Here is a 288,358-nt window from a genome sequence, read left to right as displayed (position 1 = left end):
TCTTGCCATGCACAGAAGCATTCTAGAAACTAAGGGTGTTTGAATACATTTACAATACCTACTCGAGTACTACCTCAACGTGAAGCTGAAATAACTAGCACCATTCTGTTCTGAAATCTGAAACATTTCTTGCTACGCACAGAAGCATTCTAGAAACTCAAGGTGTTTGAAAATATTGAAAACACCTACTTCTCAAGCGCAGACTCAACTTGAAGCTGAAATAACCAATACCATTATACAATACATCCTGAAATAACAAGTATGAAGAGCTTTTCCGAAGCAGGGCCTTACCGCGTATTGATTTAACTGTGGGTAGAGTATCTCTGAAAAACTTCTCAATTCAGTAAGCTCCAAGAATTGCAGAGTAACACTAGAGTAGATGGTCTATTGAAATATTCGTCATTATTTTGTCAATAAGATTTCCCTTTTGGTACATTCAAGCCAATCAAATTCGAAGATCTCTGGAGAAATTTGGAGAAACTCAATTTAAAAAGATGTGTGAATTCCGAGATGCAAATATAGGCATGCATTGTTAGGGTTACTGTCTACTTCTTACGTGTGGGTGTGTGTCGTGGATGTGGTGTTTGTGTGTGCTTAATTGAAAGGCTCCAAAAAGTGAAGTTGATCTTACAAGTCATATTGTTTTACTTTCGCATTTGTTTTTGATTTATTTCCTGTGTAACTACAGAAAGACCAATAATATCAAAAATATGAAGTTGTCCATTAGAGTCAACGGCTGCTAGCCATATCATATTTACGGATTAATACACTTGGCCTATTTGGAAATCTCTTGTCTGGCTTTTATATTTTTTAATCTAAAAAGATATAGATGGTTTTATCGATATGGAACGGTTAATCCATAACGTTTCCTGCAACTTATGTTTAGTTGTAAAGTATGATTATTAGCACATATTGCACTGATGTTTTGATTTTAATAGTAAATCAGCATGAATGTTTTATTCGTAAGTACTGTTAGATGATGTAAATTTATAGTGTTATACAAATATTTACATCATCATACAAATTGTGAATTATGGTTATGAAACATGTCTTGAATTACGAATCAACCAATCATTGTTAAGATTTTTACATTTAATTTGAATTAGGATTAATTGTGTTTTTGCAGACATTAATAAGAAATCCACCTGATTCTTCATACGGAACGATATAAAATGTCTTGAGTGAGCTCCAATTTTGTTAAAAGTATGTTGGATATGAAGTGAGAAGGATTCAAGTCATTAAAATATCATTTACAATTTCATTTCTCTGTCAATAGTGCAAGTGATGAATAAGTACCAAGAGTTGTAAAGGAACATAATAATGTTAATAAAGTACATACCATTTCTGGCGCCGTCGCTGAATACAAATTTGCCTATACCTCACGACCATGACTTGTCGAGGAAACACTCGTATCAATCATGTTGATGATTACGTTATTCGCTCGAAGTGGAACTCAATTAAGCGTAATAAGGCATAATCAAAAGTATCGGGGTTGTTACCAATAAGACAAAGCAAACGAATTGCGAATGCCAACAGTTAACCGGTGTGTTAGACATTCTTTAAAATTTAAGACAAGTACAAGTTGCTTTTATTATGGTGTGCCTTTAACAGCTATGATAGAATTTCATGCGAGTCAGATGAGTTCCGTCTTGCGAAATCCCTTGATGGCAATCACTGGTGGTCAATTAATCCCAGGATTCCCAGCTGTTTTGGAGAATACTTTCATTACTGGCCAGTATCGTATGATATATGCTTTAGCAGTGTTTAAAGTAAACCTTTTAACTTTGATACCCACTGCAAATGAAGTTAATGATATTATTAATGTATAATTTCACATCTTAAGGGTAAGATGACTGTCGCTTAATTGACCTATTTCTTGTATTTCATGTTGTGATCCCCGGGTTGTAATATGTATACTTTCATCCGGCAATACAAGATAAACACTGAATTGTATAAAGCTGTCACGCTGATTATATGTGTTTTAATACAGATTGTATACACATGGTATCCCTGAAACAAAAAACAAACAAGAAAACACATTAAGTGGTATATTGTGATTATACCGATTTTATTCGATTTTAAATGTAGACCTTACATTTCTGTTACGTTGCTTTTAACATGAATGAGAATAAGGCAAACTGATACACAAATGAATAAAATGTCAAATAATTAATAGAGGGTCCAGAACAAGAAAGCCTTAACTCACTATGTACCGCTCTCACAAAATGAGCAAAAGTTGACAAAATAATTTTATAATATTCCAAATGTGAACTCCTTATTTCATACCCTTTAAAATCATGTTAGGGTTGCTTCTGGGGATGGCCTTTTGCTTTTGTCTTCAAAAATCAATATTTCCTCAGAATTTCTTTTTTTTTAATTGAATTTTGTCACGTTAGATGGACTGTATCTTTGATAGTGCCTTTGCTACTTTATGATCATTTGGTAGCATCAGGTCTGTTTGAACTCATAACGACCTGCATGCTATAAAATGAGCATAAAGGCTTTCTGGCTCTCAACCCTCGAAACATGTAATGTCATGATGTGCTGCTTGATTTCTTGAGGTTGGTCTTAACCCTGTTTTTTGTGGGCCTCATATCTGCTAAAGTGTTGATGTAAAGTATAAAAAGGATATATATTTAGAATATTGCAAACACATGACAAATCTATCTGTGACGTCAGATTTTGGTGAAAATTCTTATTTTGATGTCAATATTTCATTTATAAAATAAGAGGAATAAGTAAGTCATTTTGAGACGTTCTCTAGGATGTTATAATCCAACGAACCCTGTTGTCATGGTTATAAACTAGAAGATTCTAAGAAAATGTTTTAAGGTTCTCAATAAAGTAGAGATGCCACAATAAAACTTATGTAACACACCAAAGGTGTGCCCTTTGAATAAACAATACCTGAAATTTAACGAAAATCTTCGAAATGAAACAAAATAATATTGTTAATAAATTACAATCTCAAAATTCCAAGACTTTACTCCTCAGATTAGAGACAGAGACTTTTATACTAGATGGTTCTGTATGCACACGCATTCCGTTTACACTTACATCAATTTTCTCAGCGTGTATTGTAATGTAAAGAGTTTTGTAACCACTTTTTTCGTGAGAGAACTGTACGTTATTCAAAAGTTCAGTTAGGCATTTTGTTTTGGTTTTTTTTTATTATGGGGATAAATTGAAGATTCTACTCTTACAAAACTGATACAATAATGCGCTTTTTAAAACTTATTCGATCGTATTTTACAATATTAGCCGTTATCGGAAAACGCTCACAGATCGTTTTCCTTTATCTTACCAAAATCAACAATGCATTGGAGATTTCTTTGGTGTGATATGTACAAAATTACTAAAGATACTAAAGATTGTTACTGTGTCTTAAGTTGTCTTATTAGGTCTTAAATTTTAGTGTCAAGAGAGAGAAAGGGATATTTTACACAACGTTTTATGTTTCAAAATATAGGATAACCTGCTAATATAACTTGAAAGAAATATATATATAAGAAGATTCAATGCAAAGCACAACCTCGAGACTTAACAATATCATCTTAATCCAGATAAATAACGTCAATACAGTATAGTCCATATATACTATACTTCCACTGAGATTATAAATACGAACCACTATAATATTGATATTATCATTGTCATCTCCAAGATAGTCGCAATCATACGATCGAGTTATACAATAGCTGTACTTCATGGTTTTAATAAGAGATGTATGTATGCATGTAGGCCTATGGGGTGTGTGGGGGTGTATGTATGCGTGTATGTATGTATTTGTAAACCAATAAGTGAGGACATTATTCTATAGTACATCAAAATATGAGGGATGTAAAGGTCACTGGGCTTTCTGGCCCTGCGTGGCCTTTCATATTGGAACTCACGTGGAGTGTTTAGTCGTCGTACGGCCCTGCATTTCTTATATGTGGCCCCTCGGCACAACTGAGCCCGGAAGTCGCCAATCATCATTTTTGAGATATTCAACCAAAATATTCTGCTTGAAATTAGCTTTAAAATGATCTATATCATGTCTATAGTACTTGACATTTAAGTAGTGAAAAATCAATAAAACAGTCAATAAATCCTTTGTTTCCTTTTGTTTATTGTTAAGTTCAATGGAGCATATCTCAATAGTGGCACTGGCGACATCCGGGCTCAGTTGTGCCGAGGGGTCACATATATAAGAGTTCGAAGCCCTGTCATCAACAGAGGGCGGTAATCCCACGGTAAAGAATGTCCCAATGTCTGATGAACAGGGCTAATGAGCTGGTCAAAGTAACCATAGAAAAGGTTTGTTTCCGGCAAAAATTGACAAGTAACTTTCACAAATTTCTAGATACAGTTACTAGAAGGTCGTGCGATAAAATCCAACCAATTGTTAATCATTTCTTTCTTGAGAGAGCAATAATTATTCCTCATGAATATTAATGTCGTGTTAATGACATCATAGTTACTCGAATTTTGTTCATTTTGACATTTTGAAACATTTAACGCTCAAAAGACACACAAAATCAATCGGAAATATTTTTCTTCATTTCACATGAGTTTCCATGCCGAGATTCTAGCATCAGAGTAATCTCCTTTTCAAGATACAGCTTTGATAAGTGTCATATGTCACTTCTATATAATTAGTAAATTTGTATTATGCACACAAATAGTGATGCCCGTTTGTGCTGTATTTTTGATAGTTTTTCATATCCGATTTTAAAGATAAAACACATTCCCTACAGAGAAAACGAAATAGCAAAACATACAACACTTTGTAACATTCTCTATGAACTTGACCATCTATGTTTGGATTGTGATGTAATATTAAAGAGTGTAAAGAGATTTTCTCTTTCTGAATCTGACTAGTAAAATATTATTTTTCATCACGATTTCGCATCAAATTCATACATTTCTGGGTCAAAAGACATATAAAACATTTAGAAATATTGAAATATGGATTAAAAATAACGCTAATAAAATCATTTGAGTTGATCAAGTAATCGTTTTTTATGATTGTCAAGGAAATATGCATAAATGATGATTCTGCTTCCATAATTTTTCACTTCAGTATTGATCAATGTCTCTATTGTATGCAGTTAACATCAAAGAACCACAGGTGTATGAGTTTGTGCATTGAATTGGATTACACATGCGTTATTCAGCTTATTGATCGCTAGATGGAAACGAACATGATACATATTACGTAGTATTCCATGCCTGTGCGGGGAGTTGAACCCTAGCGACCAGAACTATGAACACTTTGAAGTGTTAGCACTTTGCAGGGCCGTGATGGGAGTCTCCGCCCTCGGGCCTGCTGGCCGTGATGTTTTTAGTTGATACTGGGGTCAGCTTATTCTGAGGATCGTAAAAATCATAAAAATTCAGATTCTTTGTTAGTGTTCATAGATGTGCTATAGACTGTTAGTGGTTAAGCCGAAAGATATGCATTGAAGACATTTTGAGACATTTTACATGAATCTTTTATTTTTCTACTTAAAAGGGCATTTCGTGATCCACAGCCTCATCTCCCCACTGTTCTTTTAAAAAGTTGAGATTTTTATACCACTCGATACCTCTGGCTACATAATGTATATTTACCGTAAATTTCTTGCCGATTAATTCGTTTAGCGAAAATATCGTCAAATTTGAATTTCGTTCTGGTATACCAGAACGAAATTACAACAGTGACCTATGGAGCAGTGTAATACACATAATCATGCATAACTCTTTTTTCGTGGATATCTACTTTTTTGTCAAAGATTTCATAGCACAAATACCTAAAGAAAATTTTAGTGAGTTAATATAGGCAATTTATAAACAATAATTGTTATCCTTTTTACACCTTCGCTGCGATCACTGAAGAGGTCCTTTAATTGCATGTTACACATTTGGATAGTTCACGATTTTAAGCTAAATAATTCAATGCTTTTTCAGCTTGTGCATATACTCAATACTTAGACAGCTCTTAAAATTATAACGAGAAAATGCCATATTTTATATGGGACATGTTTGTTGACGCAGGATTGGACATAAAATGCATTAGGGGAATCCTCTGAGCTCCAATTCCTTCAAGTACCACTAGCGATTAAAGTTGAGTGTTATGAAATGGAAAATAAGCAAACTACGCTCGTACTTCGCTCTCGATATCTGACCCTGTATTTTACCTTTAAAGTGACGTTGTAATATATTTTTTGCAAGCTGTTTTAAGTTATGTTTTGAATAAACACTGTCAAAGTGGTTTCCCTATATATATTTCCATATAGTTGCTTGTCAATTGACCACAACCATTATTATCAGCTAAAGAAGATGCATATAATTTTTTATATCGTTCCAAAATCGACCTAAGAATGACTCTATGCTGACTTGATTTTCGTTTCTTGCATTTTTATTAAATTTAGTATGTGATGAAAAGTATAACGTAGACATCTTATAATGACACCTCCCAAACTAAATAATACGCACGAAACCGGTGGCCGGGCACCGTTCATGTACGTGGCTTGCTATCCCTGGTCTGGTAGGTGGCACCCAACGGGGTCTGTGGTTCAGACCCAGGACGGGGAAAACAACTTTTCTTGTTAACGGATGACACAACATAATACACTCCTCCTTTCCTTCTACCTAGGGAAACAGCAGCTTGGACGTTACTAAGTTATGCACAGGGAGGCATACAATTTTGCGATTATATATGTTAATAATATTTATTTCACTGTAGTTTAATGTTCATTGACCTGTGTATTTCTAACACCTTCCCACTTTCTGCTTTCCTTTTTCTGATGAAAAAAAGGAGACCGAGAAGATTTTTTCAGCTTTTGACACTAAGGCAAATAACAGAAAATACACTGATATAGAAAAGGCACTGTATCTCTGCTATATAGATTACCAGAAGACCTTTGATACCTTGTATAAGTAAGAGGGACTAAATTTATATAGGCAGCAATGAAGCACCTATAGGTTACCCGGACAAGATAGTACAACTCTTACAGGACGAGATATTGTTGTTCAGGACTCTCACAGGTTTGGTAAATTGGCTGCATGAAGCGCAACTCCAACCTTTGCTTTCGCTTTGCTCTCCTTACCTAAAACCCCTATTCCTCGTTAACTACATGCTTTTGCTTTTGTCCCGCATGCTACTTAGGCACCAGAATCAAATTTGTCCGATCTTTGGATCGACCGTCGATGTTGCTTCGATGCTTCATATTAATGAACTAACAAGTAATAAATCAAAATTAATGCTAAATTTATATTGGTCAATATCAATACAGGCAAATATTCATATGTTATCAAAATTAACAGTAGTTTCGTAAATAGTAAGGATCGACCAAGCATCGATGTTCGATCGAAAGATCAAACTAATTGGTTTCTATTGCCTTACCGTTTGATTGGTTTGTTATTCTGACAATACTTTAAGGTTGTAATGTTGGTGCTGGAGGCATTTCCATCAGCCCTTCTGTTCCTAATCACCTCTCTGTAGTTACCAACCCCCACGTTCTCGAAGATTGCAAATCATTCGCGTACCATTTGTTATGGCTTTCTCTTTCGGCATAATTAACAGACGGGGTTCTACGCCGATAGTCTGACTGACTGCTGACCTGACTGCTGACAAACCTGGCGGGAATAGGAGCCTTATTAAATGCAAAAACCCAAACATAGGTACAACAGGTACGTGGAAAGTAAGGACATTTCACCAAGTTGGAACACCTCTTACACGAGTTAGAATACATGCAATGAGAAATACTTGGGATTTCATGTTTGATGTATGAAGAATTAGTTTCATTATTAATTAAATGCAAACTATTAGATTGCGCTGTATTTCCTAAATCATAATTCTATTGCATCAGAAAATAAAAGGCATTACTTGAATTAAAGGCCTGAAAAAATAACCGAGAAACTAAACAGCGCCGCCAATCTTGTCATAAATAAAGCGTTAAAAATGCTGTGAAGATGAATAATTTTGTAAATAAGGGGAAATTAGTCACAAATTACAGTTGAAAATGACTCAAAAGCATTTGTAAATAGCATAAAACCGCGATTAACAAATAATCACATCAAACAACCGTGCCATGGTGTGGCTTAAAGGAGTTTATACTTTCAAATTGAATAGTCGAAAATCTTCATCGGACAAAATAAGTAAGTTCACTTGTGCTAGTTATAAAGGCTCTAAAATAAGGCATAATGGGAATGTATGATTCTCTATCATAATTGAAGACCCGAATTAAAAAGACTAGTTTGCGTATGACGCAAACTAGTCTTTTCAATTCAGTCTTCAATTATTTGATAAAATTGATATAGTTCGATATCTGAGGATCTTGTCATGTTGCAATGCATGATTATTAACCTGAATTCGTTTGCTACAATTCTTGGGATACTAAGCTTTTGTAACTCAAAAAGTTATGCTTCCGTAAAACCTTTCGTATGCTCCATGTTTAAACATCCCGAAGGGTTAAATGTAGACAGATTTAAGACTTATCCTCACAAGCAAGGGTTAACTCACGTGAAATTTTTTAGGCTCATCCGAGCATCACTTCAGCACTGGGGTTGGAGTAGTACTGGATGACGTACCGAAATTTGGGCAATGAACCTAAAGCATTTGAACTAAGTAACTTCTTATAGGCTACTGGTAGGGGGTGGCTCCCTTGGTCTTTGTTGAGATCTGGTTTGGAGGCTACGATGTACACCGCTTCCTTGACACCTCGCTGGTACCACCCAGAGTCACAGTCCATGTCCAGCATCTTAACCTCACTTGGATCAAATGAGTGTTTAACTGATTTCATATGTCCTCCTACAGGCGAGGGCTTTCTTTTTATGTTTTGAAACCCTTTTCCCGTGAGCTCTTTCTGTCTCACCTATGTAGTGAAATTGACAGTCTTTACTTGGGTAAATGGACCCCGTACGGTCCAGAGTCCTTACTTTGTCCTTAGGGGACACCACCATGTTCCTTATGGTGTTCAAAGTTTAACGTGCATAGTTACACCGGCATTCCTGATTTTCCTATTGACCGCTTCTATCCCGCCTTGGACGTAAGGTAACGAGATGTGCCCTTTGGAGGTGGTCTTACTCCTGCGAGGTGTAGGATTCCGTTTCCTGCTACTCTGCGTGGTACATGTCCATTTGGTGTAACCATGGTAACCGCATATGAATAGTGAGTGACTTCTTTACACGATCCAGTTCTTTTTCAAAAAGATTGTTGACAGAGGATAAAGTTTTGGCGCGATGAGTAAGGGTTCTAATTACTCCTAGCTTGTGTTTCAATGGCTGGTAACTGGGAAAATTCAAGTACTGGTCGGTGTGATTGCTTTTTCGAAAACGCTGAAAACAGTTTGCCGTCGGGTGCAGGAATGATGAAGGTGTCAAGCATTGCAAGTGCGTTGTTGCTTTGAAGTTGAACAGTAAATTTGATTTATTCATGAACCGTTCAGATAATGTGTGAACTTATTCATCTCCCGAAGGGTTTTCTAGACCCTTATCATTATAGCATCTTGTAAGATATTTCCTACTGTTCCTTGGCCCAAATTGTATTGAACGTCCCTGTGAAATTAGGAATACAAAATATGATTGTCCTTTTCAGGTACGTTGTTATGATTTCATTAATTCGTGTGTTGGGTAAACTGTCAAATCGTCCCTTGCCGTTACTTTGGCCCTCGTGGCAAAATGACATATAATATATTCACTATTATAGCATCATCACTTCCTTTGGGTCATTCAACATTGTTCAATATGTGCTAAACGCGCTTCGTTGCCTTGACATACTATGAGCTAAAATATATAGTTTCGTTGCCTTGACACGGTTCAATAAACTACATGGAATATAATGATGAAATCTGATAATTTGACGCTAAGGTAGAAGCTATACTCAGACAGATATACACGTTTAATGTTTCGAGCCCTATTTAATGTTTCGAGCAATACTATTCAAATAATGCCAAGATACATATTGTGTACATACACGGAGGGTCCGATGGTGAGTGGGTGTTTAATGGTAACCTGGAATTGCCGAATCACCCTCCAAGTTATCACCGCACTATAAACGGAATAGATGTGTTATAGGTAGACAAAATCTCGCGCAATTTAATTTTAATCAGTTTATCGTGTCCTTTTTTAATTTCTGTCGAATCTGAGTTCTGGCGTAATTTGCGATATCATGTAATTTATTTAACCTGGATGATGAAAACATAAAATCAAATATGGGGTTACAATTGAATACATGAATACAAAAGCCAACCAAGTCCATGAGAAGTGATTTTGAGAGAAAAACCTGTGTATCATTTTAATTCCTTAAGTTAGATTTACCTGGTCAATGTGGTAAGTTTTACGTGCAAATGAGTGTATTAAACTGTATAAAGTATGACGATTAGCATCAGGGACTTTGTAGGGTTCATTTTAAATTTTGGACTTGGGTGGTTTTTTAATCATATACAAAGACAACAACGTTGGAATGAGATTACCGCTAGTAAGATAATACAAAATAAAGCACACAGGTATGTATAATGTTGATAAGCATTCTGCCATGTAATATAAACCACACACGTTCCTTTATTAAACCCATTTTTTTTCAAAAGTCACTCTCCAGCAATGAATGTGTTACAAGTAGACTTTTATACATACTGGATTTCAATCAATGTGTTACAAGACTCATATCACGGAATTGGGTGGTTCTTTCATACATGCTATTACTCACATGCTCAATAGACACAAAGGATGAATTTGAGGTGTTATTTCATACATATGACAGGCCTATGTATAGCAACAATTTCCCATGCTTAACTCAAATTGGCCAACGTATGGACTTGGGTGGGTTTAGTATTCATATATTCAATTATTACCTTACCAAAGCGTCACATGACATCGTGGTCGTAGTATCCTCAAATATAGGTTTTTATCGGATTGCCCGGATTATTGCTGGAAATTCACAAAATCTTGAATGTTCAATCTCCGTGTGGACTCTAGAGGACGGATTTTGACACCCAATCCTGAATCCTCACATAAGGTTCATTGAACCTTTTTGTAGTACTAATAATGTCATTTGAGCTTGAATGTTTGAATGAAAATTTGAAAGCTTATACCCACATTTGTATTACAATGTTAAAAATCAAAGTTTCGCTGCATTTACATAAATATATTTGAAATGTACTTGTATTATTGCATTCCAAAGGAGTACAACTGTTCCTGAAGTTGTTGCAGTTGTTCTTGTTCTTGAGGCAAGCATTTGTTAATTACAACCGATTAATATAGAGCATTAATGTGCTATTAAAAGTTGACGGTAACAAGAACATGGAAGGTGCGAAAATGATTGAGACACTTGATTGCATGAAGATCAAATTGCTGCGTATTGTACACGAGGCTGAAAATACATACTCCCTGGGCCGGTCAGCCTGGAAACTATGTTGGAGCAGATAATTATTCACATTTAGCGCAACCACCTTTTTATTTTTCAGCATTCAACATTGAATAGGGGAAGCGTGGGGATGCGTGAAATGAACAAAGTGTCCCGACATTTATTTTTTGCACGATTGTATGTAGATCCAATAATACCAAAAGTCATTATACAACGATTCAGGTAATATAATCATTATGTTGCAGTCCAGCAAACTCTGCATTAATTCTGTAGAAAACATGTGAGAATATAAATCTTGACCTTTATTCCTGAAAATGTTCATCTCGTTTTGGGACTGCGGTAGGCGGTGTAGCTAATATCTGGAATCCGATCTTCAATAGCCTAACCTATCTTTGTTGTTGTTTTTCAAATGTAAACATTTAGTTTATTCATCCAAGTAGTATTTCCCATCTGCACTTTGGTTGTGTTTTATTTTGTGCGGAAAAAGTATATTGATAAATTAAATGTGCTTTTGCAGAATAAAGCTTTTACTGAATAAATCCTCTGATTTATTGGTAATCAATTTCGGTAACAACCTTGATAAGAAAATATGATAATACCACCTACGCATTCCGTAATCAGAATTGTTGTCTCACCAAGATAGGATTTGTCCAGCTTTGTATATGCCGGATATCACAAACAAATGGATAGATAAAAAACTGATGATACACTGAATATGTTTGCTGGAATGTGACGTTAACGTAATGTGTAACTCTAACTTTGTCATCTTTATAAATTTACCATCATGGCAGATGTTTAAAAGTCAAACTTTTTAAAATAAACAGTAGAACGGGCGTGTTAGCACACGAGCTCCCACTTAACTGTCTAGCCATTTCAATGAATTTTCCCGCCATAATTCATCATTATATCTTTCTCTAAAACCAAAGATCCTTTGCTAATACGTATGTATGGTTGATTAGGACCCTCGGGGCAGCTTCAGTTAGACATTTCATTCACTTAAACTATTTAATTTCCTTCCATGATTATTTGACAGTATCAGTATAGTACTAACCTGCAAAACAATGATATCATGATATGTAAGGGATATAAAACAAGCACAAAAACATGATCCTTTTCCAGGTTTAGTTTGTCAGCTTAATTATGCTCGTATATATTGTTCTGGTTTGAACATCTGAATTAGGGTTCATTAGGTAATCAGGATATATAAAAAATAAAGATTCCCCGGCCAATCATTATTCTAGACATGTTTTAACTTCAGGAGCAAGACTGATCGTAACCTAATTTTTGATTTCAATAAATTGTTCATTTAATTGTAACATATGTATACACGTTTATCTTTTCTGCTTTCTTGGCACGACGATAAGTAGGTCTTTGGTAAATCGTGTCCAAACATTTTACTTTATTTTATAACAAACAAGCAAAAACAGACTTAATTGAAACTGTCTTCATGTAGACTTATTTCGGTGTACTCTTCAGGGAGAAATTGTCTCTGATTTGATGCTTATACAAATAAGCTACTGCACATTTCTATGCAGTTAATGTTACCGAAGACGAGAGTCTCAATTTGTACGATTTTTCTAGAAAAAATATTAGCATTTCAAAATTTCGCTGCAAGATTGACATAATGTGGGTTCATTGAAGTCAGTACAGATTTGTCAACATTACATAGTATGTTGCATCTAGAAAATACGATGTTATTAAGGAAATAATGAAGAATTTGACATCATTTTGGAAATGTTTAACGTTATGGTTAAATAATCCCAATTTGACATTCAAAACACGTACTGCTTGTCAGGTACCACCATGATCTGTGGGTACAGATACTCTGAACAGCCAGAAACACAGCACCAAATCAGTCATTTTCCATTAAAACTGTGTAATAGACAGTGTGTAACATGTTGATCATAGCCGTCAATAACCAACGTAAGAAAGAAGTAAACAACAACGACATGGATGCACATATGCTGTAGTAAACCACATACTGGTGCACATATATAGATTCGTTCGACCTGTCTTTTAAATTCTTTCATATCTCTTCAATTAACTTCTATTCTATAATGACCACATGAACTCATTGCATTGAGTTCAAATGTATCTCATGTGACTGTGATTACTCTAAAACGCTTGTCCGAAAACCATTGCCATCTTCTGTTATAAGCACCAACTCCTGGCATTGACGTCAAAATGTAGATCATGTAATTGTAATTACTCTAAAAACCTTTTCGGCCTTTCCGTCTTGAATGCCATGTGCATCTTTTGCTCTGCGTATATGAAGGGCATGTCCCTAAACAACATGCTTTACTCTATCGAGATATTGACAATGGTCACTATATTAAATCATGAGTAGACAATCAGCGATAAAATTTCAAATAAACAACCTTTACCAAGTGATGACATTTTATTGTATCACTTAAAAATAAAATAATTACCACTAACGGTTGGAAAGAAAGGTAGGTCGTTCAGCATGTTCAGAATGTGAGTGGTTTAATTGAAAATGGAAGAACATAATGAGTTGGAAACAGTTGGCTCAATACGTAATGTGTTACATTTAAAGTGAATTAATTTGAATTGTTGTGTGAAAGTAAGGAATAATTTTCATTTTGGAAATGTTCAACGTAATGGTTAATACAGAGGTAAATAATCCTAATTTGACATTCGAAACACGTAGTGGATGTCAGGAACAGAATGGTACTTTTGACAACCAGAAACACATCCCAATGCAATGACAGTAACATGTATCTTTGACAAGTTTCGTGACTGGATTAAACATTTTCTAGCCATCATTTTGTATTTTATCTCTGGTCAGTTTGAAGAGGTTCTATAAAAGCCGATCGCCATCTTCGGCGCGTTTATTCCTGAAAACCTTTTTAGTGGTCTTCATACTTTGCTTCCATCCACATAATAAGAAGACAAATACATCAAAATGATACGTTTTTGGCTATAAACAGAGAGTTTGCGAAATATGGATTTCTTGCTCAAATTTACTTCAACGCGAACGTCTGATTCGCAAACGTCAAACTGCTTGACGTTTGGAACAAAATATGTTTTAACCTAATTCAAATACTAATTTTCAAGAACAAATGGTGTACCCAAACTAAATTGGATTTCCAATAATTGGTCTTTTAACTAGATAATACATAACAGGTAATTTTGCAGTCAGTGAGGAAATGTGGAAACTATTGTTCTTAAATTGACGTATTTTCTTTGTTTATATTTTACTGCTCACTATAGATTTTAGCGTTGATTTCTATAGAGGCTTTCATGGCATACCGGCTGTGCCGGCATCCACTACTCAAAATATTGAACCTGCCTGTCGTCTTGCACACGGTAAAGGATAGTCAAAATAAAAAAATCCTATCGTTTATTCTCTAAATGAGTTCAGCAGAGTGTTAAAGATCTGTATCGGATTGATTCTCGACAGTCAAATACGTAACCACGTTGATTATTAGCCGAGTTTACCAGTTTGCACTTTGCTTGTGCCTTAATTGGAACTGCCCATTAGTCCGAAGGGTCATAAGTCCGAAAAATGTTCAAGGTATGGTTATGATTAGTGTTAGGGACAATGATAGGGTTATTGGGTTTTCGGACTAATAATTCGGACTATCGATGATGTATCCGGGTTTTTTCCGCGGAAAAATACATTAATACATTAATACATTAATACATTAATACATGTTCTTTTTCAGAATCAATCTTCTGATGTATCGGTAACTAGTTAATTTCGGTAACAAGCTTGATAATACCGCCTACGCTTTCCGCAATTTACTGTTTCAATAAATAGATAAATGAAAATACAATGCACATTGAATTATCTTTGCAGGAAATTAAAGCAATAACCCTAACTTCAGCGAGGCTTTTTGGCGGAGGGGTAGGAAAGAAGGAAGGATGGAAGAAGGAAGAAGTTGAAGAGAACTTTCATTTTCTCGAGTGCGACTTTTTATCAGGGTAACGATATGTGCTTTCGCATGATGACGTAATCGCATCACGTAGGATACTTCGAAGTTGCTTACTGGATCTGTTTCTGTTGCTTTTGGGTACGGATTAGTGAACTCTAAGTTGAACATGCTTTTGATATAATGGTGTCCCTTTAGTTTAATATTTGTGTCTTAGCATGTTGCATGCTGATAATTAACCGAATAAAAGTGATTTGTTAAAGGAATTTTGTCTTAGTAATACGGTGGCAGATGTTAAAATCGATTTTTAGATTCCTTGAAGTAAAAAAAAGTTCTAATTAGAACGGGCGTGTTAGCCCCCGAGCTCTCGCTTAATTGTCTAGTCCTTTCAATTAATATTCCCGACATGATTCGTCATTATATCTTACGCTAATACGTATCCTGATATATGATTGATTACGACCCTAAGCCCAGCATGAGTCCGTCATTTCACTCAGTTAAACTATTTTATTTCCATCATGATTACTAGTATTTGTCAATGTCGGTGTAGTACACATGTAAAAGGATATCGTATTTTCAGTTTCCCAGCCTTATTAAACTCGATTGAACATCTCAATTACGATTCATATTGATTTTCGGTTTCTCTGCAGATTTCACCACAACTAACCAATCAAAGGGAAGAATTAGTCATCCAATTACGATTTACGAACGCGCGTTTTGGTTTTGCCCATTAAGAGGACCAGGCAATGAACCAGGATATATCGATAGAGATCCAAAAACTCATGAACTAGAGTTAGTAATTAAGGGAGGAAGGAAGTAAGGAAGTTAATTAAACTAATAAAGGCTGAGACTATTTCATGGTTAAGTAAACAATCTTATGCCGATCAGTAAACTTAAACTTATTGCATGAAAAACCAAATGTATGTCCAAGACGATCCATATATTTCATAAATAGTGACTGCAGACCTCGGGTATCTTTGTGATTCCTTTAGTAAGACAGCCTGACAGTGTGGGCTGCCAGGATTTGTCAAAACATTAAGATTCACAAATCATTATTCTAGACACGTTTTAACTAAAGGAGCAAAGACTTATTGTAACCTAATTTTTGACACTCAATAAATAATTGAGCAATTCATTTCTAGAATACAAACTTGCATCAGTTCTGTTTTCTTTAATTGGAACGACGATAAGTAGGTCTTTGGTGAATCGTGCCAAGCATTTCCCCCCTTTTTTATATAACAAACAACTAAAAAACAAACTTAATTGAAAACTGCCTTCGGGTAGACATATTCAGTGTAATCTTCTGGGCTTTGATTTGATGCTTATACAAACACATTACACCATGTCTATGCAGTTAATGTTACCGCAGACGAGAGTCTCAATTTGTACGATTTTTCTAGAAAAATAATAACAGTGTTAAATTCCACTATAAGATTGACATAAGGTTGGTTCATTAAAGTCAGACTTAATTGTCAACAATAGATAATATGGGGGTCCTAGAAATCACATATTATTAGGAAAATAATGGCGAATTTGCCCCCCATTTTGGAAATGATTAACGTGATGGTATGTGTATAGAGATAAATAATCCCAATTTGGCATTCGAAACACGTACTGCATGTCAGGTACATATACTCTTAACAACCAGAAACACATCCCAATGCAATGACCATAAATAATAAAAGCTAAACTTTGGCCAAGTTCGTGACTGGATTAAACATTTTATAGCCACTACTTGTATCATTACTTTTATTACCGGTCATTTTTAATATATTTTATAGTCGACACTTTTAATTCTAAAAAAACTTTTTTGTTTTAGTGGTGTTGTTTCTCTTTGTACTTTGCTGCCTCAATGCATCTCCTATCCTAAATTACATCTGGGACCTTTACAAGCAAAGGCATGTGATCTGACGGAACACCGAAGGCGTGCATCGACAATATGATGCTTTGGCAGAAGCTGGCATAATAGATCCGGTTTTATCTTTTTTTCACCTCAGCTTTACCAACACTCCTCTACCGTATTGTTTTGATCTCATAAAATACAAAAGAAAAGTAATAACTCGATGTTATTTGAAAGGCAATGACTTGAATGCCGGACCCAATACAGTGACTGCTGGGAAAGATGATATAACAATATGCGTCGGACGCATAAATTATGCACATTGATGAAAAGGAATGCTGCTTCCTAATTGTACTTGGAACTGTGTTCACTTTTCTGTCTCAGACACTTCCCTTTCGCTTCCATTTGATTTTCGTTTGATTTTTAACGCCAACTCATTGCATCGACTTCAACTATAGATCATTGTAATTACATGTACTCGAATAACTAAACATTTCCGTCTTAAATGTCATCTCCATTATTAATTATACGTTTGAAGGGAATGTCCCTCACGACATGTCGTATTGTATTGAGATAATGCAATGGTCACTTAATTGAATTATGAGCAGACAATCAGCGATAAAATTTCAAAGTGATAACCCTGACGAAGTGACGGCATTTTATTATATCACTTAAAAATATTTTATCACTTAAATATAAAATGATTACCAATAACGGTCGGAGAAATAGGTTGGCCAGCATTCAGAATGCGATTGGTCTAATTGAAAATGGAATAACATAATGAGTTTGAAACGGTGTCTCAATGCAAGTGGATTATCTGTATCAGGTTTACGGTTTGATTAAAAATGAAAAGATATAGTAAAAGAGTTCAGCTGAGTTAACATCTGCATCTAAATTTGCCCTATATAGTCAACCAAACACATATTGCACACAAAATAGAAACAAGTTCTGGGCAAAGTTTTATATCAATCCGGCAACATCTATTAATCTTTTCCGCGAGCACTTCTCCTTCCCATGCTTTGTTTTGTTAATTTCATTTGATTTTAAGGAAACGCTAACTTTCAGGCCTTTTTGGTCTTCCAGCCTTTACTTCCTTATTTATATTGTTTGTATAGGTTTTGATTGATATCTTTTGTTGTAATGATTTTGATTTTTCATTTTTTATGGAAATAAATAATTACGAGTATGTACATATTCTGATCATATGTACATACATGAGAGACCAGAGCGTCGCACTGAATATTAACGCCATCATACACGAATTACTGTATTAAGATATTTTGATTAAATTGGAAGAATTGGAAAAACTGGTGGAGAATAAAGGTCATGCATGAAATGTTTACTGGGATTTAATGGAAGTAATTGCTGTCTGTGTCGTCGGCAAAACTTAATTAGTTGGTAAATGTTGAACAACCGCAAGAATACTGTTACTATATAAATAGCTACAGCTCCCACGATTACTAACCAACAACAACAACAGCAAACATACTCTCTAAAATGCGAAATAATTCATTTAGGAGTGGTACTTAGTTATGATAAAAGCTGCGAATTTTCTTTTCTGAAACCTAGAGCAAATGGTCCTAAATCAATAATAGACTGGCTAGCTAAAGGAAAACGTTAATTAATTGGATTATATTGACATTACATTATAACATACATAGGGATTTTATAATGCTAGGCACAGTGGCTAATAGAATAAACTAGACTTTTATATAATTATGAGAACGTGTATTAAGCTCCAATTTTGTGCTTGAAATGTTTTTCTTTAAATTCGTCTTATACGGTGGCAGTCATACACCAGCAAATATAAGAACGCAGCTCATGTATTTATCCATTTTTGACTTCAAGAAGGCGAAAGTTCAAACATTGAAAATAAACAAAATGTTTCTTTCATAAAAATAGATTTATATCATCCTATATAAATTTATATGAAATAAGTTTGGAAGGTAACATATAGGCATAAAATGTAGGAATTTAGATAGCAGAATTACATTTATTCTGCCCCGTCAGAGCTCTCCATTTTACATTAGAATGTATGCGAAATAAATTTTCTTGGGACACCTTGCTCTGTAAATACTTTAAGGACTCAGTAATGGTCAAACTAAAAGTACTGGGACATGGAGAGGGGACGACACGACATCACATCGCAGGTAATGACAGGTCATGTACCTAGTGCGAATGTGTATTTATTTGGGAAGGATCATGTTTGTTTTATATTTTGGGGCATTTCCCCAAATTTGATATTTTTGGTGATATTTCAAGAAAGCGACATGCCAAAGACAAATCTTTGGACGCATAACTTGTTATCGTTAATACAGCTCTTTTCCGCACAACGGTATCATTATTCTTGAAGATCATAAAATTTGTGACTGTATTTTTGCATTTTCAATGGTGTTTTAAGTTTACCGTGTAATTAATACTGATATGGGACACGCTCCTATAATAATGTATGCCTGGTCGTCTATTGCAAGACAACAGAATTTATAATACCGATTGGTTGACTACTTGAATACTAGATTGCTGTAGGACTTCCATTTGAATGATATTGTACATTTTAATAGACTGGCTAGCTAAAGGAAAACGTTAATTAATTGGATTATATTGACATTACATTATAACATACATAGGGATTTTATAATGCTAGGCACAGTGGCTAATAGAATAAACTAGACTTTTATATAATTATGAGAACGTGTATTAAGCTCCAATTTTGTGCTTGAAATGTTTTTCTTTAAATTCGTCTTATACGGTGGCAGTCATACACCAGCAAATATAAGAACGCAGCTCATGTATTTATCCATTTTTGACTTCAAGAAGGCGAAAGTTCAAACATTGAAAATAAACAAAATGTTTCTTTCATAAAAATAGATTTATATCATCCTATATAAATTTATATGAAATAAGTTTGGAAGGTAACATATAGGCATAAAATGTAGGAATTTAGATAGCAGAATTACATTTATTCTGCCCCGTCAGAGCTCTCCATTTTACATTAGAATGTATGCGAAATAAATTTTCTTGGGACACCTTGCTCTGTAAATACTTTAAGGACTCAGTAATGGTCAAACTAAAAGTACTGGGACATGGAGAGGGGACGACACGACATCACATCGCAGGTAATGACAGGTCATGTACCTAGTGCGAATGTGTATTTATTTTGGAAGGATCATGTTTGTTTTATATTTTGGGGCATTTCCCCAAATTTGATATTTTTGGTGATATTTCAAGAAAGCGACATGCCAAAGACAAATCTTTGGACGCATAACTTGTTATCGTTAATACAGCTCTTTTCCGCACAACGGTATCATTATTCTTGAAGATCATAAAATTTGTGACTGTATTTTTGCATTTTCAATGGTGTTTTAAGTTTACCGTGTAATTAATACTGATATGGGACACGCTCCTATAATAATTTATGCCTGGTCGTCTATTGCAAGACAACAGAATTTATAATACCGATGATTGGTTGACTACTTGAATACTAGATTGCTGTAGGACTTCCATTTGAATGATATTGTACATTTGATACATAGACAGGATTGATTCATTCCATATTATGCAATATGAAGAATTAATATTGCACTTCTCATAACTTACATAACTTTGGCATAACTCCATGATATACAGGGTTCATAAATAAAACAGCTTTAAGGAAACTGTTCAATGCTATGTACTTTATTTTGAAAGTGCACAATATTCTGTAACACCCTGTAAAGTCAAAGATTAAATTTCCAATTCATACGTCAAAATGTAAGGAAGTAATATAATAGTTTTATTGCTTAACGCCTAACATATGACTTTAACCTTGGAATTATAACAACAAAGTCCATATACTCATCTTTCAATTTAGCATACGGTTTAATAATAATAATGCAATAATGAAGAAATTTGTCATCAGGTACGCTCTGCGTGAGTTTGGTATTAACGTTAAAATATTTGACATAATAAAGAGCCCGAACATTGTCGTGCATTTAATGTACGCCTTTGCTCTTATTTTTTTTGCTTTTAGCTTAGGTGAAGCAAATCATTGTTCGTTTAGATACACTCAGATGAGTAAGGTCGGGTTCATCTCTACTTCTCCCGTTTCCAAGTGGGAAATTTTATATCAGTGACAAACCTATATTAATTTTTTTCTGAAATATTTGCCACCTATGTCGAAAATGTTGAAATCTAGTTTGTTTGTGTATCTCAATTTGAGTCCTATACCGGGATTACCATTCATTGACAATATTTTAATCTTAAAAGGCGGTAAATGGCATTGGCAAAAACCTATGATCATATTGCAATGTACTTTGTCACCTTCCCCTCTAAAACAAGCGAACCACTATAGCGTAAGTATCACACTCGAGACGATCTTTAGAGATCAAGAAATCGTTCAAACCATGTCCGAAACCACGGCTCTAGTGGCAGGGTTCTTAGTACTGTTGATTGATTTTATATCGGCTTCTTGCTCCCACTTCATATCGTCTGATCTTGGTGGTCAAATAGCTTTTATTTTTATTCAATGTCATGACATGTCTGGACAATTGGCGCGCTCAATACAACACGCGTGATAAGAATAGATATTTTGTAGACACCTGTTTTGCGTTCTAGCAGCAGAAAAATTAGACTACCATTTACTGAAAGCCTCGTCAAATTCTTGTTTTTCAAAGTCGCTGCGGATTAGTTTCAGTCCTAATCCGCGTCACTTTATTTATAGTTTCATCAATCAAAAAGAATTGGAAACAATTTTGGGTGCTTTACAAATACTGTAATAGTGTGGTGCTATTTTGATGCTTAAATGTGCTAAACGCTGAATCACGCGCAAGGCTAAACGGGTTTATACTCATTTCATTACTCATTTGACTCCGATTCTGTTTTGTTTTCGAACCATGTTTGAATCTTTGTGTGCAAATTATATTAACAGATTTTGGAGAGCAAAGAAACACGGTTAAAGTAGTTTCTAGACCCTGATTCTTCATGGTCCCCCACTTGCGTAATAAGATTATTTAATTGACAACAATATACACTAGGTATATTTACTGAAATTGTAATGTTTCTCATCTTATTTAACAAGAGTTTCAACCTATGGCAAGCTTTTTCGAATTTTACTGTTACTTTATGTTTTCAAGGTCACGACATTTCTCATCCTTTCGTAAGACACTCACTTACAGGCAAGAGTTTCAACTTATGACAAGCTGAAAGAAGGAAGAGGGATGAAGATGAAGAGAATATAGAGATCAAGAAATTGTTCAAACCATGTCCGAAACCACGGCTTCTAGGGGTTCTAAGTACTGTTCATTGATTTTATATCGGCTTCTTGCTTCCCACTTCGTATCGTCTGTGGTCTGATAAGTCTTAATCAAATGGTCATATCTTGGTGGTCAAATAGCTTTTATTTTTATTCAATGTCATGACATGTCTGGACAATTGGCGCGCTCAATATAACATGCGTGATAAGAATAGATATTTTGTTGACAAATGCTTTGCGTCCTGGCAGCAGAAAAATGAGCCTACCATTGACCGAAAGCCTCGTCAAATTCTAATTTTTTTCAAAGTCGCTGTGGATTTGTTTCATTTAAAATGACTCTCGGTCTTAAATCCCGGTCACTTTATTTTATAGTTTCATCAATCAAGCAGATGAGGAAATAATTTTGGGTGCTTTACAAATATCTATTTTAATAATGTGATGCTATTTTGATGTATAATAATAATAATAATAATAATAATAATAATAATAATAATAATAATAATAATAATAATAATAATAATGATATGGGAAAATAAATTATATGAAATAGTAAATGCGGCTGGACGCTTGAAATACGTAACATTTTTGAAAAGGAATGTTGCTTCCTAGTTGCACTGGAGAGAAATATCGTTTGATTACCATTTTACAAATCAGACTTACTTGATTGAAACTGTGCCTCATAGATTCTCTTCAATTTTCTGTCTCAGACGCTTCCCTTTCGCTTCCATTTCGTTTGATTTTCTTCGCCAACTCATTGCATTGACTTCAAATATAGATCACGTAATTGTAATTACGAGTATTCGAATAACTTCTAAACACTTCCGTCTTAAATGTCATCTCAATTATTAATTATACGTTTGAAGGGCATATCCCTCACGACATTAATTAAACAAATTAATAACCCTGAGCAAGTGACGACATTTTATTCTATTACTTAAAGTCCCTTTCAATGATCCCAGGGAAAGTGTAAATAAAATAAAATTGTTTATAAATGGCTTAAAAGTGAAAGTTAAGTCGGTCAAATTGTCCTTTAGTATTTTTTGGAATGCAAAATTTGGCAAAAAAACGAAGAAAACAGCAGTATTAAGCCCAATTCAAAATGTAAAATGCATTATGTTGTCTTAAATACAGAGCTTTCAGCTGAACCCCTAGTATAGCAGGCTATGTCAGAATCAGAATCGGACTATTCATTCGGACCATCGACCTGTTACCGTTTTATTTATTTTTTTGTGCGGAAAAATACAATAATACATTAATATTTATGTGCTTTTTCAGAATTAATCCTCCGATTTATCGGTATCCAGTTAATTTCAGTAACAAGCTTGATAACACCGCCTACGCTTTCCGCAATTTACTGTCTCAACCATGAAAATACAAAGCACACTGAATTATGTTTGCAGGATATTAAGCGATAACCCTACTCAGCGACATTTTTTGGCGGAGGGAGGAAAGAAGGAAGGACGGAAAAAGGAAGAAGGTGAACAGAATTGACATTTTCTCGGAGCGTTTTTTAGCAGGGGAGTACGTTAGGATGAGTGAACTCTAATTTGGGCATCCTTTTGATATAAGGGTGTCCCTTTAGTTTAATAGTTGTGTCTTCGCATGTTGCATGCTGATAATTAACCTAATAAAAGTGTTTTGTTAAAGAAATAAATCATTCATTTTGGTCTTGTTAACACGGTGGCAGATGTTAAAATCGATTTTAAGATTCCTTGAAGTAAAAATAGTTCTAATTAGAACGGGCGTGTTAGCCCGCGAGCTCTCGCTTAATTTTCGAGTCGTTTCAATACATTTTCCCGCCATGATTCGTCATTATGTCTTACGCTAATACGTATCCTGATGTATGGTTGATTACGACCCTAAGGGCAGCTTGAGTCCATCATTTCACTCAGTTAAACTATTTTATTTCCATCATGATTACTAGTATTTGTCAATGTCGGTGTAGTATACATCTAAAAGGATATCGTATTTTTAGTTTGCCAGTCTTACTAAAATCGATTGAATATCTCAATTACGATTCATATAGATTTTCGGTTTCTCTGCAGGTTTCATCACAACTAACCAATCAAAGGGAAGAATTGGTCATCCAAATACGATTTTCGAACCCGCGTTTTGGTTTTTCACATCAATTAACCAGGATATATCGGTAGAAAACAAAGCAAGCAAGCAATCAAGCAAGTAAGTACTGGTAAGTAAGTAAGTAAATAAATAAGTAAGTACTGAAGTAAGTAAGGAAGGTTTTCATGGTTTAGCAAAAAACTTATGCAGATCTGTAAACTTAAACTCTTTGCATGAAAAGGCCAAATGTATATGTATATATCTATATCCAAGAAGATCCATAAATACATGTATCATAAATAGCGACTACATACCTCGGGTATCTTTGTGATTCCTTTAGTAAGACTGCAGATAGTGTGGGTTGCCAGAATTGGTCAAAACATTAAGATTCACAAATCATTATTCTAGACACGTTTTAACTAAAGGATCAAAGACTTATTGTAACCTAATTTTTGACACTCAATAAATAATTGAGCAATTCATTTCTAGAATACAAACTTTCATCCGCTCTGTTTTCTTTAATTGGAAAGACGATAAGTAGGTCTTTGGTAAATCGTGCAAAGCATTTCCCCCTTTTTATATAACAAGCAACTAAAAAACGAACTTAATTGAAAACTGCCTTCAGGTAGACTTATTCAGTGTAATCTTCTGGGCTCTGATTTGATGCTTATACAAACACACTACGCCACTTCTATGCAGTTAATGTTACCGCAGACGAGAGTCTCAATTTGTACGATTTTTCTAGAAAAATCATAACATTTCAAATTTCCACTATAAGATTGACATAAGGTTGGTTTATTAAAGTCAGTAAAGACTTAATTGTCAACAATAGATAGTATGGGGTCCTATAAATCACATATTATTAGGAAAATAATGGCGAATTTGCCCCCCCCCCCATTTTCGAAATGATCAACGTGATTGTCTGAGTATAGAGATAAATAATGCCAATTTGGCATTCGAAACACGCACTGCATGTCAGGTACATAAACTCTTAACAACCAGAAACACATCCCAATGCAATGACCATAATTAATAACAGCTAACCTTTGATCAAGTTCGTGACTGGTGTAAACATTTTATAGACACTATTTGTATCATTACTTTTATTACCGGTCAGTTTCAACAGATTCTATAGTCGACATTTTTATTTCTAAAAAAATTTTTAGTGATCTTGTTTCTCTTCGTACTTTGCTGCTTCAGTGCAGCTCCTATCCACATAGTATAATAAAAAGTTTTGTGGCATAAATCAATTTAAACGTACTGCGACATCTTCCGGAAGCAAATATAATAACAATAGTAAAGCTTTCGATAATCTATACATGGGCTGAAAAAACATATTTATCTTTATGTCAAGGCTAAGCAAGGCATTGAGGGGTTTTTGCCAAGACAGTGGTTGGTCTCCCGCTTGAAGCTTTGCGTATCCTGGTCGACACACTTTTTTTTCATGAAGGGCGTTCCATATACTGGCTAAAAAGGGGAGAAATTATCTTTTATGACTAAGTTACATTGCCTTGAGAATTTTCAGACCCCGCCAAAGATTATTGTTGTGTTTTTATGGTAATCTAATCTTTTATTTTCTGAAATAAACTTTGGGGTATAATGTAGAATTTTTTATATAAATGGAAACAACCCAGAACGTCTATACAAGAAAAATGGCTACTGATCTATATAGCCACGTGCAGTCCGCCCGGGCAGTCCGGAGAGTCAAAATCGATATGTATTGTGCATGTAAAGGCCCGTGTATTGTCGTATTTATTTAAACAATTTAGCGCTATAATACACATTAATGTTTTTAAGCAGATAGAATTCCAAAATATGGTACATTTTCTGTCATTGCTTATCACGTGGTATGTTGAAGTTGCGATCATAATTATGTTCAAATAAGTTTCAAGATGACTACCGACAAGGCAAGTAGCCGAGCGGTCTAAGGCGCTGGAGGTAGGCCGATAATGTAACCATGATAGCGTCCCGGCGAGGGTTCGAGCCCTACCTCTGCCGAACTTAATTTACTGCCCAATATGGATTGATCAGTTGCACTAGAGAGAAATATTGTGCCTCGTAGATTCTCTTCACTTTCTGTCTCAGACGCTTCCCTTTCGCTTCCAAATCGTTTGATTTTCTTCGCCAACGCATTGCATTGACTTCAAATTGTAATTATATGGACTTGAATAACTTCTAAATGCTTCCGTCTTAAATGTCATCTCCATTATTAATTATATGTTTGAAGGGTATTTCCCTCACGACATGTCGCATTGTATTGAGATAATGCAATGGTCACTTAATTGAATTATGAGCAGACAATCAGCGATAAATTTTCAAAGTAATAACCCTGACGAAGTGACGGCATTTTATTGTATCACTTAAGAATATTGTATCACTTAAATATAAAATGATTACCAATAACGGTCGGAGAAATAGGTCGGCCAGCATTCAGAATGCGATTGGTTTAATTGAAAATGGAATAACATAATGAGTTTGAAACGGTGTCTCAATGCAAGTGGTTTATCTGTATCAGGTTTACGGTTTGATTAAAAATGAAAAGATATAGTAAAAGAGTTCAGCTGAGTTAACATCTGCATCTAAATTTGCCCTATATAGTCAACCAAACACATATTGCACACAAAACAGAAACAAGTTCTGGGCAAAGTTTTATATCAATCCGGCAACATCTGTTCCGCGAGCACTTCTCCTTCCCATGCTTTGTTTTGTTAATTTCATTTGATTTTAAGGAAACGCTAACTTTCAGGCCTTTTTGGTCTTCCAGCCTTTACCTCCATATGTATCGTGTTTGTATAATTTTTGATTGATATCTTTTGTTGTAATGATTTTGATTTTTCATTTTTTATGGAAATAAATAATTACGAGTATGTACATATTCTGATCATACAGGGTGTCCCAGAATGATTTATACCGGGAAAGATGGTATGAACGGCATTTCTATTGGTCATATTGTTTTGCATTTTAAGTTTTACATATATTTAGCTTTCTCAGATTTTTTTAGATTTAAAAAATTTGACGTTTCTAGTAGAAGTTAGAGAGGATTGCGTGAAAATGGTGAATTCCAAGTTTTGACAAAGCAACTTATTTTGAAAATCTGTAAAATTACTAACCGTTCAGCACAAAGTTATTTGGAAAATGTCATGCAGTATATTTGTTGTGTCCTGTTCTTACTTCTACTAAATAGTCGATATCTATCGTTTATTTATGATGTTACGAAGCAATCCTTGTACGGAAGAATTTGCTACGCTTGAGTGACTTTAAACAATTCTTTCTTTGGCGCCAGTTTTGAAGCCAATTTGCGGTATATAGAGTTTCATCATTTATAGAGAGTATAAGGTATAAAGTATAGAGAAGGTTCGTCCTTAGTGTAACAGCATGCATTTATGTTCACAGTATATTGGCAAACCCACAGCTACGTGACAAAGAAGATTAAAATTTACTGCGGAGGATGACATTTTTGGGTAAAAGTTGGGGTAAAAATCACATAAAAAGTATGTTTTCAACCTAAATATCTGATGTCATATTGAAATGTTTCACTTAATCTCATATCAAGAATTATTTAGCATTCTAAGCTCTACATCTGTGCCAAATTTGGTGTATTTCATATAAAAGAATGTAGTTAATGTAGTTAATTGTGTTAATGTAAATTACACACATGCAGTTTTCGTCCATTTTCAGTAATAGCAATGCCACGCAAAAACGAATTAAGTTATTTCCATGAAAGTCACAGAATAAGTAGGAGACATATGTGGCATTGTATTGCACTTATTAAGATTAGATACACTGTTGACTATATATTTTTGATATTTTGTTCAAACACGGTATAAATCATTCTGGGACACCTTGTATGTACATACTTGAGAGACCAGAGCGTCGCACTGAACATTAACGCCATCATACACGAGTTACTGTATTAAGATATTTTGATTAAAATGGAAGAATATTTGCCACATTTCTTTGATTGAAGTTCAAAAAAGCAGGAACAAATAAATATAACACAGCAGGGCCTTCACAATGGTACAGGAAATTGAAATTATGAAAACAAGTTTGAACATATTGAAAAGTATACATGATTTTCTATGAACATGTGTCAGGTGTTCAAAAATATTACATTTATGAACATGTCCGAGGTATGTTTTTCCTCATGTTCACATGTTTTTTAATTACAAGCAAACAGATAATTTTCATACTCAGCCAAAGCAGGTATAAACACGGGGTTGTGCAATCAATAATTATGAGCCCTGGGAGAGGGTGAAAGTGAGGGGCAAGTTTTTTGACAAGTCATGGGGGAAGCGATTTTGGTATATCAACAGGGAGGTGGCAAGCGACTTTTAGCGTACCTTTTAAATAACACCCTCTAAAAACTAAGGGAAACGATACAGAAACGTTATGCAAAATTGTCTGCTTGTTATGCTCGCATTATAATATCTAGACTATTTAAAGTGTGTAAATTGGGAACCCAAAATTTTGGCACGTGCAAAGGAGGGAGTGGGCTTAGATGTTTTGTAAGGTGGAGAGGGCGAACAATTTTTGAAATAAAAACATTCAAATATAGTATTAATTTAGGATTGCGTGATAATGCAGAAAATGACATCAGGCACACATTTCCCCTCTAACAATAGTGATTTACTGCTTTATTATGTTATGTTTTGTTTTGTTTTTTGTAGATTTGAATGGCGCTTTCAACACATCTGGTTATTTGCGCCAGTACTCACTCCTTTGTCAAATTGCACCTGTATATCTTCATTCAGTCACAAAACGTTATATGCTTCACGGCATCTTAGTTATTTCCTATCATCTTCATGTCTCTTGCTGTATGTGCTCGTACGATGAATCCAAATTTATTTCTTTGCAGACGTAGTTTAAAAAACCAAACGGTATCTCTTCAGAGCTAAACCAGACTGAGTCAGCCGAGGAAGGGCTAGAACGTGGTCAAAACTTGACATGATCCTCCGCTAGCTTGACTTCCTCGCATCCAGGCCTGTTCCTCATTGCCCAAGTTTGCGTTACCCATCCGACACCACGTGGAGGTTTGGGTTGAGTTGCCCGCGAACAAATACAATGCCAGCTCTGCGGGCCTTGCCGGACTGCTTTATTATGTTTAACTTTGGTCCTTATTTATATTTCTAAGTATTTTATTAATCGTTTAAAATACTCGGTATTTTCCGGTCTTTCACTGTAAAAACCAAGGAGTATCTTCAGGGAAGAACAAATTGTGTCTTGGTAAATGAAATACGATTAGCGCTCTGGTATTTACCGCCCATCATTTAACTCTAACACAATCTTGATAATTATGTGTTCCCCAAATACATTTCCAAATTCTAACAAATGTGACATGATCTGGTCCATGGGGGCCAAAGGAGGCATTTTTGAAAATTGAGTTACTGTAATTATTACGTTATACATACAATAGGCTATCATTTCCTGACAACATCAAAGGTCTAGCATCCCAGCAAACACAAAAACATTTTGAAAATGTTGTAAATAAGTTACATTTTGGCTTTTGGTTTAGGTAAAAACGTTTTAATAACATTAAAATGTTGGGTTATATAAAGGTCATGAAAACGTTTTAAAACGTTTTGTATGAAAACACACCGTACAACAATATTTTTTTTAATGTTTTTAAAATTTTATTGTAAACTATTTTTGCAAATATTTTCCAAATATTTTGTCAACACTTAAATAACATTATGTTAAAATGTTATTTGCACGCAGCAAACACAGAGATGTTCTTAAAATGTCCTTTTCAAAACTTTTAAATGTTTACATTTAAATGTTGGGTTATATAAAGGTCATAAAAACGTTTTTAAAACGTTATTGCAAATATTTTGGGCAAACATTTTTCGCAAAATATTTTTCAATCCCAAAATAACATTATGTTTAAAATGTTTTGTATCACGTTTTCAAAAATGTTTTGGAATGTTATTTTAAAAAACGTCTTTATACCCTTTATATAACCCGACATTTAAACGTTTTCTGTTAAACATTTTGTGTTTGCTGACCAGTGCATTATCAAAAAATGTTTTTAAATATTATGAAAACGTTTTAAACCCTTAATATACCCTTTATATAACCCGACATTTAAACGTTTTCTGGCAACCTTTTATAACCATTTGCGAATGATGTCGAAAAGTTGTGTGTTTGCTGGGATACTTGGTTCTAAAGTTATGAAGTTTTTTTATGTCTATTTTCTTATGTATGTTATTGTGTCACAAATGTAAAGAATAATAAAGAATTTTAATTTAAGAGATAAATAGCTATGACTCGGAACAGTGGGATTAGGTACAATTATGGCATATTTTAAATCATCAAGAATATAACTCCTATATAGGAGTATAGGAGTCATGCGCGTATTTGTTTTTTTTTTGGGGAGCTTTGGGGCGCCAGCCCCCCGGGGTCAAAGCAGGGGGCGGCCAAAACGAAGGGGCGGCGGGAAGAAGAAGGGGCGGCAAAAAGAAGGGCGGCGGAAGAAGAAGGGGCGGCAAAAAGAATAATTATAAAAGAAATACGGGCGGAAAATATGAAAAAAATGTACTATACATCAAAATGTGTTGCTTTTGGGGAGGAAGCGCCTATATTTTTTTTTTTTTTTCTTCACTTTTTCAAACGACCGTAAAAAAATTGGGGCAACCTTTTCGGGCTGTTGAGGAAGGGGCGGCAAAATTGGATTTTCTTCAGCCCCCCGGGGAAGGGGCGGCCACGGTACGCCACTGGGAGTATAGTGGTAATCGTAGTAAGAAATGTTCAAAGTGAAATATATGCAATTGTTTTTGAAAGTTGTTGAGTGCTAGTGTTTGATTGCATAATCATCACATGCCTTTTGTATGCGAACCAAGGTCAATGTTTTGAGGAGATATAAACTTATAACATCTATGCCGATTTTTGCTGAATACCCCATCCTAGCTACGGGCCTGGATAGTATTAATTACAGCTGCCAACAACCCAGTAAATTATTTTCCAAAAATGTTGGCAGGTAAAAAGTAAACTGCAAATCCGTTATATTATGCTTACGTATTTACCTCAATGCTGCATGCATTGATAGTTTTTTTAATTGTGCCATCTAAGAGGCTTTCAAAGTCGCTAAATGTTGTCAGTCTAAATGACGTTCGGTCTTAATCAATGGCACTTTCTTTTTAAACCACGTTGTCTGTCATTAAAATCAGATGATCATGAAACAATTTTCGGTGCTTTACAAAAATATAGTTCTTGTAACGCTGTTTTAATGTTCATCCGTGCTAGCACTGCTGAGCTATACCCAAGGCTAAACGCGATACCCGTTTAATCGCATTTTACACCGATTTTGTTTCTAAGCTGACAAAATAATTAAAACGTTAAATTCTTGAAACTTTGTGTAAATTAGATTTCTGCATTGTAAATCTAGCCTTGAAAATACAATAATTGACTGTTAATTCAATGTTCATCGTAAAGTACGAATTTTGCTTCACACGTCGTGGCTTAACAACGGCTTTCTTTTCCAAATTAAAACTTTATATCAAACATCAAAACCGTAATCCGGCTTTATCCTTATGGATTTTCAACCTGTCGTAACCTACGATTCAACCACTTTATATGCGTTTTAAAGCGTATAATAAAGTCTACATTGATCATGTTACATCAAACACCGTATTTGATTTAAATGTTCGATGCAGTGCGTGAACTAAGCACAGTTGGTATAATGACACATTTTGGATAGCAAAGAGTCTCAGTTAATATCCCGTTTCTAGATCCTTGATCTTCAGCGCTATTGTTTTTCTCACCATATCCACATCCCGGGCTCACGTCACAACAGTATACGCCATGATGAAAAGTTTCTAAAGTGTTTTTATAATAAAATAAAATAACGATAACTTAATGCACATGCTAAGAAAGCCGAATTACCTTTTAGAAAGAGCCAGGTGGGAGAGTTTTCAATGAAATATTGTTTGTGTGAAATTTTTTGCCGCATTTTTTTGTCACTACCTTAGGGGCATTTCTTTTCCAGGCTTTCGGTGGCAAAGTTGTCTTTTTCAATTTTGATATATATCATTCTTTCAATTTTGATATATATCATTCTCATATTTTTCATCTCACTAGTGGGCAAAGTTTTTTCGTCTCACTTGTGCGCGACTTTTTTTTCAAAAAAAACTCCGGTATGTTGGAATTGTGTATAGATTTCAAGATGGTGACTCATGAAGCGGGTGGCCGATTGGTTTTGGCCTTTTTGAAAATTTAATTTGAGGGAAATGGGGCTAGGCGAATTTATGCATGGCATAGGGTAGTGTAGGCTAACGTTATAAGATTATGTTATTGACATCAATGTTCTTTTTGTAGGTATACACTATTCATATTCACTGAAATAGATGCGATGTTGCTCATCTTACTTACTTGCGAGATTTTCAACTTTGACGAGTTTTACTGATTCCTTCGAAAGGCACTCCATAGCCAATCCTCACGCATTGGGCTTAAGTCGCAAGCCTTACAGATTTTCTTCAGCTTTCTGCTTTATAAATCGCAAGGTTCTGACCAGAATGTCACGTAATATCACACGCCGACAATATAAATGTATATATGCACGGTTGTAACCATGACTTATGTTATTGCTGTTGTTTTTCAGGTTTTTCTACTGCTAATTAAGCTCTATGGCTTTGTTGAAAGCTTTTGAATACATTAAAGGATTATTTTTGACGTAAACATTTTAACAGAATTCATAGAAAAATGTTGACTGTACTTCCACCGTCATACAAAAAGTAACGAAGTAAGCGCTGTGATACATGGTTTTCTTAGTAAGAGCGCTATATAAATGCTTGCATAGTAGTATAGTAACGAAAACTTTATTCAAATCAATCCCCAAAGTGATAAGTCCGCCGTCTATCATTTCTATTGCAGATGCTATCTTCTTTTTTGATTGATATTCTGTATTCATGGATCCTTGAGGTGTTTTCTTCACAAAATCATATCTATAAAAATGACATTTACCGAATGTTATGTGCTAAAGGTACACCGCAGTGCTAAATTCGAAATGAACTATCTATATTAAAGATATTATTATTATTATTATTATTATTATTTTATTATTATTATTATTATTATTATTATTATTATTATTATTATTATTATTATTATTATTATTATTATTATTATTATTATTATTATTATTATTATTATCATCATCATCATCATCATCATCATCATCATCATCATCATCATCATCATCATCATCATCATCATCATCATCATCATCATCATCATCATCATCATCATCATCATCATCATCATCATTATTATTATTATTATTATTATTATTATTATTATTATTATATTCTCATATTACATTCTTCATCCAAATTGGTGTGATATTTTTCTTGAAATTGAAGTATTGGACATCACTTAAACTTTTCCTTTAATTAACCCTGGAGGCTACAAAAAGCTGTAGCACAAAGCATTGCTTTTTTCTCTTTATCTTCTATCTTCTTGAAAAAGCCGTCAGGGCGTTTGGGTTAAGAAAAACCTCTTCTTCCCTTCATTGAGCCGTGCACTAAGTGTATCATTATCAACAAGTATTTGAATATATAAAATAAAACATAAGCATGGATAAGAATGTCTGGTTATTTTTCTGCAGGCATCAAAATAGTATTAGTTGTAAAACATTTCCATGTAGGAAACAACTCACTGCGTAAAAATGTATACAACACTGCTTACAATTAACAATAACGATAACAAATTTATGCAAGGCTAGCTCCGGAAGTGTGTGGTGGCGGTAGTGGTTCTGAAGAGGGAAATAACTGCAGGAAGAGATATGAAGCATTCGCCAGTTGGCCTTTTGTATGATGTTGAAGGAAAATATGATATTTTTTCTTTATTATTGATCCTTTGAAAACAGGTGCATTCAATTGCACCCAATTAATTATTCATTACGTTTTCAGTAAAACTTCATTACAAATTACAATAGATTGTCATAAAATCAGCACCGATATGCTTCAAAATCGTACCCAATAAAACACACATGTAAAAAGTTATGAAATATGACCACTAATTATAATGGTGTACTGTCCACTTAAATGATTGCTGGATACTTAATTCTTAGTTATACACTCCGAATACAAGTCTGGAAGTAATGCGCTTGTTTCGCTTCTGGCATGCAACGCAATAATGTAGCTGCTGGAGGTGGTGATGATATGTGGTGGTGGTGGTTTAAGTGCTTGAAGGGGTTGTGGTTTTGCCGTTTTGGTGGCGGCGGCGGTGGTAGTTGTGTGGTTGTGGTTATTTAGTGTTTATAACGGTGGTGATGAATATGTGGTGATGGTTGTGGTGGTAGTGGAAGATGGAAGGCTGTGACGATGACAACCCAATTTGTTTAATACTCCATGAAACTTATTTCTTATCTGCTTTTCGTTTGCAACGGTATTTGATCCAATATGCAAAACATAATTTAACTCTGTTGTCGTTATATCTTCGACACAAGGCTATGATAAAAAATATCATTCTCTTCTTGATAAAGCTAGCAATCATAAAGCCATTTTACCGCTCTTACAAACACATGCACAATTGTGGTTTCGTTTTGAGCAATGTTTAATAGGACTTTATATCGTGGAGTTGCCGTTAGCAATGGTTGAAATCTGAGATTCGAAGTAATTGTCGACACGTTCCAGTCTTTAAAGCATGTAGTACCAAGAACATTCCCTCTCTTACCCATTCTAATCAAAACATACTCACATAAATGAAGGCAGGTATAGGTTACGAGACCTCTTCACGTCTTCGAATGATGCAAGGTATCCTAACCCTATTATTTGGTATTTAAATATGGCAGGTTACAAACACACCATTAGATATTATCTATCAATCCGCGATGCCGAATTGTATGACGGAGAGATTTTACTGTTGCCGTGATGAATGATATTTTGTTATGTTCATATTGTGGAATTGTATTAAGTGTTCTTAAAGAAGAACTTTTTATGTAGTTTTGCAAAATGTAAATTATTGGTTTTGTTTCTTTGTTCAGCGCATTGAGGTCTGACCCAGCTAACAATTTTTCGTTGTTACAACGACGTCTTAAAGTTATATAAAGTCATATAAAAGTAATATATGGAAGTTGTAAGTACATAAATCTGTGAACTTGTATTCGTGTTGTGACAACGTTATTCCCGAACGTTAACGGGTTAGGCCATTTTAAATCGACTTTCGAAAAGTTTTTTGATACATTCATTGATTTCTCAAAAAGTAAAAATCGCAGTTTAACAAATAACGGTTCAAATGAAAGCCATTATTGGGGGCTAATTGTTGTATCACTATGAAAGGCCTGACACAAATATAAACACTTATTTCGGTGACCCAAGTTCATGGTCATTTCTGCTCACGCACTTTTACAGATGGCCTAGAATTTCATATTTCGGTTTCAGCGATTGCCCGAAAAAGGTGGTATGTTTTTGAAAAGCGTTTCCGCTTGGAATGTAGATAGTTGTTGTTGCTATTACTGTTCGCGATTTTATTTTATGCAATTTTCAATGCATTTTACATAATAGAAATGTCGCTGGCATAAATACCGATATTTTTAACAGTATCGTTTTTTTAAAAGAAAATACCATCCAAAAGAGTTCCCAATACTCTTATGAAACCATAGATACCAAATCGGACTGCAGGTGATGAACAGATTTTGAACTAGAATTAAAAGAACCAGCGTAGGCCTTCTCAAAATGTACTTTTTTAAAATATCGAGTTGTTTAATTTTGGACTGCTTTTTCCTTGTTTTTTATAACAAGAAAATGCTTTACATACTTCAAACTTCTCACATAGTCTTGGCTAAGTGTCCGTTACTGGTTGATATTATTAGAATTAAACGATTTTCATGATTAACTTACTTTTTACCGCAATGTTTTCCCTCGCAATGTTCAAATATATCCTCAAAATGGCGTTGCTTTCGGTCTCACATTAATGACAAGGTTATCCCAAGATGTGTGAGAGTTTCTGACACTATATTCACGGGTATTCTATAGCTATTCAAACATATACAAATTTTGCTGGTTTGCGATAAGCTATACCATTTTCACCCTGATGTGGTAGACTGGATCCTTCAGTTTTTCAACAACTACGCACGGTCATCGGGTTGTGCTGTTGGTGAATAAGGCAACGTGACGGATTGTGGGTAAATAAAAGACGCCGTCATTAGAGGCCAGAAGGATTCAGGCTACTGATATGGCAGTGACATCAGCACTGTATGAATTTCATTACACTCCCTAGCGTTCGATCAAAGCGCTGGTGTACACTCGCACGCGCTTAAAGACGCCGCATAGATGCGCGAGCGAAACAGCTGCTTCAACGCGTTGACGTCACTGCCACTGCGGGGTGAAAACTGGTATAGGTCAGGCTTCCTCAAATAGGTTTGTTGAAGCGCCCCCGAAGCGCCACATGAAATAAAAGACTGAAAAGCACCACTCAATGGCTGCGAAGCAGCTTTCGCGGTGCTTTAGCACGGCCGGGGGAGTCAGAGGGGTGCCCCCCTGTGAAGTTATCGTTGTTGTTGTTTTAAGTTGAGGTGCAAATGACGCCATTTGGTGCAATATTTTGCACTATTTTAGCCTGTCTTTACACGGAGAACATGGGAATTTATTTATTTATTTATTTATTTTAAATCTAAACGGCGCCTCGCGCCACTCGGGAAGCCACGCTATTTGCGGACCCCTGGTATAGGTAATAGATGACTATGAAAACTTTCAGCATACCGAATATGGGTTTAGCCCATATTTAATTGCCTTTAGGCCCTATGATTTATTTTTAGAAAAGAAAGCCTAAGACTGGAGCCTAATCGATTGAGAAGGGAATGGATTTTGTCACAATAATATCAAAATTAATATCGTCCATAACAAGAAGGAATGCATCACGATTTTTTGATATCCAGCTATAGTATTTTAATTGATTTACACTGAACATGAAGCTATAATATCTCTACTATATAGCTTCATGCACTGGACATTTGCAGACCGACCTTCTCCATGTAGCGAGTACCACATTAGATTGTGTTTACAAGAAATATATAATAAGCGCCACTTCCACGAAATGTCCTATATGCCAGCAACTTTGATGATAATATATCATCTACAACATCACACCTGTTTTTCAAGAACTCTCTTTTATCTATTCACCTCAAAGAAAGGATTAGAATTATTATAATAGAATCCCTGACCTGATGCAACGCATTTTTAATGAGTTGCTGAGGGACTAGAAATCTTTTATGGTCGAATGAACAACGTATGACCACTACACAGATCAATGGCCTTATTGTGTTCTGGCGGGTTATTTAAAAGCACGGTCCCTGAATTTTTCCAGACAAGGAACAATAGGAACAAATTGCCTGGCAATGGGGTCACATATAATCCCAGTCTATAGTGTGATCAGAACATTATAGGCAGGTAATCATTATAGTATAATCAGTACGAAAAGTCCAATGCGATTTTTAATGTATTTTAAAAATTCAAAGAACCACTTTTTAGCGGGAATTTTTGCAAGTTACACAGCTGAAGTTGTAAAATGGTTGAAATACTACAATATTACGGCGTAAACAAGAATATGTTTGTTTGGTCTTTGTTCCTATAGCCACATCCCTTAATGTAACGTCATTATGACGTTATTTCGATTTCAAGTTGTGAACGTCGAAACAACGTCACTATGACGTTATATCAACGTCCAAAAATAACGTTGTCACAAATTAACGTAATTACGACGTCCGTAGATTACGTTGTATCGGGGTCAGACCATGACATGTATACGGCGTTGTAATAACGTGCTTTATACGTCGAAACAACGTCATAAATTTGCGTACTAACGACGTCCGTAGATGACGTTGTATCAGGGTCAGTTCATGACTTTTAAACCACGTTTTAACCACGTCGAGACAACGTGATTATGACATTATATTAACATCCAGCAACAATGATGCTCAATCCCAAAAAGAGAGAGGGTATAAAAATTCAAAGTTTAGAACTTTAAAAATAGAAGTCGTTACTTTGAGTTTCACGCCTAAAGGCGATCGTCAGACGACACGGTGGAGAATCTTTGGCTGAACAACCATCTCCTTAGAATGGAAGAATTTACATTCCATGGTGTCAACATCCAAACTATTTTTCAGATACGTATTTGTGTAACGTTTTCTGAACGTATTATTTAAACGTTGTCACCAGGTCTGGTCAAACATTGCATCAACATCAAAACAACGTCATTACAACGTCATAATGACGAAAATAACGTTGTCACTACACGAATACGAGTTCACAGATTTACGTGTTTACAACGTAAATGACAACCTAAGTCCAACGTCAGCGTACGTCGTGAAAACGTAGTGTATTAGCTGGGGACATGCGCTATATAAATTTATTTATTTATTTATTTATTTATTTATTTATTTATTTATTTATTTATTTATTTATTTATTTATTTATTTATTTATTTATTTATACATTATTTTATTTTATTTTCTTTTCTCTACGGTATAATATTCAGCTAAGCGCATTGGGTGTCCTTAAGTAGCGACAGATATAGGGCCAATACATTACCTATTGTAAATATCAGCTTCAAGTAATTGGTCCAGGTCGTGTAATTCTACCTGCATGTATAAACAACACACCATACACCATACCAACGTTTCTGGCAATTAAAGCTTACCAACCCCAGGAGGCACTTAACACAAATGGCCATACAAATATGTTCCCTGGAAAAAAAATCTGTTTTGGGATCGCGCATCTCCGAAAGTATTTTGAAGCAAACGGCTAGACATTGCCGTTTATTTTGTAGTTTCATTACTGATATCTTCAAAAAAAATCATCGATCTACTTGTAATGTCTCATATTCCTCATAAAATAATCATGTGAGACGATATTTAGCTTGTTTTCGTTGTTAAAAGAGATTCAACCATGTTTCACTGTTGTTCATCACCGTTTTACAACTCGCGTCCAGTGCGTCTGTGTGGTTTATTTCTCTCGGTTTGGATGCCCATGCGAAGTAAACCACGCTTTAAGGTAATACGCTGTATTGTTGGTCGAAGCAGCAACAAAAAAATGTAGTTCACAGCATCTTGCGAATAGTAGTGAGCTTCAGCAAAATTGCATTGCTCAATTCATAGCGAGCGTGTAGAAGAATTCAAATATCACATATATACTTTTCTAGGTCCTGTGGTTCTTGAGTTATGTTGTAAAGAGGGCTGAAACAACAACACTTTTGTAAAACGTACATAACTCATTAACAATAATAAATTAAGCAGGTTTTCAAAGTATATGATTTGTAGAATGAACTTTTGCAAAACACCAAAGTGTTATTTTCAATAATATATTGATTCAGATAATGAAAATCGATTTTTATGGCTGCTTCGACCATTAATACCTCGTATAACCTTAACTCGACGCGGACTCACCGATGTTTAACGGCGATGAACAACTGTGAAACATCATTTAATCCCTAATTATTCTAAGAGGTTGAAGTATATGCTTCTTATGTAAAATTCTAGATTTCTATTAAACAATCGTGAATTACATGCGTGAATTATACTAGAAAGTTGGTTAAGTAGTATAATACACTTGACGATAGATTTTGAATTCGAAGTACTTTGAAGATTATTTCCCTTGATATGATGCACGTGATATGTGGTTATAGGCAGACAAATTCAAAATTGCGATCACACGTTGCATCAATTGACCATTTCGGTAATTCCCAAAAGATTCGTTAAAGGTTTGCAGTGCGACTGCGCACTGACTGTGACCATGGAATAAAGAGATGTCCATGCTGTGACGTATTATCGATTTCTTTTGCAAAGTCTTTCGGAAAATTCCGAAAAGGGGCCTATTCTATATCGTACAAAATTCTCCAACTATAGATTCTTAATAAAATATCAGTTGTCGGCAGAATACAAACAAGTCGTAATTTCTAATACAATACCAAGACGAACGTCGTTTTTGCATTTGATTTTGTATCATCTGTCTAAGGAACCTAGTGGACTGGATCAACTATTGTATACCGTATGAAAAGAACATAGATTGACCTTTCATAATACTATACCCTTTTAAAATCAATATCTTAGTAAACTAACATTCGTAATCGACATATCTCCGTGCTGAACACAAGTTTCCTTAACTCTCACGTGCAGAGCTTCAATGTTTGGTTTTAATATGCTGTACAAGGCTAAATTAAGTCAACGTAAGCGATTTTACCAGTTTATTTCTAAGAAAGAGATTTTTTTCTAAATCTAATAAAATATATATCATTCAACGCATGTTTTAGGTAAAAACACAGCTAAGTCTGTTTGGCTAATTATTATCGAAACTCTAGTCTTCTCAACCGCCATTAAAATGTCACAGATAGAAAAACAGACCACAATCGAAATGTTACCTGCACACTAATTTTCATTTATGTTTTGCTCTAGAGTAACTAGGCATCAATGGAGAGAAAACTATATTTTGTTAAATAATTATTGCTTGGCAAGCAACGAAGTTTCAACATGTGCAACACATCACTTGTCGAGCTCAAGGGTGAGTCCAGGGAGACCCCATATTTCGACTCAGTTTTTCTCGGACTTCCCTCCGCCAAAAAAATGGTTACCATGAAAAAACATGGGTCAATCATTGATCTGCTCCTTCCTTTTAAAAACCTAGACCAGTGCCTGGTCGAGCTTTTATCAGGTGCGACTTCTTCATGACTTATAATATTTATTGCTTATTATTGTAACTAATTATTATAACTAATATCATGAAAAATGTCAATCAGTTGAAGAACTGGTATTACTTTTTTCGTCAAATTCAAATCAAACAGTGACAAAATATGTAGTAATCTACAAAAGCTTGAAACAAAATTGCCGAATTATTTTCTTGAAAAGGATTGCATCATAAGCAACGAAGACGAAGGTTATGATAAGACATGAGAAACCATATACCCCTTAAGGCTGATTTAATATCTTCACGGTTCTCTGATCATGCAAGTATCCGTTCTAGCGCTATCCAGAAATAACATCAGCAATTTAGTTCTTTACACTCTTGTTCCGGCAGTTAACAGTCGCCAAGTATAAGAAGAAAAGTTGAAGATTTTTAAACAATTAATGTTCAAAGGCGTGATTTTGTGCTTAATCTGCAAAGTTTAACGTATGTTAAAAGACTGTTAAACTCGAGCGTATAAAGGTGGTTATTTTTTGTTACGTTAAAAGGCGTTAAACTGTGTAATGTTTAGTGGAATTGTACTTACCTGTTTAACGATACATCTCGCGCCACGGAATTTTAACCAATTATTGTTTAAAATGACAAAAGCAAATGGCGGCCACGAGTGAATGCTGGTCGTGCTGCTTATGGTCTCCTGAAACTTCGTTCAAATAGGTAGGTTTGAGTCAATCAGGTTGCACCAAACTCGAGATTCGTTTAAAAAGTTATGCATAGACATCGTTGAGACATAAAGGATGGATACTGATGCGTTCATTTGCTAGATTTAACAACGTCATTGGGATTGACATTCTAGCTATTCTGTACTGTACTGTTCTACGTGCAGTCGTGCACGGTACATGTATATCATCAATGTGTGTACCGCGATGTTCAGTTTTGGGCATACGCACAATAGCTTACAATGTAGACGAGATGCATTGAAGTATCGGTATGCTGGATACCGTATCGAGTGTGTGAATTTATTAGCGTTGATGTATTGTATTTTAGCATTGTATCGTAATGCATGCGAGAGAGAAAGGCTTACTAGATTTTAATTTTTTACTCGGATACATTGCCCGGATACATAGCGGGTTGAACTGATAAAAAAAACTTTATGCATGAAATTGTATTTTTGAACGAATCTCACAGTTGACCAAGATCTGATGACTTCAAATCTATCATGAATTATGTTTCAGTATAAAAAAATTTTTAAAAAGAAAGAAAGAAAGTCCCAATCATAATTAAATCCAATACAACCATTGATTAAGCAGTTGTATTTCTTAAACAATCCTTAGATAAAATAGAACATATAAATTATTATCTGTTTAGAGTTATTAAGCAAATATTGATTAAAAGACCTTAAACAACCTAGTTGGTTAAGCACTTAAACTTGAAGCTGGTTAAAGTGCTATATGCATTTATTGGTTAAAAGTTTTAACCAACTATTGATTTGAGCCTTAAACAACAAGAAAATTAAGGGCCCTTAACCAATATTTCGACGAGAGGACCACGTAACTAACACGAGTTTAAGATTGATTAAGATTGTTTAAGACTTTTTTAATTGGCGAAATAAGAGTGTATGTCTCAAAGATGTTTTAGAATTGCATTTGGTAACTAAATGGTAATATAAAATCTTTCAAAAGAATTTGCTGGAAGCATCTGGATATTGGGCTGTTCCATTTAAAAACACACTACCCCTGTGGAAGATTGTCAAAAGTCGTCCACAGAGGGAGTGTGAGTTTTTAATAAAATAGAAAATAGGTTAACTTCAATTTAAAATACTCACTCCAGTTGGGAAAGATATAGGTAAAGCCATAATACAGAGGGAGTATGGGTTTTAAAATGATTAACCCTAACCAATTACATTTGAAAAGCATACTCCCTCTGTGGAAGATATTTCCAAAATCTCCCATAGGGGTAGTGTGGATTTCAACTAGAATAGCCCATTGCTTATGTGGCCCAAACGAACTGTCTAGACAAACAGTTTACAAAGAATGGATTTTAAATTTACTCATAAAGATGCCAAACACCTCTTTCCATCGGAAACTACTTGAGTGTCGATCATATCAGTTGATCTCACATCAAAGATACAAGACACTTTATATGATGTAATCAAGCAAAATGGGTTATTTGTCTGACAAATTGTTTGCTTGAGGTGATCAAGTTAAAACTCCTTTTTGCATTTTATCATTTAATTAGCTATGTTCTAATTCCGAGTAACTGAAAAATATAATATGAGTTTCCTCGACAAATTTTCACAAATTTTGATCGCATATTTAACAATTCAAACAATGATTTGACAACTTATCCCACTACTTGCTTTTATTAAAAAAGGTACGTTGTTGACGTATTTTAGGGAAATCCTAAAAGCATGGCCCTTTTGTAATAGCAGAAACCGTGTAATCCATTCAACGCCAATTTGTCTATTCAGTTAGGGAATGAGGTATCCGAGGTAGGTTTCCACCTTACTCCCATTGGGCACTAACGGTAGTGCAGGACTTCTGGTAAACTTTTTGAACCAACACCCCTAAGGTTTTTCATCCGTCATAAAATAAACTCCTCATCTTTACGCCCAAACAACTTAAGCTAATCGTAGATCCATCATTTGCGCTCACTTTAGTGATAACATTACATTCCCTTAACCCGAAGGTAGGACCGACCATCAAATATTTGCATGGAGGTGAGGCCCACCATAGGTTTCTATAGTAAAATCAATGATTGTAAAATTATACCAAGATATTGACTTTTTTACTTTTTAGTTACTTTAAAATAGTCATTCCTTTTATATTTAGGAGAAAATTTGCTGGAAATGTTCGTAGAATATTTAGCCAAAAATCAATTGTGCCTATACTTGTGTACATAGCCAGAATTTTCCAAATATTTTGCAAAAGTGTGCTCAATTATGTTGTCATAGCGACATGCACTTATTTTGGTATCACTGGACAGATGAGACCCATATTTATATATTAGTACCAAATATAACGGTATGACGTTTATAATTGAAAATTAGGGAAGCAACAACACCCCCCTTCGTAGTCCGTGTTACTAAATTATGACTCAGTCGTTCTAGGGTTTAATGTACTTTGCATCATTAATAATTTTTATAACCAATAAAATTCTGAATAAACGAAGTGATGAAATTGATTGTAGCAATTAAAAATATAATAATTACCACTAACAGTTGGGGAAAAGTAGGTCGGTCAGCATGTTCAGAATGCGAGTGGTTTACTTAAAATGGAAGAACATAATGAGAGTTGGAAGCAGTTTAGCAGAATACTTAAGGTGGTACTACGCCCCTTGATAAATTTATGATTATTTTTATATTTTTCTCAAAAAATAATAACACACTGGTAACAAAAGTTATGTATATTATAGGGGTAAGGAATTCAATTACTACATTGGAATTTCAGTGACTCAAGACAAGTGGTACGTTATTTATGATAAGAAATGAGGTACCGCTAGAATGTACCTCATTTCTTAACATATATAATGAACCACTTGTCTTGAATTGGATTCCTTGCCCCTATAATATACATAACTTTTGTTACCGGTGTGTAGTTATTGTTTTGAGAAAAATGCAAAATTAACCAAACAATTTATAGTAGTAATTTATGTAGTACCACCTTAATGTGTTGCATTATACTGAGTAGTTAGGTCTATAAAAAGTAAGATTGTTCACCAATGCGGAATCCACGCGGATCTTCGAGGGGTAACCCTGCGACCTTCAGAATGTGGGCATATTTTCTTTTCTCAAAACTAGAGGAAACGTGCCCAAATCAATAATAATTTCTTATTTACAAAATGAAATTTATTAGATTACCTGAACATTACAATGGCTAATGGAGTTAAATGAACTAGACTAATTACAAGAACATGTATTATGGGGTTTTCCCTTATATTCGTCGTACGGAGGTTGTTATGGCAGACATAAAACAGCAAATAATGCATAAAGTGCGGGATGTTCTTTATGTATGTTTAATCATAGAAAGCGAAAATTAAAACTGAGAAAATTAATGGATAGAACGTCTGAAAAGGATTAACTACGTTTGGGTGATTCGCAAATGGTCCCAAATCAATAATAAACTTTCCAGCTAATGGAAAAAACCAAAGTAATTTTATTACATTGACATTACAATGTCTAATAGAATGATCTACTATACGCCGTAGAAGTGACGTCATAATCGGATTAACTACCATAGCAATAGATGAATACAAATTTTGAATAGACCGCCCTGCACTACAAGCAGATTGCACGAATCACCTGTTTATGTCAGCAAGCATAGATTGAATACAATACCGCTCTTTTCAAAGATACTTATCTTACAGGTGCGAGTGATCAGCCTTTCTTTGAAATCTATGGTTCAATGCATCGGTACCGCGTGAACGTTGTAGCGCAAGGCGGTATAGTCAAAATTGTATTCATATATTGCTATGGTAGTTAATCCGATTAACTACGTCACTTCTACGGCGTATAGTATACTATTTATGTGATTACGAGAACTATGCTCTATTCTTACGCGTGAGCATTTCTAGTTCGTTGAATACAGAGAGTAGCCATACAAGAAAATAACCGAATCAATTCATGGCTAGTGTAGGCATCTCATGCATTAGATGTGACTCTCATGCTTTACAAATCGTGTACCGTCCATATTAAGGCGCATTTATTGCAGATATTGTGTTTTGTTTTCAGAATATTTAGTGCTGAAACTCTCTAAAGCTTGTATTTATTTTGACGCAAACTTTTTTTCGACACATCATTAACAAAATTAATGTAAGCTTAAGAGTTCCTATACTTGAAAGTAAAACAATGTAAATATCATTCAAGTTTTTCAAAGCCATTAAGTCGCTAATGTTATGTTCTATTTTAATTCTCATTCTGTATTCTCGGATCCCTTGGTATTATAAAGTTTCCTCAAATAAACGCTGTTATGTCTTTAAAGCAGGAACGATAAGTTTCGGCGCTAATCTAACAGAATAAACTGTTAAAAGTCTTTAAACATTTTTGGGAACTTTCGAAATTTGGTATTCTGCCATTTTTAATGGTGACCTAGAATTTACGTTGGTACAAGTACTACTGTTAAGGTTGATTTATAAAGTCTAAATCGTTTGTTTAAAAATAATGTTTAACGTACCTATAACGTTCAAGTTACCAATTTGTTTTGCAAATATCCCATGAAACCAGGCGGCGGATGACCTGATCGAGCCGGCAACTTGTGAAACCGCCCGGCCGTATGGCATTTTCCAATATAGTCGGTTAGTTTTGTGGGGTTCATTATCAAACCCCAACGGTTTTAGCTTGTATTTATATTATTTATCAACATGGGCCTATTTGTTTGTGATATTTCAAGCGTTTTAAAATTTCAAAATAATCCCACTCAATTACACGGTTGACGATGAAAATTTACTGAATTTAGAGAATGCAATGCGGCCACCACCTGCATGAAACATGTAAACGATCGTAAACCTCCTCTATCTTATGAACTTTTTGACCTGCCGGTACATACGAGGCATTTTCACCATTTTCCATGAGTCCTATATAACATTTTGAAATTGAATACACCACATTGATCATTCTATCATTCTATTCCAAATATTGTATTTGATTTGAAGTTTCAATGCAGTAGTCAAAGTAAGCATAAGAGTGTGTAAGGACAGATATTGCGATAGCAACGAGACACCGCTAAGCCCATGTCTAGATCCTGGATATTCATCGCTATTGTTTTTCACACAACACTCACAACATTCCTCACGTTTCATTTTTTTTATTTACAACATCATTCATTTTTAGGTATAAACTTAGTCATATTGCTCAAATGTTTTCATCTTACTTTAATACTGACGGGATTTTCAACTTATGATGAGCTCCACCAATAGTTCCTGATGTATTTAAGGTAATAACATATCCATCCTCCGCAGGGTAGTCAACCCTTTACAGATCGTTTACACCTTTCAACTCAACCATTAAATCTCAAGCTTCTGACTAAAATGTCACTTACGATAAAGTTATATATTCAAGGTTGTCACCGTCCATATTAAGGCGCATTTATTGCAGATATTGTTCCAGTGCTTTAGTGCTGACACTCTCTAAAGCTTGCACTTATTGTGACGCAAACATTTTGATACTTCATTAACAAAATTAATGAAAGCTTAACAGTTCCTATACTTGAAAGTTGAAAACCAATGTAAACAATGTAACATTTCGTCGACGGATCCTTAAAGAACTTTAGCAAAATTACCCTCGATTAGAGAAAAGCGAGGGTAATAAATTTTGTTTCACTGGTTTCATTTTCTGATATTGGATTTCATAATTTGATCTTATATACCTCGACACCTACTGATGTTTGACCTTTTGCATGTCAACACATTCCTGGTGCTCTGGAGGTCAGATGGGCAGGGCAGTGGCATGATGTAATGCCATTGATAAAAATAGTGGTTGAAAGTAATTTCAGCGCTGGAATTAATTGCCGGAGGGCATATAGTATGGTGAACCAAGTGAAGTCCAGCTGGTTATGATGACAGATTGACCACTGTGTTTTTAAGACTAACTTTATGCCCATGGCAATTGCCATGGCAACTAGCTGTCAAAGCTGAAAACAGTTGAAGAAAGCATGGATTCAAAAATTTTAAGGATATGTACACGAAATGAATATCATTCAAGTTTTTCAAAGCCATTTACTCGCTGATGCTATGTTTTATTTTAATTCTCGTTCTGTATTCTCGGAGACCTTGGTATTATAATGTTTTCTCAAATAAACACGTTTATGTCATTAAGGCGGGAACGAAAAAAACAAACAGAATAAAATGTTAAAAGTCTTTAAACATTTTGGAAAGTTAAGGAAATTGGTATTCTGCCCTCTTTAAAGTTGACCTAGAAAATACGTTGATATAAGTATATACTACTGTAAAGATTGATTTAAAAAAGTCTTCTTCGTTTGTATAAAAATATTGTTCAACGTACTATAACGTTCACGTTATGCGCCTGTCACACTACACCGAATAGGTCTTGCGTACAAGAAACGGATGGTATTTTAGTAAATCCGTTGTTGTTCGTCAATGATCGTTTTATGTTCTTTTTATGTCCTGCTATCATCCGCCAAATGCGTTTCGTGTTAAGTGATGTTCGTTAGGTCCGTCGGCAAGTTTTGTGCATGCACAAAACTTGAAACGGAGTGTACCGAATACACATGTTCGGTATTTATCCGATGTGTGTTCGTATGGTGCTGCATATTGCCGGAGTTTGTTCGCTCTCCTTTCGTTCATGTTCGTTCTTTGTTCGTTGCACTCGGCCCGTGTTCGTTGCAAATACGTTCCTGTGAGGCCTTCACCACCGGATAGCATATTTTTGCATTCGGTGATGTACGTTGACCCAGACCGTGTTAGTGTCACACTACATACATACATACATACATAAAGGTGATTTAAGGCGCTTATGCAAAAAATTGATCTAAACGCACAAAACTACATTACCAACAACAAACAATAACCAGCCAGTGGAAAACAAGAAAAGTCAATGTAAAGACAAAATGAAAAATACTAAAAATTGTACAAGTGAGTTTTCAGCAGCTTTTTGAATTGTGTGAGAGAAGAAGCTTCCCGTACGTTCCGTGGCAGGCTGTTCCAGATGGACGGTCCAGCAGCTGTAAATGACTTATCACCACATGTTAACTTGCACATGGGAATGTTTAGGAGAGTTCTGTCCAGGGCAGATCTTGTAACAGGGCCACTGGACGGTGTTGGCTTAAGACTAATTGAATCGATGAGGTATCGCGGAGCAGAGTCAGTCAGGCACTTATAAATCAGAAGACAGAGTTTGAATTGGATGCGGTTGCTAATCGGAAGCCAATGAAGATTGTTCATGAGAGGTTTTGGATCAGTACGTCTAGGGACGGAGAAAATTAGCTTGGATGCTTTGTGTTGAAGGGATTGAAGGCGGCGAAGATCTTGAGACTTGAGTCCATAGAAAAGGCTGTTACCATAGTCCAAACGCGAAAGTATAAGGGCCCGGACAACATGATGTTTAGTGTCCGTATCCAAATGATGCTGTATTCTTCTGATGTTGCGAAGCTGGAGGTTGACAGAGGAAACGATGGAGTTCACCTGTTTTGTCATAGACATATGACTGTCAAAAATCACCCCGAGGTTACGCACATTTGGAGATGGTTTTATAATGCTTTGGCCAACTTTAAGTTCAAGATTCGGAAGCTTTTGAAGGCGATAATGGGATCCAGCAATGAAAAATTCTGTTTTGTCACTGTTCAGTTTGAGTTTATTTATATTCATCCAGTTTTGCAGTTCTTGGATACAGGCTTCAAGAGTTTGTAACGCCTTTTCAGCAGCGCCCGGGATGTTAGGACAAAAGGAAACATACAATTGAGTATCGTCTGCATATATATGAAATGAGACATTATGTTTACGAATTATGTCCCCCACAGGCAAGGTATAAATAACAAACATCATTGGCCCAATCACAGAACCCTGTGGAACACCAAATACAAGAGGGCTTGAATTGGAAACACAACCATCAATAAATACACGACTACTTCTACAATTAAGATATGTACGAACCCATTGCAATGCATTACCAGACAAACCAATTCTATCCTGTAAACGTTTGAGCATGATACCATGGTCGATGGTATCGAATGCCGCAGACAGATCTAAAAGTGCAAGAAGGACAACTTCCCTCTGTCTACGGCATTCAACACATCACTTTTCACCTTTAAGAGAGCGGTTTCAGTACTTGTGTTGGCTTTGTAAGCCGATTGATAGATTTCACCTAAATTACAGTCATAGATATGATTTGTTATTTGCTGAGTTACAACCTTTTCAATGAGTTTGGATATAAAAGACACATTTGATACCGGCCTGTAATTTTAAGTTCATCATGATCAAGAGAAGATTTCTTAATGATAGGAGATATAACAGCTTTGCCAAGAGGTTCCGGGAAAATACCAGATGAGAGAGACACATTAATGATATGAGTAATTGATGGAATAAAACGCTCAATGTGGTCTTTCATCAACCAAGTAGGGATTGGATCAAGGATACAAGTACTGGTGGAGGAAGCATTGACAAGTTTGCAAACATCTTCCTCAGAGACCAACATGAAATCAATGAACACATGTTCAGTGTGGTAGTCAACAAATTGAGATTGGGTACCAGGATGCAAATCAAGACATTCTCTGATCGTGGTGACCTTATCATTGAAGAAAGTGGCAAACTGGTTGCACAAACTCACAGTGGAGTCTGAGGAAGGGAGGATACGCGTATTTTGGTTCAGAAGGGTTTTTACATTCTGAAACATACCCTTGACATCGCTATTGGCAAATTTGTTTTGATAGAATTTAGCTTTCTCAGAATCAATAAGATTATTAACAGCATTCTTTTGATCAAGATAAGCTCGCTTATCCTACACCGGATCGGTCTTCCGTATAAGAAACGGCTGGTATTTTAGCAAATCCGTTAGTGTTCGTCAATGTTCGTTTTATGTTCTTCATATGTCCTGCTATTATCCGCCAAATGCGTTTCGTGTTAGGTGATGTTTGTTTAATCCGTCGACAATACGTTTCAAGTTTTGTGCATGCACAAAACTTGAAACGGAGTGTGCCGAATACACATGTTCGGAAGTTGTCCGATGTGTGTTCGTACTGTTCTTTATATATACCCTGGGTTTGTTCGTTATTCTTTCGTTTATATACCGCAGGTGTTTGCAAGGTTTCGCAGGCGCTTGACAGTGTGCCGGATGTAGGCCTATGGCGAACATGTGCATCGATCATGGGGGGGGGGGGACTTTCTGAAGGGTATGTGACGCAATATCATATTTCCCCAGTACTATAGTGACTGACAAGTAAAAAAAAGGGGGATAGGAGAGAAAAAGAAAAGAAAGTGAGAAAAATTGAAGAGAGAAGAGAAGAGAAAAAGTTAAATTGCACGTAATTTAGTAGGCCTATGCATGTAAGTAGTATTGAAGGAGGGCACTTTCTGAAGGGTAGAGGGGGCAAAATCAAATTCCTACCAGTTTTAGTGATTGACAAGAAAGAAAAAAGAAGAGAAAACATGGAAAAGGTTAAATTGTACGTTATTGAGTAGGCCCAGGATAGTATATAGTAAGCCTAAGTATAGGCCTGTTCGGGCCTTCTTTGTTTTTTGTTTAAGGCAATAATAGTGTAAAAATGATGCACCAAAAATAATTGTCCAAATTTTCCATTTTTAAAACTAAATTTTTACACAATAGGCCTAGGCCTAATAATGTAAATAGGCCCTACAGTCCCCATGCAAATGGCTTCAATTGGACCTTTTGAAAAATGAACAAGTCTTCCTTTTTGCTTCTGCTATGGACATCCACGTGTTATTTTTAAAACAATTGTTTATATTATACAATAATGGTGAAAACTTTTCAATGGCTTCAATTAGGCTTTCGTTTCACCAATTTGCGGCTGTTTCAAACTAAAATAGTACCCAATAATAGTGCCAAAATTGATCCAAAAAATGACAAATGGCTTCAATTGGGCCTTTAATGTCCAAAGGTTTCTCACCTCTATTGCCCCCGGACGCTGGTTGCCCTGATATATCAGATTTGTAGCCCTTTTGTACTTATTAGCCAATATTTGACCATTTTCGTCAAAGTTTCCCCCCTTACAAGTTGTCTTTCCCCACTTTGTTCACCCTCTGAAAAAGTGCTTGCTACGTCACTGCCTCTAAGGGGTCAAAACCCCTCTCAAACACCCTCTCCTCCCCCACTTTTCTGATAGGGTGGACGTCCCTGTTGGTGCCACATGCCACGGATTCGCCGGTCATTTGTCGAACGTTGAACGATTGAATATAAAACGCCTGCAGGATTATTAGCGGCCACAACGCATAGAGATACGAACGGGAGTCGGACCCCCAAATCCGGACGTTTGTCGGACGTTGACCCCAAATCCGGTCATTTGTCGGACGTTGAACGATCGAATATAAGACGCCTGCAGGATTATTAGCGGCCTCAACGCATAGAGAAACGAACGGGAATCGGACCCCCAAATCAGGTCATTTGTCGGACGTTGAACAATCGGATATAAGACGCCTGCAGGATTATTAGCGGCCACAACGCATAGAGAGACGAACGGGAATCGGACCCAAAATCCCACCGAATCTTCTGCCGGACTGGTGATTTTTCCACCGAATAAAATATTTTTGTATTCGGTGATGTACGTTGATGCAGTCCGTCTTAGTGTGACAGACCTATACTTTGTTTTGCAATTATAATAAATTCCAAAACACTCTATGAAACATAAACAAACGTAAAACTCTTCTATCTTATGAATTTGTTGATCTGCCGTTATATACGAGAGGTTTTCACCATTTTCCATGAATCCTATAACTTTATGAAATAGAATACACCACATTGATCATCACATTTGCTGCAAATATTGTATTTGATTTGAAGTTTCAATGTAGTAGTCAAAGTAAGCATAAGAGTGTATAATGACAGCTTTTGGGATAGCAATAAGATACCGTTAAGCCAATATTTAGATCCTGGATCTTCATCGCTATTGTTTTTCTCACCATGCTCACAATATTGCTCATGTTTCATTTTTTTATTGACAACATCATTAATTTTAGGTATGAACTTAGTATTGCTTAATGTTGTCAATGAGCTGCGCCAATGGTTCTTGATGTATTCAAGGTTATAACATATCCATCCCTCTGCAGGGTAGTCAACCCTCACGCATTAGAGCGACTCTCATCATGCTTTACAGATTGTCTACACCTTTCAACTCAAACATTAAATCTCAAGGTTGCTACCAAAATGTCACTAAATATCTCTCACGATTAAGTTACATATTCGTGGTTGTCACCACTCGTAAACGCATATATTGCAGATTTGTGTTTTGTTTTCAACATATTTAGTGCTGAAAACACTTATTTTCACGTGAACTTTTTTGACACTTCATGAACTAACGAAAGCTTAAGATGTCCTATACTTGAAATCGAAAACCAATGTAACTATCATTCAAAACAAGCACCAAAGCTTATCAATTTTGCAAAGCAATCGTTGATGCTATGTTCTATTTTTAATTATAATTCAGTATTCTTGGAGTCCTTGAGATTCACTCTTGAGAGTATAATGTTGTCTTGTTAGACATAGTCAAGTTATATCTAAATGACATTTCCTGATGTTGTGTGTTGTGGTAAAGGTATTACATTCTACACGAATTGTCAAAATTATTGCTATTGTTACGTGCATTCACATAATTTTTATTGAGTTATTGTGAATTTAGAATTTGTTTATCTTTTGAAACCGAACATCACTTTAATTTATCCTTTAATTATACCAGCAACACATCAAAGCATCAGCCATAAACAGAATTAATAATTGAATATAATAATGTAAAAAGTAATAAAATAGTCATGAACATACATATCAAAGGCTGTTTGATTGCCCTCGGGCATCAAGTAATTATTGCTTGTAAGATATTTTCATTAATAGGAAAGCACTCACTGTGTAAAAAATGATCACGCTGCTTATAATTAACAATAAGAATTTCATGCAATGTTAGCTCCGGAAGTGTACGATGGTAGTGTAATGAAAAGGACTATTTACTTGCGCAGGAGAGGGTAGACTTTGTTAAAAGTTCTATAATGTTGAATGTCATAATGTCTATAATGTCATTATATTTTTCTTCATCATTGAACCTTTTAAAATCTGAAAAACTGCATTCACTAGTAGATAATTACAAAATATAACCTGAAAGAATTGTGCAGGCTGTAAACGCAAACTGCTCCGGAAACACACAAACTCTATACAAAATTTCCACTCCAAATAGCATGATGCTCTCTGTCTTGAGCAGCTATGTTTAAGAAAATTGACTGCTGATATTGTGCTTTTATTAATCGCGGTTATATTATATGTGATATTGTGTGTTAAGCAGGGGTTGGGAATGAAGTTATTTGGGAAAAAATATTCTCCACTAGTGAGACGAAAATTGTTTAGCCCCACTGATATCACCACACTGTGTTTAAGTTAAAATTAAAATTAAATAATACATAATTTTACGAAGCTCGCCAAGAAAATAAGCTCAGTCTGGTGACCCAAACATCCACCCTTTAAAATGTAATCTTAGCCTTTTATTATTCAGTAATTAGAACATTTCAATCGTATCAAAAGGTCTCAATATAGGTTATATACACAGTGGAGACGGTACGGGGATGGGGACACCCCACAATTTGTTCGTTGTCCTCTGTTTGCCACCCCGGGCTGAACAAAAAATCACAGTCGTCAAAGACTGAAACACTAAACTGGTTGGTGTGTTAGTGCCTGGTGTTAGTGCTGTTTGCGAAGGCAGACGTAACACATGCGCACGTTATGTGAACACTGTGAATAATGGATACAAATGTGTAAGTAATCCGTATCTAGCACCGCTACCAGGCTAATGAGTACGTAATGTGTACGTAGTCTGGCCAGAGAGAATAACTTTGGTGGTCCTTTCATGGATATATAGCTCTGCGCCAGGTAAGCAACTTTCCAGATACCCCTTGGAATTTATCTTAGCACATTTCTAACAGCTTTTGTTAAATGCTCCCTTGATGTCCGGTCCAGGGCATGATGAGAGGTTCTCAAGGATGGTGAGAGGATCAGCTGTGTTATAATGATTTGGTCTGAAGCCAAAAAAACTGGCTGCTTGAGATCAAGTTGTTGTGGAGCAGGTAGTTTTAAAGTTGTTGGTAATACTGAGCAGAGATACCAGGAGACGTACATAATACCGTATTGGCTGCCTTCGCAAACATCACTAAGAAGACTAGCAGATCCGCAAACCATTCCTGGCTGGGAACTGGTCGGCATACGTTGTCTAGCTTTAAGTCGTTGCATGGTCTTCCTAATGTCTTTAAGCCAAAAGATGATTTTCTCCAGAGTAGTGGTAGAAGATTGTGACATCAGGGGGTTTGTTGATTGCCTTTTTTGCAGAAAACATTTGCCTTGTCACCTGCTATTGTATGGTCAATAACTTTGTGTGCAATGACAGGGGTGTCAGAGAGGTCTGTTCTTTCAGAGAGGGAATTTACAATGCTCAACCACTTTTTGCTGCTGAGATTGTTACTTGTAATGTCATCTTTGAGTTTGATGATGTTATTTCTTCTGGCCTGTCTCTCTGACTGGTTATATAATCGTCTTGCTTGTACCACGGGAGTTACGCCTCTAAGTTGATGGTAGAAGCGGTGCCTTGCAGCTCGTCTGGAGTTGTCATCAAATCATGCGTTGACACAAGTCTTCTTGGTGACAGTTTTGCAGTCTCGCAGATAACTTCTGTGAATATACCAGACCAGTTAGTTGAGGAAAGATAACCCATCATGTTCCAAATGTTGGCTTTATCGTAGCACCAAGCACCAAAGTTTCCTCCGGCAGTCGTAGCCGTAGGCGTTGTAGCCGTTGCTGTCATCACAAGGATAGTGTCTCCTATTGTGGGATCCGCTACAATCTGGTGCAGAACAAGACCATCTAGCTTGCTGTTGAGCACGTCGGCCAGAATTCTCGGTTGATGCTCAGCCAGCCTTGGTGATGGATGTTAAAGTCTTCCACAAGTATTATAGAATCTTCAGGATGGTGTAGCAATCCTTTTAATCAGCTATACCGTTGTTATATCACTAGGAGGTCTGTAGATGGCACCAATAAGTAGTTTCTTTGATTGAAGAGCTATTGTGAACCATATATTGTTCCAGATCTTCTGCATCTCTTCGTGGGTCATCAGTGATGTATGTCAATATCCTCTAAATAGTACGCAGCTATGCCACCAACTGATGTACCTATTTGATCTCTGCGGCAGCACATTAAGTAGCCTGGGATCACAGTGCTGGGATGTTGATGCAATCGGCTCATCAGGGACCAATAAGTCGAGGAAGGTCCCAACAACAATGACGATGGATTGTTTCTTCTCGATACACAACTTGGCAAGTTTAATTATTTTGACCGATGTCCACGTATGTTCACCTTCATAATTTGCAGTTCTGTATTACATAGCGCGCGTGTGTCATTTTTGTTTAGGCCTTTCCTTTCAAGGCTTGGCTTGGCTTTAGAACTTGTAACAAGAACATACGATACCTGAGCAGTATTTGAGAGGTATTTAATGTGTCATTATACTTGACCAGTTGGATAAGGATAGCGTATTTAGCACAGATGAAACTTTTTATGTACCTCCCCTTACGGTGTACCATGAGGGACATGAAAACTTTTCAGTTTTTGCAAACTTCAATCAGTTTTTGCAAACTTCAATCAGTTTTTTCAATCAGTTTTTGCAAACTTCAATCAAGTTTTTGCAAACTTCAATCAGTTTTTGCAAACTTCAATAAGTTTTTGCAAACTTCAATCAGTTTTTGCAAACCTCAACCGCTAGGTATTCTCCATATATATCCATAATGAATATCACGTGATAGGGTATAGTATGATAGGAAAAGTAGATGAAAAACTCTGTATCAGGTTTTGGGTCTTTATTTCTACTACCAGCTGGGTGCAATTTACTTAGGAAAGTAATAATTTGCTAAGCAGCACTGAGTTCCCTCATGTAGCGAGAGATACATCACCTTTCGTAAATATCAGCTACAAGTAATTGGTCCAGGTCTTGCAATTTTAGCTGCTTGTGTAATAACACACCATTCACCATACAAACATTTCTGTCAATTAGAGCTCACTAACTAGCATTATTGCAACCGATACCTGTGCTACGGCTAGCTTTGTAGGTTGAGGCTTGCCAAAGGCTTTATGATGGTCACTGGGTATTTTTCAAGATATTATCAAGATCGCACTTGATACATTACCTCAAGTATTTCCAACATGTCCAAGGGGAAAGTCAAGGTTTAAACAGATAATAAAATGTAAATATGATATTGGATTGTGTTAAGTGCACTATAGCTACAGCGCACGTAGTATTTACTCGTAGATTGTAACATACGATGACCAATAAAATTAAATTTGTAATCTTTGCAGCTTATGTGTTACTTTATTTTGATGAAAGATAACCCAGCATATACCAAAAGTTGGCTTTATCGTAGCACCAAACTTTGCTCCTGTCAGGTTCGTCCCGGTAAACTGACGTTGTAGCCGTTGCTGTTATCACAAGGATATTGTCTCGTCTTGTTGGATCCGCTACGTCGGCCAGCATTGTCGGTTGATGCTCAGCCAGCCTTGGTGGTGGATGTTTAAGTCTTTCCCAGCATTAAAAAATCTTCTGGAAGGTGTTACAATATATCCTTATAATCAGGTATTTCATCGTTAGCGCTAGGAAGTCTGTGTAGATGGCACCAATATCTAGTTTCTTTGTTTGAAGAACAACTGTGAACATAAGTTCCAGATCTTCTGCGTCTCTTCGTGGGTCGTGATGTATGTCAATATCCTCTAAATAGTGCTATCATACTATTCCCTATCACGTGATATTCATCGCGGATATATATGTGGAGAATACCTAAAGGTTTCTTTAATAAACGATATTTAAATATTAAGAGGCGCGCAAATAGTATAACTTAAGGTTAGTGTACTTTATGATACCTTGCATCATTAGAAGCCGTGAAAGGTCTCGTAACCTATACCAGTGTTGATTTCTAATCTACACCATGCAGTGTTGATTTCTGAGAGCGGGATATTAGAATGAGTAGGAAAGGGCAAGGTTTTTTTTACTAGCACGATTTGGTTTAATAACTCGAGCCAACACTTACTTAGAATGAGCAGATCGTCACAATTGCTATCAGCAAAAACCGGGATAGTGGAGGGGAGTGGGGTACATATTAAGTTTCATCTGTGCTAAATCTGTGCTATCCTTATCCAACTGGTCAAGTATAATGACACGTCAAATACCTCTGCCACACTGCTCAGGTGTCGTATGTTCTTGTTATAAGTTCTAAAGCCAAGCCACGCCTTGAAAGGAAAGACCTAAACAAAATAAATGACACACGCGCGCTATGTGATACAGAACTGCAAATTATGAAGGTGAACATACGTGGACATCGGTCAAAATAATTGAACTTGCCAAGTTGTGTACCGAGAAGAAACCATTCATCGTCATTGTTGTTGAGACCTTCCTTGACTCGACCACTACCTTCATGACTCGACGGTTCCCGAAAGAGCCGATTGCATCAACATCTCAGGCTACTCAATGTGCTGTAGCAGTGATCGAATAGGTACAAGGTTTAACCAGATAATAAAATGTAAATATGATCTTGGATTGTGGAAAGTACACTATAGCTACAGCGCACGTAGTCTTTACTCGTAGATTTTAACATACGATGACCAATAAAATAAAATTTGTAATCTTTGCAGCTTATAATGTTACTTTATTTTATTGAGAAAAATTTAAACGAAAGAGTGGAAAGTGATCGAAAATCATACAAACAATTATTGTGTGCGTCTAAAATAATGTAAAGAAAGAGCAAATTGTGGATATATATAAAATAATAAAACGAAACGGGAAGAATAATCTTCGGAGCTTCAACCGGGGCATCGTGTTGTGATTCTTGCCATGAAATTTGTATTGCTCCCTTGTCACCTGTTTTAAAATTAACTGTCACATATCTTATGCCTGTTAAAATATTTTGGAATTACAAAGTGTTTCCCCAATAGAACTAAAAATGTTTTCTTATTCATATTTCAAGTGTTCTGTTTCTGTTATTATAATCAAGATCAAGGGAAATTTAAAATTAGTGAATAGGAATACATGACAAATTATGCCGAGAAGCCCTTGGTGACACTTCGAACTTGGAGTACCCAAGAAGCTTCCAGGCATAAGACAACTCTTACTTCCTGAGATATAATAATCAGATGACTGAAGAGGCTGATAGCTGATATATTAATCAGATTCATCTGAGTCTGACAGCGTCCGTCCGTAAGAATTAATTAGGACATGCTACCACACGATAAATACAGTTGTAACTTTTAAGAACATTAGATAATTTAAGATAAATAAGATCATATGTTTTACGTTCTCCTTATCTTGCGAAGTTTATTGATTTTATTTTACATAATTGTTTCATGATGTTTCCTATTATTTTTGACACTATCAATTATCATGAGTGTTTACACACTGAACTAAATTTGTTTTTAAACTTTTTTTTTTATCTATACTACAAATATCCTGTGTACTCATTCGTTAATCATATTTGGAAAGCATATGTTTACTGATTTATTCTCGTAGATTCAAGTATGCTTCTTCTTTAAAATTCTGACATTTATTAAAGAATTGTTGGTTGATTAAAATTGGTCGGATGCTTGACATGATATTATAGAAAGTTGGCCAAGTACAAGTCCCGTACAAGTAGCGTATTAAATACACTTGACATATTTTGTATTTCTAAATAGTGTCGAGATACATTGAAGATCCTTTAACCTGATATTTGATACACGCAATCAATGTTGGTAAGAAGACGATTGCGATCAATGGACAATAGCATCTATCCATCTACGTATTTTGTGACCGATTTGAGCGCTGACATATTGGAAAATGTTGTCAACCAATATGCATGAGAGTGTACATTCAACGTCCAGTTTTCAAAACTGGGGTGACTTGTGCTTGGCAGGTGTGAAATCTATCTTCCTTCTCCCTCCCAGCTTTCTTTCTTTTTCTTTCTGTCCCCTCTCACTCTCCCTCCCTCTTATTCCTTTTTTTCCTTATATTTATTTATATATTGCTCTGTATTTCTTTCTCTCATTCTCCACTTCCACTCTTGGGGTGAAATTTGGATTTAAAAGCTGTACTGACAATGGGCTGTCTTTGACAAGGTTGGTGATAAGATTCATTATAAAACACACTCGTTAACAATAGCATTATTGAATATAAAAACAAAGCCCTCATTGTATTCCAAAACTGAATTTGACTTCAAGTTAAAACTACGTAAAAATTGCACTAAGCACCATGATATCAAAATACCGTATATTGAATTTACCTGACGACGGTATTGTTTTAGTGGATGCCATCGATATCAGTCCTCATACAAAGGTTTGATTACCTCACCAGCTAAGGTTATCGCATTAAGAGTAAATCAACACTCCCAAAGCACATTTCAGTGAACCTGGTTATAACTTTCTTATCTTCTCAACTGAAGCAAAAAGCCCTTATTGGGTCTTTCTACCATTATAAGTTACCAATTTACAAGCAGTTTATATCATTTTATTACGTTAACGCTACTTTTTACCATTCTGGATTGGTCATGTTGTCTTACGTGAATCTGAACAGGTCTCTAAGGCTTCTTATTAAGAACAATGAATACTAAATAAGTGTAATAGACCTGAATAAAGCAATTATCAGCGTACATTGCGCCTACGCTTTCCAAGAGACGTAAATACGGTTAACACATACATGATACCGTACAATATATGAAGAGCTTTGTTGCAAAAGCCCTTATATACACTTTTAGACTATTTGAGAAAAACAGCTTTTTTTAATAGCGCAAGTAATACTTGTCCGATTTGATTCAATTTCGGTTCGGATAAAGTTTTGATGAATAGAAACTAAAAGAATAGGTTTGGTACAATTTTCAAGCCTTCCTATTTTTTTTTATATCGCGCCTTTTGTGGATGTAAGAGCTTTTGCAACAAAATAAATTTACCCCTTTTCTAGAAAGCACCTTTGCCATCAAACTTGAGCCCATTTGTTTGCACTACTTTATGTAACTTGACTAATGCTTTCAAAATCAAAAAGAAAAATTGAAATATCTCATTTACTTTTTAATTACATTTTTGAGCATTTCCGAATCTACAGCTTTTGTTAATTACAATGATTTTTTTTCAAACATGGCGTCCCCATTCCGGAAATTCTCTAAGATTTCCCAAACGGGAAATATACGATATATCCGAAAGGGAAGGTGGTATGAAGGTCAAACAACCACCAGAATGTGTATTTTTACCTCTACTATAATGTCATGCGAATAACTCAATTTTAGCCAAAGGTGGATGTAAGGGCTTTTGCAACAGAGCTCTTCATATATAAACATCTACCAAAAAGTAATTACCCCTTAATGGCCATTATTCTTAAACGGTTGATTGTATGCCAAATTTGAAATATGCACTCAAAGTAGAATTTATTTCTGCACATTATGACACCTCATTTGTTGCAATGGCCTCAATATTGATGTCGCAGCTGTGTACATTTAAATGAAAGTAACTCAAGATTTGAAAGTTGCAGCAACGTCCTATTGACAATTTTGAGAGATCAAAACATGTAATAATCAATTAAAAAATGTCATTATTCAAATAAGTGGTCATTTTTTACTTAATTCCATATTAAAACTTTACAAGTTCAATGTTTTCTGTGACCAAGAAGGTTACAAGAAGTGAAAGACCAAGGGTTACATCTGTTACGAATACCTCCCAATCAGTAAATCTTGATTCTAAGGACAACTTGCAATTGTAGGCCATTTAGGACCTTGTCTGAAAACAATATTGAAATCTTCATGTTTCAATTTGACATTACGTGAATAATGAGCACTGATGTGAATAATTGTTATTGATTATCATTTTCATTTCATTTTCATTTATTATTATTTTTCACTCATCAAATAGCAAAAAGTTAGAATACACACAAACACATGTTTTATCCCCTCCATATGCATGAAACAAACAAGAATTATCCAATGAGAGCTGATAAGATTTCTTTCAATGGATACTGAACGAATACAAGGCAATAGGAGTTTGCTGCAACCTCCAAATCTTGGATTACTTTCATTAAACTGTACGCTGCGACATCAATATTGGGACCATTTGAACAAATGAGGTGTCATAATGCGCTGAAATAAATTCTGTTTCGATTGCATATTCTAAATTTAGCATACAATTAACGGTTAAGAATAATGGACATTATCTAAAGGGGGTAATTACTTTTTGGTAGATGTTTATAACCTAAAGTGATTTGCTTCACCCTTTATATAGTTATATCGATAAGAAAACTTGTGCTCAACAATATAGATATATTTGGTTGACAACTGCTTTTAGCAGCACAAAAATGAGACTGCCATCAATTAATAGCTTCGTCAAATTCTTATTTTTCAAAGTCGCTGATTTGGTCAGTTGAAATGACGTTCGATCTTAATTCATATCACTTTATTTATAGTTTCATCATTCACGTTGTTTGTCATTAAAGTCAGCTGACGAAACGCGTTTGTGTACTTTACAAATATCTATATTTTGCGATGCTATTTTAATGTCTATGCTAGCACTTTTGAGCCATACCCAAGGCTAAACGTGTGTTGAAATGTAACAAATATCTATTTGTAAAATTGTGATACTATTTTAATGTTCATCCGTGCTACACCTTTGTGCCGAACCCAAGGCTAAAAACGTGTGTTCCATGCAATCCAATTAATTTTATTTGTCCATTAGCCTTAAACTAAGCTGAATATGAATTTTAGAATATTATTTTGCAAATCGCCCGAACATGATTTTGTTTTATTTTCTAGACTGACAAATTTAAATGTTTAAACATAAAGTTTTGAGATTTTGTGCAAATTTGAATTCCGTTTTCTGCAAAGCTGGTTTTGGAAATAAAATTATCAGGACAACATAGGTTTATATGAGAAAAACTTCCGCTTATCGTATTATCATTATAAATTTACGACTTTAGTACGATATATCTGACTTTCTGACTTCTGATAACTTTCTTTTACAACTTTATATCAAACATAATAATCTTTAACATTCTCTATCATTATGGGTTTTCGACCTGCCGTAACCTATGATAATGTTAACCACTTTTTATATTTGATTTAAATTTTCAATGCATTAGGAGAAGAATTAACCATATCCGTGTATGATGGCAGATTTTTCGATTGCAAAGAGAGAGAGAGAGAGACGGTTATTAAGCACATGCTTAGATCATGCATCTTCAGCGATCTTAGTTTTCTCACCATACCCATGTTATAAGATTCTTTCATAGACAACAGTGTTCATATTATCAATATGTATACATTAGACACATTGACTGGAATTGCTCTAATGTATCTCATACTTACTGCCGGAATTGTAAACTTATGATCAGCTTTGGCGTGCGAATTTTACTAGTTCCTGACGATTTCACGAGATATCCATCTCCCCGTAGGGTACTAGTAGTTAAGTCTTATTGCATTAGGCTTAAGTCTCAAGCTCTACAGAATTACTCGTAAATGTCAATCTCTGACCTTAATGTCACGCAATATCATTCTTTGACATTGTAATGCTATATACTTTCGCGGTTTTTACCATCCGTAGCATTTTAGTACTAAAGTTCTAAAGTTTTCTTTTGTTTTGTTTATCCGGTTACCTTGACGCAACCTTTTTGACAAATAAAATCATAAGCTATCCTGCCAACATTTATTCACATTTCATAGTTTGCCATCTAATGTAGATGCTATTTTCTATTTTTAATTTGTATTTTGTGTTTCTGGATTCCTTGAAATTATAACGTTTTCTTGATGACAGTTAAACATTTTATAAATCTCATGATATGTACTTAAAGTGTATTTAACTGGGTGGAACCGACGATTATTTGAAAATGTTGAAAAAGTTCTGGTATACCAGAACGAAATTACAAAAGTGGCCTATGGAGCAGTGTAATGCACATAATCATGCATAACTCGCAAACGCAAAATCGGTATCAACTGCATTTTGGGAATAAGCTTTTTTCGTGGATATCTACTAAAAATTGTCATAAAAAGCGGATGCTAGGATCATGAAATCCTCCTTTAACTCCCCGTACAAGTATTTCTTTCTTTCTTGAGCCAATCCATGTCAACTCCAGGGATGTGCACCGCAGCACCTCTTCAATTGTTTTCTTTTTCTGTGTGGTGGCAGATATTGATGAGAAAGTAAAATCCTGAAAATTTGAGCTTCATACTCTATTTCGTTTTCCCGTAGCATCAATTTGAAATTTAAGGGGTCAGCGTAAAAAATGTGTCGCAACGCGAAAGACGGAGGTTTGGAGGTTTTTAAAGCAAAGTCATCAAGACCCCAAGCCACTATCTCTCAGAAATGTTGCCCAAGAACATATTTTCAACATACCTGAAGTTGATGGTGGGGCAAAATGTCTGACATTGGTTTTCAGGGGGGTCAAAATGTACAAAAAATGTACAATTGGAGTTTTGCATGGGTAATATCTCAGCTAAAAGTATTCTAATAGGCTCAATATGAGATAAGAGTAATGTCCTACCAAAGGGCTCTGACTGGCAAAAAAATTAACAATAAAATTATTTTTACTTTTGGAGTTTTCTGATGCCACAATTGTACACAAAAAGGTACCCCAGGATACATACTTTTCAATGTTGTAGGGGGTTCCCTTTATACATTTATGGACCTCCAAACATAGTCTTTCGCGTTGTGACACATTTTTTACGCGAACCCCCCTAAAGTTCAAATTGATGCCACGGGAAAATGAAATGAAGCATGAAGCTCAAATTTTCAGGATTTTACTTTCTCATCAATATCTACCACCACACAGAAAAAGCAAAAAATTGAAGAGGTGCTGCGGTGCATATCCCTGGAGTTGACATGGAATGGCTCTCTTTCTTTTTTTTCTTCTTTTTTTGGCTGCTAGTTCTTTTAGTGGTGATTATGGTTATGATCGTATTGGTGGTGGTGGTGGTGGTGGTGGTGGTGGTGGTGGTGGTGGTGGTAATGATGATAAATCAGCGGTCACCGTATAGAAACACACGAATAATTAATGCTCTTATTTCTTAGCAAGGTCATTGTTGTTTCCAATAACAATTGTGGGAAGATATTCATTCCAAGTAAAATCATCAAAGCATATTGTATCAAGGACCTTTCCCTTTCCTGCTCATTCTAATCAAGATATCCTCCCAGAAATCAAAGCAGGTGTAGGATACGAGACGTGTTCCTGTATGACACAATTTATCACAAGGTATACTGACCTTTTGTGCGTCTCTTAAAATATCAATATGGTAGATTAAAGGAGTATTTCGTGATCCTAGCATCCTCTATTTATGTCATTTTTCATTAGATATCCACGAAAAAAACCTATTCCCAAAATTTTAGTTGATTCCGATTTTGCGTTCGTGAGTTATGCATGATTATGTGTATTACACTGCTCCATAGACAATGCGTTGTAATTTCGTTCTGGTGCACCAGAACGAAATTCAAATTTCACGATATCTTTGCTAAACGAATTAATCTGCAAGAAATATTTTGTACATAAATATTATGTAGCCAGAGGTTTCCAGTGATATAAAAATCTCAACTTTTTTTGAGAAAAGTGGGGGGATGAGGCTGTGGATCACGAAATGCCCTTTTAAAGACACCTATATGTATCATCTTTGTAGCAAAAATGAATAGCACGTGAAAGAGAATTGCATAACGGGAAAGTAGATGGAAATATTTTGCAATTTATGTTGTTACTCTTACTTAGGAAAGTAATGATATGCTAAACAGCACTGAGTGGCCTCAAGTAAAAAGATATATATATCACCTATTGCAAATACCAGCTTCGCGTAATTGGCCCATGTCTTGCAATTCTAGCTGCTTGTATAACAACATACCAAACACCGTTTTACAATAATGCAATCGATGCTTGTGCGACGGCTACCTTTGTAGGTGAAGGTTTTTGCGCACTTTGCGCAAAGGCTAACCACCCCTTAATGCGATGGTCACTGAGTATTTATGACCACGTTATCCATACCGCACTTGATACATTACCCCAGGGAATTCCATGGGGCGAAATCAAGGTTTGAATAGATAATAACCTTTGAATATTTATGATCTTAGATTGAGAAATGTTTGGCTACAACGCTAGTCTTTTATTCATAGAACCTAAAACACGAGTGACCACCAACATTTGTGATGCGATCAAGCAAAATCAGTCGGAACTCGGAAATTTTAAATTTTCAGTTTCATATAGGATAGTAAAAAGCATTTATAAAGCTGCATTTTGCAGAAAACCCCATTGAAATTGCAACCAGTTCCAAAAGATAAGAGCAATTAAAGAGTTTCCAAAACAAAAGGAAACAAAACGAAATATTTCCTTTGTTTGGCTATATCTCAAAATCAATATTCCCGAGTTCCGACTGATTTTGCTTTATCGCATCACATTTTACTCCATTTTTACAACATGTTACAACCTCTAGCTTACTTTGTATAGGGACAATATTGTGTGCGAAAACAAAGGGAATTGGGGCTAAACTATAGTGAGAGAACATGGAAGAGAAATACTAAGTCATACTCTAGTAAATAACTGCATATACTTTCCACATATTACCTTTACCATGTTTACTCGATTTCAAATTTGGTCATCAGCTCCCATTGATGAAACCGAATTTCAATTTATGGAACACGGAATAATAGAATACGGAAAGCCTTGATATTATTTTGGCTGACATACAAAACGTGTTGACCGGAACACCGCGTTGTACTCGTCGTCGTCGTCGTGGTCCTATGGGTCATGACTGACCCTTTGTGACCCTGTTGATGATGGTATTCCAGCAGCTTCTGTCTTGAGCCAGACGGTGGGCTGCGACGAGAGAAAGGCCTGTTAATTGTTTAATTCCATCAGTCCATCTAAGCTTCTGTCTACCTCTTCTACGACTGCCTTCTATGTGACCTTGCATAATTATCTTCTCAATGCTGTCACCATCTCTTCTAGAAATGTGGCCAAAATACGCCAGTTTAAAACGATCTATTTTCTGGGACACGGAAGCATGGTCTCCAATTTGGTTTCTTACAAATTCGTTGGTCTTATGTTCTTTCCAAGATATTCTCAGCATCTTCCGCCAGCACCACATTTCAAACGCCATGATCTTTTTCTTATCTGTCATTCCAACCGTTGTACTCAGCGCCATCCAATTAGCATAATCTACATAATCTACTTATCACCTGCTATAAAATTTACTGTCACTGATCTTAAGCTTGAAACATAGACCTAATCATTATTCTGACATATTTATCCCCTCTGTGAAGTCACATTTCATCATCCCTTTGATATCCACGATAAAAGTGCAATATACAGTTGCGTTCACTATCGACATACTCAATTCCCAAGTTTCCACAAACTGCTATTGCTTCACCCGAACCCATATTGGAATCGTGTAAATTAACTATGAAAATTGAAGTATTTTCATATCTTATGCTTTATATTAAGACTATTTTAATAAAATGTGTAAACTTGTAGAATTAAAATCTATCTTCCGAACTTCACATCGCAGATGGTGCAAACTATTCTTTTCCTGAATACCTTACACTTGGAGAATAATTTTTCTATATTTTACGAGAATCAGATCAACTTGAATTTTTAATCCTTATAGAATTTGCTAATTGATCTTGGACACAATGGACACGTTGTGCTTCATAACTTGGTAACTACAGGTCCTAAGCACAAAGGTGGTATATTTTTGTGATCCTTAGGACTTGCCAAATAATGTGATATGTTTCTGGCGAGTTTGGAGCATGTTTAATTTTTACTCTATGTATGATGCTAAAGGGGCATTTTCGGTCCTTAGTATTATTAAAGGGGTTCAAGTACAGCTCGGCAGACTAATATTCGAGATCAGCATACCCAAATAAACAAGTATATAAAAGTTGGTGACAGCTTTCACGCAAACTTGCCGATTTAAACGCTATAATCACATAATTTCCCAAATAGAATCAGTCTATTTCGATTTCCGAAACGCACGAAAAAGCGTGAAGATTTAGACGATTCTTTTGTCTGCATAGATCACCAACCATCTCACCGCAAGCATTCAGAAGATTATTTCAGTAAGTACCATGAATGAATAAAAGTCTTTGAACAAGTTCATTAGAAATGTTGATTTTAACTGTGAATTTTGTTCGTTATGAAAAATGAATAAAGGAACAAAATTAGTGTTTATGGTATCTACAAAGTTAGCACTTCAAAATAACAATGAGATCCTAAAAATGGAAACAAAAACAGATATCAAAACTGAAAAGATAAGACTAGTGAAATATGGCTTGAAACAAGTCTGTAACTATTATGTTTTTTCCGGTCATGCATGAGACGGAAGTGCAACTTTACACACGTATCAGTCAGTCAATATTTATACAGAATTAAACGGTCGAGGACTCGTTCCAACATTCATACATTCATTCCCTGTGATGTTAATGCAAAACATGTTGTTACTGATCTTGTGTTCTTATTCCATAATGTAGGCGACGGTAACCAAACCTTAACAAGTCTAAGATACAATGACGGAGAAAGGTTCTCAGAATTTAGTTGTTGAGAACTTGTTTTTTACAAACTTCCTTAATCATATTATAGAAAACAGGTGTTCATTGATTTGTTCAAGTATGCTTCTTGTTTTAAATTATGACTTTTATCAAACAATCGTGGGTTAATCAAAATTGGCCTGATTCTTACAATTGTAGGAAGTTAGCTTAGTACTATTATTACACTTGACGATATATGAACTAGATGGAGTTTTGTATTTTTCAACAGTGTCAGAGTACTTTGAAGATCATTTTCCATCATTTTAGATTGTACACCTGTAAATAGGAATCTCCTATAATCCTCATTTAGGCCTTGTTATTAGATTGTCTATGAAAAATTAGCAGGATCCGATTTTTATGAAGATTTGGCTAAGCGAAAAATCTGTTACATTTCAGATTGCGATAGGTTGTGGGTTCGAACCCTGTCGGTTAGAGACATTAAATTTCGAAGCTGTATTGATATCGGAATGTCTTTGACACGGTTGTGGTAATTTCTGATAAGAATTATTTTGAAACACCTTATATATCATTCAATATTTTCATTATTAAAAAACTAATCTCACCAACTAGTGATATCAAAAATATATTGAAATTACATTATAGACGATATTTATAAGCCGTTACCGGTAGTAGATGCCATTTATATCTTATAATTACCTCTTTTTATATAATTATCACTTCTTATAGTATTGTTTTGTTACCTCACCAGCTACTGTTATCGCATTAAGAGTAAATCAAAACTCCCAAAGCACATTTCATTGAAGCTGTTCACAACTTTCTTATCTTCTCAACTGACGCATAACAGTGATGAATTTTCACTTGTCGTGCCTTGATATCTCGTGGGTTTACCAATTGACCAAGTAATATATATTCCTTTTATTTCGTTGTGTAGTTAACACTACTTTTGGTTTTTTTTAACTTGGTCATGTTACCTCACTTTCCTTTTGAAATGTCCCGAAGGCAATTTATTAAGAACAAAGAGTAGCAACTAAGCGTCCGATTTTAAAAACAAAATTAAGTTATAACTGAATAATTTTACAGAGTGTTTGATCCGTTTTAAATTAAAGAAAATTGCTCCTACGCTTTCCAGTGATGTAAATATGATTCAGACATACATTAATATGATACATAAGATAAGAACGATGACCTTCCGCGACACCCTTTTAAAATCAATGTCTTAGTAAACTTTAATCAGTCATTCGTAATCTACATATCTCCGTGCAAAGCGCAAGTTTGCTTAACTCTTACGTGCAGAGCTTTAATGTTTGTTTTTAATATGCTGTGTAAGGCTAAATCGAGTTCATCCTGTGAAACAAAATCTCTTTTCTGGTCTACTTCTATGATGTCTAGAAGATAAATAATTGAAGGGGTGGGTGTAATATAGTCCTAACTCTCACCCTTTTTTCGGTGCACTTGTTACTGGTTTCGAATCAATTGCAGTTAAAACATATAGATTGGACAACTACTTAATCCATTTTTTTTTTTTAATCATTATATTGTACTTATTAAAATAATGTGTAATTTTTGCACCAATATGAACTTATTGGCATGATTATAGCTGTGTTATATTCCATGTTTTTCTTCAAAAAAGAAATGTGGGTTGCCACTATATTGCCACCGACTTTAAACCTGGGGTCCTAGATTATTTTTCAAAGAAATGCCCATCTCATAAGTAGTTCTAGAAACTAGTGTGGAATTATTGGGGCAAAAAGTCCTAACCCACAAATTTACATGTGACCGGTTTGTGTGTAAAAATTATTTATTTTGTCTATTTAAAAACGAGGTATATTTTTTGTTAAATAATTATTGTTTACTTAATGTATTTTATTACCTTTTATTTCTTTATATTTCTTTACGATAACGTATTCATTGTCCATCATAATACCAAATATGTATTATACTTTTCTTCCAAATCAAATTAAATCAAACAGTGACAAAATACAAGTATGCAACAAAGTCTTGCAAATTATTGTATCAAGTAACGAAGATTATGGTTATTGTAAGACATTAAAAAATATCATTTATCCCCTTAAGGCTGATCTTATATCTTTACGGCCCATGCAAATTTCCGCTTTATCTAGAAATAACATCAGCAATTAAGTTTATGCCTCAAAGATGTTTTCGACTACATGCTAACATAAAAAGATACGTCTCTGTTAAAGTCACAGTGCTCGATTACAGGGTTGATTACATCTCCTTGCTCTTTGAGTCTGTGTTATGTCACGATATGATCTATTATTCATACATTCCTTGTTATGGAATCCACAACGTAGATTTTATTGCATTTTCTGAAGATTAACCCAACGCGGACCACAATGAATATTGTTATTTTTTTGTCTCCTGTTCCAAGCCGAGAATTGTCTAGACCCGAAATACAGGTTCACAAGATCTAAATCCCGCTAAGATATTCTGGTATAATCCAAAAAGTACTTGAAAGTACATAAAGTTTAGATGACAGACTGATTAGTTATGCATCAAGCGAGTAGGATTTGTTGCTTCCTTTTATCATCTTTACTAAGCCTAATGCAACCATTTTCCGTCATTTTTTTACAAAGGGTTTTTATGTTTTTTATGTTGTGTTTGAAGTGAAAGATTTCTAAAACAAAACGCGATGCATAAAAAATGAGATAAAAGCTCCAATATTACTTTTGCTTATTTTTGTTAGTTGAAGCAAATCCCTGTCTGTTTAAATACACAAGACTTTGATATTTACCAGTTACAATTTCATTCTACTTCTGAGGTCTGGATATCAAGACCGTATTTTAAACATCCATTTCAAAAATGTTTTCTTTGAGATCATTTATCTGAGTCAAAAACTCGGATTAAGCAATAATTATTCTTTTGGCCCTCTAAATACTAATTTTTTACTTGTATGTTTTTTGAGATGAAAATAAATATGAATATCAATATGAAATGAAATCAGCATCATCGGACACCATTGATGGAGAGTGAAAAGAGTGTGTAACCATCCTATCAAAGTGAAAACAGCATAATTATGGTGAAATGATTAATACACAGGGGTTGATGTACATAGACCGCTTGATCACTTGTTCAAAAAAGTTCAAAAAAAGATAACTAAGTCGAAGCCAACCAATTTGCATGTACTATATGAACGATAATTGTACAAGGATTACTTGGCGACTTCAAAATTTGAAGAAAAAATTCGCCTTCGGCTTAAAATCCGGTAAAACTTGAAAATTTATGCAAATTCAGCCCAAAATCCAAGATGGCGGCCGTAAAGTGAAAATTGTCAGAAGAAGAAAACTAAATCGAAGCCAATCCATTAACATGTCTCACATGATAGGTAATTGCATACAGATTAATTGGGGACTTTAAAAAATGAAGAAAAAATTGGTCTTTGGTTTCAAAATGCACAAAATGGCAAAAATCAAAAATGGCGGATGTACGAACAAATGATCAGGGCCAACACCTGTGAATACACTTCGTCTGTATGTTTCGATTTGTTTTCTTTTCCGTATTTTTTGCCCTTCCTTGTAAATTATGATAGTAAATTCCTTTGACAAAACATTGTGTATATTTTAAAATAAGATATCATTATATTATTCTCATATAAGAATGTACTTTGTCACCTTTTTATTCAAACAAGTCAGTGTACATTCATGACACGAATATTGCACTCCAGCCGATCTTCATAGATGTCAAGAAATCGTTCATACCACTGTATAATGTTCATACCATGTCCAAACCGCGGCTCTAGTGAAGGTTCTTCGTACTGTTGATTGATTTTATCTCGACTTCTTGCTTCCCACTTGATATCATCTAAGCCTTGATCAAATGGTCATATCGTGGTGGTCAAATAGCTTTTATTTTTATTCAATGTCATGACATGTCTGGACAATTGGCGCGCTCAATATTACACGCGTGATAAGAATAGATATTTTGTTGACAACTGCTTTGCGTTCTAGCAGCATAAGAATGATTGATAGCCTCGTCAACTTCTTATGTTTCAAAGTTGCTGATTTAGTAGGTTGAAATAACGTTCGATCTTATTCATATCACTTTATTTATAGTTTTATCAACGTCGTTGTCTGTCATGAAGGTACAAGTGATGAAACAATTTTCGGTGCTTTACAAGTATCTATTTATTGTTATGCTATTTAGATGTGGCTGGCTTTAGAAATACAATTTATTAGTAGAGCATGTGTATCACAGCTGCTAAGCTCCCAAAATAGGAACCATTGCGCACTTCCTGGTAGAAGCATCAGAGTTCCGACACTGCCATGCTGCTTGACATTAACTTCATGCAATGCTAGCTCCGGCTAGCTCCGGAAATGTGTGATGGTAGGCAATGGTTCTTAAGATGGTAAAGACAATCTACCTGCAGGAAGAGCAGCATATGTCAGTTAGACCTTTTAAGCTCTGTGATATTGAAGGAAAATATCATGTTTTTTCCATGACCTTGAATAACAGTAATTAGTAGATAATAAAGAAATAAAAGTGAGATTTGTTTACGTATTGCGAAACCTTCATTATGAATTATACATATATTATTATATTACCCCGTCTGCACATTACCCAGAATCGCGCTCTCTGATTTGTTAAAATACATCAGATGAGCCCTTTATTCTGCAATAATTGGTCAAGCGTCGTAACACATTCTACGTATAGCATAACGGTGCTCGCTGTCACTTGCGCTGTGAGTACACTTACGCGCTTTACTTTGATGCAAACAACTTTTAACTATTTGGGGAAAAAAGTGATATTTTCTCTTTAAATCGCACTATTTTTTACTGACCGACCAACTGATTGATTGCTGGATCATTTTTGATTTTTTGATTATCTCCTTAGCTCCCACTTAATACCTGTTGATAAACTCCAAAGACAAGTCTGGTGGAAGTAATGCGCTTGTAATTTTGTTATCAAATTGCAGGTGTTGGTTGTTTTTGTAGTGGTGGTGTTGGATGTGGTGGTGGTGGACGTGGTTTAAACTGTTGGTTTTGGTTTTAAAGTTTGATGGTGGCCGTCGTGGTCATGATAGTGGAGGTGATGATGACGATGTCGACGACGATGCTGCTGATGATGCTAATGATGATAGTGGTGGTGGAAGAAGAAGTTTGTGACGTTTTTAATGTCAAGCATATCTAGGCAATAAAAGCTGATATCGGGGAAGATATTGTCACAGAAAATCAAAGCAGGTATAGGTTATGAGACCTTTTTATGGCTTCTCATGATGCAAGGTATCACAAAGTACACTAACCTTATACTATTTAAGCGTCTCTTACAATATCGTAGAGTAAAGACACCGTTATGTATCCACGATGAAGATCGCGTGATAGAGAATTGTATGATGTTAGAAGTAGATGAAAAGATTTATAGCAGGTTTTTGGTTTATTCTTACTACAGGTAAGTAATAATTTGCCAAGCAGCACTGAGTGCCCTCATGTAGCGAGAGATACATCACCTTTTGTAAATATCAGCTTCAAGTAATTGGTCCAGGTCTTGCAATTCTAGCTGCTTGTGTAACAACACTCCGTACACCATACAAACATTGCTAGCAATTAAAGCTCACCGCTAGCATTAATGCAATCGATACGGCTAGCTTTGCAGACGAAGGCTTCCTCAAAGGCTAACCAACACTTAATGCGATGGTCACTGCTGAGTATTTGTCACGATATTATCCAGATCGCACTTGATACATTACCTGAGGCAGTACCAGGGGAAAAATCATGGTTAAAAGAGATAATAACATGTTAATATTTATGATGTTAGATTGTGGAACATACACCTCAGCTACACGTAGTCTGTATTCGTAGACCTTAACCCACGATGAACGATTGCATTCGTAATTATTTTAGGTTACTTTTTAATTTGAAAAATAATTAAAAGGAAATCAGTGACAAGTTATTGAAAATCACACAAATAAATATTGTGCGCGTTCTAAAACTAATACAAAACAAATTGGGGCAAAACTATAATTTGATTGAAACGTTACTTCAAGACAAACTATAATTGCTGGAAAATAAACAGTTGTAAATTATTCAATTATTTAAATTATGACTTGTAAGTCGTTCTTATTGCATGAAAATGGTCATACAGGGGAAAAGAGAATCACGCATTACACACTAGAACAAGTAAACATTAAATTACAATCATGGAAACATAAGATGCATAGGCAGATAAACCAGAGTAAAAACTCCGGACATACCTACATGTGCGGGGACTTGTACCACAGACCTCTCGCTTGCGGGGCGAGCGCTCTAATCACTCACTGAGCTATACACAGACTGCCCCTGATAAACAGGACTCAAGTCTGGTACTTTATGGATGTGGCCAGTCGGGGTAAACAGTACAAAAAACACATAAGTCACGTTCCACAGCAGGATAATTGTTAGTTATTCTGTGTCTCCTTTAGCTCTGTTTTATATTTAATCATCTAGTGTCATTGATGAGTCCAAGTTTGATTCACGACCATGTCGTGGAACATGGAATATTATGATACGGATCGAAAGCTTTCTTAATTTACTTATCTGAGATACGAAACATTTTGACCGGATCACCAATGTGTTGTACTCAGCGCCATCCAATTAGCATAATCTATTTATCACCTGCTATAAGATTTACTGTCAGTGATCTTCATTAAGCTTGAAACATAGACCTAATAATTATTCTGACATATTCACCATGTCTGTGAAGTCACATTCCATCCTCCCTGACATGTATCTTCATATACATGATTGATATTTAAAACAAAAGGTGTGTACTATTGTCACTGTCTCATGTCCGTGTGCTCACTACTGTAAAGTGCCGACGTGCTTTATCCTCAAAGAGTTCACAAATGCAAAACATATCGTGTGTATTGCTGAAATCAATTAAGGCATTTTCATATTTTATTATGCTTAAAGTATTTTAAAATGTGGACAAGGTTTTGTCCATGTAGAATTAAAGCAATAATGTGTGATTGGCATACACAATAGATTCCTATTTTAAAAATGTTTTGCAATGATCACATTGTCCCCTTTTAATTTCGAGCCAAACAAATGAGATAAAACAAAGAAAATTGCTATTTCATTCCAGCGTCTAAAATGCTAATCGTATTATTATCATGCATATTGGCGTAGTTTCACGCAGCTGGGACGAACAAACAAGACGTAAGACGAATATCAACATGCACACAGTTTATACGTCACTGATTCAATAATTCAAAAATACACAAACACGCGATTTGTTTAGCCACCACTCGATCGGTGAACTCAGTTTAAAACCGTAGATCTCCGGTTTTAATATAAAAACTTAAATATTATTTTACTGTAATAAAACCACTTCAGGCTTAGTCTGTCACATAGAATTTTAGTAAACCATGACCTGAAATTCGACAAAAATTGAGGGCGTCGCTGTGGAGCAAATCACACATTATGACTTTAAAGCATTTTCATAGCTTTAATATGCTTTAAATATTTTGAAATATGGTGTTGCCCTTGTAGAATTAAGTACTCCACAGACACAAACACTTACGTATTATATTCATAGTTCAAGTGGTTCTTTATCATAATCAAGATCAAATAAAATTTAAAATGAGTGAATAGAAGAAATGAAAAATTATGCTGAGAAGTCCTTGGTGATACTCCGGGTGACACTTCAAACTCGGTGTAGACAAGAAGCTTCCAGACATAAAACAACTCTTAATTCTTGAGTTTTATTAATTATGTTCATACAGCGGCGTCTGTCCGTTTACATTAATTAGAATATTCTATCATTATAAACACCCATAAATACAGTTTTTACTTTTAACAGTTTTAAGAATACTAGATAAGTGAAGATAAACAATGATTTAAGGGATCTAAAATGAGCGTTTATTGCGTTTCGACAGTATTTTTTGTGGGACATGAGAGCACCTCAGACCTATTGAATTGCATTCTGAATACGAAGCATGTCTTTCTGATATCAAATAATTTTCATTTTTGAAAATCACAATATAATACAAATTTTATGACAAATTATAAAAATTTGATATTTTCAAATTTTGATATATAACAGTCCTCGAAGTAAATTATATAAATCTAATGACATATTCTTAAAGTGTATGTAGCAGGGAGGAAAAGCCGACGGTCAATTGAAAATTTTGACCTTTCATATTGAAGATATGGATTTTTCCCCAAAAGACCAAATTTTTTTTGGTGTTTTGGGAAAAAATCCATATCTTCAATACGAAAGGTCAAAATTTTCAATTGATCGTCGGCTTTTCATCCCACCTACATACACTTTAAGTATAAATCATCAGATTTATAAAGTTTACTTCAAGTACTGTTAAATATCAAAAATATAAATTTTAATGATTTGCCATAAAATGTGTATTACATTGCGAATTTCAAAAAATCAAAATTATTTGATATCAGAAGGACATTCTTCGTATTCAGAATGCAATTCGATATGTCTGATGTGCTCTAATGTCCCACAATAAATACAGTCCAAACGTTCATACCCCACCCCTTAAGGTAAGTGTAGAATTTTGATGATTAGGAGATGTCGCCTATAGACGAGCAAAGTCATGGTCAGGATTTGGTCGGCCATTATTGGGTCCCCGCAGCACCAAACTGGGGTTGTGACTGCCCAATTGGGTGGATTAAAGCCGCTTAAAATTCGATGTTATAGATTCTTTTGTGTTGTAAACTGTCATCATTCTTTTGTCTACGTGTAACACAGGTGATAGAATGCAGTTTAAAATACCCTCCAAGGCCGCATCATTTCACATTTTAGGTGAGATTGAGTCGACGGGGACCCAGCTTTGGCTGCCATTGAGGTGTAGGAATGCGTGAAATTGGATTCGTCTATATCATGATTATGTTCTACATAGGAACAGAAAAAAATCGTTGTTTCGCGTTCTTGACAAGTTACGTTTTTTACTCAACAAAATGTATTAGGAATTCACTGCAGAAGTAGTGATGTAACAGGATTGATTACCATAGCGATTGGTTTAATTTTTAATGTATTGCCATGCACTTATAGACGTACGCTGTAACTCTGCATCGCACCATCGATGATCAAAATATAGACAATAAGAACATGGATCGTAATTCTATGGATTATCACATTCCATGTATGTTTCACTCGCACTTGTACCACTAGTGTCTTTGAAAAGAGCGGTATCGTATTAAATCTATGATTGCACACATACACAGGCATAATAGGTAATAAGTGCAGCCTACTTATGGTACAGAGCAATACTTTCAAAACTTGTTCACACCTATCGCTATGGTTATTAACCCTATTACATCACTTCTTACTGATCCAAATGTAGACGTAAAGGAAGCTAAACATAAGTCTTCGACACGTGTGTTTTTGTCTCGTTTCAGAAAATCCCTCTCCATTGCGATGGTAACTCAACCTTAAACTTAATTTAATTTAATGTCTACCACCAACATTCATATATTCGTTCCGTAATCATGATAATGTAAAACATGTTTTTACTGATTTATTAATGTAGGTTCAAGTAGACCACTTAGATTTGTTCTACTTTATCTATATCTTTAGATGTAGATGTTTAAACGAAGAGAAAAAAAACATGATGTGGAGTAATTATTCTGCTTTCTGCTACTGATATATGAGTTGTGTAAACATAGATTGTCTTTATTTATTTAACATTTTTGACATAAATGCTGTGTAATGTTGATTCGCTCTGATTTTAAACGTCAGTCACTAATGACTGGAATAGCCCAATAATTGATAAGACAACAATGATAAATGGAAATGGAAAGAATCGGATAGCAACGTTTGCACAGTAATTTTTGTGGGACCTGAGAGCACATCAGACATATCGAATTGCATTCTGAATACGAGGAATGTCCTTCTGATATCAAATAATTTTGATTTAACAGTCCTCTAAGTTAAAAGTATAAATCTAATGATATATACCTTAAAGTGCATGCAGCTGGGATGAAAAGCCGACCATCAATTAACAATTTCGACATTTCATATTGAAGATATACATTTTTGTCCAAAAAGATCTACATTTTTTGGTGTTTTGGGAAAAATATCTCCCATACGAAAAAAATGCGATAGCATCTGGAGAATCAATTGGGTCTATTTTCATATTCTTCGAGGACTGTTAAAAATATCAATTTATAATCGTGTGCCATAAAATGTGTATTATATATCGCGGATTACAAAAATCAATCGCTATCCGAGCCCTTAATAAGGTCAATAGCGTATAATCAATCGTCGGCGATAGCGTCTGGCGAATCAATTGGGTCAGACCTTAACTTGATCAGAAATAAAGAAAAAAGAAAAACAATATCGTCTGCGATTGAACTTCAAATGCTTGTTATTTTGATATCCTCTTAGACTCAAGTATGCGTCTCGTTTTACATTCTGATTTTTATTAGACAATTGTGGGTCAACTAGAATCGTTTCGATACTTGAAATAATGGAAAGTTGGCTAAGTAGTATAATACACTTGATTATTGTATTTATAACAGTGAACTAGTACTTTGACGTTCATTTTTCTCTTCATATGATGCACGTAGTCGGAGAGGCCGGTCGAGTGCAGATCCGTCGGAACACGCTTTTCAATACCGAATAAATGCTAACCTCATTGTGACATCATCCAAGCAGCAAAGTTCATTTCCCATTGAAAGTGTTATCCGACGGATCTGCAGTTGTCCATTCTGCGGAGGTCGTAATAAAACAGACGATTGCGATCACATGAGGTGTCAATTGACTATTTCGGTAATTCCCGAAAGCCTTTGCAAAAGAATCAGAGATTACGTAATCGTAAATGCGCACACATCATTAAATCCCTTTTTAAATCCCTAACTCATAACTGTTTACACAATATATCTTTACTATGAAGTTTAGATTTCAAAAAATGGACGTTTTTGATAAGGTGGGGGGGGGGGTGTTTCGGGAAGAAAAAAAATGAAACACCTTGTTTAGCTTTCATTAAAAGTTAAAACTAAGTATCAATCCCAATCGCCGGTGATAGCAAACCATATTGAAATTACTTTTTAGAAGCTTCATAGGCTTTGTTTTTAGTGGATGCCATCGATATCTGATAAATATCACTCCTCATACTAAGGTTTGGTTACCTCACCAGTTACTGTTATCGCATTAAGAGTAAATCAGCACTCCCAACGCACTTTCAAGTGCAACTGATTATAACTTTCTAATCCTCGCAAGTGAAGCAAAAAAAAACCGCGCCCTTCTCGGGTCTTGATATCATTCGGTAGGCCAATTAACAAGCAGTTTGAATTCAATTTATTGCGTTTAATGTTGCACTACGTTTTGTTTGCTTGGTCCTGTTGGCTTACGTGATTTCTGAAAAATTCCCAAAGGTATTTTATTACGCAGTAAATAATCATTCGATTTTAAGAACAAAATGCAACAGACATGAATAAGCAATGATACTCGCTAAACTTAATGACGTATTTTAAATCAACAACCATTGTGTCTATGCTTCCCTAGTGACGTAAGCATGGTTAAGATATGATACCGTACATTTAAAACAACATAGATTGACCTTAAATAACACCCTTTTAAAGTCAGTGTTCTAGTAACTTTACTTTACTCAGGCATTCGTAATCAATATATCTTCGTGTTGAACACAAGTTTGCTGAGGGGCTTATAGGAATAAAGATAAAACGAACATATTCGTGTTTATGCCATAATATCGTGGACTTTCAACCCTTTCACAGCTTCAGCTGTGTAACTTATACAAATTCTCGCCAAAAAGTGGTTCTTTTTATTTTAAAATCGCTTTTGGACTGATCATACTATAGATGCTCATCAGACTATGATAATGATCATCAGACTCTGACCACACTATAGATAAACACGTCACGTCATTGAAATGCAATTTGTCTGTATTCGCCGTCGAAGTGATGTAATAATAATGTAAAAAATTGTATTCATCTATTGCTATGGTAGTTAATCCAGTTACAGCATCACTTCGAAGGTGAATTATGGCGATTGTTTCTTGCCGCATCATGTTGTGTTTCAGGGGTCGTACTTTTAATATCCCTCCACATCACAATAAGGACATTAGAACAGTGTACAGTAGGAGACACTTTTCTGTGAAAAATCCGTGTTGGTTCACAGATTTTCACGGATTTTTCACGCGATCGCGGATTTTTGTCTCCTAGTAGTAGTGGTCGTGTGCAGTTCGCTAAAGCATTATGTAGGCCAGTCCCTTCGCGCCTCATTAATATGTTTTACATTTAGGTCAGGGACGCTATTTCGAATCCAGTTCAAATTCCCACCAATTCTGTTGTAATAATAATAATAGTAATAAAGACAGATTTAATACAGCGCCTAGTGCAAATGCCTCCCGGGATTTTTCACAAGGGCAAGTTCGTGCAGTGAGAATAAAAATCCGTGCAGTGAGAATTAAACATTCGTGTTTAAAATATTTCTATACTATTTCAAGTTTTAATCGCACTAATGACCTGGAAATTAAAGCAGTTACCCAGCAAACACAAAACGTTTCACAGAAAACGTTTAAATGTCAAGTTATGTAGAGGGTATAAAACGTTAAAAATGTTTTCATGACCTTTACATAACCCGAAATTATGTTCTAAAACGTTTTGACAAAAACCAAAACGCTTTTATAACACGTTTTATAGCGTTTGGGTAAAGCAAGACCAGACTGATCGAATAAATAAATTCGATGCAAAATAATTTAATTTGTGGTAATCAGTGAAACATTCATTTTGCGAGAAAAAATCAAGCAAATGTTGCCTTACAACGCCTCTGACAACGGCCTTTCTCCCCAACTTTTTGATCACTCAGAACGGAAAGCCTTGTGCGGACCTTGGAAGAAGCGGATGCGCCACAGTCGTGGGGGCATAGTGGTAAAATGTATGTATGCAACTTCGCAGAGTTCGTATGATTTTTTTTTACGTTCTTGTCAACCTTTCTAAAGCTAAATATCACTTTAATTTGATATCAGTAAATCAGCTGTGTACTTTCATTGCGACGCAGATAGTACAAAAATTGCAATTCAATTAAATGGATTGAAATTATAAATCAAAATCTTTCTAAATAAACCAAAATATTGAGATTGTAATTTTAATTGTAGGCACTGTGTGTATTTTTTGCAACTTTGCAGAGTTTTCGTTAGTTTTTGCATACTGATTACCATTTTTAAAACAAAAACGTTACCTTGACATTTAATAAGTGAAGCAGGTGTGTACTTTCATCAAGCTAAGTAGAAATAATGACGCGTCAAATAAAGGGATTTACATTTTAAATGAAAAACATTTTTATAGAGATTGTAATATTATGAAATTATAGGCACCTGTGTTTATTTTTAGGTTTTATCCGTTTTGCATTCTGATTTTATCATTGGTGTTAACTGACTTTCATTAAGTTGTAGCTATAGGTTCTAAAATGACAACAGGAATCGATTTGTATGCACTTTCAAAGTTTATTTATTTTATGTAATTATTTAGTTGTGGCAGAAGTAATTCACAGCACAAAATAGTGAGAATGTTGGTCTATCGAGCCGTTTGGTTAACATGTTTATTATGTGAAATAATCTGAATCTTGTAACCAATCGTGGAAAATATTCTCAGAGACACCAAAAGATTATCCTTACGATGATATTACGCGAACATTTTAAAGCTTAAATTTTAGACTATAAATAATTATTGTGGTGTTTCCCAAGGGTATCTTCTTGGATCCCTTTTATTCATGTTATATATAGATACACAAAGTTTGTTCCAATTAATTCTCTCTGCTGACACAACAATAAATTATTGTATGAATAAGAAATAGAGTTATGCATCGTGAACCAGAATAAACACAATGGGAATCAATTATTTATCGATACCACAGGAAACGGAATATAACGTAACAAGCAGGGGGTCGGCCAAGATTGACTGAATTTTGACGTCGTCATTGGTTTGACACGTAAACACGAAAATGTCTCAAATAATTCCAAAAGTGTATGCATGTTATTAAGCACTATTTTATCAGTCTAAATCCGTTGAGGTTCGACAGTGAACCTCATTGTAAGTACTGTTTTTTGAATGTTTTGTATGAATAACGCACGATATGTTTATGATATATACTAAAAAATTCTCCCATCGTGTATTAGTGTTCGCGTGGTCTAGCGGTAAGGTCTTCGCCTCCCACGCAGAGGGTCTCGAGATCGATTCCCACTCCCGGCTATAATTTTTTCTTCACATTCATTTTGAATCCAAAAATATTTATTTTCATGTGAAAATGTATACATTGCACTGAGAAATTTTATTTTTTTCTGTAACGGGGCCAATAGAGCTAAAAACGCACCTCGGCACGGGGCGTCCAACGTCCAGGCAGTGTTGCCGTCATATTGTCTGTTTTGTTTGCGCTATTGGCTATTGCCACATGAATAATGTCGGCCACCGTCGTCTGGTAACAAGATAAAAAGACAGTTTGTTGGGGAAGAGTCTAGACGCATTGATAAATGCGGTATGATACAATAATTAAACCCTAATAAAAGCTTTCATTTTACTGTTATTTGTAAGCTGCGATTTTAACTTTTTGAGAAATCAATGAACTTATGGAAAAAAAAACTTTCTTGAGTTTGCTAATGCTCCCAATCTCCCATCCCTTAACTCTTAAGATGAATTTATACTCGATTGCCGAGCGATTGCGATGCGCCGCTTTTAAAATGCGATGGGCAATCGCCGGATTTTGCGATACATCGCTCGTCGCTTTTGCATTATACTTATTTCACAGCTATAGCGATTGCAGACGACAATTAAAATATTCTAAATCCCACAAAATACATTTTAAAACATCCATTGCTGTCAATAATTATTGCTTTGAATCGGCTTTTGACTGTTTTGCAAAAGGGTTAAAACTATCTTTGGTCACGCGTTTAACCAATTAATGAACGAGAATATATCAGTTAAGTCACAAACTTCAATTTGGTGACCACTCTCTGGCTAGTAAGGTTTGACGATTGATTCGACTTCTATGGACCATTTGGACCCCATGTCCCTCGCGAAAATCCCGGCATTTTTCGCTAGAGGCCAAAATCCAAAATGACCGCCGCCACCTTTTGAAATTTTAAGTTTTGAACCAGAGCACCTATAACCATGCACAAAGACACTGTTTCGGATATATCGAGTACAAGGATTCCGATTCTGACATTAGTTTGACATTACGGCATCATTTTGATCCAGAAATCCAAGATGGTGGCCAGCACCATCTTGAAAAATTTATTTTTGAACCAGAGGACCTAAAATCGTGTACAACGACACTTTTTTTGGATAAGTCGACCACAATGATTTCAAATTTGACATTACGGCATCATTTTACCCAAAAATCCAAGATGGTGGCCGCCGGCGCCATCTTGAAAAAATAAATTTTGAACCAGAGTACCTAAAATCGTGTACAAAGACACTTTTTCCGGTAAGTCGACCCCAAGAAATCCGAATCTGACATTAATTTGACGTTATAACATAATTTTTCCCCAGAAATCCAAGTTGGCCCCCATTTGGTAGAGCGTAATGAGAGCAGAAGCATAAGTGTGTCATTTCCGCCCGAGAGTGGTCACCACATTGAACTTTTTGACCTAACTATATTAATGAAGGATATAATAAATAACATTAATTTTAAGAACCGGAAGATAAAGAGGAATGTGAGTGTGGTTTAATGAACTTGATCAAAATGTTTACTATTGGCAAATGCTAGATGAATATATAATCAACCACATCCGATTGGATAGTCGACTCCTTCAACTAGGGAAAATTCATAGGGAATAGAAGGTATGAAGAAGAGATGACGAAAAGAACATAAATAAAATTAATAAAGATGGGGACACATGGAGAAAAGGGGCTGCTGCACGTAAATTCTTTATTCAGAAGATTTCAAACATTTGAAACGTGTGTGAGCCTGGCAATATAATATATTGCTAGGCTCACATATTATGTCAACATCAATAAGGAAAGTAGGATCTAGCCCAGTGCTTATTAAAGTACAGATATCAAATTAAAGTAAGCTACCCTTTCTTCACAGACGGATAATACCATTCTTCCACGTTCCTTTAACATCGGACTTGACAATCTGGCAGTACCAGCTACCTTCGACTATATTTATAAATATGTATTTATAAATACCCACGTGATCCATGTGCACGACATACCAAGACAAGCAAGCGAGACCAAATCCTCATGCCATTGAAAAAGATAGAAACTATTCAGATAAATATCATCAAATATTATTTAAGTAATAAATGAATAGCAGAATTATTACACATGGGGGACTACGAATTTGCAATATGTTATCAAAAACAACATTTTGAAAGTATTTGCTGACGGAAAAAATATTTTATCGACGGAAATGTTTACCGCCTTTGCATTAAAAGCTATGAATTCCCGCTGTGTAGAAAGTCACTTCGAGACTTACTGTCTACAAGCTTTTATGGCAGTGCAGAGGTGGGCACGTGCGTATTCATAAATACGTATCTATGAATATAGTCGAAGGATACTGAATTCCACCCACTATGGCTATTTTTCAAAACCTATGGAGACATATCAGTCAATAGAAATAGAAATAGAAATAGAAATAGAAATAGAAATAGAAATAGAAATAGAAATAGAAATAGAAATAGAAATAGAAATAGAAATAGAAATAGAATGATAATACTACCAGTACAATGCTTTTAGCTCTTACTTCCCTTTATATTGATTATGACAAAATTGACAATGCTGTTATATTAAAATAGAATTAGACTTAACATATGAAGAATACAGGTAATGAGATGGGACAATGATAGGACGCGCATGCATATTATATCATGCTTTGATCTGTACACCCCAATAATATAGAAAATACAATACCAACTTTAATAAATTCCATTAATTATGTATCGTTTTTCTTATCAACCAAATGAACCAATTCGGCATATAAGATTTGTTTCACTCATTGAATATGCTATTAACAATTGAATATGCGACACGATTGCCGTAAGATGACTTGATTGCGTGTCCTATCTTCAATGATCTAACTAGGACATTCCATCGCCTAGGTAACGCAGCAAATAGGTAAGCATTGCATTCTATTAACCTTGGCCTACTTTTAGTCTTATGTAGGACACGAAACAGCGTAGGCAGTGACGTTTATTCGGGCGTTTGTTATTCAATACTACCAGAAAAAAACCCATTTCAACATTAGAACATTTTGTAAAAGAAGATCCTTGCTCATAATGTGACATTTCACTTACAAATCCAAAATGGTCAGCTGCAGATAATGGCATCGTTCGTTTGTTCAGTGCAACACTGTTTAATCTCCATTTTTGGCAATGGGCCTTTGCATTTAAAATCCACACTACCCCTTTGGAAGATTTTGGATCTCATACAGGGGGAGTATGACTTTCAAATTGAATGACCACATTAGCAGCTCCATTTGAAACTCACTCTCCCTCTGTGGAAGATTTAGGTTGAATTATTTTCAGAGGGTGTATGAAATTTAAATGGAGCTACTTGATGTGTTCATTCCATTTGAAATTCATTATACACCCCCTGTGAAAGATATTTCTAAAATCTTCCACAGGGGTAGTGTGGATTTTAAATGGAATAGCCCAATATAGATTTTTAGAAAATAATGGGCAACAAAGACTTATGTCCATTGTCAACACCAATAAAACCACATGCCAGTAAAACATAGCCGGCAGGGTAGTTTTACTTTAAAAACTTTTTTTTGAATTATAGATATTTCAAATGTCTATTTTCCAAGTTAAAGATAACTTCACATAGAACTGGTATTTTATATTGAAGGCTGTTTACATCACCTTACATCAAACTTATTAGGACGAAACGTCTTATATAATTGAAATAAAATACGTCTCAAATACAAGGTACCATTTACATTTACGTAACCCTATTACTTGACTAAATCAAGCGATAAGGTAAGTACACGAATAATAACTCTGCAAACGCAAAAGTATCTGCTACTTTACAAAATATTTACCTTAATTTTAAATAGGTGAACCATGTAATATTCAATTTTCTATATCAAATGATATTGACAATAACTTGAACTCCGTTCCTTGTAACTAAAAAAACAATATTATCGGTTATAGGTTACTTAACTGTATAAGACGGAGTGTATATACATAAAATTTATTTAACAGATACTGCCTTACCAGCAAACAAAAATGTTCTTAAAACATTTATTCAAAACGTTTTAATAACATTTAAATGTCGGTTAAGGATCATAAATGCGTTTTATAACGTTAACGTTATTGTAAAAATATTTTGGGCAAACATTCTTGCAAAATATTTTGTCAACAGTTAAATACCATTCTGACAGAATGTTTTGCATCACGTTTTCGAAAATGTTTCATGAAAGCTATTAAAAACTTTTGTATGCCCTTTATTTAACCCGACATTTAAATACTTTCTGTTAAAACGTTGCGTGTTTGCTGGGTCTTAACTTGCAGCAGAATACATGGAATATGGCCTCGAAATAAAATGGTTGTAATAAGCCCAATCGGCATTGGAAGTTTGCAATGCATTGTAGGACAGTTTTTGCAATTTTAGGACACTTTGTCCTTTGACCTTTCAGAAAATTCAGAAATATTGGGTTTTTGTACGTACAAAATATAATCTAAAATGTTTTACAGTATTTAAAACAAATATAAAAAATATTAGTGTTTTATAAATTAATTATTTGGTATTTTTAATGATCAAAATTGTGACAATAATAAGAAAATTAATAATAATTACGTAAATTTTCCCGATATGTCAGAGGTCAAAGTGTCCCTAAACTGCTATCAAAAACCGGAAGTTAGAATGGCGATTGGGCTTATTGTAACTTCACTATAGTACATTGTTACTTTACGACAGACTATTTCAATAACACCTGTCTGTCTCCCAAGTAAAAACGGGATATCTGTTTTTACTTTATTATAGATACTATGCTTTTGCTTGGGAGGGTAGATTGGTTTAAAATTATTGAACTCTGCTGTCCGTATGTACACACACAAGAGTTAGACCAGGTATAACTGCATTTGAGCAAAAAGGTCACAACTCCACAAATTGAGTTTAAAAAAATACTCAACTTGAGGAAATAATACCCAACATTAAGTAACATATTTTTAAGAGTGTATGTAGATTAATCCTGAGGAGAGGAACCATTACCCAATACCTTATTTCATATTACTGCAGATCCTGTTTCGGGCAAATTTATACATGTAGTTTAATATTACATGACTACAGTTAAATTTGTATATAGGCTAGGTTAGAAGTTTAGGAGGATAAGAAAAGATTAAAGGGATCCCTCACTAAGTCTAACCTAAATAGTTAGACCAGGTCCAACTTGTTTTATGCATACAGACCTGAGTATAAAAATAAATAGAATATCATCGACAATGTCGACTAGACTAGCAATGTATTTTTGTTTGTTTTGTTTTTTGTTCTAGGGTATATTCAAAATGCAATATTATGCAATAGTGGTGATCATGTGATAACGTGACTGCTGAAATGGATTGAAAGTCTCTGATTAAAGAGAATTTATAACCATTCTCGGATACCACTCTATACAGACACAGTAACCTTACCAGTCTTTTTACAAATATTTGTTCCCCAGGTGTATATTGTCAAGTACTTCGTCTTTCATCATGTAATCAAGCTCCTACGAATCTAGGGGCTATACAAGCACTAAAGCACCGCAGTCGAACCAATTGTGATAGCATTACTTAAGGATTAGACTTAAAATTGCATTCACTATTATAAATTACACATATAATACTGTTGACCCAATCTATTTCATGGCTTTATAAGGATTTTACCTGAAAACAAACTTTAGTCTGATGAATATTTCAAAAGGCTTGAAGCATGTTTTATCTCATTTCAATGGTATTAAATAATGCATAAGAAATCGCCGTACAAACGACGACTTACATATTGACAATAGAGGTGATATGTGCGAAAGCGGTGCCAGCAAACAAGCTAAGTAAATTTGACTTGGATACATTTCACATGAATTATACTTCACTCAGGTTTAAGTGTATTTGATAACTGTCACCTGATTTTTTTTCACCTGCTATGTCTATCAATTTTAGGCACCAGATACTAATGAATTTTTCAATGCATATTAAGCAGTGTAATTTACCAAACGACTGATTAAATGGATTACATTTTCCTTTTCTATTTACATGTAATATGATTTCGTTGTTTGTTTGAGTTAGTTTTATTACTGGGATATTGACTTTGAGAAAAAAAGTCTGAACTTAATTGGCAACTTCTGTAGATTAAATTTAGACTTCCGCTCTCCCGTTCATTTAGAATTGGGTAAATGAATCATGACAGTACCCCGTCCTTCGGAGGGGACGTAAAGCCGTCGGTCCCGTGTGCAGAGAGCCATACCTGTACATGTATTTCGCAGCGAGTTTCGAAAAGAGTAGGGTGTTAACCCCTGACTGTTCCCAATCCGCCCCGTTGTTCAAATGGACCCCCAATGGAAATAAGCTTCAATGGAAGCTTTCTTGGGTTATCCAGGTTGTCAAAACCCGGACAAATCAAATCAAATCAAACAAAATACATTGAAATCATAGCTGGAAACATAATAGACGATTATAAAGGAAATGGTAGAAAGGCCAATCAGTACTACCTGTGTCAGAATATTGCTCTATAGCTGTGAATCATGGGTAATATCTGGTTATATACGTCTAGCCCTTTTCTATTCACAGATTATCCATTGTATTCCTTTTGTTTGAGGTTCGTTGCCTCGACCATTACCTAGAGTAATGGAGGTAGCTAGCTGCCCAGAGACCGTTATCAACACAATAGCTCAAGATAACGGTCTCGGGCAGCGAGCTAAACAAAAGGAATACCATGGACATTCTAGAAACACTATGGAAAGGATCACAACATACATGTAGAATCTGACTCTGAGTTGGTTACTAGTCTCAGATAGAATTTTGGAAAAAATTTACAGCTCGATTTAAATGCAAATGTTACACGGCAAGAGAAAATTATAGAGGGCTCCTGCAGTCCGTATAACAGTAATTCATATAACACCACTGGTGCTCAGTTAGATTTATGCAAATTAAATTTTAATTAGCATAACGAAGTAAATATTCATAAATAAAAAGTAACCGTTTCGTTGAATGTAAACTCAGTACATGTATATAAACTTGCCATTGGTTTTTAGAAGGGAATCTGCCTTTATCCTTGCCCAAACCAAAAACGCTCAACGGTCCATGCAAATTAGCTGCTAGGCAAGAACCCCCGGGATACTACCCGACCAGGGGAGCTTCGCAAACTAACCTGCGGTACTCATTACAAGTCAGGAGGCTGGGGGTGCAAAGCCTTACTGTGACCTACCCATAATGGGGAGCACCATTGGACACAACGTTACTAGGTCTTTCAAATATCTGCTTATACTCACATTTTTCTAAGATATAAATTTCATGGTGTTGAAACAGATTGTATATAGTCCAAACTTTGACAACTCTATATAATTTGCATTATTCATTAATCATTTAAATAACAATAGTCACGGGGTGAATAAACTCCAGCGGATTAAAGCAAGTGAATAACCTACCAAACCACTTCAAATACAATTGTCAATTGAGATCAATTCTGTATTGATTTGATTAAATCACTTGCATTTGTCATTAAATAGACTCGCACGCAGGACACATGGGAAGAATATTACACTATCTCGAGGTGTTTTTATTTTGGGAAAAACCCAAACTTTTACAAAATAATACATCAGTTTTTTCCATTTTGTTTTTTTGGAAAATGAATACACTTTTACAACAAATTCGTTTATATTTGCTCGCCGTATATGTAAGATAAACGGTTCAAAACAGACCATCACCATAGATAATCAGTGTCTTGTTGAGGTATGGTTCGCATGTTAGTCGCTCGGAAGGCTCGACCCCTTCGGGGTCTCGCCTTCCGAGCGACTAACATGCTCACCATACCTCAACAAGACACCGATTATCTATGGTAATGGTCTGTTTCTCACCCTTTATCTACTACATATAGAAAGCAAGATAATTGCATTTACTACATCATGCCAAATAATGCGTATTGCTCGTGTCATTAATGACAGGATTTATGCCATCACCAACACAGAGCCTCTGATAAACTGCGTTAGGACATAACATCCAGGGACACATGAGGAAGTCCCAGAGAAAGAACCCTGTATAATATATGCCCGGTATACACGTCCACATAGCAAGAGGAGGCCAGGTCGACAAAGAACATCTTACCTGTCTGACATTTAGAAGCATTTTTGGGTACAGATAACTATGATGTTTCAACCAGATGTAATACCGTACCTACTTTGGCCACAAATCGTTAAACATGTAAAGACATTGTGATCACCTGTTACAAAGTATTATGCAGTGCAGTTCCCAAAAGTGCACTTAATTTTAATTAATATTTTTGCTACAATATTTTATCTCAAAAATTCCAAAATTGAACTTTAGGCACTACTGCTGGCGTACTGCATTCATCAATTTCATTCAATCATGTTTTCCCAAATACCAATAACTATTGCTATACCTTGACTATTGGGATATTATATTATATCTTGTGCTGATTGAACGGTTAGTGTTACCTGTGTTAGAGTATTGCTTTATAGCTGTGAATCCTGGGTAATATCTGGTTATATAGAAAGCAAGATATTTGCATTAACTGCATCATGCTATAGAATAATGCGCATTGCTCGTGTCATTAATGAAAAGAGTTATGCCATCACCAACACAGAGCCTCTGATAAACTGCGTAAGGACATAACATCCAGGGACACATGAGGAAGTCCCAGAGAAAGAACCCTGTATAATATATGCCTGGTATACACCATTACATAGTAAGAGGAGGCCGGGTCGTCAAAGAACATCCTACCTGTCTAACATTCAGAGGCGTTTTTTGGATACCGATAACATGTTTCAACCAGATGCTATACCTACTTTGGCCACAAATCGTGATACATATTACGACATTGTGACCACTTGTTACATATTTTTTATACCGGGCAGTTCCCAAAAGTGCACTAAATTTTAATTCATTCTTTTTTAATAATATTTTGACAACTTTAAATGCTTTTATCTCAAAATGCCAAAAATAGACTTAGGCACCACTGCCGACGTACTCCATTCATCTATTTCATTCAATCAAGTTTCCCCAATACCTGGCTGAACCTGTTTTGGAATATACAAAAATTATATTCATATCTTGTGCTTTTATTAAAAATTGGAATTAGACAAATATTTGCTCAAGGCACAGACACGAACACTCATGTAGTAGGTATTCTTTACACACATTACATTCATAGTTCAAGTGTTTCTGTTATCATAATCATGATCAAATAAAATTCAAAATTAGTGAATAGACTACATGACAAATTATGCGGAGAAGCCCTTGGTGGCACTTCAAACTTGGAGTACACAAAACACTTTCAGACATAAAACGTCTCATTACTTACTTCCTTAGTTATTTTAATCAGGTTCACCCGCTCCAATGGCGTCCATCCGTAAACACTAATTATTAATATTCTACCACAATATAAACACCATTACAGTTTTAACCTTTAAGAACATTAGATAATTTAAGGTAAATGATAATATATGTTGTGTAGTAATCTAATTTACAGTTTTTACATAATTGTTTCTGATGAGACTCGTTCCTGTTATATTCAACAATAAAGGAAAGCTTATGTGTTTTTGTCTCTATTGAGAGAGTCCCTTTTTCGCCATGCAGGTAATGGTACCTCAAACTCAAATATATCAGCCGGTCAACTTACAGGTACAACGACGGGGAATTATTCTCAGAATTAAAAGGTCGAGGACTTGTTCTAAACTTTACTCAATGTATAATACAAACATTCATTGATTGGTGCAAAACATGTTTTTGCCGATTTATCCTCGTAGGTTCATGTATGCCTCTTGTTTAAAATTCTGGGCTAATTAGAATCAGTCCGATGCTTGACATTATAGAGAGTTGCGTATTATTACACTTACAAATAGATTGAGCTATTTTTAACAGTGTCGAAGCACGTTGAAGATAATTTTCATGTGATATGATACGATTATGGTCACACATGGAATCAATAGACCACTTGGGTAATTCCCGGAAGCCTAGCATAAATAAAAAAACAACTCCCAGACTACGTCATCGTCGATAGCCGCACGCGGAACCAGTTCGACGAGTGAATTGGCCATCTGAGCACTTTCGGTTACGTAATCTCGGCTTATTTTGTAAAGTCTGTAGAGAAATACCGAAACAATGAATCGTAACCGTCAAATAATGAGATTCTAAATAAAATATGAGTTGTAGAATGAAGCACGAAAGTTGTAATTGATAATGCATCACAAAGGTATTTGGATCCCGGGGGCACTTTGGAAGTGACGGACAGCAGTTCGAAACTAGGGGTCTTTCGGTGAAAGCCTAGACACCGAAAAGGGAGGCCTTTCAGTGAGAAGGCCCAAAAAGGAGATCTTTCCGTGAGACTGGGGAAACACTTACCAAAAAGGGGGTCATTCAGTAAGACTAGGAAAAATTTTGGGTCAAACTATACAAGTTGATACAAAATTTGTATGGGGTCATTCAGTGAGAGATTATCAGAAATTTCCCAAAAATATTTGAAAAGAGGGGGTCTTTTGGTGATAGGAAAACAAAAAAGGGGGTCATCGGGTGAGAGGGAGTTCAGTAAAACAAAAAAGCTGAAAAATGGGGTCAATGTGGCCGCACATCCCGTCACCCATTTTTAGTGAGTGCCCCCCGAGCATTTGGATCGTATTGCATCGTTAAATCAAAGAACCACGTTGGCTAGACCGATTCTTCACAATTGTGTACTATTTTTCAAGAGTTTTAACATTAAGGTTAAGACTCGTCTTATAATCCAGCGATCCCATCTCCAGAGAATTATAACGTCTACGTTCAGATCTATATTTACTATAAATGTTAGATTGCAAAACTTAGATTTCAAAGCTGTACTGTAATCGGGATGCCTTTGAAAGGTTTGGGAGTATGTATAAGTATAACATTCGTGACATTGAATTTAAAAAATAACGCACAACTAGTTCATTGTTCCAGAACTGAACTTGACTTTAAAGTTCAATCTACGTGATATCAAAGATAGCTTTTATCGACTTTGTTTTAATGCATCGATATCTTATAAATATCACTCCTCATACTAAGGTTTAGTTACCTCACCAGCTACGGTTATCGCATTAAGAGTAAATCAACACTCCCATAGTACGTATCAGTGAAGCTGGTTAATACTTTCATATCGCCCTTATCGGGTCTATCACTTGGTAGTCCAATTTACAAGCAGTCCACTGCTATCAAGCATTTATTGTGTTCGTAAAATAAAGCAATGATATTCACTACATTTATAGTTGATAATTTGCACAGAAAGTGTAGCCAGTTTAGGATCATTTAAATCAACGAACATTGCGCCTATGCTTCCCTGCCAAAAATATGATTAAGACATACACTATGACACCGTATATTCGATTAGAACAGCAATATTGACCTATCTGCGTGTTGAACACAAGTTTGCTTAACCCTTATGTGCTTTGTTTTAATATGCTGAACAAGGCTAAATTAGGTTTATACATTGAAATAAATTACGATAGCTACGACGTTCCTGGTCTACATCTGGTAAATAAATCGTTTCTTTTCTAATAATCTAATAAATATTTCAATAAAAACATAAAAGATATAACATTTGGGACCTGTTGATTTTTCAGGAAACTCGAGATTTTGTTATACTTTTGTATAAGTTGTTTGTCACTGAGAAAATCGATATACTCAATACTTGTGAGTAGGTTTTCATTTATTTTGGGCTTTTGCAGCAAGACATCTTCTTGGTTAAATAACTAATTTTATTTCTTTTTGATTCGTTTTTCCAACATATGAATACGTGTGAATTGTCCTTGAATCAGATACGGTATTACACTTAATAAAATACAATTAGGGTACCTGTAGGGAACACCGGACAGTTGGGAATACCGGACACTTACGTAGTTCACTCCCTATATGCAGTGTCATCTGCATCTGCTTGTTTTGCATTTCACCGCAAAGCTGCTGTGGTACCCTAATCAGGAAAGCTTGAAGTAAACTTGCCGAATTGCAGATTGCATCATATACATGTACGTAATAACGACGATGCTGTTTCTGATAAGACATTAGAAAACATCAAAAACCTCCTTCTTTACGGTTCTATAGCCATGCAAGTTTCCGTTCTATCTAGCGAAAACAACATCAGCAATTTAGTTTGTATGTCTCAAAGATGTGTCGCAATTACATGCCAACGTGAAATGTCTCCCTTAAAGTCGTAGTGCTTAATTACATCTTTTTGCTATTTGCTTCTTTGTTTACCACTTGCTGTTGTGGAAATGTATATCTGGTGAAAAATTGATGTTCATGAATTTCAGATATAATTTATTCGCTATAACATCCATAAATTCACTAAATTGTAATGTTTTTTAATTGTATGTAACGCCATTTGAATTTTGTCTGTGGAGACAAATACTATTAAGTAATCAAAGGAATACAGATGGTTTACAAAGTAGGGATTTTAAATTCCCTTATAATATGCCAATCACGTCTGACCACAGCTATCGGAAGCTATTGGAGTGTCCGGTGTACAATGACCATATCAGCTGGTCTCAGCACAAAGATACAGGGCACTTTATGTGATGTAAACATGCTAAATGGGTTAATTGTCGGACAAACTGATTACGAAAAGTAGTCAACTTAAAATTTAATTTCTGTTTGTTTTTTATTATTTGCGTCTAAGTGTTATTTATGTTCTCATCACAGATTTTTGGATATCGATGATTTTCATCATTGGTTTAATGAAACGAATTCATTATGAAACGGACAAGCTATTGGAACTGAAATATCACAAAAAGTTGATCGCATCGCACATTTAGTAGTTCAAACGGCGTTTCGTCAATTGGTCTCACGTCTTGCACTTACTTCAAAAGACTGCAGACGCTCTTTAGGAAAATACTAAATGATGGTCACACTTTGTAATGACTCCTTCAATGATGATGTGCCTTGCGGTTTTAATTACTGTTATGTCTGTGGATGGTTTCCAATTGTTCCGCACGATTCACTTCCTCCAATTTAAGTTCAATTAAGACTATTCTATACTGTAAAAATCGGTGCAAAAACATGCACTTGTAGGGCCCCGCATTTGAGATGTCACACTAATTATTCCAGTAATGGTATTCATCACAAAACCACATACAAAGCAGAAGTAAAAATCTGAGAGAGTGTTCAATACCCAATAGGTATACTATAGAGGTGGTTGAACCCAGAACCTCTCAAAGAACTACGGGGACTGCTGCCACTTGGCTCTGAAGGACTCGTGATATTTAGAGAACATTAATGAGCCGAAAGATAAAAGAGGAATGTAAATGTGGTTTTATAAACTTAATCCAAATATTTACCCTTGACAATGCTATCTGTGAATATAATCAACAGCCTGCATTCGATTGCGTAGGCGATTCGTTCAACCAGGGAAACTTCTCGGGGAATAGAAGGTATGAAGAGGCGACGACAGAAAGTAAGATGAATAAATAAAGACGAGAAGACACGGAGAAAAGGGCGCTGGATTTCTCGTTGCACGTAAATTCTTTATTATCTTTCTACGAGATACCAAATACTTGAAACTTGTGTGAGTATAATATAAAACCACATTCAACACAAATAAACAACAATAAACAATAAGGAAAGATATCCAATGCTAATTAAAGTACAGATATCAAATTAAAGTAAGGTGCCTTTTCTGCAAAGACGGTCAATACCAATATTTCCAACTTCATGTCCCTAAAACATCACACTTGACAATACCATATAGCGATACAGAGGTCCCGGGTTCAACCATCTCTGAAACGCACTCACTAATAAAGCATTGCTCTTTGAAACACTTGCGTCTGTCAAGTCTTTTCTTAACACATGAAGACAATCATTCATTAAGAATGGACTGATATGTTATCTGCATTTTAAGTAAAATTGGATTAGATTCTAATTCCCTTATTGTTTTTAACAATGCGATTATATCTGCACTTTAATAAAAAAGAATATTAGTTTGTGTATTATTATAATAGATGTGGAATAACCATGACGTCACTGCCACGTCAAGGTGGAAATGGCATAGTGTGTGTATTAACAATTGAATATGTGTCACAATTCCATAAGATGACTTGATTGCGTGTCATATCTTCAATGATCTAACCGAGACATTCCATCGCCTAGGGAACGCAGCAAATAGGTAAGTATTGAATTATATTGACCTTGGCCTACTTTAAGCTTTATGTAGGACACGAAGCAGCAAAGCCAGTGTGGTAGATGAATCAATAATTTCAGAAAAAAAAACTATTTGGAAACATTTTTGAACATTGGATCATTTGTAAAGACCATTGTTAATACAGTAAATAGATGCATTTTGTAGGATTGTAGATTAAATAATTAAACATTTTGCTAGGCAAATCCAATAAAAAGAAACTCACTTCTTTAGCTTTCGCCATCTGGTCTGATGGCTTGATCACAAGTGTCTTGGTCCACTGCTTTTCCCGCGAAACCGCTTGTTGACATTTCCCGGAAGTGATGATGTTTTTGTTTTGAGCAGTGGATCGTATACGTGATCGACAGAAACGATACCTTTGTCGCGGTTGATTGCTTTGGCCCCTTTTGCGGATTTGAATGGCTTCCCTTATTCTTCTGGTGAATGCGTTTGAGTCCCTGTCAAGTACTTTAGCCCCTTCCCATTCAATGACGTGGTTTTCCTGAGCGATGTGGTCAGTAATGGCTGATTTGTGTTGTTCAGAAGTTGATTCTTTTCGGTTAAAGCAAAAAGGGGGCCAAAGCAATCAACCGCGACGAAGGTATCGTCTCTCTCGATCACGTATACGATCCACTGCTCAAAACAAAAACAACATCACTTCCGGGAAATGTCAACAAGCCGTTTCGCGGGAAAAGCAGTGGACCAAGACACTTGTGATCAAGCCATCAGACCAGATGGCGAAAGCTAAAGAAGTGAGTTTCTTTTTATTGGATTTGCCTAGCAAAATGTTTAATTATTTAACCATTGTTAATACTTAGACGATACAACAATACATGTGACATTTCACTTGAAATCTAACTTAAACAGCTGCAGAGTGATCTATATCAAAATACCAGTGACAACAAAGACTTATATTTATATCCAACCCCAATAAAGCCACAGACTGCGGAAACATAGCTTTATACAGGGCAAAATTCTTTATATTTCAGTTTTTTAATAATTTAAAAAACATATATTTTTTCAAGTTAACTTAAAGATAACTTCACGTGGAAATTCAATTTTCTATTGAAGGCTGTTTATTATGCCACCTTACCTCAAAAAGGACAACGAACTTTATAAAATTGAAGTAAAATACGTCCCAAAGACAATGTGTCCATTTACATTTACGTAACCCGTACAACATGGCTCAATTCAAACAATAAACAACAAATAATAAGTTCAGAGACGTCTAACTTTCTACTTTACCAAATATTTACCTTTACTTTGAATATTTGAACCATATGATATCCAATTTTCCAAGTCAGATGATATTGACAATAAGTTTGAGCTCCGTTCTTTGTGACTAATCAACACAATATTACGGGGTATAGGTTACTGGAATCTGCTTAGCTTTACTTTAACTCTGTCCCTCTCAAGTAAAATACAATGCGTGCCTCTGAAATAAAACTGCTGTTTTGCTTCCATGTGAATTGTTACTTTACGGGCAGACTATTTCAATAACACCTGTCTGTCTCCTAAGTAAAAACGGGATATAATGTTGTGCACTTTATTACAGATACTATTCTCTAGCCTGTAAGGGTAGATTGTTTTAGAAGTAAACTCTGTGTATAAATAGAATATCATTGGCTAGTATTATGGCGACATGGTGGTACCTGTTCAGATTATATCAACCTTTTATTTTCACTTTAAATGATGAGTGTTACAAATCACATTTAAATAGTTGTTTGTTGTCGTTGTTGTTTGCTTCGAGGGTATCTTAAAAGTCAAAGGTGTACCTACAAACCAGACCTAACTACTTTAACAATGAGGGTAAAGTTGTTGCATGTAACTAATTTTCTTTATAAACATGGTGAAAACTTGACCAGTGATTAAGCATCGTTTCGGCTCATTCCCAGAACACTATGCTATTCTATACAGATACAGTACCCTAACCAGCCTCAATCTACTTAATGTCGATGACCAGCAAATTATTACATAATCTAAAGACTAAAGCACCGCAGACTAGACAATGTTGTTAGCAAGACTAAAAGATTAGACTTAGAATGGCCTTTACTGTAAATTACACACATTTTTTTGGTTCGAGGGTATCTTGAAAGTCAAAAGTAAAGTGTACCTACAACCCTGACCTAACTATTTTAGCAAGGAGTGTAAAGTTAACGCAAGTAAAAACTTGGTGGTAACTTGACCGGTGCACGGAAATCTGCGATTTAGCATCATTATTTTCAGATCATTCCCGGGGCATTATTCTATACAGATACAATACCTTTATCGGCCTCAATCTATTAATGTCGATGTCCAGCAAACTCAGACAGCAAACTACCACAATAATCATAATCTAAAGACTAAAGCACCGCAGTCCAGACAATATTATTGTGTTAGCAAGACTAGAAGATTAGACTTAGAATTGCCTTCACTACAAATTACACACGTAATATGTTGGTCCAGTCTTCTATTTCATGGGTTTATTAGGATTTTACTTGAAAACACTTCTTAGTCTGATGCATATTTTAAAAGGTTTAAACTAAACCATGTTTTATCTCATTTAAATGGTATTAAATAATGCATAAGAACTCGCCGTACAAACGACGACTTAGATATTGACAATAGAAGTGATATGTGCAAAAGCGGTGCCAGCAAACAAGCTAAGCAAATTTAACTTGGATACATTTCACATGAATTATACTTCATTCAGCTTTAAGTGTATTTGAAAACCGTCACCTGATTTTGTTCACCTGCGAAGTCTATCAATTTTAGGCACCAGATACTAATGAATTTTAAAATGCATTTTAAGCAGAATATTTTACGAAACAACTGATTGCATTAAATTTTCTTTGAGGTCGCATGATTTCGTTGTATATTTGAGCAACTTTTATTACTTTCATATTAGACGCAAAAACTTGTTTCACAACGGACCATATGATAACCACCATCCCCGGCCTCCATGCGGAATGAGGCTATCATTTTTTGTTCATAATATCATACAGAACATATTTCAGACCAAATATTTCACTGGGATAACATATGAGCTTTCTTCTGATGCCAACATCTAAATGTTGATAAAGAAAAAGTCGATTTGCACATACACGTCTAATTGCTTTTGATGCTGGAGTATGTTATCATCCATAACCATCCATGCAGAGAATGGGCTATTCCAGTTAAAATCCATACACCCCCTATGAAAGACATGACCTTAATATTCCGCACAGGCACTGTGCATTTCAGATGGAGTCACCTGGACTAGCTAAAAGTTACTTATTGTGATGTATGCAGATAAATTTACTTTACAGTGCCTCATGCCGATTCTACTTTAAGACTTATAGCAATGCATGCTGAATATTGAATTGGACATGTCTTACTTTTGCACTGAAAAACAGAATCCACGTTTTTTCCAGGACTCGCGGCAATCTCTAACTTTCACGCATCTAATTCCATTGTCATGAGTGTGGCTAAAACAAGGACTGTTCTACCCTCCTTGTCTCCCAAGAAATAACGTAGTATCTGTGTTATTAGTAACTGACAGATGCGGCCTTTTATTTTGGAAACAGGTGTATTAAAAACAAGTATCTGCTATGTTGATTACTTGCAGATACCCCATTTTGACTTTGAAAGCAGACTAAATAAAGAACCCAACTGTTTTCCCAAGTTAAATAGAAGTATCTTTTTAGTGATGTATTCTTAGATACTGCCTGCTTACTTGGGAGGGGCAGTGTTACGCACTATTCATGAGTCAGTAATGGGAATTTGAAATGCGTAGAAACATGGGGATAACGCAGTAAGAAATTATCATGGCATACTACAAACACGGCGTCTTTTATTTTCAGTGCTCTTCACACGAGCACTTGATAATTCCTGGCGGGTAATGGGGCTTGTCGGCTAAGTCTAACTTTTGTTTTACTTGTTGAGAATTAGTGACATTTTATCTTCAATGAAAGACAACAATGCGCCTATGTAAAAAGCCAGACGACCCCCAAAATGAACCTTATAAAAAGTGAGTCTAGTTGAAAAGTTTTAGTTTTAGTTTTCCAATTAATTAGGTACTCTTTGAGAATTAGTAACATTTTATCTCCAATGAAAGATAACAATATGCCTTATGTAATATGTACTGCACACACATCGTACACATGTCGATACCAAACACACCAACACCCTACCCGCTAGACCACTCCCAAAACGAACCTTATAGGTTAAATACCACTAAATAGGCCTGGGCGATACATTGAAATACGATGAGGAACTATTTGTTTTCATGGCATTCGAAAAGACTGCATTAAAATCGCTGAAATTGATCAAGTTATATAGCCAAAAAAGTACTTTTTAGAGTTTGATGCTCAGGTCAACCTATGTTGAATTTTTGATCATTTGGCATCTAAATCATATAGTTTCACCTGATATTGGTGGCATTGAACTGTGAGAGTTCTGAATATGAGAAAATTCCACCCGAAATTAGGCATTTTCCCATTGAAACACGTGTAATACATAATTAGTGGTATTTAACCTATAAAAGAGCGAGCCTAGTTGAAAAGTTTCAGTTGTCAATTAATTAGGTATGGTTGTACAATTCCGATTTATTTTGATTTTATACTTCATTCGCTAATGCCAAGCGCTGTAATAATAATTGATAAGATTATATTTCTAAATGGAAAGGCTTATTAAGGTCAATAGTAAAAAATGAATCAATCGGTCAATAATAACGAGCTATCGCCTGCGATGGAACTTTATATCCTTGTTATTATCTATATAATAACGTCTGTACATCTTTGTGATCAATTAAAAACAATTCAGATATGATGTTAAATTATCAAGCGTTATCAAGTCAAATCGAAGGCGTTGGCAATAATTATTGAAATCAGAAAAGTAAAACGTAGTTTTTATGATTTGTTTAAAATCGAAATGGGATACTTTCCTTTTGGTACAAGATATTTAACCTTTTATTGCCTCCAATTGTAGCGGTCTGCAAATTATTTGTACCGCCTGCAACACATTATAGCGAAATATGAAATCATCAGAACGACGAGCTATGAGTTGATTTTCATCTTGTATTAAATATAAAGCACAACAAAATTATTTATTTCATCTTTTGCTTTATAATAGTACTATATCTGTCGTGTCTGTGGTCATATATACGATGTTGACATTTTCCCGTTTTCTTCCTTTTGACATCTGAAGTGTTTTTTCAGTTGGTCGAACTAGGAAGAGCATTATCTACTCTACCTACTTAAAGTCCTTACGAGAGAAAAACACACCGAGGTTTGTTCATCTTTCCGGGTTAGAATTCTACGAGTACGAACCAATCCACCCACGGCAGTTCCTCACCGGACGATTTGCTAACCATGCGCAATCGTGTATTGCCTTACAATGAATATATTGTATGTGACTGTACCGTTTACTCTTGATTCTTTTTCATGGAATATCGAAATTTACAAAGAAATTAAAGCATTCTACTGAACAAGTTATTATCTTGATATTATAATCATGTTTGATGATGTTTGTCATCTTACATGAGATCATAATGAAAGCTCGAATTTTGATTTCCGATATTATATAAAAATTGGATTTTGAAATAGTTGACTGCTGCTGTGTTAAGTTGTTTGAGTTAGAAGTAGGCTGAGTTTGGAAACGGCGATATTTTTTGTCTCAAATTTTCTCATTTGTAACTTCTGTAATTTGTTTATTTTAGTAACAAATAAATAAGTTGATACGTGTATTTGAACGTTTCTAACTGAAATAAACATTTTACTACAAAGACTGATCAACCCAATTATCTAGCTAAGTGAATGTTCGCCTAATGAAATGACTAATCACAATTCTAAAAACAAGAAACCAATGGGAAATTTTTATAAAAATACTGCCGATTTTATTTCAGTAACTTCATTAAAAGCAATATTACAGGACGGTTTACATGCAAAAAGACTCTGATCGAGGTTCAATGCTGGCTTTTTAAAATTATGACTATTTGAACGATATTACAATAATGACAAGAAATACGTTGAAATAAAGATACAAGAAGAACATTTTAAAAGGCTAAAAGGACCAAATTTGTTTCCCGTTGATCGCGCGCATTTTGTTTTGAGGGCAATTAACCGCATTTTGTATTTTTATTTTAGAAATCCATAAAAAAATATATTCAAGCAAAGAATTAATGACGAAATTGTTCAAAAGATTTTTTCTCGGATTTCTTCCTTTTTCAAACAATAATTATGAAATCAATAAATCTTACAAATATAATTCTATATATAATTATTCTAAAATATTTGCATTTACTCTACTCTGCACCGATTTGACATTAAATATTTGAGACCCGAAGCATATGTTATCTTAAATTCTGACTGAAAAAATTGATTTTTATTTTCAGGCAACTTTGGTTTATTTAACCTAATATCATATTACAGAAGAAGAATCGACTTCAATCAAATACATTCCCAGCAAACACAAAACGTTTTCGACATCATTCGCAAAAGGTTATAAAAGGTTGTCAGAAAACGTTTAAATGTCGGGTTATATAAAGGGTATATTAAGAGTATAAAACGTTTTCATAACCTTAAAAAACATTTTATAATAATCTACTGCTCAGCAAACAAAAATGTTTTACAGAAAACGTTTAAATGTCGGGTTATATAAAGGGTATAAAACGTTTTAATAACATTCCAAAAACATTCTTGAAAACTTGATACAAAACATTCTAAACAGAATGTTATTTTGGGGTTGAAAGAATATTTTGCGAAAAATGTTTGCCAAAAATATTTTCAATAACGTTTTAAAAACGTTTTCATGACCTTTATATAACCCGACATTTAAATGTTATTAAAAGGTTTTGAAAAAAACATTTTAAGAACATTTCTGTGTTTGCTGGGTTCAAACATTTTAACATAATGTTATTTAAGTATTGACACAATATTTGGCAAAAATGTTTGTAAAATAGTTTACAATAACATTTTGTGAAAACATTTAAAAATATTGTTGTAGTGTGTTTTCATACAAAACGTTTTAAAACGTTATCATTACCTTTATATAACCCGACATTTTAATGTTATTAAAACGTTTTTACCTAAACCAAAAGCCAAAATATAACTTATTTAAACCGTTTTTAAAACGTGTTTGTGTTTGCTGGGTTCTTTGCTAGTATTATTGTACAGTAAGGTAATCATACATTAATATTTAATACTGAAAATAGCATTGTATGTATACGTACAGGGTGTATCTCAAAAAAGTTACAATTTTAGATATTTTTTTTCGACTAAAAGTCCGAAATAATTCATTGTTATCTGTTCCAACTCCAGTGACATCTCATGCATATTGTTCTGCGTAAAATTAGCATACATTCACTGGAGGGGCATTAAAACTATAATATTTCTACAGCCCTGTCATATTGATTTTTAGAATTAAATGTTAATACCTGTTACAATACATCCAAAGGACCAGTGAAATTAATGAGGTGTCACTGGAATAGATAATAGCGGTGTGTAGGATAATGTCGACCAAGTCAGGACTTTTGCTTGTGTGATTTAGAGCTGGTGTTTTTAAGTAACATGCAAAACGCTCCAGCCATGCTCAAAAGTATGCCTGCATATGGAAATACATGAAGAACATTTTGTGAACGTAGCGAGTAGAAATTATTTCAAATTTGAAAGTTTTAAAACCATTTACTAAGCCTTATTGTGCTATAATTATATTGAAAGTTTATTCTAAAAGTGCGTGCATGCGTTACTCTCCCCTATGATTCAAATGAAAAGTACTGCTCTTTAGAATTGTTCGTCTGTTGCCTTGGGCTTTTTACAGAACCACCCTATATGTCATGCGAAATCAATTTTTCTGTATAATTTCTTAAAGAAAATCTTGCAACTTTTTACAGACTTGTGAAAGGTTGCTACAAATGGGCCACGTCAATCAGCGTCATCTTCAAAATAAACATATCAGGAGGGTATACATAACCTGCAGTCTTTAATTTCTGAAACTTTGTCCGTTTAACGACACATTTGATATTTATTAACTTCCCTTTATTACACACCATGGATAAAGCTAAATTAATACTTTATTCGCGGGCGACAAGCAAATTTGGTTTCTAGCAATAGAAGTGAATCTAGATTCTTGCACGAGAACGTAAGGCTTCGCTCATTGGGAGGTGATCTCTTGTTACATGCCTCGCTGATCTTGTTTTAAGTTATAGACTTCACGTCATTTCTCAGCGTGATAAAAAAAGTCGACTCATCATGCAAATTCAACAAAGTTATAAAAGCAATTGGCTCCCGTATTTTTCAAGTTGGAGCGTAAACCGCCAAAGGTCGTTATAATGCTTCGGAGATGTTTCTCGAAAGTAAACCAGTGACATTGTTTTGGGTCTGAATACAAAAGCGTCAGTAATGTGCTTTTATCGTATCTGAGACTGCCTTTTAGCATGAATTGTTGGTTTTGTTGTTGAGAATATATCAAGCTTTTGTGGTTCAAGAACACCACTTACAAAGACGTTAAGCAACCAATGAAAATAAGAATGAGAAGAGAAAATAACAAATACAATAAATAGTTGAAATGTCAGAATTAACCTTTTAACCCGTCCACCATAGTTGGTCTTTTGTCTGTATACCTCTACTACTTTTGTGACCATCCCAATTATCAAATAAAGTTTTTCTGATAGCACCATGGTAGCCAAGAAAGCATTTTAATTCCTGTTGACCTGAAAGATGATCTTTGCTCTGTGAAATTTGGAGACCTTACACCAATGATGATGCCATTCAGCCTAATTTTTTTTATTCTTGTTTGTTTGTTTGTTGTTGCTTTTTTATTATTTTTCGCTGTTGTGTTTTCTGTTTGGTAACTTTTCTGTTATAAAGGGGATGGCTACCTCTGGCCTTACTGGCCTTTCGGCCATCTCCTTCATGATTCTTTGATGGTATTTTGATGTAATGATATTTTAGTGTGTATTTTGTATTTTTATGTGAATTGTGGAAATGAATAAATGAATGAATGAAATCAATAAATGAAATCAATACCAAGGCTTAATCTCACAAATTAAATATAGGTTACATATCCAAAGACTTACAAAGCAGCTATAGAAATACGGCATTTCATCGCACACATGACGAGTCCCTGTCACCCAGCTGCCATACCGGTGTCACCTTATACACCAACATTTGCTCTACCAATAAGTGCGCTATAGAATATGTCGTATCAAATTTGATCAAACGCAATTGCAGTTTGATATTTAACCATTTTCATTTTCAATATAGGAATTTATGTGTCGATACCCTCTTCTCTCACATGAGTGGGAGCGTATCATGTTGTATTATGCTATATCGTTCCGGATGTTATGAGAACATTAGTATCAATAACTTTTCCAATATTCTGTTCCAATTCTTGTCTACGTTTACATCATACTTTATGTCGAGACCTCCTCTTGAGGTTTGCATGAAATATATTAAGTCCGGATTTTTTAAAGAGTATAAGAATAAGTATGAGTGTACGTGCTTGTCTTGGAGCAAGTTTTGATGCATGTAAACATGCCTGACCATAAAAACGTGTATGTCTTTCAGAAGTTGCAAATGACTTGGAACTGAGAAGAAATAGCAACACTAAAAGTTTAAATACAATGAGTCGTCTTTCTCTTACGTATTGAATGACGATGCTTCATGTACTTTCAGCTAAAGCTTCCTGATCTCCTATTATTACTTCCCGTGATTGGTCGGATAATCCAAATTGACTATAGCCCGGAGAATGTGCGTGAAGCATGATTATGTCCCTTTTTTAAGATCGGCCTAAGCGTTTCTCATTTCTCAATCTTGAAAGCAATTATTTCTTTTGATTGGTTAAATATGATGCAAACTACAGAAACCTAAATTTAATACAGTTTACAATTGCAATGCTCGGCAGGACAAAAGATTTTAATGATCTTATAATACACAAAACTAGATCGGGTTGGCTAACATAGTGATTAAAAGTGTATGAAATGACGTAGTGAAGCAAAATTAATGTTTCTGGGGTATTTAAATAACATCTATTTGACGAGAACAAATCGTATAGATCCCTTAAATTTCTTTCATTCATCACATACTGTTATTTAAAATGGAAATGGAAATCTCAAACATCAATTGGAGGAGTTGATGACTTTGCGGATCAGGTAGGGAATGGCGACGCATGCGTACATCTGACAGCTGTCAATTACAAATGCAGTAGAGACGAACACATTTAGTAGGTTACCTAAAACCCTTAACATATTTGTACACTCTGCACCAACAAAATAAAAGCAAAGAAACACTTCTTGTAAAGCTTTTAAAAGTTCACTTTAACTCTTCCATTTTAAACCTCCTCTTTACTTTCGGCACAATTCAGTTGTGTGTATTTTACCTCTTGCCAAAGTAGTCTGACTTTCAGAAAATGGGGTCGCATTTCAAAAAAGGACCCCTGCATCGCGTGATACCATATCTTTCCAGACGTTCTATAACACTTAAGAACGCGACCTCATTTCTTGTATTAATATCAAGTGACCTGATTCTGATGTTCGTATAAACAGCAGTGCTGTGATCTTGATGAAGTCTCAATACAAAAGCACAATATGTATGTAGTAACGTAAAGGTCAGTGTCTGTTTGTTCCGTCTGAAGACACCAAGTTGTGAGCTTACGACCTTAGATGCACGGGGTCGTGAGCCACAGGATGAGATCCTCGAAATATGGGTCAGTTTAGGTTGTAGGAACTTTGGTCGTAGGTAGTGTGCGGTAATCGATATGTTTCACAAAATAGCATCGTAATTATACTCAGCAGGATAAACACTTAAAGAAATATTCTGACATGGTCTATCTTATTCGGAATTTTCCGCAGAATTCAAAAATCAATTTCTTACTTGGCCATAAGGGTAAAAATTTCACTTTTTACCAAACATCTCCATTTTAAAAGGAAAATCCCCAACATTATCATTTATCACTTGGCTGAAAATGTCCCAAAAGCATTTTATCAAGAGTAAAAAGTGTTGAGAACAAAATGTAATGCACCTGAACATAAAGCAATGATAGCTGACATTTATAGCTGATCATTTGCACAGAAAGTGTAGCCAGTTTTGGATCGTTTAAATAAACGAACATTGCGCCTATGCTTCCCTACCAAAAATATGATTAAAACATATACTATATGACACCGTGTGTTCGATTAGAACAGCAATATTGACCTTCCGCGACACCCTTTTAAAATCACTGTCTTAGTAAACTTCAATCAAGTATTCATAATCGACATATCTCCGTGTTGAACACAAGTTTGCTTAACCCTTACGTGCAATGTTTCAATGTTTGTTTTTAATATGCTGTAGGCCTATAAGGCTAAACTTAATTCATCCAGTGAAACAATTACGATAGCTACGACTTGCCTGGTCTACATCTAATAAATGAATCATTTCTTTTCTAATAAATATTTCAATAGAAAATTTTAAAAAAAAACATATTCGAAAATATAACATTTGGGACCTGTTGCTTTTTAAGGAAAACTCGAGACTCAGGATGTTTGGTTGATTGGTATTAAAACGCTGATGATTCCTTACATTTTAAAAATGATCCAGATAAAAAACAATAGACCGCAATGGAAATTTTATTTCTAAAACTAAATTTAGATCGATTTTTGTTATACTGTTGTGTAAGTTGTTTTTCACATACTTGTTATTTTGGGCTGTTGCAGCAAGACATCTTTTTGGTTAAATAACTAATTTCATTTCAGTCTTTTTGATTCGTCTAATTTTTCCAACACATGAATACGTATGAATTCTCCTTGAATCAGATACCAAATTGGTATTATACTTGTTTTTTCAAAATGAAATACAAGTAATCAAGAAATCATGAAGTAAACTTGCCGCATTTCAGATTGCATCATATACATATATGTAACGACGATGATGCATTGTTATGATAAGACATTAGAAAACATCATAAAACCTCCTGTTCACGCGATCTCGGTTATTTAGTCATGCAAGTTTCCGTTCTTTCTAGCGCTATCAGAAAACAACATCGGCAATTTCGTTTTTTATGTCTCAAAGATGTGTTGCAATTATATGCCAACATGAAATGTCTCACTTAATGTCGCAGTGCTCGATTGCATCTGATTGTTTTGCCGTATGCTTTTTATATTACCCTTTGCTGTTGTGAAAATGTATATCTTGAGAAAAATTGATGTTCATGAATTTTAGATATAATTTATGGGCTATATCATCCATAAATTCTGTACACTAATTTGTAATATTCCTTAATTGTATGTATAAACCTTATTTGAATTTTGAGCCAATAGATGGTTTACAAAGTAGGATTTCAACTCTCTAATAATATGCCAAACACGTCTGACCACAAGCTATCGGAAGCTATTTGAGTAGCTTTGAATGTTGGGCGTACAATGACCATATCAGCTGGTCTCAGCACAAAGGCACTTTATCTGTTGTAAACATACTAAATGGATTCTTTGTCGGACAAACTGATTACGAAAGGTAGTCAACTTAAAACTCAATTTCTGTTTGCATTTTATTATTTGCATCTAAGTGATATTTATGTTCGCATCACAGATATTTTAGATATCTATGATTTTCATCATTGGTTTAATGAAACGAATTATGAAACGGACAAGCCATTGGAACTGAAATATATTTGACAAAATTACAAAAGTAGATCGCATCACACATTTAGTTGTTCAAATGGTGTTTCATCAATTCGTCTCACGTCTTGCACTTACTTCAACAGAATGAAGACACTTGTTAGGAAAATACTAACGTGATGGTCACACTTTGTAAAAGAAGAAACGGTAATGACTCCGTCAATGATGATGTGCCTTGCGGTTTTAATTACTGTTATGTCTGTGGATGGTTTTCAATTGTTCCGCACGATTCACTTCCTCTGTCCAATTTAAGATCAAAACTATTCTATACTGTAAAATCGGTGATGATGTGCCTTGCGGTAAATTTATGTTATGTCTGTGGATGGTTTTCAATTGTTCTACTTCCTCCAATTTAAGTTTAAGACTATTATATACTGTAAAAAACACTTGTAGGGTCGCGCATTTGAGGTGTCACACTAATTATTCCAGTAATAGTAAATTATTCATCACAAAACCACATACAAAGCAGAAGTAAGAGTCTTAGAGAGTGTTCAATACCCAATAGGTATACTATTTGAAGGTGGTTGAACCCAGAACCTCTCAAAGAACGACGGGGACAAGGCCCACTCGACTCTGAAGGACTCGTGATATTTAAAGAACATTTATGAGCCGGAATGTAAAGAGGAATGTTAAAGTGGTTTAATAAACTTAATCCAAATGTTTACCCTTGGTAATGGTATCTGTGAAAATAATCAACAGCCTGCATTCGATTGCGTAGGCGATTCGTTCAACCAGGGAAATTTCTCAAGGAATAGGCGGTTTGAAGAGGAGACGACAGAAAGTAAGATGAATAAATAAAGACGAGGAGACACGGAGAAAAGGGCGCTGGATTTCTCGTTGCACGTAAATTCTTTATTCAGACATCTTTCTACGAGATACCAAAAATTTGGAATGTGTGTGAATACATCAGTATAAAACCATATTCAACACAAATCAACAACAATAAGAAAGAAAACGAACAAGGTACACCAACTTGATGTGGGGAAACAAGTAAGATGCAGACTTGACAATATGCAGGGGGGACAAAACCAGCAAATGTAGGCATAGGAAGTAGGTAAAGTTCGATTACCAGTTCCAAGGCTCACAAAAGTGCTAAACCTGCAAAAACAACAAGGATCAATGATGTAAATCACTGTGCACATAAACAGACTTGGTAAACCAAACAACCAATGTAGGTACAAAAACAGGCAAAGTTCGATGGCCAAAAATTGCCAATTTCAGAGCCCACAAAAGTGTCAGCAAAACAGTACAAAAGTAACCTGGAGCAGACAAACAAAACCAAACAATGTCTGTTTTATGGTGTTCAATTTGGTGGTAAAATTGTTTCGAGGTTACGAGGGCTTAAAATGGCGGACATTCCAAGACGTCGTCTAAATCTATTTATACTATACTCACGTGATCTATCATGCCACTTCTGTGCAACTTTCTCCTGTTACCATTTCCTAGACACTTAACCCAGAACAAATAAACTCTTGGTTTCAATACTGAAGTTTTTCTGGTATTCTCTGTACCGAAAGCATCACTTTCTATGCGTTTAGACGATTTCTTGCATTTCCGCCATTTTAAGCTCTTGTAACTTGAATATGTTACCACCAAATAGAAACTCTTTCATCGTGTGACTAGGGCACTAGTATTAATTCTCTCATGGAAGGAATCTTGACATAATTACGTGATGTAGAATTGATATTTTCATCCTGATGTGGCAGTGACGTCAACGGGTTGAGACAACTGTTTCTCGCGCACATCTATGCGGCGTCTGAATCGCGTGCATTTCTAAGCTAGCGCTTTGAGCGAACACTAGCGATGTGTAGATGCGCCCAATGAAATGCGCAATATCGTCACTGCCACATCAATGTAGAAAGTGGTATAGTGTGTGTATTAACAATTGAATATGTGTCACGATTCCATAAGATGACTTGATTGCGTGTCATATCTTCAATGATCTAACTAACATGTTCCATCGCCTAGGGTACGCAGCAAATAGGTAAGCATTGAATCATATTGACCTTGGCCTACTTTCAGCCTTATGTAGGACACGAAGCAGCAAAGGCAGTGTAGTAATTGAATCAATACTATCAGCAAAAAATATTTGGAAACATTTTTGAACATTGGATCATTTTTATAGAAGACCATTGTTAATACATAAACATGTGACGTTTCAAATCCAAAATGGATAGCCCCAATAAAACCACAGACCACTGAAACATAGCCTTTATATTATATAATTATATAGGGCAGAATTCTTATATCTTATTTTTGTTAAATCTTTTCAAATACATATATTTTTCAAGTTAACTGGAGGATAATTTGTCTGGAACATAAATTTTATGCGTCACCTTACCTTAAAAAGTATTATATAATTGAAATAAAATACGTCCCAAAGTGACCCATTTACATTTATGTAACCCGTACAACTTGGCTTAATTCAAACAATAAACAACGAATAATAAGTTCAGAGACGCCGTGTTGCCGCGTCTAACTTGCTACTTTACCAAATATTTACCTTTACTTTGAATAGGTGAACCATATGATATCCAATTTTCCATGTCAGATGATATTGACAATAAGTTGAGCTCCGTTCTTTGTGACTAACCAACACAATATTACGGAGTATAGTTTACTTAAATCTGCTTAGCTTTACTTTAACTCTGTCCCTCCCAAGTAAAAAACAATGCGTGCCTCCGAAATAAAACTGCTGTAATTGTTTTGTAATTGTTTTACGTCCATATAGTGCATTTGTTACTTTACGGCCAGACTATTTCAATAACACCTGTCTTTCTCAAGTAAAAACGGGATATCTGTTGTGCACTTTATTGCAGATACTTTGCTTTTAGTTTGGAGGGTAGATTGTTTTAAATTAACTTAACTTAACTTTACTTTACTTCACTTTACTTTAACAGAAACAAAGGCAACACTATTATGAAAAAAGATATGTCTTGAGCATAGTTTGAATGATTCAAGAGAAGCAGCATTTCTGATACGAATTTCAAGTGTACCGCAAACGTAGAGCTGCCACTGAAAAGGAACTATTCCCAACACCATTCTTGGAAAGAGGCACCAATAAGGAAATACTATCCGCCGAGCGGGCCTTCATTGCCCTCTGGGATGATCTTTTCAAAGTGAGGCAATTATTTATGTACTGGGGAGAGCCCATTCAGAGATTTAAACACATAAAGCAACGTCTTGTACACAATCCTCTCTGACAGGGAACTCTTTGTATAAATAGAATATCATCGACTACTTGTACTGCTAGTAGTATTATGGCGACAAGATGGTACCTGTTCAGATTTTTGGTTCGATATTATCTTGAAAGTCAAAAGTGTACCTACAATCCGGACCTAACTATTTTAGCAAGGAGCGTAAAGTTGACGCATGTAATTAATTATCTTTATAAAAGTGCTCATCTTGGTAGACATGGTGATAACATGGTTAGCATTAGTTCTCATCATTCCCTGGACACTATTCTATACAGATACAGTACCCTTACCGGCCTCAATCTATTAATGTCGATGTCCAGCAAACTACCACATTATCTAAAGACTAAAGCACCGCAGACCAGACAATTAACATGACTAAAGGATTAGACTTCGAATTGCCTTCACTGTAAATTACACACATAATACTGTTGACCCAGTCTTCAACATCTATTCCATGGGTTTATAAGGATTTTACTTGAAAACAAATCTTAGTCTCATAAATATTTTAAAAGGTTTGAAGCATGTTTTATCTCATTTAAATGGTATTAAATAATGCATAAGAAATCGCCGTACAAACGACGACTTAGATATTGACAATAGAGGTGATATGTGCAAAAGCGGTGCCAGCAAACAAGCTAAGCAAATTTAACTTGGATACATTTCACATGAATTATACTTCACTCACGTTTAAGTGTATTTGAAAACCGTCACCTGATTTTTTTCACCTGCGATGTCTATCAATTTTAGGCACCAGATACTAATGAATTTTTCAATGCATTTTAAGCAGAATATTTTACTAAACAACTAATTGCATGAATGGAAAAAAGTTTTATTTGAGTTAGTATAATTTCATTGTATGTTTGAGTTACCTTTATTACTTTTAGCGTGAAATAAACTTTTTCTTTTTTTAATATGTTTTAATCTATGTTACAAAAAAATTGATAACAGAACGGCCAACATCGTAACCACCATGCCTGGCGACCATGACGGATGAGGCTATCATTTTTGTTAAAAGATAATACGGAACATTATTTTGAAGACAATTTCACACCCATACATCCGCTATAGAACACATGACCTTAATATTCTTCGCAGGGACTGTGCATTTCAGATGGAGTCGAATGAATAAGTGACTCCATTGAAATCTACACCCCCCGTATGGGCGATTAAGATTGTAGCTTCCATAGGGGTGTGCGGATTCCAACTGGCATTACATTGGTTTGAGTATAATCTTTTCAACTTTAAAATCCGCATCTTTTTTCATTCAAATTATGGGACTAATCACACACATAGGTCCAAATGTGGAGAGCAATGCTTATTGGCCTTTAGTTTCCTGTATTTCACATTGAAAAGTTGATTCACAGCTTTCGAGTTATATATAGTTTTCATAAAAAGTTACTTATTGTGATGTGTGTAGATAAATTTACTTTATAGTGAGTGCCTCATGCCGATTCTACTTTAAGACTTATGGCAATGCATGCTGAATTTTGAATTGGACATGTCTTACTTTTGCACTGAAAAACAGAATCCACGTTTTTTCTAGACCTCGCGGCAATCTCTAACTTCCACGCATCTCATTCCATTATCATGAGTGTGGCCAAAACAAGGACTGTTCTACCCTCCCTGTCTCCCAAGGATGAAGGCAATATCTGTGTTATTAATTACTGACAGGTGCGGCCTTTTGTTTTGGTAACAGGTGTAATAAAAACAAGTATCTGCTATGTTGTTTACTTGTAGATACCCCATTTTGACTCTGATAGCAGACTGGATAAAAAAAAACCCACGTGTCTCCCAAGTTAAATGGAAGTATCTGTTTAGTGATGTATTCTTAGATACTGCCTGCTTACTTGGGAGGGACAGTGTTACGCACTATTCATGAGTCAGTAATGGGAATTTGAAATGCGTAGAAACATGGGGATAACGCGGTAAGAAATTATCATGGCATACTACAAACACGGCGTCTTTTATTTTCAGTGCTCTTCACACGAGCACTTGATAATTCCTGGCGGGTAATGGGGCTTGTCGGCTAAGTCTAATTTTTTTTTTACTTTTTAAGAATTAGTGACATTTTATCTTCAATGAAAGATAACAATGCGCCTATGTAATATCAGAAAAGTCAGACTACCCCAAAATGAACCTTATAAAAAGTGAGTCTAGTTGAAAAGTTACAGTTTTTCCAATTAATTAGGTAAGGTTGTACAATGGACAATACCGATTGATTCTGATTTTATACTTCATTCGCTAATGACAAGCGTTGTAATGATTAGTACGATTTCATTGCTAAATGGGAATGCTTATTAAGATCAATAGTAAAAAAATGAGTCAACCGCGATAGCGTCTGAAAAATCAAATGGGTCTTTTTAACTACGTCAATAAGATATAGCTATCGCCTGCGATGGAACTTATATCCTTGTTATTTGTATACAATCTCGTTTGTACATATTTGTGATCAATAAAAACAAACAAACAAACAAACAAACAAAAGCAAACACCCAGATATGATTTTAATTTAACAAGTGTTATCAAGTCCAATCGCAGGCGTTGTTGGCAATAATGATTGAAATCAGTAAAGTAAAACTAAAGTTGTCGGTTTTTTATTTTATTTTCAATCGAAATGGTAAACTTTCCTGTCGGTGCAAGATATTAAATCTTTTTGTGCCTCCAATTTTACCGGTCTCCAAATTATTTGTATCGGCGGCATCACATTTTATAGCAAAATATGAAATAATCAGAACGACGAGCTACGAGCTGATTTTCATCTTGTATAAATAGTGCACAATAAATTTATTTATTTCTTCCTTTATTTTATAATAGTACTATATTCGTCGTGTCTGTGGTCATATATACGAAGTTGACATTTTCTCGTTTTCTTCCTTTTGACATCTGAAGTGTTTTTTCAGTTGGTCGAACTAGGAAGAGCATTATCTACTCTACCTACTTAAAGTCCTTGCGAGAAAAAACACACCGAGGTTTGTTCATCTTTCCGGGTTAGAATTCTACGAGAGTACGAACCAATCCACCCACGGCAGTTCCTCACCGGACGATTTGCTAACCATGCGCAATCGTGTACTGCCTTACAATGAATGTATTGTATGTGACTGTACCGTTTACTCGTGATTCGTTTTCATGAACATTGAAATTTATAAAGAAATTAAAGCGTTCTACTGAGCAAGTTATTATCTTGATTTTATAATCGTGTTTTTAATATCACGTTTTTATGATGTTTGTCATCTTAAAGGAGATCATAAAATGAAAGCTCGAATTTTGATTTCCGAAATTTTTTTAAATTGGATTTTCAAATAGTTGACTGCTGTGTTAACTTGATTGAGTTCGAAGGCTGCAACGTTTGGAAAGGGTGATATTTCTGTCTCAAATTTTCTCATTTGTGATTTCTGTAATTTGTTTATTTTATGTGTATTTGAACGTTTCTAACTGAAATCAACATTTTACTACAAAGACTGATCAAACCCAATTATCTAGCTAAGTGAATGTTTGCCTAATGAAATGACTTAACACAATTCTAAAAACAAGAAACCAAGGGGAAAATATTCATAAAAATACTGCCGATTTTATTTCAGTAACTTCATTAAAAGCAATATTACAGGACGATTTACATGCAAAAAAACTCTGATCGAGGTTCAATGCTGGCTTTTGAAAATTATATATTTGTACGATATTGCAATAATGACAAGAAATATGTTAATACAGATACTAGAAGAACATTTTAAGGTTAAAAGGACAAAATTTGTTTCACTTTGAACGCTCGTATTTTGTTTTGAAGACAATTAACCGCATTTTGTATTTTTATTTGAGAAATCCAGAACAAAATATATTCAAGCAAAGAATTAATGACAAAATTGTACAAAAGATTTTTTTCTGGGATATTTTTCCTTTTACAATCAATAATTATGAAATCAATAAATAATCTTTATATCTACTCTACTCTGCACCGATTTGACATTAAATATTTGAGACCCGAAGCATATGTTATCTTAAATTCTGATTCTAAAGATAAATTAAAACGAAAAAAATTGATTTTTATTTTCAGGCAAACAAATTTGGTTTATTTAACCTAATATCATAATACAGATGAAAAATCGACTTCAATCAAATACATTCTTTGCTAATATTGTACAGGGAGGTAATCATACATTAATGTTTAATCAGAAAATAGCATTGTATGTATACTTACAGAGTGTATCTCAAAAAAGTAACAATTTTAAATATTTTTCCGACTAAAGGTCAGAAATAATTTTTCATTATTATCTGTTCCAACTTCAGTGACACCTCATGCATATTGTCCTAGAGTGGCATTAAAACTAGCAAACAGCCCTGTCGTATTGATTTTTAGAGTAAAATGTTAATACCTGTTACAATAAATCCAAAGGACCAGTGAAAGTAATGAGATGTCACTGGAATAGGTAATAGTAGTGTGTAGCATAATGTCGACCAAGTCAGGAATTTTGCTTGTGTGATTTAGATCTATTATTTTAAAGTAATATTCTGAAGAACAATGCTCCAGCCATGCTCAAAAGTATACTGACCTATATGGAAAGACATGAAGAACATTAACGTAGCGATCAGAGAATACGTACGTTTTCAGACCATTTATTTGCTAAGCCTTATTGTACTATGAACGTTTATTCTAAAGGTGCGTGCATGCGTGCCTTTGGCTAGCCAAAAGTTACTCTTCGCTATGGGTCAAATAAAAAATACTGCTTTTAGAATTGTTGTCTTTTGCCTTGTGATTTTAAAGAACCACCCTATATATTATGCGAAACCAATATTTCTCAATAACATTTGCACCTAAAATTTTAATGAAAGTCTTGAAACTTTTTACGGACTTGTGAAAGGTTGCTACAAATGGGCCACGTCAATCAGCGTCAACTTCAAAATAAACATATCAGGAGGGTATACATAACCTGCAGTCTTTAAAACCTAATTTCTTAAACTTTGTCCTTTTAACGACACATTTTCTATTTATTAACTTCTCTTTACTACACAGCATCCTTAAGCTATGTATTATAAACTACAGGATAGTATAAGGTGACCTATATAAGTTTTAATATTACATTATATACAGATACCATCTATAAGGCTAAATTAATACTTTATTCGCGGGCGACAAGCAAATTTGGTTTCTGGCAATAGAAGTGAATCTAGATTCTTGCACGAGAACGTAAGGCTCCACTCATTGGGAGGTGATCTCTCTTTACATGTCTCGCTGATCTTGTTTTAAGTTGTGGACCTCACGTCATTTCTCAGCATGATAAAAAAAGTCGATTCATCATGCAAATTCAACAAAGTTGTAAAAGCAATTGGCTCCCGTATGTTTCAAGTTGGAGCGTATTAAACTACCAAAGGTCGTTATAAAAATGCTTTAGGGATGTTTCTCAAAAGCAAACCAGTGACATTGTTTTGGGTCTAAATACAAATTCGTCAGTAATGTGCTTTTATCGCATCTGGGACTGCATTCTAGCATGAACTGTTGGTTTTGTTGTTGAAGATATATCCAGCTTTTGTGGTTTGAGAACACCACTTACAAAGACGAGTAATCAACCAGTGAAAATAAGAATAAGAACTTGAAAATACAAGAAACAGTTGAAATGTCAGAATTAATCTTTTAACAAATCCACCATAGTTTACTCTTTTGTCTGTTTGTACATCTACTACCTTCCCGATTATCAAATAAAGTTTTTCTGATTTTGCTTCTGCTTCTGATAGCACTAAGGTAGCCAAGAAATCATTTTAATGTATATGACCTGACAGATGATCTTTGCCCTGTGAAATTTGGAGACCATACGCCAATGATGATGCCAATCAGTCTAATCTGAAAGGACATTACTAAGTGTAATTTAGTTTGAACACGTTGAAAATCAATACCAAGGCTTAATTTACCAAATTAAATATAGGTTACATATGCAAAGACTATAAAGCAGCTATAGAAATACGGCATTTCATCGCACACATGACGAGTCCCTGTCATCCAGCTGCCATACCGGTGTCACCTTATACACCAACATTTGCTCTACCAATAAGTGCGCTATAGAATATGTCGTATCAAATTTGATCAAACGCAATTGCTGTTTGATATTTAACAATTTTGATTTCATTTTCAATATAGGAATTTATGTGTCGACACCCTCTTCCCTCACATGAGTGTGTGCGTATCATGTTGTATTATGTTATATCGTTTCGGATGTTATGAGAACATTAGTATCAATAACTTTTCCAATATTCTGTTCCAATTCTTGTCTATGTTTACATCATACTTTATGTCGAGACCTCCTCTTGAGGTTTGCATGAAATATTTTAAAGAGTATAAGAATAAGTATGAGTGCACGTGCTTGCCCTGGGGCAAGTTTTGATATATGTAAACATGCCTGACCATAAGAACTTGCATGTCTTTCAGAAGTTGCAAATGACTTCAAACTGAGAAGAAATAGAAACACTAAAAGTTTAATTACAATGAGTCGGGTTTTTTCATCTTACGTATTACATGACGATACTTCATGTACTTTCAGCTAAAGCTTCCTGATCTCCTATTATTACTTCCCGTGATTGGTCGGATAATCCAAATTGACTATAGCTCGGAGAATGTACGTGAAGCATGACTAAGTCCCTTTTTTTAAGATCATTCTAAGCGTTTCTCATTTCTCAATCTTGAAAGCAATTATTTCTTTTGATTGGTTAAATATGATGCAAACTCCAGTAACCAAAATATAATACAGTTTACAATTGCAATGCTCGGCGGGACAATAGATTTTAATGATCTTATAATACCCAAAACTAGATCGGATTGGTAACATAGCGATCAAAAGTGTATGAAATGACGTAGTGAAGCTGAATGGTTTTTCTGGGATATTTAAATAAAATCTATTTGACGAAAACAAATCGTATAGATCCCTTCAATTTCTTTCATTCATCACATACTGTTATTTAAAATGGAAATGGAAATCTCAAACATCAATTGTAGGATTTGATGACTTGAAGGATCAAAAAGGAAATGGCGAGGCATGCGTGCATCTGACAGCTGTCATGTACAAATGCAGTAGGGATGAACACATATAGTAGGTTATGTAAAACCCTTAACATGTTTGTACGCTCTCACCAACAAAATAAAAGTAAAGAAACACTTCTTGTAAAGGTTTTAAAGTTCACTCTAACTCTTCCATTTTAAACCTCCCCTTTGTTGTCGGCAATTCAGTCGTGTGTATTTTACCTCTTGCTAAAGTAGTCTGACTTTAAAAAAATGGGGTCGCATTCAAAAGAGAACCCCTGCATCGCGTGATACCATATCCTTCCAGAAGTTCTATACCACTTAAGAACGCGACCTCATTTCTTGTATTAATATCAAGTGACCTGATTCTGATGTTCGTATAAACAGCAGCGCTGTGATCTTGATGAAGTATCTATACAAAAGCACAATATGTATGTAGTAGGTCAGTGTTTGTTTGTTCTGTCTGAAGACACCAAGTTGTGAGCTCGCGACCTTAGATGCACGGGGCCGTGAACCACAGGATGAGATCCTCAAAATATGGGTCAGTTTCGATTGTAGGAACTTTGCAGTGTGCGGTAATCGATATGGGATGTTGATCTGTTTCACAAAATAGTATCGTAACGTAGCATACTCAGCGGGATAAACATTTTTGAAGAAAAAAAAGGAATTCTGACAGGGTCTATATTATTCAGAAATGTCCGCAAAATTTCGCCAAACCGCTGGCCATATGGGTGAAAATTTAATTTTCTTACCAAAAACTTCCATTTTAAAAGAAAATCCTCAAAATTATCATTTATCACTTGGCTGAAAATGTCCCAAAAGCATTTTGTCAAGAGCGAAGAGTGTTAAGTGTTCAATTTTGAGAACAAAATGCAACGCACCTGAAAATAAAGCAATGATATTCACTACATTTATAGCTGATAATTGGCACAGAAGGTGTAGCCAGTTTTGGATCGTTTAAATCAACGAACATTGCGCATTTGTTTACCAAGTACCGAAAATATGATTAAGACATACACTATATGACACCGTATATTCGATTAGAACAGCAATATTGACCTTCCGCGACACCCTTTTAAAATCGCTGTCTTAGTAAACTTCAATCAGGCATTCATAATCGACATATCTCCGTGTTGAACATAAGTTTGCTTAACTCTTACGTGCAATGCTTCAATGTTTGTTTTTAATATGCTGAACAAGGCTAAAGTAAGCTCATACAGTCAAACAAATTACGATAGCAACGACTTTCCTGTTCTACATTTAATATATAAATTATTTCTTTTCTAATAAATATTTCAATAAAATTATACATTCGAAAAAGATATAACATTTGGGACCGGTTGATTTTTCAGGAGAGTCGAGACACAGGATGTTTTGTTGATTGGTATTGAAACTTTGATTTATTCTCAAGCACCATTCTCAAAGATAGAAAAGGTAGACCGCAATTTCTAAACTAAATTTAGATCGACTTTTGTGTTATACTTTTGTGAAAGTTGTTTTTCACTGAGAAAATCGATATACTAGGTTTCCGTTTATTTTGGGCTTTTGCAGCAGGACATCTTTATACTTAAGGGATCTAGAATGAGCGTTTATGACGTTTCGACAGTATTTTTTGTCGGACATGAGAGCACCTCAGACGTATCGAATTGCATTCTGAATACGAAGCATGTCTTTCTGATATCAAATAATTTTCATTTTTGAAATTCACGATATAATACAAATTTTATGACAAATTATTAAAATTTTATATTTTTCAAATTTTGATATATAACAGTACTCGAAATAAATTTTATAAATCTAATGATATATTCTTAAAGTGTATGTAGCTGGGAAGAAAAGCCGATGATCAATTGGAAATTTTGACCTTTTATATTGAAGATATGGATTTTTTCCCAAAAAGACCTATTTTTTTGGTGTTTTGGGAAAAAATCCATATCTTCAATACGAAAGGTCAAAATTTTCAATTGATCGTCGGCTTTTCATCCCACCTACATACACTTTAACTATAAATCATCAGATTTATAAAGTTTACTTCAAGTACTGTTAAATATCAAAATATCAATTTTAATGATTTGCCATAAAATGTGTATTACATTGCGAATTTCAAAAAATCAAAATTATTTGATATCAGAAGGACATTCTTCGTATTCAGAATGCAATTCGATATGTCTGATGTGCTCTAATGTCGCACAATAAATACTGTCCAAACGTTCATACCCCTTCCCTTAAATAACTATATATTATATTTTTTTCTTTTTGATTCGTCTAACTTTTTACAACATATGAATACGTATGAATTGTCCTTGAATTCAGATACCGAATTGGTATTATATTTTTTTTTACAAAATGAAATACAAGTAATCAGTAAAGCTTGAAGTTAAGTTAATATAACCTGCCGCATTTACGATTTCATCATACATACATGCAACGACGATGCTGGTTATGATAAGACATTAGAAAACGTCGTAAACCTTTATGGCCATGTAAGTTTCTGTTCAATCTTGCGCTATCTGGAAACAACATCAGCAATTTAGTTTTTGTCTCAAAGATGTGTTGCAATTACATTCCAACATAAAATATCTCACTTAAAATCGTAGTGCGTGATTACATCTTATTGTTTTGCTGTTTACTTCTTTTTTTACCATTTGCTGTTGTGGAAATGTATATAATGTGAAGATTTGATATTCATTAATTTTAAATATAATTTATGCGCTATAACATCCATAAACTATGTACACTAAATTGCAATGTTCCTTACTATTGTAAGTAACCCTATTTTATTTTTTCTGTGTACAGACAGATGGTTTACAAAGAACAGATTTGCTTCTTTATTTTACCATTTGCTGTTGTTGAAATGCATATCTTGTGAAAAATCGATGTTCATGAATTTTAGATATAATTTATGCGCTATAACATCCATAAATTCACTAAATTGTAATGGTTTTTTTTAATTGTATGTAACGCTATTTGAATTTTGTCTGGAGACAAATATTAAGGTAAAAATCAAAGGAATACTATCCCAACAGATGGTTTATAAAGAAGGGATTTTAAATTCCCTTATAATATGCAAATCACGTCTGATCACAAGCTATCGGAAGCTATTCGAGTGTCCGGTGTACAATGACCATTATCAGCTGGTCTCACCACAAAAGATGCAAGGCACTTTTAGTGATGTAAACATGCTAAATGGATTCATTGTCGGACAAACTGATTACGAAAGGTAGCCAACTTTAAATTCAATTTCTGTTTGCTTTTTATAATTTGTCGTCTAAGTGATATTTATGTTCACATCCCTGATATTTTAGATATCGATGACTTTCATCATTGGTTTAATGAAACGAATTCATTATGAAACGGACAAGCCATTGGAACTGAAACATCACAAAAGTTGATCGCATCGCACATTTAGTAGTTCAAATGGCGTTTCGTCAATTCGTCTCACGTCTGGCACTTACTTCAAAAGATTGAAGACGCTTTTTAGGAAAATACCAACTTGATGTGGGGAAACAAGTAAAATACATACCAGACAATATGCAGGGGGGGGGGCAAAACCAGCCAATGTAGGCATAGGAAGTAGGTAAAGTTCGATAGCCAAAAATGACCAGCTCCAAGGCTCACAAAAGTGCTAAACCTGCAAAAACAACAAGGATCAATGATGTAAATCACTGTGCACATAAACAGACTTGGTAAACCAAACAACCAATGTAGGTACAAACACAGGCAACGTTCAGTCGATGGCCAAAAATTAGCAAGTGTCAGCAAAACAGTACAAAAGTAACCTGGAGAGGACAAACAAAACCAAGCAATGTCTGTTTTATGGTGTTCAATTTGGTGGTAAAATTGTTTCGAGGTTACGAGGGCTTAAAATGGCGGACCTCCAAGAAGTCGTCTAAATCTATTTATACTATACTCACGTGATCTATCATGCTACTTCTGTACAACTTTCTCCTGTTACCATTCCCTAGACACTTAACCCAGAACAAATAAACTCTTTGGTTTCAATACTGAAGCCTTCCTGGTATTCTCTCTGCCGAAAGCATCACCTTCTTTGCGTTTAGACGATTCTTGTACTTTCGCCATTTTAAGCTCTTGTAACCTGAATATGTTACCACCAAATAGAACACCCTTTTGTCGTGTGACAAGGGCATTAATATTAACTCTTTCATGGAAGGAATCTTGACATAATTACGTAATGTGGAATTAAGAGGATCCGATTAAATGGTAACTCATTTTTAGAAAATAACCTTTATTTTGAGGATGTTGCAATAATTATGTGTATACCATTTTTCATCCGAATTTGAGAGTGACGTCAACACGGTGAGGCAACTAGCCCATGCGTATGTACGCTAGCGCTTTGAGCGAACACCGGCGATTTGTAGTTGCGCCCAATGAAATGAACACTGACGTCACTGCCACATCAAGGTGGGAAATGCTATAGTGTGTGCATTTTACAATTTTACAATTGAATATGTGACACGATTCCATAAGATGACTTGAGTGCGTGTCATATCTTCAATGATCTAAGTAAGACATTCCATCACCTAGGGAACGCAACAAATAGGTAAGCATTGAATCATATTGACCTTGGCCTACTTTCAGCCTTATGTAGGACACGAAACAGCAAAGACAGTGTGGTAATTGAATCAATACTATATATCAGCAAAAAAATATTTGGAAACATTTTTGAACATTGGATCATTTGTAAAGAAGACCATTGTTAATACTTAAACTTGTGACATTTCACTTAAAATCCAAAACGGACTCGTATTTATATCCAACCCAATAACACAACAGAAACATAGCCTTAAAGCGGGCAGAATTCTTATATTTATCTTTTTTTAAATAAATTCAAAAGCATATATTTTGTTAACTTGAAGATACCTTCACATAGAAATTAAATTTTATATTGAAGGCTGTTTGTAATGCCACCTTACCTTAAAAAGGACGACGAACTTTATAATATTGAAGTAAAATACGTCCCAAAGACAAGGTCGCCATTTACATTTACGTAACCCGTACAACTTGGCTCAATTCAAACAATAAACAACGAATAATAAGTTCAGAGACGCCGTGTTGCCGCGTCTAACTTGCTACTTTACCAAATATTTACCTTCACTTTGAATAGGTGAACCATATGTTATCCAATTTTCCATGTCAGATGATATTGACAATAAGTTTGAGCTCCGTTCTTTGTGACTAATCAACACAATATTACGGGTTATAGGTTACTTACATCTGCTTAGCTTTACTTTAACTCTGTCCCTCCCAAGTAAAAAACAATGCGTGCCTCCGAAATAAAACTGCTGTAATTGTTTTGCTTCCATGTAGCGCGTTGTTACTTTACGGCCAGACTATTTCAATAACACCTGTCTGTCTCCTAAAAAACGGGATATCTGTTTTGCACTTTATTGTAGATACTGTGCTTTAAATTGGGAGGGTAGATTATTTTAGAAGTAAACTCTGTGTATAAATAGAATATCATTGGCTAGTATTATGGCGACATGATGGTACCTGTTCAGATTATATCAACCTTTTATATTCATGAGGTTTCAAATCATATTGAAAAAGTTTATTGGTTTTTTAGTTTTCATTTGGGGTGTGTGTGGGGGGGGGGGGGGTGTGGGGGTGTGTGTGTTTTGTTGGGGTTTTTGTTTGTTTTTGTGTTTGTGTTTGTTTTTGGTTTGTTTTTGTTTTGTTTTTTGGTTTTGGTTTTTGGTTCAATCGTATCTTGAAAGCAAAATTGTACTTACAACCCGGACCTAACTATTGTAACAAGGAGGGTAAGGTTGTTGCATGTAACTAATTTTCCTTATAAAAGAGCTCATTTGATAAACATAGTGAAAACTTGACCAGTGATTAAGCATCGTTTCGGCTCATTCCCGGAACACTATTCTATTCTATACAGATACAGTACCCTAACCAGCCTCAATCTACTTAATGTCGATGACCAGCAAATTACCACATAATCTAAAGACTAAAGCACCGCAGACTAGACAATTGTGCTAGCAAGACTAAAAGATTAGACTTAGAATTGCCTTCACTATAAATTACACACGTAATATGTTGGCCCAGTCTTCAACATCTATTTCATGGGTTTATAAGGATTTTACTAAACAACACATCTTAGTCAAATGAATATTTTAAAAGGTTTGAACCATGATTTCTCTCATTTAAATGGTATTAAATAATGCATAAGAAATCGCCGTACAAACGACGACTTGATATTGACAATAGAGGTGATATGTGCGAAAGCGGTGCCAGCAAACAAGCTAAGCAAATTTAACTTGGATACATTTCACATGAATTATACTTCATTCAGGTTTAAGTGTATTTGAAAACCGTCACCTGATTTTTTTTTCACCTGCGATGTCTATCAATTTTAGGCACCAGATACTAATGAATTTTTCAATGCATTTTAAGCAGAATATTTTACTAAACAACTGATTGCATTAAATTATCTTTGAGTTCGTATGGTTTCGTTGTACATGTATATTTGAGTAACTTTTATTACTTTCAGCGTAAAATAATTGCAAAAACTTTGATATTAGAAGCAAAAACGTGTTTCACAACGACCCATATGATAACCACCATCCCCGGTCTCCATGAGGGATGAGGCTATAATGTTTTGTTCATAATATCATACGGAACATATTTATATGAGCTTTCTTCTAATGCCCAAATCTCAATTTTGATAGGATAAGTGAGTGGGCTGTCGATTTGCACATACAAGTCTAATTGACACTGTTGCTTTTGCTGCTGGAGTATGTTATCATCCATAACCATCCACGCAGAGAAATTATGGTCTATTCCAGTTGAAATCCATACACCCCCTATGGAAGACATGACCGTAATCCTCCACACAGGGAGTGTGAATTTCAAATGGGATCGCCTGAATAAGTGACTCCTTTGAAATATATACCCCCTGCGTGGGCGATAAAGGTTGTGGCTTCTATAGGGATGTGCGGATTTCAATTGGAATAGCCCAATGTCATATGTTACATTGGTTTGAGTATAATCTTTTCAATTTTAAAATATGCATCTTTTTTCATTCAAATTTTGGGACTAATCACACACATAGGTGACATAGGTCCAAATGTTGAAACCAATTCTACTTATTGGCCATTAGTTTGCTGTATTTAACTTTGAAAATTTGATTCACCGGGTTTTAGTTAAAGTCTTCATCGGCCCAAAAAGTCACTTTTTGTGATGTGTGTAGATAAATTTACTTTATCGTGCCTCATGCCGATTCTACTTTAAGACTCATTGCAATGCATGATGAATTTTGAATTGGACATATCTTACTTTTGCACTGAAAAACAGAATCCACGTATTTTCTAGGACTCGCGGCAATCTCTAACTTCCACGCATCTCATTCCAGTATCATGAGGGTGGCCAAAACAAGGACTGTTCTATCCTCTCTGTCTCCCAAGAAATAACGCAGTACCTGTGTTATTTGTAACTGACAGATGCGGCCTTTTACCTTGGAAACAGGTGTATTAAAAACAAGTATCTGCTATGTTGTTTACTTGTAGATACTCCATTTTGACTTTGAAAGCAGACTGAATAAAAAACCCACCCAAGTTAAATGGAAGTATCTGTTTAGTGATGTATTCTTATATACTGCATGCTTACTTGGGAGGGGCAATGTTACACACTATTCATGAGTCAGTAATGGGAATTTGAAATGCGTATAAACATGGGGATAACGCGGTAAGAAATTCTCATGGCATACTACAAACACGGCGTCTTTTATTTTCAGTGCTCTTCACACGAGTACTTGATAATTCCTGGCGGGTAATGGGGCTTGTCGGCTAAGTCTTATTTTTATTTTACTTTTTGAGAATTAGTGACATTTTATCTTCAATGAAAGATAACAATGCGCCTATGTAATATCAGAAAAGCAAGACCACCCCAAAATGAACCATATAAAAAGTGAGTCTAGTTGAAAAGTTTTAGTTTAAGTTTTTCCAATTAATTAGGTATGGTTGTACAGTGCCGATTTATTTTGATTTTATACTTCATTCGCTAATGACAAGCGTTGTAATAAGATTATATTTCTAAGTGGAAAGCCTTATCAAGGTCAATAGTAAAAAATTAATCAATCGCGATAGCGTCTGAAGAATCAATTTGGTCAATAATAGCGAGCTATCACCTGCGATGGAACTTGTTATTTTGGTATAATATCGTCTGTTCATCTTTGTGATCAATTAAAACATCCAGATATGATGTTAAATGAGCAAGCGTTATCAAGTCAAATCAAAAAAGCAGAACGTAGTTGTTGGTGTTTTGTTGTTGTTGTTGTTGTTTTTGCTTTTGTTATTTTTTTCTGATTTTCATCTTGTATTAAATTTAAGCACAATATATTTATTTATTTCATCTTTTACTTTATAATAGTACTATATTTTTCGTATCTGTGGTTATATATACGAAGTTGACATTTTCCCGTTTTCTTCCTTTTGACATCTAAAGTGTTTTTTCAGTTGGTCGAACTAGGAAGAGCATTATCTACTCTACCTACTTAAAGTCCTTGCGAGAGAAAAACACACCGAGGTTTGTTCATCTTTCCGGGTTAGAATTCTACAAGAGTACGAACCAATCCACCCACGGCAGTTCCTCACCGGACGATTTGCTAACCATGCGCAATCGTGTATTGCCTTACAATGAATATATTGTATGTGACTGTACCGTTGCTTCGTGATTCTTTTTCACGAATATCGAAATTTATAAAGAAATTAAAGCGTTCTACTGAGCAAGTTATTAGCTTGATTTTATAAGCATATTTTTAGTATCACGTTTTTATGATGTTTGTCAACTTAAAGGGGATCATGAAATGAAAGCTCGAATTCTGATTTCCGATATTTTTTTTAATTGGATTTTAAAGTAGTTGAATGCTGTGGTAATTTGTTTGAATTAGAATGCTGCAACGTTGGGAAAAGGTGATATTATTGGTTTCAAAATTTCTCATTTGTGCGTGTAATTTGTTTATTTTAGTAACAAATAAATACTGTGTCCAGATAACAAAAACGTTGACAATTGAAATTTTCTAATTGAAATCAACATGTTACTACAAAGACTTATCAAACCCCATCACTGTCTAAAAACAAGGGGAAATTTTCATTAAAATACTGCCGATTTTATTTCAGTAACTTCATTAAAAGCAATATTACAGGACGGTTTACATGCAAAAACCTCTGATCGAGGTTCAATGCTGGCTTTTGAAAATTATGACTATTTGCACAATATTACCATAATGACAAGAAATACGTTAATACAGATACTAGAAGAACATTTAAGGTTAAAAGGACTCAATTTGTTTCCTGTTGATCAATTAACCGCATTTTGTATTTTTATTTGAGAAATCCAGAAAAAAGTATATTCAAGCAAAGAATTAATAACGAAATTGTTCAAATGATATTTTTCTGGGATTTTTTTTCCTTTTACAATCAATAATTATGAAATCAATAAATCTTTTGAAAATTATTTCACATATAATTTTTTTATATCTACTCTACTCTGCACCGATTTGACATTAAATATTTGAGACTCGAAGCATATGTTGTCTTAAATTCTGACTATAAAGATAAATAAAAACGAAAAAAATTGATTTTTATTTTCAGGCAACCTACGGGAAACAAATCTGGTTTATTTAACCTAATATCATAGTACAGAAGAAAAATCGACTTCAATCAAATACATTCTTTGCTATTATTGTACAGTGAGGTAATCATACATTAATGTTTAATACCGAAAATAGTATTGTATGTATACTTACAAGGTGTATCTCAAAAAAGTAATAATTTTAAATATTTTTCCAACTAAAAGTCAGAAATAATTTTTCATTATTATCTGTTCCAATCTCATGCATATTGTTTTTAGCATACATTCACTGGAGGGACATTAAAACTAGTACTGTGCTACAGTTAGCCCTGTCATGTTGATATCTAGAGTTAAATGCTAATACCTGTTACAATACATCCAAAGGTCCAGTGAAAATTGAGATGTCACTGGAATAGATAATAGTAGTGTGTAGCATAATGTCGACCAAGTCAGGAATTTGGTCTGTGTGATTAGAGCTTTTGTTTTAAAAGGGCATTTCGTGATCCACAGCATCATCTCTTCATTGTTCTCAAAAGAAGTTATTGCAGATTAATTCGTTTAGCAAAAATATTGTCAAATTTGAATTACGTCCTGGAACACCAGAATGAAATTATAACACATTGTCTATGGAGCAGTGTAACACACATATTAAATCATGCATAACTGGCAAACGCAAAGTCGGAATCAATAGAAATATTTGGGAAAAGAATTTTTCGTGGACATCTACTGAAAAATATCATAATAAGAGGATGCTAGGATCACGAAATACTCCTTTAAAGTAACATGCTCAAGTAAAACGCGCCAGCTATGCTCAAAGGTATGTTGCCCTATGGAAAGACATGAAGAACATTAACGTAGCGAGCAGAATATTTCAAATGTTAACGTTTTCAAACCATTTGCTAAGCCTTATTGTGATATAATTATATTGAACATTTATTCTAAAAGTGCTTGCGTGCGTGCCTTTAGTTAGCATATTGCTTTTAGAATTGCCTGTCTCTTGATAATATGTTATGCGAAACCATTTTTCTCAATAATATTTGCACCTAAAATTTTAATAAAAGTCTTGAAACTTTTTACGGACTTGTGAAAGGTTGCTACAAATGGGCCACGTCAATCAACGTCATCTTCAAAATAAACATATCAGGAGGGTATACATAACCTGCAGTCTTTAAAACCTAATTTCTTAAACTTTGTCCTTTTAACGACACATTTTCTATTTACTAACTTCCCTTTACTACACAGCATCCTTAAGCTATGTATTATAAACTATAGGATAGTATAAGGTGACCTATATGAGTTTTAATATTACATTATATACAGATACCATGGATAAAGCTAAATTAATACTTTATTCGCGGGCGACAAGCAAATTTGGTATCTGGCAATAGATGTGAGTCTAGATTCTTGCACGAGAACGTAAGGATCCACTCACTGGGAGGCGATCTCTCATTACATGTCTCGCTGATCTTGTTTAAAGTTGTAGACTTCACGTCATTTCTCAGCGTGATAAAAAAGTCGACTCATCGTGCAAATTCAACAAAGTTGTAAAAGCAATTGGCTCCCGTATGTTTCAAGTTGGATCGTATTAAACTACCAAAGGTCGTTATACAAAATGCTTCGGGGGATGTTTCTCGAAAGTAAACCAGTGACATTGTTTTGGGTCTGAATACAAATTCGTCAGTAATGTGCTTTTATCGCATCTGGGACTGCCTTTTAGTATGAATTTTTGGTTTTGTGGTTCGAGTACCCCACTTACAAAGACGTTAAGCAACCAATGAAAATAAGAATGAGAATAGAAAATAGATAGAAAATACAAGAAATAGTTGAAATATCAGAATTAACCTTTTAACCCGTCCGCCATAGTTGGCTCTTTTGTCTGTCTACCTCTACTACTTTTGTGACCATCCCAATTATCAAATAAAGTTTTTTCTGGTTATGCTTGAACTGATAGCACCAAGGTAGCCAAGAAAGCACTTTAATTCCTATGACCTGAAAGATGATCTTTGCCCTGTGAAATTTGGAGACCATACGCCAATGATGATGCCATTCAGCCTCATCTGAAAGGACATTACTAAGTATTATTTAGTTTGAACATGTTGAAAATCAATACCAGGGCGTAATTTGACAGATTAAATATAGGTTACATATCCAAAGACTTAAAAGCAGCTATAGTAATACGGCCTTTCATCGCACACATGACGAGTCCCTGTCATCCAGCTGCCATACCGGTGTCACCTTATACACCAACATTTGCTCTACCAATAAAGTGCGCTATAGAATATGTCGTATCAAATTTGATCAAACGCAATTGCAGTTTGATATTTAACAATTTTCATTTTCAATATAGGAATTTATGTGTCGATACCCTCTTCCCTCACATGAGTGTGAGCGTATCATGTTGTATTATGTTATATCGTTCCGGATGTTATGAGAAAATAAGTGTCAATAACTTTTCCAATATTCTGTTCCAATTCTTGTCTACGTTTACATCGAGACCTCCTCTTGAGTTTTGCATGAAATATATTAAGTCCTGATTTTTTTAATGAGCATAAGAATAAGTATGAGTGCACGTGCTTGTGCTTGTCTTTGGGCAAGTTTTGATGTATGTAAACATGCCTGACCATAAGAACTGGTATGTCTTTCAGATCTTGCAAATGACTTGAAACTAAGCGGAAATAGAAACACAAAACATGATATGCGCCCCAAAATCAAAAGTTGCAATTTCAACGATTTTCAATGGGAACGCATCTTTGATTGCACACAAGCACCGCGGGCCAATCAATAAAGCACACAATATAACAGGCACAATTGAATCGTTAAAACTGCAACTTTTGATTTTGGGGTTTGAGAGTTTGGAAGCGCATATCTTGGTCAATTCTTACTCGAGACCAAAGTCCAATTAATAAAATGTATATTTCAGAATAGTCCATAATTATCAGGTTGTTGAACAGCAAGGATAACTGACGAGTTTCTTTTTGTGCCTGGTGTATTCTTTGTTGTAAATCTGTTTCCTAATCTGTTTTTGCTGGTTGCTGGTTGGTCTTGACAATTTGTATGCAACATTCTAGATCTCTTTTCAGATTCGAGTTTACAAATTATGCAAGTATTTATTGCGTGGCATATCCGATTGATGGTGTTACTTTCATAGTGTTAGACGATTTGGTGTCTGTAATATAAGTTGCCACCGACAAGAATCCACCGTTTAAAACTAACTTATTTTAATTTGTTTAACGGATAAACTTACGTTTTAAGTACATAGGTAGCACACTTGAATCCATGAAAATGACCAAATATTAAATAGTATGAAGTGGATCAGGTTAGCTAACATAGTGAATAAAATGACGTAGTGATGCAGAATGATGTTTCGGTGATATTGAAATAAAAAGATAATTAAACAATACATCTCGAGAACAAACCGTATAGCTCTTTCAATTTCTTTCATTCATCACATACTGTTATTTAAAATGGAAATGGAAATCTCAAATCTCAAACAGAGGATTTGATGACTTGGAGGATCAGGTAAGAAATGGCGAGGTATGCGTGCATCTGTCAGCTGTCAAGTACAAATGCAGTAGGGATGAACACATTTAGTAGGTTATGTAAAACCCTTAACATGTTTGTACGCTCTGACCAACAAAATAAAAGTAAAGAAACACTTCTTGTAAAGCTTTTAAAAGTTCACTATAACTCTTCCATTTTAAACCTCCTCTTTACTATTGGCAATTCAGTCGTGTGTATTTTACCTCTTGTTAAAGTAGTCTGACTTTCTAAAAATGAGGTCGCGTTCAAAAAGGAACCCCTGCACCGCGTGATATCATATCCTTCCACAAGTTCTATACCAAAAGAATGAGACCTCATTTCTTGGTTTAAAATCAAGTGACCTGATTCTGATGTTCGTATAAACAGCAGCGCTGTGATCTTGATGAAGTCTCAATACAAAAGCACAATATGTATGTAGTAAAGTAAAGGTCAGTGTCTGTTTGTTCAGTCTGAAGACACCAAGTTGTGAGCTCACGACCTTTAGATGCACGGGGCCATGAGCCACAGGATGGGATCCTCAAAATATGGGTCAGTTTAGGTTGTAAGAACTTTGGCAGTGTGCGATATGCGATATGGGATGTTGATCTGTTTCACAAAATTGTATCGTTACGTAGCATACTCTGCGGGATCAATATTTTTAACATCTACGGTACACTCCTGAGTAGGGGATAGCTATATGTATAGGTATGATAAACCAGGATAACCCAAGAAATCCTTTTGTTTCAAGCTTATTTCCGATGGGATCTATTATTTGAACACCGGGACGGGGTTGAAGACAGGGGTTAACACATTTTACTCTTCTCAAAACTGACTGCGAGCTACATGTACAGGTATGGCTCGTCTGTACACGGGTCCAAATCCGATGGCTTAACATCCCCTCCGAATGACGGAATTCTCTCATGGTTTGAAGCCTGGGATCATACTCTAATCGAGCCCAGCCAGTATAAGAGCAGAAGCGGAAACCCAACTCAAAATGCACCACGGGGAGAGCGGAAGATGTTGCCAACTTGGAAGAGTTAGAGTGAACTTTAAATGCTTTGCAAGGAGTGTTTGTTTACTTTTATTTTGTTTGTCAGAGACTTTATTTTTCCAGCAAGGCTTCCAACGCCGGGACTTCGTGCACCAGATAAAATATCTCAAATAGCATGATGTAGGACAAGAGCTTTTGTTTTAAAATGACAGCAAATTTATAATTTGTTCGGCTTATAATTGGCGAAAATTATTCATTTTTTGTTACAGCATGCGCCATTCTATATCAATACATGATGTTATGAGTCTCACTTTTCTCGCCAATTAATTGCCTCTATTTCATGTAAATTAATCATCGTATCTTTGGATGTTGATGGTTACTCGTATACATGGGATGGAATAAAAGTCATTGTATTGACTAATTATTCTGCTTTGTTTGTTTCTTTAGATTGCAATATGTTATGAGATACACGGTGCATTAGCACACATTGGTATGCACAGGATTGAAATTTGAAAACAATAATTATTATTTACAACATGAGTAAAGATAAATATGTATATTTGATATTTAATCAAGGCAGAAACATTTATATAATTGTCTTATTTAAATTGTTACAACACATTTTTATATAATATTCCACGTGACCTGTTTAAAAACAAAGTATTCATATTATATTATGTTAAGAAATACTAAAATAATTTATCATACTTCTTGTATTTCAATGGGGCGATTATTTAGTGGTGTCCTCCCTGGAGCAAATCACTTATTATAGCTTTAACTATATAACTCAGGAAGGCTGATATTTCAGGAAAGTATACAGTTTTATCCTCAGCCTCTTGGCCAAGTACTCAAGAGCCCATATGCTAATGAGATCGCCAACATAATTATTATAAATAGCATGTTAAATTGATTAAAAAATTGAACGCCAATTTATAATATTAATTTACACATTTATAATTCATTTACGTGATGCTCTATAGCTATTTTTTATGAGTAAACGTCAATTATCCATGGTCAAAAGGTACATACGTTAAAAGAACTGTGCCTTGATAGATAGGCATGTTGTGGATCCTAGTGTATGAACCTTAGGCTTAAAAAAATAAGTTGACTTGGCCTTATCGACCGACACATAATTATGTAAAAACAGGGTCGCCTTTTTTTTTCTTTTTTTTTTTTTTAAATGTCAGATTTGATATTTTGGTTTATAATCTCAAAATATTTGTTTTATTTTTGTTTAACTGCGTATAAACAAATCTGCGATTTCTGCGTTTGTGTTTCATATAAACCCTGTGACTACGTTGAAAACATGCTCTATTCTATTTTTTGAAAGATGTTAGTTATCGCAACAAATTTCTGCAAATGATGATCTGAGTATAAGGCATTGAATGAAAAATAACACCACCGCAACATTATAAAGAGTTGCAGCATTACGCATCATGTTGTATTTTGCAGAAATTTAAAAAAGAAAAGTCAACATTTTTTTTTTTAAAGCCTGAGTTCAATATAGTATCCGATAGAAAATATATCACCTATGGTTGACAATAATATAGCAGACCGTTGAAGGGTATACGTACATATGAACAATACCCAAGACCAGAAGGTATTTGCTGTTTCACTCCATTATTAGTAAGGCTTTGTTTTTATAATAACCATTAACCAAAAGATTAATCAAAAAGTGCCCGTAATTTACTCACTTTCAAAGGAGAGTTTATCCAAACAATTAATTATTTTTCATTATGACCATGTCAATATCTATTTTTGTACATTTTTGTACCCACTTTATTAGCTATATTCCTATATTAATTACTATTTTTATATCCATTACTATTTTGGGTCATTATTTCAAGCACAGTTGAACAATTTCACACTTTCAATTTTTTTATTATTATTATTTCCACTTGGGTTTAAAAGGTAAGAAATATTCTTATAGTGTGTCTCGTCTCAAATTGAAAGTAACGTCATGTTGAATTTCGCAGTGGCAGATTCGAATCAGTGCGTTTGCGTCGCCAGCGTACTGACAATTCGCCCTTTTACGCGTATGTATACACCCCGCGGGATAAGGTTAGCGCGTGATTCAAATCTGCCACTGCAAAATCCAGCATGGCGTTACTTTCAACTAAAGTTGATTCGGCTTATAATAGGCGAAAATGATTCGGTTTGTGTTACTGCGCGCGTCAATAAAGTCCTAACTTACGCTCGCGTAAATTCACATAAGCACGAACCAGTCACGCCGATGATCACGCAACGCGCAACTAGCGTAAATGTTGGGCCTGCGCCTAACTGCGTGCACGCCATCAATACACGATGTTACGAGTCTCATTTTATTTCGCATACCGATCAAACTTGAGAGACAAGACAGACTATTATAGCATTACCTTTAACTGAATTTATACTCCATCGCTGGGCGACGAGCGATTGGTATTTGACCAATGAGGTAGCTCACTTTTCGCAATGTAAAAAAGCGCCCAACCTCATTGGCTAAAAACCAATCGCTATCGCTCAGCGATGTAGTATGAATTCAGCTTTACCGCGTAAAAAGGCAGTACCTTCTAATAAATAACAAAGCAGATACATCATAAGGATTCGTCAAATATTTTGATCGTCTGCTCGCAAAGTAAACAACAAGCTGATACTGTATTTTTACTTCTTACTGCGCCCAAAGTAAAAAAACATTCTCTTCTGGTTATAAATAAGGTAGTTACTTCCATTTTTCTTGGGACTACAGAGATGTTGGAGCGAATTTTAATTTTGCTGGTTAGATATATCACAATGTAAAGTGCTAATAATAACATACAATACAAACAATGGCAGAGAACGCAACCTCTATTCCTCAGACTAATAATTTTAATTGCACTTTGAATAATCTAATAATAGCGAACCATTGTACATGTATGCTTTTATCAAAGTGGTTTGCTTCTAGAAAAAATATTACATAGTCGTGCGTCTATGCACTTAGTGATTAAAATTGTTGTCGCCGTCGCCTGAGAGATACAGTTAACCTTTCGTGACATTCCGGTTATTTTCATCATTGAGAATTTTACATTTTTACTATTAGAGCATGACACCTCATTAAAACTGGTGATATCTCAAAATGTGTTTGGGTAGATAAATTAAAACAAGGTGGACCCATAACTATGCCAAATTTCAAAGAAATAAGCACTATTGGTATTCGGTATAGCAATAAATTAAACCCGTAGGCTCTATATACTGTCAAATTTCAAGACAAAATTTGGCACATTCTGAAAATGTTTGCTACAAAGAGACAAAATTTGACGGAGGCGACCTATTTATCGTTAGCTTTGAATATTAAAATATTTTCTTTATTTTTCACCCGGGTAAGTCGAGTGGAAAATAAAGAAAATAAAAATAATAATCCAAAGCTAACGCTAAATAGGGCGCCTCCGCCAAATGTATTTGTCTTGAAAAATTCAGCACATAATAAAGAAAAAAATACCTATATATAACAAAAAATTCCGTTTGAAATGAGTAGGCCTAATTCTCCTGATTCATTCAACGGTGTTTTTTTTCTCTCTCTTATAGTCTAACAACCCTCTAACAAACATACGTGATGTTAATTTTCAATGGCGTCAGATCTGTTAATCAAATATTTTTAACCCACCATGTAAAGTGCATGTATACTTGCAAAATTAATGTAAACAGGAAAGTGTATTACCACCCCCTGCCATTATTACTAGCATAACTGACATTGAATGCAATATACAGACCGGTTTTAATATAATGTAACTAACATCTCATATATAGACATGCAATGCCTTCAAGACCGTCATATGGCAAGGAAAGTATTCCTCCTGACTATGATAATTGCCTGTCAAGGTACGCTTTACGATTATATACAATTGTATCAACATTTTCAGTTGTTTTTCGGACTGCTTTCTAGATTTGAAACTTGAGTTATTATATTATATTATTCCCATGCTTGTGTACTAGTATTCAAATAAACTTGCATTAAACAAAATTTCATATTTCTCCGGAAATTGTAAAATTTACGCGGGAACGGTGTTATGAATAAGCCAATGTGGCAAATTTTAGTGTAGCTGAACTGGCCCACAATGCACTGCAAATTTATGCCGAATTGGCTTATTCACGTTATGTATGAAGTTACGAGTCAAAAGTGTTTTGTTTGAAATTACCTGGGAATAAATAAATATTTAAATAAATATTTTCTACAGGCATATGGAATGCAAATGTACTATGGCAGAATATCTTAGTTTTCAACCATGCCAACCAGGATTCGCGGAGCTTCATGCGTGAGTTAATGAAGACCGCAGATTAAAAATGCTGTACTGCGCAGGTCAGCAACCAATCACGTCGCGCCTTTGCCCTGTCGTCATTAATGTAATTTAATGTAACTAGTCTTTTTAATTCGGTCTTCAATTATACCCAGTAAACACAAAGTATGTTCGGAAACATTTTTGTCATGAAAGGTTGCCAGAAAATATGTCTGATTACGAGTATAAAAGATAAAGATAAAACGTTTTAATTACATTAAAAAAAATAAACTTGCTGCGGTACATTCTAACATAGTGTTATTTAAGTGTTAATAAAATAATTCGCACACATTTTGGCAAAAACATATTTTACAATAACATGTTGACAACAATTGGTATTGTTTGCTCAGTCAAAATGTTTTGACATTTAATTGCACTTTTTAATACGTTTGCTGGGAATACCATCTTGGCGCCAATTCGCCAACATTACCTAAATATATTTCTGTTGTTAATACCAACATTAGTCTTGACATAATAAAGGACAATGTTACTTCAATTTCTAATTATTGCGTGAAATCAAATTGTCACTTCAGCACTTTCGTGAGCACAAGGTTATTTTCCATTCACTACTACAATGTGCAGAATGTTATTGTAAAATAATTTTGCAAACATTTTTTGCCAAATATTTCATCAACTCTTAAATAACATTATATGTTAGAATATTTCCAGTAAGTTATCAAAAAATGTATTCGAATGTTATGAAAACTTTTTAAACACTTTATATACCCTTCATATAACCCGACATTTAAACGTTTTATGGCAACCTTTTCTAACCTTTTGCAAATAATGTCGAAAACGTTATGTGTTTGCTGGGTTGATTTATCAAAATTTAACCAACAGTTACCTAACATGCGCGGAGTCCATTTTCAAAGCATTTGACTTATAGTATATCGTACATTTGTGCAACTGTAATTGAAGAACAATACAATTGCCCTCTTTCATGGAGTACCCACAATGATGAATCCAACTGAATAAAATCTCATTTTTTGAGAATGAATTTAACTGCCTTTTTACTCCTTTCAGACTGAATTCACCCGTTGCACCCTTTTAAGAGCAACTTTTACTCTGGAAGGGATTCATTCTATATTCACTCTCGAGATTGTATTCCATTGAAACGAAGCACTGAGGGTACTCTTTTGAGCGAAATAGCTCGAATGTAGAGGATAATTCTCAGTGCAAGAATGTTTGCTGTACGAAAAAGTCCCACAAATAACACAAACTATATAAACTATTATCACTTCTGTTGCTTTTAAGAGACGTCTAATCAATAAATAATCATATTGCTTCATAATTATTAGAAACCCACGTTTTTATCAACGCTTCCCATCTTTAAGTCGCAGAGGAAATAGATCTAGAGCATATACAATGCAATACAGTAATAAAAAGCATATTCCGCTGAAAATATAGGTTTCCAGGTTATTAGGGAAAAATTAGTATAGAGAAATCAAATTCTGAGTGCATGGCAACAGAATTTTCATTCGTATTTCGTTGTATATTGAAGAAACATTAACTTTTGCGAATGAATGATTTATATACGCACTGATAGAAGACATCAAAAGGAATTCAAAGCTGATCACCAACAGTCATGCATTTTTGATCAGAATAATCTTTAATAAAAAAAAAAGCAAGTATCCGTAATCAGAGCTCTGTCTTCCCAAGTGTCTGCAAAACCACAACAAAGCAGATATAGCCTATTAACTTGGTAGGATGCTCCAAACACACAAAGTGAAATTATCCAAAATTGTACAAAATAATGCAAGCGTACTGAGATGTTGATGCGTATCACGGGCCCTGCAGTGCATTAGACGCATCAACATCTTAGTACAAGTGTATTATTTTGTACAACTGTCGAGCAACAAGCAGTACACAGTTATTAACTATCATGCACGAGAAAAAAATCCCACGATTTTTGCTATTTTTATAACAAAATAAATTAACACTAAATTGAAATTGAAAATACGAGCAATAATAATAAAATACGAGCAATAAATGCATCAACCAGCAAAAAATGAAGAAAAATTATCATTCCTAACGATGCGGCACCAAACACACAAATGCAGGTGTGTGGAGTACGCACCCGAGCGATTATACAACTATTATCATTTTTGCTCTGATTGGTTTAGTGTGTGAAAAGTCAATAACACAGCAGATGCTATAAGGTCTTTGACATTTGTAACCAGTAAAATAGAGATCTGCCGAAACATCGTTTTTACTTTAGAGAACAGAGCTGAAGTGCTGTTGGCTGTTAGATTGATAAACCTCTATACTTCTCTAGACGTTGTTGGCAATGTTCGATAAACATCAAACTCGAAACATGGCATACACGAAAAATGCTTCGAGATTTTTGTCGATCCCTTGTCAACATGTCGATCAGGAAATTGCACGTGCGACAGATATTCGTTCGAGATCACGACATTATCCATACAAAAGTAAAGTTACCGCAAAATGATATTTATCAATGATGTTGATATATTTATGTCATAGTCGAATGTCGAAACTTTTCGGGGTGCCTGACATTGCAACCCGAGCATGTAACACCCACAGCCATGTATCAACGTCATTTTGAGTTGCTCTGCTCAAACTCGCAGCATCTGATAAAGCATAACGTCACACTACGATACTCATCTACATGTATATTTTCTACGACCTTTGAAGTTTGCATGCAGCAAAAACAAGGCAAAACAAACTACACTACATGTGGTATCTAAAAAATGTTACAATGTTGAATAATTTTTTCTACTAGAGGGAAAGGGACATCGAAAAACAAATTGGTTGGTGGTGTGTAGCATGATGTCGGCCAAGACAGGATTGTTAGTGCCATTTACTGCGGAATGCCAAAATTCACACCATCCACACTGCAAATTTCCCCGAACACATGACGCTTCTTAGACGCGTCCGGGGTGTTCATAATTGTCTCTTTAGAACACTAGTGTTTTTGAAAATATGATAAGTCTAGCACATTAGTGTTCTTTTAGTACCGTATAATGTAGAACACACAGTATTGATCAGACGTGTCACAAGTGTTCTGAATGATTATATTGAATACAGGTGTTCAAAAATGGAACGCATGAGGTAATGATACCGATGTGGATGAGCAAATAGAGGCGTTGGAGAGCTGCGACGTGTCAGCGAGAAATACACGGTGCTCCTTTGAAGGAGGGATATAAGTGACTACAACAACAATGGCGATGCAACGTGGAAACGCTATTCCAAACTGTCTTTTTCAACAAGGATTTAGGGAAAAATGAAATTCAGGGCAACTTTGGGAGTCCGTATATCTGTTGACAGCGATGAACAAGCATCGGAGAGACACAAGAGGGCGAGATGGCCGAGCGGTTATAGGCGTTTCGCTGTCAGCCGGGAGATACGATCGGCGAGGGTTCGAGCATTGGGCTTGCCTTAGGTGAAAACTCTCGGATTTCATCGGAATTATTCTGAACACCGCCATTATCTTGTTTATACTACCATGCATTTGTTTATTGTCGAGTAATGAGATTTTGAAAATGTATAAATAAAGGTTGAACACCAGCATTCTGAAAATCAATGTTTGAACACGTGTCATGTGTTAAAAAACCGTTACATTTCTTTAATGTGTCCGAGGTGTTCATAGATAGTAATTTTGAACACCAGTGTTTAAAGGATTAGAACACGTTACACTAGTGTTCTGAGGTAATAACACCTGTGTTCTCTACATTAACACTAGTGTTCTCTAAATAAGTTGAACACGTGTCATGTGTTAAAAAACCGTTACATTAATGAACGTGTTCCATGTTTTCTGGCCAATTTGCAGTGCACGTCCACGTATAGGATTTTGTTCTCTAAGTCATCACATCTTTGGATGTAGATGCTTAAATGAAATAGGGAAAAAGCAATTATGTTTAGTTATTATGGTAAACAATGAGAGACTTTACATTTTATTCTTCTTTTGATTGTATTCAACATTTTGTAAGTGATTGAGCTTGCAGTATAGCGTTTATTATTGCTGCAGTAAATGCAGGACTTTTAGTCCGAGTTTGATGTTGGTTGGTGGTGGCCAAGGCAGTAGTTTTTTTTTCTGTGTGATGGAGCTTTTGTAGTTATTAGTGACAGTCAATTCACCGAGGAATGCCAAAATTCACACCGTCCACGCTATACGCATGGAGAAAAGTGGGCTAGCTAGGATGTTTTCTCTACTATCTGTATAAGTCACCACATCTTTAGATATAGATGTTTAAATGGGATGGTATGGTATGGGATGGGATGGGATAAAAGCAATTATGTTGAGTAGTTAGGTAAACAAAGAGAACCTTTATATTTTTTATATTTCTTTTTTGTTATTGTAACATTCTGTAAGTGCTTGTCCAATAGCGTTTATTCATTCATTCATCTTTATTTCATTCAAATATAAAATATAACAACACAACAATTAAACACATGCATTGAATGAGGAAGTTCTCGGAAGGCCGGATGGCCTGTATTAAGAACCCCCTGTCCTAAAACTTATTATTTATTAAGTTTATTATTGCTGCAGTATTAAAATGCAGTACTTTTAGTCTGAGTTTGATGTCCAAGCAATTAACATAATAGATTGGTCAGTTTATAGGTTGATTTCATGGCTTGACCACTCACCATAACATGTCCTCTTAAATTATCTATTAAGTGCAAGGGATGCATAATCTTTTATTTATTTGACCTCATCATCAGCCGTTCCAAAAGCACGTAGCTATAAACAAAAATACCCTGTAACAACGTATGAAGTGTTCGTACGTAACTTAACTCCAATTCGTACAGTTCAGTCGCTATCAATAAGCATTTTTTATCTTGTCCAATGGACATCGTTGTTCTTTTTTTGACTAATATCTAATAACCCGTCGTATTGGCTGGTGATAAAACATCCATCACCAGCGACCCGGACTAGCTATGTAGGTTTACAAGTTTAATTCACCACAGAAGATTGTGCGACATTACTTGAAAGTTGAAAGTACAATATATTGAAAGCAAAAATACTTAGCATTGAAAGCTTTCAAAGCACTAGTATTTCGATGTTTCAAGCGGTAAATATTTAAATATACAAAGACTAACAATTACACATGATCTTTGTAAATTGCAAAATAACAACTTGTTGGTGAACTGTTCTCTTTTCGGCTTAACAAATCGTGATAAGAAAGAAGAGAGTAGTCTGAAATGGATTTACCTGCTCTGCGTGCTAGCCATATTGACTTCAACATGAAAAGTCTAAGTTTTGAGAATATTTCCTTAACATTTCAAGAGCTATCTTAAAGGGACCATTGAAAGAAAATATGATATGGTATCAAAATAAAGCTAATAACATATCGTCGGCAGAGTGCTACACTATCGTAAGTGCAGTTTGGACAATTTTACATGAGCAGCGTTTTTGTGTTTAGCGTAGCCGTTTGTTTCCAAGTAGCCATAAAATGACATGGAAATGTAAAGCAATTTGATTTTAATAATATAAACTATATAAATGGTGTTAAAATTAATAAATCGATGAATTATTTACTGATTTAGATGTCGTAAGTGCCACATACGATAGTGTTACACTCAAATAGAAATGAGGGTAAGTGCAACACTATCGTATGTGCCACATACTCCCGATAGTGTTGCACTAAAATAGAAATAAGTGTAGAGTGCAACACTATCGTATGTGCCACATACGATAGTGTAGCATTCATTGCTAAATTAGGATATGCGTAATATCGGCTCAAATATCTAATATGTTGTCATTTTATGTTTCTTAACAAGTGTTAATTTATTTTGGCACATAATATTTACAATAGCAAGACACCTTTTGCCGTAATGTTATCTCTCAAGATTTATTACTGAATCTAAAACTAAAAACACCGGATTTATCGTCTCTATTACCAGTCATGGGAGCTATGAACTTAGCCAGCATGATGACAACGCATACAGCCGTCAGCGTCACAGCCAGTGATGTGTTAGAGACTGTTTTGCACTTACGATGGTGTAGCATTCCGTTTTTTTGCTGTTTAGGCCCAATAAAGTAGCGTATGTGGCACATACGATGGTCTTGCAGCAAATGAAAAACAAAATTGGCGTGCAAGACTATCGTAAGTGGCACATACGATAGTCTTGCATGCATTAATTAAAATTGCATTGCACTTACGATATTTTATTTTATTAATTAAAAAATAATTAAGCAATTTTGAAACTTAAACCTGATTTAAAATGTGCGTTTTTATATGGCCTTTCATAATTAGTCAAAATCTCATTTTGGCCAAAAATGTCACTTACGATAGTGTAGCACTCTGGCGACGATATAGAATCTATTTCTAAAATAATAAACGAAATTTTCCTTCGTTTTACCCCCCAAATCAGCAAATAAAGACAAAGGGCCCAATGTCGCATCGTTCCGCCCAATTCATATGTGCAGAGACACGTGGCAACCCCTGTGACGTCAAAGTGGTTATCCTTTCCGCTGCATGGCAACACTGCATAGGCCAGACCTGGTCCTAAACCAACGCATGAACGTGTTTGCAGCAATGAACTTGTCTGTGCCTTTTTCTTTAGGCCTAAAGGTAACAAGTATATTAAAAAGGATATTATAATATAAATTACAAAGCTACAATGACGGTTGCAAGATGCCGACCATGAGACGGACACTAGACTGATAGGGCTTCTATAGGCCTAAATTCTAGCTACAAAATTGGCCAACAACGGGGAAAATGTAAGTTAGGCCTATTGACAAAGTCAAAGCTTGTCAGTGCTAGCTGGCAGTAGCTGCTCTGCTTTTGCAAGAGAGTATATCATTTGTTTTGAGGCATTCTGATATATTTCCTCTAAAATATCTGGTGAGGATAGGAAAGAGAAGGCAATGATGTTTCGGTTTAGCCCATGAAATGCGACTTAATTTCTCCAGGCCTAATTAGCCTACCTCTCGGGCGTGCCGCCTAGGCTTTAATACAACCGCCGGGCCTAAAACGCAAGCCGATCCTGACTACGAAGTTTGGAAGCTGAATTGTGAGTGATTAAAGTGTGTTTGTTTGTTTGTTTCTTTAAACGGTCGCTCCGTGCATGTAGAGACACACTTATGGGACCAGGTTCAAAACAAAAGCCAAGCTCGGGATGAGCGAGTTGGCGCGCTTGTTTCCTCGCCTTGCACACTGAGGTCCCGGGTTCAACTTCAAGGCCCGGCGCGCGGCCCAAAGACTCATGTGAACTTATTATCCCGGGATCCCGTATCCATGCTCGCTCTCGCCTTTAGTTTGCGTTTTCGGAAATGCTTATAGGCCTAATCCAACCTCAACTCCCACTGAAACTTGAAAGTGCAAAGTGTCCGAGCATTTTATCAAAGGTAGGCCTACGTACAATTACAAAGTTTATGTTGATTGGGTAGGCCTAAATATTGTAAAATACGGCGCGCCCGGCTTAATATTTCGTTTTTAGAAAGAAATAACTGACATCAATTTCGCATAGCCTAGGCCTACCCTCGGCCTAACCATCCATGGATTTAAATAAGTGTAGGCCTATAATATTTCCCATTTGATGTTTATACTTTTATTTTTGTAGCATAGGTTTTTTGAAGGCCTATGTATGTTTGTAGGCGCTCCTCGTAATTTTTTTCAAGAACAGCTTGCATGTCATGTTCTTCATCTGCCGTTCAACTACTGCCCCAGTGCCAACGGCTCAAATAATATTGGCAAATGCCCCGTATAACACATGGTATAGAGGAATAAATTTGCAACATGAAAAGGCCTAGGCCTACTTTGGCATGTTTGGGGTATGAAAATAAGCACTTTTGAAAGTTAGCTTATGGAAGAAAAGAATTTTTGTTACCAATTATCGCGTTTTGGGGAAAACAATCATTTCTTGAATATTTTAAGGTAGGCCCTACGGAAAAAATACTAATAATACCCAAGGGGCCCATCTAGGCACATCATCTGCAATTTAGGTGTTGCAGCAAATCTTGGCGATATTCCCTTCGCCACTATATCATAGGCCTAGTCATAATTAGTTAATGGTTATGGTTAATATCAGTGGTTTAGATTTCTTTTTGACATGGGGGGGGGAGTTGGAAAACATTCTTGAAGTATAGTCAATCTAGCACCTTTTAGCGACAGAATAATGTTATGTTACAAATGCTCGCGAAGCGAGCGAAAAATTGTACTATTTTGAAACTAAACCGATGAAATATTGTGTAAAAATAGAATAAATTTGCACTTTTGGGGCTAAAATGGGCAAATATGAGGTAAATTTGGTGGCGGTGGGGGTGATTGTATGGACCATCCCCCCAGGCAAAATATTGGGGGGGGGTAAATCCCCCCGGATCTACGCCTAGATGGTTAGTATAGCCTACATGCCATGTAGGGCCTACATAAAGTCATCGGAATCATATCTTGGTCATGTTGACCGGGAGTTGAATTTATGAATAAGTAGGCCTAAATTAGGAAGCTGCATGCTTGATGATGATTAAAAAAAAAACAATTGATCATCCCCGCCCGCTTCCTTTCGCATGACATTGCCATTGAGGGAGTCTGAAATGTTTAATGTTATTTTCCTTATTATAAGGGAAAACTTCTTAGTTTTTTGTTGTTGTTAATGTTTCAAAAGTTAATAATATTGTCAATTGATTACATTTGCTTCTGTCCAATAAGCATGTCAATTTTAGAGGCTTTGTTTTAATCATCCTCTCAGAGAACCATCAAATAACAAGAGCCTCGATCCTATCATCCTCATCTACACCCTCGTCTACAAGATGACAAGTTTCACAACTAATAATGTCCGAGAATAATACATAGGCCTAAATGATCCATTTGCAATGTAAAAAAATAAAATAAATGATAAATAAAAAAGGCCCCCACTTCCTCCTTTTGATAACACGTGGACAATCAACTTGCAACTGGTATTTTGCTTTTACTTGACCTTAAAATATATAAGTGGTTGTATTTTTGCATCTGATATTTAGATCGCGATCGCTGTTGTCATTTTTGCCCCGGCAAAAGTGTCATCACAACACAACGCGTAACCACAATGACGTCATCGGAAAAGCGCCCAATTTTCTATTTTTGATAAACGACGCGCGATGTAGCGTCGGAAGTGGGTAAATCGAGTACGTTGTTTTCGTTGTATTTTAATTTCTAAAATAGTTTGTGCTTCAGTTGTTTCAGATATTGATTCTATATTTTATTGGCTTTATTTTGATACCAAATAATATTTTCTTTCAATGGTCCCTTTAAGGGCGTACTACACCCATGTATTGGTTTGATTGGTCTAAAAAAATATTTTTCCATTTATAGCTAGTCGATATATGCACGGATCATGTGAAATAAAAAAGATTATGAAAACACATCGTGCAAGTGTAATTTTTCACCTATTTGTCTTAAAGTTGACAGGTTGTTAAGGACGCTTATTTTTGTAGCGATCCACGTAGTCTTCTTCACAACCGGTTTCTGCCGTTACTCACACGTATTAGACTCGCTCCCAGTCCTATAATACGTCTATGTCAATCTTCATAGTGATGGGCGATACCAGCTTTTGTTACCGATTGTCGATCCAGAGCAGTCAGGGAGTGGGGCCAAATTTTTAGAAAAATAAAATAAAATGAAAAAAGAATGGCCGCGGAGCTAGCTTGCGCGACGCACGGGTTGTCTGAGGGGGATGTTCCCCCCTCAGAAGTAAGAAACTTGTGCAAAATGAAGATCTAATTGAAGCGATTTGGTGGACAATTTTAGCAATTGTTTTAAACATAAATCGGCGAAAGCCCCTTTCTCTTCTCTTCGGGCCAGTCGGCGCTCCCCCTGAATCCGCGCCTGAAATGAGTCGGGATGTGCTTGTTCAGGGGATGCGGGGTACGTGTGGCTGTAGGCCTACCACATTAACGAACTAAACTTACTCTTCGTGGGATTACGAATTGTAAACACAACACAGGTGATAATAAAACCAGTATAGCAAACATCACTTTAATCAACTAGATGCAACAAGTTTACAACTTTCTTTTTAATTAAAGCCTTAATGTACGATCGTTTTAAATTTTTAGATTTTTCTTTTTTCTTCCAAAATGATAAAATAATTAAAAGGCCCATTCAGTGATTTGCTCATCCAGACGATCGTAAAAATCATCAAAATTCAGATTTCGGTACCTTTGTCATTGTCATAGATGTGCTAAACATAGCCTATGCGAGTGGTTCAGCCGAAAGACATTTTACACGAATCTGTAATTTAGATACTGATAGTATCTAAATTAGCTACTGTGTATTTGAATGGGGCTTCAACCAGTGGCGTAGCTGGGATTTTTTCCAGGGGGGCAAGCCTGTATGGGGCGGGGGCCCAAATACACCAAACACAAATGTTGCCGCCCCTTCCTCAACAGCCCGAAAAGGTTGACCCAATTTTTTTCCGGTGGTTTGAGAAAGTGAAAAGAAAAAAAAAAAAAAAAGATTATAGGTGCTAGCGCCCTAAAAGCAACACATTTTGATATTATATAGTACCATTCTCCCCCCCCTCCTCTCCTTTTTTCTCTCTCTCTCTCTCTCTCTTTTTTTCTTTTTTCCTTGAGCTAGGGGGCGAGGGCCCAAATAGCGCCAGGGGGCGGGGCCCAAACAGGCAATTTTGGCAGCTACGCCACTGGCTTCAACTTCGTCAGTATACTGCTGTTTTTTTTTCGTTTTTTTTTTCAAATTTGTCATTTCAAAAATACCAAATGACAATTTGAATGACTTATCCTTCAAACAATTTTAATTTTTGTACACTTGCGCTGGGATCACTGAATGGGTCTTTAATATGCAATCATTATGAAAGTTCCCAATACATTTGGAGGCGAAAAACATTGGAAATTTGCAAAAAAACAACATCATAAACTTCACCTCTATCACTCGAAATATCTCGCACATATCACGCATGGTATGCCGCTGAGTATATCCCATAGACAATCCCTGGGACAATCCATTGGAATTAAATCACTATACCACACAATTTATTCGCTACCTGAAGTCCCGGGGGGCACTTCAATATGAAATGGATTATAGGTGTAGGGCTGGCACTTTCGCACTAAGGGGCATTCGGTGAGAGCAAAATGTAAAAAATATGGGGTCATTGGGTGAGAACATGACCTTATTTTTAAATGGAATATTTGGGTGAGAGCCGAAACAGCGCTGCAAAAACCTCGAAAATCGAATTTCTAGTTCTAAATGGCTTCAAATTTCATTGTTTTTTTTCTTCAAAATAAGTAACAAAATCAGTGATAAATGAAAGTTGCTGTTCAAATTGAACTTGCAAGGGTCTTTGGGTGACAGATCAAATGGAAAAATCAGGTGGTGGTCGCATTGCATTCTCTAAATTCAGTAAATTTTCATCTTCAACCGTGTAATTGAATGGGATTATTTTGAAATTTTAAAACGATTGAAATATCACAAACAAATAGGCCTATGTTAATAAATAATATAAATACAAGCTAAACCGTTGGGGTTCGATAATGAACCCCACAAAACTAACCAAGTAGCGGTATATCATGGAAAATGCCATACGGCCGGGCGGTTTCACAAGTTGCCGGCTCGATCATGCCATTCGCCGCCTGGGGAAAATAGGGGGTCTTCGGGTGACAGAGCATGTGTTTGTAAAAAATATGGGGTCTTTGGGTGACAGCGATGCTGAAAAAGGGGTCTTATCCAGCCCTACAGGCGCGTCACCTCCAAAGTTGCCGAGTGCCCCCCCCCCCCACGGCGTGAAGGCGAGAATGAAAGATTAGAATATTTGCTTATAATTATTTGTTTTAAATTTTCGAATATTTTTGTTTTCAATACGTTTCATAATAATACATTTTATTTTTTCTATATTCTGTCAAAAGTAGCCTACCGGTATCGTATGGCCGATACCAATTAATCGTATCGACCCACAGTACCGATCGGCGGTATCGCCCAACCCCAAAATACAAAATTATAATGGCGACCTCCACAAACTCGGAAATATCATCTGGCAGGAATTGTTTCAAGTGAAATATACAGGATTGTCTTCTCTGATGTAAGTAAAAATGGTGGCATATTAATTATGCTCCAACATACATTGTGAACGTTCTCACTTTAGTTGATTTTGTGCAACAAGTTGCGACAAATTAACATTTTTGTGCCAAACACATGTACTTTTGATAGCGTTTACATTGTATTCAGTGTTTGTCTTTTACTGAGATGGCGACCCTCAAAATCGCCTAGAACTAAAAAACAAGCATTATCTTATCATTAAGATTTTACTGTTTCAAACCTGAAACAGATGTGCTGGCTAGCGAACACAAATTTTGCATATCATTGTCAACTGGAAGGGGAAAAAAGAAGTTTATTTTCTTTAATAATGATAAGTGATGCCAAGCATGTGTTTTCAAAGCTGTGCATAATTAATGCATTTCCAAAAAATATATATTTTGGTACTTTTAGGGTCTGACATTAATGCTTAATTTGTGCGTGTGACTGGTTTCACGGTAGCAATTCTGAAATTTTAGATATACTCCAATTTGTAAAAGTGCCCCCATGTACCGCTTTTGGGCATGTCCCTTTAAAAGCATGTAAGCTACATCGATACCGATGCCACCAATAGAACGAGAAGATTTGCCCCTTCATTTTGCATACCACTTTGACCAATTTTTTTTTCTCATTTCTTCACAAAATGCAAAAACCCGCAAAAAAATGCGATGGGTGTAGTACCCCCTTAAGAACCGCTGAACCAATACTAGGCTTGTTTGTACTCATTTAAGTGCATTTTTTCATACTGAATCCCAATATGGTCATAAAAATTAACAATTCTGAATTTTTTTAATTAAAAAAATATGAATTGAATTTTGTCGTCTGCAGTCGACACCCGCGTGGTGAGAGTTAAATCAGGCGGGAACTAGAGTAAGTGGCATACGATTAACCACGTAATACACACAAACAGATTTCCTTTACGATGGATTGGAAAAAATGCCGCTAAACTTTAGTGAGGTGATTTCGCACTTCGGCGCGAAGTGGAATTTTAATGTGTACGATGACCCACTTTGGTTTCTTTAATTATATCTCATACATATTTAATGAGAAAATTTTGTTTTAATATACTTTAAGAAAATCTGGAAATACAACATTAGGCAGTGTCTTAATTCATAAATCGCTTTTGGCAAGACTTTAGTTTGCATTACTTTTTCTAGATTGGAAAATGCATATTTTTGAAACTATTCTTACTGTGAATTCTTTAAAACCGTACAAATGCAGCTTTGTAAGATATTAATATTTACATTAAATGGGACAATTTCAACGTCAACCTTAAAAAAACTCGTTCAAATGTAATAGTTACAATAAAAGCTGCGGCGCTTGATTTTTTATTTTACGTGTATAAATGTCAAAAACGTTATGTGTTTGCTGGGTAGCATTATCCAAATTTAACCAACAGTTCCTTACATGTATGGAGTCCATTTTCAAAGCATTTGACTCGTGGTATATCGTAAATTTGTGCAACTGTAATTGTAGAATAGTACGATTTCACTATTTCATGGAGTACCCACACTGATGAATCCAAAACAGTAAGATCTCATTTTTTGAGAATAAATTTAGCTGTCTTTTTACTCCTTTCAGACTGAATTTCCCGTTGCACCCTTTTAAGAGCAACTTTTACTCTGAAGGGATTCATTCTATTTTCACTCTCGAGATTGTATTCCATTGAAATGAAGTACTGCGGGTGCTCTTTTGAGCGATATAGCTCGAATGTAGAGGATAATATTCTTAGTGCATGAATGCTTGCTGTTCGAAAAGTCAAACATATAACACAAACTATATAAACTATTATCACTTCTGTTGCTTTTAAAAGACGTCTAATCAATAACTAATCATATTGATTCATAATTATTAGAAACCCATGTTTTTTCAACACTTTCCGTTTTTAAGTCGCAAAGGAAAAAGATCTAGAGCACATACAATGCAATACAGTAATAAAAAGCATATTTCGCTGAAAATATAGGTTTCCAGGTTATTAGGGAAAAATTAGTATAGAGAAATCAAATTCTGAGTGCATGGCAACAGAATTTTTATTCGTATTTCGTTGTATATTGAAGAAACATTAACTTTTGCGAATGAATGATTTATATACGCGCTGATAGAAGACATCAAAAGGAATTCAAAGCTGATCACCAACAGTCATGCATTTTTGATCAGAATAATCTTTAATAAAAAAGCAAGTATCCGTAATCAGAGCTCTGTTTTCCCAAGTGACAAGGTAGTGTCTGCAAAACCATAACAAAATTGTACAAAATAATGCAAGCGTACTGAGATGTTGATGCGTATCACGGGCCCCACAGTGCATTAGATGCATCAACATCTTAGTACAAGTGCATTATTTTGTACAACTGTCAAGCAACAAGCAGTACGCAGTTATTAACTATCATGCACGAGAAAAAAATCCCATGATTTTTGCTATTTTAAATAAATTGACACTAAATTGAAATTGAAAATACGAGCAATAAATAAATAAATGCATCAACCCGCAAAAAAATGAAGAAACATTTATCATTCCTAACGATGCGGCACCAAACACACAAATGCAGGTGTGTGGAGTACGCACCCGAGCGATTATACAACTATTATCATTTTTACTCTGATTGGTTTAGTGTGTGAAAAGTAAAAAACACAGCAGATGCTATAAGGTCTTTGACATTTGTTACCAGCAAAATAGAGATCTGCCGAAACATCGTTTTTACTTTAGAGAACAGAGCTGAAGTGCTGTTGGCTGTTAGATTGACAAACCTCTATACTTCTCTAGACGTTGGCAATGTTCGATAAACATCAAACTCGAAACATGGCATACACGAAAAATGCTTCGAGATTTTTGTCGATCCCTTGTCAACATGTCGATCAGGAAATTGCATGTTCGACAGATATTCGTTCGAGATCACGACATTATCCATACAAAAGCAAAGTTACCGCAAAATGATATTTATCAATGATGTTGATATATTTATGTCATAGTCGAATGTCGAAACTTTTCGGGGTGCCTGACATTGCAACCCGAGCATGCAACACCCACAGCCATGTATCAACGTCATTTTGAGTTGCTCTGCTCAAACTCGCAGCATCTGACAAAGGATAACGTCACACCACGATACTCATCTACGTGTATATTTTCTACGACCTTTTGCATGCAGAACAAACAACACTCCATGGTGTTGAATTGAAATTCCTACTACATGGGGTATCTCAAAAATGTTACAATGTTAAAAAAAATTCTACTGGAGGGAAAGAGACATCGAAAAAAAAATGTTCATGATGTCGGCCAAGACAGGGGTTTTTTCTGTGTGATGGAGCTTTTGTTTTTATTAGTGACAGTCAATTCACTGAGGAATGCCAAAATTCACACCGTCCACGTTATACGCATGGGGAAAAGTGGACTATCTATGATGATTTCTCTACTTTCTGTAAGCACAGATCTGTGCTATAAGTCACCACAGCTTTAGATATAGATGTTTAAAGGCCCATTCAGTGCTCATCCGGACGATCGTAAAAATCATCAAAATTCAGATTTTGGTACCTTTGTCATTGTCATAGATGTGCTAACATAGCCTGCGAGTGGTTCAGTCAAAAGCCGTGTATTTAAGACAAAATTAGACATTTTACACGAATCTGTAATTTAGATACTGACAGTATCTAAATTAGCTACATGTATTTGAATGGGGCTTCAACCTCGTCAGTACTGCTGTTTTCTTCGTTTTTTGTCAAACTTGTCATTTCAAAAATACCAAATTACAATTTGAATGACTTATCCTTCACTTTTAAGCAATTTATAAACATTTTTTTTACATGGGATGGGATAAAAGCAATTCTGTTGAGTAGTTAGGGTAAACAAAGAGAACCTTTATTTCTAATATATCTTCTTTAGATTGTAACATTGTAAGTGCTTGTCCAATAGCGTTTATTATTGCTGCAGTAAATACAGTACTTTTAGTTTGAATTTGATGTCCAGGCAATTAACATAATGGATTGGTCAGGGATGCATAATCTTTTATTTATTTGACCTCATCATCAGCCATTTCAAAAGCACGTAGCTCTAAACAAAAATACCATGTAACAACGTATGAAGTGTTCGTACGTAACTTAACTCCAATTCACACAGTTCATGTCGCTATCAATAAGCATTTTTATCTTGTCCAATGGACATCGTTGTTCTTTTTTTGAGCAATAACTAATAACCCGTCGTATTGGCTGGTGATTAAACATCCATCACTAGCGATATGTAGGTTTACAAGTTTAATTCCACACCACAGAAGATTGTGCGATTAGTTTAGTGTGTGAAAAGCCAATAACACAGCAGATGCCACAAGGTCTTTGACATTTGTTACCAGTAAAATAGAGATCTGCCCAAACATCGTTTTTACTTTAGAGAACAGAGCTGAAGTGCTGTTGGCTGGTAGATTGATAAACCTCTATACTTCTCTAGACGTTGGCAATGTTCGATAAACATCAAACTCGAAACATGGCATACACGAAAAATACTTCGAGATTTTTGTCGATCCCTTGTCAACATGTCGATCAGGAAATTGCATGTTCGACAGATATTCGTTCGAGATCACGACATTATCCATACAAAAGTAAAGTTACCGCAAAATGATATTTATCAATGATGTTGATATATTTATGTCATAGTCGAATGTCGAAACTTTTCGGGGTGCCTGACATTGCAACCCGAGCATGCATCACCCACAGCCATGTATCAACGTCATTTGGAGTTGCTCTGTTCAACCTCGCAGCATCTGACAAAGCATAACGTCACACTATGATACTCATCTGCATGTATATTTTCTACGACCTTTGAAGTTTGCATGCAGCAAAAACAAGGCAGAACAAACAACACTCCATGGTGTTGAATTGAAATTCCTACTGTGGTATCTCAAAAAAATGTTACAATGTTAAATAATTTTTATACTAGAGGGAAAGGGACATCGAAAAAAGATATTTTGTTGGTGGTGTGTAGCATGATGTCGGCCAAGACAGGATTTTTTTCTGTGTGATGGAGCTTTTGTTTTTATTAGTGACAGTCAATTCACGGAGGAATACCAAAATTCACACCGTCCACGCTATGCACATGGGGAAAGGTGGGCTAGCTAGGATGTTTTCTCTACTATATATCTGTAAGTCACCACATCTTTAGATATAGATGCTTAAATGGGATGGTATGGTATGGGATGGGATGGGATAAAAGCAATTCTGTTGAGTAGTTAGGGTAAACAAAGAGAACCTTTATATTTCTAATATTTCTTCTTTTGATTGTAACATTGTGTAAGTACTTGTCCAATAGCGTTTATTCTTATGTTTTGATGAATCCAAGTGTGTGAAAATATTGGATCCAACACATAATAATGATAAAATTGGATGTTTTACGCCCAATATTTATTGGTCTCGCAATGAGTTTTAAAATATTGAACTCGGCTACGTCTCGTCCAATATTTTAAAACTCATAGCTCGACCAATAAATATGGGCTCAATCGATCCAATTTTATATCATTATTGCTGCAGTAAATGCAGTACTTTTAGTCTGAGTTTGATGTCCAAGCAATTAACATAATAGATTGGTCAGTTTATAGGTTGATTCATGGCTTGACCACTCACCATAACATGTCCTCTTAAATTATCTATTAAGTGCAAGGGATGCATAATCTTTTATTTATTTGACCTCATCATCAGCCGTTCCAAAAGCACGTAGCTATAAACAAAAATACCCTGTAACAACGTATGAAGTGTTCGTACGTAACTTAACTCCAATTCGTATAGTTCAGTCGCTATCAATAAGCATTTTTCATCTTGTCCAATGGACGTCGTTGTTCTTTTTTTGAGTAATAACTAATAACCCGTCGTATTGGCTGGTGATAAAATATCCATCACTAGCGACCCGGATTAGCTATAATGTAGGTTTACAAGTTTAATTCACCACAGAAGATTGTGCGACATTACTTGAAAGTTGAAAGCACAATATATTGAAAGCAAAATACTTAGCACTGAAAGCTTTCAAAGCACTCTCCTAGTATTCCGATGTTTCAAGCGGTAAATATGTAAATATACAAAGACTAACAATTACACATGATCTTTGTAAATTGCAAAATAACAACTTCTTGGTGAACTGTTCTCTTTTTAGCTTAACAAATCGTGATAAGAAAGAAGCTCTGCGTGCTAGCCATATTGACTTCAACATGAAAAGTTTTGAGAATATTTCCTTAACATTTCAAGAGCTATATCAAGAACCGCTGAACCAATACTAGGCTTGTTTGTACTCATTTTAATGCATTTTTCATACTGAATCCCAATAATGGTCATACAAATTTACAATTCTGAAAATGATGAATTAAACAAAGTGAATTAAATTTTGTCGTCTGCAGTCGACACCCGCGTGGAGAGAGTTAAATCAGACGGGACACTAGAGTAAGTGACATACGATTAACCACGTAATACACACAAACAGATTTCCGTTACGATGGATTGGAAAAAATGCCGCTAAACTTAGCGAGGTGATTTCGCACTTCGGCGCGAAGTGGAATTTTAAGGTGTATGATGACCCACTTTTGTTATTTCAATTATATCTCATACATGTTTAATGAGAAAATTTTGTTTTAATATACTTTAAGAAAATCTGGAAATACAACATTAGGCTGTGTCTTAGTTCATAAATCACTTTTGGCAAGATTTTTAATAAGACTTTAGTTTGCATTACTTTTTCTAGATTGGAAAATGCATAATTTTGAAACTATTCTTACTATGAATTCTTTAAAACCGTACAAATGCAGCTTTATAAGATATTAATATTTACATTAAATTTGGACAATAAACGTCAACCTTCAAAAACTCGTTCAAATGTAATGGTTATACTAAAAGCTGCGCGCTTGATTTTTTACTCTACGTGTATAAATGTCGAAAACGTTATGTGTTTGCTGGGTAGCATTATCTAAATTTAACCAACAGTTCCTAACATGTATGGAGTCCATTTTTAAAGCATTTGACTCCTAGTATATCGTACATTTTTGCAACTGTAATTGTAGAATAATACCATTTCACTATTTAATGGAGTACCCACACTAATGAATCCAAAACAGTAAGATCTCATTTTTTGAGACTGAATTTAACTGTCGTTTTACTCCTTTCAGACTGAATTATCCCGTTGCACCCTTTTAAGAGCAACTTTTACTCTGGAAGGGATGCATTCTAAAGTCTGCACAAAAAGAAACTCAGCTGTTATAAACACGACTATAGCTTCAGAACTAATAATTGTTTTCACAATATTTCAACATAGAGGGAAGGATGAATTATTTACACGTATTTAGATACCACCTTTGTCAAATGTTGTTCAATATTAACAACACAGTAGTGTTTTTTTTAAAGAAAAATACCCAATTTAAAAGTTGCGTTTACAGCGATCAATGGTTATTATGCCAGAACGGTGGCACGTAAAGCCCTCCATTATCTTCACGCTTACTTCAAAATCAATACAAATAGCTGCAACTTTAAAATTCGGTTATTTTTCTTCCAAAACACTGATGTATTGTTAATATTGAACAAAGTTGGGCAAATTGGGTATCAAAATGCGCGTAAATAAACCATCCTTCTTTTTATGTTAAAATAATGTGAAAACACTTATTAGTTCTGAAGCTATAGGCGTGTTTATAACAGCTGGGTTTCTTTTTGTGCAGACTTTATTTTCACTCTCGAGATTGTATTCCAACGAAACGAAATACTGCGGGTGCTCTTTTGAGCGAAATAGCTCGAATGTAGAGGATAATATTCTTAGTGCATGAATGCTTGCTGTTCGAAAAGTCAAACATATAACACAAACTATATAAACTATTATCACTTCTGTTGCTTTTAAAAGACGTCTAATCAATAACTAATCATATTGATTCATAATTATTAGAAACCCATGTTTTTTCAACACTTTCCGTTTTTAAGTCGCAAAGGAAAAAGATCTAGAGCACATACAATACTTAATACAGCAATAAAAAGCATAGTTCGCCGAAAATATAGGTTTCCAGGTTATTAGGGAAAAATTAGTATAGAGAAATCAAATTCTGAGTGCATGGCAACAGAATTTTCATTCGTATTTCGTTGTATATTGAAGAAACATTAACTTTTGCGAATGAATGATTTATATACGCGCTGATAGAAGACATCAAAAGGAATTCAAAGCTGATCACCAACAGTCATGCATTTTTGATCAGAATAATCTTTAATAAAAAAAAAAAGCAAGTATCCGTAATCAGAGCTCTGTTTTCCCAAGTGACAAGGTAGTGTCTGCAAAACCACAATAAAGCAGATATAGCCTATTAACTTGGTAGGATGCTCCAAACACACAAAGTGAAATTATCCAAAATTGTACAAAATAATGCAAGCGTACTGAGATGTTGATGCGTATCACGGGCCCCGCAGTGCATTAGATGCATCAACATCTTAGTACAAGTGTATTATTTTGTACAACTGTCGAGCAACAAGCAGTACACAGTTATTAACTATCATGCACGAGAAAAAAATCCCATGATTTTTGCTATTTTTATAACCAAATAAATTTACACTAAATTGAAATTGAAAATACGAGCAATAAATAAATAAATGCATCAACCCGCAAAAAAAATGAAGAAAGATTTGTCATTCCTAACGATGCGGCACCAAACACACAAATGCAGGTGTGTGGAGTACGCACCCGAGCGATTATACAACTATTATAATTTTTGCTTTGATTGATTTAGTGTGTGAAAAGTCAATAACACAGTAGATGCTATTCGCTACTTGCACGGCTCCGCCATTATGCACTATGTGCGGGGAGAGCCTCGAACTGGCAGCATACATGAATGGGAATTGAACTAGTCATAACGTTCTGTGTAAGGTTACATAATTCTTCCTTTCATGTATGCTGCCAGTTCGAGGCTCTCCCCGCACATAGTGCATAATGGCGGAACCGTGCAAGTAGCGAATAAGTATAAGGTCTTTGACATTTGTTACCAGAAAAATAGAGATCTGCCGAAACATCGTTTTTACTTTAGAGAACAGAGCTGAAGTGCTGTTGGCTGTTATATTGACAAACCTCTATACTTCTCTAGACTTTGGCAATGTTCGACAAACATCAAACTCGAAACATGGCATACACGAAAAATTCTTCGAGATTTTTGTCGATCCCTTGTCAACGTGTCGATCAGGAAATTGCATGTTCGACAGATATTCGTTCGAGATCACGACATTATCCATACAAAAGTAAAGTTACCGCAAAATGATATTTATCAATGATGTTGATATATTTATGTCATAGTCGAATGTCGAAACTTTTCGGGGTGCCTGACATGCAACCCGAGCATGCAACACCCACAGCTATGTATCAACGTCATTTGGAGTTGCTCTGATCAAACTCGCAGCATCTGACAAAGGATAGCGTCATACTACGATACTCATCTACATGTATATTTTCTACGACCTTTGAAGTTTGCATGCAGCAAAAACAAGGCAAAACAAACAACACTCCATGGTGTTGAATTGATATTCCTACTACATGAGGTATATCAAAAAATGTTACAATGTTAAAAAAAAATTCTACTAGTGGGAAAGGGCCATCGAAAAAAAAAATTGTTGGTGGTGTGTAGCATGATGTCGGCCAAGACAGGATATTTTTCTGTGTGATGGAGCTTTTGTTTTTATTAGTGACAGTCAATTCACGGAGGAATACCAAAATTCACACCGTCCAGGCTATACGCATGGGGAAAAGTGGGCTAGCTATGATGTTTTCTCTACTATCTGCAAGTCACCACATCTTTAGATATAGATGCTTAAATGGGATGGTATGGTATGGGATGGGATGGGATAAGAGCAATTCTGTTGGGTAGTTAGGGTAAACAAAGAGAACCTTTATATTTTTAATTGTAACATTCTGTAAGTACTTGTCCAATAGCGTTTATTGTTATGTTTTGATGAATCCAAGTGTGTGAAAATATTGGATCCAACACATAATAATAATAAAATTGGATGTTTTACGCCCAATATTTATTGGTCTCGCTATAAGTTTTAAAATATTGAACTCGGCTACGTAACGTCCAATATTTTAAAACTCATAGCTCGACCAATAAATATGGGCTCAATCGATCCAATTTTATATCATTATTGCTGCAGTAAATGTAGTACTTTTAGTCTGAGTTTGATGTCCAAGCAATTAACATAATAGATTGGTCAGTTTATAGGTTGATTTCATGGCTTGACCACTCACCATAACATGTCCTCTTAAATTATCTATTAAGTGCAAGGGATGCATAATCTTTTATTCATTTGACCTCATCATCAGCCGTTCCAAAAGCACGTAGCTATAAACAAAAATTACCCTGTAACAACGTATGAAGTGTTCGTACGTAACTTAACTCCAATTCGTACAGTTCAGTCGCTATCAATAAGCATTTTTTATCTTGTCCAATGGACATCATTGTTCTTTTTGTGACTAATATCTAATAACCCGTCGTATTGGCTGGTGATAAAACATCCATCACCAGCGACCCGGACTAGCTATGTAGGTTTACAAGTTTAATTCACCACAGAAGATTATGCGACATTACTTGAAAGTTGAAAGTACAATATATTGAAAGCAAAAATACTTAGCATTGAAAGCTTTCAAAGCACTTTCCTTGTATTTCGATGTTTCAAGCGGTAAATATTTAAATATACAAAGACTAACAATTACACATGATCTTTGTAAATTGCAAAATAACAACTTGTTGGTGAACTGTTCTCTTTTCGGCTTAACAAATCGTGATAAGAAAGAAGAGAGTAGTCTGAGATGGAGTTGCATTAAATCAGACGGGACACTAGAGTAAGTGACATACGATTAACCACGTAATACACACAAACAGATTTCCTTTACGATGGATTGGAAAAATGCCGCTAAACTTAGCGAGGTGATTTCGCACTTCGGCGCGAAGTGGAATTTTAATGCGTACGATGACCCACTTTTGTTACTTCAATTATATCTCATACATATTTAATGAGAAAATTTTGTTTTAATATACTTTAAGAAAATCTGGAATCACGAAATTAGGCAGTATCTTAATTCATAAATCACTTTTGGCAAGATTTTTAATAAGACTTTAGTTTGCATTACTTTTTCTAAATTGGAAAATGCATAATTTTGAAACTATTCTTACTATGAATTCTTTAAAACCGTACAAATGCAGCTCTATAAGATATTAATATTTACATTAAATTTGGACAATCAACGTCAACCTTCAAAAACTCGTTCAAATGTAATGGTTATACTAAAAGCTGCGCGCTTGATTTTTTTACTCTACGTGTATAAATGTCGAAAACGTTATGTGTTTGCTGGTTAGCATTATCCAAATTTAACCAACAGTTCCTAACATGTATAGAGTCCATTTTTAAAGCATTTGACTCCTAGTATATCGTAAATTTTTGCAACTGTAATTGTAGAATAATACAATTTCACTATTTCATGGAGTACCCACACTGATGAATCCAAACAGTAAGATATCATTTCGTTTTACTCCTTTCAGACTGAATTTCCCGTTGCAGCGTTTTAAGAGCAACTTTTACTCTGGAAAGGATTCATTCTATTTTCACTCTCGAGATTGTATTCCATTGAAATGAAGTACTGCGGGTGCTCTTTTGAGCGAAATAGCTCGAATGTAGAGGATAATATTCTTAAACAATCCCTTCTGTTGCTTTTAAGAGACGTCTAATCAGTAAATAATCATATTGATTCATAATTATTAGAAACCCATGTTTTTGTCAACGCTTTCCGTTTTTAAGTCGCAAAGGGAAAGATCTAGAACATAGTAATAAAAAGCATATTTTGCTGCAAATATATAGGTTTCCAGGTTATTAGGGAAAAATTAGTATAGAGAAATCAAATTCTGAGTGCATGGCTACAGAATTTTCATTCGTATTTCGTTGTATATTGAAGAAACATTAACTTTTGCGAATGAATGATTTATATACGCGCTGATAGAAGACATCAAAAGGAATTCAAAGCTGATCACTAACAGTCATGCATTTTTGATCAGAATAATCTTTAATAAAAAAAAAAAGCAAGTATTCGTAATCCGCTGTCTTCCCAAGTGACAAGGTAGTGTCTGCAACACCACAACAAAGCAGATATAGCCTATTAACTTGGTAGGATGCTCCAAACACACAAAGTGAAATTATCCAAAATTGTACAAAATAATGCAAGCGTACTGAGATGTTGATGCGTATCACGGGCCCCGCAGTGCATTAGACGCATCAACATCTTAGTACAAGTGTATTATTTTGTACAACTGTCGAGCAACAAGCAGTACACAGTTATTAACTATCATGCACGAGAAAAAAATCCCACGATTTTTGCTATTTTTATAACAAAATAAATTGACACTAAATTGAAATTGAAAATACGAGCAATAATAATAAAATACGAGCAACAAATGCATCAACCAGCAAAAAAATGAAGAAAAAATTATCATTCCTAACGATGCGGCACCAAACACACAAATGCAGGTGTGTGGAGTACGCACCCGAGCGATTATACAACTATTATCATTTTTGCTCTGATTGGTTTAGTGTGTGAAAAGTCAATAACACAGCAGATGCTATAAGGTCTTTGACATTTGTAACCAGTAAAATAGAGATCTGCCGAAACATCGTTTTTACTTTAGAGAACAGAGCTGAAGTGCTGTTGGCTGTTAGATTGATAAACCTCTATACTTCTCTAGACGTTGTTGGCAATGTTCGATAAACATCAAACTCGAAACATGGCATACACGAAAAATGCTTCGAGATTTTTGTCGATCCCTTGTCAACATGGCGATCAGGAAATTGCACGTGCGACAGATATTCGTTCGAGATCACGACATTATCCATACAAAAGTAAAGTTACCGCAAAATGATATTTATCAATGATGTTGATATATTTATGTCATAGTCGAATGTCGAAACTTTTCGGGGTGCCTGACATTGCAACCCGAGCATATAACACCTCTGATGTAACACCCACAGCCATGTATCAACGTCATTTTGAGTTGCTCTGCTCAAACTCGCAGCATCTGATAAAGCATAACGTCACACTACGATACTCATCTACATGTATATTTTCTACGACCTTTGAAGTTTGCATGCAGCAAAAACAAGGCAAAACAAACTACACTACATGTGGTAAAAAAAAATGTTACAATGTTGAATAATTTTTTCTACTAGAGGGAAAGGGACATCGAAAAACAAATTGGTTGGTGGTGTGTAGCATGATGTCGGCCAAGACAGGATTGTTAGTGCCATTTACTGCGGAATGCCAAAATTCACACCATCCACACTGCAAATTTCCCCGAACACATGACGCTTCTTAGACGCGTCCGGGGTGTTCATAATTGTCTCTTTAGAACACTAGTGTTTTTGAAAATATGATAAGTCTAGCACATTAGTGTTCTTTTAGTACCGTATAATGTAGAACACACAGTATTGATCAGACGTGTCACAAGTGTTCTGAATGATTATATTGAATACAGGTGTTCAAAAATGGAACGCATGAGGTAATGATACCGATGTGGATGAGCAGATAGAGGCGTTGGAGAGCTGCGACGTGTCAGCGAGAAATACACGGTGCTCCTTTGAAGGAGGGATATAAGTGACTACAACAACAATGGCGATGCAACGTGGAAACGCTATTCCAAACTGTCTTTTTCAAGAAGGATTTAGGGAAGAATGAAATTCAGGGCAACTTTGGGAGTCCGTATATCTGTTGACAGCGATGAACAAGCATCGGAGAGACACAAGAGGGTGAGATGGCCGAGCGGTTATAGGCGTTTCGCTGTCAGCCGGGAGATACGATCGGCGAGGGTTCGAGCATTGGGCTTGCCTTAGGTGAAAACTCTCGGATTTCATCGGAATTCTTCTGAACACCGCCATTATCTTGTTTATACTACCATGCATTTGTTTATTGTCGAGTAATGAGATTTTGAAAATGTATAAATAAAGGTTGAACACCAGCATTCTGAAAATCAATGTTTGAACACGTGTCATGTGTTAAAAAACCGTTACATTTCTTTAATGTGTCCGAGGTGTTCATAGATAGTAATTTTGAACACCAGTGTTTAAAGGATTAGAACACGTTACACTAGTGTCTGAGGTAATAACACCTGTGTTCTCTACATTAACACTAGTGTTCTCTAAATAAGTTGAACACGTGTCATGTGTTAAAAAACCGTTACATTAATGAACGTGTTCCATGTTTTCTGGCCAATTTGCAGTGCACGTCCACGTATAGGATTTTTTTCTCTAAGTCATCACATCTGTGGATGTAGATGCTTAAATGAAATAGGGAAAAAGCAATTATGTTTAGTTATTATGGTAAACAATGAGAGACTTTACATTTTATTCTTCTTTTGATTGTATTCAACATTTTGTAAGTGATTGTGCTTGATCAGTATAGCGTTTATTATTGCTGCAGTAAATGCAGGACTTTTAGTCCGAGTTTGATGTTGCTTGGTGGTGGCCAAGGCAGTAGTTTTTTTTCTGTGTGATGGAGCTTTTGTATTTATTAGTGACAGTCAATTCACCGAGGAATGCCAAAATTCACACCGTCCACGCTATACGCATGGAGAAAAGTGGGCTAGCTAGGATGTTTTCTCTACTATCTGTACGTCACCACATCTTTAGATATAGATGTTTAAATGGGATGGTATGGTATGGTATGGAATGAGATAAAAGCAATTCTGTTGAGTAGTTAGGTAAACAAAGAGAACCGTTATATTTTTTATATTTCTTTTTTGTTATTGTAACATTCTGTAAGTGCTTGTCCAATAGCGTTTATTCATTCATTCATCTTTATTTCATTCAAATATAAAATATAACAACACAACAATTAAACACATGCATTGAATGAGGAAGTTCTCGGAAGGCCGGATGGCCTGTATTAAGAACCCCCTGTCCTAAAACTTATTATTTATTAAGTTTATTATTGCTGCAGTATTAAAATGCAGTACTTTTAGTCTGAGTTTGATGTCCAGGCAATTAACATAATGGATTGGTCAGTTTATAGGTTGATTCATGGTTTGACCACTCACCATAACATGTCCTCTTAAATTATCTATTAAGTGCAAAGGATGCATAATCTTTTATTTATTTGACCTCATCATCAGCCATTTCAAAAGCACGTAGCTATACACAAAAATACCCTGTAACAACGTATGAAGTGTTCGTACGTAACTTAACTCCAATTCGTATAGTTCAGTCGCTATCAACAAGCATTTTTCATCTTGTCCAATGGACATCATTGTTCTTTTTTTGAGCAATAACTAATAACCCGTCGTATTGGCTGGTATGTAGGTTTACAAGTTTAATTCCACACCACAGAAGATTGTGCGACATTACTTGAATGTTGAAAGCACAATATATTGAAAGCAAAATACTTAGCACTGAAAGCTTTCAAAGCACTCTCCTAGTATTTCGATGTTTCAAACGGTAAATATGTAAATAATACATGTACAAAGACTAACAATTACACATAATATTTGTAAATTGCAAAATAACAACTTCTTGGTGAACTGTTCTCTTTTCGGCTTAACAAATCGTGATAAGAAAAAAAGAGAGTAGTCTGAAATGGATTTACCTGCTCTGCGTGCTAGCCATATTGGCTTCAACATGAAAAGTCCAAGTTTTTAGAATATTTCCTTACAATTTCAAGAGCTATCTTAAGAACCGCTGAACCAATACTAGGCTTGTTTGTACTCATTAATTAATTAATTAATTAATTAATTAATTAATTAATTAATTAAATCTAGGCTGGTCAAAACCCATCTCTGCTTTCTCTGTCTCAGTATGTCAATGATCACTTTGTGAAATGAAGTGCATTACTTTTTACCAGTGTGCTTCACAATTTGTGTAATATAATTAGCGTTGGATTTTAGAGAACAAAAAATAGTTTCAAATTATACTATTTCATATCATTAAGTTTGGAGGAACATTATTACAAAAATTACAGCAATATAGCCAATAAAGTATTACAGCAATACAGCCAATAAAGTATCCTTACAGTTGGAAAATTAATCACAATTTCCGAACTGAACAATATTGGGGTAAATTTGTTTTTTAAATAGATGCACTAGCTAATCCTGCACATTATGACACCACATTGAATCCAATGTGACTTCAAGAAGCAAAGTTACAAGCATTTGATTTGACGAAGGTCCAGTTTTAAAAGTGACAAACTAGCCTATTCAAAACTCCACAGACTAGACATCTGGTTTGAGAATGGCGAATGGCTAATTTATGCGTTTGGCTTTAATTTAAAACAAAAGGAACAAAAGAAAATTGAAACAAAAGTTGGGCGTCGAGTCGAAGCTCACCCATTAGTCTCATCTCTCCACTGGCTCAGCATTGATAAACGTATCAGTTTCAAAATTCTTCTGTATATCTTCAAGTCTCTCAACAACCTTGCTCCGAAGTACATCTCCAACAAACTGACTCCTTATATTCCTCAAAGAACTCTCAGATCAAGTAATGACACCACGCGTCTCCTGGCTGATAGATCCATCAGTGTCGCCGGTGATCGTCGTTTCCCTGTAGCTGGTGTTAAGCGCTGGAACTCATTACCAACAGAAATCAGACTTTCGCCATCGGTCACTCTTTTCAAACAGAGACTCAAAACTTATTTATTCTGAACTGTTTTATTCTGAACTGGTTTTCTTATGTATTTGTTTTTTATTGTAAGCGCAACGATGCTTCCTTTGCGAATTGCGCCCTAAGAACTTTGTAGTAGTAGTAGTAGTAGTAACAAAAGAACTGACAAATAAAATGAAAGCTTTGAAAAGTACAGAGAAGTAAAAACTGAAATAAAAACTGCTTTAAATAACGCTTCATTGGAGAAACTGTGTTGTCTCTTTGTTTCGCTTGTTGGAATCTTTTAGCGCCTTGTATAGGCCAGTTTGTCACTTTTAAAACTGGACCTTCGTCTATTCAAATGCTTGTAACTTTACTTCTTGAGGTCACATTGGATTTAATGTGGTGTCATAATGTGCAGGATTAGCTAGTGCATCTATTTAAAAAACAAATTTACCCCAATATTGTTCAGTTTTTAAGTTGTGATTATTTTTCCAACTGTAAGGATACTTTATTGGCGCAGTATAATACATTAATATTATGGCAACACACGACTATATTCATGTAATTTTGAAGCTGTATGTATATCTTCTGATTTATTATATTGTACTTTCTAGCGTTGACCTATGAACCTATTATGGCCACAATTCTTCCTACTAAATTTATGACACCATAAACCGCCTTACCCTAAAGAGTCATAAAAGGCTGGTCGGTCAAATCCCATCTCTGCCGTCTCTGTCTCAGTATCAATGATCACTGTATGTATATCTTCAGCTGAGTTATAACAGATAACTTTTAGAATGTGTCACTGGAACTCCCTGGGGATTTAATCCCGACACTAAATGCATCTGGCCCCTTGGGGCCAGACGCGAAAAGGTGAATTGAAAAAAGGTGAAATTATTTCAAAAAAGATAAACTATTTGATATGTTAACTATGTTAATTTTTTTTTTAAAGCGGAATAAAAAAAAGGGGAAATTATTCCAAAAAGAATAAACTACTTTGGAAAAAAAGGGGGATTAAAAATGGTTAAATTTTTTTTAAAAAGGGGAAATAAAAAAATTGGGAGATTAAATAAAAAAGGGGAAATTAAAAAAAATCGAGGAATTGAATAAAAAAAGGGGAATTAAAAAATATCGGGGAATTGAATAAAAAAAGGAAATTAAAAAAAAAAGCGGGGAATTAAATTTTAAAAAAGGGGAATTGGCGGAGATGGTACACCGTAATATAGGCCTAAGTTTCGAATATATTATTCACAATTATCAGGGAAGTGCCATTATAATCCGGCAGAATTATGGCTAATCGCCGCCCCATTTTTGTATCAGGTAGTAGATCAGTTTGACCAAATAGCACGACCGCCAACCATGCCAACACACTGCCTGCAGCATCATCTACAGGGCACATCGTCATCATCCCTATATCTTCGTGTCAAAACTTGCCGTGACAGTACAGCGACTCCTCTCGTTTTTCAACAGCTACGCATCGCGATTTTGTTCGAGATAGGCCGAGCGACTCAGGCTAAGCATACCATGACTATCATATGAGATACACACAGAGTTTCTATATTCTACACATTATTACGATTTGTGCATGCTCTAGTACCCCCATATGATGTTTCTATTACAAGAAAATCGATTTGTTTTCAGGTAAAACCAGGGTTTTGTTTCCAGTACACTCACTCGAAAAGCAGTACACTAATTAGCGGGGCCTTGCAGCTTGCTGTGGATATCTTTTACTGCATTTTTTGTGTAAAGATTTTGAAATCCAATGTAAAAATGTTGATATATTTAATTTTGAGAATTACAATTCTACTTTATAGGTATAAAGGAACACGTTCAGCCCATTCAGTTAAGTTCCAGGTGCAAGCCCTATAACACAATGCATATGTAAACTTTCTTTATCTGTGTCAATAATAGAATATTGATTTCAACGGAGTATTGAGCTGTATGGAAAAAATATTTATAATACAGGGTGTTGACACTGTGTAGGGTCTGACCAACAGCAACATCAATAGGCGCCAGTGAGAGCATCTCTACAGCGTCCGTCGTACGTTTTGATCAAATTTGCGATACCGTCCATCACTAGTCACGGTCAAAATGGTCAATCTTGGACGTCTAAGAAAAATCTTAGGCGTGTAAAATCTTAGGCGTCTAAGATTTCATTAATAATTTCAATAATTGAATACTCATAAGATGATTGGTTGTTTGGGATTTCGGGTCCTGTCATTCGTTGATTAAGTCTACCGCGAAATTCTTAGACGTCTAGGATTGCATCTTAGACGTCTAAAAATGCATCATAGACGTCTAAGGTTAGGCGTATTATCTTAGCCGTATTTTGAAGGTATCATCCATCTATATACTAAAAGCTTCTACGTGTATAAATGTCAAAAACGTTATGTGTTTGCTGGGTAGCATTATCCAAATTTAACCAACAGTTCCTAACATGTATGGAGTCCATTTTCAAAGCATTTGACTCGTGGTATATCGTAAATGTGTGCATCTGTAAGTGTAGAATAGTACGATTTCACTATTTCATTGAGTACCCACACTGATGAATCCAAAACAGGAAGATATCATTTTTTAAGAATGAATTTAACTGTGACAAGTGACAAGGTAGTGTCTGCAACACCACAACAAAGCAGATATAGCGTATTAACTTGGTAGGATGCTCCAAACACACAAAGTGAAATTATCCAAAATTGTACAAAATAATGCAAGCGTACTGAGATGTTGATGCGTATCAGGGGCCCCGCAGTGCATTAGATGCATCAACATCTTTACAAGTGTATTATTTTGTACAACTGTCGAGCAACAAGCAGTACACAGTTATTAACTATCATGCACGAGAAAAAAATCCCATGATTTTTGCTATTTTTATAACCAAATAAATTGACACTAAATTGAAATTGAAAATACGAGCAATAAATAAATAAATGCATCAACCCGCAAAAAAATGAAGAAAAATTTATCATTCCTAACGATGCGGCACCAAACACACAAATGCAGGTGTGTGGATTACGCACCCCAGCGATTATACAACTATTATCATTTTTGCTCTGATTGGTTTAGTGTGTGATAAGTCAATAACACAGCAGATGCTATAAAGTCTTTGACATTTGTTACCAGTAAAATAGAGATCTGCCGAAACATCGTTTTTACTTTAGAGAACAGAGTACAACTATTTCCTTTTGTATTCACTTTTCCTCTGATTGGTTTAGTGTGTGAAAAGTCAATAACACAGCAGTGTGTGAAAAGTCAATAACACAGCAGATGCTGTAAGTCTTTGACATTTGTTACCAGTAAAATAGAGATCTGCCGAAACATCGGCTTTAGAGAACAGAGAATAGAGAACAGAGCTGAAGTGCTGTTGGCTGTTAGATTGATAAACCTCTATACTTCTCTAGACGTTGGCAATGTTCGATAAACATCAAACTCGAAACATGGCACACACGAAAAATGCTTCGAGATTTTTGTCGATCCCTGTATAGGCCAGATTGTCAATTTTAAATCTGGAGCTTCGTCTATTCAATTGCTTGTACCTTTACTTCTTGAGGTCACATTGGATTCAATGAAGTGTCATAATGTAATGTCGTAATGCAGGATTTAATAGTACACCTATTAAAAAACAAATTTACCCCAATATGGTTCAGTTTTGAAATTGTGATTATTTTTCCAGGTGTAAGGATACTTTTTTGGCGCAGCATTATATATATATTTTCTACGACCTTTGAAGTTTGCATGCAGCAAAAACAAGGCAGAACAAACAACACTCCATGGTGTTGAATTGAAATTCCTACTACATGGGGTATCTCAAATAAATGTTACAATGTTAAATAATTTTTTCTACTATAGGGAAAGGGACATCGAAAAAAGATATTTTTGTTGATGGTGTGTAGCATGATGTCGGCCAAGGCAGGAGTTTGTTTGTGTGATGGAGCTTTTGTTTTTATTAGTGACAGTCAATTCACTGAGGAATACCAAAATTTACACCGTCCACGCTATACGCATGGGGAAAAGTGGACTATAGCTATGATATTTTCTCTACTTTCTATAAGTCACCACATCTTTAGATATAGATGCTTAAAGGCTCATCCGGACGATCATAAAATCATCAAACTCGTAAAAATAATCAAAATTCAGATTTTGGTACTTTTGTCATTGTCATAAATGTGCTAACATAGCCTGCGAGTGGATCAGCCGAAAGCCGTGTATTTAAGACAAAATTAGACATTTTACACAAATCTGTAATTTAGATACTGACAGTATCTAAATTAGCTACATGTATTTGAATGAGGCTTCAACCTCGTCAGTACTGCTGTTTTCTTCGTTTTTTGCCAAACTTGTCATTTCAAAAATACCAAATTACAATTTGAATGACTTATCCTTCACTTTTAAGCAATTTATAAACAATGTTTTTTTACATGGGATGGGATAAAAGCAATTCTGTTGAGTAGTTAGAGTAAACAAAGAGAACCTTTATATTTCTTATATATCTTCTTTAGATTGTAACATTGTAAGTGTTTGTCCAGTAGCGTTTATTATTGCTGCAGTAAATACAGTACTTTTAGTTTGAGTTTGATGTCCAGGCAATTAACATAATGGATTGGTCAGTTTATAGGTTGATTCATGGCTTGACCACTCACCATAACATGTCCTCTTAAATTATCTATTAAGTGCAAGGGATGCATAATCTTTTATTTATTTGACCTCATCATCAGCCATTTCAAAAGCACGTAGCTCTAAACAAAAATACCATGTAACAACGTATGAAGTGTTCGTACGTAACTTAACTCCAATTCACACAGTTCAGTCGCTCTCAATAAGCATTTTTTATCTTGTCCAATGGACATCGTTGTTCTTTTTTGAGCAATAACTAATAACCCGTCGTATTGGCTGGTGATAAAACATCCATCACTAGCAATATGTAGGTTTACAAGTTTAATTCACCACAAAAGATTGTGCGACATTACTTGATAGTTGAAAGCACAATATATTGAAAGCAAAAATACTTAGCATTGAAAGCTTTCAAAGCACTTTCCTAGTATTTCGATGTTTCAAGCGGTAAATATTTAAATTTACAAAGACTAACAATTACACATGATCTTTGTAAATTGCAAAATAACAACTTGTTGGTGAACTGTTCTCTTTTCGGCTTAACAAATCGTGATAAGAAAGAAGAGAGTAGTCTGAAATGGATTTACCTGCTCTGCGTGCTAGCCATATTGACTTCAACATGAAAAGTCCAAGTTTTGAGAATATTTCCTTAACATTTCAAGAGCTATCTTAAGAACCACTGAACCAATACTAGGCGTGTTTGTACTCATTTTAATGCATTTTTCATACTGAATCCCAATATGGTCATAAAATTTACAATTCTGAAATTTTTGAATTAAAAAAAAATGAATTGAAGTTTGTCGTCTGCAGTCGACACCCGCGTGGAGAGAGTTAAATCAGGCGGGAACTAGAGTAAGTGACATACGATTAACCACGTAATACACACAAACAGATTTCCTTTACGATGGATTGGAAAAAATGCCGCTAAACTTAGCGAGGTGATTTCGCACTTTGGCGCGAAGTGGAATTGTAATGTGCACGATGACCCACTTTTGTTTTTTTTTCAATTATATCTCATACATCTTTAATGAGAAAATGTTGTTTTAATATACTTTAAGAAAATCTGGAAACACGAAATTACGCAGTATCTTAGTTCATAAATCACTTTTGGCAAGATTTTTAATATGACTTTAGTTTGCATTGCTTTTTTTTCTAGATAGGAAAATGCATAATTTTAGAAGTATTATTACTATGAATTCTTAAAACCTGTACAAATTCAGATTTATAAGATATTAATTTTTACATTAAATTTCAACGTCAACCTTCATAAACTCGTACAAATGTTAATGGTTATAATTATACTAGATTTCAATAAAACGTTTGTTTCTTGTGCGACAATACGTATACAGTATATAATATGCATACAGCGTGACCATAAGGCAGAACAATACAATTACTCGCTTTTGCAATTAATACCAGTATCCTATTACTGAGAACTAAAGGATGTATCGGAAAAATTGATCAAATAGCTGTCACTAACAACTTTCTGTTTTGACCAATGAGTATTATAGAACTTCAAACTAAAGTAAAACGACCTCTCTCGTGCGCCCCAGCAAACACAATACGTTTTCGACATCATTCGCAAAAGGTTAGAAAAGGTTGCCAGAAAACGATTAAAAGTCAGGTTATATAAAGGGTATAATAAAGGGTATACAACGTTTTCATAACATTCAAAAACATTTTATGACAATTTACTGCAAATATTCTAACATAATGTTATTTAAGTGTTGACAAAATATTTGGCATAAAATGTTTGCAAAAAATATTTTACAATTACATTTTAAAAACAATTAACAGATATATTTGTTTATTTTGTAGTGGTTTTAATACAAAACGTTTTCACGACCTTCTTATAACCCGACATTTAATGTTATTAAAACGTTTTTATCAAAACCAAAAAAAAACCACCCAAAAATATAACCTGTATAAAACGTTGTTAAAACGTTTTGTGTCTGCTGGGGCATTTGACAAAGGCTAGATGGTGAAATTAAACGTGTGTCAATCTGGACAAATGATAAATATAAATTATACTTTGCTGTGAATTGGCTTACTTACGGCAGCTTAATTTATTCAGATATCTTTTCCTGGTAACCATATGATAAGCGTAAATTCTTTTATATCAAGCATTGTGTTCGTCATGGTTGTTGCAAATGACATATTTGCATTTTTGTATTGAAAGCTATACATTTAAATATTGTATTACTATCAAGGTTAAAGCAGATATTCAGTAATTCAATGTATAGGTAATAAATGTATAAGGTAATCAATTTATAGGTAATAAAAGTACAAACAGAAACATATTCATATATTTCTACAATGGAAATTTTTATTATATTTCGAATGGTTTCCGATGAATCATTGGTAATTATGAAATGTTTTAGAAAAAATATAGCAAAACGAGATCAAATGAAACAGAAATGTGTATTTTGAAGACTTATGCCACAGCCACCTATGCCATTTGTGTTCTCAATTACATGTTACTTATTTCGGTAACAAATGGACGGTTAATTCTACCCTCTATAAGAAAACGTAAGTGACTTTGGGGGTATATGCATGGTCACTTGCGTCTAACTAACTGTTTAAAAGTGACCATGCATATACCACAAAGCCATTTTAATTTATTATGGAGGGCAGAATTAACCGTCCATTTGTTGCCGACATAAGTAACATGTAATTCAGAAAACAAATGGACATAGGTGATATAAAACGTTTCAATTACATTAAGAAACATTTTTGAAAACTTTTCTGCGCAACATTATAGTTATTTAAGTACTGACAAAATATTTCCCACAAATTTGGACAAAAACATATTTTACAATAACATGTTAACAACAATAATTTGTAAAATGGTATTGTTTGTTCATTCAAAATGTTTTAAGACATTTACATGACAACCCGACATTTAATTACACTTTTTGATACGTTTCTGTGTTTGCTGGGAATACCATCTTGGCGCCAATTCGTCAACATTACCTAAATACATTTTTTGAAAACTTACTGCGGAACATTCTAACATAATGTTATTGAAGATAATTATAGTGTTTATAAAATATTTCGTACAAATTTGGGCAAAAACATATTTTGCAATAACATGTTGACAACAATATTAAAATGGTATTGTTTATTCTTTCAAAATGTTTTGACATTTAATTACAATTTTTAATACGTTTGCTGAGAATACCATCTTGGCGCCAATTTGTCAACATTACCTAAATATATTTCTGTTGTTAATACCAACATTAGCCTTGACATAAAAAGGACAATGTTACTTCAATTTCTAATTATTGCGTGAAATCAAATTGTCAATTCAGCACTTTCATGTTAGAATATGTTGCAGTAAGTTTTCAAAAACAAATGTTTTTGAATGTTATGCACTTTATATTCCATTCATATAACCCGACATTTAAACGTTTTATGGCAACCTTTTCTAACCTTTTGCGAATAATGTCGAAAACGTTATGTGTTTGCTGGGTTGCTTTTCCAAATTTAACCAACAGTTACCTAACACGCCTAGAGTCCATTTTCAAAGCATTTGACTTATAGTATATCGCAAATGTGTGCAACTGTAATTGGAGAATAGTACAATTTCACTTTTCCATGGAGTACCCACAGTGGTGAATCCGAATGAATAAAACCTCATTTTTTGAGAATGAATTTAACTGCCTTTTTACTCCTTTCAGACTGAATTATCCCGTTACACCCTTTTAAGAGCAACTTTTACTCTGGAAGGGATTCATTCTATATTCACTCTCGAGATTGTATTCCATTGAAACGAAGCACTAAGGGCACTCTTCTGACTGAAATAGCTCGAATTTAGAGGATAATTCTCAGTGCATGAATGTTTGCTCTTCGAAAAAGTTCCACATATAACACAAACTGTATACACTATTATCATTTCTGTTGCTTTAAGACACGTCTAATCAATAAATAATCATATTGATTCATAATTATTAGAAACCCATGTTTTTCAACGCTTTCCGTTTTTAAGTCGCAAAGGAAAACAATCTAGAGCACATACAATGCAATACAGTAATAAAAAGCATATTTCGCTAAAAATATAGGTTTCCAGGTTATTAGGGAAAAATTAGTATAGAGAAATCAAATTCTGAGTGCATAGCAACAGAATTTTCATTCGTATTTCGTTGTATATTGAAGAAACATTAACTTTTGCGAATGAATGATTTATATACGCGCTGATAGAAGACATCAAAAGGAATTCAAAGGTGATCACCAACAGTCATGCATTTTTGATCAGAATAATCTTTAATAAAAAAGCAAGTATCCGTAATCAGAGCTCTGTTTTCCCAAGTGACAAGGTAGTGTCTGTAAAACCATAACAAAGCAACTTCGTAGGATGCTCCAAACACACAAAGTGAAATTATCCAAAATTGTACAAAATAATGCAAGCGTACTGAGATGTTGATGTGTATCACGGGCCCGCAGTGCATTAGATGCATTAACATCTTAGTACAAGTGTATTATTTTGTACAACTGTCGAGCAACAAGCAGTACGCAGTTATTAACTATCATGCACGAGAAAAAAATCCCATGATTTTTGCTATAAATTGACACTAAATAGAAATTGAAAATACGAGCAATAAATAAATAAATGCATCAACCCGCAAAAAAATGAAGAAAAATTTATCATTCCTAACGATGCGGCACCAAACACACAAATGCAGGTGTGTGGAGTACGCACCCGAGCGATTATACAACTATTATAATTTTTGCGCTGATTGCTTTAGTGTGTGAAAAGTCAATAACACAGCAGATGCTATAGGGTCTTTGACATTTGTTACCAGTAAAATAGAGATCTGCCGAAACATCGTTTTTACTTTAGAGAACAGAGCTGAAGTGCTGTTGGCTGTTAGATTGATAAACCTCTATACTTCTCTAGACGTTGGCAATGTTCGATAAACATCAAACTCGAAACATGGCATACACGAAAAATGCTTCGAGATTTTTGTCGATCCCTTGTCAACATGTCGATCAGGAAATTCCATGTTCGACAGATATTCGTTCGAGATCACGACATTATCCATACAAAAGTAAAATTACCGCAAAATGATATTTATCAATGATGTTGATATATTTATGTCATAGTCGAATGTCGAAACTTTTCGGGGTGCCTGACATTGCAACCCGAGCATGCAACACCCACAGCCATGTATCAACGTCATTTTGAGTTGCTCTGCTCAAACTCGCAGCATCTGACAAAGCATAACGTCACACTACGATACTCATCTACATGTATATTTTCTACGACCTTTGAAGTTTGCATGCAGCAAAAACAAGGCAGAACAAACAACACTCCATGGTGTTGAATTGAAATTCCTACTACATGGGGTATCTCCAAAAAGTTACAATGTTAAATTTTTTTTTTCTACCAGAGGGAAAGGGACATCGAAAAAAGATATTTTTGTTGATGGTGTGTAGCATGATGTCGGCCAAGGCAGGATTTTTTTTCTGTGTGATGGAGCTTTTGTGTTTGCTGGGTAGCATTATCCAAATTTAAACAACAGTTCCTAACATGTATGGAGTCCATTTTTAAAGCATTTGACTCATAGTATGTCGTAATTTGTGCAACTGTAATTGTAGAATTGTACAATGTCACTATTTAAGGTAATACACTATTTTAAAGTGTTGCGATTTGGTAGTTCACAACATCTTACGAATGGTAATGCGCTTTGGCAAAAATTGCATTGCTCATTTCCTTGCGAGCGTGTAGAAGAATTCAAATATCACAGAAATAATTTTGTAGGTCCTGTGGTTCTTGAGTTATGTTGTAAAGAGGGCTGAAACAACAACACTTTTGTAAAATGTACATAACTCATTAACAACAATAAATTAAGCAATTTTTCAAATTATATAATTTGTAGAATGAACCTTTGCAAAACATCAAGGTGTTATTTGTCAATAATTTATTGATCTAGAGAATGAAAATCGATTTTTTTTTGGTTGCTTCGACCAACAACTCCTCGTCTACCCTTAATGGAGTACCCACACTGATGAATCCAAAACAGTAAGATCTCATTTTTTGAGAATGAATTTAATTGTCTTTTTACTCCTTTCAGACTGAATTTCCCGTTGCACCCTTTTAAGAGCAACTTTTACTCTGGAAAGGATTCATTTTATTTTCACTCTCGAAAAGTTCCCACGTTTTACTTTACTCATTTAGGAGTTATTTGGGGTTAAAAATGAGTTTTTTCGTGATTTTTTCCATTTTTGCCCAAAAATGTCAAATATTAAAATAGCTGTAACTTTAAAAATAAATTGAGTAGAAATTTCATTTCTATTGTAGATGTTACATGTCATATGGATTTCCAACACTGGTGAATAAAAATGTCACAGCACAACTCTAAAATATAAAAAATGGCAAAAACCATATTTTTGTGCTATTTTGGCCATTTTTGACCTAAAAATGTAATTTTTGCATGGGAGAAAAAATAAATATATATTTTCTGGATTTAAAAATATGTCATTATATCAACCTAGTTATTCTGAACAAAAAAGTTAATGATGGTGAATGTCTGTGACCTATAGTTTTTGATCTATGGCCCTTTCAAATTCACATATGGACTAAAATAGCATGTTTTGATGAGTAGTTAGGGTAAACAAAGAGAACCTTTATATTTCTAATATTTCTTCTTTTGATTGTAACATTGTGTAAGTACTTGTCCAATAGCGTTTATTGTTATGTTTTGATGAATCCAAGTGTGTGAAAATATTGGATCCAACACATAATAATGATAAAATTGGATGTTTTACGCCCAATATTTATTGGTCTCGCTATGAGTTTTAACATATTGAACTCGGCTACGTCTCGTCCAATATTTTAAAACTCATAGCTCGACCAATAAATATGGGCTCAATCGATCCAATTTTATATCATTATTGCTGCAGTAAATGCAGTACTTTTAGTCTGAGTTTGATGTCCAAGCAATTAACATAATAGATTGGTCAGTTTATAGGTTGATTCATGGCTTGACCACTCACCATAACATGTCCTCTTAAATTATCTATTAAGTGCAACGGATGCATAATCTTTTATTTATTTGACCTCATCATCAGCCATTTCAAAAGCACGTAGCTCTAAACAAAAAATACCATGTAACAACGTATGAAGTGTTCGTACGTAACTTAACTCCAATTCACACAGTTCAGTCGCTATCAATAAGCATTTTTTATCTTGTCCAATGGACATCATTGTTCTTTTTTTGAGCAATAACTAATAACCCGTCGTATTGGCTGGTGATTGAACATCCATCACTAGCAATATGTAGGTTTACAAGTTTAATTCCACACCACAGAAGATTGTGCGACATTACTTGAAAGTTGAAAGCACAATATATTGAGAGCAAAAATACTTAGCTTTGAAAGCTTTCAAAGCACTTTCCTAGTATTTCGATGTTTCAAGCGGTAAATATTTAAATATACAAAGACTAACAATTACACATGATCTTTGTAAATTGCAAAATAACAACTTGTTGGTGAACTGTTCTCTTTTCGGCTTAACAAATCGTGATAAGAAAGAAGAGAGTAGTCTGAGATGGATTTACCTGCTCTGCGTGCTAGCCATATTGGCTTCAACATGAAAAGTCCAAGTTTTGAGAATATTTTCCTTAACATTTCAAGAGCTATCTTAAGAACCGCAGAACCAATACTAGGCTTGTTTGTGCTCATTTTTAATGCATTTGTCATACTGAATCCCAATATGGTCATAAAAATTTACAATTCTGAAATGTTTTAATTTAAAAAAAAATTGAAATTTGTCGTCTGCAGTCGACACCCGCGTGGTGAAAGTTAAATCAGGCGGGAACTAGAATAAGTGACAAAGGATTAACCACGTAATACACACAAACAGATTTCCTTTACGATGGATTGGAAAAAATGCCGCTAAACTTAGCGTGGTGATTTCGCACTTCGGCGCGGTAACATTGCTGAATTGGAATTTTAATGTGTACGATGACCCACTTTTGTTACTTCAATTATATCTCATACATGTTTAATGAGAAATGTTTGTTTTAATATACTTAAAATAAATCTGGAAACAGGAAATAAGGCAGTGTCTTAACTCATAAATCACTTTAGGCAATGACTTTGGTTTGCATTACATATTCTAGATGGGAAAATGCATAATTTGGAAACTATTCTTACTATGAATTCCTTAAGGGGTACTACTCGCATTTTTTGCATTTTGTGAAGAAATGAGAAAAAAAATTGGACAAAGTAGTATGCAAAATGAAGGGGCAAATCTTATCGTTCTATTGGTGGCATCGGTATCAATGTAGCTTACATGCTTTTACAGGTAGAAGCCAAAAGGAGGTACATCACCAATGTTTTAAATTCATTTCATTTTGGAAAGCTTACTATCAACGGATTTCGTTAAAATTTTGGATGCATGTTGCAAACGCATTAGAGAAATAATGTTGATATGTAAAATGGCAATAAATGGTTCTTGATGACTTCATGAACTTGGTGATTTTCATTGCTCCACACCTATCAACAAACGAACTGGTTAAAATGCTTCTATTTTCAATGTTAAGCTATATTTTGTATTTTTAACTAGCGACATTATTTCACTGAAACCTAATTAAGCCATAGGTAAAAAGTTTCCACAACCAAACTACAGTTATGTTGAAAAAAGTGCATTTCTCTTCACCTATACCATCAGATTAGGTAGTTTTTCGTAAGCTTCATTTTTGTGATTTTGGTACCAATTTTACCTTTGTCTAGTTGAAATGGATTGGACAAATCAATCTAAATTGTACTCACCATTTCATCCATTCCCAAGAAATGTTATTCTGTCCATCATAGCATTATATATCCAGTAAAAAGACAAATATCAAAATTGATGCCTCATTGCAGCTATGTTGATATATCACATGTGTATACAAAATGGGGTAAAATTTGACCTCAACCAGGTGACATATAACCTGACCTATGATGACCTATAACCTTATAGAAATCTCTTTTCCAAACAACACATGATAGAGACATGATAGTATTAAATTTGCTATACCATTCATTGAGGAAGAGATATAGTTGATCACAAGTCTGAAGATGGTATAACAAAGGATATAATTTATTATATTCAAGTACTACTTGAATAGAATAAATTATGTTTTGTTATGAGTGAGGCACACATACTGAGTTACTATAATCCCATAGTAACAAGTAAAAATGATATACTAAAATGGTTTAAAATCACTTCGTAGGTAGAGGTATTTTATAAGTTTAGGACACGAGATGATGAACATATTTATGTAGTGCATATTTTTGTTTGCAAGAAAAAAAAGAAGACGTGTACTGATGAAAATCAGGGTATTATTCCCCCTTAAACCCGTACTTGCAGCTTTATAAGATATTAATTTTTACATTAAATGGGACAATTTCAACGTCAACCTTCAAAAACTAATAAATGTTAATGGTTATATACTAAAAGCTGCGGTGCTTGTCTTTTTATTTTACGTGTATAGATTTCAATAAAACGTTTGTTTCTTGTGCGACGATACATGTATTATAATATGCACACAGCATGACCATGAGGCAGAACTATACAATTACTCGCCTTCCTATCACTTAGAACTAAAGGATGTATCGGAAAAATAAATAAATAGCTGCCACTAACAAACTTTCTGCTTTGACCAATGACGTATGATAGAACTTCAATCTCTCGCGCGCCCCAGCAAACACAAAATGTTTTCGACATCGTTCGTTTCAAGTTTAGAAAAGGTTGCCAGAAAACGTTTAAATGTCGGGTTATATAAAGGGTATGTAAATGGTATAAAACGTTTTCATAACATTCAAAAACATTTTATGATAACTTACTGCAAATATTCTAACATAAGGTTATTTAAGTTTTGACAAAATATTTGGTAAAAAAATGTGTGCAAAAAAATATTTTACAATAACATTTTTAAAACTTTTAACGAATATGTTTGTATATTTTTGGGTGGGTTTTCATACAAAACGCTTTCACGACCTATATAACCCGACATTAATTTTATTACCCCCATCAATTTCGTGCCATATGGCACGAAATGGCTTAAATATGCAAGTAAAAAATATTTACACAAATAAGGTCTTATCTTTTGAACAGTTTTGATAATTTATCACTTCTCTATTAAGGGATGGGGTATGAACGTTTGAACAGTATTTATTGTGGGACATAAGAGCACATCAGACATATCGAATTCTGATTACGAAGAATGTCCTTCTGATATCAAATAATTTTGAATTTTTGAAATTCGCCATGTAATACACATTTTATGGAAAATGATTAAAAATTGATATTTTTGATATTTAACAGTACTCAAAGTAAACTTTATAAATCTGATGATTTATACTTAAAGTGTATGTAGGTGGGATGAAAAGCCGACGATCAATTGAAAATTTTGACCTTTCGTATTGAAGATATGGATTTTCACCCAAAAAAAATACGGTCTTTTTGGGAAAAAATCCATATCTTCAATATGAAAGTTCAAAATTTTCAATTGATCGTCGGCTTTTCCTCCCAGCTACACACACTTTAAGAATATATCATTAGATTTATAAAATTTACTTAATAATTTGTCATAAAATTTGTATTATATCGTGAATTTCAATAAAATTCAGAATGCAATTCGATATGTCTGATGTGCTCTTATGTCCCACAAAAAATACTGTCGAAACGCTCAAAACGCTCATTCCAGATCCCTTAACAAAAAAAAACCCTTTTCCTAATATAACAACCATTTACACATCATAAAATGGTTTAAAATATTGGGAACTTGCATATTTTAACCATTTTTATGCCAAAGTTTGCCCTAAAAATAGCCCAAAAATGTCCATGTCGGATTTCTTTTTATTATATGTAGAAACACGGCAGTGTATTTAAAACTGCATGAAAATGCCACATTGATGTACTCATACACTTCAAAAATATTTTTTCCTCATATTTGGCTATGAGCTCATTGATTATTCATAAACTAATTTGCATAAAATTTACACAATTAATTATTAAATTTGTTTTTCTAAAAGCTTTAAGTCCAAGCTTGCCAATGATATGCCACTTGCTGGGTTTTACCCAACCGATAACACTGCAACGCATTAGTTAATGTGATACCTCCACACCACTCAAATAGAATAGGGTAACGTTTTTACCAAAACAAAAACAAAACAAAATATAACCTGTATAAAACGTTGCTAAAACGTTTTGTGCTTGCTATGGCATTCCACAAAGGCTAGAAACCGACTTAGGTAATATTACGTGGTAAATTTTATCCTAAAAATATTAATTATACTTATGCTTTGAATTGGCTTGCTTACGGCAGCTTAATTTATTCAGATATTTGTTTCCTTTCTGGTAATATGATCGTTGAGCGTAAATTCTTTTATATCAAGCAGTGTGTTCGTCATGGTTGTTGCAAATGAAATATTTGCATTTTTTTTGTACATGTATTAAAAGCTATACATTTCAATATTGTATTACCATCAAGGTTAAAGCAGATATTCAGTAATTCAATGTATAGGTAATAAATAAATAAGGTAATAAATGTATAGGTAATAAAAGTACAAACAGAAAAATATACAATGAATATTTTTTTATTTCGAATGGTTTCCGATGAATCGTTGGTAATTATGAGATGTTTTGGAAAATATAATAAAACAAGATCAAATGAAACGACAAAAATGGTTTTATTCGATATGTTAAGTTATCGACAAAACTGACCAATACTAAAAATACTTGGACTGTGACGTATTTAGCCCTTTTTAACGCCCCCCCATCAAAAAATGATAAGAGAAATTGGAGAAACAGAGAAGAGAAACGCCTATGTGCATGTAATTTTGACGAAATTAATCTTATTGACAATTTCAGCTTTTAAAAATTTTAGGCGCGCTTCGCGCAAATTTCTTCCATTTTAACAAGTTATACAAATATTATAGACAACTAAACACAATTTCGCATGTACTGAACAACCTTTGTGAGTAAGCAATTAAGAGATTATTAAAGTTGCGGGCTTTTTTTTAAACTAATAAACAAACTGACACACAGGAGAATTATTAAAGTTGCGGGCTTTTTTTAAAACTAATAAACAAACTGACACACAGGAGAATGACCCAAATGTACATACTTTGGACAAGTCAAGTATAATAACCAGAAATATTTAGTACGTGTTCTTGTATGCATTTTGATTGCTAATTTAACTGAAAACAAACCCCGAAATATGCCTGTCAATTATCAGCATGAATACACTGAAATACATGTCATGCAGTTGTTCTAGTCTTTGAGCTATACAGCATACAAATACTAGTATTACAATAGCACACTAGATATAGATTGAATGAATTGCCTTGTTTGATGGGTTTTTTTTTATTACACTCACACAATTTATTAAATATCGAATGATTTTATTATGATTTAGTGAATATTGAATATTGAATATTTATTTATATCTAGTTGGCGTTGAAAAAGATAATTGACCAATATAGAGTTATTTTGATCGAGAAAACGGAATAGTATAATTTTTTTCCAATCCAAGGTGGGTTGTTTTTTCCTCTAAGTGTGAATTATCAGGATGTAATTTGAGTTCATTTCTTGGTATTAAACTTAAGAGTTATTTGTTTTGCTAGAACATTGGCATGTAAACTAATAACTGAATATAAGAGATTCAAATATTAAGATAAACGTCCGGGCTTCTGATTCACAAGATAGAGACACTCTATATCCCTCATCTTACTTATTGAATATATTGGCGGTTTGGGGTGGGGCTTTCCCCTGGTTACGGGCCTGATCGTAAAGTCACGATTCGTTGCGCTCATTTAGTGGGGAAAACGACCTACCGGCGGCAATACATAGGTCTGGGAATAATGTAAATAATAATAATAAATAGATTTCGGTATTTATATAGCGCCTTACCACAGATCCCGGAGTGTTCAAAGCGCTGTAATTTCGCTGCCATGGTGAATCATCACAATCAGATCGCATGCAACTAGGCATTGTGCAGCCGGAATAGCGCAAACCTATCCGCACTTAGATTGTAACATTTATTTATTTATTTATTTATTTATTATTCGGCAAAATTGACAACAATACAGAAAATAACAAATATGCAATCAATCATCATCACAAGAAACACAAAACCAAGTCAATGAGCCAGGATAACCCATAAAGTTGGCTAAATATGCCAACTTATTTCCAATGGGGTCCAAAATGAAAAGGTGCCTGCAAAAGGGAGATGAAAACAGAGCCACAAAAGAGGGGACAAAAGAGAAATAAGTTAAACATATTCAGCCATTTCCTGGTTCATTGAGGTTGAAGATAAATGGGTTTTGACATGGGATTTGAAGGAATTCTTGTAGGTGATAGACCTGATGTGAATAGGTAAAGAATTCCAGTCAAGGGTACCCTGATAAAAGAAGGAGTTGGAAGCAAGGCCACTGACTCTGGGGACATGGAAATTGTGAGAGCTAGATCTGGTACGGTGAGTGTGAGTGACAGTGGTTTTAGTGAAAAACTGATCAAAGTAAGAGGGACCCATTGCATAGAAAATATTGAACATGTGATTGAGTCGGAGTTGTTTGACTCTATCATGGATTTTCAAAAGCTTAATGGAATCCAAGTGTACCTGACCAATATGCTCTCTGGGAGACAAGTTGAGAATGAAACGAGCCATTTTATTTTGGATAATCTGTAATTTGCGTTGATAGTGCTTGTTAAGGCCTGAATACCATGATGTGCAACAATAGTCTATATGGCATTGTAAAAGAGCAGAGCAGAGATTTTTCCGTAAATTCTGATTGAGATATTGAACATGTCTGTAAAGAAATTTGAGTTTGCCAGTAACTTTGTTAATTATAGAGCTAACCAAAATGTCTCCAGAGAGGTATTGGTCAAGTGTCACTCCCAAGTATTTGATGGACGTTTGAGCTTTGATAGTTTGATTATTATAGGAAATCTGAAAATCACCGACCTTGCCTAATTTTGATCTGGTCCCAAATAACATCCACCATTTATCTATGCAGCTCCCCCAAATTCCATTGGGTGAAGGAAGTTTTTGTTAACCAAACAACTAATCACCGATTTTTTTTTAAAGCAGGAGGAAACCGGAGATCCCGGAGAAAACCTGCGAGAGCGAGCATGGAATCGATATGATAAACACATCGCTATGGTAATTTCATCCTGTAACATCACTAACTTCAACACGGCGAAATATCTGCCGCCCGGAGATGCCCTCGGGGAAACGCTACACGTAAGTATCGCGGAAGGTGCTCTAGATTCGTACCCATGATACATGACTGCTGATTCCCTATAACCAGAGGGATCGCATAAATGATGACGTCACTTTCACGTCTCACGTCTTTGGGAGGTGCCTGGCGGAGATTCACCTGTATCTCAACTACTATTTCTCCGACTATTAACATGATTAAAAAGACACGACTTAAGCCACTTCATACGCTCTGTCACTAGTTGAACCAGTTACATCAAAGTAATCAACCGGGTAATCAACGCATTAAACATATGGTATTTGCACAACCTGTTTTCCATATGGGGAAAGTTATTTACGTAAACAAATTTATCTTGCCATGCTTACGGCAAATTGACATTCCGACAAGGTCAATGTTAATAGGTTCATCAATATTAACCCTAACTGCCCTGAATGCTACAAAACGCTACAGCACAACCAAATATGCTACAGCACGAAGTGACAAGACTGCAAGCCCAAGAATTCCGAGTGATGTAATTGCGCAATGGTATGAGCGTATAAGGCAAGAAAAGACTCGTTTCCTAGGACGGATAAGGTGCTCTGCAAACCCGAGGGGTCGGTGGTTCAAAACCGGGCAGAAAGGATAAACACATGCTTTTTATCTCGTTTTTCTTCTCCCCTCTCACCTCGTCCACAAAACAAGTTTTGGAGTGAGTAGGGTTGAAGATTTAAGTGTAACCAAAAGAAAATGATATGTATTCATGGTAAGAGAAGAGAAGAGAAGAGCAAAACTGACCAAACCTATTATGCAACACGCCTGTTACAGGCCCGGAGTTACAGGATGTCCCTAATAGAACTGTAGCGTTAGGAACTTTAATGTTTTGCCATTTTAAGCTCGAATCAGTCTATGGTCTAACTTCAAAGTGACCGAATACTTAATGCATTTGCCCAGTAAAACGGTTTTGATATACTTTCTGAATTATGAAAATGGACAGTTTTGTTCTTCAAAATGGTTATTTTACAAAAAATACCCCTTTACCATTATCATCCGGGATGAATCGGAGTCACATGACATGCATTATAAGCGTTCTGCAGTACAGTCACAATCTGATTAAGTCCCACGGATATGGTAACGAAGTACAGAAGTAAGTTACCAGGAAAGAAACTGTCAATTATCCTCTTTTACAAAGTATGTGCTATCTGTTTAATTCCTCAACAACAAAAAAGATAACTTTCCGACGGAACAGTGTCTCCGAAATTCGGTCTTCACAAAGGTGCTCGCGCAATTATGGTCAGCCTATAATTACAATTAACATAAAGCAAACTAAATGTTCTAAATGTGCAAAACAACTTTATAAAACAGGTTAATAGCAATAATAAGTGAACATGGCTGTTATACCAAATGGTCTCTTTGCGAATCTAACATCGTCTGTAACACGTCCACATGAAAATGTCATACTTGGGTTGACATAGACTAAACGAATAGCAACCAAACACACCAAAAATAATCACATTCAAATTGAGTAGTATTGTTTTCACTTCAATTTAAATCTAGTTTACAGGATCGTTGTTTTAGTGTTTGATATAGTATCGCAGTTGTTAATCCGAAGTTAACTGATATGTTCGCATTTCGTCCAGATTGAAATTTCAAATACGATTATATTACAATTGAAAACCTTTTTATTTGTTTTTGTAAGGATTGAAACAAAAAACACGTTTTCATTTCCATTAAATCCACAATTACATTTTGTAAAGAGTTTTGCCTTTCTTGTTCACCGAGAGAGATCAGTGCGGTGTCATTGAGTAAACAAAGGCAAGCATTAAGCGTATTGAAATGCCAGCCGTTCTAATTTGTTTGTGAAGATACTAATTTAGTAATTGTAAAGAAATACAACATAGTATGGTGACATGAAAGTCAATGGTTTCATATTCAAAAGGTAAGATATTAAAACATGTTAAATCGACCTCATGATGTTGGCAGGGAGTCTGCGCTGCTAATCAATAAAGGAAAACATTGGCATATGAACTTTGGAGAACTTTACGATACACTGGGATCCATAACATGTTCATCTATCAAGGCACAGTTCTTTAACCCCAATACATTTGTACATTCATTGAATGACCTTAGGAAATTTGGGTACAAAAACTCATACTCGGCAACTTGAGGTCAAATTTTGCACTATGTGTGTTTTATTGAGGTTATTGAACTATGCCATTGGGATGAGGCCATTGTTGTCCATAGTGGTAGGCGTTGCCCGGTTCCTTGTCTTTATCAAATAATATGTTGGTGGAAATGTTGTACTTCTGTACCAGTGACAACGGATCAGCGTACCTTTTACAGCCTCTTGTCTGACTTAAAGAGAAACAATGAAAGGAGAGAAGTGAAAGGAAAGTAAAAGTGAAAGGAGAGGAACGGCGCGGAGAAAAGAAAAACAAAAGAGGGAAATAAAAAGCGTCCAAACAAATAGGAATCAGATACTTTGATCAAAATAAAACAGGCATAGGCGGGCCTATAACATTGTGTATTGATATTACAATGCTGAGTGAAGATATGGTTATATGTGGAGCCCGGAGTCGTGCAAGTTTACCGAAGAGAACTAGTAATCACCTCAGTGTTTGTAAGTTTTAATGCGCCCTGGTATATCTTAATATATACTTTAATAATTAAAAACAATCAATAGAGACGTTTCCGAATCCAGGCCGAATCTATTCGTTTCTTGTTTCTTTACACACAATTGCACCAAAAGGCAAAGATGCCGTGCAAATCGTGGATTTACTTTTACAAGCGTAGTAACAAAACCCTATAATACCTGCCCATTAGCACTGATTAAAGTGTGTGCGCTGAAGTAATGACTTTGTTTCCCCATAATAAAAGGTTGCGATTTTCTTACGCCTTGGTGTTTACCCCTTCTAGCTATTCAAAACCACAAAAATTGTGGCGCTTTTTATCTTAAATCTTGTTTGTATCTTTAAAAGGGGTTATACACTTGTTTAATGGAATTAAAACATCAGCAAAAAGACTAACAAATAGCAGGGACATTTTTAAGAAAACATTTTATCCTGAAATGTAAGGAATAAGTCATATTATTTGCCAAATAGCGCCCTCAATTTGTACACATATGTACAGTTTATAGAATAAAAATGACCAAATGAATGCAGAAAAAGGTGAATAATTTGATAAAGAAGCGAAAATCTTTGTTAAAAAATAGCTAAAAAATATATGTGCATATTAGTGTGATGTCTGTTGGTAATATCCATGCCTAGAATTGAACATTATATAATATTTTGTTATAAAAATTAATTAATGACCATATCAAACAACCGTGGCACACAAGACGTGAGAGTTAGCCGGGTATATGCGCTAAGGCGTAGGAAATCTCAACCTCTGTTTTCTATACTTAAAGGCCCATTCAGTGATTTGCTCATCCGGACGATCGTAAAAATCATCAAAATTCAGATTTTGGTACCTTTGTAATTGGCATAGATGTGCTAACATAGCCTGCGAGTGGTTCGGTCGAAAGCCGTGTATTTTAGACAAAATAAAGCATTTGCATGATTCTGGACTTTTGATACTGACAGTACAAAAAGTCCGACTCGAGATCGAAAGAAGCTCACTCTCCACGTACCAACACGCGTTGCGTATTGTTTCTACTACTTATTACATCAGTAGCTACTATTTTAAACAAAATACACAATTTTAACTGTTTTTCATATTTGAATTGACCGTTAGTTTGCCTCGGTGATCTTTAATTGCTTATTTTGTTTTCTACTACAAAATTGTAGCTTAAAAGCGTCTGTTTTAAATCAATTTAGACTCTACTTCCCCGTGTTAGAAACACTGGACTAGGAAGTTTTTCCAGTCGATTGGTGATGCACTGTACGAAAATCTCGATTTTCTCAGAGTTGAAGTAGAAAACCTTTCTAAAACTTCTGTTTTTTGACTAATTTTTCGATGTATTCAGGGGAAAAGTGGTTTAATGAAATTCTGTAGACGTATTCTTTATTTCTAAGCAACTCTGACAAATTTCCATTTTTTTTAATGTCCCTGTGAAATCACTGAAAGGGCCTTTAATGATGTTTACTATTCCTTCTTAAAATATAGATCAATTTTAATTAATTTGAATACATTGTACATCTAAGATGATAACACTTAAGTTGATAACACTTATTGTAACATTTCCTTTGAATTGTATTTTCTTTTCACAAAATACCAATGTCGCCAATGCAAGCCACTCCTTCTCAAGTGAGTCGGTCGGTTCTTTTGATATGTTTCGACTGCCCGCACGACATGTACGTACTGTGTTATAAGCATCGCGTACGCGTTCGACTAATATTTCCATCGTAATAATAAAACGACGGTTCCTGTGATTTATTCAAAATCTCGGATTTCGACAAAACCACAGCACCAAAAGTCTTGATTTTTGCAGGGTATGTCAGTTCACTAAAGTACACTACAAGTCTACAATCGTGTCAAAAACAAATATTGAGGGCGTCTTCCTTAGCAAATGTTACAATATGGCTTTAAGTAACATTATAAAGATCTGAATTAGTCTTCACTCATCAGGTCAAGTTCTTGCTTATATGGGTTTCATTTCAATTAATGAAATACGATCTTTGCAATACTTTAATGGTAAATAATGACGATTCAATTCACGTGTCGCTACGAGTTTTGTTGCTTTATTTGCACAAGAACCGGGTTGAATATTCATGTGTGGTTAAGCAAACTTTACATTGCCATCCAAGTACCGTTTGCATTCATCTACCCACTAATCTACTACATAATGTATGATTTCGAATTTCAACATGTTTTCTTTTAACGCCATACTCATGATACTGATATAAAATCACAACTTATGCTCAATAAGAAGCGTTCAAAAGCAGCTCATAAGTATCACTTGATTAGTAGGTTTTACCAAGTTGTACAAGATACGTAACAAACTTGACAAAAACAAACTTGTTGTGTTGTCGCTCACTCTAGTAATTTCCATACATTTCAAATAACACACTTGACTCGTAACTTCTTCAGATATTGATCCATGGCGTCTTGTAGGTTTTCTGTAACTCTGTGGGAATACTGATTAGGTTATAAACTGCTGAGTAAAGAGACTTATTTAAAAAAAAAACCACGACAGATCGCCCGTTATCATCGGATAAAGTATAAAATGTATGATTTGTAAAATACACCACAAGGTATATTTTTCTGTCCGGACTCTCAGCATGAAGTGTTATCGTCCGAAGTTTTGCGTCTCCCGAATATAAATGCAATATGCCCTTAGTCAAATACCAGCAGTTACTGTCTTTGATATCGGGAGCAGCAAAAGGTAAAAAGGCAGCATCAGCTCTGTTGCTGACTTATTGATACAGCATTTTAACTTGGGAGGAGAGATTTATTTATATGCATCGTAACCATATCCTTATTTTTATATCCAAACCGAGTTGGTCCCGCTTTTATCTATACCCAACACATGTAACACGACTGCATCCAATTTCAAAACAGAACTGCACGGGTCTTTTCTTAAATAAAAGAAATGCAAATAGATATGAGATATATATGTGTTAATTGTTGGTTATAGAAATCCTTTCGGTTGACCTATTTAGGTATGCTCGTGAAATTTTTGACAGGATATATATTTTCAGGTTTATGTAAGAAATAAGAAACTTTAGACTGAGAAGACATCTAAAGGAGGACCTTTTCTTTTAAAGAAATTTACAGTTGAATAAACTTTAATATAACAATCGATTGGAGAGAGTACTTTTGAATATTAAAACGCTTTAATCAAACCACAGCTGTCGTTAATTTGCAAATATTGAAAGTTTAATGTTCATTATTAGCTCATTTTGTATAATAACTTACAGAAAAGGCATTATGACAAATTGACAACCTTCGAAATACGATTTGTTGCTGGTAATTTTAAATACCGCTAAACATGGTGAATGTTAGTAGGAACGTAAGAGTATAGGTATTTTGAAGTTCATAAAAACCACAATGTTATTTTATGATGTTTTCGGAGTATTAAGAACCTTGCATATACAAGTGTATGCCTGAAAAATTATTACATGTCACTCAAATTGTCATTAATGTCAAGCATGGTTCCCAGAAACACTTTATGGTAAATACCGCAGAAGGTGAACAAGGGATGTATGATTATACATGTAGCCCCCTAGATATGTTGAGGTTCATAAAAAAGCTTAAAAAGCTGTATTTCAGCTGGTATTTGAAGTATAAAGAACCATGCATAATATGGAAACGTGAATGATTATTTGTCGATCGTAAGATCATTAACGTCACTCACGAAAAACATTGAGGAAGAATTATTTAAGGTAATTTAAGAATCATGCAGTAGACCGAATACGATCAAATAGTCACTTTGAACCCGGTGCTGTTGATAGTCACCGTACCTGTCATGACTACCGTTTCAAAACAACCATGCATGATTTGATATATATATATTAACAGTACCGTATACAAAATTGGGAGTTGCGATTTTCAAATTTCCTGAATTGAGGACATAAGATGTGCGGATGTACGCGTAAATGAAATGTAAAAACAACTACTGTACTTTTAATACGTTTTTACTGCCAAGTTAAGCGAAGATTTTTACAGCCTAGGGTCAGATATTAAATATTGATAGTGATCGGATAACCATGATAACCTTACGAAATTGAATTTTTTAATACTTAACACTCTTACATAAGCTCTTTAAAATGAGGTCAGTAGAGTTGTTTAAGTTTATCTTACTATTAAAAGAACAGTGAATATGCCATAGATTTCTAATTCAAATTCCATATGGTCGATGAAACGTGATTTATGCAAGTATCTTTGTTAAAGATATTGACAGAATTTATATCAAACAAGAACAATTGACGGATGCAAAACGACAGCTTGTGTAAATCTTAGATTTGTCTTTTTTTAGTAATGGACATGAAACCACGTAAGTATTACCGAAAGATCGGATGGATATTGAATGAAAAATATGTGTATCTCACAATATTTGCTTCTTGAGCTTCTTGAGCTACGGTTGTAAATGAAACAAACCAAGTCGATTTTACATTTCTATTTAAAATGTGCGCGAACTTCTATTCTGTTAATGCAATAATGACATTCTGTTCTTTAAAACTCACATATTTATTATTATTAAATTTATATTTAAATATTTTATATTTGATGCATATTTATTATTTATAATCGCGTGAATGTTTACATACATGGCAACAACGTCAACATCGAGCACGCACAACGTATATGAGCCATTCCAGGGATGTGCAAATACGTACTTCCCTGGTTACTCGTAACCGTACTACATAACACAAAATTTGTCTTAAAAGTTAACAAATAATGCATGATCAGTGATGATACATTATTAATTATAGTACAAAGTACAGGATATATCTCAACAAATGTTATAATCTTTAATGTTTTTACAACTAGAAAATCAGGGATATCAAAAATATTTTTTTAATTGATGGTATGTAGCATGATGTCGACCGAGTTTGGATTTTTTTTGGTGTGATTTAGAGTTTTTGTCCTAAAGTCGAATTTTTTGTCCTAAAGTAAAGTTTTTGTCAACAGTCAAGTTATTGGGGCATGCCAAAATTCACATGGTGCAAATTCTGTGCATAATCTATACTGTAAAGAGAGCCACTATATTTTCTAAATATTTGTTTCTTTGGATTGTAACATTTTATGAGATACATGCGATTAATGGCCGTAGAATTTGTTTAAGTTGCCTGCGTTACCCATTGGAATTGCCCATTTTTGGAATGAAAAATAAAGTTGCTTTTTTTCATACCGATGCTACACCGACAACACTCTGATTTTAAGTAAATTACTATAATATATTATAAAATATATTTGACACACAAAAGACAATCAACAATGAGCACTCGTCAATTATCATGCTGAGTTGTCATTGTCGGGTTACTATAAATTCGCGTTTTTCGCAATGCTAATCGATTTGAAACTACAGTTGCTATTGTATACAAGAAAGGATTCACGGAAGAGTTAATAGGTAAGATGAATGTCACAGTCCATGCGTACATTTCGGGAGATAACACCACGGCACCTGTTTGTACCATCATGGACATGATGACAATAGGCATCCAGCACAAAAAATCCGTAACTACAATAACCGCCATTTTGCCGGCCATTTTGATTTCTTCGTCTCTTTCTTGTCGCCTCACAGAACGTCTTGTGCTTTCGTGAAAAGTTACAAAGATAATCGTATAGCACAACGCAATGGCAACAAAACATATGAAATTTATACCTATAAAAACAGCTATGGAGAAATACATTCCTGGTTTGTGTCCAATGTTTTCCAAGGTTTCCACTTCGAGTTTTCGTCGGTCGTCACTACTTGTGATATTGACGGTTCTTATTTCTGATTTGGTTATGGTTTTTCGTGCTAACGGTAAACCGATACAAACTTCCGATACATCGTAATAGTCGGTACCTGATAGCAATGTAGCAATTATGCTGATTACTAGTGCGATCAGCCAAAGAATGGTTGCAACAATTCTTGTAGATTTCTTTTTCAATTTCCTGGTACTAAATGGGTATTTTACACCAATAAGTCTATCAACACTGATAAGTACCAAGAAAAACACTGACCCTTCACTGGATAACATAGCTACCAAGCCTGCAATCTTACAAATGCTACCATTTCTCCAGGCATCCGCATGGGATGGGAAGAACTCGCGAAAATACGCGTCGGCGCATGTTAAAATCAACATGTAAACGCCCATGAGAAGATCCGACAAAGATAGATTCATTATCAATATACTTTGAACTTTATTTGCGTCTTGTTTTTCGCGACATCTCCAGTAAATCACCATGGCATTACCAAAAAGGGCACATATGCCTAATATCCACATGCAAACTCGAAGAATCCCGTGAGGTAAAAGACGTTTACAAGTCAAAAATTCTGGGCGGTATTTTAATGGTGTACAAGTGGCATTTGTAACGAAGCAACATGTATAATAATTATCTACAAGTACCTTGGAAATATTTGGAATTCCCACGAACGTGTCTTTGCTGATCCACTTCAGAGGATTCCCGTTCAAATTTAACGTTTCAAGTTTTGTACACCCTTGAAACATCCGAGCACTTAATTTTTGCAGACTATTATTTACAAAACTCAAATAAAATATATCCGGGAAAAGTTGACAAAAGTCAGACGGTAACTCTCTTAAATGGTTGTTGGAGAGATCTAGGACTCTTAACTTATTCAAGTCACGGATCCCCGTGTGTTCAAAATTGTGGAAATTGTTCTTCGCAAGGAATAAATACTTGACATTATCAAGGCCGGTGTAAACGTTCGTGGTTAGTTCGTGAAAGTTATTATTCTCCAGATACAATTCCTGAAGTGTACTTAGTCCACTTAACGATCCGGATTTTAATTCCATATCTTTGCTGTAGGATAAGGTTAGTAAAATCACTTTTGCGAGGCCGTTAAAAGCACCTTTCTCAACTGAGGTAATGTTAGTACTGTGAAGATGTAGCCTTTCCAATTTAGGTACGTCTATGAATGCGTTAGCCTTTATTTCACCTAGCCGGTTGTGTGCTAGATTTAATACAGTCGTGTTGGAAGGATACACAATCAAACTACTCCATTTGGAATTACTATCAGTTCCATCACCACAGTTTGTCCCGTGTATTCGATGATTGTGAAGACTACAATCACATTCTTCCGGACAATTACCTTTACATGAAGTACCCCCACCTGGGCGGTATTCATATTCATCCTCCTTTAAAGTTGGGGAGAATTTGCATGTTGACACGCTATCTACACCAAAAATATTGGTACAATAACGATCTCTCTCCGGACATATTACCGGCTCTTTACAGCGTTTTCGTGTCTCATATTCCGGACAGTTTGAAGTCGGACCTATATCGTTAGAAATTGTTATAATTTGAAAAGTTATATCAGCGTTGATATGAAATCTAAGACTTTCGTGTTCAAAAACTGTCACGCAAGATGACTCAAATTGTCGAAATACTAAATACTTGTGATTACACTTTCCTATGTAATTTCCTTCCCTTTCAACGTACAAATATTGCGATGTGGTATCTTCAGAAAACTCAAGCACCTTCACTGCAACACGGGACGAATTTTCAGAAGTTACAAGCAAGTTACAGTGCGGCCAACCATCAGTAGTCTTTAAAACCAGCGTTTCAGTATTATTATCCACTTTCCAGCTTGTAACTTCACAAATGGGTACATTGGTATCTACAGGTACAACACTAGTATTATCCCCGACGACGCGATTGGCAAAAACAGCATCATATCCGTTCAAAGATAGAAAAAGCACCACCAATAGATAAACCGTTCCAAAGTAAGTGCTATAAACTCGCCTTAACAAAACAACAGCCATATTCATAGTTAAGTGTAATACCAATCCAGGGAGTTTCGCGCTACGTGTGTTGGTCACTACGCTCTACGGGAGAATGAACTGAACGAGACTAATTCAGTGCACATCACCCACTGCATGCAGAGTGAATTTTAATATGGATACATCTGACAGTGATAAAGTGTGCTGGTATACACCACAGCTAAAATACATGACGTTCTGCGAGCTTAATATTTATCAGCATATAAAACCATACGCAAGTCTGATTAAAATTGTTACATGGTCAAAATTATTTTTCCTGACATACATTAAGCACATTATAGGCAAGAATATGTTCGAATCGACATGAAGAGAATGGATTTCACGTCAAAAACATCTGTAATGTGCTTTGATCCAAAGCGACATTATAAGCTTTGGGGGCGATAACCCACATTACTATGACAATATCCCCAGGAAAAGTATTGGAACCAGCTGGGTGAATTGGATATACATGTACTGATTCGATTTTACAAGTTTGTGCTACTATGATTTGATTCGAGATATTTTGTTACATTAAATGCTTGTTTTTAATAGGGAACTTGACCTCAGCGCATACATTTTGTTTTTGTGTTGGGATGCGAGTGTGTGTGTTTTGGTTTTGCTTTTTTTTCCAAAACAGGGTATAGCCTGCATTGGGATATATGCTGTTTAATCTGTTGTTATGATTCAGATGTCTTTATAAATATTTAATGAAATTCTATAATCAGCATATTTTATCATTTTACCTATATATTATATGCAGATACCGTAAAACCTCGTCTACAAGCATATAGAGTGCTTCTGTTGAAAGCTAAATTAATCCAGGCGCCATTATGGAGTTTGAGCAAATAAATTACAGATCCAAGCATATAGAAATAAGAACTTTTGTAAGACCAATCTATTGTATTGGCATATTCACGCTTGTTTCGTGTTAATTTAGCTTTCATCAAAAACACTATATATGCTTGTAGACGAGGTTTTACGGTATGTGGTTTTGTGCTAAGACACTGCACTATGATTCTTTATATTTAGAAAACTTTTTTGACAATTAACCAAATTGCTAGTGTTCAGACGTGTAGCCGGCCATTATTTCAATTAGCAGTATATATGATAGATACATTCTAGCGGTACCTTTTTTCTTATCATAAATAACGAACGCTTGTCTTGGGTCACTGCAATTCCAGTGTAGTAATTGGATTCCTTGCCCCTATAATATACATAACTTTTGTTACCACTGTGTTATTAGTTTTGAGAAACATGCAAAAATAGATACAAATTCATCGAGGGGTGTAGTACCCCCTTAACCTGACAATTAACCAAATTGCTTCTAGTGTTCAGACGTGTTGCACATTATTTTAATTAGCAAACGTGCACTATGAAATACTGAAATATGAAAAGCTAAAAAAAATCATGCAAATATTCAAACAAGTTTACTTGTAAAAGAAATTTTGTGCTGGAACGTATTTTGTTGCCCCAAAGAATTGATCATGATAATAAATAGTTGCGACGTTTACATTCAGTCCAACTGTAAGCAGGGGAGTGGGGGAACTCCCCTCCACCCAAACAGGTCTCGCCACACAAAAATCACATTTCAGGGTAAACACAGGTTACAAATATCCACTAGAAGGTCCATAAATATTAGAAAGAAAAACTAACAGCATGAACACCCCCCCCCCCAAACAAAATTGTGTACGGGCCTGCTTACATAAGTCAACATTTTAGTTTCAGTTTAAAAAAGTTACTAATAAAAAGAAATAATTAAAAAGATAAATGAACATGCCACAGACGAGTAAGACGAGACTTTTTTAACATATATACTCTATAAATATAACCGTGTATTTCGGGCTAAATTCCACAATATCAATATTGAATATGAAATGGGCTGTTCCAGTTAAATCCATGCACCTTTATTGAAGACATGACATTAGCCCTCCACGGGGAAGTGGATTTCAAATGGAGTCACCAACTAGACTAAGCTGTGGTCTAACCCACGAACACAGCCGTGTTGTTATCCCAAATGACCTTTGACCCCAAAATATATGAAAACGGCCATAGACATTGGCTAATGTCAATGCATGGGTGCATGTGGCACCACTTTGCTATGTTACTTGTGGCAGAAGGGGCATTTTGAAGGTTTTTCGTCTCAGACCGGAAGTGACCCCTTAATGACATTTGACCCCAAATAAAAAATACTACATATGAATTGGGTACCCACAATTCATGTGTGAACATACCGTTACTGTCCTATGTTTTTCTTAGCAAATAAAAATTTTTGACGGTTTTTTGTTTTATACCGGAAGTGACCCCTTAATGACATTTGACCCCAAATAAAAAAATACCACATATGAATTGGGTACCCACAATTCATGTATGAACATACCGTTACTGTCCTATGTTTTTCTTAACAAATAAAAACATTTGAAGGTTTTTCGTTTTATACCGGAAGTGACCCCTTAATGACCTTTTACCCCAAATCTGTGAGGACCCCATAGACACTGGGTAATAACAATGCATGTATGCAAGTGGTGTTACTGTCCTACGTAATTTGTGGGGAAGAAGGATTTTAAAGGTATTTCGTTTTGTACCGAAGTGGCCCTTAATGACCTTTGACCCTAAATAAAAAATACCACATATACACAGGGTAACTACAATTTATGTGTGAACATACCGTTACTGTCCTATGTTTTTCTTAGCAAATAAAAAAAATTTGAAGGTTTTTCGTTTTATACCGGAAATGACCCCTTAATGACCTTTGACCCCAAATCTGTGAGGACCCCATAGACACTAGGTAATAGCAATGCATGTGTGCAAGTTGGGTCACCGTCATACGTAATCTGTAGGAGAAGAAGCATTTTGAGTTGAAATCACGTTTTTGACCCCCATGACCCCAGTGTGACCTTTGACCCCACGAGTTTCATGTGACATGTAGGGGCATGGTCAATGATGGTTGTGACCAAGTTAGGTCAAAATCGGTGTACGCATGTGAGTGCTAGAGCAAATGTAATGGTCGGCAGAAGAAGAAGAAGAAGAAGAAAGAAGAAGAAACTAGACTAAGCTGTGGTCTAACCCACGAACACAGCCGTGTTGTTACCCCTAATGACCTTTGACCCCAAAATATATGAAAACGGCCATAGACATTGGCTAAAGTCAATGCATGGGTGCATGTGGCACCACTTTGCTATGTTACTTGTGGCAGAAGGGGCATTTTGAAGGTTTTTCGTCTCAGACCGGAAGTGACCCCTTAATGACATTTGACCCCAAATAAAAAAGTAACACATATGAATTGGGTACCCACAATTCATGTGTAAACATACCGTTACTGTCCTATGTTTTTCTTAGCAAATAACAAATTTTGACGGTTTTTCGTTTTATACCGGAAGTAGCCCTTAATGACCTTTGACCCCAAATAAAAAAATACCACATATGAATTGGGTACCCACAATTCATGTGTGAACATACCGTTACTGTCCTATGTTTTTCTTAGCAAATAAAAAATGTTGAAGGTTTTCGTTTTATACCGGAAGTGACCCCTTAATGACCTTTGACCCCAAATCTGTGAGGACCCCATAGACACTGGGTAATAGCAATGCATGTGTGCAAGTGGTGTCACTGTCCTACGTAATTTGTGGGAGAAGAAGCATTTTAAAGGTATTTCGTTTTATACCGGAAGTGGCCCCTAATGACCTTTGACCCTAAATAAAAAAATACCACATATGCACAGGGTAACTACAATTTATGTGTGAACATACCGGTACTGTCCTATGTTTTTGTTAGCAAATAAAAATTTGTGAAGGTTTTTCGTTTTATACCGGAAGTGACCCCTTAATGACCTTTGACCCCAAATCTGTGAGGACCCCATAGACACTGGGTAATAACAATGCATGTGTGCAAGTGGCGTCACTGTCCTACGTAATCTGTGAGAGAAGAAGCATTTTGAGTTGAAATCACGTTTTTGACACCTATGACCCCTGCGTGACCTTTGACCCCATGAGTTTCATGTGACATGTAGGGGCATGGACAATGATGGCTGTGACCAAGTCAGGTCAAAATCGGTCCAAGCATGTGAGTGCTAGAGCAAATGTAATGGTCGGCAGAAAGAAAGAAAGAAAGAAGAAAGAACCTGTAAGAAAAAAGACACAGCCGTGACTAACGTCACAGCTGTGTAAAGAAGAATAAGCTGTGGTCTAACCCACGAACACAGCCGTGTTGTTACCCCTAATGACCTTTGACCCCAAAATATATGAAAACGGCCATAGACATTGGCTAATGTCAATGCATGGGTGCATGTGGCACCACTTTGCTATGTTACTTGTGGCAGAAGGGGCATTTTGAAGGTTTTTCGTCTCAGACCGGAAGTTACCCTTAATGACCTTTGACCCCAAATAAAAAATACCACATATGAATTGGGTAACCACAATTCATGTGTGAACATACCGTTACTGTCCTATGTTTTTCTTAGCAAATACAAATTTTTGAAGGTTTTTCGTTTTATACCGGAAGTGACCCCTTAATGACCTTTGACCCCAAATCTGTGAGGACCCCATAGACACTGGGTAATAACAATGCATGTATGCAAGTGGTGTCACTGTCCTACGTAATTTGTGGGAGAAGAAGCATTTTGAGTTGAAATCACGTTTTTGACCCCTATGACCCCTGCGTGACCTTTGACCTCACGAGTTTCATGTGACATGTAGGGGCATGGTCAATGATGGTTGTGACCAAGTTAGGTCAAAATCGGTGTAAGCATGTAAGTGCTAGAGCAAATGTAGTGGTCGGCAGAAGAAGAAAGAAAGAACCTGTAAGAAAAAAGACACAGCCGTGACTAACGTCACGGCTGTGTAAGAACCTGTAAGAAAAAAGACACAGCCGTGACTAACGTCACGGCTGTGTAATTCAGGTTGTTAACACCATTTGATATTCACACTCCCAATGTGTGGAAGAATAAGGTCATGGCTTCCACAGGGGTGTAAATGGATTTCAACTGGAATAACCCTAGGAGGTTCATGTGAGATTTAACGTAAACAATAATGTACATTATGCCTCTCAGCTATATGGTAGGATGATATCACCTGATATAAACATCCCGCTATTATTTCTTTTAAAATTCCACATCATTATCTTAATTATTTTGAGATCTGGGTCAATTTTATCGTGAAGCGACAAAGTGAAATCCATCCCAGAAATGCACTTTGTCTGTGCATTTTTCGTACTAGATGTCCGTGACTTAATTACTTCCCTATGATAAATAATTCCTCATGTCATAGATAATTAGTGTCTTTTACTAATCAGGCCATCCTATTAGAAAAAAAAAGTTCTCGTAACTGGCCCTAAGCATCGCTTATCAATGACCTTGGAGCAACGTGTAATGCTAGCTTTACACAGGCAATCCGAGATGATATGGCCTGGAGCAGGATGATCTCTACTATGACAGAACGACCTCTTTCAACATGACACAAATAGGTAATCTTAAGGCGGGTTAGAGGTGATCATATATTAAGATAAATAAAGCTGACATACAAAAGAAATGATGTGGGATCTTTAAAGGAGATCCCAAGGCTTGATATAAGGGCTGTAGCTTCCACCGCATGTGCATGCTTTTTCACTGGAGGTAGTAAGCCTAAAAAACAAAACGTTTTGATATATTATTGGCCTTGATAATCGCAAGACATGTGGAAATATAAATGCGATTATTGGCTTATTTTATTCAGTGTTTTTGATCAGTGTCTTATATAATATTAAGCAGTAGACTGCAGTTTTTTTCTTAATTGGGTAAAACTGGAACAGTAAGACTTCCGCCATCCATCCCACTTGCCTTAAGATCTCAAGATAGTCGTGTAAGTATGCCAAATGGAATCTAGAGGGGAGTACGTTATTTGAACCCATGAATAATACAATGTATAACGATATAAGCGCTTAAAATCTGCGTAACATTATTTACTTCATTAAAGCCATATTATAGCATTTGCTGAGGATGACGCCCTCAATATTTTTCAAAATTCTGTTTTTTAGAGGATTATATTGTACTTTGTTAAATCAACATACCCTGCAAAAATCAAGACCCTAGGTGCAGTAGTTTGATCAAAATTAGAGATTTTGAATTAAACGCAGGAACCGTCGTTTTTTTATTACGATTGAAATATTAGTCGAACGCATACGCGATGTTCATGCGGGACGATGATCTACACAACAAACGACCGAAGGAGTGATACGTATTGGCGACATCGGCGCTGGTAGTAAATTCCAATTTTCTTTGCCTTGCCCACTTCAGTTCAAAATAAAAAAGGATGCATCTGACAGTAAAAGCTAACATTTTATAGCACAGAGATACTAATCTATTTTGTATGAAAATTTTATAAAGTATCAAGCAATGCAAAGTATATGAGCTTGAACGATCTTAGTTTATCGAGGTAATATAAGTCAGAAAAATTATCTCGATGACTAAGATCAATTAATCCATTGTCACGGTCATATACTTTAATTGCTTGATACGTCTATATAAATCAGATATATGTGCTACATCTTGTAGTTCTATCAATGTACAAAGTACAAATTACTTACTTATTTTTGATACTATGCATCACCATCACCTTAAACTTTGAAGTATTGAAACAATAGGTGTCATAGTTTTAACAGTGTGGTGTATCTTGTTTCATCAGCTAGCTGTCCCCAGCTCAGGCGAGAATTTCCTTAAACACTGCCTATGTTACACATGGGGCTATGTTTACAGTGTGTTACAAGGGCTATTAAATGTGCAACATGTGATACATGTCATAAATAATATATGATCTGATTTCGTGTCTCGAACACCTGGCTATAAATGGATTTACACGTTATAGATCAAATCAGATAATAGATGTCAAAGAAACATTTTACAGACCATGGTAGTTTCAAAGCTCTTCTTAGGTCGCTTTGGGGGTCGCTTTAATAATATTCTAATCTCCAGTATCATCATTAATAGGTTCGTTTTGTAACGTCATTATTTATAATACGGAGTTAAATGAAGTGACAATCCAGATATATATATAGTCATATTATAATACATGACTTGCACTCGTAAATGATTTTTGATTTCTTGTTGTTTGTTTTTTTGTGTGTGTTTTTGTTGTTGTTGTTGTTGTTGTTGTTTTTTGTTTTGGTTTTTTGATATGTTGTTGTCCCAAAGAGAGCAATATTTGTTTTTGGAAGCCATAAAAGGAACCTATCTAGCGTGACTTCTCTCTAATCCGAAGGGTCGCTTGTCCAAAGGTTCTCTAGTCCGAATGGTCGCTAATCCGAAAACCAAATTAAGTTCTCTAATCCGAAGGTTCTCTAGTCCGAATATAGAATTAGGGTTAGGGTTAGGGGTTAGGATTAGCGAGCCTTATTCTATATTCGGACTAGAGAACCTTTATTTATTATTCGGGCTAGAGAACCCGATATTCGGACTAGCAAACCTTTTTCAGAATTCGGACCAGCGAATGGAAATTACATTTATATGTTCGGACTAGCGAACCTTCGAACTAGAGAGTTGTCGCACCTATCTAGCAGGGCTAAAGGACTGGTACAGCTCACAGCCATCCTATACACAAGACATGTTAAACACAGTAGTGACGACGCAACTATGTGTAATGCGAAACAGTAAGAGACAGGGAGAACAACAAAAACAAAGATGAAGCAAAGTCGCAGAATATTTTTACATTATAAAATAACACAGCTACGTGGCAAATACATTGAAGTGGAGGAAGTCCGTCATATCATCTTATTACATCGAGTTACAATTCATATTGTGGTATGTGGGAGTAATGTGAAGTCCAGAACATTGCAGACATTTTACACTTGCGTAGGAAGCCTTTGATATAGCTCTAAGGAAGAGTACCGTAAATATTTAGTGTCTGTATCCTGTAAAAAAATAAATGCATGTTGGTATGATAATTCAAATCAATATATGCTTATCTGACACCAAATTAGATTTATTTGTTTAAAGAGGAGATTACTTCAGCAGACCCGTCTATTCATCATGTCACAAATTCCAGACATATTTATCTATCATTCGGATTATCGGATTAAGATTTATTACCCGTCCTATCTGGTGGAAAGAAAGGAAAAGAAAAGAAAAGAAAAGAAAAGAAAAGAAAAAAAAGAAAAGAAAAAAAAAGAAAAGAAAAGAAAAGAAAAGAAAAGAAAAGAAAAGAAAAGAAAAGAAAAGAAAAGAAAAAGAAAAAAAAAGAAAAGAAAAGAAAAGAAAAGAAAAGAAAAGAAAAGAAAAGAAAAGAAAAGAAAAGAAAAGAAAAGAAAGAAAAAAAAAAAGAAGAAAAGAAAAGAAAAAAGAAAAGAAAAGAAAAGAAAAGAAAAGAAAAGAAAAGAAAAGAAAAAAGAAAAGAAAGAAAGACAGAAAGACAGAAAAAGCATAAACATTGCAAAGGTGGTTTCTTGAAAAGGGTAAATTTTTTTGTTGTTGTTGTTTTTTTCTTTTCTTTTCTTTTCTTTTCTTTTCTTTTCTTTTATTTTATTTTTTCTTTTCTTTCTTTTCTTTTTTTTTTCTTTTATTTTCTTTTTATTTTATTTTATTTTATTTTCTCTTCTTTTCTTTTATTTTCTTTTCTTTTCTTTTCTTTTCTTTTCTTCTCTTTTCTTTTCTTTCCACCAGATAGGACGGGTAATAAATCTTAATCCGATAATCCGAATGATAGATAGATATGTCTAGAATTTGTAACATGAAAATGTCAAACCTATGCACCCGATTCATTTTGTTTTCGGTCAAAAGGTATCGAGTCATTTAAAAGCGCGAAACGTTGCCAAAGAAATTTGTCAATTGAACTATCAATTTGTTTCAAATTATGAATATTATTTTTATCTATTTACGTACAGTCCCAGAGCATGATTTTGGGCCAAAATAATACGGATGCGCTTTGGAATTTACATTCCATTACATAAGATAACGAGACTAATCTGTAGCCTGAAGTTCATTCACTGCTGCTACACAGCATAGTCTGGTTACAGGAAATCAAGTGAGCAGCCCTAGGGTCAAATCCACAATCACACCAGGCTTAGTGTAGTGAGACATGAATTTAAACTGCAAATCAAATAGCTATCAAAATCTAGATCCGCAAGTCCTCACAGTTTCTTTGTTCTTATTCTCGTGTTATGACAAGCGAGCTGCATTGCTCACTTCGTATCTTTCATTCCTGGGTCTTAAAATAGAATTTTTTCGCATGCGAAAAGCTACAAAAGTCTTTGATATTTCTTCATTGAAATTGTCTTCCACAAGCGCTGTAACAGTACATTTATATGTAAGCTAGTCGATCTATTTCATGTTACAAAATGTCAGTATAGTTTTTTTTCTGACGGAACATCTTTTGAAATGAAAATATCTTTCATCAAAAATAAGAAAGAGTTATTTCAAGAACCCAATGGTTATGCTTATAATACCCATCTTGTTTTAATCCGTGGTTTTTGGGTGAGTGATATTTTCAACAATCTACCCCATAGGTTGCTTTAAGCAACAATATAAAATGTTACATAAATAGCAGCGATTTGTATCTGTAATTCTCTCGGGAAATTGGCAACTCCATCCTTATCAGAACATTGTCCAATCACGTTCATGGCATTCATGAAGGTAACATTGACTTAGAAAAAACTTGAATAAAAATGACTTCTGTATTCTTAAAAAGCCAGCAACATACGCATAATTTATATATAAACTCACGCCCAAGGTTTCTTAAGTGCCTTAAATGATCCCTTTGGCCTCTATATTGAATCATCGAGAAAAAAGTTCTGAAAATTTTGGTATGATATATGAAGAACTTAATTGCAAAAGCCCTTACACCCACCTCTGAGTGAAATTGAGTTAATGGCATGACATAATAGTGTGAGTAAAAATGCACATTTGATGGTTGTTTGACCTTCATACCAGCTTTATTTCCGGAGATATCGTATATTTCCCGTTTGGGAAATCTTAGGGAATTAATAATTTACATAATCGATTACGGTACAATTTTGTAGACTAACTTCGTCCATACAACGATTCTATTATGTTTCTGCATGGGTTTCTACAGATTCCTAGGTCCTTTTTCTTATTCTCGTGTTATGATAAGTGTGCTGCATTGCTCACTTAGTAACTCTCATTCCTGGGTCTTAGAATTTTTTTTTTTTTTTTTTCTGCAAAAAAGTACAAAAGTTGATTTTGATATTTTCTTCATTGAAATTTTCTTCCACAAGCGCTTCCACAAAATCGGGAAAGATGCGATGTCAAATAATAACATTAATGTCTTGTATAACTTTTAACCCGCAAAGTCCCCAAAACAGGACGAAAATGTAAAAGGTATGCACCAGATTCATTTTGTTCTCGGTGATGTCAAACTTAGACAAGGTATGAGTAATGTTAAAGCGCGAAACGTTGCCAAAACGGGACTATAATTTGAAAAAAGTGGAAGCCAGATTCATTTTCTTTCGGGGTTGCATTGTGTTTCCTTTGATTTGTTCAATATTCTTCGTATGATACATATACATCGACTGCTCAGTGCCAGAAGGCCAAAAGCTGCCATATGTAGCTACCATGCGGATGTGTACAATATACTGGGTGTAAATTGTCCAATGTTCACAGGGCAGATATTGCACTTACCCACTTCTGGCACTGAGTTTGATATCAAAAAAGTTCTTTTCCTACTTATTACAAGATTATAATAGATTTTGGCCCCAATTATGGTCCAGAAACATAAAAGTAATGCTTTCCCGTTATCATGCTTTTATTCCGTAACTGCTGGCTCTGTCTGTGTATAATGATATATGTACTATTCTAGTAATTACCAGGTTCCTGGTTCGAGCCTTAGTGGCAGGTTACCATATTTATCGCATTTATTTTCAAAGGTATATATATATAGAGAGAGAGATAGAGTGAGAGGAAAGCAAAGTATATCAGTGTGCTTCAAATTATAAATATTATTTTTATCTATTTACAGTCCCAGAGCATGATTTTGGGCCAGAATAATACGGATGCGCTTTGGAATGTACATTCCGTTACATAAGATAACGAGACTAATCTGTAGCCTGAAGTTCATTCACTGCTGCTACAGCATTGTCTGGTTACAGGAAATCAAGCGAGCAGCCCTAGGGTCAAATCCACAATCACACCATTAAAGCAGGATTATAATAACAATCCAGTTATCAGGAATACACTTCAAGTGAGGCTTAGTGAGACATGAAATTAACCTGCAAATCGAATATAGCTATCTTGTTTCAATCCGCGGTTTTAAGGCGAGTGATATTTTCAACAATCTATCCCCATGGGTTGCTTTAAGTACTCACAAAATTCCATTTTGCCGAATTTAATTAAATATTCATAATTAAAAAAGTAAATGAGATATTTCAATTTTTCTTTTTGATTTTGAAAACATTTGTCAAGTTACATAAAGTAGTGCATAAAATGGGCTCGAATTTGATTGCAAAGGTTGTTTCTAGAAAAGGGGTAAATTTATTTTGTTGCAAAAACCCTTACATCCACAAAAGGCGCGATATAAAATAAATAATAAAATAAATGGAAGGCTTGAAAATTGTACCAAACCTGTTCTTTTAATTTCTATTCATCAACTCTTTATTCAAAAACAAAATGAATCAAATCGAACAAGTAATGATTGCACAATTAAAAAAGCTGTTTTTCTCAAAAAGTCAAAAAGTGGATGTAAGGGCTTTTGCAACAAAACTCTTCATATGCTAACTCACTCCTCGCAAAAGGTAATGTAAAAATTAGAAAAGGTAAGAGTAATTTTAAAGCGCGAAACTTTGCCAAAGAAATTTGCCAATTGAACTATCAGTTTGTTTCAAATTATAAATCCCAGAGCATGATTTTGGGCCAGAATAATACGGATGCGCTTTGGAATTTACATTCCGTTACATAAGATAACGAGACTAATCTGTAGCCTGAAGTTCATTCACTGCTGCTACACAGCATTGTCTGGTTACAGGAAATCAAGCGAGCAGCCCTAGGGTCAGATCCACAATCACACCATTAATGCAGGATTATAATAACAATCCAGTTTTCAGGAATGCACTTCAAGTGAGACATGAAATTAACCTGCAAATCGAATATAGCTATCAAAATCTAGATCCGTAAGTCCTCGCAGTTTCTTTTTTCTTATCCTCGTGTTATGATAAGTGTGCTGCATTGCTCACTTAGTATCTTTCATTCCTGGGTCTTAAAATAGATTTTTTTTCGCATGTAAAAAGCTACAAAAGTCGATTTGGATATTTCTTCATTGAAATGTTCTTCCACAAGCGCTGTAACAATACATTAACATGTGTAAACTAGTCGATCTATTTCATGTTACACAATGTCAGCATGGGTGTTTTTTTTTCTGGCGGAACATCTTTTGAAATTAAAATATCATCAAAATTAAAAAAGAGTTATTTCAAGAACCCAGTGGTTATGCTTATAATACCCATCTTGTTTTAATCCACGGTTTTAAGGTGAGTGATATTTTTAACAATCTACCCCCGTGGGTTGCTTTAAGCAACAATATAAAATGTTACATAAATAGCTGCAACTTATCTCTTGTAATTCTCTCGGAAAACTGGCAATTCAATCCTTGTCAGAACATTGTCTAATCACGTCTTACGGTTCATGCCATTCATCACGGTAACATTGACTTAGAAAAAAACTTAGAACAACTTGAATAAAAATGACTTCTGTATTCTTAAAACAACCAGCAACATACGCACATAATATAAACACACGCCCAAGGTTTCTAATATGCCTTAAATGATCCTTTTGGCTTCTATATTGAATCATCCAGACAAAAAGTTCTGAAAATAAACTGAAAGAAGACTTTATATTTCTTTAAAAGGTTCTTTAACATGGTTACTTTGCAGATTATTTTACAGATTATTTTTCTGGATCTTTACCGAACGGCCGAAGGTCCTATTTTAAGGAAATTTGAGAAATATTTCTAAGAGAGCAGGCACAGCTGATACAACCGATCCAAACTTGTGTATTCAGAACCAGTTATATTTATAACAACATCTGCGAGTTTGTGTATCTATAGACATATAATTGCGACCCCTCAATCAAATGACTACTTTGCAACATTTTGCCAAAGGCAAAAAACAAGTAATGATTGTTTCGAGTCCTAAGTTGCTAGATATGCTAATTTGCTAATCAGCTAGATAGAAAATCACTGCGCATATTGAATGGACATAAACGTTATTATAGCGTTTATGTACAACATACACTACACGTAAGTAAGAGAGATTCGTAACAGCATAATAGCTCGAGGATTTGGGTTATTATGCAAGACTACAGAAAAACAGTGATTAAGTTTAACTGAAGCAACATCATGAAACGCATTGAAAATACGTTAACGGTAGAGACAACTGTCCACTTCCATGCTTAAGTTAAGAATCAAAACAAAATAAAACGTCCGCATTTATCTGGCCAAATAAGACAAACCAAAACCTCACAGTTTTGTATTTGTTTTAGCTTTCTGAATTTACCGATTCTTTAAACGAAATGTTGAAATTGCATGAAATCAAATTTTTGATACCACCGCCATCATTGAATATATTATGAGCACTTTCAATCGCAAATCGTAAATGACATTGTTTGTAGTACAATAATATTTGGCAATCAAACAAAGTACAACTAAATCTTAAACTGTGGCAAATCACTGTTGTTTGATGAGATCATTTATTAGTTCTTCAAACAAAACATCATGTATAACTAAATTTTAGGCTTAAACAGCTAAAGGCGATATCATGCCTATGTATACAGATGCTTTTGAGTCATTCTCAACTTTAATTTCCCCTCTTTCACAAAATTATTCACTTTTATAGCATTTTTCAAAGATTTTTCGGATATAAAATGTATCTATTAATGACAAAATTGGGGCGCTATTTAGTTACTGAAAATTACTCTTTCAAGCTTTTATTACAAATAATTCCTTTTATTGTTTGATATGTTTACAGAATTTCCTTGATGCTTGTTTCACCTATTCCAGCTGTTTTAATGGCAGTATTAATCACCTACCCTTTGCCAATATAGAAATATGATTTAGGATAAATAGCGCCATCTATAGTTTGCATTTAGTTAATAATGAAGCCAATCCTATATACATCAAACAACCGTGAAATAAGTTGAGTCTTGCTTAAATATTATTTGATCTACATTGATCTACTGCTATAGATTTATTAATATACGCATGATTATTTTTAAACATGATACACACAATAAATCTTAATACTATTATGACGATTTATGATGTACAGTCACGGGTGCTTTTGTTTTATGATCTACACAGCTGTTATGAGTGTTTACGTTTTTATTATGTTTCAGTTTTAAAATGTTATGGTTTACATAATCGATCACGGTGTAATTTAGTTCCGTTCTGTAAATTTTTTTAAAGGTATATCCAAGTACTATGTTTTATCTGACATTAGGGGGCTGTCATTTTCTTCGGAAGGGGGGTCATGAATATACTGGGGTGTCATAGAATTTTTAGACCAAATATAGGGGGGTATAATTTTTAACACCCAAAATAGGGGGACTATAGAATTATTAAGGGTTCGTGACTCAAAATTTTCTCGCACTGCTCGCGCATTCTTTTTGCGCTCCGCACGCCTTCTTTGCTCTAAAGTTTTGGTGCGTGCGCTCCTCGCCTTTGTTTCGGCAATGAATAATTTGTCTTGAGTCTGTGTAGGCGGAAGGGGGGTCAGACAAATTTTGCCCGCAATAGGGGGGTCATAAAAGAGTTTACTCCGGTCACCGACATATTCATGACCTCCTCCTGCTGAAGATGACATCCCCCTTACTGAAGAAAATTATTGTTTTTTGCTTGACCAAGAAAATTCAAAGCAAAAAGGTGTGTCTCTGAATTGTGTTAATTTCAACATGTATCGATCAACTTTTAGCTCGATTATGCATAACTATAGAGGATGGTCAGTAGCGTTCTGTGAGTACTGGCTATCCTTGATTATATGACCGGGTATTATTGGTGGTTAAGATTAGCTTTATGTCGCGGATATCATGATTGTATTTTACTTTAAGGGGGTACTACACCCATTGATTTTTTCTTTGCATTTTTTTGCATTTTGTGAAGAAATTACAAAAAAAAAATTGGACAAAGTGGTATGCAAAATGAAGGGGCAAATCTTCTCGTTTTATCGGTGGCATCGGTATCAATGTAGCTTACATGCTTTTGAAGATCGAAGCCAAAAGGAGGTACATCACTGATGATTTAAATTCACTTCATTTTGGAAAGCTTACTATCAACGGATTTCGTTAAAATTTTGGATATGTGTTGCTAACACATTAGGGAAATGATGTTGATATGTAAAATGGGAATAAGTGCTCCCTGATTTCTTTTATGACTTCATGAACTTGGTGCTCCACAACTATCAAAAACGAACCGGTTAAAATGCTTCTATTTTCAATGTCGAGCTATATTTTGTATTTTGAACTTGCAACACTATGTCACTGAAACTTAATTAAGCCATAGGTAACAGGTTACCACAACCACACTACAGCAATGTTGAAAAAGATTGTATTTTTTGTAACCTATACCACCATATTAGGTAGTTTTCCGTAAGCTTCATTTTTGTGATTTTGGTAACTATTTTATATTTATTTGCCCAATCCAACTCAACTAGGCAATCTAAATTGTACTCACCATTTACATCCCAAGGTATTTTAGTATATCCACCTCACACATTTCCATTATATATCTAGTAACAGAAAAAATATCAAAATTGATGCCTCATTATGACATATATGATATCACAGACTATCACATGTATTCAAAATTGATGCCTGAATTTGACCTGAACCAATTGACCTATAACCTGACCTTTGATGACCTTATAGCCTTTTTTAATCTCTTTTCCTAACAACATATTATAGAAGATACATACATGGTGTAGTATTAAATTGTCTATGTGGAAGAGATTATTTAGGCATATTTAATTTATGCAGTGTTATAATCAGTGAGTATTTTTCTATAGATAGTATAACAAAGGATTTAATGTATTCTATTCATGTATTCTACTTGGACATGTTCAATAGAATAAATTATGGTTTGTTATGAAACACACATCTCAGTTACCAGGATACAGTAAACAAAAAAAATATATAGGGCTAAAATGATTTTCTAAAATGGTTTAAAACACTTTTTATGTAGAGATATTTTATAAGTTCAGGACATGAGATGATGAACATATTTATATACTTTATAAATTTGCAACAACAAAAAAGAAGATGGGTACTGATGAAAATCAGGGTATTAAATCGCCTTAAACTGACCCAAATCATGGTATGGTAATGGACCGCTCATCAATGTAAAATGTGATGCTATATAGCTTTATACCATGTATACAGGCTTTCCAAGATCACATTACCTCTTTCTATCATTGTTTACAATGATAGAATGACCCATTTGAAGCATGACACAACTAGGTAATGTTAAGAATAATTGTAGATTGTCACATGCGAATGTAGCTAGCTTGAAATCTAAAGGGAAATATGTTATTTTAATTGCAAGCCATTTGAGCCCATGAGTAATAGAAAATATAAGCAAATAAATACAGCCTAACATTTGAGTGAATGTTCTTTAGTCATACAGCAGTGTTTAAGAGTAAGTAAGGGACCGTTCACAAACACTTGTAAGGGGGGGGCTGATGCAAAAAAATTTCATCGCGAATATTTTTCGCCCTCCCCCTTTACAGACCTTAAAAAATTCAGCCCCCCTCTTTGACAAGAAAATTATGGGTCAACCCCATAGAAAAGCATATAAACTTAATTTTTCCAGTAAAATTTGTGGTCATTTTTTCAGCCCCCCCCTTAGGAGGGTCAAAAATTTCCAGGGCCCCCGTTTTGCATCAGGTCCCTAAGTTCCAGTATTTGATTCAATTCCAAAAAACTCCCTGGCTAACACACTTCATTAAATTAATGTTTTTAACAGATAGATAGTTACATTACATTCTATGATTAAATACATTTTTCAATAGTGATTTTGAGATGATATTTTTGTGTCAATAGTACACAAGTTGAGGTTATGAGGTCAAAAATTCAAGTGGTAAATTTCAACAACCCGATTAGTTTGAGTTGGCGTAGCTTATTGTAACAAAATGGAGTTGTTGTTGTTGTATTAAGTTGTAATGCAATTATTGCTTCTTTTGGTTTTTAATGCAATTGAGGCAATATACTTCAATTTAATCAGGTGACCTTTTCAAACCGAGCGAGTTCCAACATTCCTTGCGACAGGTGATTATTGCACCAATCTTTAAAGTTTTAGCAGTGTGGAGTGCGCCAATTAGTTAAATAGTTAAACTAATAAATTTTGTGACTAATTCCAGTGTAGTAACTGGATTCCTTGCCCCTATAATATACATAACTTTTATTACCAGTGTGTTATTATTTTTTGAGAAAAATACAAAAATAGTCACAAATTTATCAAGGGGTGTAGTACTACCTTAACGTCATCAGCTGTCACAACTTTGTCGCACACTTCAAAACGCTGTAACCTATATTCTAGCGCTCATAGGGTCATTTAAACAGTGTGTTGAAAGCACTACAAATGAGCAAAACGTCCTAAATAATATATATATATGATATGATCTTGTTTCGTGCTCAAACACCTGTCTATAAAATGAATTTACACGTTGTCTTCCTTTAGGGATTAAATTAAAAAATCATATAGATGTCATTTGAATATCTGATCTACTTTCCCTGGTTACTGGCCTGCGGTTGTGTGCAGTATTTTTTCCAGACTTAAAAATTCAAAAGGGTGTCGTATACATGACGAGCAGTTTCTTTTGGGTTTTTTCTGGTGTGTTTTTTGCGTGACCGCCAATTTTCAACCAATAAGTGGGACAAACTTTTGGCCATTTTAAAATAACCTTAAACTTGATTTTGTGGATTATGTGACCTTGGATTCAACTTGAAAATTATCACCCATCCACCAAAGAAAGAAAGAAACCCAGCAAAGAAATAGTGAAACCCACCAAAGAATGAAAGAATCCCATTAAAGAAAGAAAGAGAGAGAGTAAGAAAGAGAGAGAGAAAGAGAGAGAGAAAGAAAGAAAGAAAGAAAGAAAGAAAGAAAGAAAGAAAGAAAGAAAGAAAGAAAGAAAGAAAGAAAGAAAGAAAGAAAGAAAGAAAGAAAGAAAGAAAGAAAGAAAGAAAGAAAGAAAGAAAAAGAAAGAAAGAAAGAAAGAAAGAAAGAAAGAAAGAAAGAAAGAAAGAATTTTATTGATTTAAGAAAACAAAGAAAATACTTTCTCCAACTCTGTTTGTGTGTATATTGACATACTTCAATAATCTCGTAATACCCATGTTGCTGGGTTGAGTCTTTTACAATGACATCTTACGATATTTATTGTAATGTAATTATTTTTTAAGATTTTATACTTGAAAGTATCTTTTTCTTTCAAATTTTTAACAGTTGCCCTATGAGGATATATGTATAATTTACAGTCCCAGAGCAAGATTTGCCCTATCATACGGATGCGCTTTAATATATATAACAAAATAACGAGTCAAATCTGTAGCGCAGCCTGAAGTTTGAAATTCATTCACTGCTGTTACCGCATGTCTGGTTACGAGCAGCCCTGGGGTCAAATCCACAATCCCACCATTAAAGCAGGATTATAATTACAATCCAGTTATCAGGAATGCATTTCAAGTGAGGCTTAGTGAGACACAAAATTAACCTGCAAATCGAATATATCTATCAAAATCTAGAACCGTAAGTCCCCACGGGTTTTATTTTATTCTCGTGTTCTCGTGTCTTGATACTTACGCTGTATTGCTCACTTGGTATTTTTCTTTCCTAGCCTTAAAATGATTTTTAGATACAAAAGCTACACAAGTTGATTTTGATATTTCTTCATTTTTTATATTTCCATAAGCGCTCTCACAATACATTAACATGCGGTATATAGTCGATCTATTTCATGTTACGAAATGTGGGTATAGGTTTTTTCTGACGGAATCTCTTTTGAAATGAAAAGGTCTTCTATCAAAAACATAAAGAGTCATTCCAGCAACGCAATAGATATGTTTCTAACGCATTGCTTATAATTGGTTTAACCTGTGGTGTTAGGGTGAGTGATATTTGTAACAATCTACCCCCACGTGTTGCTTTAAGCAACAATATAAATGTTACATAAATAGCAGCGATTTGACTCCTACAATTCTCCCGGGAAATTGGCAATTCAAACTTTGTCAGAACATTGTCTAATCACGTCATCCGGTTCATGCCATTCATCACGGTAACACTGACTTAGAATAAAACTTAGAACTACTTGAATAAACCAATCAACTTCATGATGTTATAGTAATCTGATGACTTCTGTTTTCTTAAAACAGCCAGCAACACACACATAATTAAGTTTAAGAATAAAAAAAAAACGTCTGCATTTATAAGACAAACCAAAAACATACAGTTTTTAGATTTGATTTGGCTTTCTAAATTTACAGATTCTTTAAATGAGATTTTAAAATTGCATGAAATCAAAATATTGATAGTACCGTCATCATTGAATGCATTATGAGGATTTTCTATCGTCAGTTAAACATGGCAATGTTTTTGTACATTTTGGCAATCAAACAAAATCTAAATAAATCTTAGACTGTGGCAAATAAATTGAGTCTTAAGCTTTAACATTATTTGGTGCATGGATTTACTGCTGTAGCTCTATTAATAAGTACATTATTTTTAAACATACACACAATAAATTATAATAGTGTTATGATGATTTACATGTACAGTCACGAGTGGTTTTGTTTTATGATGGTTTACCTAGTCACGAGTGTGTACGTTTTCATAATGTCTCAGTTTTTGAAATTTTATGGTTTACATAATCGATCACGGTATCATAGAGTAACTTCGTTCATACAAAGATTTCATAGAACCATAGTGGTGATTATACACATCTCAATGTTATTTTTCAGGGGGTATCTGTAAATCTGGTAATGGGTCGAAACGGGTCAAAACAGGTGGAAACGGGTTGAAACGAGTAATATTTCCATTAAAAAAATAGATTAGTATTTCTCTTTCCTAGAAAGTTAGCTTTTACTGTCTGTTAAGAGTCGTACTGACTCAAGGCCAAAATCACCTTTTACCCGAACTCACACGAATGCACAACACAAATACACTGTTTGTTTAGCATGTTTATGCTAACAAAATCTATGTCTTTAATTGAAAGTCAGTAAAATATGATTGGCACAATATATGACAACAAATGCACATGCAAAATAATCACACAATCACAATTTAACTACTCAGTACTTAACCAGCAGTCTTAATTCTTCTAGGTGATCATAGGGTTCTTGCAATGTTCTGGATGGCTGATGTATATATCCTTATTCACTTGTCCTGCGAAAATCAGCGAAGAACATTGCACACTTGCATATCCTTGCGTATAAAAAATCATCGCACAGAAATGGTGCTGCTTTCTCCAAATACTTAACTATTTGCGCCGTTCTCCAAAAACTTATCTCCTTGCGTCACGCCGTTCTGTAAACACTTTATTCCTTGCGCAGAAGGCAATCCAAAATGGTGATTCTTTATCCAACCACTCTCGTTCTCCAGGAAACAGACTTTTTACTGCACTGCTCCACTTTATTGACAGATGTGTTGTTTTATAAACCATACTCCAGCAAGTCTTTCATACACTTAAAATCTCCTTTTTTATCTAAGGCAGATACTTGCGTTACATAATACATTTTACATGTATGGCTAAAGAACTTGCAATAACAGCCATTCGATAGTGATTTTTATTACATTTACTGTGTGGATAGTACAAAATGGTAGCTTATATAGGCATGACAGTATTTCCATCACTAGCTGCACCCATTCCCCAGGAAATCTGGTCTAAAAAGATTAAAATCTATTTTCTCTAGACAGTAGCTGTTTTTCTGTGTTTCTGCGCTTTGTATCATCTGGCATATATTATAAATGCCTTGTTGTACAATCAATCTTTATTTTCACGTGTTTCCACTTAAAAAAGTTTATTTCCCTGTTTAGAAATATTATTGTAGATATTGGCCGATTTGGCCACTAGTTATGGTCCAGAATCATAAGAATGAGTAACCTGAAGTGGCGATTTTCCGGTAGCAGGCTTTTATTCCGTAACTTTATCGATTTAAGTCAACCTTTTTCGACTTGATTTGTGATAGTGATATAAGGCAATCTCGAAAAACCCGGGTTGCTGGTTTGAGGCTTTGACATCTTACGATAGTTATCGTATTTATTTTCCAAGATAGGATTGAAAAGGGAAAGCAAATTAAAATAAAACATTGAGTGTCTTCTTCCTTCAAATTGTTAACAAAATGAGGATATATGTCTTATTTACAGTCCCAGAGCAAGATTTGGGCCATCATATGGATGCGCTTTTTATAGTATAACAAAATAACGAGACAAATATGTAGCCTGAAGTTTTAAATTCATTCACTGCTGTTACAGCATGTCTGGTTACGAGCAGCCCTGGGGTCAAATCCACAATCACACCATTAAAGCAGGATTATAATTACAATCCAGTTATCAGGAATACACTGCAAGTGAGGCTCAGTGAGACACAAAATTAACCTGCAAATCGAATATAGGTATCAAAATCTAGAGCCGTAAGTCCCCATAGAATTTATTTTCTTCTTGTATTCTCGTGTCTTGATACTGACGCTGTATTGTTCACTTAGTATTTTTCTTTCCTGGCCTTAAAATAGATTTCTTTTCGCATACCAAAAATGTTCAAAAGTCGATTTTGATGTTTCTTCATTGAAATTTATTTCCAAAAGCGCTGTCACAATACATTAACATGCGTGATATAGTCGGTCTACTTCATGTTACGAAATGTGGGTAACGGAACCTCCCCGGGCCCGGGGGAACCTCTTTTGAAATGAAAGGGTCTTCCATCAAACATATAAAGAGTCATTCCAGCAACCCAATTGATGTGTTTACAACACATTGCCATTATTTTACAGCCTTGTTTTAATTTGCTGTGGTTTAGGGTGAGTGATATTTGTAACAATCTATCTCCACGGGTTGCTTTAAGCAATAATATAAGATTAACATGTTAAATAAATAGCAGCGATTTGCGTCCTATAATTCTTTTGGGAAATTGCCAATTCAAACTTTGCCATAAATGCTGTCTAATCACATCTTACGGTTGGTGCAATTCAGCAAGGTAGCATTGACCTAGAAGAAAACTTAGAACAACTTGAATAAAAATGACTTCTGTATTCTTAAGACAGCCAGTAACATACGCACATATATATACACACACACCCAGACATAAAGGTTCTATATACAAACCTTACATGGTCCCCCTTTGTCCTCTGGAATCAACGATTCCTTTAAAAGGTTCTTTAATTCGGTAACTTTGCAAAACAGTTCCCGACATTTGGAGATTCATTTCTGGTTCTTTACATAACCATAATACGTGTAGAACCATAATTCTAAGAGTATAGGTGCAGTTGGTACACTCACTCCGTATTGGTATGATCGGAACCAATTCTGTTTGTAACAACATCTGCAAGATTGTGTATCTAGACATTTAAATGGCGACCCTCAATCAAATGACTATTTTTGTCACATTTTCCCAAAGGCGAAGAATAAGTCATGATTGGTTTCGAAAAAGAACTAATTTGCTTCAGATAGATAGAAACGCACTGCGCATATTGAATAGACATAAACGCTGTACAGCATACACTAAACGTCAAATAAGTAAGAGACATTCGTAACAGCATAATAGCTCGAGGATTTGGGTTATATAAATATGCAAGACTACGGAAAACAGTGATTAAGTTTAACCGAAGCAACATCATGAACGCATTGAAAACATTAACGGTAGAGACAACTGTCCATTTCCGAAATTAAAAGAAAAACCATCTATTTATTTCGATTTGTTTTAGCTTCTGAATTTACTTGCTCGTTAGACGTAATTCTGAAAATGCATAAAATCAATTTATTGCTAGTACCTTCATCGTTTAATTCAGTATGAGGATTTTATCGTAAATAAAACATACGTTTGTGTACAGTACAGTATGGCAACGAAGCAAAGTCTGATTAAATCTTAGACTATGGCAAATTTTAGTCTTGCTTTAAAATGTTAAACATTCAAGTGATAAATTTCACCAACCCGATTTATAGTTTAAGTTGCCGTAGCTCATTGTCATAAAAAATATGATTAACTTATTTATCCAAGTTGCTAGTAATCAATTCCATTGAGGCAACAAGTTACTTCAATTTAATTAAGTGACTATTAGTCCCTCCCTTCAGCAAACTGATTGAATTTCAACATTCCTAATTACGATAGGCGATTATTGCACCAACCTTCATCCAAACTCGGATTTGAATGAACATGATGAAACAGCTGATAATAATTTTAATATGCATACTCCAAAACTTTTCATTCTGTCTTAGAATCATGATTTATCACAACCATCGCCTTCAAAGTTGATGCGCCATTTTGGTCATGTTTATCTCTATAGGTTCTATTAAGTAATAGTAATCTTGCCCTCTCCCGGTAATCCCAGTCATTACTACGAGTTGAGCAGGTTCAGACGTCGAAACGTATTACATTTTTCTTTTTTCATTTGGCAATATCCATTACCCACAATGCATTGCGAATGTAAACTAGAGAAATTAAAGTATGCATGGGGATACGTCGAAATGAACCTTACATGTAATGCTGAGACTTGTAAAGGGCTTTCAGCGAGTGACAAATTTAAACAAATATGGGGACAAATATGGGGAACCTTGTCGTGCCTAGGTTACGCACATTTGTTTCATAAGACTTTTTTGTTTTGGTTTGGCTATAGCGTCCTCTTCAAAGTATTTACTTGTAGTTTGTACTTTCTGAAGTAGCCTTCGATGTGAAATTAGTTACACAATTATATGGGCATTTTTATGAGGCTCTAGCACCCTTCCAGCCTTCTCTAACCGTCATCTCCATAGACTTTATATGTAAAATGGAAAGGTCCATTAAAAAGAACCTCATTAATAAAATATGCATGAAATGCTAATTGAGTTAGTACACATGCAATACATTGGTTTTCGAGTGGGCTATGTAACTTATTTTTATGTGTTGTATGACACTGGTATGTATGGGTTTTTCAAAAATAAAGGGTCCACCTGAAACATATGTGATATGGGGGCATTGGATGAGATCGCATTATTATAATAATAATAATAATAATAATAATAATAATAATAATAATAATAATGATAATAATAATAATAATAATAAAACAGCATTTATATAGCGCATTGTGAATCGCAGATTCCTCAATGCAGATAGCCAAGACTATCATCTCGCATGACTTATTATTGTCTTTATAATAATGTATTATTGCACAAAATGATGAAATGCATTGCGGGCTTCGTTACCCTCTATGGCGATAAATAATATTTTTATTAAGAAGTATTATGGTAGTTATTATCGGCAGGACAATAATTCCATCACTAGTTGCACCTATTCCCCGGGAAAATCTGGTTTAAAAGATTGAAATCTATTTTCTCTAGACATTAGCTGCTTAAAATATGGGTCAATCGGTATATAGCACTTATAAGTTATTGTTTTCTTTAATTTTGATTGAGATAGATGGTAATGTGAGTGCTATACTCTATTATAAGCAACTGACAATAAAGAGAAAGTCAATTTCAAAATTCCTATAAACCTATAACTTCATAATAATTCATAGGATGTATAATGCATTAGAAATAATTTTTACCCGACCCCAGTTCCTTGACATACATATTTCTATTTATATAGGGCAAGTTATTATACCATTAAATATTGATGGGATTGCATTTTTACATTACAAATGTTAAATAATCTTTAATGGCTAAAAGAGTGGTATTATTTTCATGTCGAAATTCAAATGTAAGAAAAACACAAAACACTACGTTTTTTTTATTTTTTTATTTTTTAATAATAGCATTTTAACAATAATATTATATATATTTTAGATTTACATACTCTAACTTAATTCTGATATAACTCATTGCCAATAATTAAGATGGCCAGATTTAATAAGAATATTTACGCACTTCTTCAAGTGTTTAAGAATATTATTATATTATCTCGAGCTATATTACCTGGATGTGGATACTGGTTTAAGATGAATTCGTTAAACTGATCCATTTCTACATATTTGTTTCCCTTGAAGGGAAGGATATACATTATACTATAATATGTAGTTAGTCAAACGTTTGACGTATCCCGCGTATCCTAGAAAAATTAGGACATAGAAAATTAGAAACCATCTTTCAATCCATATTCAAACAAGATTTGATAAATTCACACGGGTATACTAAGTAGTGACGTAGCCCTGGAATCACACGTATTGCCTGTGGAAGTGTTTTGTCGGTAATCCAAACTAAAGGTGTTACTATTTGCAGAAACCATTATAATGCTTTAACAATATGCGCATAATTCTCATGTTATAAATTGTACACGATAAATGCATTTACATTTTAATAAAGCCATAATTCTCATGTTATAAATTGTACGCGATAAATGCATTTACAGTTTAATAAAGCCATTAATATGACACCACTATATATTTTTTCTTACTTATTATCTCGATAAGTAAGACAAAGATTCACAAAGTATTTCATTGTCAAGGTCATACTATACTTTCCTCGATGAATATAGTTTTCTTTATGAATGTGATGAAAAAGTATTTATTATCGACAAAAATACTTCACCCTAGCCTTCATTTTGTACTTCCCAAACTGCAGGTTACCATTTTTTGTGTATCCTAATTAACAGAACCCCGTCAATACATTAAAGTTTTAAAGCAAATATAGGTGTCATAGTTTAAACTGTGTGGAGTGCGCCAAGTACTTAAATACAGGGTTCAAAAGAAATAACTCCCCCCCCCCCCTAAAATTACAAAATATTTCTTTGCATAACTTGACATACATTTGCTTGATTTGAAAAATGTAAAACCTGTGAATAGAGGAATCTTTTGCTACCCTCCCAATTTTCTTCTTTTGAAAATCATTTTTTGTTGGTCAAAATTATCACATTTTCCAAAAATGATGCTTTCAGAAAAAGTTGCACTTTTCAACATCCTATACATGTAATGTACAAAAACGTTCTCGATATCAACGTGATCAATGTAAATTGTTAGTTAATTTGTCCTAAATTTTATATATCCGATTACTCAGTCACCCATGCAACCATCTTTCAGTATAAAACAATGATTCATTGACATGAATTTTGACATGAATGGGGTTTTCAGTCGGTGTTTCAAAAATGGTAAAATCACTATAGGAGTAAAAATAAGGTTTGCAGTGTGATGCTTATTTCTTTCGCTGGCTTGAAGAGATGAAAAATTTACTTGCAAATTGTAGACTGAAACAGTTGCAAAGATCTATAGCAACGGCTCTCTTAAATAAAGGCGTACATGACAAAGAAGAAATGGCCAACAAAGATTGGAGGTTGGAAGTCGGTATTCAGCCAATTAATTGCATGCAGCAAATCTCTTGTGGTCACATCATGAGTGTTACACCCCGGGTGTTACACCTTTATCCAAGAAAGCCATCATTTTAAATCAAAATGTAAGATGCTTCAACTGACCCAATACAGGTAAATATTCACCCTTTTGGTCAAATTTATGCGTGGAGAGCTCATTTCTCCTCCCTAGTGATTTTATCATTTTGAAACAACTGCTGATTAAAAACTTCAAAGAAAATCTCATTTTACGCCGAAATTAAGTTCAACAAATCTTTGTTTTGCACTGAATGATGGTTGCATGGGTGCCTAACGGATCAGAGACCGAAAGGTGAAGGAAAAAGCAAAGAATTAAATCAACATTAACATTAATATCGATAATGTTTTGTACATAATGTGGTAAAGTGCAACTTTTCCTGAAAGCATCATTTTTGGAAAATGTGATTATTTTTGACCCAAAATATTGTTTTTACAAATGAAACAACTTTGGGAGGGTTGAAAAGCGATTCTTCTTTTCATAGCTTTTTGAATGTTTTAAATCAACAAAATGTATGTCAAGTTATGCAAAGAAATGTTTTGTAATTTTAAGGGGGAGTTATTTCTTTTGAACCCTGTATATCTTGTTGTATCAACTGACACAACTTTGTCGCACTCTTCAGGCTGGCGTTTCCTCAGAGAGCTTTAACCTATAATCTAGCGCTCATGGGGCCAAGTTTTCAGTTTGTTCCAAGCGCTATTAAATGAACAAAACGTCAATAATATGTATGATATGATTTTGTTTCATACCTCAAAGCTCTGTCTATAAATATATTTACACGTTACCTTCCTAGGGATTAGGTCATAAAACACACTAAATAGTTTCAAAGCCCTTCATAAACTCTAATAATTTAATATCCGATATCATCGGTAATAGGTTCATTTGTAACGTCATTGCTAATAAGGAGGACTTCTCATCTGAACATCTAATCCACATTCCATGTCTCCGGTTGTGTGTTGTCCCAGACACGTGACCTTGGGATGGACTTGAGGGAAAATTATCATTATACAAAATATCAACAGTTGGCGGTATAATAAATGTATGTTTGTTTGCTTCCAGTTTTTCCTCAAAATTGTCGTACTTGCCAAAGACTACATACATAGGATTATCACATTTCATTTTTGGTAATATCACATTTTTATAATGCCCATCCTAAATTACATCGCTTACGTAGGAAGCGGTTATGACATGGCGGTAGAACTATTCTGTATCATTTAGTGCGTGTATATTGTAGAACATACTAGTTCTAAAGTATTCATGATGGTACAGTAATTCGAATTCATTTATGCTTATCTGTCACCAAGTTGATTTATCTCTTTCAAGATTAGCTTTCTTCAAAACCATCACCATATATCATGTTAGAAATTCCAGACATTCATCTATCACTCGGTTTAAGATTTGTGACACGTCCTTTATCTCTGGTGGATTTATCTTTCATGGCTGGTAACGTACTATCGAAAATAATAATTTAATATCAAAATGTTACAAATGTAGATTTTGCTTTTAATGAACGATGGAAAAAAAAGAAAAAGAATTAAAGGAAGAAAGAAAGAAAGAAAGAAAGAAAGAAAGAAAGAAAGAAAGAAAGAAAGAAAGAAAGAAAGAAAGAAAGAAAGAAAGAAAGAAAGAAAGAAAGAAAGAAAGAAAGAAAGAAAGAAAGAAAGAAAGAAAGAAAGAAAGAAAAAAGAAAGAAAGCAAGAAAGAACGAAAGAATGATAGAAAGAAAGAAAGAAAGAAAGAAAGAAAGAAAGAAAGAAAGAAAGAAAGAAAGAAAGAAAGAAAGAAAGAAAGAAAGAAAGAAAGAAAGAAAGAAAAAAAAGAAAAAAAAAGAAGAAAGGGAAGAAGGAAGGAAAGAAAGAAAGAAAGAAAGAAAGAGAGAGAGAGAGAGAGAAAGAAAGAAAGAAAGAAAGAAAGAAAGAAAGAAAGAAAGAAAGAAAGAAAGAAAGAAAGAAAGAAAGAAAGAAAGAAAGAAAGAAAGAAAGAAGAAAGAAAGAAGAGAAAGATAGATGTCACCCACTCACTCATGCCCGTTGAATTCCGTTGTTCGAAAGTAAGCTGAAATAAAGAGCGCTTAATTGTAATAGACGTTAAGAAATAGGAGAGAAGACAGCGGTATAATACAAGATCTATATACCCAGATGTTTATACATGAATAAGATAGATGGTTGATGTCCTTGTGCCGGAATGCCCCGGGAGCATGACCAGGTTGTACTTTAATAAACAACGGTTCTTAATATACGGTAACAAAGTCATACGCAGCCAAACTTGATTGAATCAGAACACACATAATATCCTCGATGACGACGTAACTACACGTTCGCCAAAGTATTGTAGAGACTCGCATGCTAAAACTGTTTTAGCACGGTATGTACTGAGCCACTCCTCAAAATATCGGGAAAGAATCGATGTCAAATATTAACGTAAACGCAAACGCGCAAAGTCACCTAAACGGGTCGACAATGTCAAGGATGTGAACCAGATTAATTTTCTTCGGGGGACTAATTTTTAAACGCAGAGAGTCCCAAAACGGGACAAAATTTTGAAAATGTGTAATCCTTATTAATTTTTTATTTGGGGTAAACATTATACGGTGCATAAACGTATAATTCCTGTCTTGTTTAGTGTTCTTCGCAACATACACGTCATACATGTAACATAGTTTTATATCAATTTACAGACAAAAATCTAGAAGACCCCTCACAAAAGTTTATTTCCCTGTTTAGAAAAATTATTGTAGATATTGGCCGATTTGGTCACTAGTTATGGTCCAGGATTATAAGAATGAGTAACCTGAAGTGGCTTTATTCCGGTAGCAGGCTTTTATTCCGTAACTTTACTGATTTAAGCAACCTTTTCCGACTTAATTTGTGATAGTGATATAAGGCAATCTCGAAATACCCGGGTTGATGGTTTGAGGCTTTGACATAATTATTGCATCTTACGATATATTTATCGTATTTATTTTCCAAGATAGGATTGAGCAAGGGAAGCAAACTAAAATAAAACATTTAGTATCTTCTTCCTTCGAATTGTTAACAAAATGAGGATATATATGGGCAATTCCAAGCAAAAGTGGACATGACTCAAAAAATAAAATTGCCTCTATGTATTTTTTTTAACTTTCATATTATTCCAAACAGATGTAATGTTCAAGTTCTAAACTTTTTCGGCATTTTTCTAACATTTTGTTTAAAAAACATTTTTTCGTGGAAAAATCCTGTTCAACTTAGATATTTTCCAAGTGGGCCTATTTTATTACACAGGGACACTTTTCTTTTTAATTTGATACATTTTATATCTATGAAATATGGTCTTCAAGAAATATCCATCACATTTTGAATAGTCCCCCGCTAATTTTGTCCTTTCATTGTGTTTTCATAGCTCTAAATATGGTGTAGCACGAGTTACCGAAAGATGCATTTTTTTTTTATATATTTACAAAATGTTGGCAATTTAATTGATGCCACTTATTCTTTTCCTTCTACTAGTAGTACCTTGAGTAAAAATAGGAAATTAATATACAAAACACTATCCATCACATAATAATGACCCATTAAAAACTGTAGCACGAGTTACCAGTAGCACGAGTTACCAATGTAGCACGAGTTACCATAGCCCACTTCCCCTGTACCAGCAAAGGTAATGCAATTACCACTTGGCAGCAATAGCGGATCTCCCAACTACATGAATATGCATTTATATGTGACCATGTTAACAGCTTTCTAGCAGCAGTGTAGCCAGGGGGGTAAGGGGGAAGACTACCCCATGACAAACTAGAATTATGCAGTTCGTAAACTAAGGTGCCCACACACACACCCCCACACACACCAGTGTGTAAATAACATTAACAAAGGTTTGTAAATAAAAAATAATATGCAATATGCAAATAAGCTCATTAATATTAATAAAAATATGCAAATAACATGACACAAAATTATACAGCACATCAAGCTACCATATCCAACCAAATCAAGTTTGAAGTTATTTGGTTATTGCATTTAAGCTGCAGAGTGGATTAATGAAAATGTAGGCAAAATTTGCAAATAAGCTCATTAATATTCATAAATACATATATGCAAATAACATAACACAAAACTACACAGCACATCAAGCTACCATTATCCTATCACCATACCGGTACCAAGTTTATAGTTATCGTGTTGGAGCTGCACAGTGGCTTAATGAATTTGCTTCCCCCCCCCCGGCTAGCAAAACAAAGAAAGAAACAAAAAAACAAACAACCAGGCAAGCGCACATATGTGTGGGGCCAACAATTAAAAAGTGCCCTCCTGACAGGAAAATGAAAGTAAAAATATTGAAATAAGGCAAAGATAGAGAAAAGATTCAAGGAGCCAGTTTCCACCCCGATCATGTGCAAAAATAGTGTAAATACCAAACTTTTACACACACCAATAAAGTCCTTTTTTGAAGCTCATAAACTTTACTTTGTGTACAGTCTCTCTAAAAAACATGCTACATGTATAGTATATATCCCACTATTAATACCTGGTCAAAATGATGCAACCAAAATTTTAGTCTCCCCCCTAGGATCTCTAGCCTAAGAACCAATCAATTAAAACAGATACTGGAAATCCTGAGATTAACAGCCACAGTGACATTGTTGATACTGAGATTTGTATAGTTCTGAGATTTGTATAGGAAAGTGGTTTGTTGTTGAGTGTAATGAGGCTCATTTTCCAGGTGAAGTGATTGAAATCAGGCAAATTGTATTTCAGTAATGCACCAAGCAAGAAATCACAGGAAATTGTCTCAACCAAAAGATGACCAAACATTCTATACCTCAGAAAGCAATTTAAAAAAAACTCTAGCCGATCATTGTAAATAACCATGAACATTACAAGTTTTGTGAACAAATTTAGGGTCAAATAACCTGGAAATAAAAGTTTTATCAATTGTTTTATATATGACCGGACAAACTGTAGCACGAGTTACCGTAGCACGAGTTACCAGGTTTTTTGCCATTCAATGTAAAACTATGAGGGGCACAACTTTTTAAGGTATACCAAAACAAACCTTATCATAGCAATTACTTATCATATAATCAATAAGACTTTAGTGTTTTTTTTGTTTTAGAACACCATCAAAATAAAAATGAGTGATTTTTAAGCATGTCACAGCTCGTAGCACGAGTTACCGATTTTTACCGCCGTCCCATACGTACAAAAGTTGATATCCTGAATTAGCAATACTATGAGGATCTAGCCTTGAATGTTGGGTATTAAAATATAAAAAATAAAGATTTCAATCAAATAAGTTTAAAAGCTGGAGCACAAATTATGTAAAAGGACACCCAAAAGTGTAGCACGAGTTACCGTGGAATTGCCCATATTTATTTATTTACAGTCCCAGAGCAATATTTGGGTCATCATATGGATGCGCTTTAGTATAACAAAATAACGAGACAAATCTGTAGCCTGGAGTTTGAAATTCATTCACTGCTGTTACAGCATGTCTGGTTACGAGCAGCCCTGGGGTCAAATCCACAATCACACCATTAAAGCAGGATTATAATTACAATCCAGTTATCAGGAATGCACTTCAAGTGAGGCTTTAATAGTGAGACACAAAATTTACCTGCAAATCGAATATAGGTAACAAAATCTAGAGCCGTAAGTCCCCACGGGTTTTGTTTTCTTCTTGTATTCTCGTGTCTTGATACTTACGCTGTATTGCTCACTTAGTATTGTTCTTTTCTGGCCTTACCAAAAACATTTTCGTATACCAAAAGTTTCAAAAGTCTATTTTGATATTTCTTCATTGAAGTTTATTTCCAAAAGCGCTGTCACAATACATTAACATGCGTGATATAGTCGATCTAGTTCATGTTACGAAATGTGGGTAACGGAACCTCTTTTGAAATGAAAAGGTATTCCATCAATAAGGAGTCATTCCAGAAACTCAATTGATATAAACTCCTCAACAAAAGTTTCGAAAGTTTTTTCAAGCATCTGTATCTCCAATTATTTGTGGCATATTCATATCGTGTTGCATATCAATGGATAGCTACAATACTCCCCTTTACAACGACACCCTATTTGAAACAATAACATTTTTCACGGCTGAGTACACGCCTTGTGAATGTAATGGGGTCTCAAACAGAATTTGCCAAATTGACCATTATTCTGTGCTCAAACAACGCTAGCCACTAACCTCAATAGCGGGTGGAAAAACCATAGGCAGCCACAATAGTCAGGTACCTTCTCCTCATGCTGCTCACCGACCTGGTTACACGTTACTATGGGATGGCATTCCATTCTTCAACAAGGATACGTCGCAGATCATTCAACGCGGTTGCATATGGGCTTCTCTGGCACGCACAGCACGATCATGCTGGTCCCACAAGTGTTCAATTGGGTTGAGGTCTGGTCCCCGGGTCTGGCCTGATGGCAGGCCATTTTGACTCTACTCCCATATTCTGTAGGTAGTCATTGACTACTGTGGCTATATCGCGAGCGGTGTCATCTTGGAGGATTGCATTAGGTCCCAGATTGTGAAGATATGGGATTGCAGCTTGCTGCACAGAATAACGGTCAATTTGGCAAATTCTTTTGGAGACCCCAATACATTCACAAGGCGTGTACTCAGCGGTGAAAAATGTTATTGTTTCAAATGGGGTGTCATTGTAAAGCGGAGTATTGTAGCTATCCATTGATATGCAACACGATATGAATATGTCACACATAATTTGAGATACAGATGCTTGAAAAAACTTTCCAAACTTTTGTTGAGGAGTTTATTTACAACACATTGTCCATCATTTTATGAGTCTTGTTTTAATCTGTTGTGGTTTAGGGTGAGTGATATTCGTAACAATAACAATCTATCCCCACTGGTTGCTTTAAGCAACAATATAAGATTAAGATGTTAAATAAATAGCAGCAATTTGTCTCCTATAATTCTTTTGGGAAATTGCCAATTCAAACTTTGTCGGAATGCTGTCTAATAACATTTGACGGTTGCTGCCATTCAGCAAGGTAACATTTACTTAAAAGAAACTTTAGAACAACTTGAATTAAAACAACAACTTTAAGATGTTATATTCATGGAAGACGTGAGATAAGGTGATGCTAATGACCTCATCAGATAGCGAGCGAAGTGAGCAGCAAGCGTACTATTGTTTGAAACGTTTAGATCATCAGACTCCAGCAACAGAGCCTGTGCTACAACACACATATGTAACACCCGGACATAAATGTTCTAAAAAGCCTTACTTGATCTCCCTTTGTCCTCTTTATTGAATCGAGAAAAAAGTTCTGAAATTAAACTGAAGAACATTTTAAATTTCTTTAAACAAAGTTCTTTAACCCGTTACCTTTGCAAAACAGTTTCCGACATTTGCGGATTCATTTCTGGTTCTTTACCGGGTTCTTTACAGAACCGTCGAAGGTTCTATTATACGTGTAGAACCATAATTTTGTACAACCACTCCGCATTGGTGTGATCGGAACCAATTATGTTTATAACAACACTTGCAAGTTTGTGTATCTAGTCATTTAAATTGCGACCCTCAATCAAATGACTGCTTTTGCCACATTTTCCCAAAGGCGAAGAATAAGTCATGATTGGTTTCGAAAAAGCCCTAATTTGCCTCAGATAGATAGAAAATCACTGCGCATATTGAATAGACATAAATGCTGTACAGCATACACTAAACGTCAAATAAGTAAGAGACATTCGTAACCGCATAATAGCTTGAGGATTTGGGTTATATATGCAAGACTACGGAAAACAGTGATTAAGTTTAACCGAAGCAACATTATGAAACGCATTGAAAAACGTTAACGGTAGAGACAACCAACCATTTCCGAAATTGTAAAAAACATTTATCTATTTATTTCTATTTGATTTAGCTTCTGAATTTACTGACTCGTTAAACGAGATTCTGAAAATGCATAAAATCAAGATATTGATAGTACCGCCATCATTTAATGCATTATGATGATTTTCGATCGTAAATTAAACATAGCATTGTGTGTTGTACAGTATGGCAACCAAGCAAAGTCTGATTAAATCTTAGACTATGGCACATAAATTAAAATGATTTGTATTGGTACTGAAACAGATTTATAAATAAGAACATAATTTAAATTAATTATAATTAATTAATATTATTTGCTCTACATTGATCTTCTAATATAAATGTATTAATAAGCACATAATTTTTAAACATACACATAAACTGAAAATTATACATTCTACATGAATGGCTAAAGAACTTGCAATTAAAGCCATTCGATAGTGATTTTTAAATGACATTTATTGTATGGCTAGTACAAAATTCTAGTTAATGAGGTCCAATGTTAAAACATTCAATTTCAACAACCCAATTAGTTTGAGTTGGTGTAGCTCATTGTCATAAAAAAGTTGTATTGTTAAATCAAATTGTAATGCAATTATTGTTTTTTATTTAAATTATTGTTGCTAGTAATCAAATCCATCGAATCAAGAAGTTACTTCAATCTAATTAAGTGACTATCAATCCCACCCCCTCAGCAAACTGAGTGAATTTCAACCTTCTTTACGACAGGCGATTATTGCACCAACCTTCATTCAAACTCGAATTTGAATGAACATGATGAAACAGCTGATAATAATTTTAATATGCATACTCCAAAACTCTTTCATTTTCATTCTGTCTTAGAATCATGATTTATCACAACCATCGCCTTCAAAGTTGATGCGCCATTTTGGTCATGTTTATCTCTATAGGTTCTATTAAGTAATAGTAATCTTGCCCTCTCCCGGTAATCCCAGTCATTACTACGAGTTGAGCAGGTTCAGACGTCGAAACGTATTACATGTTTCTTTTTTCATTTGGCAATATCCATTACCCACAATGCATTGCGAATGCAAACTAGAGAAATTAAAGTATGCATGGGGATACGTCGAAATGAACCTTACATGTAATGCTGAGACTTGTAAAGGGCTTTCAGCGAGTGACAAATTTAAACAAATATGGGGACAAATATGGGGAACCTTGTCGTGCCTAGGTTATGCACCTCTTTTCATAAGACTTTTTTGTTTTGACTTGGCTATAGCCTCCTCTTCAAAGTATTTACTTGTAGTTTGTACTTTCTGAAGTAGCCTTCGATGTGAAATTAGTTACACAATTATATGGGCATTTTTTTCACATTCAATACATTAGTTTACGAGAGTGGGCTATGCAACTTATTTTTATGTGTTGTATGACACTGGTTTGTATGGGTTTTTCAAATATAAAATGTCCACCTGAAACATATGTGATATGGGGGCATTGGATGAGATCGCATTATTAGACTAATAATAATAATAATAATAATAATAATAATAATAATAATAATAATAATAATAATAATAATAATAATAATAATAATAATAATAATAATAATAATAATAATAATAATAATAATAATAATAATAATAATAATAATAATAATAATAATAATAATAATAATAATAATAAAACAGCATTTATATAGCGCATTGTGAATCGCAGATTCCTCAATGCAAATAGCCAAGACTATCATCTCGCATGACTTATTATTGTTTTCGCAAATAATGCACAAAATGATGAAATGCATTGCGGGCTTCGTTACCCTCTATGGCGATAAATATTATTTTAAGGAAGAAGTATTATGGTAGTTATTATCGGCATGACTAAAATTAAAGGTGTTACTATTTGCTATTTTCCATTTTAATTCTTTAACAATATGCGCATAATTCTCATGTTATAAATTGTATACGATAAATGCATTTACATTTTAATAAAGCCATTTATATCACACAACTATATATTTTTTGGCAGCCCGCATAGCGGGACCATCCTGTAATAGTGTATGTCACTAGGTTACTTACTAACTGACAAACCTTTTGGTCTTAAATGGGCATATCTCGAAATGCCACGAAGTTATAAGCCCCCAAGTGGTGTCACATGAAGGAAAAAATGTAAGAAATACAATAAAAAAAAACATCGGGGTTTTACTCCTAATACTTTGAAAGTGTTGTCCCCTCCCATGCCAATAGATGTAAGTGACTCGTATATGGGGGAAGTTTAAAAGTCCTTCTGGTCCATATGCTTTGTATTTGAACTTGTGCCAAAATGACCAGTCTGTGCAGCCACACTCCTTATGCAGTACTGTTTGATACCCAACTCTGGTTGGCAATAGTTCACGCTAAGAGTTGCTGGTACTGTTAGTTTGAACATTTCTTTTTTACAGTCTATGGTTTGAAGAATTAGGAAAAGGGTAAACATTTAATTTATATTAATCAAGTTAATTAATATTTATTCTATTAATCAATTAATACTAATTACTTCAGTTTTAAATTAATAATTAAAAACCTTACAATTAACTTAAAAAAGGGTGAAGCACTTAGCTCAGTTTGCGGTGCAATGACGGCTCTAGTTTTGCTTATATCTCGATAGGTAAGACAAAGACTCACAAGGTATTCCATTGTCAAGGTCATACTATACTTTCCTCCATGAATATAGTTTTCTTGATGGATGTGAACAAAAAAGTATTTATTTTTGACAAAAAAATACTTCACCCTCGCCTTCATGTTGTACCTCCTAAACTGCAGGTTACCATTTTTGTATATCCTAATTAACAGAAACCCGTCAATACATTAAAGTTTTAAAGCAAATATAGGTGTCATCGTTTAACCTGTGTGGAGTGCGCCAATTATCTTGTTGTATCAACTGACACAACTTTGTCGCACTTCGGGCGGGCGTTTCCTCAGAGAGCTTCAACCTATATTCTAGCGCTCATGGGGCCAAGTTTACAGTTTGTTCCAAGCGCTCTTAAATGAACAAAACGTCAATAATATGTATGATATGTTTCATACCTCAAACCTCTGTCTATAAATGTATTTTCACGTTACCTTCCTAGGGGTTAGATCATATAACACACCAAATAGTTGCAAAGCTCTTCTCTTCTTAAACTCTAATAATTTAATCTCCGATATCATCGGTAATAGGTTCGTTTTGTAACGTCATTGCTAATAAGGAGTTAAATCTCGTCGCGTCAGAGGACTTCTAATCTGAACATCTAATCCACATTCCCTGTCTCCGGTTGTGTCTTTTCCAGACTTCTAAAGGAGGGGACATACGTGACGAACCGGGTTTTGTGTGTGTGTATGTGATAATTGTGGACAGTGGCCGCCAATTTTTGAATAACCTCGTAAACAGTAAACAGTGTTACAAGTTTGTTGGTATTGGTGTTGGAATAATTTAAAGGATAATGGTTATTTAAACTTGAATTTGATCTTGTAGATCACGTGACCTAGGGATGGACTTGAAGGAAAGTTATCACTCACTGTTTTTTGTTAAATATATAAAATATCAACAGTTGGAGGTATAATATCCCAGCAAACACAAAAACGTTTTAAAAACGTTTTTAATAAGTTATATTTTAGCTTTTGGTTTACATAAAAACGTTTTAATAACATTAAAATATCAGGTTATATAAAGGTCATGAAAACGTTTTAAAACGTTTTGTATGAAAACACACTACAACAATATTTTTTAAATGTTTTCAAAAAATGTTATTGTAAACTATTTTTTAAAACATTTTTGCCAAATATTTTGTCAACACTTAAATAAAATTATGTTAAAATATTTGCACCCAGCAAACAGAGAAATGTTCTTAAAATGTGTTTTTCAAAACGTTTTAATAACATTTAAATGTCGGGTTATATAAAGGTCATGAAAACGTTTTTAATACGTTATTGCAAATATTTTGGGCAAACATTTTTCGCAAAATATTTTTCAACTCCCCCAAAATAACATTCTGTTTAGAATGTTTTGTATCAAGTTTTCAAAAATGTTTTGGAATGTTATTAAAACGTTTTTATACCCTTTATATAACCCGACATTTAAACGTTTTCTGTAAAACATTTTTGTTTGCTGAGCAGTAGATTATTAAAAAATGATTTTTAATGTTATGAAAACGTTTTATACCCTTAATATACCCTTTATATAACCCGACATTTAAACATTTTCTGACAACCTTTTATAACCATTTGCGAATGATGTCGAAAACGTTTTGTGTTTGCTGGGATGTTTCTTTGCTTCCAGTTTTTCTCAAAGTTGTCGTACTTGCATGCTTGCCAACGACTATAACATACATAGGATTGTCACATTTTGGTAATATTTTAGAATGCGCAAGTTATCCTAAATTAAATCGCTTACGTAGGAAGCAATCATGATAGTAAGGTAGAGCTACTCTGTATTATTTAGTGTGTGTATACTGTAGAAAATATACGTAGTCTAAATATATTCATGATGGTACAGTAATTCGAATTCATTTATGCTTATCTGTCACCAAGTTAGATTTATCTCTTTCAAGATTAGCTTTCTTCAAAACCATTCCCATATATCATGTTAGAAATTCCAGACATTCATCTATCACTCGGTTTAAGATTTGTGACATGTCCTTTATCTCTGGTGGATTTATCTTTCATGGCTGGTCACGTACTATCGAAAATAATAATTTGATATCAAAATGTTACAAATGTAGATATTGCTTGTAATGAACCATGGAAACAAAATTAAAGGAAAGGAGGAAGAAAGAAAGAAAGAAATAAATAAATAAATAAAGAAAGAAAGAAAGAAAGAAAGAAAGAAAGAAAGAAAGAAAGAAAGAAAGAAAGAAAGAAAGAAAGAAAGAAAGAAAGAAAGAAAGAAAGAAAGAAAGAAAGAAAAGAAAGAAAGAAAGAAAGAAAGAAAGAAAGAAAGAAAGAAAGAAAGAAAGAAACGATGTCACCCACTCACTCGTGCCCGTTGAATTCCGTTGTTAGAAAGTAGGTTGAAATGAAGAGCGCTTAATTGTAATAGACGTTAAGAAATAAGAAAGAAGATAGCGGTATAATACAAGATCTATATACCCAGATGTTTGTACATGAATAAGATAGATGGTTGATGTCCTTGCACCGGAATGCCCTGGGAGTATGACCAGGTTGTACTTTAATAAACGGTTCTTAATATACGGTAACAAAGTCATACGCAGCCAAACTTGATTGAATCCGATCACACTTAATATCCTCGATGACGACGTAACTATACACGTTAGGCAAAGTATTTTAGAGACTTACATGACGAAACGGTTTTAGCACGGTATATACTGAGCCACTCCTTAAAATATCGGGAAAGAATGCATGTCAAATACTAACGTCACTAAAACGGGACGAAAAGATTTGCCCTATCATACGGATGCGCTTTAGTATAACAAAATAACGAGACAAATCTGTAGCCTGAAGTTTGAAATTCATTCACTGCTGTTACAGCATGTCTGGTTATGAGCAGCCCTAGGGTCAAATACACAATCACACCATTAAAACAGGATTATAATTACAATCCATTTATCCGGAATGTACTGCAAGTGAGGCTTAGTGAGACACAAAATTAACCTGCAAATCGAATATAGGTATCAAATCTATAGCCGTAAGTCCCCACATGTTTTATTTTGGTCTTGTATTCTCGTGTCTTGATATTTACGCTGTACTGCTCACTTAGTATTTTTCTTTCCTGGCCTTAAAATGGATTTTTTTTTGCATACAAAAAGCTACAAAAGTCGATTTTGATATTTTTTCATTGAAATTTATTTCCACAAGCGCTGTAACAATACAATATGCGTAAAATAGTCGATCTATTTCATGTTGCGAAAATATGGGTATAGGGTTTTCCCTCTTTTGAAATGAAACTGTATTCCATCAAAAATATAAAGAGTCATACCAGCAACCGATATGTTTACAACGCATTGCCTATCATTTTATCAGTCTTGATCTGTTGTGGTTTTAGGGTGAGTGATATTTTCAACAATCTACCCCATGGGCTGCTTTAAGCAACAATACAAGATGTTACAAAAATAACAGCGATTTGTCTCCTATAATTCGCTCGGGAAATTGGCAATTCAAACTTTGCCCCCAAAATTGCCCTTGCATCTTCCTTTTTAGCCCGAAAAACACCATGTTTTGGGCCAAAATAGGGTAATATTGCACAGATTGGCCAGTTATGTAGCAAAGTTCACCTTCATTTTGGACTAAATTGAAATTTTTTCGCGCGCTTCGCACCCGCGCACAAATGTCCTGCTAAAATCTATGTTCATCTCCCCTAAATTCTAATGCTCCATGACGCCACCGTCGATACCTAAACCAAGCATTGGCCACTTGAGAGCACATGTCTTTCTCACGATGAGTTTGGGGCCTCCAAATTTTGGCCTGGCCCAGGGCCCCCAAAATGTAAATCCGGCTGTGGTCTTACGATTCGTGTCATTCATCATGGTAGTATTGACTTAGAAGAAAACTTAGAACAACTTGAATAAAAATGACTTCTGTATTCTTAATACAGCCAGTAACATACACACATATATATACACACACCCAGACATAAAGGTTCTACAAACCTTACATGGTCCCCTTTTGTCCTCTATATTGAATCAACGATTCCTTTAACAGGTTCTTTAACTCGGTAACTTTGCAAAACAGTTCCCGACATTTGCAGATTCATTTCTGGTTCTTTACATAACCATCGAAGGTATACTATCATACGTGTACCATAATTCTAAGAGTATTGGTATGATCGGAACCAATTATGTTTATAACAACATCTGCAAGATTGTGTATCTAGACATTTAAATTGCGACCCTCAATCAAATGACTGCTTTTGCCACATTTTCCCAAAGGCGAAGAATAAGTCATGATTGGTTTCGAAAAACCCCTAATTTGCCTCAGATAGATAAAAAACCACTGCGCATATTGAATGGACATAAACGCTATACAGCATACACTAAACGTCAAATAAGTAAGAGACATTCGTAACCACATAATAGCTTGAGGATTTGGGTTATATAAATATTCAAGACTACAGAAAAACAGTGAATAAGTTTAACCGAAGCAACATCATGAACGCATTGAAAAACTTTAACGGTAGAGACAACTGTCCATTTTAAAAAAAAAAATTTATTTCGATTTTTTAGCTTTCTAAATTTACTGACTCGTTAAACGAAATTCTGAAAATGCATAAAATCAAGATATTGATAGTACCGTCATCGTTTAATTCATTATGAGGATTTTATTGTAAATTAAACAGTATGGCAACCAAGTAAAGTCTGATTAAATCTTAGACTATGGCAAATAAATTAAGTCTTGCTTTAAAATGTTAAAACATTCAAGTGATAAATTACAACAACCAGATTTATAGTTTAAGTTGCGTAGCTCATTGTCATAAAAAATATGCTTTGTTGTATCAAATTGTAATGCAATTATTATTTCTTATGGTTAACTTATTTATTGAAATTGCAAGTAATCAATTATATTGAGACAACAAGTTACTTTTTTAATTAAGTGACTATTAGTGAACCATCAGCAAACCGAGTGAATTTCAACATTCCTTACGACAGGCGATTATTGTATCAACCTTCATCCAAACTCTGATTTGAATGAACATGATGAAACAGCTGTTCATAATTTTAATATGCATATCCCAAAACTCTTTCATTTTCATTCTGTCTTAGAAGCATGATATATCACATCCATCGCCTTCAAAAATAGATTACATTTTGGTCATGTTTATCTCTGTAGGTTCTATTAAGGTTGGTCTGAACCCTGGAATTATGGAAACTTTCGGGCCTCATAACTTCTAAATTGTTGGTCTAAAGTATATAAAAGTATACATATTTAGAATGGCAAAGACTTGATAAGTTCATCTGAGAGGTCAAATTTGGGCCAAAATGGCACTTTTGGCCCAAAATCCCAAAAATAATGGTTTTTGGCCCACTTCTCTTTTGTGCACCGTAACAAAAAAAATTGTTGGGCCAAAAGTTTTTTTAAACTAATTTTTAAAAACTAGATCAAAATATCTGGGACGCGTTTTTTCATTTTTTGAATTTCGACTAACTTTGAGAAATTTGCGCCAAAAATGGTCAAAAATGCTGATTTTTCAAAAAATCATAAAAAGCCCGATTTTGGCACAAATTTCAAATATTTTTGGTGAAATTGGTCAAAATTAAAAAAAAAAAAAAAACGGGTCCTAGACATTTTGATCTAGTTTTTAAAAATTAGTTTAAAAAAACTTTTGGGCCAAGAATTTTTTGTTACGGTGCACAAAAAAGAAGTGGGCCAAAAACCGTTATTTTTGGGATTTTGGGCCAAAAGTGCCATTTTGGCCCAAATTTGACCTCACAGATGAACTTATCAAGTCTTTTCCATTCTAAATATGTATACTTTTATATACTTTAGACCAACAATTTAGAAGTTATGAGGCCCGAAAGTTTCCATAATTCCAGGGTTCAGACCAACCTTAAGTAATAGTAATCTTGCCTTCTCCCTGTAATCCCAGTCATTACTACGAGTTGAACCGGTTCAGACGCCGAAACGTATTACATGTTTCATTTTCATTTGGCAATATCCATTACCCACAATGCAATGCGAATGCAAACTAGTAAAATTAAGGTATGAATGGGGCATTTCGAAATTAACTTTACATGTAATGTTGTAAAGGGCGTTCAGTGAGTGACAAATTTAAATCAAATATGGGGACTTTGAATGAGAGATGGACTGTCGTGCCTAAGTTATTCACCTTTGTTTCATAAGATTTTTTTGTGGCTATAGCCCCCTCTTCAAAGTATTTAATTGTATTTGTACTTTCTGATGTAGCCTTCGATGCGAATTTTATTACACAATATTGTGTGGGGTCCTTTTTTATGCGCATTTAAATGCCTAAAATGACCTAGAATGATCGAAGCTTTAGAACCCTTTCCAGCCTTCTCTAAAATGGAAAGGTCCATTAAAAAGAACCCCATTCAGGTTTATAATCAAATTTGCATAAAATTCTAATGGAGCTAGTACACATGCAATGAATTAGTTTTCGAGTGTGGGCTATGCAAATTATTTTTATGTATTGTATAACACTCGTATAAAAAGTGGGTAATGGTGAATCCAACGGACGAGGACACAAAACACATCAAGGATCAATAAATGATACAAGAGGATACCTTGAATATAAACAACAGAAAGGAAAACGAGCAAGGTACACCAACTTGATGTGGGGAAACAAGTAAAATACAGACTAGACAATATGCAGGGGGGGGCAAAACCAGCAAATGTAGGCATAGGAAGTAAGCAAAGTTCGATAGCCAAAAATAACCAGTCCAAGGCTCACAAAGTGCTAAACCTGCAAAAACAACAAGGATCAATGGTAATACAAAACTGCACTAGAACATGTGATGAAAATCACTGTGCATATAAACAGACACGCTAAACCAAACATCCAGAGTAGGCACAAAATAAGCAAAGTTCGAAAAAAAAAAATTGCCAATTCCAGAGCCCACAAAAGTGTCAGGAAAACAGTACACTGGAAGTGATGAAAATCACTGTGTACATAGCAGTCAAACACTAAACGGACAAAAAACAACCGACGTTTCGAGCAGATAAACTGCTCTTCTTCAGGGACAGACAACAAAATATAAAAGCAAAACAACAAAAACTACATGCTGTAGTAAACTGTGCTTCATTGAAGTAAGACATGCTTATTTTGCTCTGAGCTTATCTTGTTTGCTACTGAGTTCTATTTGAACTTGCCTTCAGTTTTTGACTTGAATTTGTTTTTAAATTACAGCATGTAGTTTTTGTTGTTTTGCTTTTATATTTTGTTGTCTGTCCCTGAAGAAGAGCAGTTTATCTGCTCGAAACGTCGGTTGTTTTTTGTCCGTTTAGTGTTTGACTGCTATGTACACAGTGATTTTCATCACTTCCAGTGTACTGTTTTCCTGACACTTTTGTGGGCTCTGGAATTGGCAATTTTGGCCATCGAACTTTGCTTATTTTGTGCCTACTCTGGATGTTTGGTTTAGCGTGTCTGTTTATATGCACAGTGATTTTCATCACATGTTCTAGTGCAGTTTTGTATTACCATTGATCCTTGTTGTTTTTGCAGGTTTAGCACTTTGTGAGCCTTGGAACTGGTAATTTTGGCTATCGAACTTTGCTTACTTCCTATGCCTACATTTGCTGGTTTTGTCCCCCTCTGCATATTGTCTAGTCTGTATTTTACTTGTTTCCCCACATCAAGTTGGTGTACCTTGCTCGTTTTCCTTTCTAACACTCGTATGTATTATCTTTTCAAAAATAAAATGTTCATCTGAAACATAGGTGATCATATGGGGGCATTGGGTGAGACCAAATTATTAGACTATCATGTCGCATACTTATTATTGTCTTCACAAATAATGCATGAAATGCATTGCGGGCTTCGTTACCGTCTATGTGATAACAATTATTTGTACTTAAGGAAGAAGTATTATGGTATTTATTATCGGCAGGACAATAATTCCATCACTAGTTGCACCTATTTCCCGGGAAAATCTGGTTTAAAAAGATTGAAATCTATTTTCTCTAGACATTAGCTGCTTAAAATATGGGTCAATCGGTATATAACAGTTATAAGTTATTGTTTTCTTTAATTTTGATTGAGATAGATGGCAATGAAAGTGCTATACTCTATTATAAGCAACTGACAATAAAGAGAAAGTCAATTTCAAAATTCCTATAAACCTATAACTTCATAATAATTCATAGGATGTATATTAATGCATTAGAAATAATTTTTACCCGACCCCAGTTCCTTGACATACATATTTCTATTTATATAGGGCAAGTTATTATACCATTAAATATTGATGGGATTGCATTTTTACATTACAAATGTTAAATAATCTTTAATGGCTAAAAGAGTGGTATTATTTTCATGTCGACATTCAAATGTAAGAAAAACACAAAACACTGCGGTTTTTTGGGGGTTTTTGGGGTTTGTTTTTTTAAATAATAGCATTTTAACAATAATATTATATATATTTTAGATTTACATACTCTAACTTAATTCTGATGTAACTCATTGCCAATAATTAAGATGGCCAGATTTAATAAGAATATTTACGCACTTCTTCAAGTGTTTAAGAATATTATTATATTATCTCGAGCTATATTACCTGGATTTGGATACTGGTTTAAGATGAATTCGTTAAACTGATCCATTTGGTTCTATATACATACTTGTTTCCCTTGTTGGGAGTGTTGGGTATACGTTCTATATAAGTATTTATATGTAGTTAGTCAAACGTTTGACGTATCCCGCGTATCATAAAAAATTATGACATAGAAAATTAGAAACCATCTTTCACTCCATATTCAAACAAGATTTGATCGATTCACACGGGTATACTAAGTAGTGACGTAGCCCTGGAATCACACGTATTGCCTGTGGAAGTGTTTTGTCGGTCATCCAAACTAAAGGTGTTACTATTTGCAGGAACCGTTTTAATTCTTTAACAATATGCGCATAATTCTCATGTTATAAATTGTACACGTTAAATGCATAAAACATTTCAATAAAGCCATTAATATCTATCACACCACTATATATTTTTTTCTTACTTATATCTCGATAGGTAAGACAAAGACTCACAAAGTATTCCATTGTCAAGGTCATACTATACTTTCTACGATGAATATAGTTTGCTTGAAAAATGTGAAGAAAAAAGTATTTATTTTCGACAAACAAATACTTCATCCTCGCCTTCATGTTGTACTTTCCGAACTACAGGTTGCCTTTTTGTGTATTATATTCTAATTAACAGAACCCCGTCTATACATTCAGTGGCGTAGCTGCCGGTGGGTGCAGAAGGCAATTGACATGCAATTGTAAGAATTATGGCCCAAATTCATTCCTATTAAAACCATATTAGTAATAAAATCACATGTTTCTCGCGGAGCACGCAATTTCTTTGGAAAAGTAATAATTCAGTTTGCCATTTCACCTTGGGACAGTATTGGTAGCACGTGTTTCGCAATATAATGGCAACAAAATCTTAACTGATTTCCATTGTGTTGTTTTGGTTTTTGATCCAAAAAGTAGAAAAAATGACACTATATACTTATTTGATTTTGACGAAGAGACCCATTATCCATATAGGCAGGATTTTTTGCGATGGAAGGGATGAGGAATGTCCCAAATGTACAAATTTTCCCTACAAAATCTCACTTTAATGCAACGGGTGGACTACATCCATCTAAAAAATTAACTTTTGTGGACTATTTTTGAACGGTTTTGCATGACAAGGTTTTTTCCTTTTACCTTCCGATATCGAAGTTGGGGGTGCGTCTAACCATCAACACCTAATCCCATTTTTGTTTGGTGGATTTCGGCCCACGACACATACAAGCTTCCCCTGGCAAAAATCTCAGCTACGCCACTGACATGAAAGTTTCACGGCACTGATGCGTGTCATAGTTGTAACTGTGAAGAGTGCGCCAATTAGTTAAATATATCTTGTTGTATCAACTGACACAACTTTGTCGCACTCTTTGGGCGGACGTTTCCTCAGAGAGCTTTAACCTATATTCTAGCGCTCATGGGACCAGGTTTACAGTTTGTCGCAAGCGCTATGAGCAAAACGTCATCAATAATATATATGATATGATCGTGTTCCATACCTCAAACCTCTGTCTATAAATATATTTACACGTTACCTTCCTAGGGATTAGATCATATAATACACCAAATAGTTTCAAAGCTCTTCTCTTCTAATAATAACTTTATTAATAATTTAATCTCCGATATCATCGGTAATAGGTTCATTTGTAAAGTCATTTGCTAATAAGTTAAATCTCGTCGCGTCGGAGGACTTCTCATCTGAACATCTAGTCCTCTTTCCCTGCCTCCGGTTGTGTGTTGTCCCTTTTACAGATTTTTAAAGGAGGGGACATAGTTGACGAACGGGGTTATTTTTTTTATGTATGTGGTAATTGTGGCCAAAAGGACCGTACCCGCCAATTTGTGAATATCCTCATGAACAGTGTGACAAACTTGTTGGTATTGGTGTTGGAATAATTTAAAGGATAATGGCCATTTAAACTTGAATTTGATCTTGTAGATCACGTGACCTTGGGATGGACTTGAGTGAAATTTTCCCCACTGTTTTTTTTATATATATAAAATATCAACAGGTTGAGGTTTAATAGGTTTGTTCGCTTCCAGGTTTTCTCAAAGTTGTCGTTCTTGCCAAAGACTACATACATAGGATTATCACATTTCATTTTTTGGTAATATCACATTTTGATAATGCCCATCCTAAAATACATCGCTTACGTAGGAAGCGATCATGACAGTAAGGTAGAGCTACTCTGTATTATTTAATGTGTGTATATTATAGAAAATACATTCATGATGGTACAGTAATTCGAATTCATTTATGCTTATCTGTCACCAAGTTGATTTATCTCTTTCAAGATTAGCTTTCTTCGAAACCATTCCCATATATCATGTTAGAAATTCCAGACATTCATCTATCACTCGGTTTAAGATTTGTGACATGTCCTTTATCTCTGGTGGATTTATCTTTCATGGCTGGTCACGTACTACCGAAAATAATAATTTGATATCAAAATGTTACGAATGTGTATATTGCTTGTAATGAAGGATGGAAAAAAAGAAAATTCTCGATACGACGTAACTATACACGTTAGGCAAAGTATTTTAGAGACTTACATGATGAAACGGTTTTAGCACGGTATGTACTGAGCCACTCCTCAAAATATCGGGAAAGAATATGCATGTCAAATACTATCGTCACTAAAACGGGACGAAAATATCAAAAATATGAACCAGATTAATTTTCTCCGGGGGATATCAAAAAAAAAAAAACTTAAGTGGAACTAATTTGTAAACGCTCAGAGCCCCGAAAAACGGGACAAAATTGAACATGTGTAATCCATATATTAATTGCTATTTGGGATAGACATTACACGGTGCATTGAATCTATATTATTTTCCTGTCTTGTTTAGTGTTCGTCGCATCGTACACGTCATACATGTAACATAGTTTTACATCAATTTACAGACAAAAAGGACCTCTCAAGAAATTTATTGTCCTGTTTAGAAATATTATTGTATAATTTGGCCCCTACTTATGGTCCAAGATCATAAGAATGAGTAATCTGAAGTGGCAATTTTCCGGTAGCAGGCTTTTATTCCGTAGCTTTATTGAAGAAAAAACATTTTCCGACTCGGTTTGTTTGTAAGTCAATAATCTTGTAATCCCCAGGTTGCTGGTTTGAATCTTTGACAATCCGTCATTTCAAATATTGAGTTTTAGATTTGGTTTTGGTCACGTGGTTTCCTATTATCCTGCATAAGCTCTTGACTGACATGATTATCGATATCTTTGTTCCTGTCCTTTGTTAAAACTTTGTTAAAAATATTTGTAGCAAGGAGTTCCGGTTTTCATTTCAATTTGTTATAAACGTGTGAAGAAGATAATCACACGGTTTGAAATTACCTGATCTAAGTATAGAAAAGAAATGTTTAAAAGGTTGTCAAAAACGTTTAAATGTCGGGTTATATAAAGGGTATATTAACGGTATAAAACGTTTTCATAACATTAAAAAACATTTGTTGATAATCAACTACTCAGCAAACACAAAATGTTTTACAGAAAACGTTTAAATGTCGGGTTATATAAAGGGTATAAAAACGTTTTATAACATTCCAAAAACATTTTTGAAAACGTGATACAAAACATTCGAAACAGAATGTTATTTTGAGGTTTAAAAAATATTTTGCGAAAAATGTTTGCCCAAAATATTTGCAATAACGTTTTAAAATCGATTTCATGACCTTTATATAACCCGACATTTAAATGTTATTAAAACGTTTTGAAAAATACATTTTAAGAACATTTGGAAACAATGTTTGCAAAAATAGTTTACAATAACATTTTGAAAACATTTTTAAAATATTGTTGTAGTGTGTTTTCATACCAAACGTTTTAAAATGTTTTCATGACCTTTATATAACCCGACATTTTAATGTTATCAAAACGTTTTTACCGAAACCAAAAGCCAAAATATAACTTATTTAAAACGTTTTTAGAACGTTTTTGTGTTTGCTGGGTCAATCTACATTTGAAAGCGTGGTTCGATTTCTAAATTAGCCATAGCTTATTTCTCTGTGAACAAATATAGACCATCGAAATATTTCAACCCATATTATAATACACACTTGAAGCCTACTCAAGTGTCTATTCATATGCATATCGTATACATGGGGATCGATTGAAGATTTATCGATTTCCAGTATAGACTAGGTAGACTTTTATTCAACTGAATTATTTATTGCTCGAAGAAATGAGCCCAGAAATGAGAAGAGAGCGAGAGAGAAGAGGTGTGTGTGAGGGGAGGTAAGGGGAGGGAGAAAACTAATTATACTTAGCACAAAAAGACCATTATATACTTATGGTTATATATCCTACTGTATCCTCCCAGTACAATATAAATAGTGTTATGATTGCAGACCAGTTCATCTCCATTTTTTAATTCCTTGATTTTTTTGTTTCTGAACAAAAGAGAAATCAAAACTTATAATTTGAAATCTTTTGGCATCTTGTGATAGTTATCATATATATTTTCCAAGATAGATGAGGATATATGTATTAATTTACAATCCCAGAGCAAGATTTGCCCTATCATACGGATGCGCTTTAGTATAACAAAATAACGAGACAAATCTGTAGCCTGAAGTTTGAAATTCATTCACTGCTGTTACAGCATGTCTGGTTATGAGCAGCCCTAGGGTCAAATACACAATCACACCATTAAAACAGGATTATAATTACAATCCAGTTATCCGGAATGTACTGCAAGTGAGGCTTAGTGAGACACAAAATTAACCTGCAAATCGAATATAGGTATCAAATCTATAGCCGTAAGTCCCCACATGTTTTATTTTGGTCTTGTATTCTCGTGTCTTGATACTTACGCTGTATTGCTCACTTAGTATTTTTCTTTCCTGGCCTTAAAATAGATTTTTTTGCATACAAAAAGCTACAAAAGTCGATTTTGATATTTTTTCATTGAAATGTATTTCCACAAGCGCTGTAACAATACATTATGCGTAAAATAGTCGATCTATTTCATGATGCGAAAATATGGGTATAGGGTTTTCCCTCTTTTGAAATGAAACTGTATTCCATCAAAAATATAAAGAGTCATTCCAGCAACCCAATTGATATGTTTACAACGCATTGCCCATCATTTTATCAGTCTTGATCTGTTGTGGTTTTAGGGTGAGTGATATTTTCAACAATCTACCCCATGGGCTGCTTTAAGCAACAATACAAGATGTTACAAAAATAACAGCGATTTGTCTCCTATAATTCGCTCGGGAAATTGGCAATTCAAACTTTGCCCCCAAAATTGCCCTTGCATCTTCCTTTTTAGCCCGAAAAACACCATGTTTTGGGCCAAAATATGGTAATATTGCACAGATTGGCCAGTTGTTATGTAGCAAAATTCACCTTCATTTTGATATCAAAATGTTACGAATGTGTATATTGCTTGTAATGAAGGATGGAAAAAAAGAAAATTCTCGATACGACGTAACTATACACGTTAGGCAAAGTATTTTAGAGACTTACATGATGAAACGGTTTTAGCACGGTATGTACTGAGCCACTCCTCAAAATATCGGGAAAGAATGCATGTCAAATACTATCGTCACTAAAACGGGACGAAAATATCAAAAATATGAACCAGATTAATTTTCTCCGGGGGATATCAAAAAAAAAAACTTAAGTGGAACTAATTTGTAAACGCTCAGAGCCCCGAAAAACGGGACAAAAATTGAACATGTGTAATCCATATATTAATTGCTATTTGGGATAGACATTACACGGTGCATTGAATCTATATTTCCTGTCTTGTTTAGTGTTCGTCGCATCGTACACGTCATACATGTAACATAGTTTTACATCAATTTACAGACAAAAATCAAGAGGACCTCTCAAGAAATTTATTGTCCTGTTTAGAAATATTATTGTATAATTTGGCCCCTACTTATGGTCCAAGATCATAAGAATGAGTAACCTGAAGTGGCAATTTTCCGGTAGCAGGCTTTTATTCCGTAGCTTTATTGAAGAAAAAACATTTTCCGACTCGGTTTGTTTGTATAGTAATATAAGTCAATAATCTTGTAATCCCCAGGTTGCTGGTTTGAATCTTTGACAATCCGTCATTTCAAATATTGAGTTTTAGATTTGGTTTTGGTCACGTGGTTTCCTATTATCCTGCATAAGCTCTTGACTGACATGATTATCGATATCTTTGTTCCTGTCCTTTGTTAAAACTTTGTTAAAAATATTTGTAGCAAGGAGTTCCGGTTTTCATTTCAATTTGTTATAAACGTGTGAAGAAGATAATCACACGGTTTGAAATTACCTGATCTAAGTATAGAAAAGAAATGTTTAAAAGGTTGTCAGAAAACGTTTAAATGTCGGATTATATAAAGGGTATATTAACGGTATAAAACGTTTTCATAACATTAAAAAACATTTGTTGATAATCAACTACTCAGCAAACACAAAATGTTTTACAGAAAACGTTTAAATGTCGGGTTATATAAAGGGTATAAAAACGTTTTATAACATTCCCAAAACAGTTTTGAAAACGTGATACAAAACATTCGAAACAGAATGTTATTTTGAGGTTTAAAAAATATTTTGCGAAAAATGTTTGCCCAAAATATTTGCAATAACGTTTTAAAATCGATTTCATGACCTTTATATAACCCGACATTTAAATGTTATTAAAACGTTTTGAAAAATACATTTTAAGAACATTTGGAAACAATGTTTGCAAAAATAGTTTACAATAACATTTTGAAAACATTTTAAAATATTGTTGTAGTGTGTTTTCATACCAAACGTTTTAAAATGTTTTCATGACCTTTATATAACCCGACATTTTAATGTTATCAAAACGTTTTTACCGAAACCAAAAGCCAAAATATAACTTATTTAAAACGTTTTTAGAACGTTTTTGTGTTTGCTGGGTCAATCTACATTTGAAAGCGTGGTTCGATTTCCAAATTAGCCATAGCTTATTTCTCTGTGAACAAATATAGACCATCGAAATATTTCAACCCATATTATAATACACACTTGAAGCCTACTCAAGTGTCTATTCATATGCATATCGTATACATGGGGATCGATTGAAGATTTATCGATTTCCAGTATAGACTAGGTAGACTTTTATTCAACTGAATTATTTATTGCTCGAAGAAATGAGCCCAGAAATTAGAAGAGAGCGAGAGAGAAGAGGTGTGTGTGAGGGGAGGTAAGGGGAGGGAGAAAACTAATTATACTTAGCACAAAGAGACCATTATATACTTATGGTTATATATCCTACTGTATCCTACCAGTACAATAGTGTTATGATTGCAGACCAGTTCATCTCCATTTTTTAATTCCTTGATTTTTTTGTTTCTGAACAAAAGAGAAATCAAAACTTATAATTTGAAATCTTTTGGCATCTTGTGATAGTTATCATATATATTTTCCAAGATAGATGAGGATATATGTATTAATTTACAATCCCAGAGCAAGATTTGCCCTATCATACGGATGCGCTTTAGTATAACAAAATAACGAGACAAATCTGTAGCCTGAAGTTTGAAATTTATTCACTGCTGTTACAGCATGTCTGGTTATGAGCAGCCCTAGGGTCAAATACACAATCACACCATTAAAACAGGATTATAATTACAATCCAGTTATCCGGAATGTACTGCAAGTGAGGCTTAGTGAGACACAAAATTAACCTGCAAATCGAATATAGGTATCAAATCTATAGCCGTAAGTCCCCCCACATGTTTTATTTTGGTCTTGTATTCTCGTGTCTTGATACTTACGCTGTATTGCTCACTTAGTATTTTTCTTTCCTGGCCTTAAAATAGATTTTTTTTTGCATACAAAAAGCTACAAAAGTCGATTTTGATATTTTTTCATTGAAATTTATTTCCACAAGCGCTGTAACAATACAATATGCGTAAAATAGTCGATCTATTTCATGTTGCGAAAATATGGGTATAGGGTTTTCCCTCTTTTGAAATGAAACTCTATTCCATCAAAAATATAAAGAGTCATTCCAGCAACCCAATTTATATATGAATACATGAATACAAAAGCCACCTAAGTCCATGCGAAGTTATTTTGAGAGAAAAACCCGTGTATCATTTTAATTCCTTCAGTTAGATTTCCCTGGTCAATATGGTACGTTTTACGTGCAAATGAGTGGATTAACCTGTATTAGGTATGACGATTAGCATTTCAGGGACTTCGTGGGGTTCATTTTAAATTTTGGACTTAGGTGGTTTTTGAATCATATACAAAGACAACAATGTTAGAATGAGATTACCACTAGTAAGATAATACAAAATAAAGCACACAGGTATGTATAATGTTGATAAGCATTCTGCCATGTAATATAAACCACACACTTTCCTTTATTAAACCCATTTTTGTTCAAAAGTCATTCTCTAGCAATGAATGTGTTACAAGTGGACTTTTATACATACTGGATTTCAATCAATGTGTTACAAGACTCAAATCATGGAATTGGGTGATTCTTTCATACATGCTATTTTTCACATGCCCAATAGACACAGAGAATGAATTTGAGTTGTTCTTTCATGCATATGACAGGCCTATGTATAGCAACAATTTCCCATGCTTAACTCAATTTGGCCAAAGTATGGACTTAGGTGGCTTTGTATTCATATATTCATATGTTTACAACGCATTGCCCATCATTTTATCAGTCTTGATCTGTTGTGGTTTTAGGGTGAGTGATATTTTCAACAATCTACCCCATGGGCTGCTTTAAGCAACAATACAAGATGTTACAAAAATAACAGCGATTTGTCTCCTATAATTCGCTCGGGAAATTGGCAATTCAAACTTTGCCCCCAAAATTGCCCTTGCATCTTCCTTTTTAGCCCGAAAAACACCATGTTTTGGGCCAAAATAGGGTAATATTGCACAGATTGGCCAGTTATGTAGCAAAATTCACCTTCATTTTGGACTAAATTGACATTTTTTCGCGAGCTTCGCACGCGCGCGCAAATGTCCTGCTAAAATCTATGTTCATCTCCCCTAAATTCTAATGCTCCATGACGCCACCGTCGATACCTAAACCAAGCATTGGCCACTTGAGAGCACATGTCTTTCTCACGATGAGTTTGGGGCCTCCAAATTTTGGCCTGGCCCAGGGCCCCAAAATGTAAATCCGGCTGTGGTCTTACGATTCGTGTCATTCATCATGGTAGTATTGACTTAGAAGAAAACTTAGAACAACTTGAATAAAAATGACTTCTGTATTCTTAATACAGCCAGTAACATACACACACATATATGGTCGAATCCAACCAAAAGTGTTCACGGGCCAAAAATAAAAGTCCGAAATAAAAATGTCTCCACAATTTTTTCCTTTTGCCCATTGATTGATGACATATTGGCCTTATAGGAACCAAAAGTGCCATTACTAATCTTGAAAAATAAATCCAGGACGTGTGATAGTAAATGTGATATCAAAATCCAATGTTACCTACGAATACCACTAGGATGCTTTCACTATCGCAATACTAATCAACCTAAAACAAATGGAATATTCCCATTAACGCTTTTTTCGTGTAATGTAGACCACAGGGTGTCAGGAAAATGCTAGCTCAACCAGAAAATATTTGTTTTTATTTTTATAACGCGATCAATATGATCTTAGTCAATTTATGCTAGTTTATTTTTGAAAATGAAGTTTAGGTCAGTTTCTGTATTTTATTTATCAAATGAGTATGAATCAATTTACACATTGTATAAGAACGAGTATGATATATGTTTTCAAGAATATTAGGAATTATACGCATACACCTAACGCTTTATACAATGAAAAGGTGAAGAAACCCGGGTATTCGTAGGTAACATGAGCGATTTAACAATATCTATATTGAGTTTATAGGTTTAAATTTTGCTATTATGGTAATGAATTAATAAAATGGTAGTTTTTAGATCTCTTTTAGATGGTACGTCCAAATGAATAAATGCTATTACCTTAGATCAAAATTTTTTGATGCTTTTATCAAGATTTTGACTACTTCATTTTGATATACAAGTAGTTAATCAGCAATTTTACATAATAAATAATTGTTGAATGAATCCGCATATGGGTAATAATAGTGTCCTGGGGTACCGCTTAAAGTTGTTGACAATTAATTTCCATTGGTAGGGACACTTCATTACACATGTCATGTATTATGCTGTATTCGTAAGTAACATTTCAGTATTTGTAGGTAAGAATTAGACTTTTGGTGGATATCGCAATCAAAACTTCATTTTATAAAGCACTTTGAATGTATTATTTTCTTTATGTGCGTTTATTGATACTTTAGACCCTATCATGTATTAATAATGTCGGTTTACAGCGGTTGAAAGAGGATTGAAGTAAGAAACAAAGGCACTAAAGTGACTTTAATTTGCTTAATTGCACACAAATCGCTTAAAACCGTTATTGCAGACTTGTGAAGTCCATCTTGGAGTCAGTTACGTCTTGTGGCCTTTCGTTTGAGGGCAACTACAATTAGCTTTATACCAGGGTCCATCAATGTGTTGTCTAGATCATGAGACAATGAGAACAGTCGTTTTTTCATGGTATTCGTAGGTAACCTTAGCGAAAACGTCAAAAGTTACCTTCGAATAAATCAATTTGGACACAAATTACTCAGAAACCAATAGATCGGTAAACATTTAAAATGAAGCACACATGACAGTTGACAAATCCAAGTATTTATCCCTTCTAATCTACTTTGAATCTGATTTTTCTTTCAAATGAGCAGACCGTCGTCTATTTCAGTACATATTTTTCACCAATTAAGCCGTATTCAGTTTTGCATGGTGGGCATGTATGTGAATTCGCAACTTTCATTGACATATGATTTGATAGCAAACATACAGACCTTTGTTATGTACCAATATGGGCATTGGCATGAATGGCGGTGTTTCACAATACTGTCATGATGTCAAAGTGTATTCGTAGGTAACATTCGGTTACCGAGATTTACCTACGAATACTTGCTTTTATTGTTGACATCTCAGAAATATTTAAACGCAGGTTATTGAAACTTGGTAGAAATAAAGAGTGTATTACCCTGCACCTATTGCTTAACTATTGTTTACTATTCTCTCACTTTGTGGAAATGGCACAGCTTTTAACATGTATTCGGAGGTAATGCATATTTTTACCAAACCTACCTTTGTGCCATTTAGAATTTCTGGCAGCTAAACACAATAATAAAGATGTCCGAATGCAATGCATTTCAGTATTGAACATATCAAAGCTTGTATCAATTGCGCATTTATTAGTGATTTCCATTTTAAAAGATATATCTAGTGCTATGAAAAATTGTATTCGTAGGTAATGTAAAAAAATACCACTCAAAAAATTATCCCAAAAATTCATAATTATGTACAAATATGTGAAAAATTGAACAGGCAATCTTTGAATACACACCTTTCAGGAAATCAATTTAGATTCAATCCAATGACTTCTTTTCATAACTGATCTAGATGTTTTTAAAAATACTGTAAGAAATATTTTGAAAAAATGGGTAAAAATAGCATGTTTTGGGGTCTCTGTGTCTAAGTTTTTCACAGAAGGGGGTCTTATTATATATGGCGCGAAGCGTATGATCAAGGCGAATAAACACAATACAAAAACGAATGCCAATTGATTAATACTTTTAAGTTATGGCCCTGAACATGCCGTGTACACTTTTCGTTGGATTCGACCATATACACACACCCAGACATAAAGGTTCTACAAACCTTACATGGTCCCCTTTTGTCCTCTATATTGAATCAACGATTCCTTTAACAGGTTCTTTAACTCGGTAACTTTGCAAAACAGTTCCCGACATTTGCAGATTCATTTCTGGTTCTTTACATAACCATCGAAGGTATACTATCATACGTATACCATAATTCTAAGAGTATAGGTGCAGTTGGTACACTCACTCCGTATTTGTATGATCGGAACCAATTATGTTTATAACAACATCTGCAAGATTGTGTATCTAGACATTTAAATTGCGACCCTCAATCAAATGACTGCTTTTGCCACATTTTCCCAAAGGCGAAGAATAAGTCATGATTGGTTTCGAAAAAGCCCTAATTTGCCTCAGATAGATAGAAAATCACTGCGCATATTGAATAGACATAAACGCTGTACAGCATACACTAAACGTCAAATAAGTAAGAGACATTCGTAACCGCATAATAGCTTGAGGATTTGGGTTATATAAATATGCAAGACTACGGAAAAACAGTGATTAAGTTTAACCGAAGCAACAACGCATTGAAAAACGTTAACGGCGGACAACTGTCCATTTAAAATAACCAAAAAAACATTTATTTATCTATTTCGATTTTTTAGCTTTCTGATTTACTGGCTCGTTAAACGAAATTCTGAAAATGTATAAAATCAAGATATTGATAGTATCGTCATCGTTTAATTCATTATCAGGATTTTATCGTAAATTAAACAGTATGGCAACCAAGCAAAGTCTGATTAAATCGTAGACTATGGCAAATAAATTAAGTCTTGCTTTAAAATGTTAAAACATTCAAGTGATAAATTTCAACAACTCGATTTATAGTTTGAGTTGGCGTAGCTCATTGTCATAAAAAAGTTGTTTTGTTATATCAAATTGTAATACAATTATTGTTTCTTATGGTTAACTTATTTATCCAAGTTGCTAGTAATCAATTCTATTGAGGCAACAAGTTACTCCCTCCCTGCAGCAAACTGAGTGAATTTCAACATTCCTTACGATGGGCGATTATTGCACCAACCTTTATCCAAACTCGGATTTGAATGAAACAGCTGTTCATATACTCTTTCATTTTCATTCTGTCTTAGAAGCATGATTTATCACAACCATCGCCTTCAAAGTAGATGACATATTGGTCATGTTTATCACTATAGGTTCTATTAAGTAATAATAATCTTGCCTTCTCCCGGTAATCCCAGGTTCAGACGCCGAAACGTGTTACATGTTTCTTTTTCATTTGGCAATATCCATTACCCACAATGCATTGCGAATGTAAACTAGTGAAATTAAGTTATTTATTTATTTATTTATTTATTTATTTATTTTATTCATATTTATCCAGGGTAGCCCAATTCAGTTAATAGCTGGTATAACATCCATTACCCACAATGCAATGCAAATGTAAACTAGAGAAATTAAAGTATGCATGGGGGTACTTCGAAATGAACTTTACATGTAATGCTGAGACTTGTAAAGGGCTTTCAGTGAGCGATAAATTTAAACAAATATGGGGACTTTGAATGAGAGATGGACTGTCGTGCCTAGGTTATGCACCTTTGTTTCATAAGACTTTTGGTTTCGTTTTGGCTATTGCCCCCTCTTCAAAGTATTTATTGTATTTGTACTTTCTGAAGTAGCCTTCGATGTGAATTTTGATACACAATTGTATGGGGTTCTTTTTTATGAGTATTTTTAAATGCTCATAAAAAAGAACCACTCAATTTAAAAAATGACCTAAAATGAGGCTCTAGCACCCTTTCCAGCCTTCTCTAATCTTCATCTCCATAGACTTTACATGCAAAATGGAAAGGTCCATTAAAAAGAACCTCATAAATAAAAATTTGCATGAAATGCTAATTGAGCTAGTACACATGCAATACATTAGTTTTCGAGAGTGGGCTATGCAACTTATTTTTAGGTGTTGTATGACATTGGTATGTATGGGTTTTTCAAAAATAAAAGGTCCACCTGAAACATATGTGATATGGGGGCATTGGATGAGATCGCATTATTATACTACTACTACTAATAATAATAATAATAAAACAGCATTTATGTAGCGCATTGTGAATCGCAGATTCCTCAATGCAGATAGCCAAGACTATCATCTCGCATGACTTATTATTGTCTTCGCAAATAATGCACAAAATGATGAAATGCATTGCGGGCTTCGTTACCCTCTGTGGCGATAAATAATATTTTTACTTAAGGAAGAAGTATTATGGTAGTTATTATCGGCAGGACAATAATTCCATCACTAGTTGCAACTATTTCCCGGGAAAATCTGGTTTAAAAAGATTGAAATCTATTTTCTCTAGACATTAGCTGCTTAAAATATGGGTCAATCGGTATATAGCACTTATAAGTTATTGTTTTCTTTAATTTTGATTGAGATAGATGGTAATGTGGGTGCTATACTCTATTATAAGCAACTGACAATAAAGAGAAAGTCAATTTCAAAATTCCTATAAACCTATAACTTCATAATAATTCATAGGATGTATAATGCATTAGAAATAATTTTTACCCGACCCCAGTTCCTTGACATACATATTTCTATTTATATAGGGCAAGTTATTATACCATTAAATATTGATGGGATTGCATTTTTACATTACAAATGTTAAATAATCTTTAATGGCTAAAAGAGTGGTATTATTTTCATGTCGACATTCAAATGTAAGAAAAATACAAAACACTACGGTTTTGTTTTTGTTTTGTTTTTGTTTTGTTTTTAAATAATAGCATTTGAACAATAATATTATATATATTTTAGATTTAGATACTCTAACTTAATTCTGATGTAACTCATTGTCCATAATAAAGATGGCTAGATTTAATAAGGAAATTTACGTACTTCTCGTAGTGTTTAAGACTGATAAATATTATCTTGAGCTAAATTACCTGGATTTAAGAGAAATTCTGGATACTGGATACTGGTTTAAGATAAATTCGTTAAACTGATCCTTTTCGTTCTACATACATGTTTCCCTTGTAGGGTATACGTTATACTATAACATGTAGTTAGTCAAACGTTTGACGTATCCCGCGTATCCTAGAAAAATTAGGACATAGGAAATTAGAAACCATCTTTCACTCCATATTCAAACAAGATTTGATAAATTCACACGGGTATACTAAGTAGTGACGTAGCCCTGGAATCACACGTATTGCCTGTGGAAGTGTTTTGTCGGTCATCCAAACTAAAGGTGTTACTATTTGCAGAAACCATTATAATGCTTTAACAATATGTGCATAATTCTCATGTTATAAATTGTACACGGCAGATGCATTTACATTTTAATAAAGCCATTAATATCACACCACTATATTCTTTTTTTCTTACTTATATCTCGATAGGTAAGACAAAGACTCACAAAGTATTCCATTGTCAAGGTCATACTATACTTTCTACGATGAATATAGTTTGCTTGAAAAATGTGAAGAAAAAAGTATTTATTTTCGACAAATAAATACTTCATCCTCGCCTTCATGTTGTACTTCCCGAACTACAGGTTGCCTTTTTGTGTATTATATTCTAATTAACAGAACCCCGTCTATACATTCAGTGGCGTAGCTGCCGGTGGTGCAGAAGGCAATTGACATGCAATTGTAAGAATTATGGCCCAAATTCATTCCTATTAAAACCATATTAGTAATAAAATCACATGTTTCTCGCGGAGCACGCAATTTCTTTGGAAAAGTAATAATTCAGTTTGCCATTTCACCTTGGGACAGTATTGGTAGCACGTGTTTCGCAATATAATGGCAACAAAATCTTAACTGATTTCCATTGTGTTGTTTTGGTTTTTGATCCAAAAAGTAGACAAAATTACACTATATACTTATTTAATATTGACGAAGAGACCCATTATCCATATAGGCAGGATTTTTTGCGATGGAAGGGATGAGGAATGTCCCAAATGTACAAATTTTCCCTACAAAATCTCACTTTAATGCAACATCCATCTAAAAAATTAACTTTTGTGGACTATTTTTGAACGGTTTTGCATGACAAGGTTTTTTCCTTTTACCTTCCGATATCGAAGTTGGGGGTGCGTCTAACCATCAACACCTAATCCCATTTTTGTTTGGTGGATTTCGGCCCACGACACGTACAAGCTTCCCCTGGCAAAATTCTCAGCTACGCCACTGACATGAAAGTTTCACGGCACTGATGCGTGTCATAGTTGTAACTGTGAAGAGTGCGCCAATTAGTTAAATATATCTTGTTGATTAGATCATATAACACACTAAATAGTTTCAAAGCCCTTCTTAAACTCTGATAATTTAATATCCGATATTATCTGTAATAGGTTCATTTATAAAGCCATTGCTAATAAGGAGTTCAATCTCGTCGCGTCGGATGACTTCTCATATGAACATCTAAAACACTTTCCATGCCTCCGATTGTGTGCTGTTCCTTTTCCAGACTTCTAAAGGAGGGGACATACTTGACGAACGGGTTTTTTTTTTATGTGGTAATTGTGCAAAAGGACCGTAGCCGCCAATTTGTGAATATCCTCATGAACAGTGTGACAAACTTGTTGGTATAGGTATAGGAGTAATTTAAAGGATAATGCCCATTTTACCTTGAATTTGATATTGTATATCAGGTGACCTTGGGATGGACTTGAGGGAAAATTGTCATATAAAATATCAACAGTGATAATAATGTTTGTTTGCTTCCAGTTTTTCTCAAAGTTGTCGTACTTCCAAAGACTACATAGGATTATCACATTTAATTTTGGGTAATATCACATTAAATGTACCCAAAATATCCTAAATTACATCGCTTACGTAGAAAGCGATCATTACATGACAGTAGAGCTATTCTGTATCGTTTAGTGTTTGTATATGTGACCGTCCACGTCGAAACGCTCGTAAAGTCATAAGCGTTATAATGATATATCATTTGACTTTAAACAATAGCCAGAAGCGGAGTTATGGCTTGTTAAACTTTGCTCCTTCAGTAAAAGGGTACATTATTTTGGTGCTGCATTATTTCTCTTTTTCCACATCGCTGGTATTACATATCAAATTGTCATAATTGGAGGTCACTTCAAATCATCCCCAAGTCAACGAAGGTTCAGGAATGTCCTCTCATTGTTGATTGTTAGTTAACCCACCACTTGAACAGGATTTGGCCAAAGCAAACAAAGACTAGAGCTATTTACTAACTCTATACATAAGTATAAGCTTATTATCCTCTTCAACAATAGGATTAAAGATTGGCGCTTGACTGACACTAAAATGAGAAACATGTAGGACAAACATTGGGTAAATATGAATACAACCTTTATGCACATTTTGCACTGTAACTCGAAATACAATTTGCCGACTTGACGAGCGGTTTGAGATGGATAGTCACATATTGTAGATATATACATATATTCATGATGGTACAGTAATTGGAATTCATTTATGCTTATCTGTCACCAAGTTAGATTTATCTCTTTCAAGATTAGCTTTCTTCAAAACCATTCCCATATATCATGTTCGAAATTCCAGACATTCATCTATCACTCGGTTTAAGATTTGTGACATGTCCTTTATCTGGTGGATTTATATTTCATGGCTGGTCACGTACTATCGAAAAATAATAATTTGATATCAAAATTTTATAAATGTAGATATTGTTTATAATGAACGATGGAAAAAAGAAAAGAATTAAAGAAAGAAAGAAAGAAAGAAAAAGAAAGAAAGAAAGAAAGAAAGAAAGAAAGAAAGAAAGAAAGAAAGAAAGAAAGAAAGAAAGAAAGAAAGAAAGAAAGAAAGAAAGAAAGAAAGAAAGAAAGAAAGAAAGAAAGAAAGAAAGAAAGAAAGAAAGAAAGAAAGAAAGAAAGAAAGAAAGAAAGAAAGAAAGAAAGAAAGAAAAAGAAATCACCCACTCACTCGTACCCGTTGAATTCCGTTGTTCGAAAGTAGGTTGAAATAAAGAGCGCTTAATTGTGATAGACGTTAAGAAATAAGAAAGAAGACAGCGGTATAATACAAGATCTATATACCCAGATGTTTATACATGAATAAGATAGATGGTTGATGTCCTTGCACCGGAATGCCCCGGGAGTATGACCAGGTTGTACTTTAATAAACGGTTCTTAATATACGGTAACAAAGACACACGCAGCCAAACTTGATTGAATCAGATCACACTTAATATCCTCGATGACGACGACGTAACTACACGTTAGCCAAAGTATTTTAGAGACGTACATGATGAAACGGTTTTAGCACGGTATGTACTGAGCCACCCCTCAAAATATCGGGAAAGAATCGATGTCAAATATTAACGCAAACGCGCAAAGTCACTAAAACGGGTCGACAATGTCAAGGATGTAAGTCAGATTAATTTTCTTCGGGGGACTAATTTGTAAACGCAGAGGGTCCCAAAACGGGACAAAATTTGACGGGACAAAATGTGTAATCCTTACTAATTTTTTTTTTCAGTGGCGTAGCGTGGGTCATCATATTGGAGCGACCATGATGGGGGGGGCACCGGATCTGATTGGGGCACAAACCGTTTTTCGGCAATTTTCCTATGGGATTTTTAAAAATTTCAGATCGATTGGGGGCACATGCCCCTTCCCCGTGCCCCTATGACGCTACGCCACTGTTTGGGGTAGACATTATACGGTGCATAAATGTCTTGTTTAGTGTTCTTCGCAACATACACGTCATACATGTAATATAGTTTTATATCAGTTTACAGACAAAAATCAAGAAGACCCTCAAAAAAGTTTATTTCCCTGTTTAGAAATATTATTGTAGATATTGGCCGATTTGGCCACTAGTTATGGTCCAGGATCATAAGAATGAGTAACCTGAAGTGGCGATTTTCCGGTAGCAGGCTTTTATTCCGTAACTTTATTAATTTAGGTCAACTTTTTCCGACTTGGTTTGTGATAGTGATATAAGGCAATCTCGAAAAACCCGGGTTACTGGATTTAAGCTTTGACAATTGCATCTAACGATAGTTATCGTATTTATTTTCCAAGATAGGCTTGAGTAAGGGAAGCAAATTAAAATAAAACATTTAGTGTCTTCTTCCTTCAAATTGTTAACAAAATGAGGATATATGTATTTATTTACAGTCCCAGAGCAAGATTTGGGCCGTCATATGGATGCGCATTAGTATAACAAAATAACGAGACAAATCTGTAGCCTGAAGTTTTAAATTCATTCACTGCTGTTACAGCATGTCTGGTTACGATCAGCCCTGGGGTCAAATCCACAATCACACCATTAAAGTAGGATTATAATTACAATCCAGTTATCAGGAATGTACTTCAAGTGAGGCTTAGTGAGACACGAAATTAACCTGCAAATCGAATATAAGTATCAAATCTGTAGCCGTAAGTCCCCACATGTTTTATTTTCGTCTTGTATTCTCGTTTCTTGATACTTACGCTGTATTGCTCACTTAGTATTTTTCTTTCCTGGTCTTAAAATAGATTTTGTTTTTGCATACAAAAAGCTACAAAAGTCGATTTTGATATTTCTTCATTGAAATTTATTTCTACAAGCGCTGTAACAATACATTATGCGTAAAATAGTCGATCTATTTCATGTTGCAAACTGTGGGTATAAGGTTTTTCTGACGGAAATGAAAATGTCGTCAATCAAAAATATAAAGAGTTATTCAAGCAGCCCAAAAGTTAAAAACAAGACGACGTGAAAGAAGGTGACGCTGAATGTAACCTTACGTATTCTTAAAACGCCCACACATCATATACACTCGTAAAGGGTCTAAATAGTCTTAAATAATCCACTTTTGTCCTCTATATTGAATCCGCAAATCTTGATAACCCGGTACAGAACATTTTTGAGCATTTTCTTATGCATTCCTGGTTCCTTACAGAGCCATCGAAGCCATATATCTTAGCTTGTAGATACAGCTGGTACACCCGCTCCACACCTTTGTGAACGGAACCATTTATGTTTATAACAAGATGAAATTAATTCTGTATCCAGGTTCTGTATATAACATTTGTGTAGACATTTTAATTGTGACCTTCAATCAAATGACTCTTTTGCCAGAGAGTAGTACAGCGAATGGCGAAAAACTAGTCATTATTGCCTAATTTTAAGCAGAACCTTTTTTATTTTTCCTTAATTTGCATCAACTAGATAGAAAGTCACTGCGCATATTGAATGGACATAAACGCTTTAGAGCATACACTTAACGTCAAATAAGTAAGAGACATTCGTAACCGCATATTAGCTCGAGGATTTGGGTTATATAAATAGGCAAGACTACAGAAAACAGTGATTAAGTTTAACGGAAGCAACATCATGAAACGTATTGAAAACATTAACGGTACAGACATCATTCCATTTCCATGTTTAAGTATGGTAAACAACGCGTCCTCGTTTATTAAACGAAATAAAGTAAACCAAAGGTGTTACTTAAATTTGTTTAACTTTCTGTATTTACCGACTCCTTCGTTTAATAAACAAAATCTTGACATTTCATGAAATCAAATGTTTTAATTTAGCCGTCATAGATTTATTATGAGCATTTGCAATCGTAAATTAAACATGGCATTGTTCGTAGTACAGTTTCGCAGTCAATCTCAAATCCTGAGTCATTTGGAGACTGTTGCAGAACGTAAGTTTTGGTTTAAAATTGTTTGTCTACTGTGGTCTTCTTAAAATAAGACAATAATGTTTAAACATAAGCACAATAAATTCATGTTATTATGATGATTTATTCATGAACAGTCACGAGAGCTTTCGTTTTATGATGATTTATACAGTCACGAGTGTTTACGTTTTTATTATGTCTCAGTTTAGAAATTTTATGGTTTGTATGGTTGATCACATCATAATACTAGTAGCTGGAAGTGTAAACTCTTTAAATCGCGTATTGGTTCATATAACCAATGTCCTTATTTAGCAAAGACGGTATCAAGGTAGTCTTTCCTATTTTAAAATGTCCTCATAAAAATAACGTAACCAATATCATTAAATAACACACACGAAACACACACCATATGTATCATCCCACACACCCCACACCCCACAACCCCCACCCACAACTCACCACCAGCCCATCCCACCCTCCCCAAGCATGAGGAATAAGAATACATCTAAATGTACTATGTTATGAACAAGGGCAGCATTAAAGTAAGCTTTCCTGTTTCTGGTTGTATAAATCAACGTAATATTTGTTTTAATTTGTGGTTTTAGGGTGATTAACATTTTAACAATCTACCCCCAATGGGTTGCTTTAAGCAACAATATAAGATATTACGTAAATGGCAGCAATTTGTCTCCTATTATTCTCTCGGGAAATTGGCAATTCAAACTTTGCCTGAATCTACCCCCAATGGGTTGCTTTAAGCAGCAATATAAATGTTACATAAATAGCAGCGATTTGACTCCCATAATTCTTTCGGGAAATTGACAATTCAATCCTTGTCAGAACATTGTCTAATCACGTCATACGGTTCGTGTCATTCATCACGGTAACATTGACTTGGATGAAAACTTGGAACATTGACTTGGAGGACTAGGAACGTCTTAAAAAGACTTGATTCTTAGAACACCCACACATAATTATATACACTCGCATACATACAGGTCCTAAAAAGTCTTAAATTCTTGAGGTTAAATTAAAAGAACACATCTAATTTCTTGAAAATGTTCTTTAACCCGGTACAAAATTTTCATCATATTTATTTCTGGTTCTTTACGGACTGATATATTTATTTCTGGTTCTTTACGGACTGAGCCGTCATATTTCTAAGCGTGTAGGTACAGGTGGTATACCACTACACAGTGGTGTGCTCGGAACCAGATAACAACCATGAGTCCAAAAGATATTGTAATTTCTGACAAAATCCGATGTAGACGTGTGCAGAATTTGTGTTCCACATATAAAAGGTGCGCTATAATTGAAGACCGAATTAAAAATACTAGTTTGCGTCTGACGTCACGGCAAAAGTGCGACGTGATTGGTTGCTGACCTACGCAGTACAGCATTGTTGGTATGGGTGACAGGACGTCATACGCAAACTAGTCTTTTTAATTCTGTCTTCAATTATAACTATGATGATGTTTAAGCAAATAGCGAGTATACGTATCGCGCGCACGCTGAACCGTGTTATATCGTATTATATAATACGGTTAAGAACCAATCAGATTACATGAACTTTCTCAAGTGTTTAAGAATTCATTGTGTTTCGATTTTGTAGAATTGGCTCTGTTGCTTTTTTCTGTTGAATTTTGTAACGTTTTTTCTTTAGACCCAGAATTGTTATTTTTAATCTTAAAAGAAATTTCATTTAAAGGGGTTTGTGAAATATTTTGTAATCGATATGTGTAACAAATGTACGCGCGCATACATACTAGCCTGTATTTAGTAGGATAATGCAAATTGATTTTAAAAAGCAACATATCGTGTATTAAGGATAATGCAAATTTCAACCGTGTTTCGTGTATTTAGGATGATGCCGATTTCAGTTCAGTGTATCAAGTATTAAGATAACGAACATATTTCACTATTCATGCATTCACTTGAGTTGGGGAATTTCTGTGGAATATAAAAACTTGAAAACAATAGGGATGATGTCAGTGTACTTTTGATTTAGTGCAGCAATACGCAAGTCAATTTATTGACAATGCTTTTAGTATCATTCACTGAAGTTGGGATAATTTTGTGGCATATAAAAACTTGGAAACAATGCGATAACGTGGCTGAATGGGGGTTATCAGTGTACTTTTGATTCAGTGCAGTGACACGTAAGTCGATTTATTGGCAATACCTAAGTGCAAGTTTGCATTTTCAAGGGTTAAAGATATGAAAGCTTATCTTGCACTTACGCATTTACAGTATTATCAAATAAATTGATCAATATTTACATGTTGTTGCACTATCCTGTCCATAAACATGATCTATCGAAAGTACAAATAAATATGACAATAATTGCGTTTCGTGAAGCCTATTGATGATGGTGGTGAGAATTTCTCATTCAAAGGTAAGAATGTCATTATTCTCCAAACAAGAACTGTCTATAAAAAGACAACGCGGTTAATTATTAGGAGGTGGAAGCCAGTAGGCTAATAGTAAGAGAGATACATATAACGGACTTATGTTGCAATATATACTGCGCCAAAAAGTATTCTTATACTTGGAAATATAATCACTTTTTCAAAACTGAACTATATTGGGGTAAATTTGTTTTTTAATAGATGCACTATCTAATCCTGCACATTATAACACCACATTGAATCCAATGTGACCTCAGAAAGTCCAGTGACAAACTGGCCTATACAAGGCGCAAAAATATTCCAACAAGCGCAACAAAGAGACAACACAGTTTCTTTTAAAGCAGTTTTTATTTCAGTTTTTACTTCTCTGTACTTTTCATAACTCTCATTTTATTTGTCAGTTCTTTTGTTTCAGTTTTCTTTTGCTCCTTTTGTTTTAAATTAACGGCACGCATAAATTAGCCATTCACCACTCTCAAACCAGATGTCTAGTCCGTGGAGTTTTGAATAGGCCAACTGGACCTTCGTCTAATAAAATGCTTGTAACTTTGCTTCTTTAAGTCACATTGGATTCAATAATGTGCCGGATTAGATACCGTAGAAACCCGTCTACAAGGAATAGTAGCGACTGTGATGATAGCATATTTCACGCTAGCGCCCTCCACAATATTATATCATTATGGAATTTGAGCAAATCATTTACCGACACAAGCAGGTATACAATGTATTATTTTATCTTTATTTCGCATCTCACGAGCATAGCTCACTTGGCAAGGCAAGACTTTGGTTCTTTAGATCGGAAGATGGTGAGTTCGAGCCTCATCACGGTCACACAAACTTTTATAAACAAAATATTGTTCAAACTTTTCATTTATATTTTCTTGCATTTTCTAAAGACTCCTTTCGTGATCATTTTTTTTTCATATTTAGTTTAATTTATTCTATTGTTTTTCTTTTATTGTTTCTTTTCTTTGTCTTTTTTTCTTGTTTAATTATATTTTTTCTTTATTTTTTCTTTGATTCATATAATATTGGCAGGATAAGGAGAGGAGGGAACTAAAGACCCATTTAGTGATTTGCTCATCCGGACGATCGTAAAAATCATCAAAATTCACCTTTGTCATTGTCATAGATGTGGTAACATAGCCTGCTAGTGGTTCAGCAGAAAACCGTGTGACACATAATATACATTTGGCTACATTTCATTATACGATAAATACGAATTTATTAAACATGGTAACAAATATTCTCTAGCAGATCGGTTATACGATGGAACTGGTAGGCATAGGCCTATTATAAATTCGGGATATTAAATATCTTCCTGACGAGACAGATCTGCGCATGTGGTCAAAGACGATTCCTTACTAGCCACAGACCGTCCGCTGGAATTAGCTGAACATGAACCATTCGCTATGGCTGTTGGTCGGACCTCTCATCTCTCCACATCGATTCTGACCTATAATCCCCGACATTGCCCTTATGAACTCACATCCTCCTGTTTTATTCCAATACGCTGGCGAAGTTACGTAATAATCGGATTAACTACCATAGCAATAGGTGAAAACAATTTTTGAATATACCGCGTTATACACTGAGCGTGTTTATAGTGAGACAATCTTTCCGTTATTTAGCTAAACTACCGCGTAGTCTAGATTTGCAATGGTTAGTAAAACATAAACAAATATAGACTGCGTGGCAGTCCAGCTAAATACCGCATAATCTGGCTCACTATAAACACGCTCACTGATACGTTCAGGCGGTACCTCTTCATTGAACCATATCATGCTGCACCTGTAAGATTAGTATCTTTGAAAAGACCAGTATTGTATCCAATCTATGATTGCAGACATACACAGTACAGGTGATGAGTGTAACCTGCTTGTAGCGCAGCGCGATATGTTCAAAATTGTTTTCACCTATTGCTATGGTAATTAATCCGATTAATTACGTAACTTCACCAGCGTATAATGGCCGAATAAATACTGACCATCACTTGGCTTGTTGGATTCGTCTATACTACAATTCGCTGTCGAAGTGACGTAATAATCGCAATAACTACCATCAAGCAGACTGCACTAATCACCCGCGTATGTCACCAAACATAGAGCGTGTTTATAGTGAGACAATCTTTCCGTTATTTAGCTAAACTACCGCGTAGTCTAGATTTGCAATGATTAGTAAAGCATAAACAAATATAGACTGCGTGGCAGTCCAGCTAAATACCGCATAATCTGGCTCACTATAAACACGCTCATAGATTGAATACCACTCTTTTCATAAATACTAATCTTACATGGCGAGTGATTAGCATTTCTTTGACAACTATGGTTCAATGCATAGGTGCCACGTGAACGATGAAGTGCAGGGCTATATATTCGAAATTGTATTCATCAATTGCTATGGTAGTTAATCCGATTAATTACGTCACATCGACAGCGAATGGCCTATGAGTATGGGTTCAAGTGGAACCAAAAATAGTGTATGTCCATTGCTAGCTATGGTAATTAATCATGTTAGTGTTTACATCACTACTTCGGTGAAGACAAGAGAAGTGTGCCTTCTCTACCAACGCCTGTGATATAACAGGTGCAAGCGAAACAAAATTGAATGACCAGAATAGTTTCCTTTGTCAGATGAATTGATTGACGTTTTTGAAGACACTCTATTCTTGATGGGACAATAGATTCAAATATCGAATAATTATTATTCCTCATCTATTTTTTTTTATTGAAAAAACTGCAATTGTGGCAACAGAACAATATTTATTTTGATTTCATTTCAAGTAGAAACAAAATCGTGCTTAAGCCAAAAACGCACCCTACCTACCATTCCTAAAGAATTGGGATGGCACAAAGGTGCAACATAGGTTTTATTGCAAAGACGAGGACAGACAAGTAGTTACAACACATCTGTCTAACCGTGGGTTTCGCTATTATTTAGAATAAATGCTTTTACTAGTTTCTATAAAACCACAAAATTACTAAAAAAACTATAAAAAAACTAAAAAAAAAAAAAAAAACACGCCTAAAATTAAAAGTAGAAAGGTAGATTTGAAGAAAGATAAAAAGAACATGTCAAAAAGTTAAAATTAAACGAGAATGAAAAAACGGAACCGGTGCCCGGACCATGCTCTCTTCAGCATGTCTTCAGTTCCAAAGTCTGACGCTCTATCAATTGAGCTATACGCTCCTGATATACGAAACAGTCGTTATTATGTCAATACAATTGATTGGTGTTACAAGTTGTAACATACTTAGATGGAATGCATAGCCACCCAGTGCCAGTATATATTTGCTCAAACTCCAAATACAAAAAGCAACCAATTTTATTGAGGGCGTTTCTTAGGTATATCCTTGTAGACGGGGTTTTACGGTAGTGCATCTATGAAATAAATATATTTACCCCAATATGGTTTAGTTTTAAAATTAGGATTTTTCTCCCAAGTGTAAGGATACTTTTTTGGCGCAGTATATTATACTTTTCAAAATAACTATTCTTGAAATTGTGTTTATTGATTCGTGTGTCTGAATTTTCAAAACTGGATTGTTATGAAATTGCTAATGGCGAAAAAGAAATCTGATATTGCTCGTTGTAATTCATTCTTTGCTGGTACATCCCTTTATAAAGGGATTTTTGTTATCAACTCCACCATATCTGTATTTGACACACTTCCATGATGGTAACTGCATGTGAAAACAAACCCTATCAAGATTCTAGGGCATGTGATTCTAGGGTTTGTGCTGTGAATGAGCAGGCTACCTCTAGCATAAACACATTTATTCTCTCTTATTTTTATTTGCAAAGTTCAATGTCACAATTTATACTAGTAAGCTCTAGTACCTCATAATTCACTTCCTTTTACAAACAAATTATGTGGCCATTGGTTTAGGACTATGAGAAGTCATAATATCTTTGGGTCCGTTCATATAGTTATGGCAGTCGTTATTGACCTTCTCGAGTTTACACTCTGATAATGCTATATGACAGACCTTTCGTACTATATTCTGACACATTGCTACTATACAAGTTTGTGCACATTTGTGGTTTTGCAGTTTTGGACCACTGTAGCTAAGAAAGCCCTTATATTATAAATATTCTTTGTATTGTAATATGTTGAGGATACACGCTGTACAAACGCGCTTTTTTGTCTTGACTATTTCTACAAAGAATGCGAAAACAATCTCATTTGCCATACACGTCAGTATGATTTCATGAGCTTGGTCGGTGTATATCCAACCTGTTCAAGAATCCTCTATTATATAACTTTATGCAGCAAGCTGCTTGTCATCCTGAATTTTTAAGCAGCACCCCACAAAATAAGATGAAAGTCGCCAGCGATTCAAAGGTGATATTAGCCGTTTTATATGGCAGAATACAGTATGAAAGCAGGAGTATTTCTCACTGAATAATTAAGATTTGAGTACAAGGTAAGAAAGCAACCCGAACAATTTGTGTATTATTTAATAGCTTATGATCCGGCCCCGGGATCCGGCCAGTATGAATCTGGTCATAACCAAAGAATGCCGGCGATTTTGCTACTTTTCTTTCATTTGGTCGGAACAGGTCCTTATGTTAAGCCGGAATGTTAAACTGTTAAGGGTTTTTTTTCGAAATTCTCCGAAGTTGCTAGCAGATCAGGTAACTCAAAATAATGCACATGCAAGCCTCAGCTTACGTATTGTTGGACGATCACCTGTAAATATCCCACAAAATAAGATGAAAGTCGCCAGGGATTGAAAGGTGATATGAGCCGTTTTATATGGCAGAACACAGTAGAAAGCAGGAGTAATTCTCACTGAATAATTACGTTTTGAGTAGGCCTACAAGGTAAGAAAGCAACCCGAACAAATTGTATATTATTTAATCGCTTATGATTCAGCCAATATGAATCTAGCTATAACCAAAGAATACGATTTTGCAACTTTGCTTCCATTTGGTGGGAACAGGTCCTTATGTTAAACTGTTAAGATTTCTCTCGAAATTCACCTAGTTTCTAAGCTTTTCTAGCAGATCAGGTAACAACTGACATGTTTTGTGAAGGTTGCATCAAACTCAAGATAATGCACTTGCTGCCTCGGGCTTACAGTACAGCCCAGCGCAATCTATACACCCTCTGTTACTGTACAGCAGCAGTGTTACCTATAAGAATGTATTATAAGCGTTGGTGTTAACTTTAAGTGCTCGGAGTCAAAGTCTGTAATTCCATCCCTCAGTGTCTCTGCCAAAAAATGTCACTTCCATCAATTTCTTTGAATACCAATTTAAGAGTATGTCGCTTACCAACCAGTTTATCGGTCAATATTTCTCAGTCAAAATGTTCTTCTCCTTGTGTATGATGCTGGGTAATGGGTGTGTGGAGGGGTGAGGTCGAGCTGTGTATGTGTGGGTTCCTGTGTGGGGTTTGGTGTGCGTTATGTGTTTAGCATAATGTGATGATATTGATTACATTCATTTATTTTATGTGGACATCTAACTTATTAACTAACTTATTAACTAACTAACTACCTAACTAACTATAACCAGGACATGTTCTCACAAAATGAGATTAAACTAGCAAAATTTTATTCTTTGCTCATATCCAAATTCATATGACATAAGATATAAAATTATATTTGTTATGTTTTTGTCTATGTATAATTTGTTTAAGCGCTTTGGGACTTTGATGTAAAGCGCTATATAAGCATTTATTATTAATATTATTATTATTATTATTATTATTATTATTATTACTATTATTAATCTTATTATTATTATTATTATTATTATTATTATTATTATTATTTTTATTATTATTATTATTATTATTATTATTATTATTATTATTTTATTATTATTATTATTATTGTTATTGTTATTATAAACTGTCAGGGTTACTTCCTTACCTGGCAATCAAAACTGTTTTCTTGTATACCGTAAAACCCCGTCTACAAGCATACATATTGCTTTGGTGAAAGCTAAATTAATTGGAAACAAGCGTAAATATGCCAATACAATATATTGGCCTTAAAATAATAATTGTTTGTATATGCTTGGATCTATGCTATTTATTTGCTCAAATTCCTTAATGGCGCCTGGATTACCGTAGCTTTCATCAGACGCACTCTATATGCTTGTAGACGAGGTTTTACAGTATTCTGGCATGATAAATCGCTCATATCATCTTTCATTCCCGGGTGACTCTCCTCTTATTCTGTGGGATATCTTCCGACAATACGTAAGTACAACATCACACTATGTGTTGTAATGGAAGTAGGACTGCTTTAAATTCAGGATGACAAACAGCTTGCTGCCTAAAGTTATGTTAGAGGATTCGTGAAAGGTGTAAATATTACCAACTACCGACCAAGCTCATTCCAAATAGAAATCACACTTACGTGTATGGTAAAGGAGACTGTTTTCGCAATCGTTTAGAAATAGTCTAAAGTGAAGATTAAAAAGAGTATTTATACAGCTTGTATATCCAAAAATGTTAAAATCCAAGGAAAAAATATCTAAGATATGAGGGCTCTCTTTATTTACACGACTCATATGTCAATAGAAAGAGAAGATCTGAGATGGTCCATATTTCTCTATACTTAGCGTGGTGTGATCAATACCCCTTGCATTGCCTATGGTACAATGTAAAGAAATTGTCGATGCGAATTGTGGCATGCCTTGGGAAATTGACTGTCACATTAGAACAAAAGCTCTGAATTACACAGAATAAAATCCTGACTTGGCATGCTATGTACCACCAAAGAAAAAATACTTTACTTTCGATATTATTTTTTGTCTAGTCGAAAAAATATTTAAAAGTAAAAAAAATTTTACGACGCACCCTGTAAAAGGCTGTAGGACAGAATCATAGGCTAAATAAAATGAGGCGATCTAGGAAGCATTAAGTGATCAATATTACTAGTATATTGAGAAATGAACACGAATAGAAACGCAATGTTTATATTACGGGGCATTTTGTTTATTTGTACTTTCGATTTATCATATTTATCATATTTTATATGGAGGATAAGTGCAACAACATGTAATTATTGATCAATATATTGATAACCCTGTAAATGCGTAAGTGCAGATTAGCTTTATCCTTGCGTAAGGATATCGGTTACGTTCACTTTTATGAGGACATTCCGAAATTGGAAAGACTACCTTGATGCCGTCTTTGCTGAAAAAAAACTTTGTGGTGCGGACAACCACCATAAAGGTTATATGAACCATATCATATCTGAACTGAGACATAATCAAACGGTAAACACTCGTGATTGTATAAGCCATCATAAAAATAGAGCACTCGCGACTGTACATGCATAAATCATCATAACACCATCAATGTATTACGCTTATGTTTAAATATAACTGTGTTTATATAGTTTTTTATGCAGTAGACCACAGACTAAACAATATAAAAGCAAGACTCACGTTATCTACAACAGTCTGAGATTAACCGGTTGGTCAATGTATCAATTTAGTAACGATTAATTTTAGTCCAAGGCAAAAATGTCTTGAAACCATTATTTTAAAATTGAACCAATGAAAATATAATTATTTTAATTGGTGGAGAATCAGAAAATATATCTTACAGCTGAGGCTGAGATAGTCACCTTTATGAAATGATTTTATAGTTGGAGAGCCGGCAATCATGGAGATAGTTTTGAGTCAGAATACGCCTCGAAAACAGTGCAATTTTTATCTAATGGCAGTTGCAATCTAATACTAATTTAGGCTCTGCTGCCGTTTTAAGCTTTAATGCAGAGGTTATAATGGGTTATTATTTATTATATCATTTCATTTAATAAATCATTGTGAAGCTGTAGTCAATCTCTGTGCGGCTTTCTGCCCATTATCAGGCATATCAAAGATACCATTCATTATGTTGAATGCTTGGAGAGAATGTCTGGATTAATTTTACAGCTGGGATCTCGATCGATTAAAAACGAAAGCTATATAATAATGTACAATATTGCCAATATTGCGGTAAAGCCGCTAAATTTCACTAGTTCATCCGCTGGCTGAACGTAAAAACTTGTTTTTACCGAAGGACATTTTGGTGCGGAAGCAGGTCTATTTGTTCCAGATTCTGGTAAATGAAATCAGCGACAACAAGTCAATCATCAATTTAAATGTATTTATACACAGACAAACTGCAAAAGTAATACATACAAATGAGCCCAATATCACACCTGTTACTACTTCTTATCCTTCAACAATGTGTACCAAGTAAGCAATTATCATTCTCAATTCACCTGTGCATTTAAAGGAAAATATAGAGGGGTATGCGTATGTGTCGGATTGGGGATGTATGTTTGACTTTACGGACACTTTTAGACAAATGGGCTCCAAATTATGCGGTAATCTGTCCTGTATATGGAACCTTGAATGGTTCTGTTCATATAGAGAACCAAAAATTGTTATAAAATAGATTTTCTTTTTTATTTACGTGTGCGTATTAAAATATTACTTTGCTAGTTTACCGGTTTCCGTACCATCCTCACCAAATCATTCACCTTTCATGAATATGACATCATACATTTCTTGTTTGTAACTTTTCTAAGTTTCGTCTAAGTCAATGTTACCTTGATGAATGGCACGAACCGTAAGATGTGATTAGACAATGTTCTGACAAGGATTGAATTGCCAATTTCCCGAGAGAATTATCGGAGACAAATCGCTGCTATTTATTTAACATCTTATATTGTTGCTTAAAGCAACTCATGGGGGCAGATTGTTGAAAATATCACTCACCCTAAAACCACAGATTAAAACAAAACTGATTAATGATGGGTAATACGTTATAAGGATAACCATTGGGTTGCTGAAATGATTCATTATATTTTGCAATGGCAGAGATTTTCATTCCAAAAGACGCTCGGTAAAGACAATTACTTAAATTACCTATGAAATAAATCGACTAGTTTACACATTTTATTGTCACAGTGCTTGTGTATCTCAATTGCAATAAAAGATAGCATAACGGTCTATATTGATATTGAGGGTTTCATTCGGATTTTAGCTAAAGGAATTGCAAAATATATTAAGCTTAGTCGGAGGATATTCACCTTTTCAATGAGATGTATTCGAGCATATAGTGCCCTACATGGTTAGCCAATTTGGAACAAAGTAATATAGTAACACAAATCCGATTCAAAAACTATTATTATTCAATACAAAATATTTGCACCAACCAACCAAAAGAGTTGAAATATACCAATTATCCGTCTATGTATCACAAATCTTTGCATGCGTAATGCATATTGCACAGCCTATCGTCCCATTTCTTTTTTGAACTGCAATCCTTAACAAAACACCTGTCTCCCTATCCACAAATACACATTCAACCCGTCCTCTTTCGTTACACATATTACAATAGATCATAGGGCGTTATAAAACAAAGTACGGTGATTACCAATCACTACCCTAAATTACATCTCTCAATACTGGCTTCTACTACTTTATTAGTCCTCGTTTAAATTAGACTACAATTATAAGATGTAGAACACTCAACAAAATATACAGCATCAAATTTGATCTGTATTGCCTTGGCGATAAAAAAAGAGAGAGAATTATTAGTTGAATTTGAAACCATAAGACTTTGTGAATGGATAATGTTTAACTTCTGACTTTCCACGGCATGGGGGCTTATTTTTAACATACAGGTGTCAAATATTTGCTTTACCTCGCATTAGAGCTGTAGTAACACCCATAATAGGGCACTATTAGACACTATATATTCTACAATCGTAACTTGATTTACGAACGCAAATTCGGTGGAAATAACGTAATTATTGTGACAGCAGTATTGCCTTAGCTGTGTCAACGTAGTGTAAAATTCCTGGCATAAACTGAATCAAGTTTCTAATTTCAAAATCTTAACTAGCTAGTTGGTTGGTTACTGATCTACGCATGAATGGGCAATTTTGACCGTGGTGGTGGCCAGTTATGTGATATCAATAAAATGGAAGCGGGTTTTAATATCTCTGTAGAGATCACACCACTAAATAGGGTCCAGCCCTATCTGACTGAAGAAATAAGAACTTGTGTCTAATTCGCTGACCATACCAGGTGCATTAAACTGGAAAAAAAGTTTGAAATGAAGGCTGATGCCAATTTTTTGGTGACAGTTGAGCTCTTTGGATGTTTTTCTCATCATCTGAGCATAAAAAGATGTAAAATACTACAATTCTAATATTGTTTACATCATGTTCGATGCACCACTGCGAAATATCGAGCCGCTCAACTACCAAAAAAATGCTGGTTCTAGGGTAGAATATATATCATAAACTTTTGGAAAAATGGTGTTTTGAATAAACGATGACGTTATAACCATGAGAAAATGACGATTTCTTGGGTACCTTTTAACTCATAAAAGAATAGGAACTTGATTTAGTGGTGTGATCCCTGTAGACTGTATCATAATGCTTCATAGTAGTTAGAGAAAAGTAATCTCCAAAGGTGCAACTGGGTGGACGAAAATAACAACAAGCACTTAAGTATGGGTATTACTAAAAATCTAGAAAATGCAAACTTTAGTATATTCCATGTTAAGAATAAGGAAAATATGCTCGTCTATTTCACAAAACAATAGCATTCCATTTGCCCGATACATTGCCTACCACATTTTACTAGGCTTGATTATTCTCGGGATTTATACGTGTGTTTTGTAATATTTACATATTCAAATACATTCTTCGTACAAATTGGAGATAAACTACCTTTGTTAGTCACATACTTTATTCAAACGTGCAGTTGTCTGAATACACATCACTGACACCCTTTTGGAATAATACAAGTCAATAACTATTGCATTGGTGCATCGATCAATCTTTAAAACTAAAAGAGCTAAATGGAACTCCTTTTGATACCTCATTTGTGTCAATACCCTTGTAATGGTTATCAAGGAGATCCTTGGAATAAAAAGAGGCGCTGAGGAAGTTTCACAGTTGAATGACATGTTACTCAAGCTAATAAAACATGACATTCTCTCATCATTAATGATGACCGGTTTTTACCAATGGGTTTGAGTGCATCTTTGTGATATATATTTGATTTCATTCAAAGAGTCACCATCACAATAATTATGTACACTTCTGTTTGCAAATTCCAGAGTTAAGGATTTACTGTGCGTTTTATTTTGAAGATCACAGTTTTGCATAAAGTATGCCAACTAAGAGAAGAGCTGGAAAGCAATCTAAAAATATTATATAAATTTTTAATATTATATAGAAAACTTGTATGAAAAAAATTATAATTTTCACCAAAGTTCGTTTCAAAATCACATGGTCCATAAGGAGTAAAGTCAAAAGGTCATCCAACATCAAATTGGTTGAACATCAAAATTATGAAATATGTGGTGGGCTTAAAATTACTTTTCCACCAGTATCGGTAAAAACACCAATATCAATAGATTTGGCTCACCGGTTACAGAGATATGGTCGATTGAAAATTGACAAGTGCTTGCTTTGCCCAAAATCACCCAAAAAGGGCGAGTAGTAAAGTTTAAATCTTTTCAGCCTCAAATATCTCATAAACCAAGAAAAGACCCTTAAGCGATTATTACAACAGTTTTATAGTACCTAAAAAAAGGTAATGAATTTTAATTATACCCATTGTGTTATTTTCTTCTTGATTTTTTAGTTCATGGTAAATAACAGTAAAATCACAGAAATTTGGGTCGAATCAATATAATTATTACAAAGCAGGGAAAGTAGATCAATAAAATGCAGTAGGGTCTCGGTAAACTATAGCTCAGTGTTCATACGTATTGTGTAATGTTTATTTGTTCATAGACAATTATTTTGCATTTATATTAAGTGTTTCTTTTTTACTTTTATCAAGAAAGAAAACAACATGCGCTAAAACGTTGATTGTTACCGCGGAAACCTATAGACTGCGACTTGTTTGGCTCCCTATATCGATTTTGTTTCACTAGGATCTCGAAAAGCAGAATTTGTTCTAGTAATCTTAACTTGAAATTCAAGGTGTACTATCTCTTTAATGTAAGAATAAAAATCAGACACAGAAGTGCAGCTGAGGTGTTCACAATTCCACATATAGGTGAAGTGGGAATGCAATCTCTTGCAGAGTGTCTGTTGGTACAGCCAATTCAAATGAAGGAGTGTTCATTTAATTCAAGTCCATGTGATTACATCAGCTCACAGTGAAACTACCCGTGATGCATTCTATGATGTCCTACAATTAATTACCCATTCATAAGGTACCTAAGAAGGAAAACCGGTATACTAGTAGTAGACTATATTTCAACGCAAACTTAGCAACGGAAAAAGTGCAGTGATTTAAAGCACAACGCCTAGATGTTGATCCACAAGCCTCAGCACACTTTACAGGTTGTTGCTGAACAGTAATGCCCCATATCATTCCATAAAGCATTATGTAACAACACATGGACTTGCAGCTAAAAAGTGCACACCTTAGAGGTTCCAAAATTGACCTTCGCAGCGAGGATCAGCCCCCGAGTTTAATACGGGTTACAACGGGAGAATTTAACAGTAAGTTCCTTGTCCAGTGGAATTTCAAGCTGACTTAATTTTTACATGAGAGCTTATTAACCACCGCCAGGGTTCGAACACGCAACCTCTCGCACCATAGTCGAACGCCTTATCGATTGATCTAACATGGCCATCACTAGGTGGTTAGTATATAAGCCAAATTGATTTCATCATCACCCAACAATATGGACAACCTAAAAGCCTCCCTATATCGATTTTCATGAGAGATGTTTAAAATCTGTAAAAGCTGAACTTGGTGTAACCTTAACTCGAATCTCAAAGCGTGCCATCTCTTTAATGTATATAAGTAAGAATAAAAATCAGGCACACAAGTGCAGCTGAGGAGACTTTGGTATTCACAATGTTCATTCCACAAATAGGTAAAGTGGGCATTGAAGGCCTTGCCCTATGAGGGTTTATGTTCACTATTCATACGTTCCCCAGAGCCAACTAGAGTGGTCTGTTCCGTCCCCAGGAGCGACTAACCCAAAGGTCACTTTTACTAGGGATTATTCTTCTTTCACTTTTTTCACTTGTAATTCTCTCTGGATACCGCCTGAATACACTTAAAATTCCATATTCACTTCGTGCTTTTCATGGATGCATCTGTTTTTCATTCCAGCACATAAAAAGCTGGATTAATAGTTCGAACTTCGAACGGTGGAGTGATGAGCAATGATTAATAAGAACGATCGTCACTTTCTGCACCACAAAGTACGATTTATTGGCGAAAAACCAATCGCTCAACGCTGCCATTGAGCATCGAACTGCACTTATTTAGTACAAAGACAAGGTAGCCCGTACCTCCAACAATTGTATCTGGAGTGAATGATATTTGTCAGGAACCACTTTATCATTTCAGAATTTATAGCGGGCACTTAAGTAAATGAATGTCGCAGACATATTGAAAATACAAAACAGTAATTTAATAATCAGCACTTATGCTAACCTTGTCTGAACAAAAAGTCGAGACGCTATTATTAACTGTGATGTAATTATTGTTTGTATATAAATAACTTAATATAGTTGTGGTACTTGTAAACAACATCTTAGTAAAACTTCAGTTCGTTCCACCGATTGGGCGTTCGTCTTACATGTCTTTTGCAAGGTCTTTGTTGATAATAGATTTCCTGTTCTCGGAATAATGAAGAATGTTTTGACCCAATTAAAAGTTGAATTTTATAAATTGAAACAAATCTGTAAATATTAAAGTATTAGGTTAGAGCCAAGGTTACATAAACAAAGGATGGTGTGCTTATAGCCTGATGTTCTGTTACTTATGACAATATATAAGTCATGTGAATACATGTGTAACTACAACAGGCATTTGTAAGCAAACAAAAGTTGGCGACAAAAATTTGGCGTAAGATAGTACATTGCTTTCAGCAAATTAGTGTGTTTGCTATACGTGAAAAGTCTAGATTTCGAATATGATGCTCAACTCGTCTCATAATTGCACATTAACAGAATGTACGAGAAGGTTGCATTGTATTTCAACGGAATTAAAATGATTTGGTAATACATCGGTATTGTGATAACTTTCGACACATCAATCTTCAATTTGCTTATTTTTGTTGCAGTTGTTGTTGTTTGCAGTTTAATATTCTTCTTCGGTATAGCACACTGAATCGTTACTTGGCATGATTGTGGTGTCATGTCATAATTATGATTTGTTTTTGGTTATTGTATTCAATTTCGACATTGGCGGTAAAAGGTTATAATATATACGACGCTTCCACAAAAATGTACAAGATGTACTACATCTGAATAATAAGATGATACTAGACACTTCTAGTTTTGCGCACAAAAAGTGGTTCATCCAACATAAATATTCCATACTAAATGTCAAGTCTGTATTATACACCTACCCACCCCACCTCACACAAACCAACACACCCCCACAAACACCCCACCCCCACACAGACACCAGCTAACGTCCATTATAGTCCGGCTGCAAACACCATATTTTTGGGGTTAGATGGTTTTGGCAGTTAAAGTTTGTTTTTTTGCTGATTATTGATCTTTGAGTGGTGTAGAAAAAGATTCTGTGGGATGTAAAATCGTCACCCTTGGGCAATCCGAGATATTCAAGATGGCCGCCACGTAACTCTGAAACAGCATTCAAATAGTGTTTTAGTGACAAAAGGTATCATACTAAATAACTATAGTGTTTTGTGCAGTTAAAGTTTGTTTTTTGCTGATAATAGAATAAGATTCTATGGGGTGTAAAATCGTCACCCTTGGGCAATCCGAGATATTCAAGATGGCCGCCACATAACTCTGAAATAGCATTCAAATGGTGTTTTAGTGACAAAAGGTATCATACCAAATAATGTTTTGGGCAGTTAAGTATGTTTTTTTGCTGATAAATGATCTTTGAATGGTGGTGTAGAATAAGAGTCTAGGGGGTGTAAACTTGTCACCCTTGGGCAATCCGAGATATTCAAAATGGTCGACACGAAACTCTGAAACAGCATTCAAATGGTGTTTTAGTGACATAAGGTATCATACCAAATATATAGTGTTTTGGGCATTTAAAGTTTTTTTTCCTGATAAATAATCTTTGAGTGGTGTAGAATAAGATTCTAAGGGGTGTAAAATTGTCACCCTCGGGTAATTCGAGATATTCAAAATGGCCGACACGTAACTCTGAAATAACATTCAAATGATTTTTTACTGACAAAACAAATAATTGTAGTGTTGTTAGTGCGCATTATTGGTAGTTTTGGTTCAATATGTACTATATGCATGTGGATTATAAACTGACATGCTTCAGTGATCCCAAATTGCAATGATGGCGTCCCGTGAGTCGTGAAATGTATGCTCACTGTAACTGTCTTTTCTTAACATATTGAATGGTTTGCATAACATATCATACTCATATGTTTATTGCTATTTAACAACACAACTTCATTCTTACCCATTTGCATAAAGTTTTACCTGTCTTTCAGAACATTTTAGCAATAGAATACACCAATTTGATTGAATTAAAGATCATCACATGTGTATATATTGTCAGCTTGGTATGTCCTTCAACACAAATACCAGGTATAACTGTATGATACTCTTTGAAAATACACATTAAAGGAGTATGAAGATTCAATGATTACTATGTCAAGGGAGTAATTTGAGTAGTAGCCTACATTGATTAAATGGGACATTTCAACCATTTGGACGATTTATGGAGTGACTTCGTCAAATAACATGCACCAGTGTTTAAACATCACATGAATCATTTTGATACAGCCTGTATACAACGAGAAAACATTCCAACTTGTGGAGAAAAAAGACAGTCATTTAAAAAAAATTGAAACAGTATGTTTTGTTTAAATTTATCTTCAAATTCCGATACGGGAACGGATGTAATAATGCTCATCGTTGTTCTCTGAACAATGGGCCAGCACGTATATCAATGCAAGCAAGATTATGAGGATAATTTGTATGTCAGCCCGGAAAGGAGCCTGGCTAATGATAAATTTCTTATGATTAACTTTCATAAAAATTGTGTGTAAGTACACAAACAAATCTAATATTGGTAATTATGCAGAAGATGGTTCTACCCAGTCTGCCAAACGACTACGTTGATCTTCCCCACACTTTGTCTTCCAGGAACACTGTCTTTACTGTGGGGAAGGGTGTAAACTTCAAAAGATTCAAAGCATCCAGACAGATGCAAGCCTGCATATTTGTGCATATCTACACATGAACGTGATGGCAAAACTTATAAAGAGTATCTGATAGCAAAATGCGCGGATCGTGGTGATAGCTGTTGATATTAGTGGTCAAGGAATTGAAGACGCTCAGGAAGGATTGGTACAAGTTAGGCTGATAATTTGATACAGATATCAGTTCAGATATCACCAAATGGGAAGCTGTTAACCTCGTGCTGTCACTCAACACACTCCCTTGCAAAAATTCTTCCAAATTGTGTTATATTTCTACCTTTCATTTCGGTGGAATTGGAATTTTTGGAATCTTGGCATTTTTTATGCGATTGTGAAGAAGTCAAATGTCAAACTGGATCTGCTTACATTAATTATTGCAAGAAACAAAATCTGGCAAAAGAATTACCTTGAAAGTAATGATTGTTCCTTATGACTTTACACAGCGGCCATTTTAAATTTCTTGAATTGTGAGAGTGTCACATTTAAAACTGTACATAATTTATATTCAAAGCATCCAAAATGCAAATAATTTACACAACATACTTTAAGTTATTATTTATTTTGGTACCACTAATGAATAACCGAGCTTTTTTCATTATCCACAGCGGCCATCTTGAATATTTCTAATTGCCCAAGGGTTACCATTTTACATCCCCAAAATCTTATTTTGTACCACTCAAAGAGTAATAATCAGCAAAGAAAACTACTTTAACTGGCAAAACCATCTAACCCTGCTCTGCCACCGGACTATACATCTACATCTACATCTACATCTACATCTACATCTACATCTACATCTACAAAGATACTCAGTAAAGTTGCCAAAAGGCAATATCTGACTGAGAAAGGACAACAAGAAGACAAAAGCGAGGACAACATCATAGATTTTTCTGTATCAGAATGTCAACACAAAATAAATTAATGTAACTAATATCTTCACATTACAATATATTAAATATTCACCCATCCCACATCCCACATACACCTCACAGCGGCACAGCCCCATCCCCTACACCCCGACACACCAAACCCCTAAACACCCATTACACATGATTATGTACAGCGAAAAGAACATTTGACGTAGAAAAAGAACGGGTAAATAGGTTTGAAAGTGACATGCTCTTAAACTGGTATTTGAAGGAATTGATAGAAGTGACATTTTTGACAGAAATACTGAGGAATGGAATTACAGACTTTGACTCCGAGCACTTAAAGTTAGCACCGAGCGTTATAATACATTATTATAGGTAACACTGCTGCTGTAGAGTAACAGATAGTGTATAGATTTTGTTGAGCTGTAAGCCCGAGGCAGCAAGTGCATTATTTTTTATCATTTTGAGTTTGATGCAACCTTCACAAAACACGCCATTTGTTACTTGATCAGATTGTAACTTCGATCCATTTCGAGAACAATTCTTAACAGCTTTTAGTCTTTTCACTCATATCTCACCACTGCGGCCTGGGATCAATTCCCCGCATTGCCACATGTGAGTTTGGTTGTCGAAACCTAGTCGTCCTCGCCGGTTTTTCTCCGGCCGGGTTCTCCGAATTCCTCCTGCTTCTAAAATTTGACCTTCACATACCACTGCCTCGTCATATTCAGTTGGCATCCCATTAATTTAGTAGCCTCTGATCACTATTGGGCTTTGTCTAGCTTCGACCGAATTAAAATAAATAAATAGATAGATAAATAGATAAATAAATAAATAAATAAATAAATAAATAAATAAATAAATAAATAAACAAACAAACAAACAAACAAACAAACAAACAAACAAACAAACAAACAAACAAACAAACAAACAAACAAATAAATAAATAAATAAATAAATAAATAAATAAATAAATAAATAAAATCAGGACCTGTTCCCACAAAAATTAATTAAAAGTAGCAAAAATGTATTCTTTGGTCATGCCCAGATTCATACGACATAAGATATAAAATGATAATATAAATTGTCAGGGTTGCTTCCTTAGCTGGAAATCACAACTCAATTTCAGTGAGAAATGTATTTTGCCATGATAAATTGCTCATATAACCTTTCATTCCCCGGTGACTCTCCTCTCATCTTGTGGGATATCATCCGACAATACGTACGTACAACGTCACACTATCTGTTGTAATGGAAGTAGGACTGCTTTAAATTCAGGATGACAAACAGCTTGTTGCCTAAAGTTATGTTAGAGGATTCATGAAAGGTGTATATATTACCGACCACCGACCAAGCTCATTTCCAAGTAGAACAAAATAGAAATCCCACTTACGTGTATGGTAAACGAGACTGTTTTCACATTCTTTTAGGAATAGTCTAGCGTGAAGGTAGAGTACCCAGCAAACACAAAAAAGTTATATTTTGGGTTTTGGTTTAGGTAAAAACGTTGTAATAACATTAAAATGTCATGAAATCGTTTTAAAACGTTTTGTATGAAAACACACTACAACAATATTTTTTAAATGTTTTTGAAATGTCATTGTAAACTATTTTTGCAAACATTTTTGGCCACATATTTTGTCAACACTTAAATGCACCCAGCAAATACAGAAATGTTCTTAAAATGTTTTTTACAAAACGTTTTAATAACATTTAAATGTCGGGTTATATAAAGGTCGTCAAAACATTTCAAAAACGTTATTGTAAATATTTTGGGCAAACATTTTTTGCAAAATATTTTTCAACCCCAAAATAACATTCTGTTTAGAATGATTTGTACCAAGTTTTCAAAAATGTTTTTGGAATGTTATTAAAACGTTTTTATACCCTTTATATAACCCGACATTTAAATGTTTTCTGTAAAACATTTGTGTTTGCTGTGCAGTAAATTACCAACAAATGTTATTTAATGTTATGAAAACGTTTTATACCATTAATGTACCCTTTATATAACCCGACATTTTTTTGTTTTCTGACAACTTTTTATAACCTTTTGCGAATGATGTCGAAAACGTTTTGTGTTTGCTGTGTATTTATACAGCTTGTATCTCCAAAAATGTTAAAATCCAAGGAAAAAATATCTAAAATATAAGGACTCTCTTTGTTTACACGACTTATATGTCAATAGAAAGCAGAATAATCACTCCCATTGAAGGAACTACATTCAACGATAGAGAAAATCTTAGATGGTCCCCATTTCTCTTAGCGTGATGTTTTCAATACCCCTTGTATTGCCTATGCCTCAATGTAAAGAAATTGTGCCAGGCAAATTTTGGCATCCCTTGTTGGTAAATTGATTGTCACTTTAGAACAAAAGCTCTAAATTACAGAGAATAAAATCCTGACTTGGTATACCAAAGAATATTATTTTTTGTCTAGTCGGAAAAAAATATTTAAAAGTAAAATATTTTGCACGACGCACATGTAGATTGAACGTTTTGATCCAGTAACCTAAAAAAATGAAATGAATTTATTATAAAACGAATTTATTATCATCCTTAAAAAAATTAAAACTGATACACAAATACAAAATATTTAAGGGCTGGGGTATGAACGTTTGGACAGTATTTATTTTGGGACATTAGAGCACATCAGACATATCGAATTGCATTTTGAATACGAAGAATGTCATTCTGATATCAAATAATTTTGTTTTTTTGAAATTCGCAATTTAATACGCATTTTATGGCAAATCATTAAAAATTGATATTTTGATATTTAACAGTACTTGAAGTAAACTTTATAAATCTGATGATTTATACTTAAAGTGTATGTAGGTGGGATGAAAAGCCGACGATCAATTGAACATTTTGACCTTTCGTATTGAAGATATGGATTTTTTTTCCCAAAACACCAAAAAAAAAATTAGGTCTTTTTTGGGAAAAAAATCCATATTTTCAATATGAAAGGTCAAAATTTTCAATTGACCGTCGTATGGCAAGCCAAGGGGGCCAAAAGCGAGGAACAGCTACGCGTAGCTTCTTTCTCGTTACGAGCAGCTGTTTGACCAATCAAAATAGTCAAATTTAATCACGTGGTTGGGTCGTTAGCTGCGCGTAGTATAGTTATAGGTATCCTCTTTCACAATTATTATCTTGTAATTAATTTACGGAATTAGCATAGATAACGAACGGGTAAAGGAGGCCAAATCACAGCACGTATCAAGAGAACATGCTGCTAATGCCTGGCTAAAATGACACAAAGCATATTTATTTAGTGTTTCCAAGTTTACACCGTGTTTAATAGCAAGTAACTTTATACTCGGGCTGTATTAGCGGTGCAGGGGATATGAAGGTCAAACAACAACAACTACTGATGTAAAGCGCTGTGTAAAGATATTGCAGGAAAGCGATATCACATGCCACTGTGTAAATATGGAGAGAGTAAAATGGGTCATCATTTTTTCGGAACGGGGGGTTCCTAAATTTACAAAAGTCGGCGTCAATAAATTGCGGCCCTCACTATTTCGGCATCAAAATGTTATGACCCCGACTCCCACCACCGATACACCTTACCCCTAGACAGGCTAAAATTGTATTGAAATCAGTCTTTTTGAATACAATAAACACACTATCTGTAGTCATCTTGTGACTCCCTACATTTTGTCATTATCAATTTATGACCCCCCCCCCCTCCCCCTTATTTTTCTTTCCAAAAAAGTATGACCCCCTATATTTAGGATCCCCTTCCGAAGAAAATGATAGCCCCCTAAATATAGAACAATCATCATTCTGTTCAGATATTACTTTAATAGCACCTATACCATTTTTTGCTGATATACTACAGATATTTTCATTTACAAAAATTAACAACGTAATATTTGTGAGAGAGGATGTTTACATCAGCTCCACGTGTTTAAAACCGCGAATCTGATTGGTTAATAAGCTGCACGTAACGAGAAAGAAGCTGCGCGTAGCTAGTCCCACGTTCTGAGCCGCTTAGCTTGCCATAACCGTCGGCTTTTCCTCCTGCTACATACACTTTAAGAATATATCATTAGATTTATATAATTTACTTCGAGGACTGTTATATATCAAAAATTTGAAAAATATCAAATTTTTATAATTTGTCATAAAATTTGTATTATATTGTGATTTTCACAAAATGAAAATTATTTGATATCAGAAAGACATGCTTCGTATTCAGAATGCAATTCGATAGGTCTGAGGTGCTCTCATGTCCCACAAAAAATACTGTCCAAACGCAATAAACGCTCATTTTAGATCCCTTAAGCAAAGTACAACAGAACGAGGAAAAAACAAGTACGAGGACAGAATCATAGGATAAACAAAACGAGGCGATCTGGGAAGTGATCCATGTACTTATGTTGAGAAATGGAATTTTCTTATTACATGACATTTTGTTTATTTGTACTTTCGATTTATCATATTTTATATGGAGGATAAGTGCAACAACATGTAATTATTGATCGATATATTGATAATCCTGTAAATGCGTAAGTGCAGATTAGCTTTATCCTCATGTAAGGATATCGGTTACCATGGTTACGTTCACTTTTATGAGGACATTCCGAAACTGGAAAGACTACCATGATGCCGTCTTTGCTGAAAAAAAAACTTTGTGGTGTGGACAACCACCATAAAGGTTATAAGAACCATAACATTTCTGAATTGAGACATTGAGACGTAAACACTCACGATTGTATAAGCTATCATAAAAATAAAGCACTCATGACTGTACATGCATAAATCATCATAACACCGTTAATTTATTACGCTTATGTTTAAATATTTCTGTGTTTATATATAGTTTATCTATACAGTAGACCACAGACTAAACAATATAAAAGCAAGACTCACGGTATCTACAACAGTCTAAGATTGACCAGTTAGTCAATGTATCAATTTAGTAACGGTTAATTTTAGTCCAAGGCAAAAATGTCTTGAAACCATGATTTTAAAATAGACCCAATGAAATATAATTATTTTAATTGGTGGAGAATCAGAAAATATATTTTACAGCATAGGCTGAGATAGTCACTTTAAAGAAATAATTTTAGAGTTGGTAAAGCCGCTTAATTTCACTAGTTCATCCGTTGGATAAACGTAACTTTTTTAACCGAAGGACATTTGGTGCTGATGTTAGGTAGATTGTTGGTTCGCCACGCCTTTGTGCTTTCACTGCGTATATGGCATCGGCAACACTCACTGACATAAAGATGGGTTCGCATGTGTTCGCATGAGGTTTGAATACGAGGTCAAACAGACTTTCAATATACTCTGCAGGTCTATTTGTTCCAGATTCTGATAATTGAAATCAGCGACAACCAGTCAATCATCAATTTAGATGTTTTTATACACAGACACACTGCAAATGTAATACATACAAATGAGCCCAACATCACACCTGTTACTACTTCTTATCCTCCAACAATGTGCACCAAGCAAGCAATTATCATTCTCAATTCACCTGTGCATTTCAAGGAACATATAGAGGGATAGGCGTATGTGTCGGAGTTGGGTTATATTTTTGACTTTACGGACACTTTAGAAATGTATAATCATATAGAGAACCAAAAATTGTTATAAGAAAGGCTTTTTTATTTATGTGTGCGTGGTATGTGTCTATTAAAATATTACTGTGCTAGTTTACCGGTTTCTGTACAATTCCCGGCTATGGTGCACAGTGTCATCGCCCCGATATCTTCATGGCAGAAATCGCCATGGTAGGTTGAATCCACCGCCATGCATGGCCATTTTGTTCCGACCTGTTTAATAGTTTTGAGACGCATAATGGGCCGAAGGACATCTGACTAAGGCTACTGACAATTGCCCGGTGACTGACCTCGCTGTGTGTGAGTCGACCATGGTACGCCATAGGTCATATGCTTTTAGACTACCCACAATTGGCCTATACACTGCGCTATATAATTCAGCACATATAAAATCAGAATTATTGTCAGTTTTTGAGTTCAAGACGCAAGCTTCTTTCTCAAGACGCAAGCTAACGACTATCATATCTGTTCAACACATGTATTCAAGTGCAAGGAACCACATCTGGTTTCTTTAGACAAAATCATTTACGGGAGATATTCATCATTTTCTACTCCGGTATCCAAAGATTTTCGTGCATAGAACATTCACGTGTATCGGTCCCGGATATTGATTTTAGTATCTCTGGTGTACCAAGTAATTATTAGCCAGGCGATGTCGGTGTGTGGTGGTGGCCAGTTATGTGATATCAAGAAAATGGAAGCGGATTTCAATATCCCTATAGACTGTATCACAATGCTTTTCATAGTGTTTAGAGAAAAGAAATCTCCAAAGGTGCAACTGGGTGGACGAAAATAACAACAAGCACCCATGTATGGGTATTACTAAAATTCTAGAAAATGCAAACTTTAGTATATTCCATGTAAAGAATAGGGAAAATATGCTCGTCCATTTCACAAAACAAAACTATTCCTTTTGCCCGATACATTGCCTACCACATTTTTACTAGGCTTGATTATTCCTGGGATTTATACGTGTGTTTTGTAATATTTGGAATGGATATTCAAATACATTCTTCGTACGAATCAGCGATATACTACCTTTATCAGTACGACGGCAACTTCGTGACCTCTTTTGTTCGATAGAAAATTGTTACGGGTTGGTGAACACGGGTTACGTAACTAAATGTTGAAAATTTGGCCGGCAAACATGTTTTAGCGAAATAGCTCCAGAAATGGAAGACACGGGTCGTTTTTTGTTTAAATAACGTACCATGATCACGGATAAGATACCAAACATTTGTGCAAAGAACAAAACACGAGTAAAAGTTGAATTATATTGAAAATAAAGAAGCTTAAACATGTCCAAAGTAGCCGGGAAAATGAGAAAAATTGCATGTCACGATCACCAAAATGGTTATATCTACAACAGTGAGTAAACGCCGGTCGTATGCTTTTCTGTAATGATGGATATTAGCTAACGTGAGCTTGTATTGCCTACGACCGGCGTTGGCTCATAGTTGCAGATATAACCATTTTGGTGATCGTGACATGCATTTTTTTCTCATTTTTTAGGCTACTTCGCGCACAATAAACATTCATTTTCTCCACAATAATTGGACTTTTACACGTTACTGTTTGCCTTATACTCATGTTTCATATCTTATCTATGGGCTCAATATGGAAATGAAGGGAGAAACGACTCGTATATTCCATTTTTTTTATGTTTTCTGAAAAACCGTACTTGCCACCTGATTTTCAACATTACGTTACGTAACAGCAGAGGTCACGCCGGTAAAAATTACCGGAAGTGAGCTAAGTTGCTGTCGTACTGTTATTAGTCACATACTTTATTCAAACGTGCAGTTATCTGAAAACACATCACTGACACTCTTTCATTCTTGGAATAATACAATATATTATGGTTGTCAAGGAGATCCTTGGAATAAAAAGAGGCGTCAGTTGATCAGTTGAATGACATGCTACTCAAGCTAATACAACATGACATTCTCTCATCATTCATAATGACTGGTTTTCACTCTGGCAAAACGAACATAAATGTCAATGGGTTTGAGTGCATGTTTGTGATATTTGATTTCATTCAAAGAGTCACCATCACACCAATTATGTACTTCAGTATGCAAATTCAAGAGTTACTTTGTGTTTTATTTTTGAAGATCACATTTTCGCATAAAGTATGTCAACTTAGAGAAAAGCTGGAAAGCAATCTAAAATATTATATCTCTAATTTTTGATATTATATAGAAAACTTGTATGAAAAAATATATAATTTTCACCCAAGCTGCATTCAAGATCTTATGCTCGATAAGGTTACATTTAAGGCCAGTCCAAAGGAAAGTCAAAAAGTCAATCGCAACGTGATTTACTA

The sequence above is a fragment of the Amphiura filiformis genome, chromosome 16 (genome assembly GCF_039555335.1).
Source record: "Amphiura filiformis chromosome 16, Afil_fr2py, whole genome shotgun sequence".
In the NCBI taxonomy this organism is placed as follows: Eukaryota; Metazoa; Echinodermata; class Ophiuroidea; order Amphilepidida; family Amphiuridae; genus Amphiura; species Amphiura filiformis.
This window is presented reverse-complemented; position numbering follows the sequence as displayed.